This window comes from Poecilia mexicana, unplaced genomic scaffold (genome assembly GCF_051168715.1).
Source record: "Poecilia mexicana isolate PSO_F unplaced genomic scaffold, ASM5116871v1 scaffold_20, whole genome shotgun sequence".
NCBI classification, from domain to species: domain Eukaryota; kingdom Metazoa; phylum Chordata; class Actinopteri; order Cyprinodontiformes; family Poeciliidae; genus Poecilia; species Poecilia mexicana.
In genome coordinates this window covers 11,995,182-12,278,734 of record NW_028263389.1, presented here as the reverse complement: position 1 = coordinate 12,278,734, position 283,553 = coordinate 11,995,182, and the positions used below count along the sequence as shown (strand labels likewise).

The window sequence follows — 283,553 nt, the reverse complement described above, 5'->3', positions numbered from 1 at the left end:
ACAAATAAACATATGTATATTAAAGGTTGTTCGGAGAGATTATGCTACTGCAGTAGCAGACATATTTATTTTAAGGTTTTTTGCACAGCTTTACCAGCATTTGAAACATAAACCATGCTAATATGTAACCATTGTGAGTGTGTGTGTATGTTTTAGCATTTCTCACCTTGTAAGGCCCATATTTCCAACAAATACTGTGTTGTGAACCGACTTGTCTTTATTGTAGCCAATGCCACATACGAAGAAGATCTGTTTTGGGGTTAAGGGTTAGGTTATGGTTAGGCATGTACTGATAGTGGTTAGACTTAGGGTAACGGTTAGGCTGTGGAAATGAACTGAAATGAGTGGAAGTCGATGTAATGTCCCGATGAAGATAGAAAGACATGCTGTGTGTGTGTTTGTGTGTGGAGAGCAGATGAGGCTGTTTCTGTTCTGCTCTTCCTCTCAGGCGGAGATCTGATGGCAGGTCCAACGGGATGACTGCCTGCCATCTGTCCAGGTATTCCTCTCGGCACGCTTTCGCCACACAGCTCTTTTTAGGTGTCTGAAATTGTGCTAACTGTGTCTGTGTCAGTGTGTGTGTGGGCGTCTGTTAACGTTTATTTTTAGCTTTCGATGCTCTCTTCTCTCAGAAACGCAAACCAGTGGAGCTTTAGCAAACTTCAAAATCCCTAAAAAAACAAAACAAATCAAAAATCAACTGTTTATCTCCCCTATTTTTAATATTTTGTCTCCTTCAAACACATCCAGCTTTAGCATGCACGTGACTTAGCATCACATTTCTAAATGTGAAACGGAACGAGACGTTGCAGAAGTGGAGTTGAGGTGACGATGCAGCGGTGGTGTTCTGGTGTGTGGTGACTGACGCAGGCTGAGGTCGACCTCGCTAGGCAGGAGCCCAAGCTATATTATCAACAGGGTATCTGTCAGCACGCGCTGCTGCAATGTTGTTTATCTCCAAACACACACACACACACACACAAGTTCCTAATATATTCAAAAATACATGAACACACAATTAAAAAATTTAGCTTTAGGCCAAAATTTGGGATCCTGATGGACTTCATCCAAAGAAAGCTGACATTTTTCTAGAAGATGTTTTAATAGAAATCTTCACGTAAGGATTGATTTATTTATTGCCCAGTTGAATTGTGCAGAATAAAAATGTCACGGACTCACTTTTTAGGTCTCTAAATTCAGGCATCACAGAGTGCTCATTTTACCAGGCAGATTTAAATCATCTTCACCTTCATTCAGAGAAGCAGCATTCACGTTTTCCTGCACTGTTTTTGCAGCATCTGAACACAACGTCACATATGATCCAGACAAATTCAACTAAGGACATTTTCGACATTCGAAATGCATCAAGCGCCTTTGCTCAATGACGCTTTGAGTGGCCCTATCTACAACATCTCAAAGCGGAGGGAAAAAAATCTTCTGGCATGCTTTCTTTTTTTTTTTTTTTTTTTTTCTATTTTTTCGCAGCAAGTCATGCTTCATCAGAGCGGCGCGCTGTTTGACCCACTTTGCTTCAACATTTCATCCTCCTCTGTCTTCGAGGGAAACGCTGTAACTCGACGCCTTTATGGTCGTTGGAAAAATGAAAGCGAATCGCTCAGATGCTTGTGCAGCAAATGCAACAGTTACATTATAGATTGCAAAATGACGGCGTTTGGATGTACATGGAAGAAACTGCAAATTCCCCACAGGTAAAGCCACTTTAGAGGTGATAAAACGCTTCCTTTAGAGGTGATGTTAAAGACAAATCTGTTGGTTGACATCAGTTATCGCTCTCTTCAGCAGCAATTTGCTTTTTTCTTTTTTTTTTTTACCCCTGCTGCTACCTCTGTGTACACCAACAGCTCATTGGAAGCATCCCAGATTTATATGTGAGGATGGAAGGATGGATAGAGAGATGCTGAGGAGGAGGAGGGGGATGGGAGAGAGAGGTGGAGGGACGCAGCAGCTGGCTCGTTTTTCCCTGTCATTATCCCCAGTCGGTGTTTCAGAAAGCCCCCCGTTTGATGAAAGTCAAATAGTACACTAGCCCTGATTATGTGACAACTGGAATTCGCCTACTTAGTTAATCCTGCGCTGCGGTTTAGATTTCAATTAATTTCTCTGCGGTTTCTCCATCTTCCCCCAAGGGGCACGGCGATGGCGAGGCTGGGTGTGGAAGGGGGGTGGGAGGGATACAGTATGATGGAGAGGGCTGGGGGGGGAGGAGACGCCATATGTTGAGACCTGAGATGGCGAAAATGCCTGCACAGCACATTGAGATATACCGACCAAAGCATGGGAGAAGGGATCGGCCTGGTTTTTCTCTCTTTAAAAAAAGTGAGCCGCTGAATATTTCTACAGCCTTTTATTTATTTATTTTTTGTCTCTCTTGTTGCTGAGGATTTACTGTATGTGTATGAGGGCATGTCTTTTTTTTTTCTCTCTCTCTGAGGGCATGTCTTAGTGCTCAGAGAGGCATGTAATACTTACCAGAATGTGCACTGAATGTTTTCCCTGATGTGTTTGTGTGTTAATCTGAGCACATGTGACATAAAAAAAAAAAAAAAAAAGCAGCATATTAATAAAAGCCCCGTAGAGAATCAAACCCCCAAGGTTGTGATTTTCCGGCATTAGTTTTACGAGGGGCTGTTTAGGCCCACTGAGCCTGCTGGGCTGACAGAACAATGCCTCTGCATCTCCGCGCTCCTCCCTGCTCCTCCTCACGTCGCCTGGCATTCCTTGACATTATGATGAGGGTTTGAGTTAGAGCCTCCTGGCCGTGTCGCCGTGGTAAATCTGCGGCCATATGGCGTACGGCCAAGCCGGGGGTCTGTGGTGGAGGATGGATGTGTTGGGAGAGCCTGGTGTGATGCTGCCGCTCGTCCATTTAAGACCTGGGCGGGTATGTTTTCACGAAGGGTAAAATATGACCTACAACACCAGCATTTACACTTTATTCAGGAAGTGCGCCATCATGTAGGATAACAGAAAAAAAAAATGTTTAGTCCTGTCCGGTTGTAGTTCTGCTTGGCTAGGCACTGACGCTCCCTACCACCGACGACGGAGGTGAAGCTGTTGTCACAGACTGGCAGTGGATGCTGAGACACTAATGATGGTTGGTTTCCAAGCTCAGCTCTCGGGGTCATTATTCAGAATGCCTCTGTGAAGAGTAAGGAGAAGCTAAATGGACTGACAATGACAAAACAACGGTTCTGAAAGTAGTAGTAGTATAGTGGTTAGGGCTGCTGTCTGTCCAAGATGTAGGCAGTATGTGCAATGAAAGTTATTTACAGCAGTACCTAGCTCACTAATGTGAAGAGGCACCTCGTGTTATTGTGTATAAAATGAAAACGAGCATGAAAAATTGTGGAATTAGCCAGGAAGAGTATATACAATGTTTAAATGTATGCTGACATTATTGGGCATATCTTAAAAACAAAAACTAAATGGAAAATTGCTAAATAATCAAAAAGTAGTTAAAGAGAGACTGTCCAAGCTTCCAGATTCTCATTGCTGTGACAAAGCAGCATCTGAAATGACCATGGTATAATTTTGCAGATTTAACCATCTTATCAAAACTGTAAGAGCTTACACCTTGAATAATTGTCTTTTCATTGAAACAATGGCAGGAAAACAAAACAAAATGTGCTATTGGTCATTTTTATTTTCTTCACTGGAGTTTTATAAAAGTTGGTTCATCAAAGTTTGCCTGTGCCCTTTTCCCCGAGTAGTTTCCACAGATTATTTGCCGCATGGCATTGAGTTACAAGCCATCTGTTGTGTCAGGTTTGATTTTATAGGCTATTTTTACCAAACTTTAGGAGCCTATAAGCAGACCACAGCCACAGTAAAAGATGACATAAAACTCACGTATGAAGATGCAGCCATCATGGGTGTGTCTTTGGGGGGATGACGAGCCAGGCTGATTTATTAGCGAGACTTTGTTTACAGCTGTTTAGAGTTCAATACCATGTAAAGCATCAGTTCTAGCTCTACCTGTTCTCCTTATTATCTAGTTTTAGTAATTTTAAGAACATCTACCAGGTTCATCTGAAGGTAAGATACAATTCATGTTTTTATTCCCTAGAGAGACATGGAGTGAGCTGGACTAGCTTTCTAAAAAAACAAAGAAAAAGAGTATTAATACTATTTTGTCTTGCGCAAACCTCCATTTTAATGGGATTTAATGTCAGGCCAACACAAAAGTAGTACCTATTTGTCAAGAGGAAAAGACACAGTTTTCATCATTTTTGAATATTAGAAAAAAGGAAGCCCACACACTTTATTTACACTGGATATGTTAACATTTTAATCAAACATTTGAACACCCATGAGCGTCGCCCATATGTAGATACTCCAAAGATGCAACAATATACAACAGAGGTAAATAGAAACAGTGGAGTATTTGAATTTGCCTTTGCATGTAGGATGTAATACTTTGGTCCAACCTATAAAACCATGCTCTACCTCAGGCCGTCCAGAACCTTAGTGTTGTTCTAGTGCAGATGTCCACCAGGACATCGTCTGTGAGCTTCCTTTGACGTCGTCACGGATGAGCACGAGCACGTTTTGAGTTGTGACTAAAGGATTTTGTTAACTGAAAAAGGATAGCTTATAATACCTGGCAGTTTTATTTTTAATTTGGTGTTTTTAAGCTCGGCCTCTGCAGGTTCATATATTTATGTGGAAGCCTTGTGTTCCTTAAACTTCCCAGTCCTTGGTGCTAATATGTAGTATTTTATTTTAGTTTTCCAGATCTGATCTATTTTCAGAGTGTTCCTTAAATTTTTTTTAAACAGTACATTGGAATATGTGGCTATTAAAATCATCAAGGTTTAATCTTTTGTTCGGAAAGCAGTGCATTTATCAGTCAACTTTTCTGACGCACCATAAAGCCAAATGTCAGAAAAATGCTAAGCTACACTGTTGTATCAAATATATGACAGGTTTTTATGTATTCTCAGCTTTGTAATGGCAGCTATCCTCCAGCCTTCATCATCCTCCTCCTCCAATCCTCTGCGTACAAGCGGCATGCTGTACATAACATGCATTGCAGCGTGTTTCCTCCTGCAGCAGGACACCTTCTGCACTGCTCCTCATGCTGATTCAAGGAAAGTGCAACCTTTGCCTTGGGCCTTAATTATGTTCAATTTGCCAAGCGGGGCCTGAAACCATTGGGGGGTGGAAAAGCTCTCTGACCTATTTATGAGCGCAGCCTTTTTCCTTTCCTTTGACTGAGACGGAACCCAAAAGACACAAGAAGAAGAAGAAGGAGAAGTGATAGTTCCACAAAAGCTGATTGAATTTAGAGATGAAGTCGAGGAATAGCGGTCTTGATTGTTTGTTTGCTCCCAAGCTTCCTGTTTAATTTTTGTTTTTTTTTGCTAAACAGCGACATTAAATCCAAATTTTCAACCTACAGCTCCGCCGTCTCAGGTCTTTGGCTAATGATGTATCCATGCTAGTTCAGCAGCAGCTAGCGATACTGTTATCTCTGACCCAGACCGTCTCCATCTCAATAGAGACTAAAGAAGCTTCTTCCAAACACATGATTGGAAGTAAACACTGAGGAGGCCATTGACCTTTCATTATGGCTCCTGATAAGGCCAACTATCTCGCCTCTCTACTCTGTGCCCCAAATGTCAAGTCACTGTGTGTGTTATAATTACCCCGAGTTGGTATTTTCCTCTTCTTTACGTTTCAATGCATGGAGGCCAAATTCTGCCAGTCGATGTTGGCTCAGGAGACAGGATGCCACATGAGACGGGTTCTGCTAATTTAGCTGTTCACATGATTTTTTTTGTTTTGTTTTGTTTTTCATTTCCATTTCCTCCAGTAACGCAGCATTTTCTGAAGGAGCTTTCTAAAGACAAGAGGCAATCTCAGCACTCAGGGTTTACCTCCCCAGAGTCAAGAGCTTGTAGTTATATTCTCATTAGGCGTTTTCATGCATGAACAAATAAACAAATGCTAATAAACTCCTAATTATTTTCTCACAGCAGATTTTTAATGGGAGGAGTTTTGAATATTCATGTATGACCAAAAACTAGTGCAATTATTTCCCCCTTTGCTGTGATGTCGGAGCGTATATCATTATCGTTATTGTCATTTTATCCAAAAAGAAGCATTTTTCTTTGGAATAAAATGTTTGGAGCAAACTCTTGGAGCTCTTGGGAATCGACACGAGCCTCTTGAGGTTAAAAGTTTCGGTTTCGGCAGGTAACATTTTTTTTTTTTAAAAAGTCAAAAAAAATAATCAGACTTCTATTAATTAATGGGCTTTTTTCCAGCATGTAACCAGTTTTTGCTGGAGGAACACCCTCTGACTCTGCTGCATATGGCAGCAACAATCTGACTTTGTTTTCTGGCGAAAAACGTGTGCATCACTAATGCAATTTGATGCACTGGTCCAATTGCGTGGAAGAAGGTAGGCCAATTTCCCAGAGTGTCAGACGAGGCTTTTAAAATGTCACCCCGCCTTTTTTCTCTTCGCTCATACACAAACCTTTTAGAGGTCCTCTTTGCCGGCTCGGACGATGACGCATCCTCGCTGTTTTCCAGTCCAAGGTGTTGCTGCTGAGACGTTTGGCAGATTGGTGACTGATAGCCTTTCAGACAGCCTGCATGCTTTTGAGGATGTTATGTACATGAGTGGTCACAGTTGATGTAATTGTGCAGGGTTGTGAGTATGTAGTCATCTCGTAGCAGCCATCTAAACCTAGTTTGGCTTGTTGACAGACTACTGATTCAGATAGCACTTGTCTTGCTGATGTCGTTTCCGTTTCTGCTCTGAGCATTGAGCAACATTTTGAGGCAGGATATTACAATCTACACCATCTTCCAAGGACTATTCATAGTCTTTGAACTTTTCCACAAATGTTCATGTTATCGCCACAAATTTAATATATTTTGCTGGGATTGAATGTGACAGACAAAGGCAAAGCAGTGCATAACTATGAACTGAAAGAAAAGTTTTTTTTTTTTTTTTATAAAAACCCAGACATGCGTGACTGCGTTTGTATTCAGCACCCTTGAGACTTTGCAGAATCATCTTTGACTGCAGCTACAGCTTTGCATGTCTAGAGCCTGACAATTTTCCTCTCTTTTCTATGCAAAATATCTAAAGTAAGATTAGATAAAGTGCATTTGTGAAGGCATCAAATTTTACATTTGGTTTAGATTTTGACTTTTTCAATCCTGCTAGGCAGTAAACTACCACTTTTGCAGCTTGTAGCAGATTTTTTTCCAGTGATCCCTGGAGTTAAACTACACCCATTTTCACGAGCTCTGATCAGCTTCCCTGTCCTTGCTGAAGAAAGTCACCCCACAGCATAATGCTGCCCTCACTATGTTATGTTCAGGGTGATGTGCACTGTAAGCTTTTCACCACAAATAACTGGTAAATTGATTTTACAGTACAGACTCTCACACAAACATTTCTAAACCATTATGCAGGTTGGTAGGCAGTCGCCTCCACATAATACTCCATATGTACCCCCAAACGATGAGTGTGGCCTACAAGTTTGATCTCAAATGACCAGAGCACATCTTCAAGAAATTGTCTGTGTACCCTGCTGAGCTTGTGCAAAACTGAAAACACAATGTCGTGTGTCATTCTTCTTTGCATTCTTCCACAAGACCAGATTTGCAGAGTGCATCACTGACTTGTTGATTGATTCTCCTACCTGAGACATGGATCTCTGCAGCTCCTCCAGTTACTACAAGCTTCTTGGTTGCTTCTCTAATGAATTTTCTCCTTACACAGAATTCGGTTGGCAGGTTTCTGCAGTTTAAAGCTTAGGATATCGTCTTATATTCTAATTAAGCTTCTCCATAACTTTTTTTCTGGTCTGTTTTCTGGGTCGCTTGGTCTTCATTATGCCGTTTCCTCTCTAATGTTCTCCAAGGAACATCTGAGTCCTTCACAGAACTACTGGATTTATATTAGAATTAATTTACACTCAGGTTATACTAATAATTAGATTAATTTAAAGGCAATTGACTGCACTGAATTTGATTCAGGGAATTATGTATAAAATGGAGCTGAATAGATATGCATACCACAATTTTGAGATTTAAATTTGTAAAAAAAAAATTCAAGTTTGTGATGGTCGGTCACATATATCACCAATTAAATACACTGAAGTTTTGATTGTACAAAATGTGAAAAAGTACAACAAAAAAAGTGAATGTGAACGCATGAGACACATCATGTCCTCTGTGCGTCCCCGTTATATAAAATGACGCCAACAACAAATAGTTTCATTATACAGACTAACATACAAGGCATTAAAGGTGGGGAGGAAAAGAAAAATTGCAGAGGAGGGGAAAATAACTGCTCAGATCTTGTCCAGTACAATAACTCGTACATCACATGGGGCGATGTGCAAATTAGGACCGTGGACTCAACGCACGCACAAATAATTAAGTTGAAATATTAACGACTGGAACGTCCACACAAGTGTGCAGCTTGTGATCAATTTGGGGTTAATGAGTCATTTATCTCAGCCCAATCCTCCTCCTCCTCCTCCTCCTCCTTCTCCTTCTTCTTCTTCTTCTTCTTCTTCTTCTTCTTCTTCTTCCTCCTCCTCTTCTTGCCAGTTCATGATGCAAGAAAACTTTTACCTGACAGGATCCTTCATACAAGGTGGATGAATGTGCAGACAATCCCCCTCTTCCCGAAACAAAATTAATTCACCCTGCTCAGATTTTTTGTTATTCCCGTCTAGGGATCGGGCTTGAGGAGCTCATTTGGGCTCTTTATTTGTGGTTTTTGCTAAAAGCCCACACAGAAATGACCTCAGAGGAGACCTTAACATTAGTTATTTTATTTTTTGCAGTTGTGGATCATGTTCACTCATTATCTACACCGTTGTTGCTCGGGTGTTATTTTTGTGCAGGGCATGACACCTGTTTACACCGGATGCGCCTTTTTCTCTTTTATTCATTAAGGATCTTCGCCTTTATTCTGAAGCTGATTAGGTCTGACCTAAGCAACCTAGTGCTGCTACATCCAATCAGTTTAATCACTCAAACTCCTGCCTGCCCCCCACCTTCTTTACACTAATGGGCTTTCCCTGCTTCAGTGACTTAGCACTTAAGAGGTGGGAGCAGGAAGGGAGGAGGGAGGGTGTCGCTACTTTAGAAAAACCCTGTTAAAACTTCTTACGAGAGTCAATAATGTCCTTCAGTTTACACACAGCTCATGTATTTATGAAAAAACGCCCAGTGCCATTCACAGTTGCCCATATAACTCAGCTGCCAGCATGTCTTTGTGTGAATTTGCATCCCCCCCCCTCCCCAAAGGGCAAGCAAATTAATGAATATTCACACTTAATCTATAGCCCACGGCAGGCAGGCATGCATTATTCATAGGTTGGTGCTGTTTTTTTGGAATAGCACACACGCATTGCAGATTTGTCATCACAAATCATAATTTTATTTGCTCCCCGCTTAATTTTTCTGACATGTTCAAGCAATGGTTGCACTTGTTAAGAGGTACCCAGCAAATCACAGGACATTTAGCACCTAAAATGTTGATAATCTAACAACTAAGATGGATGGCAATCTTTAAAAGGTTCGTGCTTCGCAAAAATTATCGTGGCCAATCAAGTTTTCAACATTTTGTCACGTCTCCCATTTTGAACGTCTCCCAGAGCACTGATCAATCCATCATCTGAAAATGGAAAGAGAATGGCAGAACCGCACATCTGCCGAGACATGGCCGACTTCCTAAAGTGACAATATGAATATTGACTACAAAAGCAGCAAAGGAGCCCAAGTTATCTCTGAAGAAGCTTTAGAGGTCCACAGCTTTGGTAGGAAAGCCTGTCAATAGGAGACCTATTGGTTGTGCTCTCCAAAATTAGGCCCTTATGAAATTTTTGTGAAACCATGTCACACAGTCTGACATTTCCAACATATTTTAATAATGTCCAGCATAAAACTTGAAACTGTCAGACATGTTGACTAGGCTCCTTCCTCTCTTACCTTGCAAATACATTGTCAAAACAAAAAATCTTGAAAACCATAATTTTTGGATTGTCTATTGACAATTTGCACAGACATAAGAGATTGTCACTGACTGGCTGGTTGCTGCAATGCATTTCTTTGAACATTTTGATTGGTCAGGCACCAGAAGCATTAAGGAAGCATTAATAATTGTCTGATCATTTATGAACAACTCTATTGGTTCATTATTTGTCTAAGCAGAGCGACTGTCCAAACTTTTTGTTTTGTATTTTGCAAAAAAAAAAAAAAAAGAAAATCACTTTTTTTGTTCTTAAATGTTTCCAACAGATCAGTGGAGGTTGCTTAGAATAAAGATATAAGTATGAGAACAACTTTTATTGGTGATAAATACATATATATGGCTACATTTCAAACTGCATGAAGTTCCTACAAGGCTTTAGTTGAAAGAGATACTAAAATCAGATGTAGTTATCACAAATATTTCACATAAAAGTATGGTAGGAAGAAAGCCATTGTTGGAAGAAAAACAAAAAACATAAGTTTGGTTTGCGATTTCCCAAAAGCAGTTGAAAATTAGCACCTAGTCAAAGTCTAGCTCTTCAATTTAGACTCTGTAAGACTCGAAGATGGCTGTACTTTGAAGCAGAGAGTAAGAATTTGGAGCGTATTTGGTACCAGAAAATTCAATGTGCACGTGCACACCTCAGAATCTTCCAGCTGAAAGACTATTGCATGAATGTTGAGAGCGCATTGACTCGGGGGAGCCTTTCATAATGAAATGCACTGCAGTTTGTGGCTGTAATGTAACAAAAAGTGAAGAAGCTTGGGTGGTATGAATACTTTCACTTTTTCAGGCTGTTAAGTTTCATTCATTTGCTTGAAGGGTGTCTGAGAAATGTCGTTAGAGGAGATTTAATTAAAGCGTTTCATCTTCACTGAGGAGTTTATCAGTGGGGTTTATGAAGTTAGCGTTATTTTGGTTTGAAATGTTTGCTTTTTTCCTGCTGTTTGACACATTTCTGCACGCCTCTCGGTGGGGGAAGGTCTGCTTTGCTTTATTTACCTTCTTCCTTTTTACCGCTGCCACTTGTGCTCTCTGAGATTGGCAGAATCTCTCATTTCCGCTCGCATCATATCTACACACCACCAGGACACGAGGAAGCATTCAGTTTATCTGCACTAAAACACCAGATACTATAGAGACATGGAAAGCCAGGCGGCAGGTGCGCCCTAGATCGTTCAGATCAACAAACCAAACACTTAGCGAGGCCCCGTTCTAGCCATTTGGGCCCCTAGCAGAGATATGACTGATGCATTCCTCTGGCCAAGGTTTGAAAATGGGAGCAGGGCGCCAGATTGAGGACTGCGGGGATTGGAGGTGAGTGCAAACCTGTGCATCAGCATGTCTTAATCCCAGAGAGCCATAATCTGGGATTAGTGATCCTCTCCTCTCTGGATCCTGATTAGAGCATCTGCTCATGCAGCAGCCTCTGCAGCAATGCCTGGCACAGCCTCCCCAACACCTGTGGGAGGAGCCAAGGGCGGCCCTGATTGGTGGAAATGGTGGATAAACTATGCAGTGACAAGAGTTGCCAAGGCGATCATGCTGGCTTTGCCATGATTGGTTGTGTCAGAGCTCAAGATGTGTGCTTGTCCTCGGAGGAGCATTAGATCTCTCACTTGTATAAACAAACCTACAGCATGTGGGAACAATGTTGAACACGCATGTAAACCAAGAAGCTCTTTATTGGTCGAACCTGCAAAGCCAGCCTCAAAACACCATAAACTCATTGGTTGCAGAAGCGGTATTTCATTTGTGCATGTGTGTGTTGATTGCTAGATCTTGTCATTAATATACAGCCGCTCATGGGTTAGTCTCATTCCCCTGCTCACTGGCACATGGTGGAACCATAATCCAAAGGGTCAGAGGTCAGCTGCATGCTGTGTGGCTGGTTAAAAGGGCAGATGGGACACACACAAGTGTGGATGGACACACACACATACACACACACACACACACACACACACACACAGGTCGGCCTCGTGCCGCCGGGTTGGTTTGAAGGGCAGATGGGTGCATTGTTTCATCATAGCTGCAGCTATTGGGGGTGGCCATATTGTCATTGAGAGGACACTCGGTGGGTCAGGCTTACAGAGGGGAACAGCTAGTTCATTAGGAGACTCTTGTTTTTTGAGCTTCCTGGAAACCAGTCAGGCACCATCTACACCATTTAGATTTTTCATTTCTGTGTTCTGTTTTTGATTTTTCAAAGATAAATTTGTGCTTTTCTACATATTTATCTCTAGCAACCTTGGATATTTGAGGTGAAAAAGCTCAATCCTGGCCTCATCAAAGCAAACACACAGTTTCAGTCCTGTAGCTAATTTTGCATTTTTAAGCAGCAGTTCTACAACCAGTTAAAAATTATCCTCCGGATAAGTGCATTTACATAAAGTTTGGACTTATAATGCATATTTCAAAGTAGGATTATGAGGTTACAATAGCAGATGAGGTTATTTCATAGCTTTTTATGCATCTCTGCAAGAGGTGCCAACACTCTTATTGAGGGTCTGGCTTTCTTCAATCCGGTCTATCTTTGCTTTTTGGGCGTAAAGCTGCAACTCAGCTGAATTGTTCCTCCCTACCTGTTCATGTTCTCATTTTTGCTGTAATCCACTGGAGGGTTTTGATGAAACACAGAAATCAGTTTCAGTACAGAACCCACTGAAAGTGGCAAAGTGTTATTATATTGATTCAGTACAGTAACATAAGTTAAAAAATCATTTTAGTGCAACTGTTTGGGTCAGGCTGTACAATCAATAACGCACACACACACACACACACACACACACACACACACACACACACACACACACACACACACACACACACACACACATGTTTGTTTTGCTATCTTTGTGGGGACTTTCCATTGACTTCCATTCATTTCTACTCATTTCTACAGCCTAAACCTTACCTTTACCCTTTTCCTAACCCTAACCATCACATACCTAACCCTAGCCCTAACCAAAACTCAATTCATACCTTAGCCCTAACTCTGACCCCTGACCCAAAAACAGGGTTTCCCCTCGTGGGGACCTGAGCCTGGTCCCCACGAGGAGCGACTGGTCCCCACAACGTAGCATATGTCAGGAAAATCGTCCCCACAAGGTATTACAAACAAACGCGCACACACACACACGCACACACACACACACACACACACACACACGCACACGCACACACACACACACACACACACACAGAGGTATGGCAGCTGTTTTGCGAGTCTTTTCTTTGTCCTGTCTCACAAATACAATCCTCATCAGTGGAACAATCTCTTTTCTGCAAACATTGTTTACATGGTTCGTTTTTACCCGCAAAAAAAAAAAAAAAAAACACTTTTGGAGGTTTTACGATTCGTAAGCTGCTTCCACTGCATTTCGACTGCAAATGTGGTATTAAGAATATTGCAATTTTAAGTAATTTAATACATGCATAATCTGCTTTTGCTGGATTAGTCTTCCACATTAGAACAAATCAGGAAGAACACAAAGGGGCAGCGACTCGGAGGTCTAAAAATATACACTCTTTATCCACCGCAACATCAGCCCCAGTTTTTAGGAAGATGCGCTGCGCTTCGAATGATGAGGGATTTGTTTTTAGTGGACTTGCACGAGAGCCTCGTTAACATACTGAGATAAAACATCTGAAACAGAGAAACACATTGGATGTACAATGACTTGTGTGGTATATGCTTTGAACTTTTCTACACTTTGTCAAAATCATAAACCTTAAGATGTTTTATTGAGATTTTAGGGAACGTTGTTTTACTATTGTTTTTACAAGAAACCTTTAAGGCTTTCACAGAACAAATGAAATGATGTGACACACAGATGGACTCGTTTTACTAATTGGGCGACTACAGAAAGTGATTGGTTGCACTAGGTTTTATTTATGGGCAATAGGGCTAAACACATATGCAGACCACTCTTAAAATTTTTATTTATAAAAAGCAAACAAAAAAACATGTATCCTTTAACTTATTTTCACAATTTCAGCTCTGGAAAAAATGAAGAGCCCGCTGCACTGAACCCCATTGAAAACCTCCTGGTTATTCCACCAAATATTTATTTCTGAAATCTTCCTAAGTTAAAACATTAGTATTGTTGTTTCTAAATGAATATGAACTTGTTTTCTTTGAATTATTCGACATCTGAAAGCACTGCATCTTTTTTGTTTTTTTTTACCTTTTCTCATTTTCTGCAAGTAAATACCAAATTTTTGCTTGGAGTTTCAGAGACACGTTGTCAGTAGCTCATAGAATAAAAGAACAATGTTCATTTTGCTCAAAAATATACCTATGAGTAAAATCAGAGAAACGGAGAGTTTTGCAGGGCTCTCTTAATTTTTTGTCCAGAGCTGTAAATGTAAATTTACAATCTCAAGAAAATGCATTCTTGTGCCTGGACAAAAATGTGGCAGAGTTCAAGGGGCACGAATGCTTTGCAAGGCATTTTACGTCTAATCCAGTTGCAACCTTTAGGGAGAAGTAAATCACGTGGAGCAATATTTTTGCAGAGACAACTCATGCGTGAAGTGGCTGTAAGGGCTGTAAGCAGAGGGTGACAGCCCTCGGTTAGGTCCATCAGAACCACGACTCAGCAAGCTGTCAGTCCCAGGACAGCGAAGGGAAAATGGAATGCATTTTATCCTCAGCCTCCTTCGGGTCAACTGTGACAGGGTTGCCCCTCAATTACCAAGTATCAGCTCCTCTTCTCGCCTCCCCTCTCACCTTTCTTCGCCTCTCCTCCTCTCTCTCGCTGCAGATGGTCGGCGTTTCTGTGCGAGATGCATGCGGGGAAGGAAAAATAAGGACGGGAGAGTGGGGGGCGGGGTGGCAAGCACCTACAATAGGACGATACTATAGTGCAAGACAAATATCATACGCATTCATCGCCTGGTAGGTTGTGTTGGACGTATCCGCTCATCACAAAGGGTCTGTATGTTTCAGTGATTTCACTGGAAACGGCGACTGTCGCCACAGATATATAGCGACTATTTTCCCTGTCAAGCATCTTCTCTTTAAGCGAATCTGATACAGTTAATGATCCTAAAACTTCATGTTTTATGCATTCACCTTAGCTAATAAGGTCAACTAGCAGTGAAATGGCTGACAGGAATTTATGCATTTTAATGCAGTGGCAGAACAATAGGCACACGTCGAACACAATGGGGCGGATGGAGAATCAGTCAGGGAGCAGGCAGTGCGACCAGCTGGAGCCCTCTGCCCTCTGACCCCCCGAGGTCACCAACCGCTACACTTCTCTTTCATCCACCTCTTGCCGGTTGACTCATGAAAATGCAAAAAGGAGAAAGTTGCTTTGTCATACAGATAACCTCGACACGTGGAGGTCTGATAGGAAATCACTTCGCCGTGTTTGCAGGGGCGCCATCGCTCACGTCCCTCCTTGACTCGTCGCTCTCGATGCATTTGTGATGGAAAGCAAGGTCAGAGTAACGCAGATGGATGTGGCCGTGTGTGAAAGTCAAAACAGTATAACCGGACACCGCTTTTGCTCAACCTTGACCCCGAAGGAAACCCTAGAGGGAGCTGCCCTCTAGGGTAGGTAGAAAATAGTCGCTTTCTTTAATGTTAGAAGAAAAGCAGCATCCGCAGCAGAAGGGGACTTTAACCGTTACATATCTGCTAATCCGTTTCCGAGCAGCGACTCGAATGCGGCTCTCATTGCTATCATGACAAACAGACCTGCCTGACACCAGCCCTCAACATCCTCGCCACTGAGCCTCACAGACAACTGGGAAGCATCCAAAAACAGCTGCAAAGCAATCCAAACTGTGCAGAGCGACTCAGCTGCCACATTTGTCCCCCTCTGCAATTTAATGGTTGTGGGACGTTAGCAGGTGACGGGCCTGTCACAGAAATGGGGCCTCAAGGCTTTTCAACACCAGGACATGCTATTAGCCTGGAAATACAGCTGGATTTTAAACACAGGAGAGCTACAAGATGCTCATCCTTGGTTTGTGAGCTTTTCCCTTCCTCTATTAGTCGTAGACTAATATGATAAACGTGTTTGAAGTTATAGTTTGGTTGTGATGTTCTTTGATGCTATTATTGGGCTACGGGTCCCTTACCAGTAGTGGGAAGATGTCATATTGTGAGTTTGTAGAAAAGGTAACAAATTGTCAGAGAAGCGATCAGACTGACATTGGCTAACATTTCTATATCCTTGAGACACAACTCTATGTACGTGAATAATAAGTCATCTACCCTGCTCGTGCCAGCCGTTCGTGCTTGAATACCTTCCTGGGCGAAGTTTCTCCCTTTGTGCTTGAGAATACAGTGAGAGATTTAATTATGGACATGTAATCCACTGTTAAGAATAAATTATTCTGTGTTTTCCTTCTATTTCTTTTAGGCAGTTGCAAAGCTAAAGATAAAGGAAATGACATTTTTAGAAATGCAAATGAAAGCTAGGGTTAAAGGATATGACACACTTGGGAACGTCCCTCTTTAGGGCGTAGCTTAGACAGAGGCTAACGAAGATGGTTACCAAGTGTTGCTTGTTGCCATTTTGTCCTGCTAACCTCTAAAGGTAGCATGAGAAATGGACCAGCTGTATATTGGTATTAATAAATGGAATTCATGAATTCAACTCACTGACTCTTCTTCAATCTCATACATCAAGAACTCAGCATGGAGAATGGATAAATTCTCCACACCACATAAAGATTCTAGAGGATTTTTTAAATTTCAAATCTCTGCCTTTAAAAGTGTCGTAAACTAGGTTTTTGACACCCAAATCACCTGAAAATCATTTTGCAAGGCAGGTGGGGTACTGTGTACTGGACATAAGGTTGCTTACATAGGGCTACGTATGCCTTTTCTTTCATTAGGCTCAAGCCGGACTAGATCCTGAACTAAGTATCAAAATGGGGAAGGAAATTAAAGTGACTTTGAACGTTGAGTGGTGTTGGTACCATACAGGCCTGTCTGCATGTTTAATCCACAACCATCTCTTTGAAATAAGAGAAGCTCCATTGTTTGGCTTTGTTTTTGTCCGATGCGAATGGGCAGAACTAGTTGATGTGATGAAACTCTCAGGATTTGTGTGTTTGTTTTTTGTTTTCATTGGTGTTTGTATTCTGATTACTTCGTTGCTTTTTATTTATGTTTGAAAAATCTTGCCCATTCAATTAATTTTCCTGTGCTCAATATTGTCAGAAATATGTTGTCATATCATTTAGTTTAGTTACTTAGTTTTGTGTTGTCTTCTTTGTGCATTTGTATTTGATTATCATCGTCCATTGCTGGATTCTTCTGATTTCCTTGTTCCATGGCCTGATATCTTTGTGCCATACTGTGCGTCTTCATTTTTGCCTGTCTTTAGGTCCAACTAGAAACTACACCGAATAACGAAGCAAACAGATTGCAGCTCTTTCCAATGAGGGCATGTGGAAAACCATCTGTGAATTCACGACACATTCTACCGTGAAGTTGTTCGGTACGCATTGAGCAAGAAGAAAACTAAGGCTGTGATTTTAAACACCACCGAAATTAGACAGCATAGCTGGAAAACATTGGCAGCAGTGACATTTAGGTTAGAGTCCCAATTTGGCATAAACCACACAATGAACGGATCCACCCTGCCCTGCATCAGTGACTCAGGATACTGGTCTGGTAATGCTGTGGGGATATTTCCTCTGCAAATGGTTGTCCAATCCAATGATAGCAAGTTCTACCGGCTCTGTCATCCTACCCAAAAAGGAATAAACCTTTGGATTGTGTATCAGGCTGTCAGCTGTCCAAGGGGATTAAACATGGTGCATTAATGGGCTTTTCCAGGTCTTGTAGTGGCAGAGATATGAATATTTTTCATTTCTTAGCCGTTCACTTCCATTTCATACACTCACAATATTGAATCTTTCTCCTACAAATGAGGCACAGTTACTGCCAATGACAATGTTATTTTAAAAATCCAAACTATCCCTTTGAGGTAAGCTATAAGATTTAGCAGCAGCGTTAACATGAGCTCAGCTGGGTTTCTGTCCTCAACACACACAGAAGAGGTAGTGACTCTCTCCAGTGTCTGATTCAATGTCTATCTTTTCAATCTGGTAGCTTGTCCATGAAGCTCAGCCCTGGGTTAGCCAAGCATCGTCAAGCAATTCAGAGAGCATCGGCTTGCTCATGCTCCCTGGAAGGCGGCGGAGACAAGGGAGAGGCGCAGATAACTAACCCAAACATCCATGGATATCTCCGTGGCCGACTTCCCTGGTCTTATATTTCCAAGGTTTAAAAATCAATAGAGCCACTGCTGATGAAATTTGCTGCATGAGTGCACGCCGGGGTCTGGAAAGCAGCCCTGAACCGAGGTGTTTCTACGCACCCCGCCCGTATTCATTTTTGTTCCATTCTGTTTTCAAATGCAAAAGGGATTTCGCTTCTTTTTCTTTCTTTCTTTTTTCAGCAGTTTATTTATTTATTTATTTATTTTTGCTCTAAATCCAGCTTTTTTTGGACGGCCCAGGGGCTTGAGTAAATGTGATCGATTTCTACAGAGTGTGTCATCCAGGCCGCCCTTTCAGAAGTGGTTTTGTAACAGAGGCACAAAGGCGCGTGGAGCCATCATTCAGCACGGCGCTTTTCATTGTTCGTTTAATTTGTGCTGAAGGATCCAGGTCAGGCCAGAAAGAACCCTTCACAGGTCAGAAGTCGAAACTTCTCTCCCATCAACTACAGGCATGAGCGAAAAAAAAAACACACACAAAAAAAAAAAAAACCAGAAGCGCATAGGCGAGACGTGTTATTACGCACTAGATATATAATCTCACAGACGTTTCTCTTCAATTTCTAATGCAACTACGAAACTAATAAGAATTGAATATGGCTGAAATTATATTTGCTCAACAGAGTTTGCAGGAAAGGAGACCGATGTGAGTTTGGATAAGAACATACAGCATGGTTATTGGTCGGGCGGACTTTGCCCTAGGAGTTGGTCTGGAATCCGTTCAGCGCCGTTTTGTTTTACTTGGCCTTTCTTACGTTGGATGAGGATCTTTCAAACCCGAGAAGCTCAAAGTCAACCACAACAGCCACTAAAAGGATGTAGGTAACTTATTCACTAAGTCTACAACACGGATCGCCTCCTGACTGAGAATATTCTCCTCATCTCTAATGTGCAACAGCACACAGCGGCCTCCCCGCCACCCTCTCCTGTGAAGGAGAATTAATCTGCTCCAAACAACCTTTTATTTTCTCTACACAACTACTTGTCAGCTTCTACTAAAAGCAATTTGTTTTTGGCTCCCTTCTTCTGGCTCATGCAGCAGGACGGAAAGAGCACCGTGGCATGCTGTATGAAAAAAATAAAAAAGAAGGGTGGAGGGGGGGTGAGGAGCAGGGGGGAGTAACAGTGCTTTAATCTGATTAGACCTGGCTAAAATCCCAAACCGGGACTGAAGTGCAGTGCTTGTGGTTTCTGAACAGCTTACGTTAAGTCTGTACCATGGAAATAATCTACTCTTAAAACCCGGGAAACAAATCAACTATGGTAAGGACGTAAGTCGCTGTCATTACGGAGTCATTAGGAAAAAAACATTTTCTGGTAGCGTGCAGGTCGTCTGGGCAGGCAGAAGGGGGCAGTGTTTTTATTTGTGTGTGTGTGTGTGTGTGTGTGTGTGTGTGTGTGTGTGTGTGTGTGCGCGCGTGTGCATGCACTTTTCATCATGCCTCATGTTTATTTTCCCGATGCCTTAAATGTGCAACATGAAGCTAGATTGTCAGTGTGTGTACATGTGTGTGTGCTTTTCATTTCTTTTTCACAATTGTTTTTCAGATTTGTGCCCTTGCATTCACTCTCTGCGGGGCTGAGAGCAGGTCTGTGTTTGCATGTTTCTCCGCGCTGCTGTGGGAATGCAGGATGACTTCTCTGGTGCTGAATAATGAATCAAAGCATGGGAGAGGAGCAAAGTCACACTGCAGCAGCTTTAGTAGAGCATGATGTTTGAAGCCTGGAGGAGGTTTTCTCTAATAGGCCCGACTATCACGTCCTCAACCACCAAGCACCAAACGGCAAATGCTCTTCAGTGTGATATTTAATGCAGGCTCAAAAAGCAGGCGAAAACCAAAACTCCTTTACCAAGCAGTAGCATTTCTTTTTTCAAATACAACTGGCTGCTGGTTAGAAGTGAAATGATTCTTGTAGGCGACTAAAGAGGATGACATTGGATAGTAGGTTCACAAGAATGATACAAACCAAGATTATAGCTGAATCCTGTCTGTGGATGCGTGTCGGTGTTTTCAAAAACTTTAGAGCTGTGTCTACCAAACGGGCCGACATTTTTGAAACGTGCAGGACAACTTGCTCACATGCTGCAGAATTATATCTATTTAATTGAGAGTATTGTAGTGACCGCTAGCATTTACATATGTCACACCGAACTTTAAACATAATAGATGCAAATTTTATATATACAATAAATTGCAGCTGGTGGCTCTCATGGTTGCAGCTTTTGAAGAGGACAATGATACGCCTGACAGTACTGATTCTGATGAGGGTGAGAGATTTGATGAACAGTACTTTGAGGCCAGCTGTAGCAAATTGGAGGACTGCTTTACTTATAATTTCAGCACATCTTTTTACTAAAGCTCTAGAGTAACATCCTACTGTAATGTGATATGTGTTCATAGCTGATAAAAGTGCTTTGAGGTCACACTTGTGTATTTATAGTAAGCATTGCTTGGAATAATTTGGAAAAGAAATCAAAAAACATAAATGTGATTTTTATTTAGTCATTTTACTCAGAAAAATACTATGAACTTACAGAATTGATTAGAAATGATCAGAAAAACTATTGGGTTTTATCATATCATTATTAGGAATTATCATGAAACACTGAAAACATCAGAAATGTTCAGAAAACAGACTAAAAGGTTCCCAAAGTATCATTATGGAAGTTTAATTAGCTGACATGTTGTAGTTTTTATCTTAGTGTGCTGAAAAGGCATTGCAAAGGTTTCAGTTTTAGTGTTTAATGGAATAAAAGTTTCATGTGTTGGCTTAATGTTTTACTAGTAAAAGTATTTTTACGTTTGGAACTAGAGACGATTAAATTTACTCCTGACTTGTAAAAAATTGAATACCCCTTTAGATTAGAAAGGATAGGACGTGAGGCTAACGTTTTAGCGGCTAGCCAGTCGTGTTACTCTCATCTTCGCTACAAATCATTTGTAGTTTGTCTTGTCTCTCCATCAAGTACCCAAAGGCAAATTCAAAAGGGAGATTCAAGGGCTACTTCCTTCCCTTCTTCATGGTAAGAGTCTCAAGCATACAGAGTGTCGAGCTAAAGCAAATGCACAGAAATCATTGGTCTTTGGGAAATAGCTTATACTTACTTTGCCAGAAAAAAAAAAAAATCATTTGTTGACGACACAGAACACTACAAATTGATTAATGGGAGTGTCATCCAGTCTGTATGTGCTTTTGGATCTGGAGAACGCTTACTATTAAGTGTAGTTCTTTATGAAACGTGTTACTCTGCTGGAGTCGATTGCCACTCTCGCTCACCAGAAGCCTTCCTCCGACGCTGTTCCCTTGAATCATTGCCTCATGTCTTCCTCTGCAGCTGCTCCTTCAGTGGTGCTTTGACACCGTCACTCTGGTGCCAAAACACCACACAGCCTGTCTGTCATGGAGAACAAAGTGATGAGCCAAAAAAGCAAAAGCTTTTGATCAAATGGTCTGTCTATATTCAAACTCTCACCTACGGTTACGGAACATGAATCAGGACAGAAAACAACGAGATGCGAGTGTCTGAAATGGGCCGACTCCACGGCTGGAATCAGCCTCTTTGAAGGGAAACGCAAAATAGGACCACAGTTCCTTTTCATCAAAAGGAGGCTGTTGAGTTAGTTGAGGTGTCTGATCAAGATGCCCTCCATACGCCTCCCTTTGGAGGTTTTCAGTGTAATTTGCTGAACGGACAATACACCTGTTCTGAACCGGGAACACTTTGAAATCTGCCAGAATAACCTGGGAGTCTTGTTGGAGAGAGGGATGTCTGTGTTTCCCTTCTAGACAAGAAATATCGTGGTGTTTTATTATTGCATGGTAGGCAACAACAACAACAAAAATGCTCATAAAAAAACGGAAAAGAAATTCGGTTTCCGGTCATTTTCTAACATAATTTAGAATAGAACCACAAGTCGGGGATCCACTGCAGTCTTCTCGGCTCGGAGCAGAAACACAAAGAAGCATCTTCCTAATGACACTATTAAGATGTTTTACTACAGCCCACCATGTTGTCAGCTACTGTGTTTCATTGTCTCATTATTAGCCTCCCAATGCTGGGCAGATTTCAATATCAGTTTGCTCTCATTATCTCTTTTCTCTGATACCGTTTCATTTTGCGCCAGCTAAATTAAATGTAAAAAAAACAAAAAAAAAACATAATGCAATCTTGCTGCAGGAGAACATGGCAGCTAATTGCATTAGGCTGAGCTGTCTGCGGAGTTTGCAGTGGCTATAGACCCCCATCACTCTCCCGCAATTAGCTCTGGCTACTCCTCTCAGCAGCAGGTGTTGTGCTGCATGTGCCAGCATTCCAGCTGATTACCTAAGCCAAGCACTGCGCGCCGCTCCCCATCCATCTCGGTTAGTTTGCCACCACAGCTCTGTGTGCACACACACACGCACGCACGCACACACACACACACAGACACAAGACAGAGCCGCAGTCACATCACTATGGAAGCTGCAGACACAATGATTTTTTTTTTTTTTTTTATTGGAGGGGGGGCATGCACCTTGCTGTCACACTGGATGCAGGGAAGGCCGCTGAGTTGCAGAAAGGACTGATATGATGCTGTGAGACTAGTGAGCTGAAACCTTGGATTTGAAGGTTGTGGTGTGTCATTGTGACAAGCAAGGGGGAGGATTAGGAAGAGTGGGCTCAGAGCAGTGGAAGTAGAGGCAATGAGTTTGCACACACACACACACACACACACACGCACACAGACACACACACATACAAACAAAGCAGTGGGCTGGCACCATTCCAGTACACCCTGAGAGCGGTTGGACTAACCAAATTGTAAATTTACAAGAACTAAATTACAAGGCTTGTGTACACACACTGCCACATGAGGGACACAGTTTCGCCTTCTATTTGATGTTAATCCCTCCTCATTTTAACTTTTTTTGCTTGAGTTACCACTGCGTTAACGTAAGAGGGAATCCAAATGGCCGACGTGAAAATAAAATCCCGTGCAAACAAGTGAGTTTAGTTTGCTATTTATGCAGCATTTGATGACTTCACAGCATTTAAAAGCGGAAGCAGATTTATTTTTGGTCACACTTGAAGAACGTTTAAATATTATGTCAAGGGAAAACATTAGTGGTCAGTGTTAAATGAGCAACTAATTTGTGTATTGTTATTTCCATTATTCAATTCTGAATTCACATCTGTGTCATAGGTTGTGCCTGTGAGTTTCAGCTGACCTTCACTTGCCTTCCAGGAATGGGTGGGTGTTTTATTGACTGTCATGGTGGCCCCGCTGCGCCGTGGCGCTCAGCCCCCAGTGTTAAACAGACACCGTGTTTCAGACATGGCTCCCTAGCTGAATCGCTCCAGTTTTTATGGCCTCAGTGCAGTCGATCCACCAGAGATGTTGCATAAGTTAGAGGCAGCGCCACTTGTTTGATGAAGAGTACCAGAGGAGGAAATTAAATAAATGTTCTTAATCACTGTAAATTGTTTCGCTTCCCTCCCAGACACGTTATGTTTTATTGTGTGCTTTGAGAAACTGAAACCTCACCAGGATTTCTGACCGACTCCCACCCAGTCATGCAGTTAAAGCGGCAACAGGGAGCCTCCTTCAGCGAAGGGTTGCCCTGCCAGGACCGCTGCCAATTACCCCGCGGAACAAAAGCTACAAAATGAGCAAACAGACACAAAATACGGCCAGGCACGTGAGCATGGGCTTAATGTGAACATTTGGTAGTCATACAAGTGATTCCTCCAAGTTCCATTAAGGCTGTAGGCTTTTTGTAAACATGCTCGACTAGTCAGACAAAACTTATGGATGTAGATGGGGAGGGTGGACCATTTCTAAAACAAAAATATCATGTGACTGAAAGGCATATCCATGTGTTGTACCACATTCTGTCAGGGCTTGATTAGTTTGAATTACTGATCTACATTGTTGGATTTGGGATCTCATCTTTATGCCTGAAGACATGAAGATGTCTTCAGATGACAATAAGGTATATTGTCATCTGGCAACATCCCATTCACTGTTTGTGGAGATTAGGCGACGACTGCTTTCTGGCCAGTCAGACACAGTGATACCACAGTCATTAAAGTGGGTGGTGGGACTTTTTGCAGTGTGGGCTGGTGCCAAAGTCCTGCTCAAAACAAAATCTGCAAAAAGCCTGCCATAAGAGGGAAGCGTCAAATGCCCAAAAGTTTTCTGGTAGATAAGTGCTCTGACTATGGACTTAATAAAAAAATCTAAAGCAGCTTGGAATTTCCCACTCTTTTTAGCCCATTTACATCAATAATACATTGATATTACAATATACTTCAGCACTTTTCATTGGTTGTATGTAATATTTAAATTTTCTGACTTACTTAGAAGTCTTACAACAGAAATGAAAGATCGCTCTGTGTGTAATGGATCTATGTGAATTTCAGTTTTTAAACTGAATTACTGAAAGTAATCAACTTTTCTACGATCTTCTCGTAGTATGTTGAGGTAGAAGCACGTCACACAATAATTCATAAACTGAAGCATATATCACATTAAACACCTTCTATGCGAGTAACGTCAGTGGAAGATTTACTGTACCGTACCTAAAATGTTCTGCTGTCTTGCAGTCTGGCTCTCCTGGTCCTGCTGTACTTCTCATATTATCATGATAATGTTGCAGCTGGTTGAGTTGCTCCAGCTCACATCCAAAGAGACAAAGCACACTCATCTCTCTCCTGGTTAATTGCTGTGCATGTTACTCAAAGTAAAGCAACCCTCCCTTTATATTAGCCCTAAACCAATTTCCATCTTATCACGCTCATCTATGCCGAGTCCTAGCATGTGGAATCGAGAGAAAATTACTCTCCGTTTCTGGAGGAAAACAGTGAGTCGTCCGTAGACGGCTCAGCATTGAAACGCTCCGTCACCGAGTCAGAGGTGCCTGGGAGGTTATTGTTCGACTTCTGGACAAGAAGTGCAAGCATTGTTCCATAGTTTCACTCCATTATTAAAACCATACAGCCATTAACAAGAACATGAATAAATAAGGGAAGGATGCAAGCCGAATCGTTCTCCTGCTTCCAAAACCTTGAGTAAATCTGTGTAAATATTTAATGTAAAATCATTTTAGTCTGTTTAATCCAGGCTTATGCAATTAAGTAAATGATGCTGAGGTTCTGCTCGAATCGAGATAGTTTTTGTTTGAAAAGCGCGTGGTGTTTTAAATGCGATTCTGCTGTGTTTTTCCGTGTTTGCTCATTTTATTAGTTATACAAAGTGTTGCATTTGCATTTAATTAAGATGTTTGAAACAGAACATGCATTAAATTATATTCTTGAAACTATACTTGGTAAAAAAAAAAATTAACACTTTAAAATTAATGGTTGGAGTGGAGACTTGAGACCGAAGAAGTCACTGCAACTTTGGAGATGATTTTGCTACCTTCTCTATTCTTCTTACTATGCATGGTCCTCATGCAGTCAGGCTTGTTGCAGCTCTATCTGTATTAAAAGTTTTACCCTAATTATCATTGCTCTTTTGGGCAAAATTAGCAGGTGGCTGTGCCTTGCAAAATCATTCATAACTCTAAATGTCTGCATATTTTGTCACTTTTAGACTTTTGATATATTTTAATGGGATTTTATGTGTGCAACTGAGAAGTGGGACAAAATGTTTTCAAAATACTTTACAAAACAAGATGGTCAGAGAAAATGTAAAGAATAAAGTTAGAAAACAAAGATTTGAACTTAATTTTTTGTGTGTGTGCTGATTGATCATTTATTGATGAAAAGAGCAACAACAATCCGAATTACATGTCCGCCAAAATTGACAATGGTAAACATATATATAGAATAATATGTATATTTGATGTTATGCTTCAGTATTGCCGTTAGTGAGAATATATTTATCCTCTGCATTCAATTCCTTGAGAATTATTGCGAAACTAGACACAAAATGTTGTTGGATACCAGTTATGTTTATGTACTAAGTATTAGACTGTGAGCTTTAGTGATGAAGAGCTGTAATAATAACGTAAGTGAGAGAGGAAAAACCATTTGAAGGGACAATTATTTTTCTTCCAGGCGGTCTGTGAGTGGGAGGACAGCTCAGCTTCCTAGGTTACAGGCACTGAGTGACAAAGCTTGTCTTAGGAGGCTGCTGGAGCCGTACTCAGGTTCATGATTGATCCACTTACTGTTGCTAAAAAGAACATAATTCGTCATATACAACTGACACCCCTCCCTTTATTTACTTTAGCAACTTACTGTATGGTATATTAATTGTGACAGAGATTGTCCAGCGCTTCTTACGGTTACTCTACTGTACACTGGGACTGCAGAGATTTAATGATACTAATTGGATTAGTTTGAATATTCATGGGCACGCATCACCTAAATTGGACAAACAAAAACCGAACCACAATGTGAAATCAGGGGGATTAAATGTTTGACTTGACGCAGCATGGAGCTGACTTGATGCGATGCATGGGTGACAGACTGAGGCGTGCTGGAGAGATGACATTAAACCTCTCAGGCGCAGTCAAAACAGGTACCATGGAGCAACTGCTTTACTCCAGTCACGCCGAAGAGAAACCTCCTCCATGTCAGCACAACTTGGTGAGCTTCCTGAAGTCCTGACACTCAGCATGTGTGCGGGGAGCTGTTTGCTCTCAGGACGTATATATGTTTGACAGCTCCTATACAGACTAACACAACGTCCAGCATGAAGCCTAAGAGCTGGGAAGGCATTTATAGAGTGTAAGGAAAAGGAAATCTGATTTTTTTCTTCTTCTTCAATACTATGAAAAGAATTGTTGTTAAACCCCTTTTACTCTGATATCCACGAATAAAATCGTGGGTAATAATTTTCTATCAAATATCGACTAGTTATAGCATTCTCCTTTGTGTAAATTATCCTCAGTATAAATCCAGAGGTGCAGTTTTTTTGTTGTTGTTTTTTTTAAGAGAGCACTAGTGTATAAACAGAGGCGCAAAAAGTGGGTATGCAGCGTATGCAACGCATAGGGGCGCAGCACCAGAGGGGGCGCCAAAACCCCGTCTGGAGGGGGCGACGCGCCGATTATGTTTTCCCATACACTTCAGCACCTGTCACACTTCACGCATCATCGCCTCGGGGTGGGGGGGTGGGGGGGAGTTGGTCAGCGTCGCTCCTTCACCCTGACGTTCCTTCCCGGGGGGGGGCTCCGATTTATGTTTTCGCATCCACCTGAATAATGTGTAGTTACGCCACTGCCGCTAAACATGCTCGGACGTGTTCGGACTTATCCGCTCCCCTGCAGCCGCTGGCTCGTCTCGCCCGCTCTGTCAGGGTGGAGCGGCTCGTTAAGCCGAGAGAGAACCACCGTTTCCCGCTGGTTTTCGGCAAGGAGTTAAAAGCAAAAATAAGACAATATCTAGTGTTAATGATTGCTAATTTTATTATTATTATTGTTACTATTAATTACAAAAACATTTATTTAAAGTTGGTGCTGAAAGTTATTCAGCACTAAGTTAGTGTTTAAGTTAAGTTTTGCTTATAAATTAAATTATATGTGTCATTTTATTTTATTAAGTGCTATATTTATTTTTTAGGAACATAAAATTACTCTGAACATTTGAAATTTCTGGCTAATTACAAGTTATTTGCAGTGGAGACAGCTATAAGATTGAATTCAGTCATTCTTATTTGTGATTTTCTCTTTTCTGATAGATTTTGTAATTTTACATCCAGGATCTTCAGGAGAATTGACCGAAACCCAAACTCCTTGTTCTCAACGAAGACCTTCTGTATGGCCAAGAACATGAGTCTGCTCCCTCATGGCATTGAAGCTCAGAAGAATAGCTAACATGTCTTCATGCTTTTTAGTTACTGCAACATTTTAACACTAAAATGTTGCAGTAACAACATTTTAATACATATATATATTTATTTTTTGTTTTTTATGTTGTTTCCTCATTTAACCAAAATTTATTTGTTACCTTTCAACTGATGCTTTTAATTTGAAAGGATTTTTAAAGGGACAAGGTTGCTAAGTGGTCTACACAAACTTCTGACGACTTACAATTAACTGTTTTGGACATAGTGCAGAGAGTAAGAGAGCGTACGAGTCACAGTTAAAGGGAGATAACTAAGGAATAGTCCAATTAAGGTCTAAACAATTAATTAGTTAGCGCTTGGTTGATGAGGGAACAAGGTGAGTGTTTTGATGAGAGTACTGTATAAATTGAGCATAATGTTTATATTTCGACATGAAATAGTGTTAATTGATTAACTGTCGAACAGTTGGAATATGTTTTGGTTAATTTGTAATATAGCAATATTAATTAAATACATGTATTGTAAGTTTAATGTTATTACTTAAAGTAAGGTTTATAGGTTAAGGTAAAAGGTTAGAACCACAAAGAGTTACTAATGGTATTTTATTTGTATGTTTGTAGCTCTTACGGTGTGTTCATGTACAAAGGCTGTTGAATAAACAAACGTGAACCATCAGTTTGAGAGATCATCCTTTCAACCGGGATGCTACACTATATGCTTTTGAAACAACTAACTTATGTTTTGTAACTTTTGTAAATGAAATCTGCTGGCTCTCTCTATATATATATCACATGGAAATAAAAGAAACTTTAAATTTAGATTGTTTTTAGTCTTGTTTTTATTTAGTGAAATTTAATATGAATACATTTTTTGTTTTTTACCCAACTATAGTGGTATAATAATCCTTGTGTTGAGCTATGAGTTTCAACCCAATTTTGGGTCAATTTAACCAAATTAAACAAGTCAATTTAACCCAACCTTTGGTTAGTTGCCATAACCCAATGTGCTGGGTCAAATCGTCAACCCAACCCAGTTGAGTTAAAACAACCCAGAGTTGGACGGTTCATATTTGACCCAGTGCTGGGATACGAATTGGGTTATTTTTAAACCCAGTAGTTTCTACTGTGTGTGTGTGTGTGTGTGTGTGTGTGTATATATATATATATATATATATATATATATATATATATATATATATATATCCCTCCCCTCCCACACACACATTAGGTTTGTTTGTTCGTATTTCCACCCCAATTTAACTTCCGTCCCCCCAGAACTCAACGGTACGCAAGACCCCCCCACCCTCTTCGCCCCTTCGCACTTCCAATGGCACGCTAGTCAACCCTCAACGTCTCTCCGTCACCCTTCCATCTTCGCTTCCCCCGACCCCCCCACCCCCTCTAACGATACATCCGCCCCCCACAGTCCGCATCCCCACCTTCTCTCCTTCTTCGAACCCCTTCTAACTATACTCTAGCCCCTCCAGTCCACCACCGTTCCCTCGTCCCCCTATTCTCGCTCTTCGGTAGGCTCTACCCACCTCGCTCTGACTGTAACAGCGGATGACTAAACGTTTCAGGTATTCTCAGACCCAAAACTTGGAAGCACTCTAAAGGCCATAATGATCCACTCCCGTGAGTTGTTCTCCTGAAGAAACGCATCCAGTCTTGACACTTCTGACAATGAGTCTCTTCGTTGGTGACAAAAAATCCTGGAAACACCGTGAGGCATGAGGACTCGGAGGCTGGTCCTGACCCAGAGAGAGGTCCTAACTCGGAGGCAGGACCTAACTTGGAGGCAGGACCTAACTCGGAGACAGGTCCTGACCCAGAGGCAGGTCCTATCTCAGAGGCAGATCCTGACTCGGAGGCAGGACCTAACTCTGAGACAGGTCCTGACCCGGAGGTAGGTCCTGACCCGGAGGTAGGTCCTGACCCGGAGGCAGGTCCTGACCCGGAGGCAGGTCCTGACCCGGAGGTAGGTCCTGTCTCGGAGGCAGGTCCTAGCCAGGAGGCAGGTCCTAGCCAGGAGGCAGGTCATGACCTGGAGACAGGTCATGACCTGGAGACAGGTCCTGACCAGGAGGCAGGTCCTGTCTCGGAGGCAGGTCCTGTCTCGGAGGCAGGTCCTAACCAGGAGGCAGGTCCTGTCTCGGAGGCAGGTCCTGTCTCGGAGGCAGGTCCTGTCCAGTAGGCAGGTCCTTACTCTGAGGTAGGTCCTGACGCTGCCGTCCGTCCGTCCCCCCAGCACTCAACGGTACATTAGACCCCCCCCCCCACCCTCTTCGCCCCCTCGCACTTCTAATGGTTCACTAGTCAACCCTCAACATCTCTCCTTCGCCCCCTCCTTCTACGTTTCCCCCGCCCCTCCTAACAATACATCCACCCCCAAGGGTCCGCCCCCACCACCTTCTCTCCTTCTTCGTCGAACCCCTTCTAACTATACTCTAGCCCCCCCAGTCCGCTAGAGTTCCCTGAGCCCCCCATCCTGACTCTTCAGTAGGCTCTACCCACCAAGCTCTGACTGTAACAGCGGATGACTAAACGTTTCAGGTATTCTCAGACCCAAAACTTGGAAGCACTCTAAAGGCCATAATGATCCACTCCCGTGAGTTGTGAAGTTCTCCTGAAGAAACGCATCCAGTCTTGACACTTCTGACAATGAGTCTCTTCGTTGGTGACAAAAAATCCTGGAAACACCGTTAGGCATGAGGACTCGGAGGCTGGTCCTGTATCGGAGGTCTGTCCTGATATGGAGGCTGTTCTTGACTCAGAAGCAGGTCCTGTCTCACAGGTCTGTCCTGACCCGGAGGCAGGTTCTGACTCTGAGGTAGGTCTTGACTCAGAAGCAGGTCCTGTCTCACAGGTCTGTCCTGACTGGGAAGCAGGTCCTGATTCGGAGGCAGGTCCTGATTCAGAGGCAGGTTCTGACTCGGCGGCAGGTCCTGACTCTGAGGCAGGTCCGGACTCAGAGAAAGGTCCTGACTCGGAGGCAGGTCCTGTCTCGGAGGCAGGTCCTGAATCTGAGGCAGGTCCTGACTCTGAAATAGGTCCTGACTCTGAGGCAGGTCCTGACTCTGAAATAGGTCCTGACTCTGAGGCAGGTCCTGACTTGTTGGCAGGTCCTGACTCGGAGGCAGGTCCTGACTCGGAGGCAGGTCCTGACTCGGAGGCAGGTCCTGACTCGGAGGCAGGTCCTGTCTCGGAGGCAGGTCCTGACTCATAAGCAGGTCCTCTCTCAGAGGCAGGTCCTGTCCCGGAAGCAGGTCCTGACTCGGAGGCAGGTCCTGACTCGGAGGCAGGTCCTGACTCGGAAGCAGGTCCTGACTCGGAAGCAGGTCCTGACTCGGAAGCAGGTCCTGACTCGGAGACAGGTCCCGTCTCTGAGGCAGGTCCTGAATCGGAAGCAGGTCCTGACTCGGAGGCAGGTCCTGAATCGGAAGCAGGTCCTGACTCGGAGGCAGGTCCTGAATTGGAAGCAGGTCCTGACTCTGAGGCAGGTCCTGAATCGGAAGCAGGTCCTGACTCGGAGGCAGGTCCTGACTCGGAGGCAGGTCCTGACTCGGAGGCAGGTCCTGACTCGGAGGCAGGTCCTGACTCGGAAGCAGGTCCTGACTCGGAGCCAGGTCTTGTCTCGGAAGCAGGTCCTGACTCGGAAACAGGTCCTGACTCAGAAGCAGGTCCTGTCTCGTTGGCAGGTCCTGACTCGGAAACAGGTCCTGACTCGGAAACAGGTCCTGTCTTGTTGGCAGGTCCTGGCTCGAAAGCAGGTACTGTCTCGGAGGCAGGTCCTGTCTCGTTGGCAGGTCCTGACTCGGAAACAGGTCCTGTCTTGGAATCAGGTCCTGACTCTGAGGCAGGTCCTGACTCTGAGGCAGGTCCCGACTCTGAAGCAGGTCCCGACTCGGAGGCAGGTCCTGTCTCAGAGGCAGGTCCTGACTCGGAGACAAATCTGACCACTGAGTGAACCAACTTGAGATGCCCAAAGGGTTCTTGCCTCTCCTCTGTGTCCGAAGCGACTCCACAACAGGCAGCCTTCTTGATGATCTTCCATGTCTTCTGAAGGAAGCTATCTTGGAGAATGACTTTTCGCGGCCGTGCCAGGTTCCTTCTGAAGCTCTCCACCACCTTGTACATAACTACCGGGTTGTCACTTTTTATCATCTTGAACAACAACTCTCGAACCACATCTTCATTGCCCCAGAGAAGTTGTAAGATGTCTCGGCAGAGTTTTCGTTCCATATCCTCAAAAAAGACAAAATCAATGTCTTTTACTTCCTCCCAGATTTTCGGAGCAAGCTTTTTATGTACCGGTTCGGTGTGCTTCATTTGGTAACCTCCATAACTAGATCTGAAACTGGACTTATAAATCAGTCTCCAAAGAATCGTTTCCACCATGACTCTCCTTTCATCTTCGGTTCCACGTCTGAAACCCATCTTGTCCGCTTCCTTCAAAAACTCTTCAGGATCCATCCCTGCCTTAGTAAACTCGTCACTCAGGCAGTTGTCATCCGAGTACAAGTCCTCATTAGGAAAAAACGTCTTTCTGATCTTACTTTTCGTAGACTTAAACCTTTTCTTTGGAGGAACAGGATTCTCCAGGTGACGCTTGAATTTTTCCACAATTACGTCATGTCCTTCTGGGTAATCCAGCAGTGCAATTAAATGCAGTCCAGAGGCAAAGTGGAATGCATCTCTCGCAGTACTCTGGAAAATCCGTTCACTTAGCTCTTCCGATACCTCCGAGAGTACGTCCACGTTTATTTCTCCAGTTTTTCTCAAAAGCAGAGTCAAAATCTTGCTGTGCTGTTCCTCAAATGTCTGTCGTACCAGATGCAGAGTTGGATCATCTGCGGCCTTTTCGATCACTGCCCACAGAAGTTCACTGAGAAATTTTTTCTTCTTGTAATCTGGACTTCTTTGTCCAGGATGAACTCTGTTGGACAATGTTTTTTTGACTTTTTTCCAAAATGAGACCTGAGGCCTCACATCCATTTCTCTCTGCGGGCTTTCGTCAGTCATCTTTTCTGAGCTGAGCTAAAACGTCCAAATGAATTGTGTGTTGACTGACTTTGTTAACTGATTTGTGTCGACTGATCAGAGAATTAACTGATCAGTTGGTTATGTCATGGACTCTATGACATCACAAAGTCATCCTTAGAAGGGCCTCATGACACAGACATCATTTGAAGTCATGCTGATGACATCATTGTCAGCAGCATGGCAACTGTTGCTAGGGCTAATAATAGCACGCAGTGAGCATGCGCTATGAAAAAAATAGAACCTGTGGGCACTACATGCATTATTCCCACAAGTCTGCGCAGTGATCTGCGCAGCTTCGCCGGAACAGGAGGGGCCAGGGAACCACTGGCTTTGGGCCAACGGGTAGGGCACTTTACTGCCTTACCCATTTCTGTCATTTGGGTTTCATCTCCCAACAGGCATAGGGCAAGTGTCAGTGGAACCGCTACATCCAACCAGTTACTCAGCAAGTCCACCGCTTTAACCCAGAAGGGTTTAACCACCTTTCTATTCCCATATTCAGTGTAAAAAAGTTCCTACTTTTCATCTGCTCCCCGGCGCAGGAATCTGCTGCGAATGAACGGTAGATGCTCCGCTCGGTTTGGTCGCAGTCACGAGGTCATATTTATAGTTTTTTCTTCATATTTTACAAAGTGATTGTCTGTCACCTGGTCATCCAGGCAAAGTCGTGAAAACTTATATTTTCTCATGGTGACTCACTAGTCTCAAACGTTAGGCGCTTCCAACACTACGCATGCGCACAGCAGATCAGACAGCGAAACCAATCGAGTCTGTTAACATCAGCTCAGGTCCTGGGAGTAGATATAATTTTTAATACAGATCTTACAGTTAAAGCAACTTAAAACAAAAAGTCAGCATCAATGTAAAATTCTAAATATATTGAAGCGGTCATGAAATGTTTATTGAAAAATTAACTACCAAGTCAAATTCTATTTGTTACCTTTTACTACCTTTTACTGGCCTTAATTTGAGCTAATTTAATTTACTACCTTTTATTCCCGCATGGAAACCCTGTTACATGAGGCAAGAAGCTTCTGGCCCACTGTAACAATTTATAAACCATTAACTAACTAAAGTTTTACCACAGATGTAACTTCAAAACAGGTCAGTTTTTGCCTTCTCCAACATTCATAGCGATTAAGATTAAGTTTTTTATCAAAGACCTGTACTGTGTGTTCACCAGTTAGACTCTCACACCTAGCGCAGCGTCACAGTAGTGTGATGACAAATGTGACACAGTACTGTCTCATGTTTTGTAGTAGCAGAGGCGCAAAAAGTGGGTATGCAGCGTATGCAACGCATAGGGGCGCAGCACCAGAGGGGGCGCCAAAACCCCGTCTGGAGGGGGCGACGCGCCGATTATGTTTTCCCATACACTTCAGCGCTCATCACGCATCACCTCTCGCACATAACGAGGTAAATGTAGCTATTTTTACACTTCACGTATCATCGCCTCGGGGGGGGGGGGGGGGGGTGTTGGTCAGCGTCGCTCCTTCACCCTGACGTTCCTTCCCTGGGGGGGCGCCGATTTATGTTTTCGCATCCACCTGAATAATGTGTAGTTGCGCCACTGTGTATAAAGGCACATAGCCGACAGGTCAGGGTTGCAGTTTTGGAGGTTAGGAAAACATTCGTGATCCAAGAAGATCATGATCAATCTGGAAGAGCTGCAGAGAGCCACAGGTTAGCTTGGGGGAATTTCTCAAATGTCGTGCTCTCTACAAATGCTGGATCTCATGGAAGGGTAGACCAAAAAAAGTTATAGATTTCTTAAATCTCAAAACGATGCTCTCCTCTTTGCGTCAAAATATGAAAAGGTTAGTGTGGTACGGACACTTTTGCGATGCCCCTTAGAGGATAAAGTGCCCTCACTGACACAAATGATGTCAACACAATGTTGAGAATGATCCAATCTGGATACAATTTCACCAGGAGGAGATTCAGGAGTAAAGGGCAAGATATTCACAAGTCCAGAGTAATTGTAATTTACGTCCCTTCATATAGCTCAAACACAGTCATCAGCAGAGAGCAGCATAAAGCTCTGTATATTCCTGCCTCTGGTGACACAAGATATGCGCCACTAATGAGTCATAAATGCTCTCTGACACGATGAAGCATTCAGACAGCATACACTATGAAAACAATCATAGCTTTTTAAGAAATGATAGACCAGCTGTAGGGAATTGGAGGACTGCTGTACTTCTGATTTTTGTGTCTTATTTGACAAAACCAATATTTTACAGCAACTTCCTACGGTTTGAACTATAATCTGCTAAGAAAAGTGGTACGACATCGCACCTAAATCTTTATTATAAATATACGTTTAATATTTTGAACCAGGTGAAGAAAAAAAATAATGCTTCTTATCACTAATTTGTGTTTTCCACTGCATCACTTTGAGGAATTTAAACTTGTCATTGAGGCTCTAAGCCAATCCAATAATTCTTGCTTGGGTTTTAATGTGCAGCTCACAAATTATAACACCACAAACATGGAGCACTATGAAAACGCTACTCTCTTTACTTGTGGTGGTGTAACTGTTAGACTGCAGACTTCATAAAAGCCATTTTCTGTAGCCGTTACTTCCTGCAAAGGTCAATCCATCATGAGGTCGACGGCAACACACACAAATCAGCTATGGACTCAGACTCACATGTAACCTGACGTGTAGGTATTTGAACTTGGGAAGTTAAATTGAAGTACATAGAGAAAACTCGCATACGCGCAGGAAGAACATGGTGTCCGTACGCGGAAACGTTCCAGGCGAGTTTATAATCGAGCTGTAAAAAGGGTCGCTGCATCTCTGTAATGTTTGATGCTGCATGCCAACTTCTTGGACGTAGACATGCAAGGCGAAAGTATTTTCTGTCCCAATATGAAAAAAAATAAATAGACGTGTTGAGTTTACACTTATAGGGAAGTTAAGCTGCAGTTATTTGGTCTGATCAGATGATACAAAAATTGAACTTTTAGACAACAAACACATTAGTAAACAACTGCTACATGGTGTCAAAAAGGACCACTGTTAGAGTGCTGGAGGATCTGTGATGCTGTGGGCCGGGTTGACTTCTGAAGGCTAAAGGAACAAATAACAACCCATTGAATCACTGGGTCAAACATATCCAGTCTTCATCTGGTTTGAGTAATCTCTATACATCAGCATATTCTTGATTGAATAAATGGACTCAAATTAAAATCCAACATATTTCAGTATGAGATCATCATGCTACCGCAATGAAAAACTGTTAATGTATTTCTGTCCTGCTCATCCATTAGCATACATACAGTGTGTTTAATGGAATCATGTATTCCAACTTAATAATATATTTTATTTTAAGTTTATTGTGTATGTCTCACCCTAGTGTACTAATTATCCGGATCTGAAAAACAACATAAGTCATCTGAAAAATGTTGTATCTTTATTGACTTTTTAAGCAGCCATTAGCTTGCAGGTATCCTCCCCGGGTCCAGCTCATCTACATGTTCACCTGCACAGGGGAGGTGAGATCCTCTGATTCAGCAAATCGCGGGTTCCTCCTCCCGTCCATATTATCGACGCTGCCGGAGGGCCGTGGAGGATGCCGGGGCACGAGGCTGCTGGGGGCGGAAGGAGCCGGCGGATCCGTCGGGGGCAGGGCACGCGGGCGGGCGCTCAGGGCTGGAGCCGCAGATTATTCTGGAAATTGCCAGCTGCAGTGTCTGCAATCAGGATCAAACCGGTTCCGGGTGGGGGAGGTGAAAGTCACTGTCGATTTTTGTCAAGCCAGCCTGTGCCTGCGCATCTCCCGACTGAGCGGGATGACATTCACTAGGGCGACGGTGGAAATGTCCCACCACCTCATTCTCTCCTTAATAATTCATCCTCCTGCCTGGGCTCCTCCGGCTGCAGCCGCCCTGCCTGCCTGCCTGCTTGCCTGCCTGCCTGCCTGCCTTTAATGGAGCTGGTGGTTACCAGCGCTGACATCTTAACATTCGAATAATACAGAGACTCCAGGCTGGAGTAAAATCAATGGCAGATCGAGAAAGCATAATGAAAAGCAATGCACATCCTGCAGCCACCTTCCCAGCTGTATTGCTGAAATGCAGCAGCACATCCAGGATTCCTCCCATTGTCACGCAATGATCCTCACTCTCGCCCATCTCCTCATCTTCGTCTCTTTCTGTGTCCTCTTCTTTTCTCCTCTTCAGCTCCGAGAATTGTAGCTTTCCTGGAACAAGCAGCAGAGCCATGAGACACACCCTGATTGCACCCTACTGCTGGAGCTAACGCTCTATCTCAATCTATATTTCCCCAGTGTATGTACCAGCTCTCTGCCACCAGAAAGAAACACAGAGGCAGCCATTTTGGAACAGCTCTATAGAGCTTTACGTAATGGAGCCCTGCTTGGGTCGCAGCAGACAAAACGCGCTGCACCAAATCCATTTCTGTTTGTGCCTGTGATGCGCTCTGCTTTTCCTCCCGGGTGAACGTGGCAGTTTTAGCAAAATTTCAGTCATTTCTGCACTCAGAGTCTGAGCTACGCTGATTTTGAATAACCCATGAAGTTACCGCAAGAGCTAAAGAGAAGCTCACCTAAAAAGCAAGACTCACTGGCGAACAATGCAGAAGGAAGGTGTGCAGTTTATTTCAGAGCTGATGGTGGGGGCGAGGGGCCGTGTCTGCTTGTCTCCAGTGATGCGGGGTTGATTTCTTTCGGCAGGCCTGTGAATGCCCCGAGGCGACAGGGATAAGAGCCGCAGAGGCAAGAAGGTGCAAGAGAAAGAACCTGGCCTAGGGAGACTCTGAGGCACAAGTGCATGGAAGCCATTAAAAATATAACACGAGATGAGTGAAGCGGTGTATATTTAGCAGCGCAGCCCTTCCACGCTGTGCTGTTGCGTTCGTATGCATTTGGTCACCGCAGGAGCTCGAATCAAAGCTGGAAAACGGGTGAAGGATGAAAAGGAGCGAAGAAGCAAACGGAGGTGTTTATCGGCTGCTGTTGTTGCTGCCGGTGAATCAAAGAAGAGCGCCACGTCGGCGCGGCGTAGACTTCCAGCGTGATAAGAAGCCGTGCGGTTGGGAAATAAAAGGGGAAGTTGGTTTGGTGCGTAGAATAATAGATGCAGGGAAGATATTCCGAATGTGGGGAAGAAAAGAGGACAAAATTTTAGCACAAGAAATCTGTGTGAAGATATGCCGTCGCTCTGCTCTACTGCCTCTATCCCGTCATCGCAGTTTAGTTTCATCTTCTCTTCGTTTTGCCCCCACGTCAATGTTTCTTTCGTTAGCATCTGTACCTATGCACCACGTATTATGCCTTATATTTCCAAATGGCAATCTGTAATGGCATCTTGACAGTTATAGTTAAAAAGTGAGTCTTTTCTAATAGACATGTAATGTATCAGATTTAAAAAGATGGTAAAAACATCTATGCATGGACATTTCTCTTGATAACCTAAAGATAAATCTTTTTGAATTATGCAATATCTGAGTTACTTTGAATAACCGTGAAGTATGTGAGGGTATGTATGAGCAGAGTTATTGGAATATTTCTGCCTATTTAAGCTTTAGCTTTAGCTTTAGCTCCCAAACAGGTAGTTAGCTTGACAAATAATTCCTCTATCTCGATTACTGTGTGCTGTCCTGTTTGTTCCTTCACTAATAGAAGTTATAAAAAGCTATAAACGTCATCTACTTGGCTCCAGATGTTGAAGTTAATGGCTGGTCAGAAAGCAGCCAAGACTAAAGTTGACTTGTTCATCGAAAAACAACACATTCTCAAAAAAAAAAAAACATCGTAGCCAGAAGTCAAACCAGTCAAACCAGGACTGATTCATGTGAAACATAACAGAACGTTTTGCTGTTCAGCTAAACATAATTAAAACTCTATTTTTAAACATTGATTGAATTGATTCTTCACCCCGCCTCACTAACAGCTTCCCCAAATGTCCCTAACTTAGTAAAAACTGCCACTGACTTTTCCTGGCAGGAAATTTGTTGTGAAATCAGACAAATATTGCATAGTGTGCTCCCAGAATAAAAATTGGTTGGATGGTTTACATTTAACTTTAAGTCTTATTCTGAGGGGGTGAAGGTTTGAAGGTACAAAGTTGCAATCCACCCAGAAAAAGTGTACAGTCCTCACCTTTAAACTAAAAAAGAAACAGGAGAATTTGGGGGTTTTGGTAGATGATAAAATACACTGATTGCAAGATAAATTCGTACTATCATACAGTCTGAAATCACATTAAAAAAGTTCAGATTGAGTACCGTCTGAAACAAAAAATGAAACTATGTCAAAAACTATATTGCAGCTTACAGACAAAAGAGAATGTAATTTTATATTTATACTTAATTATTCTGTTTTCACACCATTTTTCTACGCAGGAAGATCAGCGTTAACATGCCGCCTCCTTCTTCTATTTCCAGAGTAAATATCTTTCTGTCTAAATAACCATGCGGTGTAAATGTGATGACACATAAAGCAAAATGAAGCTTTTGAAGTTGGAGTTTTAAACTATCAAAGCTACTGTCAAATTCAGGATATTCTGTACTTGTATAAATATCCCTACAGTGTATCTAAATGTAATTCAATAGGTAGGAAAATAACAATAATAAATCAAGACTAAATATTAGGTTTGATCCCCCCACCATTTACTGCGCGTCTTTCCCTTCTTCCAGTCCAACTACTAATTAATAAAAGCTAAACTTAAATAGAAATAATAAAAAAGAGAGGAAATAAATGAGATCAAGCTGACACAGACAGGCATGTGAATAATCACTGAACTATAAATTATGGATTAATACAAAACGCATTGTGCAGCATCCCAAAGTAAACAGCCAGCTTATGGTGGAGGTGATACAGCGTCACTCGCTGAAATAGTCAAAACAAGAACTGAGTGCACACTAAAGCAAAAAATAAATAAAGGTTTTTATTTCATCTTCAAAGTAGAAGTTTTTAAAAACTAGGAGCAAGTTGAGTTTGGGACAATACATCAGTGCTAGAAATAAACGCGTTTAGTCCCACAGCTCAGACTACCTCTCCTCACATGGCCTGCGGTAAATGAAAAGATATAAAACGGCATATCTGATATATTATTTTTTCTTAATCATTACTACATTTTTTTGTTGTTTTAGCATGTATTCTCCTCCTTCTCGCCATGAAATTTTACTTCCCACTCCCCACACTTTTATGGCCATTGCTTAGAGCACGACATGGAAATCCATTATGCTCACAGGCATTTCCATTCCGTCTGCTGATGAATAGTAAACGGTGCTGGTAATTACAGGGGGCTTTGCAGAGTGTGATTGCTGCGCAACAAGGGTCAGCAAGAGCAAGGTTTAAGGTTCTTGATATTTGCTAGAGAAATAAATATAACTAAGAGGTGTGACCATTTCCATGAGATTAACAAAGATCAGGCCTGCATTTTAAAGTTAGAGTTAGCCCTGGAGAGTTGAGACAATTACACATCTGTGGGAGTGGGAGACATGGGGGGAAGAAAAGAGAATAGTTCAACTTTGTTAAAGTGAAATGTGTTCCTCCTAGTTTAACCAAAACTAGCAGTAACCGCTGCGTGACCAAATGTTTGGCAAATGTAGCAAATTGCCTCGCAGCATACAAAATAGCTTAGTGGTGATATAATATTCAGCTCACCCCATGTCCTGCACTAAAAGGAAGCCCTTATTACTTCAGGAGTTACATTATTCCCTCAACTTAAATGACACTTACAACTGCTTTTGCAAATTCTGCCTTGCCATCAGTGGAGGGACTTGTTAGAGCTGTGCCACGGCAGACAATAGGGGAGAGCATCATCCACAGTGAAATCACCATTTTAACATAAAGTGCAAGTGGATGCCCCTCTTAACAGCAACGGTGGAAACATCAAAAATTGAACTTAAGGATTTGATATTTAAATTGCGCAAATTTCTCGATGGAGCGAGAAGACAAGTCCTCATCCTGCCTCTTCACATGTGCAATTTAAATCAGCAGCTGCCAGTTCCGACTCTCGACGTGCAATCAGATGTGCTGAGGGGTCATGAAATATTTTCAGCACAAACTTGTCCATTTAAATATGAATAATACACAGGGAGCGCGTTGTAATTATCGCCCTCAATTATACAAGATATCTGCATTTATGGATTTTCTTGTGAAAACCCGAAAGGGAAGAATTAAAAATTGGAGGAGGTGGCAAAGGCAGGAGCACGGCGAGCGTTGGACTGTCATTTCGCTTTACAGCTCGGTTTTAATCAATATCAATTAATTATCACGGGTACTCCAAGCTGATAAATGCCTTTCATCTATCACTACACAGATCAATGACCTCACTGTTGCTCTGCTTACATTTATTTTATCATGCGGCTCGATCAATTTAAAAGACGGTGCGGACAATTTACGCGGAAGATGTATGATGAAGGAGGATCGATATTATAAGCAGTGAATGTGAAGAATCCACGGTAAAGAATTAGAAAACGATGGCTGGAACATCCCGTCTGGTCAGCCATACATCACCGCCAAACTTCGGACTTCGGAAAGTCAGTTGGACAGCATGTGAAGTTTAGAAGTTAATCTTTGCACATTGGCCGTGTTTTCCTGTCTCACAGCAGCTGGAGTTCGTGTCTCGTGTGGAGTCATTTTGCACATCAGCATGCAAAGACCTCTGGTGTCATGCAGCTAAGAACCCGGCGACCTGTCGGTGATGGTATCTAACCCTCTGGGTCACCATCTACTGGCCGAATGTGACAGGCGGCGCCTTGCCTTGACACTTTACTGTTGACCTCTGATGTTTTATCTGAGAGCTTGGTTTCTAGAGATGTGCCATAAATCTTTAACCTCATCTAACATTAAAGCTTCACGTGGATTTGAGGTGAAGCAGGAGAGTGAAAGGTGTTTGGATTAAGGTTGGGTTGACATCCCAATAAAACAAAATGAGAATATAAAATGTAACAGGTAAAGCTGAGGTTAAAGTACTCAATTAGATGCATTAACTTTCAATTTTTTTAATTTTCCATCAGTGTGCATGATTTATTAAGGACACTGATCAAGGTTTTTGATGAAGTCAGCAAACTTTATTTAAATAGCATGACATGGTTTACATCAAATCAAAATCAAAGCAACATTATTTATAAGGCACATAAACGGTACAGCTGACCAATGCAGTAAACACCCTAAAATATTAAAGGAAAACCGTTTAAAGGAAGGTGTAAATTAGGGACAGAGAGCAGCGTCTGTTGCTTAAAAACGTTCGGATCTCATTTTTGTTTTTTACAGATGACATGATTCTGTTCGTGTCTGTAGGTGATGACCCTCTGCATGGACTGGAGCAATTCGCAGCCAAGAGTGAAGCGACCTGAATGAGAGTCGGCTCCCTCTAGGTTGGAGGAGTCTTGGTGTCTCGGTAACAGGTGGTGGTAGGACAGAAAGGTATATGAACAGACAGAGTGGGGCCTCGTCTGCAGTAACAAGGGCGACGATCCTGTCCGATGTGGAGAAGAACGAGCAGAACCAAAAAGCAAACCTCTCTAAGTGTTCCAGCTCTCATACAAGTTCTTGGCATTTGAATTGTGACTGAAAGAACAAGATTCTGAGCAGATAAAGGTGAATAGTTTATCCTCAAATGTTTCTCTGGTATGTAGTTTATTTCTTATTTTATTGGAAGCTGATTGAATTTCATTCAGCTGTGAATCGCTGTTCTTACGCCGGACTACTTACAGTCTGATCTACACAGCATCTCAGAGCCTGCAGAGGAATTTAGACTGAGACGGAGGAAACGTGCATCCAGAAGTAAAGTTGAATGATTTACATCATCACATAGTTACATATTAAAATGTCCCAGTCAAAGTTCAGGCCTAAACCAAACTGAGAATCTGTGACATGAAAATGAACGTTCAGAATGTTCTCCATTCAATCTGACTAAGATTGAGATGTCATGTCATGTAAAGAAGATAAAAGCATTTTCTGTCTTGAGGCAAGTATTATTTTTCATATTTAATTTTAAACGTCGTGGCAAAGGCTGTGATTAATTATATTGATGCGATTTCTTGGTTCTCTATTTTTAATACATTTGTAAGACACTTAAAAACTTTTTTTCCACATTGTCATGATGGGGGTATTTGTAATATTATACAATTTGGAAAAAGAGTGTAACATAAAAATGTGAAACAAGTGAAGCACTCATTACTTTTCAGGTGTACTAAAATTTGATTATGACGCCTGTCGGTATTACTTTTATGATTTTTTTTTTCTTATCAAATTCACTTTTATTTCAAAATGGTTTAAGACACATTGATATGGAGATGCAAATTGTGATATTTATAATAACCTTCCCTACTGTTAGTTTCCTAATTCTTCAAGTCGTCAGGAAAAAAAAAAAAAAAGAGAGACTTTCAGTTGTATATTTTAATAAATGTCATTACGCCTGAAGCGGTTTGAAGTTACCAATTTGCTTTTAATGTCAAGAACAAGGTTGTCTCTACACATTCGAGCCAGGAAGCGTTGAGGTCACTTCAGATATTTACTTCATGTGGACTTAATGGATTTCTCACAATAGTCTAATTACCATAATTATACGAGTTACGATAGAAACCTCAACTAAAGGTTTGATTTGTATTGTTTTAACTCCTTGGCAGTTTTAATTGCTGTGATATGCGATTAAAAAAATGACTGCTGGCATTTTAGGAACCACATGGTCAGCCGGCTTTTCAAAGTATTTTTGTATTTAATGCAGCTGAACCCCAGAAAATGCAAATATTTTTTCTCTCTCTCTCTTCAAAGGCGCAAATAAGTTACAAACAACTTGATTAATCTGAGGAATTGTAAATATATTTAGCGTGAAAAAATAAAAATCAGGGCCATTTTGTGGTCAGTTTTAAAAATTAGTCTTTTTTTTAATGTTTTGTTGCTCATATAACCCTGACCATGAAGGCACCGAGCTTTCACTTGTATATCCTCTGAAAGAAGTAAAAAAAAAAAAAAAAAACTGATTGAGTGAACAGAGTTTCCGATTAATAACCTTTTTAATGAAAAAGCAGTAAGTCATTGAAGTGGTTAAATTGAAAATATATCTCACACGGAGTGTTATAATTGCCAGAGTTTCATAACTTTCAGCAGACGGACCTTGTTGTTCCCAGGCGTTTCCTCCACTTTCAGGACTTTCTGTTGGGTTTCAACTCATTTTTCTGCCTCTGAGCCCACAGAGGACACGACTTCCATCCACACATCGAAGGCGGCAGGTCTCAATCGGTCATGGTGGCTGGCCTTCTGGCCCCGACACATCCTTCACTATTGCAGAGCTATCGATCGCTTAATTACACAACGTAGGTCAAATTTCCCATGACAGATGATAATGTGAAAAACAAGGCTGGGAACAATATAGAAGGGAGGCAAAATAATAATAATAATAAAAACTTGCATAGCTGAGGAACATTGGAAAAGCATGTTGGATCACCAGGCTGATTTATTCATATATTTTGGCAAAAGTATTTTGAGGTTAAGTTTACGTAAAAAGTATGAAAATGCTCCTCCAGAATATTAATGAATAAAGTTGGTAGAATTTCCCAAAAACACAAAAGCCTTCAGAGATTGCAACTTTTTTTAAAGTTACTTCTCTACAACCTTGAATCTCTACTTAGCTGTTTGACATTTAGGCTATATTACACAGTAACAATATTTTTCATTAAAGACACAAAAAAAATTGACAAGAACATTTAATTAATTCTGTCTGAGCTTTTGGCATCTAAAAGTGATGTCGAGAGCACTGATCTCCAAAAAAAAGCCGTGTCAGGGATTTGTAGCTTCTCTACAGGACAAAATGTCTCCGCAGATTGCAGCAAAAGTTGCTATTTGCTAAAAAAAACAATAAACCTAATGCACTGTCAAAACATTGAATGCAGTGATTTATATTTGTGCAATGATTTATAGTATTTCAGACAGATACAATTTCTAAGTACTTTGAGACCTAACTATGAGGTGATAAACCGGCGAGAAGAGCAAAAAAAAAATATGTTTTAGCAAGTCTTTTTTTTAGTCCTTTATTTAACCAGGTAAACCCCATTGAGATCCAGATCTCATTTTCAAGGGGGACCTGGGCAGAAGTCTGAGGTCTAACAAGTCTTAAATTATTCCATTAACAAGAGAGAAATCATTAGATTTAACCCTTGTTGGGTTTTTTTTTTCTCTAACTGCACCACTCTTCTCTTTGCCCACTGGATGGTCTATTAAATCATAGTCATGTGGGGAGCAAGCGTTTAGGCGCCCCCTAATTGCCATGGGAGATTAAAGGACTCTAGAAAGTCTTGTAACCTGTAGAACCATACTGTCAGCTTTATTCATGCATTTTTTTTTCATGATCTATAAAAATGAGTCAAAATCAAAACAAACACATAAAGCCAATACAGAGATCATTATAAATACCTGTGGTAAAAAGGACTGTTCGCTGTCAAAACATGTAATTAGCACATGCTGTGATACCATCCAGACAAAGATACGGCACAGTTTTCTTTTTAAAGGAGACGTGCAACTTGGAACGCCATCATCAGTGTGAACTTCTGATTCCTGTATGATTGTCAGAAAACATGTCGGCATTCAGAAGCTTCAAAAATGTTTTGACAAAATATCTTGTGTAGGTAAAAACTCGAGGTTGAACGCCGAATTGACCTGAAATGTCGACTACTGAGTAGATTCAGTTTATGAAAAAAAAAAAAAAATGTTAGGACACAAAATATTCCAATCTAATCAATAGTGAGGGGATTTGGATGGCAGTGATACCATGTAATGCTGCTATGCGTCTCATCACAAGCTTATTGTTACATCCTCACTGTGGCCTTATCAGAAAGTGCTTCCTCATCTGTTGGACCCAAACGATCTGAGATGACACAAATTTCTGTTCGCTCGTCATAATGAACTCTACAACTGCACGGTTACTTCCTGTCCGTGTTATTTATGTGTTGGATTTTTTTATTTTTTTTTTATGAGCTGAGTTATTTTCTGCTCTCACCCCATCCCCCCCTCTCTCTCTCTCTCTCTCTCTGGGTGGCGCGGCCATCCGTCAGGCGAGCTGCGGCTCTCCGCTCCGACTCGCCTGCGCTCGCCCACGTCCTTCAGATGACCTTGCCGCTCCACAGTGCCCTCTTTCTCCGTGCCGCTAACCTCTTCGTACCCACCCACCCCACCCACGGGGCTGTGCAAAATACACACCACATACACACACTGTCATCCTGCAAATCAATAGTACGTCAGGCTGCAGGTCAACAGCAGGGAATTTACTGAGCATGCCCAATCACGTGGAGAGGCCCTCTGAGAAAATCCATTGGGTTGGTCACACACATACGCTGGGATGTGGGGGAGTTTTCAGCGAGGAGTGGGGTGCGTGTAGTAAACGTGGTATTCCGATGACGCCCTGCACGATTGGGGATGTTTGATCCGGCAGGAGCCTGAACCTATAGAGGTAACACTTGTATCCTTCTCGTCCTCCTCCGCCTCGCTGCTGAAGAGGAGCACCTATGACCCTGCAAGTTTGCCTCTGCCCACATTAAATGCAGAAATAATCCAAGCACGAGGCTTCAAAGCAACCTCTGTTTTATTTGTGATCACATCCTGTATTCTGAGTTATTAGTTTGCGCTTCAAATCGTAATAACGCTGGAGATGTGTGGCCGTTTTCCACATGTGCATGTGTGGGATTTACGGCATAAAAATTCCCTCGTATTTACATGACGGAACATGAGTCTACATTTCACCACAGCTCTGAGTCTCAACCTGCATCTGTATAAAGGATGACCAACGAGATAAAATATTTAAAAAAGCAGTGCGAGGCATCATCTTTGCTCTATCGGTACCACTCCATTCCACTCATCGGTCCCCAGGGCCAGAGCCGGAGCAGCGGGATCAAAAGTAAAATCATAGCGGAGAGCTGTATCCAATCATGTCAGTCGAATAGGTCTCTCCCTACACTGTAGTCTGGCAACGTCCGGGGCTGAGGGCGCTGATCTCTATCAACGAGGATAAATTCAGTCAGGCCTCTGAAACGTGTGGCGGTGGACCTCAAGTGATTTAAATCATTAAAATGAGGCCAGCTGCATCATGCACGCACGGCGGTGGGGGTGGGGGGACAGGCTGGTGCAGAGAGAAGAGTGCCATCATCTGGCCCCTGCTGATACATCCTTCCTGCTGCACAGCACCTGAGAGCGGAGAGATGCAGCAGCAGATCTATGTCTGCTGGACTCAGTGTCGGTATTTGTATGCGAACGCTCTCGTCTTAAAGGTACGATGCGCAATACGCAGCAAGGTCCGGTCTATGAAATCGGCAGAAAAGGACAACTGTGAAGGTGTGTCAATGTGTGTAAAATGTCTTGAGGAGAAAAGGCACGCACGCTGACGGTAGTGAAGCAATAATAACATATCAACGGTACCTTTTTTCTTTCTTTCTTTCTCTTTCTAAATGACAGAGCAGTGTCTGTCTGCAATCATTATTCAGGCCTCAGAGCAGCTGATGGTGTGTTTGTGTGCCTCGTCGTATAATAGCAGGGTTGCAGGCGTGTGTTTGTGTTCATTCAGCTTATTGTTAAAAGGTTGAGGGGTGCAGATTTACCTTTAATTGAAAAAAAAAAATCGTTACAACTCCCGTACACTCGCATGCTTTCAAAAGGAGGGAGAAATTAATCGACTCAGGTTGGTGTTCAACGTGGCGGTTTCTTGAGTATTTGAACTTGCAAATGTCTCTGTCACACAACAAACACAGCTTCTAGCAGAAACACTCGAGGAAGACGCTGTTCAATTTGAGAATAGGGCAGAAAAAAATCGCTAGTCAATCGCAGGGGATTATTTAGTTAAAAAAAATAAAACAACAACTCCAAGAGGCTCCACAGGAAATCTTTTCCACTCATGGACATAAACTGAATAATATCTTCCTTTGAACACAAACATAACAGCCACATTTGAACGTAGGTGTGAGGTAATGTAATGTTGTTTTATCTGTTCATTGCTGTGTCTAAAATGAACATTCTTGTTGTATCCACAGCAGAGCGGAATGTCCAATTCTTCTTCCAGCACAGAATGGGGTTTCTCCCCTTGACTTGGATTGTCTCAAGTCGATTTTTGACCCGGCCAATCAGTGAACAGATGAAGTTGTGAACAATAATGTTGAGTTTCTGCGCTATTTCAGAATTGTAGTCTGTCTGTAGTTTTAGCAATAGCAGCGGAGGAAGCGAATTAAGCTCTTCAGTCCATGTCGGCCAGATATTTCATTAACATTACCAGCCGCCCCGTTCAGACCGCCACTTCTCTCTTCGCAGTGCATGATGGTTGTTTACAGCGCAGGCAATTTCCTGTATTACCGGCACATTGCAAACGTCACGGTAAACATTAGCAATTGGGTAAAATTTAAAACTTCAACACAGTCCACGTCTCCAGGAAGCAATCGTTTCTCAACAGCGGAGAGCCATTCCCATTCACAGGTGGACTATACGTTGTGCCGCTGTAAAACCATATGCTCCACCGATACAGTTTATGCTCAGTCTTTTTACATTTTCCTGTTATTAAATCAGAAAAAGTGAGGAAAGCGAAGCCTCTAGTAATTTAGATATTGTTCTGTTTTCGTTGTTGTTGTTTCCTGTGACCTCCTAAATGAATCGCTGATTCGTCTCGGAGTAATTTTGCTCAGCTCCTGGGAATCTTCCCCACTGATCCATATTTTCTGCATCCATGGATAATGGCTTCCACTGTGGTTCTCAAAGCCTTATGACTTTATATCTTCCTCTCCAAATTAATTGATACGAATGATTTGACTTCCAATGGATTAAACTAATTAAATTGTTAGATGATCTGCAAATACTTTTTCACAGCAGTCCATCTGTTATAAATTATTCTTTCCAGCTTGCACTCATTTCACCGTTGTGATTTTTCCCACCTTTGTTCCTTATAATCCCGTAAAACACTCTGATCTCTCTTGTGAGTCACAAATGAACTTTCCTTGCCTTGAAATATGAAGAGTGACATTTATTTAACAGTGTTGTTTCCTCTTAACTCTGATTGGAGCAACTTATTTCTCACTGACTGGTTGTAGATTTATTTTTTGCCTTACTTTTTTTGTTGTTTTTTTTTTCCATTTCTGTTTTTCTGTTTCTGTTTAGTTTGTGCAGCTGCAACAATCCACATTTGCTCCGGGATCAGTACAGTGTTCTGATTCCTACACCTATTTTTCTTTCCTATTTTTTTATTTAACTCCTTTTACATTTCTCTGTTTCATAAATTCTCTTTGTAAATTATTGAGCAAATCTGCCTTCCACTGTAACAAACCGCCTCCCTTTGTATCTCCATTAAGCCGTTGTAACACAAACAGGTGTTATCTGCGGCACAGACTACAAAAACTCACACAGAAGCATCTCGGTCAATCAGCAATCACTGGCTTTTTTTTTTTCAGCATAAACATGCCTGTTATACCCGCCAAGTTGTGTCAGTGTAAACAGCCCAGAACAATACACTCTGCATTTCCAGCTGCAGCAGCTCCCCCTGATTGGTTCGATCGATCGTCGGAGGCATTTGATGTTATAGGAGGCGAGGCGAGGAATATTGATCGGAGGATAATCAGAGTCGAGCTGGCTCGGGTCCTCTTCAATAATTCAAGCAAAGGATTTGGGTGAGATTCCCTCAGATCGGAGGTGTGATGTACATTTCATAGCCTGAGAGCTGGGGAGCTGCAGTGAAGCAGGGCGTGTGTGTGTGTGTGTGTGTGTGTGCGTGTGTGTGTGTGTGTGTGTGTGTGTGTGTGTGTGTGTGTGTGTGTGCGTGTGTGTGTGTGTGTGTGTGTGTGTGTGGAGTTTAGGGCCTTGAGGGGTGGAGATGGAGGTCACATGAGCTCAAACATGAGATACCGTTCAACCAATAAGACGCAGCAGAATTGCAGTCGTCCCAATGTTAGGAATATGAAGAAAAAAAAACTGCTCCATAATTTGCATATAATGTCATGTACGTATATGTGCTTCTTTTTGTGTGTATAATTGGGCACTTTTTCTCTTCTTCTGTGGCTTTTTGTGCTGCCTCACCCAGAGGAGCTTACACTGTAGTCCAAGCATTGATTTTCCTTTTAACACATTTCAGCTTTCTGTCTATGACTGAGCCAGTTTTACTGGCTCTACCGTTGCTGTGAAACACTTACATATTTCACCCTTTCTTTTTCTTTCTCTCTGCAGTAATTTTAAATAAAGATTGTGAACGATGATAGATTTCTTTGTAAAATTTTGTAGAAAATGCACCAGAATCCATGCAGTTTTACTTGACCATCTGGGTTGGAAAGTTAAAAAAAATATATTTTTTTTTATTAGTGAATATGTCATAACTGCATGCTGCGTGGTTTAGCCAATTTTAAAACACTCTCCGGTGTGGCGGTTGTTACCGAGTGAAGTGAACAATTTTCAGAGTCGGCAAAGTTGTAAAAAGGTATTCTGAAGGAAATTGTATTTGCTTATCTCTATAAATGTATAAAGAACCAAATAATAAATAAACTGTGCTTTGGATCCATGATATAATATGCATATAAATAACATGCTTGCATTACAAACAAAACAGTTTTCTATTCACAAAAGGCGGAGGATGTTAAGTAGTTTTTTTTTTATAGTGTAAATTTCTTACTGAATAATACATTCACACCTATTTTTCTGCAAAAACCTTGACAATCTATGTAAATGAAATGCTAAATCTTCTAACGTCGATCTGTGCACATCGATGCCGCGCGGTGTCCACAGAATGTATGTGGAGCTATTGAACAATGGGCTACAAAATAAGAAGTGCATGTTTTCACAGCAGCAAAATTAATTAGTATACAAAACAGAGGATTGTAGGAGGTGTGTTAAAAATCCAAGCCAAGAGACTTCACAAAGAACAGACGTGATTTATAGAAAAGGTTTCAGGAGGAGGTGAAAAACGCCCACGCAGAACTTTGTGACCTCCCTCCCCCCCCTCCACAGACGAATGTATCACCTTCTGCTAATCATTCTGTTGATCATACCACTTCACTGTGAAAATGGGTTTCGAATGTGCCTTGGGTAGCCATCGTCCACAGATGCTCTTCGCATTCCACTGACCTGTCCTTCGGATGCACACGCTTCTAGTCACTCACGTCTACAATATGGCTGCTGTGGCTGTGCTGCCTCTGCAAAAAAAGGTCACTCGGGGGGGGTTCTGCCGCCATAAAGAGCGGTTTTCTGCCCGACGCTTATCTCCTAATCACAGCAATTATCACGGTTTGTTTGTTTGTTTGCTCACTGGACTGGTGCATTAGAGTGTTTGTATCCTGCTGACCGCTGCAGACATGTCAGCAGGCGTCTGGGGAGGGACATTGCAGCTGGAGGGCATTCTCACTGCAGATGTATACTATCTTGCCTTCAGTAGATAGATAGATGGAAAGATAGTTAATATATATACAGTGGCGTAGCAAATACACTTTATCAGATAATCACCAGCTTTAATGTCTACAGTCGTGGTTTTATTTGACAGACAAAATGAAGTTGTGTATAAGGAAAAAAACCCTACGTGGTTTTCAAATTCTGTTAGATAAAAAAACTAAAAAAAATAAAATAAAAGTAGCCTGCTTTTGTAATTGTCCCCCTTTACTCAATTCCCTAAAATGAAAACCATAAGTCCAGCTGCAACCAGACATGTGGAAGAAGGGTCTTTGGTCTTTGTGGCATAAATGCTGAACATTGTGTGTGTCAGAAAGGACATCACTCTAAACACATTGCCCCTATGGTGAAACAAGGTGGTGGGAGCAGAATGCTGTGGGATGCTTGGAAACTGGGCAGGCGGAAAGAAAATCCTGAAAAATTGTAAAAGAAAAACTTTAAAGGTTGAAAAGATGTTGGAACTGAGTCAGAGATTCACTTTCCTGCTGCACAACAACCCTAAGCCTTCAGCCAGAGCTACAGTATCATGGAGTGGTGTAGAAAAAAAACACATTCATGTATTAAAATGACCCAGAGTTCAGATCTCAGGTCTCAGTCCAGTTAAGAATCTTAAATATTGATGTTCACAGATGCTCTCCCTTCGATCCGGCTACGTCTTATATATTCTGCTATCGCCTTTTTAGATTATCCTAAAAATAACACTGACTAATTTTTATCCATCTGTGTTTCTCTGGCATCTAAGCCTTCTCCTGCTCCTCAGCCCCTCTGCCTTTGTCTCCTTCCCCACATCCAGCCCAGGCACCTCTAGAGAGGAGACAAACGTCTCTTGCGAGCTTTTCTGTCACCTCTTACCAAGAATCATTCCTGCATGCACAGTCTAATTATCCCACGGCTTCTACAGCGCTGCTGCTGCTGCTGCTGCTGCTCTACAGCCATCTCCAGCGCCAGCGGGTGTAAAAGCAGGGCTTTCTCTCGCTTATTCGTTGTTAGAGCACGAGATCTACCTGGCTAATTATAGCCCCTCGCTGCTGAAACAGGCACGGACTCACCAGGATCATGGAGCACGCGATGAAGGGGGATGGGGGGTAAGGAAGGAGTTTATTGTTAGATATTTAAAAGCCAGATTTCTGCTTTAATCCATCTTTGTTAGTTGTTTGTCAGGACTGGAAATGCGGGATGATATTTGAGTCTGAACTATTTCACTGTTGCTCTAACTGAAGGTTTTTTATTTCCTAGATCGACAGTATTATACTAACATTACTCCAGCCTACACGGCTAGGTTCAACACAGATTGACCTTGATATGGAAACTGTAGGTGAGCTCCACACACCCCTACACACACACACACACACACTAAACGACTGTGACCCAGCATCTCTTCTTTCCATCATCTCCAGCTCTTCTCCCGCCCCCCTTCTTCCATCATCATAATGGTTCTCTGAGAAGAACCTCGACGGTTTCATGCTGCATCATTCACACACACCGTGCAGTTCTGCTCCTCGTTGTCGTCCTTCCCCCTCACTCATCCTCCTGCCCTTTTATTCCTCCGAAGTCCTTGATTCACGTATATTCTGCTGAAGAGCTCCTATACGTCAGGCCGGCAGCAAGGGAGACAAAGACAGGCCGCAGTTAATTACCTATCATTTAGAGCAGATGGCTGCAGACGATATGTAAATGTGTGTGTTTGTCTGCAAGTGTGTGCTTATGCGATTGTTTGTATGACTGCATATGTGTTTTCAGATTTGCTTAGCAAAAACCATTAAAATGGTGTGAAGAAGTTTTGCAATTAAAATGATGATGCGGATTGTTTTGCTCCATCAAGACGCGTTAATGACTGAAATCATAATTACGGGTTTTTGTTTTAAGGTTCCTGCATGTTCATTTGTGCTCAGCAGTCTGTTTACTTATCAAGAATAAAACCACAACGTGTGTTTTTATTCAATTTAAAAGAGCCCTGTTCGTGTACGTAAAAAAAAAAAAAAAAAAAAAAAAAAAACAAGAATTTGGATTTAAGCTGTCACAACAAAGCAACTTGAATCTAGGCCATGTGAGTCAGCGGAGAGATTCGCGCTTTGGTCTTTGACATGCTCAAGACAGAGACAACAGAAATGTTTTCTACGGTGCGAAACATGCAGAAGTTACAACGCCTTTCCACATTCGTTGGCATCAGTTCTAAAAACGTGAAAAAAGCCTCCAAATTAATTCATATCTAATATCACTAGCCTTATCTCGTGGAAAAACCAAACGATTAATTTGAGTAGATTTCTTTTTTGTGATAAGAAATAACTGGGACTTTTTATTTTTTAACTTACCCGTATCACAATCAGAATCAGGTTTATTAAAATGAGACACTGACAAGGGATTTTTCTGGTAACTTCGGAAACAAATATATAGAACAACAGACACAGGAAAGATAAACCGCACAAAAACCTTGTGTCTCAATTGCTCACTTTTTTTTTTTGATAAATCAATTCTATTTTATTTTATTTTTTTTGCTACAAATTGTGTGTAGAAGCGAGAGGATGTTTTAATTTCCTCTCCAACAGAAACGAAATATGCATGAGTAAAACTGATGAGCTTTTTTCTGCATAGTGTCCAGAAAAGCCTTTCACCTCCATAAGCAAACTCTTGCACACTTATTGATTCGTTTAAAATGTACATTTTGAAATGCTTGGATCGTCTAGGAATTTTGGTTTCCCTGCGGAAGAAAATATATAAAGGTTTATATATTTACTAACTCTTTATCTAACTTGGCGATCTATTGAGAACAGATTTGTATTTACATAAGGACCCATTTCTTTTAGCCACTCTTCAAAATGGGAAAAACAACAGAAGATTTCATTCAGCTAAGGTAAGATGCATTCTGATCTTCATACGTCACAAAACGTCCCTAGGTGGGTTTATTTCTCTTGCCAAATGAAAAATAAAAACAGCTTAAAACTGCTGGAACTGACTGACAACATTGGTTTATTTTTCTGTGCAAGAAAGGCAGAAAATCTAGAAAGTTGTTTTTGAACTACATGTGATGGCGAGAGATTACACCACTGCAAAAATAGATGGATTTATTTGAAAGGTTTTGACATGAATTCAAACTAACCATGGAGGGTGCTGCATAAGTTGCTAATGCTTATTTACAAAGTTGATGCTTGCTGAATCTGTACTGAATCACAGATTAATGTTACAGTGAACTCAGTGACACAGGAAGGCATGTAACCACTGAGGGAGCGTGTGGTATTCAGATCAATAGAACTGCATGGAAAAAAAAAAAAACCTGTCTTCTGCATCCAAACTATACATTAAACCTCCTCCATGCCAACACGTTCTCACCAAAACCTGCAGTGAAAATGCACGCTACAGCACACCGTTTTGTGCATTGCGTGGTTGCCTCTGTAATGTGTGTGTGTGTGTGTGTGTGTGTAGAAATAATCTGTGTATGTTTTTTTTCCCCACCAACACACTCAGCAGGAGCCTGCGAATATAGCCAGCATGTGTGACTCTAAGTTTTCAGTACCGCAGATGGAGACCCACTAATTTACTCATTATGGAGATTTAATATGGGAGAAAACTGCAAATGTGACCACGTAGCATCGTCCCCCTGTGTGTGTGTCAGTTTGTCATTCAGCTTCAGCTCAGATCCATCCGCCCTCTTCCACTTCGCACGTGGAAAATTAAGTGATTCCTTTTTTTTATTATTATCATTATTTGCACAGATTAATTTTCTTCTTGCTGGAGCTCGACTCCATCAGTGCAGCGGCAGCAAACAGCAGCAAGTGGAGCTCATTCACACGATGGTTAGTTTTCTATTGGCTCCCTGGTGAGCGGAGCTCTTTCACAGCTCTGAGGAGTTAACGCTGCTTCAGGCCCTTTATGGCATCCTGGGGAAAGAGAGCAGTTTGGCTTGGTGTGAATAAAGATCTATTTACTTATTCAGTCGGGTCCAAGACCGCAGAATGTTCTGTTGAGCTCTCCAGTGATGCATCCAGTCAGTTTGCCAAGTAATTTATTTTCCAGCAGGAATTCGGTTAAGCAGACGTTTCTAACACAAAACAGCCACATTTGTTGGTATTATTTTCTTTTTCGGAAACGTTTCATTTTGATTATCTGATGAGTTTACGACTTCAGTCAGCTACGCGAGTATCCAGTTAAGTTTATTTAGACAAATTACGCAACAATCAGTAATGTATCCAGTTAAGTTTTAGGAGGGTAAAACAGGAAAAGAACTGATTATCTTTTAGTCTTAAATTGTAACAGGAGGCCCTCTGCTGGCAAATGGAGTAACTGCACATGCTCCTGTTTTTAACTGGTACTTTTTTTTTTCTTTTCAGAGTAACCATCTTTCGGTAATTCTGAGAACTACGATAATCGAAAAAGCATATGTTTTTTAAAATTATTATTATTATTTTTAGCCTCATCCTACTTTCCTGAATGCATGTATATCAAACTGTGCGATTTGTAGCTGTTAAGATAAGACAATTCCTGGTCCAATCCAGCAAAATCAGCATTGCTTTGCAAAAGCAATATATCTTTATAAATAGAAAATTGCAAAATGTGGCGTGTTGTTGTTATTTAACCCCTCTGAATTAGAGCAGCACGTCTTCAGGGGTTTGTTTACGTCAGCTTTGCACGTACAGCTACATTTGTCTTTGCAAAATATGTCAAGCTGATGCAGATTAGGTAGAAAGCATGTGTGAACATCACTTCTCTGTTCTTGCCAAAGAGTTTCAGTGGAATTTAGTTTTGGACTTTGACTAACACATGGTTATGTTTTGATCCAAAGAACAAACATTGCAGATCTGATTGCATGTTTGTTTCCCATTATTGTGCTGCTAAAACGGAAATATTCATCCCTTTCGCTGCAAGGATAGAAAGCTCCATCCATCCTTCTCCTCTCCCTGCTGAAAGGGAAAGATCCCAGAGCATCATTCTGCCCACTGCCTCGTTTCATGGTGTGCACTGTGACATACTGAGGTCAAATATCTAAAGTGAATGTGTGAACCTTCAGGCTGCATGAATACTTTCACAATGCACTACGCTCATTCAACTCTGGTCCAAAAGGAAGCACTTTACAATGGGTAAAAGTAACTATCACTGAAAATTAGTTGCACTGCAATACGAAACAAAAGAGGATTGATTCTGTTTGGCTTTGGTTCAGCAGAGCCGCAGAAGGTTGCAAGCTTATTTATCTGCTATTAAATAGCAAACCGACTTCTTATTCTAACCCATTCTTGTGCTCATCATGTCCTTTTATTATAATAATAATAATAATAAAAAAACAACTCACACACAGTATCTCTCTCATCCACCTTCAGCATAAAAACTGCGGAGCTTTGATCTGGTCCTGCCTGTGGTCTGCATCTCTCCCGAAGCAGAAAAACCATTACATGCACTTTATGTGACAGATGCACTTGTCATGCAGAGGGAAGCTCAGATCCCTGGCAATCAGAGGTGTCGGGAGATGCCTCCAGAAGCTGTATTAATATTCATGAGAGCAGGAGCTGCCCTATGATGTAATTGCGGTAGCAGCGAAGGTCAGCGGCTTCGCCCAGCTTTTGCACATCAAACGTATCAAAGCCCAGCTGTCCGGGCTCCACTTTAGGTTTGGTTATGATAATCTCTGTGTATTTCGCAGACGGAGGATGACTGAGATGAGAGTCCGTCGTCAATTGTGTTATCTTCAGACTTTTTTTTTTTTTATGCCATCAGAGAGTCGGACTCTCGTGCAACGACGACTCTCTCCTGTTTTCTCTCGCTGGACACACATCGCAGCAGGCGATCGGGGCTTTTCATCCTCAAAGCAACACTGCTTACAAACCTCAAATCCACCCATGTGGTCAGTTTCCAAGAGGGTTGTGCCTTGTATTCATATTTCTCTCTTGGCTTGAATGTGGTGCTTAACATTTTTACCTTATACCGTAGCAAAAACATCAAATGTTGATATTTGACTATAAACGCACTTCTTCCTCAAAAATTATAAGCCACGTCAACAGTCCATGTTTGCCTTTGTTCTCGCGGATCATGCTGGCTGGATGTCGTTCCAGTCGTTCTGCTCCCTCTGTGATTCCCTTAGAGTCACAGATGACTGATAGAACCAGTTCAGCTCCTTCCACAAAGGCTGCTGCTAGACCCAAATCTGCCACTCCACATGACTTTACTTTATGCATAATAATGCCTATTGGAGCATTTAACATAGAGTCAAACACTTTTATGAGGTAATTAGAGTCATTTCAGTCTGTTTTTTCTCCGACAGCCCAAATGTCAGTTTGTTATAAATGCAAGAGCAAACTTGACTGTAATGTTTCGAAACAAATTCTGATCTTGAGGACAGCTAGGGAGAATGTTTAAGCAGATTGTGGTCTTAAATAAGCTCCCTTAGCACATGCTAATAAGAAATGATTATTAGTAGATATTTGTAATATTTTCAGGCCATGTCCACATAAAATAGACACTTTCTAAGACAATCTTTTCATTTGTTCTTTTTAAACTGTTCTGCATAATTTTTAGATAAGATTAAGTTGATATCTTACGTCATCCATAGTCAGAAATACCTCATCCTAGTTAGTATTGGGGTGCATGTGATGATGTTTTGATAACAGAAAAACACTAAAAACAGTCAGTGGTAACAAACATTTACAGGTGCCTCTTATTGTAATTATGATGGTTTTTTTAGATAAATTTGAACACTGGCAATTGCTGTGATGTGGCAGTCTGATGTGGAAAGTGCTACATGATGCTTAAAAGTATATTTGACGTTCACGTGCTGATTTCTGTCAGCATCTGATGGCAAAAAAGTTCTCCCATTTCAGTACATTAAGGTGAAACAAGGCGTGCCCTCCGTTAAAGCTCGGATCATTCTCAAAACAATTATCACGTAATTAATCTGACATTTAATAAACTGGAATAAATATTCAAACTCAATCTCACTTGTAAAAACAAAACAAAGCACAAATTCAGTAGTGTCATTATTTCTTAGAAATATGAAGCCAAAATAGAAAGGTTCCAAACTTTTATGATGATTGTATATATTCAGAAATTGCATTATATTTGGTTTGAATTAAATAGCTTTGATCATATTCTACATTCTGTTAAAAGTATCTGTAAATAGTTTTTTATGTCTGTTCTGTGTCATGTGCATGTGCGTTGTATTTTCATAACTCTCTTTCTCAGGTCGTTTTATGTTTTATTGCTGACCATTTGTGTCATACAATGTTTATTTTTCAACTTTTTTTTGTCTTGTTAGATGATATTTTGTGACTTATCCATCCATCCATTCACCCCAGTGGAATAATTGTTTAATCTTTATGAAGAGTTTCGTTCATTTTGCATCTGGCTGCGACTACATCCTGCCACCAGTAAGTTGTGAACTCAGTTTCTGCTCGCTCCTTTCCTGCTCTTGTGTGCATCAGGGCATAAATGCTTTGATTTGTATGGCTAGGAAAGTGCTGGATGAAGTACATTGAGTCCATTTACCATTCAGTAATCACATTGTTGTGCTCAAATGTTTCTGGGTTAAGATCCAGTTAAATGCTGCTCAGTCCAGCAGTCTGCTTCCTTCTACTCATAAGGCAGCTTTCACATTCGAAGTTTCTCAAGTTTTGCATTAAAGTGTTTTAAAGAGCAACAAGGTGGGGAAAATCCCCTGAATTGGCAGTGTTATACACTTGCTATGTAGTACAAACTAACATTTCCATGAGTTCCTGTCAGAGCTAATAACAACATAAGTCGTACGGAGATCTCCCAAAGGGCTGTTTGACTATGCCAGCAAAAAGAAGGGCGGGGGTGTCTTAATGGGTCGGAGGGGTCAGTGGAGTTTGAGCTGGCGGCTCTCCGACTGTCTAGTTGAGCTCTTTAGGACACGGCCAAGCTTTCCCTCTGATGTAAAGCTTCATCATTAGCGCTGCTGTTTATAGATCAACATTAGATGAAGATGCGGATAGGATGTCCGGGAGAACACCGAGTGCAAAAGACAGAAATACCAGCTGACGAGCGAGCGAATGCGTAGTGGTGGACCTGTCCCAGTGCTGACATCAGCAGAGGCGGGGCAGTTCCCTGGGAAAACGATGGAGGCACATAGAGTAGGTGGAGGGAATGAAAGACGGGAGGAGGGAGGAATGAGAATGGGAGTGCAAGGGTTGTAATTGGTTCGCTGGCTGCAGAGGATGGAGGCTCAGAGAGCACCGAACCTTTAATGTCTCCACCTGGTCTGAACAGGAGGATATGAATATATACATACACCATATATGTTACTGCTGAGCTTGGAGTCTCCAGGTCTCAGCAGGCACCGTGTCCTATTTCATTCCCTCGCACCTTTCCATTTAATTTCAAATGCATTACATTGCACACCTTTCTGTTGAGTGCTACCCCCTGCTGCGCACAGCCTCGATGTGAATGCAGTGTAGCGGTTCGGGGACCATTCCTGCCTTTCGATCCAATAGGCAGTCAGCCTGCAGCCTCTGCCCCCTGACTATCACCTGCAGAACATCAGAGCATGGTCCTGCTATTACTTCAGTCGCACTACAGGTGACCGATTGATATTTGTGACGCTTTGGTTGCATTATAAGTGAAGCACAATGAAAGTATGGAATATTAGTGGATATAGAATGAGCAGTTATGATCAACTGTGTTACTTTTTTTTGGTTTCTCGTTCTGTTTTTCGTATTTTAATGCGTTCACTTTTGATTTTCTGTGCCTCCCATACTTTGTCAAGCTTCATTAAGAGTTTGTATATTTCCTTTTAGTCTAGCATCCACTTTCTTTTGCAGTCCCTCAGATGCATAGAGATGATATCCAAAAGGCCACTCTTCTCGAAGTTCTCCAGTGACAGCTGTGCAAAAAATCTTTCTTCATTCCAGAACCATGGCCTTGAATTTAGAGGAGCTTTCTCTTGTCTCGGCCACGTTCAGCTCTGCTACGAACTGCTCCGGTGCACGTTGAAGGTCGTAGCTTGAAAATGCCAACAGAACCACATCGTCTGCAAAGAGCCAAGTTGAGACTGTGAGGTTCCCAATCAAGACTCCCCATCTCCATAAGAAAAAAACACTTTGAGATTCACAAACTGGATGTGAGAACCTGGCCAAGAACAAATTTGACTGTGTGCCGAGAATGTGGACACTGCTTTTACTTTTGATTACAAGGACTAGATAAACCTTATTGGTAATCTACTCTTAAAGCTTAAACCACACCTTACACATTTGTTAATCCCTTCTTGAATCCACTAAATAAATTTTCTGCTGTTTCTTTCTCCATTTTTTGTCCAAACAGATTCACACAGACTCATGCAAATTTTCTCCCATTTGTTGTTTCTGGATCCAGTTGGCTGAATGAGGTATTAGCACAGCGGTCAGTGGAGGGTTGCGCCGAGCAGCCTCTTTCTTTATTATTCATAGAAACACAAATGTTCAGTTGGGAAACTGCTGGCGGAACTTTCTCATGCAAAGGTGGTGAAATTAACAAAAATGTTGGGAAAGTTTTCTTTTTACAGGTTGGAAGTTCACTCTTCTGACAGATCCAAACTTCTCCCTCTTTCCCAAAACTGTCATCACTCCAGCCATTATCTGTAGTTTCAAAATGAACCAAACATTAAAGCTATAAAGCTGTGAACGAACAAGGACATTACCACTTTATTTATTTATTTGCTTGGACTTTGAGGTTTTAATTTAAAACTCACAACATCACAGATCTCTTTAGTCTGAATGTGCCTCATTTTAACAAAACTTTGTAAGCTTTCAAAAACACACATTTATTCTGAGGTGCTGCTTTGGTTTCTAAACGGCATGAAGGGTTTTGTTTTTATGTTTGCTGCCTCCCTGTGGGCGTTGCACACAATAAGACCAATGCAAAAAATGTAATTTCTCTTTGAACCTGTACTCTTAGCTGAAACTTCACTCAACCCAATACCAAAAATACATAAAAGGCCAATTATTTTAAAGGACAAGCTACATATGCTCACATCAAATGTCATCTTGAAAATTATTTGCCTTATTCAACACCTCCATTAACTAAATAAAAGTGTGCAAATAACTCTATGCAGTCCTCTTGCATTGTGTGCAGAACAATACACTGTGTACAGATTTGATCTGGAGTATCTCAATGTGTTGGGCAAATGCTCAGTGTCTACTTCCACTTCACAGATGATGACATAACCATGGAAACAGAGACACGCAGCAAGAACGCAGAAGCATTCCTGTCAATCAGAATCAGCCTTCCTCAAACTCTGCTCATTATTTTATTTGTCTCAGCGAAGGAGTTAGAACCTTCCCGAATATTCAGGGGGAGCTCTTTTACCTTTAGCACAATGATGTTTAAATCATTTCATATTTAATACCGGCAACAAACTGTCGCTGTAGATCCATTACTGAAGAGAAGACGACCAAAAATTACACCACCGACACTGAATCTTCACATGTTGTTCCCGTTTATTGCCTGAATTAGGAACAGCCTGTTCAAGAGTGCAGCAGAAAAAACTGTTTCACGGGTTTAATATGTCTTGGCTGGACTTTAGTAGTTCCTTATGTTTCAAAAATGTGTTGAAATGCCTTCAGGTAATTCAAACAGCCAGAACTCTAATGAAAAATTAAAGGAGGAATCATATTTCTTCAATTTGAACTTTTATTCAATTCCTCGCTTTTGAACCCAGAAAAGAATAAGGAATGATTCTTTTGACACATAAAGCAATAAATGTCAACGCTGCATCTTTTATTAAAGAACTCCTGGTTGCGCTCAGTTCCTTGCGAAAGTGTTCCAATTAAACCTTTTCACTTCCCCCTCTACCCCCAGGAAAATCATACATGCTATTCAAAATGATGCACAATTAAACATGTGAAGTGTGTGACATGCACTTTGTGTTTAGTCCCCTGCAATCTGAAGAGTTTTGGAGTATGTCTCCATCAGATTTGTGCAAAGTTACATTTTTGTCAATTTTCCTTTCCAACAAAGGTTAAACTTTGTTAGATTTGTAAAGTAGGTCCTGTAAATATAATTTAAGTATCGACAGCGATTTTCACTTGGATTTAAATGAAGGTTTGTGTTGATCCAGAACTTACAATTCCTCAATTCCTGAAAAACGCATTTCTAGTCATAACATAATAAAATAGGAAAAATATTCATTTTAGCACTTTGGCTCTTTATGTCCTTGCCTTAGATGGAAGAACTAAAAATATATTTTCATTGAAACTCTAAGTTTCTACTGTTGAAATCTGCTGTGAATGAGAACCTGAAGCAACTTTATCCATACATTGCAGCACTTGTTTTTCTCACACCTGAAATGCCTTCTATATCATCAAACATTAATGTGACATTTTAGACTAACTATTTTACCCTGAGTCTGTCTATGTCATCATAAAGTGGCTTTGTGAGGCTGAGCCAAAGCCGCTATATTTGGAGTAATAATTTAGAACATTGCTTTAGCTAAAATATCCACTCAGACACATTTGTTTTGTTGAGTTATTTAAGTTAAAATGAATTAATATTTAAATGGGAAAGCAAAAAAAAAAAGTTAGGAAATATAAATGCATTCAATACTTAGACCTGGAAAGTAAATAAATGACATAAAGGCTGATAAACCCAGCCAATTACATTAAATTGTTTATGTACAAGCTAATCTTGTGAGCTAAGCTGCCATGACAGGAAGACAGGACTGTGAAAGACTAGTTTGGACCGTCCCCACAGCGTTCCCTGAAACACTTAGCCTGTCCGCGGAGAGCACTTTAACATTCGTCCGACTTGCCACCCGTCAGTTAACATGCTCATCAATCGCACCAGCGTTCAGACAGGACTTCCTGAGTGACAAGGCCCAGAGAGGGAAAGCCTTGCGAACACGGAGGAAGTGCCAGCCCAGAGACTGGAGTTCACCTTGCCTTGAGCCAGAGTATTGATACGTCGTCACTGTGACTGAAACTTCAAAGGCATTTCATCTCCACATGGAAGATGCTTCTTCTCTCATCTTCACTTCACAAAATCTGTCTCAGGAAGGACATGTTGATGCTTTGGAGAGGGTGAGGAGGAGGTGGGGGAGGGGGGGTAAAAAAAGTTTCCATGAACTCTCTTGAAACATGCTTGACCACATTAACGATACGGAGGCTGTTAAAACATTAAGGAGCTCCTTTGATTCCTAAATGTTGAGAAAAACAAGGAGAGTAAAAAAGAAACGGATCAGCGGTGGGTATAACACAACAAACCTTTCTCTGTAGCACTTCTTTTTACATCAATGCACAAGGTCAAATCTACATCACATCAAAGGTCTCTAATTAAATTACTGTTTTGCACATTTGAGAATGAGTGCATTTTCTCAGGATCACACACAACCAGTAATTGCCACGGCATTGTAAGGCGAATAAATGCCAAGTTTCCTCTTCTCTCTCTCTCTCTCTTGTGTTCACAGACAAATGAAAGCGGGAGGAGAGTGGTCTTTTCAAAGGGCGCCTCCCGGAAAAGAAAGAAACAAACCTGACAGATGCACAAATTAACACACAGGAGGGGAAAAGTCGTAATCCAAAGCCTCCGATGTTATAATTACAGCTCTTTCTCGCTCCTTGAGACACATAAAGGAGGATTTCTCTTACTCTCTGCTTGCATTTTCTTTCTTCATCTCCCCTCCACCTCTCACAGCACAGCTTGGCGAGCTGGTATTAATTGCTCCAAAAAAGCTGTGGAAGAACAACAAGTGCTTCTCATCCTGGTATAATTGTGTCTGTAGGAGTTGGGGGGGGGGGGAGGGATGAGGAAAGGGTGCTTGAGAAGGCTTCATTGCTTACAGGAAGAAAGAAAAAAAAGATTTGTACTCGATCTGTGGTTTGGCAGGAAAGAAGAGCAGCATTTGGTACAATGTGATATAATGGCGCACTCTAGTGGACAGACAGTGAAGGTCTATTAACAAGTTAAATGAATGCATGTTGTTGCGTAACTCCTGAAAGCACCTCTTGTGGATTTGGCTGATGAAATTAAGATATTCTACTTTTCAGAAAATAATTTTTACTTACAATCATATTCAATAAATTATAAGTTGAGATGAGACCCATTTGGCATATCAAAAGTACCTACCTGAATAAACTTTTAAGTAGGCGTTAAGCCTATTTTTTTTTACATGAAATCCTTATTTCTGTATTATATAATTGTCTTTTGTTGGTCTGATGTTATATTCTGATATTAGATGTCACATTTTCAATAGCTGTAAGTGGAAAATCATTGTAGTGGAAAAATAAAGCATCTTAGCTTTATTGTTGAAATCAGTTTACGACTTTAGTCTGTAGTGTGAAAGAAAAAAGGATTCACCAACAAAAATAAGACACCTCCAAAACTTCTTTGTATTTTTTTTTTTATGTGAAGTGAGATCAAAATTTCTCAAGATGTCATCAAACATGGTTAAAGTTTGAGTATCGATTCTGGAATAAAAAATGTACATGTAATCACTTTTTCTGTTATTTTAAAAAGAAAAATTGGTCAGTTATTTATATCATTCTCAGTTATGAAAATCTTTATTGGCATTAAAATGATCAAATCCTTAGAATTCCTGACCAGATCTTTAGGACGTTTTCACTCTTATTGTGACGATTTACCTTTGGCGACAGTGAAGTGTTTGAGGCTGGAAGGCCTCAAACACTGAGGCTTCAAAGTGTTAACTTTACAAGAAACATTTTAAAAGATTAGTTTTAATTAGTTTTAAATCTGCCAGGAGTGAATAACTTCAGCCTCAACTATATCCAAGTTCTGTATTTACAGTATGGGGCTTCCCAGACTTGGAGGGTTTTACAGCCTTCCTCTAAAACTCTGGGGTGAGGCAGTTCCAGTAAGCAAGTCGTTTATTTACAGGCACTTACACTAATTGAAATGTATGGATCTGAACTGCAGAATATTTCAAGGACTAAGTGATATCCTCAGAAAGTACACAGTGTAAAAGTTTAAAGTCCGAGGGAAGGAAGTCACAACACAAAGACATCATCAGCGCTAAACATAATTCATTGTTTTATTTAGCTAGTGAGTTACCAAGAGGAGAAAATAATCACATATTTGCATTTGATGGTTCTTTCTCTTCCTTTGTTTCTGGCTGAATCTCCGTCCGGTCGATTAGCTGACCGTGGAGGTTCTCCCAAAAGTTCAACGGGTCGTTTAGCACGATCGAACCTGGGGTACAGTTAGAGTACATCCACATCAGAGCAACGACAGTCACCAAGTCTAACTCTGGCAAAGCAGCGGGTTTTCTCCTTGGACAAATGCACTTCAGAATGACGGAACCACAAGAAAGAAAGAAAGAAAGAAAGAAAGAAAGAAAAAAAGAGGTGTGTAAGCTGGCAGTTCACCAGCCAGCTGCATAATTGTAAGCTTTTCGTACACAGAAAAAGACGCAGAAAGAAAGGGGGCAAGGTAAGGGTAGGCCCTATGATTGGTACGATTCTGGCCGCTTCCTATTTATGTCATCCCACACCCGTCAATTTCTAGCCCTCAATCTGGCAGATTGAGTCAATTTCCACATCTTTAATTCTCTTTGAGGCCAGATCAAGCTCACCAATAACCCAACCATTTGAGGCGACAGTAAAAAAAAAAACAGAAAAAAAAGTAAAATCGGTGAACTCAATGTCTTCTCTGGTTAATCTGTTAGAAGCTCACAAATGAAAAATAATCAAAGAACAGAGTTAGCTAGTTAAGGGTATTGGCAGAGGCTGCTTAGAAGGACTGAAAGTGCTTAAAAAGACAGAGTTTCAAACAGATTACGCTCTTTTTCTTGTGAGACAGGAAAACGGGGTTTGATGCACCAATCAACGGATACAGGATGAGTCCACCTAATGTCGCGCTCAAGTCTTCGGATACGTTGCTGTCTCGGGAGGACAGGCCGCGACAGTCCCTCCACCGTGGGGTTAGGTTAATTTGATTTAAAGGTCCTTCATCGTTAGTGTTGCGGAGGGTCTGCCTCAAGGTCACTGCTTATTCCTGCTGCGCTCCTGGAGGACGAAACACACACACAGATCAGCAGTTAGCGAGAGCGGAGAAAGAAAGGTTTCAAAGCCAGCATCGTCAGTGAGATTGATGCTTTCTACCTCATTTCATCCAATTAGGATTATTCACAAAGGTAAACACTGAAGAAATTACACATACGTTAAACACAGATGTATCTGAAGCAATTTCCTGTTGATTGCAGCTACTACAAACCCAAAATACAAGTTCACAGACACGTGGGAGACCTACAAAAAAGGGATTTTTAATAAGTAAACAGCACACTGAGTGTATGTCCATGTATTGTACAGTTTATGCATTCAATTATAAATAGAGCTCATTGTGCATTAATTATCAATAAGGTATGACACAGAGACCCAGAGGTCATGCTGTTTTAATAGCAACCTTTAGATCATATCTTAGACATAGAAGCGCTCCACACTTAGTGAATATCCCCTCAAACCTCTGAAAACACTGCTTCAAAAACCAATCAAAACAACCAATCAGCAACCTTTTCTTCAACACTTTTTTCTTCCACTTAATTTTCCATCATGCTGCAATAAAGCGCTCTCCGGACAGCTAACTTCTTTAGCAATGACTGTTTGAGGCTTACCTTATGGTGAGTGTTAGCGACTGTCTGCTGGACATCTGTCATATCAGAAGTCTTTCCCATGATTCGACAGACAATAACCTTTCTGTGCTGAAAATCTTATTTTTTTTATTTTTTTTTATTTTTTGTAATATTCTAATTTTCTGAGAAGCTGAATTTTGGGTTTACATTAACTCTAAGCCAGAGTCATTCGTATTAACAAAAACAAAATCTATAAACAACATATGAAATGAATGCATATAATACGTTTTAAATTCAATTACTAAAATAAACTAATATTTAAATCACATTTTACCTTGTCTGGTGTTGCTTAAATGGAGAGAAATTATATTGAAGAAACCATTTTTTAATTTGTAAACATATCACCTAAACTAGAAGTAATGAAAAGGTAACTCTTCCTTCCATACTCGTGTAAAAATAATAAAAAAGCAATTAAGAAGAGAACCAATACCGCTACTAGCAAGCAAAGCACCGAATGGAAGTCTGTAATGGCTTAATGTCTTTTTTCGTGACTCATCTATGCCTTGTATTACTTTAAGACGTACATTTATGAGTCTGTCTTTTTCCTGTGTGCCATTTTTAGGCTGATCTATTTGCAGAAATAAAATTCAATCTTCAATCAAAATGGTTTTTCCATTTGTTTTGAGATGCGTCAAAAAATAAATAAATACTGCAATTTTATTAGCATGCAGGGAGCACTTTCTATTCATCAGGCAGCTTTTGCTATATATTGCTCTGGAACAGAAAACTGCTGTTCTTGTTTATTAGGTGTAGGCGGGGTTTAATCAGGAGGGTGTAATTTACGCAGCAAAATTTTACTTCATCAAATACCCGGCACATTAGTGCGGGAACTGGACATTCAGCAGGTTGACTAAGATATTTTGCTAACTGCAAGTTTTGGTTATGTGTACACAGGATTTTTTTTTTAATACCTTTAAGAGCAATAAGAGTGTTTGCATGCAGCCTCCCAGGGAAATATGTTAATATATAAATTCGATAAGCCACAACATCAAAAGCACTTACAGGTGAAGGGAATTAAACTGCTCATCTTGTTTCAGTCTAAAAATTCATACAGGGAAATGTTGGCTCCATGCATTCGTGTGGTTATTACCGCGATACATGCCAGCCAACCAACCAACCAAGCTACACCCCCTCCATGGCAACAGTCTCCCCCGACTCGAGCCTGCAGCATTGCAAAAACTATTCAGGAATGCATGCAGGGAACACAACTAGCAGCCCAAGGCGCCGACAGCAACAGATGCACTGGAAGAAGCCAAGATCCAGAACTGGAACCCAGTGGACCAGCAATTTTCAAAAAAATCACTACAGGACGTATGAAGATGCCTTCATCTTGAAAATGTGGCACTTACATTTTTTTTTTCTCCATTCTGGTTGGGTTCAAACTTGTATTTTATTATTATTATTTTAATGTTTCAAAACAATGAATGCCACAACTCTCAGTTTAAAAAAAAAAAACAAGTTTTGAACACTTAATTTTCAAGTTAAACTTTGCAATTGTACATCACTTCACATGAAGTCTCCACAAAACCTACTAAAGTTTAAAGTTGCCAGCATGACGGGACGTGAAAAAGCACAAGGAATCCTGTGCTCTATATTTTGTTGAGGATATATTTTATGCTAATTCCAAGTACCTGAGAGTAATCACCAAGATAAAAATACAAAGCGCATGTTTTAAGTTAAAACAACCAGAGAAAGAAACTGACTAGAAAACAGGAGAAAAGAATTAGATCCCAAGGAATGAACTGACAAAATATTCAGCCATATTTACACTGTCAGGAGACTGCTGTCACTACTTTCTGCTCGTAACCCAAAATCTCACGTAGTCAGGGATAAAAGGAGGCGTATATTCTAAACAAAATATCACTCCGTTCCTACAATGTCAAATATTCAATGGCTTGTTATAGATTAAAAGAAGATGAATGCCGTGAAGCGTCATGTGAAGAACAGCACAGGTACAAAACAATTTTTTCCCCCCTTCCCATTTCTCAGATGAAACAGTGCTCTCTTTGAGGTTGACCATATCAGTTCCCTGGGAAAAATGCAGAGACCCAGACCCCAGCAGTAACTCAATCCCCAGATGGCCTGCGACAAAAAGCCTCATGATATTTAGTCTATACAAGGCCTGCAGCTCAAATCAATGTAGTTCTTCAAGTTAAAATATAACCTGACTGAGCAATTCATCACAAAACTAATTATGCAATTCATCTCCTCAAACTAATGAGAAAAATGTACTTTTCAACTAAATAAAGTTACTTTTTAGAATCTTTTCAATTATGAAATTGTGCGCAGTACCAGCTACAGAAAGATTAAAAATGGACTCGATATTCAATAAAAACTCCAAATAAAATTTAGACGCAAGGTTATCTGTCCAATCAAAAACAATAGCATAAAGAAAAAGGAAAAAAAAAAAAACACACCTTGAGATGGTGTTAGGAAAAGGTCTTGTTGCACAAGCCTGACATCTTTGAAAGGCTGGGTAGGACAGGCCAAACAACAGGCAACAATTAACCTTGTCAGGTGAAGAAGGGCGAGGCCTCGACCTGCGCCGATCCCGTCATGTAATGAGGGTCAGGGATACAAAAGCAGCACGGCCCGACGTCTGCGCGACGCGGGATGAAACCGGCTTCCTACTGACAGTTTGTTTTCAGGAGCCTGAAAACACTGACTAGAAATATTTATGAGAAAGGAACCGAGTGCATATTAACGAGGTCAACAACGAGGAGTCAATATAGCGTCAGTGCAGCACCAACATTTGGAGAAACAGAGAGGGAGGGGGTCCTTGTGTATGTGTGTGTTTTATGGATATAAGAATGGATGCAGAAGGACACTACTAGAGATTTAATTCTGTTTGTTTTTTTAACTTCCATTTGAATTACACCATTATTACCACTATTGGGACATAATTAAATTTCCCCTCTGAGGATGTTAAACTAAGGGTGTTTTTCAGAATGACAGCTCAATGTGATTAAAGAACTTCATAATATATTATGCAGAACAAAAAAAAAAAAAAAAAAAATATATATATATATATATATATATATATATATAACTCTGCTAACTGTGCCAGGACACATTTTAACCACTTTGGAGCCTGGGAGCTTATGCTGTTAAAAGGCTAATAAAGCATGAGGAGTCTGTGGATGCCTGGGAGGGCTTGTAGTTCAAAAGTAGATCCAACTTTATGTCTGCCTTTGTCTGGGAAAACGGAATGCCAGGAATGTGGGTTATTTCCGGAAACACGACAGTCACCTAACTCCACTTGGGTGACTCTTAGCAATCTTAACAACGCCAAATGGCTGACGCAGGTTCAGGGTTCCTCAACTTGCTCGTGAGTAATGGCGAAGCGTCAATCTGCAGACGGGCCTCGGGGGAACTTCCATTTATTGCAGACTGTCGATGCAGCCGCTGATGTTACAACCTCACATCAAGTTGAACAACATCGGCTGATTATATTTACAACAACCAGCAGAAATTCAAAAATACTTGGCCAGTTTTTTTTTTTTTTTTTTATAAAATGGCCAACAAATTACATCAGGAATGTGAAGGAGCTGTTTATAAAAAAGGAACTCACAGTGGAGACCATGAAAAGATTGTCTACTCAACAACCTACAATGGCGGCGTCTGGTCAGCAGCTGATGCTCCAAGGCATGGCACCCAGATATTGTTTTGGAAAATAAACAACTTCTTAAAAATACCCATGACAGAAGTCATGGGTACTTGTAATTGATCCCACCTCGTCGTACTTTGCCAGAGTACTCTGTGTTTGAGGTGCCAATGGAGGCATGGAAAATGACATGACCCACCAGAAGTGTGTTCCCTTTTAAGCTCAATAGAAGGTAATTTATCTCACCTTTCTCAAAGCCTCCTCTTCTTCCTGACGTTTCTCATAATGTGCAAAGTCATCAAAGATTGAGGTGGTATGCTTGTAAGTGGCAATAACCTTAAGCACTTGTTTGGCCTTCTCCAGAGGCACTTCCTGAGTGTCCCTGGAGTTGGTCACTGGCTTATTGTCATTGTTCTCCAGCCGGATGTGACGCAGCTGGTTGTTGGGCACATCCTTGATGAAAATCCACTTCACCTCAAACTTGCCCTTCCACTTGTCCTGAGACCAGACGCCTGCGTAGGCATTGTAGTCCACTGGCGATCGCATTTCGGCCACACCGCAGAAGTGCCCACTACCGTTGACGCTGAACAACAGGTACAAGGGGCCCTTGTTGCATAGCGAACGGTAAGCACTATCCAGGCGCTTGTTTCCATGTTCTGTACTGCACCAGATAGAGTACTTGATTGAACGGTGGATGTCATCTTCTGAGTAGCTCTTGATAATGAAAACACGTCCATTTTTCAAGTTCCAGTCAAAGTCTTTGGGGTTGTAGTTGTTGACGGTACGGAGTTTCTCCAACACGGGGTGCACTTCTCCAGAGCAAGGGGAGGCACTCAATGGAACTCCGCCACCCAGACTAAAGCCCTCACCACGGTTCCTGGGGGCAATCCAGCGATTGGGGGGTGGGCCAAGCTGCTGAGGTTGTTGTTGATGAAGGTGCTGTGGGAGGCCAGGTTGGGAGGGGAGGTGCAGGTGAGGAGGGCCATGGGGCAGAGGCTGCGGGTGCTGGGGTGATTGTATAGACTGGAGCTGGAAAGGCTGGTGTTGATGCTGGGGTTGGTGCGGAGGCTGAGGGGGCAAGGGGTTCCGCAGTAAGGGTTGGGGCTGTGCAAGGAGAGGGGGCTGCACCAGAGGTTGTGGGGGCATCATAGTCTGAGCTAACGGCGGTTTGTTTAAAGAGCCCTTATCGTCCCAGGTACCAATGTTCATATTGTGCTTAATTGGGGGTGGAGGAATGGCAGCACCTCCCCCCATCCCCATGTTGGCTTTGGCTTTGACCTTGAGCTGGGGCTTGGCCGGTTTCTTGGCAATTGCTGCCCAAGTGGCAGGTTTAGGTGCAGACGAGTTGACAGATGGAGGGAGATTATTGGCCATTGTACTGTTCATGCCCACTGTACCCCCTAAAGGTGAGCCAACGGTTTTGGTGACAGCAGCCACCATGTCCGTACCCAGCTTTAGCCCCGTCATACCCTGCTCAATGCTGTTCAGCACTGGGACCTTACTGAGCTGGGTGTCACTTCCAAAGCCCGCCTGTCCGTCTGTGATTGCCCGGCCCAGTGAGCTGGGAGCGTAGCCATAGCTGTTACTGTAGACTGAGCTCTGAGTTGACTGACCCTGAGAGACACTGGTTCCCCAGGTGGAAAAGTCTGCACTGCCGGGAAAGAAGTTGAAGCCATGCTGCCCGAGAAATGGAGGAGTGTTTCCTAGGGCTCCTGGCTGGCTGAAAACACCATCAGGGATAAAGTGCGGCTCCCCATTGCTCATCTGTCCATAGGTGGTAAGGTAGGGCATAGGTGGATCTCCAGCTGTGGACCAAGCAGCCTCTCCCAGAGAATAAGGAAACCCAATGGATGGAGCATAGTAGCTGGGCATGTAAGGATCAGACATTGGTGGATAGCTGTTATTCTGCATGGCACAGAAAGACAAGAGATTGAAAGTATTATTCAAAAAGACAGATGCTTTTGCATTTTATTACTGTTTAAGTAAGTTATATGTAACAAAATTACATTTTAATAAATTTCTTTTTCAACAACTCTGTTTTGTTGTACTGCCTTAGTTTAATGAAAAGTGCTGTTCATATGAATGCATTATAGCATCTGAGTACACAACATTGGAAAACATTTCAAAGAGCATCTATTAATTTTACTGTCAGATTTACAGGTAAGGCAAACATCAGAGTATCACTAGTCTTTTTTCTTATTGTATTTTTTTATTTCATTCACTCTAGCTGAGCTTAAGCTATTCTGCAATGAATAGTGGAAAACAATTGACCAATTCTAAATTTCACAGATCTGGTTGAGGCTGCTACCCCCGCGACCTGACCCCGGATAAGTGGAAGAAGACGGACGGATGGATGGTTGAGGCATACTCCAAAAGAATTGCAGCTTTAATAAAGATGGTTCCAAAAAGCACTGACTCAGGGGACTGATTACTGGTTCATTTTTTGTTTGAAAAAATTTTCCTTCCACTTCACAATTATGTGCCATTTTGTCCTAGATTGATTCAGGGGATATGAGTAATATCTCATTGAACTGTATGGTAGCCATGTACAACAGAAGCTAATAATAACCTATTATGAGACATTGGAAAATAAAACTCTGAACTTGGAAATAAACATACAGAAGGCACTTTAATTGAAATACAAAAAAGGAACTCAGAGTTGACTTGTGAGTTTGATTTTTTTCTTTTTTTTTCAGAATAGTGGCAAAATTATTTTGTAAGTTAAGTGTAAAAAAAACTACTACTTATTAAAAATGGCTGTGGCAATCCTTATCCTAATTTAAGCATTGTGTATTTTAAAAAGTACATTACCTGATTTGTCTGGCCGCTTAGGTAAGGCTCAAAATCATCATCATTCACACCATCCTTTTGATGCATGGATCCGTTTTGCACTAAATATAAAAAGGGAAAAAAATCTAATATAAGTAATTAAAAGAAGCTGTAATCTCCAAGCAGCCATGATGTCAGATGGCTACATTTTGATCACAGGTATGCTCTGCTGTGTTGTGTCAACAATGCTCCAGGCTGCAGTTTGGACTACAGTTCAACAACACTGTCAGCAAGTAATAGCACAGAATATCATAACCTGCAGTGGCTAAAACTCCCAGTCAAAGCCTTACCTTTATTTCCTTGTCCTTTGGTTCTCTGAAACAACAAGTGATAAGATATTAAAACACACTGGCAGAGCAGACAGACACTATCCTACAAATATAACACCTAAGTGTGAGCTTTTGCCCGGATGTTAGCATTTACAGGTTGCTTCGTCTTACTAACCGGATGTCAAACGCTCTGACAACCAGTAAACGGTGCCGCATTGGCAACCGGCTGCAGCCGGTGTAGGTTGGCGGTACAGTTGGCCTACCTTTCAGCTAACAACCACCACATATCAAAGACTTTGTAGCCTGTTTGATTTGGCACAGTAAGCCCGTCAAACAGTGGTCCGTAAAGTTTTATTTCGTCCTCAAAGCTAGCATACAGCGCAGCTACACGAACCTGATCGACTGTGGTCGCAGACATCCTCCAGGAACCGAAACTGCTCGCTGTTTGTCAGACTGTCCGCGGCTTCTCTCTCCCCCCCTGCTTGCTCGTCTCTCTGTTTCTGCACTTCGGTGCTGCTTTCCTGGTTCGTCTCTCCTTCTCGTCCAATCACTCCGTGAACGTTACAAGGCGGCGTTTTTTTTCTCCCCCCCCTGCTGGGCTAAGATCTGACGACGACCAGCCTCTTCCAGCTGCTTCAGGCGACTCGGTGTCTGCTGATGAGAAGGCGTCAATCAGCGCGTCAGTGTGACCGAGAATGGTGTTTAATCAGTCAATGTGAAAGTGATTGGAATATCCCTTACTATTCCACAATGGCGGATTGGCTCTTTACTCCCGCTTCCGTTCCGTCCTGCTGCTCCGTGACCTTCCGCCTGTGACGCTCTGAGTCATGTTACAAACTAAAGCTTCACATGACAGTCACAAACACACAGTAACTTTTCTGCTTATTTTCTTTCCTTTACTGTTTCATGCACTCAGTCTACTACCTGCCATGCTAACCGACAGCAAAAGCACAGCTTTCTTAGCTTACAAGCATCTGTTTCCCAACCCTCTATCTTGAGAGATTCTGCAATAAAACAGTATAAAACTACAGAATTGTATGGAAAGCCAAAAGTGCCAGAATCCAATAAATTATTAGATCATCAAAAGCATATTTTTCTATAGATATCTCACTTTTACTCAGGATTATTTTAGTTCAAATTAAAATTGAGAATTATTAAATTTACCAAAATAATTTAAATGTATTTATTTAGTCAGAATAGAGTGCATTCACAGCTCAATGTAGCAGTAGATTAGCATAACTAGCACTATATCATTCATATCGTTTTATATAAATCATGTAGCTATATTTACAGATCTCAAACAAAAGTTCTCAACAAACAGACTGAAATATATTTATGGTGGCAAAAGTTGTGTTTTGGTCAAATACGTTATTGTGGCAATTTATTCCATGTCCAAAGATACAACGACTACATATAGTCGTTGATTTTTGATATTTTATGTGTTATTTTGAGTGTATATACATATATATACACATTTATCTTTGCAGGGTTGCAAAAGAGATGATGTCACTCTCCAGCGGTAATTGGGCAACAAACAATGCAACCTGGATTAATTAACCTAGTATGTTTTTGTGTTGTGGGAAGAAGTCAGAGTACCCAGAGGACTAACACATGCACGTGGACTACATGGCATGTAAACTTCATACAGAAACACCATTCTTATGGAGAAGCATACATACACAGGTTGGTATACTCAGACACACACAGTGTTTAGATTCAGGTGTTTTCAGACATTCTTGATGTTGGGCTGATATACATCTTGCAAAATATATATATATATATATATATATATATATATATATATATATATATATATATATATACATATACATTGTATATGTATACACCGGACATTGTGGTGGTGGATATATACAAGATATATGTATATATATATACATCTTGCAAAATATATATATATATATATATATATATATATATATATATATATATATATATATATATATATATATATATATATATATATATATATATATATATATATATAAGATGTAAAATATATATATATATATATATATATATATATATATATATATATATATATATATATATATATATATATATATATATATATATATATATATTTGGGAGTCATGGAGACAAAATATCTGAGAGGTCCTCGGCTTTTCTGGTTGTCTGTGCCTATACTGAGAAATTGTTTAACTTGCACTGATTGCCCGGTCTGTGGCATTTTAAGAAGTTGCACACATAGCCTAATGAGGTAGCCATTAACACTCACACTAAGGATATCTTCTCTATTTTCTATAAGTTAAATTCAATAAATCATATCATATTGTTGTTATTTTATTCTGGTGTATATCCAGAACACCTGTGCCCAATCCAAAGAAACTTTCACCAATCAAAACTATTTCTCAACATAAATCAAATATCCAGGATTTGGTGGTGTTGTTATAGAATATAAGAATATAATACTACAAACCTGGTTTAATTTTAAGTTTTTACATCCCATTGTCTAGTATTTATGAATCTCTATAGACATGTCTCTTCATCTTTCTGTTGACTCTTGTCCTGTCACTTTTCATTTGAAGTTCTCTTTTGTGTTCCCTTTGTTTCACAGTGCTTTTATCTCTCATTGTCTTTGCTTTGTCTTTTTGTGTGGCACAAGACTTACATCATCCTAGACTGAGAAGATAACCAACAAAGAACCCGCTGCTCCAAAATGAACACCTTCAACCTTAGCTAAAATGTTCAGCTTTTTTCACATGGCAAAGTCGATTGCCTTACAGCAGAGTAAACGAGACAAAAACTGAGCTGACAAGAAGCTTGTTTAAACGAGCCAAGAATGGTCTACTGTAGATGGCACAATGAAGATGGAACCTCTTTCAATTTCACTTTAAATCAGCCTTCTAATAATCCCCTTGTTCCCCAAGTAAAGGGAACAAGAGGTTAACCCTACTAAAATTAAAAACAGATAAGGTATCATAGACATAATTATCAGGGTTACAGTTAAGGTGCTATATTTAGGACATTGAACTGAAACTTGATATACTCATTTGACAATTTCATTACCCTCTTTATTGGTTATTTATTGGTCATCATACTGGCACATGTTTACAGAAATGGATGGACAACTAGCAGACTGTTTAACCACAAACTCTTGCCTTAAAGCATACTCTTGTTTAAAGCAGCAAAAAGCAAAGGGACAAGTTTCCCGCAAGCAGCTTCAGAGCCATGGGGTCACAGACCCCCCATTACTGGAACGTAAACCACTCTCTTAGCAAACGAGAGTTGCTACAGCTTTTCTCGCGATACTTCGTTTAGTGTTCGCGGAACAGTATGGCAGCCGTGTCGCTGAGGTCCTGTAGCAGAGGACTTTCACTAATGTTGCGAAATGCAAGGGTCGCAGCTCTGCCTTCACAACACCTGCAAGGTTTGTGCGATTCCTTTCTACTTTTAGTATTAAATTTACAACGCTCAAACGTCCGTCAAGTTGGATAAATAAACAAGAGGGGGTGTGGCGATTGTGACGTCCTTAAAAATGTAGGGAATGTGAACTAAAGGCGTGTAATATACCTTCTAACCGTAATCACTGCTATTCTTCATTCTTATACCAGCATTTAACGTAATCTGAAATTATTATAGTGTTTTTGAACATGCTGTGCATTAATTAGCTTCGACTGGGCGTGATAACGTGCTGAAATGCTGCCATGCTTTAACTAATTTTCATAAAATGTCTGCCAGTTTACGCTTTATCCAACATAGTTTCGCCTTTATGCCATCTTTGTTGCCCTTTGTGTTGACATTTCATTATAAATCGCACTGTTAGGTAACTAATAACCATGTGTTGTACAGCGGACAGAAGACACAAATCAACAGTTCAGTATGCATCCAGACCAGACCTTCCAAAGCTAGCTTACAGAAGGGTGAAGGGCAAGAGCCCAGGAGTGGTGTTTCTGCCAGGCTATGGCTCCAACATGAATGGCCAGAAAGCCGAGGCTCTGGAAGAGTTCTGCAGGTCGTTAGGGCACTCATACCTCAGGTAAGTCACCCAAACCCATCACAGAAGACTGCACGTAGACTGCTGAACAGATCTGAACAAAATACATCTGGCACGCTCTCGGATTGAGCGCCGCATAATTGCTTTTACAACATTTACTTTTGAACACTTCTGTGTAAAGGTTTTCTGGCCACAATTCACAAGGAGGAGATCCCTTAGAACAGGGGTGCCCAAAGTGGGACCTCGAGGGCCAGCATCCCTGGTTTAACGCACCTGGATCAAATGATGGCTGGTTAGAAGGCCTAAGAGGAACATTGACGAGCTGAAAAGGTTCTTACTACCACCAGGGAGAGAACTAAAACGTGCAGGATGCCGGCCCTGGTGGACCGACTTTTCGGCACACCTGCCTTAGAAGATCCAGAACTTGCTGGAGGGACTATACACCCCTTTTGACTTGGGGATGTCTTCCACATTAAATTAGAAGTTGTTATTGAGGAAAAGTTTGTTTCGTCTCCACTGGTCATAGGGCAAGAGACGGGGTACACACTGGACAGGCTGCCGGTCCATGGCAGGGAAATTAGAGATGTATAGGAAAGACAACCATGAACTAAGAACAATAAAGAGAGATCAGTTAACCTAACAGTCATTATGTTATGGACTTTGGGAGGATTCAGAGTACCCAGGAAGAACGCAAGCATGCACAGAGAGCAAGCACAAAGACATCAGACCTGAAGTATCTTCTTGCTGCAATGCAACAATGCTACCAAATGCAATACAAGTACTTTTGTGATGAACTACGAGTATGCTGATTCATTCTTTTTTCCATTACCTTGCCTAACAGTCATATGCTGTTTGTCTGGCTTGCTTTGTGTGCTTTCTACATGTCCAATCATGGCCAAAAGCTTTGCCAGTGACACACATTCGGTATTGTTTTTAACAGCTTTACAGTCAAATGTCTTTGTTAACACAGAGAAAAAAAAATACTATTTATGTAAATATGTAACATTTATTTGAAGAATTAATATTTAGCATTGAGCCTTCTTCTGAAATTCACTTTGACATGCTGAAATTCTAATGAGTTCAGTTCTTGGGCTTGATCACAATTAGTTTGTTTCTGAAATGCGCATGGCTTCTCACAGGCAGACCTGGGAAGTTTCTTCTTCTAGTTGTTCTCAGAGGATCTGATCACAAATAGGAGGTATCAGGACAAAAACTGCCCATCTATGCATGGTTCGCCATGATCTTACCATTTACTTCTCACAGGCATCTCTTGTTCTGCTTCTGTTCTTTCAGGTTTGACTACACGGGACACGGTGCTTCAGAGGGAGCGCTAGCTGACGGAACAGTTGGTATCTGGAAAAAAGATGTTCTCTATGTGTTAGATGAGTTAACAGAGGGACCGCAGGTACATATTGTTCATCCTTTGATTTTTTTTGTTGTTTTGTTTTGTTTCAATTTTTCCTTTTGAACAATTTAAGCAACATCTAGCTTCATATGTTTTGTTTGACTCTTGACAAAAACAACATAGTAAGGATCTCAAACAGATGTAGACTCATAAAGGAAAACCCTTCTGTCATCTAACTCTAGGTTACATCTCAACACAAATATGTTTCAAATTGTAAACTTTTCAGCTTACCCCTTAAATGGAAACTGTATTTTTAAGTTGGATAATGGGGATTATTGGTTTGAAAGAGCTCCTGAAAGCAAGGAAAAACATAAAAAACCCACATAAAAGGAGGTGAAATCTAGTAAAAATCCTCACTCCTCTTGAACTTTACCTAATTTTGCCTTCTTATGACCACTAACAAAGTTTTTTGGGAGGAGATTCTGTGTCAGTCTAAAATAGCTAGTGAGATCTTTCTAAAAAAAAAAATCTTTTGTTGGTTTTACCACTTCTCCAGAAGATGGCGCTGTTTGGTCACATATGGGATTAGGATTCTGTCACCATTGGCTTCTGTTTGTCTTCTTTGCCTAGTTTATTTATTTTTACTTTGTGTTTTCAGATGGGTTTTTTTCTCATATAACTCATTTTGTGGTGTTTTTGCTTCTTCTTTGCAGATCCTGGTGGGATCCAGTTTGGGCGGTTGGCTCATGCTGCTGGCCGCCATCGCAAGACCAGAGAAAACCGCTGCACTGGTCGGCATCGCTTCTGCTGCTGACCACTTTGTCACGGCGTTCAACTCTCTTCCATTAGAGGTGAGACCATGTTGGATCACGCTGTACGTCAGCTGAGTTTCACAATCAGTTTTTTTTTTTCTTCTTTCTTTTAACATTTTGTGTGATCTCCATATTTAAAACCCACAGACTCGCAAGGAGCTGGAGGCCAAAGGCGAGTGGTCACTGCCCAGCAAGCACACAGAGGAAGGTTTGTACAAGTTCAGCATGGACTTCTTGCGTGAGGCGGAAAACCACTGTGTCCTTCAGAGCCCCATCCCCATCACCTGCCCCGTACGGCTCATTCACGGCCTCAAAGACGAGGACGTGCCCTGGCACATCTCCATGCAGGTCGCGGAGCGCGTCCTCAGCCCCGACGTGGACATCATTCTGAGGCGGAACGGCCAGCACCGCATGTCCGAGAAGGACGACATCAAGCTCATGGTCTACACTATTGACGATCTGATAGACAAGCTGACCACCATGGTCTGAGGAAGGGAGAGAGGAGATGTTCAGGATATGACTGCTAACTGGGAAGTCTGCCCGCAAGGAAAAATAACCAAACAACGGCATGTTGCTCTGCCAAACGTCACCTCTGATGCATCAGTTGTTTTTCTTTTGTCCTATTTTTGTCTGTCATCACTAACATCTCATTATGTTGCAAACGGTAATGAACCCTAAAATTTTCAGGTTGCATTTGTATGTTTCTGGTTGTTGTATTGAGAATTATGATTAGCCGTCTTTGTTGTCATTCTTACTGTTACACTGTTTCCCCTCTATCTCCTAGCATACACAGTTTTCCTGTGCCTTTATACCCAGTTTTCACCTATTTTTCGCCAATAAAACCTCTGCACACCAGAGTGCAGGTTGTAAGTTTCTCTTCACAAAGTTGAGTTAAAGCAGAGTAAACATTATCATTTACAGAGGGAACATTTTACAAACTTTGACCTCTATTGTAGAAATAATAAAGGGAATATTCTCTTAGTTGTATATTTTGAATACTACACCAAGAACGTGTTTCTACTAGATGAACAATAATTTCTGACCAATTACAGCTTGATGGTGTTAAACAGCATAAATGCAGGTAAAGAAGAGGATCCAAACTTAGTAAACTATGGTTTATTTTTCTCATGAAATGATAACTGTTTTTTTTTTTACATGCAAACTGAGCCTTATAGAGTCTGACATTAACAATGCAGGTTGGAAGTTTGCATACATTCATCAGTGGCATGAATGTCATTAATTTGGAGATTTTGGAGATGCATAATGTTGCATATGATACACATGCTTAAATGTATGCACCTACCGCCATTAATATTAGTTGAATATAAACATTTATTTGCAGAAATAGCAGAACTCTTTAAAATTATTGGTATATCATCGTGAACCTGGCTTCTAGCTGTAGTTTATGACTTTCTTCGGAAGGTTTGGCTACACTCTGCTACATCCATTCCAATACTAGTTCTGGTTCAGGTTTTGAGTCATTGTCCAGTTGGAAAACTAAGTTATGTTCAAATAGCCATGGTGGAGTAGATTTGAAATTGAGCTTAAAAAGTGAAGGTAGTCCTCCACTCCATTACTCCTTTCATTTTGTGCAACATACCAACTCCACTGACAGTAAAACATGAACATGACACTTCTACCGCCATGCTTGACACTTGGTACAGTGTTTCTGACTTTAAAACCTCACCTTGACTCCTCCAAACATTGTTGTTGTCGTTGCAGCAAAGTAGCTCAATCTTTGTCTCTGCTGACGGTAAAACATTTTCTTCCTTTCTTGTTTGACACTTTCTCAGTGTCTGTAGATGTAAAGTTCACTACGTCCTGGAAAGTTAAGATAGGCATGACCTTTGTGGCTCCCGGACATTAAGATCAATTTCTTTTTATCAGAGAGTGACAGTTTGGTTCAGATGCGGGAAACGTGGACAAGTGTTTCCACATGATGATAATCCTAAACTAGGCTGATATTAAGAAAATCAATCTTTGCATAGATTAACCTTAGTGTTTATTTCCGAGAACATCAGCTCCTAAGACGATTATCAGATGTCAATGTTTCCTGCACTTGCTGTCAGATGATAATTTATCATGTGATGCACAAATATTGGCTCTTCGGTCTCATTTAAAATATTGCAGAAGCAGCATAAATGAAGTTGCGGCAATCATTTTGGATTAGTTATGTTTCAGATTTCACATGGACTTTTTGATCTCAGTTGTATTTCATATGACCAGTGTTTTATTTTTTTTTTGTTTGTTTGTTTTTTTAATTTTGTTTTTTTTTTTATTTCATCCGATGAGAAATTAAACAGAATTTTTAGAAATCTTCAGTAACTGAAATTCTCCAGTAACTGTTTCTCCAGTTACTGGAGAAACACAATAAAAACTGACGGGATCTCACCTCAAAAGAGTGTTACTGCAAAACAACTACATCAGGACATTTTGCCTCATTTACATCATCACTGAACAATAACATAAAGTGCAAAGCATTTATCCTAACAGCCCTGTGAATCTTGGTTCTGAGCTTTTACTATTTGTGATTTTCTGTTCACAGGTTTTATTTTTTTTCTCCACATCCTTCTGAAGCCTGCTGTCCTTTAGTCATTGAACGGAGCAGCTGAACAGTTGATTATTAACATGTAATTGTCCACTAGCTGCTCTGTGTTTAATGGGGCAAATCAACCACTTTCTCTCAGCTCCTCTCAACTGCACCGCTGACCTTTAAGTTATGACTGAACTCTGTAGTCGGTCATTTTTTATGCTTATGTCTAAATGTCATTTTACAGAAGGAAGCTAAAGGAAAGGAGGAGAGTGTTTTTGGGAAGAAGCTACTGTGCCATCCTCATGTACTGGAACTCCTGGTGAGGATGTGTAAATTCTTTAAAATAAAAAAATATATATTATACTGACGCAGCATATTAAACAAACATCCCATGATAAGAAATAACTATCTTACAAAAACAGTTATCAAACTTTTTTTTTTTTTTTTTTTTTTTTTTACATTGCCCTTAATTTTTTTTTAGGAACACTGTTTCCAGGGTAACGCAAAAACTTATTAGTTTTAACCACTTTAACTGGTTTGAATGAGGATCAAGGCTTGTCTTGCCTCTGTGATGAGGATGCTAAGGAGAGTAAAAACGCCCACAAAGCTCAGAATTAAAGAACTCAGCAAAGAGGGGCATCCTGGAGTCAGATTTCCATAACAACCATAAGGAGTTGTCTACATGCCAACCAGTTGTTTGTGGTTGGAAGAAGATGGCTTCTCTCCTGCCATCACAAGGAGTTCGCCAAACTCTCTGTGTGCTTTGGTCACTTAAGATAAACACTCCATTTTAGTTCAGAGTCAAAAAAAAAAAAAAAAAAAAAGAATATTTTAGAAAAAGATGCTAGAGCTTCTGTTGACTATGGTGGCGGATGCTGTGATGCTGTGGGCCTGTTGTTGAGTGCAGACATCAGGACGTCTTTGAAGTATCAGGACATTCAAAGAAAAATGTCTGGTGGAACTACAACAGATCATCATTAGATCTTTCAGTGGGACAAGAATCCAAAACTACATGATAAAACTGACATAAGGTTGTGGAAAAGAGAAGCCAAAGCTCTGAACAACTTAGAGATTGTTCAACAGGAGAAGTAGTCAAAATCTCTCTCTATGCTCTGATTAAGTGAAATGTTATAAGGCGTGGCGTGGGTGTGCAATCTGCGGCTCTCCTCCACATCGGCTCTTACAAACAACTTTTTTCACCGTGATACTTTTTTTGTATCATTCTTTCCTTCCTGCCTTTCGTCGTACTCTGAAAGGTTTGAACTTTTTATTTTTTTTACATTAAAAAATGAGTTCAGAGAGTTTTTCAGTTTACCGTAATAAAAAAAAATAATTTCTTTCAATTATTATTATTATTATTATTATTATTTTTAACCAGTTGTGCAAAATAAATGTGAGCGAGGAGCCAGTGATCAAATCACTGAACTGAATTTAGCTGACTCTGAGGATAAGATCATTTTGTGGGAGTTGTTTTGGACACAGAGCTGATCAGTATTGGCTTGCAGACAATTGATTTGACGCATTCATGTGGCCTTGCTTGCTGAGGGGCAGAGGGGTGGAGGGGGTCACTTTGCACACAGCTGAGCAGGCACTAACACACTGACCGCCATCCGGGACAGAGGAGTCACGTCGCATTCCGCTGCTGAGCGTCCGCAGGGACCCCTCCACCCCTCGACCCCCTCTTGGTGGAGCTGGTGCATATAAAACCCAGCGAGTCGACCCCTCCCGGACAGAGTGAGGTCCAGTCTGGCCCGGAGGCGCGCTCGTCCTGCGCTTTATGGATGCTTCAGCACTTCAGCATCATCGTCCTCTGCTCTGAATAAGCTCAGTGTTGGGATACGGGACACCAGTGATCGCGCTTTCCCTTTCCAGTAAGTGACACATTTCATCCTTCAAAACTACTGACAGCGTGTTTATCATATGTGAGGCGTCATGTTTATGCAATCGATGCAATATGTCGCAGCTTTGTGTGCGCAGCAGTTTTTCTTTTTCTTTTTTTTCTTCTTCTTCTTTTAAATCAAACAGTTCGAAGAAACAACAAAAATGCGTTGCAAAGACTGAAACTGGGAGGTGAAACATTTTAGAAGAAAATCTTTTTTTTTTTAACTTGGAAAAACTGCTCGTTTCGAAAGACGCAGAAAAGATAACGTTTACGTCACAGCGGACCTGACATGATTTTGCAAAACACAGTTGCCCGCTGTGATGCGTATGATCAGCTGTGAACGTGGCTGTTCTGTGCGATTGTGAAGTTCATGCATACATTCAGTGATTTAATTTGCCTCACTGTCCACTGTAGGTCATATGAAGCAGCATCACTGCGCCCAGCCAGCCGGAAGCAGGTTAGATTGTTGTCATAGCAATAAGAGGGCTTGTCCTCGCTCGGGACGGCAGCCAACAGACCACACCCTTCGTTTTTTTCACTGCCTCCACAGATTTGCTGATTTGTGCAGCAGATGTCGTGCAAAGCATAGAAGTAAAAATATTCAATTAAAAGAATTACACGAGTGATAAAGCGTAACTTAATCACTGCAGTGATTGCTAAATTATTCATTACTTTCATTTAGTTTTATTGCAGTCATAAATTCGAGGTTTTCTAGTGGGAGTTTAAGTGATAGAACAACATAAAAAAAGAGCATGAATGTGAACTCAAAGGAAAAAATATGGTTTTCAGATTAACAAAAATAAATAAAGTCTAGTGCAACCAGCAGCATTTAGAATAAGAAATAGATTTTCCTGTACGAAAATAGATCTTATTTCAGTACGAATATAGCTGTTCTGTTTTGTGGCCACCATGCTCCATCCCCATGATGAAGCATGGTGGGGGCATCATCATGCTGTGGGTATGCTTTTCTTCAATATGGAAAGGGAGGCTGGAAGATCAGAAAACCTGCTGAAGGCTGCAAAAAAAGTGAGATTTGGTTAGAGGTCCTTCTAGCAGGACAACCTGAAACATGCGGCCAGAGCTTCAATATAATTGTAATGGTCCAGTCAAAGTCCAGAAATTCTAGAAATTCTCAAACAGCATTAGGTAAAAACTTTTGTCAACAATCTTTATACAATCTAATGGACTTTGAGCTATTTGTTTTTTCAATTTTTCCTAATTTTAGTCTCTTGATTAGTAAAGCTACAGACAAACCCACACAACAAAAGAGAAGCAAAGTGGGAGCCAGATTAAAAACTCAAAGATACGCGTAAAAACAAGTGATGATACTAAAGATAAACTAGCAAATGCAGGTCATACAAAATGTACAATTACAGCTGAATAAATGGATGACATATTTCTAGATTTTTATTTGTAAGAGAAAATCAGATATTATGCATCACTTTCCTCCACTTCCTATGCATTTCCTTCTGTTGGTTTTGTTTATATCTCAGTGAAGTTTTGCTTCTGTAACAAGACAAAATGTGAAATATTTTGCAAGGCATTGTGTCTGAGAAGTAACCCACAATGCCTTGCATAAGTTTGTTTTTGTTTTTATTTTCACTTAACTCGGTTTGTAACATTTACTTCCTTCAGGACAGCTGGACATCCACACGTTGTTCACTATAGATTCTAAGGAAGGCCTGCCATGGCGAACCGAGGGCCCAGTTACGGACTGAGCCGGGAGGTGCAGGAGAAGATCGAACAGAAGTACGATCCTGACCTGGAGCAGCGCCTGGTGGACTGGATAGTCGCACAGTGTGGAGGAAACCTGGAGAAACCGCAGCCCGGCAAGCAGAACTTCCAGACGTGGCTGATGGACGGAACGGTGAGCGGCTGCAGTCCCTAAAATAGACATACTTTGAATTATTTAAGATACAACATAATAGCGCTGACAGATATGAAATGGCTGTCACATGATGGCCAATTTATGTGCCCTCTTACTGATTGCGCTTAATAAAATTTTTTTTCTCAAGGTAGAGATTTAGAAAAACTGTTTTACTCACTAATTTTATTCAAAAAGTAGAAAACCAGACATGTAAAATTTCAACCTGCAATCTGCTAAGTCTTTCTGTGCACATACTTAGGGATTTTCAGCATCTCAAGTGAAAAACGTTATTGTTGCTAAGACTTATTTTTTCTGAACTTCACAACAGGCTCTGTGCTGCTGTGTCTTTTAGCTAAATGCTGCAGATAAACCTGCTAAAACAAATCTTTCAGAAAAATCCACGAAAGCAAAAACCAGGGGGAAATTGGTTGATTTCTTCACAAAAATGCAGCCGCTTAGATAAAAATGCATCCTTCTTACAAGTTAATTTAAGGTAGCATTATTTATTTATTTATTTAAATATTTTTGGAGAATTTTAAATACATTTCAGTTTAAAATGCCAAATTTAATGTCCTTTTGTACTCCTTCCTGAGGAGCAGTAAGTAAGTAAAACTTTATTTATAAAGCACCATTCAGGATAAGACTCACAAAATAAATCCAAATTTATGCAAAGGTAGATTTAAAAATATAGGTTTTTAGCTCTCCTTTACATGCGTGTTATTCTGGCAGAGATTTTAAATGTCAAGTAGCAAAAGTAGAAACTCTGCAGAACAACTGAAATCCTATGAATTGCATTAGATACCAGCAAATACCGAGTCTCATCATGGCTTGGCGCCGAAGGTTCTGTTCGCAGGATGACTAAGGCAGATTTCTGTCCTTCCTCTGTAACAGATTCTCTGTCGACTCATAAACAGCCTTTATCCGCGGGGCAAAGAACCCATCAAAAAGATTTCTGAGACTCAAATGGCCTTCAAACAGATGGAGAAGATCTCCCAGTTCCTGCAAGCAGCAGAAGCTTATGGAGTCACAACCACAGATATTTTTCAAACCGTGGACCTCTGGGAAGGTGAGGAGATGGATGGATGGATGGATGGATGGATGGATGGATGGATGGATGGATGGATGGATGGATGGATGGATGGATGGATGGATGGATGGATGGATGGATGGATGGATGGATGGATGGATGGATGGATGGATGGATGGATGGATGTGTAAACTGCATTTTTCAAGATTTTCCAGCGATCTAAATTTGGATTTTATTGAAACTTTATAGAACAGATCAGCACAAAGTTATGTTTAAGTTCAAAGTGGAAGAAAAAAAGTATCATATAATCTTTTACAAATGAAATCTGAAAAGTTTTCTGTGCTTTTGTATTCAGCCTCTCTGTCAGTAGAGGGACCCTTTATTGCAGTCACAAATGCAACCCTTTAGATGCATGTTTCACATATGTAGCTTGATTTTTTTTTTCATGTATCTTTACAAATAGCCCAATTTCACTCAGATTGAATGGAGAGGTTCGAACTTTAACTGAGCCGCTTTAATACAGTAGTCTCTGAGCTGTCCTGCTGGAAGTCGGATCTCTATTCCTAACAGTTGCCAGGTTTTCCTACCAGGACTGTCCTGCATTTAGCTTCATCGATCTTCCTAACAGTTTGGGTTGGCATTTCTGACCCTGCAGAAGAGAAACATCCCCACATCATGATGCTGCCACCACCATATTCCACAGTGGAGATGGCATTTTCAAATATCTAAGGGCTTCACAGAACAGCTGTATTTATATTAATATTAAATTACACACGCTAAGACTCCTGTCTACTAATTGGGCGACTTCTGAAGGAAGTTGTTTGGAATGACTCCAAATGCATGCAACATTTTTCATTACTGAAAAACTGAAAACTCTGCCTCCATTCCATTCATTCAACTTGGCTCATATTTGTGTTGGTATGTCATGTAAAGACTCAACAAAATATAAACAAAATACACTGAAAGTGTTTGAAAAATAACTGTACCTACGGACCCAATTTCCCCCAAAACTCTGACCATCTTCTCTATTTCTATTAACGAAAATCATTCCCACATGATCTTGCTGCAACCATATTTCATTATGCATGTTTTCTGTTAATTTATCTTCACATTTGGTGTTTTGCATGTTGGGCTTTTTTTTTTTTTTTTTAGCTTTTCTGTTATCTGACCAGAACATTTTCTTCCACATGTTTGCTTGTTATAGGAAAAGACATGGCAGCAGTGCAAAGAACCCTGATGGCTCTGGGGAGTTTGGCTGTCACAAAGGATGACGGCCAATACAAAGGTGACCGAGACTGGTTCCACAGGTACGGAGAGAAAAAAAAAAATCCTCTGAAAACATCAAAAACCCACCTTCAGAGTCCTCACACATGTACAACCCTCTTGTTGTACACGCACAGGAAAGCCCAGGGGTACAGACGAGAGTTTACTGAAGAGCAGCTGCGCCAAGGACAGAGTTTGATCGGCCTGCAGATGGGCAGCAATCGCGGCGCTTCCCAGGCCGGCATGACGGGCTACGGTATGCACCGTCAGATCATGTAGACCCCCCCCTCTAATCCTTGATCTCAGACTTTGTTTTTCTACTAATCCCACAAATGCTGTAGCCCTAAAATAAAACTCTCCTAAGCTTTGCCACACCTGCCATCTTAACCTCAACTTCCCTGTAATTGCTGCTTTTGCCCAACACTGTTTTCCTTTACTTCTTAATAAAATGATGTCAGCTACACTGCAGATTTATGTCTTCATGCTTCTTCTGTATTATTCTCTCTTTTCTTTTGCCTTCTTACCTCCGTATTTGGTGACACAATGTGTATTTTGTTTTTATTTAATTAACCACAATAAAAGCCATCTGTACTGTACACTTGTTTACAGAGATACTCAAAGTGACTGTTAAGGCATGGTGTATTGTTATTTATATATTTCCTATATTTTGGTGATCATAGACTATTCTGTTCCTGTGTGATTCTTTAGCCTTAATCCTAGCAAGGCTCAATCAGTGACGAAGTCTCTGCGGTTCGGCCCGAAGACTTGTTGCTGTTTCTTCTGTAACCAAATCAACCTCACGTTGTGCCTGGTTATGGGACTTCAAAGGCTGGGTCCTTGATCTGCTGGTATTAAATTATAGATGAGCGTCATTTGTTCTGAGCCATGCCCTCGTTTGTTATCTGTTCCATATTTGTTCATGCTGTGTCTAATATGTGCACGGTGCAACATGTGAATGTGCAGTAGCCAACACGTTTGACAATAAAAGGTTCATGGTGCCAGGTAAACATGTTGCTTTAATGTGCACTGTTTATGTGTGTTCTGTTTGTACTTCGGAAACCTATTTATATGTGGATGTGTGTAAGAAGGATTACTGGAAAAATAAAGTATGAATAAGCATTTTTGTCTTCCCTGAGGTGAATACCATGTGCTCACTGCAAGCACTGAGTGTTTTTTCTCCTACCTTGGCTTTATGTTCCCGTTCCTCCTTTGCTGCCATCCTTATTGTCTCTGCTCACTGGGCGCAATCTAATAAAGTGTCTGCAGTACAGCACAATTATTTGGATGCTGGTTTCTGATCCGAGCCAGAGTAACAGTAACCTTTTGTTTAGCAGCAGGAGTAGGAAATCAAATCTCTCAATGCTCTTCTAATGATGTTGAAGGCTCATCTTTCCTTATTGAAGGGGAAGGAATTGAGTCATTTGAGTGTATATGTTGCCAAAATCAAAATTACACCGATCAAAGACCTGGTTTAGAATTTTTTTAAGTTAATTTATAGAACTAGATGCTTTAATAGCAGGCCCCCGAGCTTAAAAGGTACACAAACATTTAATTCTAATTTGGAGAAAGAAAAGGAGGATGTTGTCCAAAAAATCTCAACTTACGGGGGTCAGTAACCAAAAATCTTTATCAGTCATTCATAAATCTACCAAGGAGCACAGCAGGGTTTAAAACACCTTTAGGTTATAAAACAATATCTTATCTCAGAAGATCTGGAAATGGAACAAGTATGGCACAAATACAAAGGATGTGGAAATATTTCAGCCTGTACAAAGATAGTAGAGATATGACATACCCTGAAGTACTATCAGCTGTGAAATCAGGATGTGGTGGTTCTGTACATGGTACTGGCTCAGAGGGGCTGAATAGAGGTGCAGGCCACACTTTTCAGATTTTAGGTATAAAAAAGTGTAAAAACCATGCATAATTTTTCTTTCATCACCTTCATACAGAACATAAAATTAAGGTTTGTGGTTGTAATGTGAAAAAAAACTGAAACATTTTAAGTGCATAGGTATTTTTGTACACCCTGTAAACACATGAACTAAACAACACCTTGTTTTCACCTTCACCATGGGTGAAGGTGAAAACAAAGTAAGTAAAACCCATTGACACATGATGCCATGATTGTTTGATATCAACAGGGAAAAGCAGCTGTAAATTAATTAGAAAAGCAGGTGGATTCAGGATGTTTTGACCACAGCTATCCATTGTTAAATACATCTGATCAGGTTCATGCCAGCTGATCTTTGTGTTGCTCTTTCTTAATGCCCCATATGAAACCAAAACCCTGTTAGCACTGGACGAATAAACAAAGTCTAATCAGTGTGGGCCATCAAACCAAAAGGCAACAGCTTTTTAATCCAAAGGTCACTTCATACATCAGATTATTTTAACTGTACAATGAATTAATATGAAATCTGCCAGTGAGATGTCAAAGCGTGTAACTACTCGCCCAGGATTAATGTCTTATTTTTTCCTCTGCACAGACAGGCAGCTCAAGTGAAACTATTTGGTCCTCTCTACCTTCCTATTCTCAGACACTGAGCTTATTATTAGCCTCAGATGGACTAGAGAAGCATCTGAAGGGACACAGGCCATGCATAACTGATGGAGCACAGTCAATAACTAAACCATATACAGTGACCAATGAGGATGCACTTGTTAAGCTTTGCCCAGCCTGTGAGTTGTTGGCTTCTCTCATGCACGTTGCCACTGTTGCATGGAGGATCTCGGGGGTCAGCCTTTTGGGTAATAGAAGTTACTCCGTGCCATGCTTGAGCTTCTAAAAGTCTAAAGGCACAGTATGTGCAATGTCGCAGATAAGCTTTAGGGTTGCTCTCCTGCTCCTGGTCGTCAGATGCGTTGCAGAGGAAACAACACCAAGTAAAGGCTGCGTTTGTGGGTACCCTGGAATACCAGGCGATCCTGGGCACAATGGTTCACCAGGGAGAGACGGTAGAGACGGACTCAGAGGGGACAAAGGAGACCAAGGCAAGTTCAGAAGAAGACTTTTTAAAGGCATGACTGTAATGCAACTAAAGACATATTTAATAAAGTGGAATATGTGTTTCAATATATTATCATCAAAGTGTTGATTGCAAACATTTAAAAACATTTTTGTATTGATGTTTCACGTAAAGGTGAAGTTGGCCCTTCGGGACCAGCCGGTACCGATGGCCTAAAAGGAATCAAAGGAGACACTGGTATGTATTAAAAATAACAACCTTGCAAAAGACAACACAACAACAACAATATATTTCTGCTTATCAAGCATTACATTGAAGTATCTACCATTTACAGTGCCTTGCAAAAGGCACTGTAAATGAAGAACAATTACAAACTTTAATGTATGTCATTAAAGTTTGACATACAAACTTTAATGACATACATTAAAGTTTGTCATTAAACTTTAATGACAAACTTATCATCAAACTTATTATCAAACTTATCATAATTTTATGTGGCAGACCATTATCAAGCAGGGTCTAAATTTGTAGAGGAAACTAGATAAATCATGAATGGCTTTCAACATTTCTTATTATAAAAATCTAAAAGTGTGTCATCAACACCTTCACAACATTTACTATAGAGGTAACCTGAGTAGTGAACTGCCAACACTTTACAGTACTGCCTTTCACTGCAATTACAGCTGTATGTTTCTAACCAGTGTTGCACACCGAGGGATGTCTGCCAACAGCACCTTTCAAGTTTTGAAACAGATTCTCAGTGACAGTAAAGTCTGGACTTTGACTGGGCCGTTCTAACACATGCACTTGCAGTGATCCACACCCATGTTTAGTCTTTTATAACCTCAAACAGCTTTTACAGGATTGCTCCGTATTTAGCTAACATGCATCTTCCCATCAACTCTCACCACTTTCCCTGTCTCTGCCGATAAAAAAATAAAAATAAAACATCCCCTCATTATGACTCAGCCGCCACCACCATTTTCCACATGGTGTACTCAGGGTGCTATGTTTTTGTTGACATAAACAGCATCTTCTCTTGCCACTCTACCCTGAAGTCCAGATTAGTCAGGTTCATGGCTAATGGTTGTCTACAAATTATTCCACCAGAACTGATGCAAAAATTTTGAAAACGATACTCTCATTTAAAAGTTACGTACGGCATTGTATCGATTTGTCATGTAAAATAAAATGACAATAAAATACACATAGGCTTGTAATGAGTGTTGGTTTTCACTCCTATTTTTATTCATTTCTTTATTCAATCTCTCCAGGAGCTATTGGTAATGTTGGGCCTAAAGGGAAAAAAGGAGAAAATGGAGAAAAGGGGTCTCCTGGAAAAATGGGGCCCCAAGGAATACAGGGACCAATCGGCATAAAAGGAAGCAAGGGAGAACTTGGCTTGCCAGGACCCCAAGGACTTAAAGGAGATTTAGGCCCGCCAGGACCACATGGTCCAAAGGGGGAAATTGGCCTCAGAGGTGACAGAGGTATTCAGGGGCCACTGGGACCCCCTGGTAAGCCAGGGCCTAAGGGAGAATTGGGTGTGCCTGGTCACAAAGGCAACATTGGTTACCGTGGCGAAAGGGGTACTCGGGGTGAGAAGGGTGAAAGCGGCGAAAAGGGAGAGTCTCCTGTCATCCCCAAAAGCGCCTTCTCCGTGGGACTCACAGCGCGTAGTAAACTTCCACCAGCCAACTTTCCTATCCGGTTCGACAAGATTATTTACAACCAACAGAACCACTACGACTCACAGACAGGGAGATACACGTGCCCCGTAGCAGGCGCCTACTTCTTCACCTACCACATCACCGTCTTCTCCAGAAATGTGAAAGTGGCCCTAATGAAGAATGGGGTAAAAATCATCCACACCACGGACAACTACCAGACCAGCGAGGACCAGGCAGCAGGGGGCGCTGTGCTGCACCTGGATGTGGGGGACAAAGTGTGGCTGCAGGTGGTTGGAGGAGAGCTGTTCAACGGGCTGTTTGCTGATGAAGATGACGACACCACCTTCTCTGGGTTCATAATCTTTGGGTCCTAATTAAAGATTTTCAACAAAAATCTAAGATAAAACAAAATTTTGTGTTACTTCGATCTAATTGTGATCCAATGAAATTCATTTCATTCAAAAATTCAAAAATGGAGAAAAGGGGTTTCCTGGAAAAATGGAAATTATATTTCAAAGTAATTACAAAGTAATTACATTAAAATTAATTTGTATTTTGTTTCCATTATTTCAGACAGTAAACAGCTACTTTATCTGTATATCTTCTCTTAAATAAAGTTGAAAGGATTTTTCAAATAAGATAAAAGTTATACAAGTGTAACTATTAGTTATTGTCTCACCTGAAGTTGCAAATAAAATAATCCCATTGTACGGAAAAGTTTATGTATGTAAAATATGCATTTAATTAATTACCAAACTGCGTTTTCATCAAGTCATGATCTGTTAAATCCTACAAATCAAACTGTTCAGGAATTGTAAGTGGAAATTGGCATTTTTACTATAACCTTGTATCATGCATGTGTCCTTTCAAAAGGTTAATGAAGTGTTGTACATTGTCTCTATGCAAACAAATTAAAAACAGTATAAAGAGTTTACACATTTATTTCAAAAATACTGGACAGACATTTCCCAAAGAGTATCAAAAATGTGCAAGCCTATGAAATTTCCTAATTGAAATCTTTAATATTGTCCTGTGATTGTTTTAAGAATTGCTTTGATGTCCCCAGGACAAGAAGGTACTTTCAGAATCCGCCAAAAAGATGTTGGACTTGTGGCCAGTTCAGTCACATGCTGCCTGTTGAACTAAGCTGGGCACCAGTGTTGCAAAAAAATTGCACAAAAGGGTTTTTTATTTTATTATTCTAAGTAAAATAGAGATAAGTCACAATCTCTAACAATAAATTTTAGACCTTGGAAACCAAAACAAAGCTGGTTGGGAAGGCAAACATTACACGTACATTATGAAATGAAACCCATCAGGAACAGAACATGCTGACTTTGTGGATTTAATGCCTCTGCTAACAGTGTTACTGTATAAAGGACAGTGACATTTTTCCTTTTGTGTATGGAAAACTTCTGAATTATCTGAATCATGGCTGGATCACAACACTGGAACATTATATGTGATTTTTGCTAGCAAAGAAATAGACAGAGCAGCTATGTTAAGCCATCTGTATCTTTTGTTTCTTCTTTCAATTGATTGTATTATTTCATAAAGATAGTCACATCCTATACATTTATTTATTTGCATTTGTTTGTTAATGTTTCATTAGTTTTTATTTTGGTGCCAGTGATGTCTCATTTTGGCTCTTTATCAAACTATTTCCAGTGGAATTGTTTCATACAGGTTTTCTCATCTGGCATGATCCTAGATTTGGAGTTTAAAAAATGTAAACATGAGTTTATTAAATGATTAATCAGACAACAGGAATGTCTGGATGGTATCTTGTGTCTAACCTTTTTGTTGTCTTACAATATAGAACAATCGCTTTGTTTCTCTCTGTGGAATTTAGGGAAGGGCATGGAACAGAAATGTCCATAAATTTAAATTCCACTGGTGTGATTCAGTGACATGACGCGCGAAAGCCAGGACAAAACCAACTGGAAAGCCTAGTCTTTTTTTGTCCTACTCGTGTGCAGGAATTGTGGAGTACCAAAAGTGCAGCAGTTTAATAAATTGGTAATTTGTAACATTTTACTTACATACTCCTACCTTTAAAATATGTCAAAATCAATACATTAAATAAACAGTTGAATTTATTAATTTTTGTTTAAATACACTTATAGTGTGACACAAATCATATTAAAGAAAAAAACAAAAACAACAAAAAACAAAGAGCTTTTATATATTATCATTTGAACTATTACACAGTGAATTACGGATAAAAAAATAGAATTCATACTGGTAAATATTACAACTATAGTGGGACACATCTGTTTGATGTGATTATCATGATTTCAAAAACAAAATATGAAATTTAATATTAAGTTATGAACCGCACAAATGTTCTTATGTGTGTGTGTATATAATTTTTGAATTTCTTGATTTGTGGCACTTTTGGTCTTCCACAAGCAAGGCGTAGCATTGCGTTTCGAAGTGGGCGTGGCTGTCTGATTTACTATTGGCTGTCAGTTGGACGGTCGCACTGTGGTCAACCAGTAACCTCCATCGTAACCTCTCAACGCCCCGCCCCCTGCAAACACAGCAACAAGTGCACTGAGGATGCTCTCGAGCTCAAATCCTCTAAAGACTCACTGGAGCTGGACTCCCCATTGAAATAACGAACTGCATCTCAGTAACGTCTAGCTTTAACACGCCGCATGATTCTTATCAGTGCCCATCACTGTTTTACTTTGTTTCGAACGAGTTTTACCGGTTCGCGAAAGTGAAATTAGAAACTGCGTCGCTTACGCAACTCTGAAGAAGTTTATGAGTTAGTTAGCTTCAACTGCTAGCTCAAGAAGTCAAGGAGCCGTTTGTCTTCGGTATGCTGCAGGGTGACTGAAGAGAGGGGAGAAGAAGAGGGAGAGCGCTTGTTGGGCTTTTTCTGTGCCCGACATGAGCCTGGCAGAAGCCAGGAACCAACCCGCTAGGAGATACAGTCTGCTTCGGTATGGATAAATAGCAAAACCGCTGCTCTGTCTTATGTGAGAAGAAGAAGAAAGGTGGAGGACATCAGCGACTATGAGCAGGGTATGTTTTTATTGTTTCTATTCACCAGGACTTTTCAACAGCGTTACGGCTGAAACACTTTAATTGAAAATATCTGCATTGTTTCACCCCTCGGCTGCAGTGATTTCACCCTCTTTGCCTGAAATGGGACCTGTGGGGGTTATTGTGGTGCATTACAGGGGTGGTTGTTATAGTGATGTGGGAGATGCCAGGGTGTGCTGGGAGTTAGTTAGTGAGCAAAGGAGAGAGGGGGGCTGAGGGCCTGCTAATTCAAAGAACTCAACCGTTCAAGTCTGTAAATTAATTCACATGTGAAAAAAAAAGCACTTAGGCTCTGAATTTTTATGAGCTTGAGGAAACTTTTCAGTGTAATTCACACTCATGCTTCCAGGACTTTAAGTTTATAATTCATTGAAAAGTTGATCAGTAAGTTAACTGTTGTCGTTTTTTTGTATTGCAAAGTGTTGATGAGTTAGATAAAAAAAAAACAACACATTTTTATGCATGCCCAGGTTTTAATGCATACATTAAAACCTGAAACTTCTATCAAAAAACTCAGCATAGTTTTCTCCCCCAAAACTCCTTTTTTAAGAAAAGAAACACAAGATTAAAGTGGAAATTGTAAATCCATCTCCAGTTAACCTTTTAGACATTAACATAAAAAATAAATTCCTTCTTCTTCTGAAATATTATAACATAACTGTTAGTTACAATACAGTTATTGTAAATATGTGACTTATTGTTATTTCATTTGAACTTCTTACAAAAACTCGGGAGAAATTACTGAATAAAAGCATGCTAAGTATAGCGGTTTACAGTGCAGGGGCTTCTTGCGCAAAATATTATTCTTTTTAGTTGCAGCAATTAAAATTCAATGGCAAAAATTGCTTTGACTTGCCAACAAAGATTTTTGCTGATTCCGATTCCATTTCGAAAAATAATGTCAAAGGATGTTGGAGCAACATTCAGATATATTTCCAGGCCTTCTGATGGAGTAGTCACTATGAAACAGTAACGATGTCCAAAGCGAAAACTCTTGCTTTCAACACAAACTGGTAACACTAAGTATAATGCATTCAATAATAATAATAATAAATAAAATTAAACTTGAGGTTTTTTTTTTGGTTCAACTAGCCAAAAATCAAGGTGAAGCAACTTGAAAATTGTCTAATTTCTGGCACTTCTTTACCTTTTTTGTCAATATACTCTTTATAGAACAACAGCTAATATAAGCACACAATGTTTTTAACAGATAAACTAGTTTGCAAATTACCATTTTGGGCTGATGTTGTCCTATCAAGAGACATGGGTGGCGCTATTTTAGTTTCCCTTGTGCTACCGTGCTTTTTGCAACCAGAAAACTAAATTCACCTTCCTTATAGATGAGGGAAAGCGTAGTAGCCTTCTTTAGGCCAGCTGACATGTAGTGTTCAGCAAGAAGTCGGAGAGGGAGCCATGCACTACAGTTCTTTCTGGAACTTTTCTTAAAAGGACTTTGAACCTTATGAATGTTAACAAACATTGTTTTTGTGGTCTTTAAACCACATCAACTCAAAACCCTTGGTTTAGCTTGACACTAAAAACCATCCCTCACCTAGTAAAATTCAGCAAAATGCTATAAAAACTCAAAATAAAAGTCAAATTTAAATGGGCAAACACGTGTTAAGGTGTAGAACTCTACTAGAATCAAATGTCAATAAAAAGGGAGTATTTTCAGTGGCTCTTTCAGACTTTCCAATTCAGTAAAGTTGTTTCATAGAATGGGAGTGACCACTACAAAGGATCAGTCACTTCTGTTTTCTTCGAGTTTGACTCATGGGACACTTAAAAGCACTTAATATTTGAGCCAGGAGTTCTTACTGGAGGATATGAAAAGTTCCTTTAGATAAACTGAGATCAGCTTGGTTCCTATGAACTATCAATAAACCCTTTATACCAGTAAAATCAAAGGTCAAAGTCCTTATGCCATGAGTTTTAATACAAGACTTAACAACTACAATATAATTTTAGTGTGGGCTGATTTCTCTATTTGTAATTTAGCAATAACTAATCAAAAATGAAACGTCAATCAGTCTTTCTGTTGCTTCCTCATCAGAAACATTCTGTGTGAAACGCTTTCGTGGAGCAACTGTCAGGTGGCCAGTGATAACAAGGCTTGGTGGGGTGTTCTCCTCTCCAAACCCTGTACATTGTGTGGTTTTGGATTTCTGCTTGTCTGTCTCTGTGACAGTCCTCTGCGGATCAGGTGAAGTGTTTGGCTCCCTAAGTGAGAGTGGAGGCACTCCCTGGCTTGGCCTCCACCTGTACTTCCCACGCTATAGAAGAAGAGGCGTGGTGTTTCCTGAGCTACGGGGGTTTGCCAGATCAAAACTCAGAAACTGGGTCATGCACAAATATGACACTGTTATTTGTGGCAAATTGATGTTGATTGATCCAGACGGAACATATTTTAGGATCGCGTTTCTGTAGATTGTAGTAAAAATATGCAAGTCCGCCTACATGTTTTTCCCCAAAATGAAAATCAGAAACCAAATGGGTTATCTTGTAGCCTTTATCTCCTTCTTTTATTAGTATTTTATCGCGTAGAAAGCACATAGGCCAAGTGGCCCCCTGCAGTCAAGCCCTTTTAGCTCATTCAAAATCCTTGGGTTGCACTAAATAACTAAGTGATTCACCTGATTACACCATCGTGTCGATCAAACAAGTCCTGCACACACACTGGTAAAGCTTCTCTAATGAGATTCAGTGGAATAGAGAAGGATGAGGATAGACACACTCCCAGCTGTGTACACTGCACGCTCACACGGTCGATTTCTACTCGCTGACACATCTCATTCCAACCAGAGGCGGGCTTAAAGGTTGATTTCCAAGCATGAACGCTAAAAAAAAAAATTTAATGTGGCTTCACATCAGCACTCAGAGCAATACAGTGTTGCCTAATCCACCAGGATACTTGAGCAATCCGAAAATGTGAACTCATGCGCTTGGAAGATGAAATAAAGCGTTTATTTCTTTCTACTCAGCATACTGTAAAAGCATCTTAACTCACACCAACTCCTGTTTGCGCACAGTGATTAGCTAATCATCCAGTCTGCTGAGGCGACTGTCTTCCTCACCGCTTTGATTCATTATGACAAACATAAATGGAGACAGGAATGCTGACATCTGACCAGAAAATGCTGGTGCTCCAGGGGTGGTTGTGTCTGTCTGAGAGCTAAGACGGCAATGAAAAGTCCTAAGTGTCCCTTAATGCTTAGTGTCTGGTGTATTTTTTTCTCTCTCTCTCTAAATCTGTAGCTCAGTTAATTTTGACTTAATGAGTTTGAGTCGCTCCTGAAGCGAGACATACCTCTGCAGAGCTGAACTTTGTTTTAACAGGGTCACTTCACGTTACGCATTTACGATTCCTTACATAACTGCCTGCCTGGATCCTCTGGTCAAACAGGAAGGGAGGAGAGTCCTTCTAAATGCTTTCCTCCCACAGCTTCATGGGTGTAGGCAGCACTGCACGACGCAAGGAGATGCTCTGAGTAATTGCTTATCTTTTTTTTTTTTTTTTTTGGAATGCAGTTTTAGCTTTTCGGCTTCTGTGTGTATGTTTACATTTCTGTGTATGTGCGCTTCCTCTTCTCTGAGAGTCTAATCTCAGGGTGGCTCCAGCTGGTTCCTGCCGTGTGGGTGTTTGTATGTGAGGAGAGATGTAGTGGTGGTAGGGGGGTGGGGGGATCCTCCCTGAGCTCTTAATTAACTCTGGACCCGGGCCTGCAGCGTACCGCTCCCATCGGCAGATTAGGGAGGAGAAGCCAAGAGAAGCATGTTAGCATTGCTGGAAAGTAATGTAGACGTTGGCTTACATGAGAACAGTGCCTTGCAAAAGTATTCATACCCATGAGCAACCACAAGTTTCAACGTGTTTTATTATTTGCCCATTTTTCTTAGTCAGATTGGATGAATTGCATCATTTTAAAGAATCTGAAAAGTGTTTAGGTTCGGGCTTGGAGGGGACCGTTTTAATTCATGTGTACATGAATTAAAACTTACTTCCTCTGTAGCTCTGACTATATGTTCAGAGTCCCTGTTGCACTGGAAGGAGATCCTTCACCCCAATCTCCAGCTTCTGAGCTTTTGCTTCCCTGTAGCAGAAACATTTCCTGCAGCATGATGCTGCCAGCACCATGTTTCTCCACTGCGATGGTGCTTCCTGAGTTATGTAGACTTTTAGTTTTGCTTCAGACAACGTTTTTGCTTGCAGGCCAGAAAGGTTCATTTTAGTGTCACCTGAGCAGAGCTTCTGTAAACAATGTATCTCATGACTTTCTTTCAACAATGACTTTCTTTTTGCCATTAATGCCAGGTGTGGGGCTGAAAGGATTAATCGGATTAATTGTGATTAATTGATAACTGAAATAATCATCAACTAATTAAGTAATCAAATAATTGTTAACTTTAGTAATGCAAACTCAAAAAAGGCCATTTGCTGAAAGAACAACACACTCAGAATGGTAATTAGGCCAGAACTGTTCAAAAATGTATACATTTTGCATGTTCAATAAAAAAAATATCTTTGTCTATAAATATGTTCTACCCATTAATCCTCTATAATTTCTCTTCAATTATTAATCTGTTAATCCAAAAAATAGTTAACAGGTCAGACTTGCACTGTACTGATGTTGATACAGGAAGAAAGGGCTGAGCTTCCCACATGTTGATGTTAGAAGTATTTTTAGCTCCAGAATCATCTTTTGCTACAAATGATCAAACGTTCACTAAAGGAATACTTTATTGCATTTTGGGCAATAAAATGCACACTATCTTATTTTAAAAATGAATTTAATTATTTGTTTATTTGTATTTTTTTAAAAATGTATTTATAAAATTATATAAAATATACTGTCAAGATAATCTGTTGGCATTTTTTTTGGTTTGATTTACTGACTAATAATTAAATAGCAAAAGGTTCTTGAATAAGGTGAAGCTAAAACTATGCCGCCTCTAGAAGAGTTATGAGTAGGACATATTTACAGACTAAGAAAGATAAAAAAAATAAAAAAATAAAAAATACTGATACAAAATGCATCTGTATATAAATGTTCAGTTTTGTCTTAATTACTGCTCTGAATATGTTTTTCTTTCAACAACAGACATCTTTTTGCGTTTGTTTACTCCAGTTAACAATTAAATTATTGCTAAGTTAGTTGACAATTACTTCTATAATTGATTCATTATGATTAATCCGATTAATTGTTTCAGTCCTACATGAAAGTAACAAAATCAGACAACTTGCAGGACGAGTTTGATAGAAAACCATCTTGTTTTTCTTTTATTATTAAAAGGTGACCACCTGTCTCACCTTCATTCCTCTAAGCAACGCTGCCAAGAATTAGTGGATGCCAGCTGGCGTGTGACAGTTGGCGCCTGCCGCAGGAAAAAAAACGCATCACAGGCACTGCAGGACGGAGCATGTGGTAGAACGGCTGAGTTCTCAAAACAAAAACATGCTCCTCAAGCTGTGGGCATTCTTTCCCTATCTTCCCACTATCTTTCAGCTTGGGAGCCAGATGGACGTATTGATCCTCTATTTTTCCAGTTGCAACTCAGCATGATTCCTTTGCAGGCGGAGTGGGTGAGTGAGAGCACAAGGAGACAATTCAGCATAGTTTTGAAAGCAGTACATTGTTGGTTGGAGGGTGTTCAGTGTCTGTCAGCAGCAGTGCTTGGCAGCGGTGGCTCTGTGTTTACATAAGTGTTCAGTGTGATGGGGGCAACTTGGTTGAAGTGACAGCAGATTCCACAGAGAGGTTGATTGAGAAAGCTCATCTGCTGCTAAACATGCAGAGGAATGCAACTGTGAAACGACACACGGAAAAGATTAAATCGGGTCCTTTCCTCCAAATCTGACAGAGTTTGGTTGTTTACACGAACGCCATTTTAAAGATCCTTTCTACAATAAACAACTCTCTTCTGTTTCAGTATCTTTAAAATTTCAGACCTGGGTTATGCTGATAAATTTTCATAGTTTGTTGCTCAAGATGCATTTCAACGTATCTCTTCTAGGAGAGAAACATTCCTAACATCTCAGATTAACTTTCTTTAGATGCAAGGCAAATACAGCTCAGTTACATGCTACTTGACTCTTTTGAATGCGTATAACTGAGCTATTAGCTCATGTACAGAAGGAGGCATTACACTCATTCACAGTGTCTGTGCTGTCACAAGGTGCTGGCTAATTCTAGATCCCTGCAGAGACCCATCTGTGCTAAACTAGAGTTTTTACTAGAGACGGTTCTTAGCTCATCCATTAAAATAAACAATTAAGAAAGGTTTGGATGTTCCCCAGCCAGAGACCCAACAAAGAGCCATTTCATTATGTCCCTAAAACATTTAAGTGATGTAATGGCATGTCTCTGAACTGCTTCTCTTGACTCTAACAAAGGATGAAATTTAGCTGTTGTGCTAATCAATGTGCACTGTCCTAATCAAATAATTTAAAAGATGAATCAGACTTATTCTTAAATGTTTTGTAAGAAGCAGTTAAGCACCTATTCTTGCTCTGGAGCTTCTTATTTTGGGTGTTGGGGGTGATCTCCATTCCCTCATGAAGACACTTTTTTACTCTGACCATGTAAAGAGTTTGTTTCATAGTGGGATCACAACACACTGCTGGAGCCAATAGGGACAGAACTGCTAATTAAGCGTTTGCACTTTTTAAAAGGGCACACACCTTTATACCCTGCAGTCAACTTGGGGTAAAGTGCATTGCCATGTGACAGGAGGGAGCTGAAATCAAACCTCCAACCTTTTGATCACAAGACGACGACTATACAGAGCCACAGTCGCCCCTGAGGACCCACCATCAGTCATGATTCACCAAGCAGTTGTGTTGAAATGATGATTAGCAGTAAAATTATATTAGATCTAAACTGTGGAAAGCATATTATTGGCATAACTCATAAAGGATGTAAGAGCCGTGGTAATTAAAAGTTAAAAATAGTCTTATGGTAAATGAGCTACTTGGGTTTCATTAATCCTTTGTTTAGCTGGTTTGTTAAGTGTCTGCATTCCTCAGTATTGGTCGGTGGACTAGTCAATGAAATGTTTGCTACGAACTTCTTAAGCATTTCCTCGTACAGCCAGCTCAGCGCTTCTACTTTAGAAGAGCAGGTTCTAAAGTTTTACTCATACTATGCTGGTATAATTAACACAGATGTCCTAGAATTTAAGTATATTAGAAAGTAAACCAGTAACAATTGCAGGCATTGATAAATGCTTTCTAGTGTGATGTGGTTATAAACACATCACACTAAGAAACGGGCAACATTCAAAAGTAGGGCTATTTACCACTTTCATAAAAATGGAAACTGTATGTGCATGTAGAAGTATTCATTCCCCTTAAACGTTTTTACATAAACCAAAGTACTTTATTAGACCTGAACAAAGTAGTGCTTGATTGTAAAGGAGATTGAAAATTATACCTAATATTCAAGTGTTTTACAGATTCTTACAGCGATCTGCAGCATGATACTGTTCTCAGAGTAGTGTACAGTGTGCACCTCTTTTCACTTTGCATTTTTGTCAAAAAGTGTTCAGAGCAGCCGCTCCCAACACACCTGAACCAAATATCTGAAGTACCTTGACAGCACACCATTCAGGTCTGCAGAGGCCTGGTGACAAGCCATTCACTTGATTTACATTGTTGGAGAAGGGCTTCATCTAAAAGTTGCAGGATATTTTCTCTCGCTGACTGCAGTCTGGTAACGGATGGCCTTGTCTTAGTAGGTCTGGTCTTGATGATGTGTTTTTTCCCACTAACAATCTCTCACCAACCTTGGGTTAATGCAGTGCATTGTGGGATTAATTGTTCTTATGCCGACCTCTGTAGTCAGTCCAACAATCTTTTTATTCCTTGAGTTTTATTCTCTTGTCTTTTACTCATGATATGAAACAAATTAATTATTGGAGAAATTATAGTATGGTGTCTTAATTCCTGGGGTCAAAATAATTTGTTTTTGTAAATGTTTATTTATTGATACTGTAAGCATTTGTTTTTATTTTTAAATTAGTCAATATATCGTTGTAGATGGTGGTGGGATGTTAAAGTAAAAGAATGGAATCGCTGGAACAGATTGTGATATTATTCCATTATGTTCATTAATCTCTCACTAGAATCACATCCTGCTATTTCATTAGAAAAAGCTTTAAATAGTTGAACACCATGTAGGAAACACAAACCATGGTGTTGACACAAAAAGTGAAGAAATGTATGAAAACCTTTTTGAAAATTTAATTTTGCGGACCATTCAACCTTTCCCTTCACCTTTACCTAATCTTCTGTGAAATCTGGAGCAAAAAAAAAAAAAAAAGGGCAATTTATTGCATTAATCACAATGGATTAGCAGTTTTCATTGCTTAGTCACGCTGCACTTCAAAGCCTCAGCAGCATTAGCCACTGCCCTGAATCAGACGCATGTAAAGCTGTACAACCCCCCAGCCTGGGCCTCTGCTCTCCTGGGACATTGAAATGCAGCACCAAGGACAAATCCATGTTGTGTTCTTAGTAAAATGGCTTTCACTTCTGGAGCCTGTCCACACTGTGGGACACTCACCCCTCTGTCTCTCTGTTCTCCTCATGTCTACTCATCCGTGACAAACGAGAAAGATTCTAGACGAAGTTTTATGCTGCAGTTAGGGTGACGTTATTTCAGTCATATTTTTTTATTGCATGTGGCTGTTTCAGTCGTAACACTTGTCACACACTTTAGATGACTGCAATATCAAACATGGATAATTACTTATCAGTAAATGTGTATTTTATCTGAAAGCCTGCCTGAAACCATGCCATGGAGTTTTTAGCATTTGTACTGTTTAATGGAGAAGAAATTATGTTTAGTGTTTTAGGTTTGCCATATTTTTCTGACTATAAACTGCATCAGTCAAAAAGTACGTTCATGGAGAGGAAAAATGAATCCAACAGCAAACAAAGATTATTGGGGGAAATGTCACATTAATATTTATTAGTCTACATTTAAATAAATAAAATAAAGCAAGTCTAAAACAAATAAGCTAACAATAAACATAATAAGCAAGATATGTCACACTACACACTGGGGGTAGACTGAGCTCTCTCTCTCTAAAAGTATTGAAGGCCTAACTAGGATATTTAATGACCGAACCGTGATTTCAAAGGAGAACTGTGAACAGGGAAGAAAAGGCAGAAATTTACTCAAAAATAAAGAACTTGGGATGTGATGCGGAGTGTATGATGGTAAACAAATAAAGGTGTTAGCAGGACTGCTCGCACTTTCTGCTGTAGTATTGCAAAAGACTTGTAGAAATGGAATACTTGCCGGAATAATATGTCACCACTAACATTTCCTTTGCAGTATTTTCTCATTTCCTGGAGACCTCGTTAACACAGTTGGGTTCAGCTTTGTTGCTTGATGAAGGCTTTCTTCCTTTTTTTTATTGCTCTGCTGCGAGGAACACCTTTCCTTGCAGCTGGCCTCACACTTCCACTCGGACCATGTCAGTGTGCCCTAATCAACCAAAGGGAAACACTGTTACATAGATTTTTAGGCAAAGCATAAAAGGGAGTCTAAAGTTAGGCAGTAAAAGAGACTTCAGAGATTAGATCCTTAAAAATGTTTCTTTTTTTACCCCAAACACTGGCTGTTAACAGTTGTTTGGCATTTAAAAAAGATTCACCACTTGAACCTTACAGAAGAAGAGTTACAGAAGAAAGTGCTCCAAATAATGTTCTTTCCTTCAAAATGAGTCCAATGCAGCTCTTGGTTCATTTATATAAAGACATTCTAAAGTGTAATATTCTGAATATGATAATGTACTACATCTAGACTATGGGTAAATTTTGCCTTGATCAACAGAATCTATCAAGCTCTTTGGGTATGAAATGTCCAAGTCTAAGGATCAGTTTATGCTAAACAAGTTTTTCTGATGTGATGTTGGCGAGAAAATACTATTGGTGTTTTATCATTTTCCAGTGTCCCTCAGTTGGTAACTTTTGTTTGTTTTGTAGGCAGAACAGGAGGACAAGGTCTTGTCCCGAAGTGAAGACCCTCTCCAGTGTCTGCACCGCCCAAACCCCAATCCCCTGATCCGGAGCCGACCTCTGGGTGACGTTTATCCATCGCAGGTCGTCGTTGACAGGAGCTCTGTCCCCTACCTGCTGTCTGGGTGTGGTGCCCAGGTACAGCCGGTGGGTGCTGCTCCGATCTCCGACGAGAGCAGGATAAACGGCATCAATCCCTCTGCCTGGTCCAACCCTGTGATAGGTCAAGCTGAAGGAAGGCCTCATAATTCAAGGATTATGAGGCTGTTTTCAAACTCCAGGAAGGGTGTCATCCCTCCTAGCAGTCCTACTGCCGACTGTCCAAACAATGACAGCATCGGCGGCCCCCAGCCGTGGACCGGGCTTTCAGGGCTGGTGGTGGTGGACTCCTTCAAGAAGCTACGATCGTCTGTACTGCAAGGAATTCAGAGTAAAGGGGCAGCAACAAGCAGCCTCGGACAGAATGTACCATTAGCAGATGTGGAAATGCCAAATGGATCAGCTGGGAGCAGCTCAGAACATGAGCCAGCTGACGCTGCTCATCATTTAATGACTGCAGAAGGAAATTTTGTATCAAATGGAAGTTTAGCTGACCAAAAATCCGCAATGGTTCAGCAGTACGGCTCAGATATTGAGGACTATGATGATGAGGAAGCTGAAAGTGGTCTCACACGCAATTCCCGGTTTTCCAGAAGCATAAGGAAAGCATACGGGGCAGGACGAATCACGTTACTTGATACAAACAATGGAAGAAGTGACAAAAATGACACTACAAGCAGCACGCAAATACCAAATCCTTCATCAAAGGTGGATGTCGAGACAGAGACCCAGAAGGAAAACATTAATGTGAATGTTCTGAGCAGACTCAGTAAAAGTGCAGAGAACCTGCATATATTTAGACGTAAAAACCATTGTCCAGGTCCTCCATCCCCACAGGAAGACCCTCAGAGGATCACATTGTCAAACGGGACCCCAAGCATTCAAAGGACCGCCAGCACTTCCTCAGTGGACCTCCGAGGCAGGAGGAGCCCAACGAAGAACAAGAGGCCAATGATCAAGCTAATCGGCAGCATGACTGACCTAACCGGCCGACGAAAGCAAAGTCCGTCCCCAAGTCCCACGTCTCCATCTCCAATGTCCCCTTTGAGCCGTCTCCACGATGACTACTCTCGCCGTTTGCCTTGCCTTCAGAGCAGCGAGCGACAGCGCCGGCCCGTAGCCGTCACTGCTCAGGTCAGCTCTGTCAGATGCACTCCCCTCATTCACGCCCAGCCTGAAGACAGCGCAGACCTGCAGTCGCATCGGGGTGTCGCCGACCCACTTTCCTCAGGGCCCAGAGATTCACCAGAGCAGATTTCAGCTGATATCGCTGCTCAGCATGAGCTGCCGCCTGCTTCAACTACCAGTAATGCTAAACAGATGGTCGAATGCGTTTCACCCCCACTCAGCGAGAGAGAGGCATCGCAACAACAGCCTGACTTTGCCTCGATACCAAATGAGGTAAGATCTGCAAACTTATAAATCACCCTGGGTGATGAATGTGATATGAAATCATTTTAACTTCATGGCTCTTTTTGTCCACCTTTATCTCTCCCTGGCTCCAGAAAACTTGTCTTTATGATAAGAATTTTTTTGTTGACTGAGTTTTTCACTCCTGATGGGGTTACAGCAAAACTTCCAGCTCCAAAAGAAAAAAAAAATATTGATTTTAAGCTTTGATCTTACAGTACAGTGATCCTAATGTTACACTACAATCAGAATCAGTTCAGCAAGATATAGGAGGAGAAACTAAGCCAAAAAATTCAAAAGGCTCCCACACAAATGATTCAATGTTTGTTCCACCAAATGAGAGGAGGTAGATGGTACTTCAATTTATCTTCAAAGTGGCACATCTGGAGCAGATGCTACTTTCTAATATGACGTCCTCTTAGTCAATCTTTATGTAACTCCACAGGAGGTTACGATGAGCTTCAGCAGTGAATTTTCTTTTAAATCTTCCTTCATCACAGCGTATATTTTTAGGGAGTGGACAGAGCTGGGCGTTCCTCCTGGACGTTGATCTCTAAGACAGATTTAAGCTGACTTTGCAAAATGGATAAATTATGCTAACATTTAACTTCTCATCTGTATTGAAAATGTATTTCATATTATTTAAAGCTGGGTTCATAGCAGAAAATTAAGCAGTTCTATCAGTTGTGCTATGAAGAGTGGTCAGATATCCAGCCAGGTATGCAAGAAGATTGGAAAGTAAAGTTAAATGATGATTCATGTATAGATCTGAGCCTATTTGTATAATAAAATATGCTTGTTTTAGAAATGTATTGAAGTTATTGTTTTGTAGGACTATTCCGTCCTGAAAAACATGGTTCAAAGAGGAAATTACATCTACAAAATTAGTAAGAATTTTTTTTTTTTTAGAGAGTGGAGTGTGTGTATTTCTTGGTTTTGTGTGGGGAGGGGTAAAAGGAGACTCTCCTAAGGAGGCATTTATGCAAGAACTTCCACTGCCTCAATATTAAATATTTTCTCATTTTAGTATTGCAAGATCTCGTCCCAGATCATCCCATTCATTATACATATTTTCATTCCAGATTGTGTAATCCAGTCAGGTCTCCGACTGATTTTTGAAGCGGTGAAGGAGCGCACTTCAAAACCTAATCCACTCTGTTAAAAATGTTATGTTTCTTAGCTTCTGAAGAAATATTTAGATTTACAGTGCATCCGGAGAGTATTCACAGCTTCTTACTTTTTTCACATTTTGTTACAGCCTTGTCCCAAATTATATGAAATTAAAAATTCTGTGTATACTTTCCAGAGGTACTCTATGAAAACCTGCCCTTATACATTTTATAATAGTAAAAAAAATACACGTATGCCATATAATACAGAAAGGAAAGTTGTTTTTGACACATTGTCATAACCCATTTATGTTTGTTTAACCCCATAGCTAAAATAATGTATATTTTGCATTAAATCTAAATGGATTTGTTATTCTGCTTATAATCAATTAAATGTAAACAAACACTCTTTCTTACATTTCAAAGAAGAGAAAATCACTCAAATCTGCTTTTGTTTGACACTATAGTATATTCTGATCATTAATGACCTTTCTCATCAGAACGGCTGTGACCCTTATCTTAAGTAAAGAAATCTCACTCATCTAAGTGTGAAGTGATCTTTGATATATTCTCATGGTGAAGTAATACTTCTGGGTTTACTGCACGTACACTTAAAAAGGGAAAAGTCCAAAGTCCTTATTGATGTCAGATAAATAAGAGCGAGGGCACAACATGGACTGTTCCTGTCAGACTTGTTTGATTCCTGCAGGAGGAGTCACATGCTGACATTGGACCCTTGGTGCTGCCAGGCGCTGTGAGGGAGCAGGGGGAGTTAATGATTAGGCTTTGTTTATGATTAGTGGCCGTTGCGCAAAAAAAAAAAAAAAAAAATCTCTTTGTGGTTCTGTTTCAGTGGGAGGGTTTGGAGGCTATGACTGAGCACAGCCTTTCCGTTAGCTGTTGCTCCAGATCAAAGTACAACGACATGAACGCGAGGCCTTTGACAGCTGACAGCTCCCCCAAGTAAGCAGGCCGATAAATGCAGGAGTTTAGCAGAATAATGCTCTGAGGTCGGGATTTTGTCTTTAACGATGGGTTGGAAAGCCACATCCGTGTTCTTTAGTCATCAAGGGGCTTCTGGAAGGAATTTAGGGATTTGGCCTTGAGGAGCACCGGTTTCCCAGTTCGGCAATGGTGCTGGTGCTATGTGTGCCATTCCAGTGTATATGCCGAGGTCCAGACCCAGACCGGGAAAAGCCAGAGGTGAGGTTCAGTTTTACTGGAAGCGTTGTCGTTTTACCTGCTGAGAAATCTCACATGATGAGCGTTAAAGGAGTATATTAGCAGAAATTTTTATTTTAAGCTTAAAAGGAGCTTAAGATGCTTCTCATAAGCAAATAATTCACCTTAAAAATGTTATAGATGTTATAAAGGTCATTGAATTAAATCTTTGTTCTGCTTTGAGATCCAGTAAAGTTTGTAATTGATTTGTTTTACCTTAGCAGCTTCATGTTTCTGATTAACTAATGTTCCAGGTTTCCAGGTAGTTTCATTCAAATCTGTCCAAATTCAAAGTACGACTGGTCAATATATTGTTGGAGGAGTTCTTGTTAATGATCACATTCTGTGTTTTGCAGTCCGGTGCTCTTTCTCAGACATTTTAATTTCCTCCTTGTCATGAAGTTACATAATAGAGCTTTAACACAGTTGGGATGAAACAGTTTTGTGGAAATATGTTGATGGTTAGTACAGTTTTAAATTAAACTGACCAGTTCTGGTGCTATTAGAAGATGTTTGATTGTCAAATGCAGCCACAAACAAAAGCAGAAGGCAATGAAATTGAACTGGCACTACATTTTAAATCTAGCTGTATTTTTAGAGGATGTTTGAAAATGTTTCTCCCTTTAGTAATGCAGAAGGAAACATAAGTTTTCCTTTTATTTGTCCTTAGCTAAAGCTATGGTTTGGTCTTTTTGTGGTTTAGTTTGTCTCTTTAAGTCGTTACCAGCATTTCATGTTTTGTCAACTTCCAGCATTGCACCTCAAGGTCTGCTAATAATAATAATAATACTACTAACAGGATCATAATCCTTTTATTTATTTTTTTTTTAACTTGAGGCTTTTCAGCATTTATCTGCTTGGCACAGACACAACTTCCTTCAAATCTTCATAATAATGGTCTTAGTATCTGAATCTAAGATGATAAGCTCATCTGATTTCTCCTTGTAAAATCAGCATGAAGGCTGGGTATGTGTTTGTTTGAAAATGTAATTCAGTCGTGACAGATGTAATGTAACACAGAAGACATTGTGTGTGTGGGATAGTTGATAAAAAGTGAAAAGATTAATCATATACATAATAAACTGAAACTGATCATTAAGCTGCATTTTCACGATGAGAAACAAAACGTCTCTCTCCAATGAAAATTGTGTTGTAAACTTGTTCAGAAATTGTCCTTAGCCTAAAAACTGTTATGTAGGAGTTAGAGTTATGCTTTTATTTAAAGTTATCATATTTTTACTGAAACTAAATTGTGATTTGGTAAAGCCCAATTAAAAGATTATCGAGAAGGAGAGATGCTGCTTCTTGATCCTCGTTTTGTTTTAAGATTGTTCTTTTTTTCTTTTCAGGTGAAATCCCACTTTCAAGAACAAGAGTCAATTCTCCAAACAGAGAAAGTGCCCCCAGCGGGCAGCAGCCCACCTCCTGACCCCACAGCATGCCTCTCCAGCACACCCGTATCCCCCATACCTCCCACAGACGGAGCTGCAGCTTCCACAGAAACCGCCTCTGTCAAGCCCAGACAGAGGAGCGGGCGGCCCAGACCTCGGCCGATCTCCGACTACGCCCAGCTCGTTTCCAGGAAGCATTGCATCCCCGAGGAAGTAGCAGAGACAAACTACGAGGAAAGGACATCGGATGCACAGCTGCAGGAAAATTGCAGCTCCAGTGGGAACGTCAGCCACCCTGACAACTGTAGCCTTAACGGGGAGGTTCAGAGACATCGGCCCGTCTCGGTGATCGGGGCCGTGGATCTGTTCGCTGCAGATACTGAGCTAAAGGAGGATCGCCTTCCTTCTGTAAGCTTTCACAGCTTGTCCCCAGCAAATGGTTTTCTTGTTGCACATTTGGGATTAAGCTATCTGTCCAAAAGATTAAAATGATTAAATCATGCTCTGATTTAGTTGCCAATATAAAATACAGTGCATTAAGCGGCATTGGGCTTCATTTTGAAGGCGTGTTTTTTAGATACAATATAACATTTATATATATTTTATTTCTATTGGCTACTTTACAGCGATTAAAACCTTTAGACAAAGCAAGAACTCATTCAGACTCCCCTCTTCCAGGGAGGCCATGTTTTCACAGCAGCCCCAAACAGACCATGCACACTGGATTTAGTAATGTTCTTTTGCACTGTTTACATTTTTTACATCAATGATAGTTTTCTCCTAAATCGCAAAGAGTGCGGGCTGAGGCTGATTGTAATCTTTTTGTTCTAATCAGCAGCTTTGTGACTTGATCTCTTTAAATCCTGCATGATGCTTCTTTAAGTTCCAGGTTGCATTGAGCATGTTGGAACCAAAAACCTTGAGATGTAGTACATCTCATAAAAATATATCTGTCCAGAAGGGTGTGGCTTACACTGCTGCAAATATATTTTTCATTCATAAGCATGCAAGCATTACACTGAGATACAATACAAAACAATGAAATGCAGCAAATTAGACACATGAAGCACAAAACCATAAGGATAACAACTAAAGATCATAACATAACACCTTGAAGCTGACACAGAAAAACAAGTGTGAGGAGCGTGATAACAAAAAGCAGAACGTCCCTGCTCAGTGAATGTTTTTGGAACTTGTAAAGTGAGCCATTATTACTAACATTCAGGAAAGTAGGTCTGATAAACGGAGAGATAGCTTTTGCAGGATGGCTTTGTATGTAAATAATACAAAGCTTCTCGTGTTACAGAAAGTTCAGTTTTTAAAATATGGAACACAGTGGTTTGTTTGATTACAGATTATTCTTAAAGTTTTGCAGTGATGAGAATCAAGGGGTTTGTGAGTGGAGGATGCTGCTGTACCAAAAGTGAAACTAGTCAAAAACATGGTGGAAAATTCCTGAGATGAATCTTTTCCCTGTAAACAGTGGAAAGTTTTAAATATTTTTAAAGCAAAATCCTGTTTCTGTCAGCTACGTTAACAAAGAATCAACTCCGTTTTCAAAGTTTAGCTTTTCATCAAGCCAGAGGCCTGGATATTTGTAGTCCGACACTCTCAATTATTATTGTCAATAAAAATGACTCGTTCACTTTCATAGAAAATCTTTCTGGTGCTTGTAGAAAACCGTTGTTAAATAAAGGAGCATTTCTTCAACCAAATCACATAATTCCCGAAGATTTAGAGTTATTGAATAGAAAAAAAAGCAGAAAAATACAAGACTTTATCATCAAAATGACAACAGAATCAACAATCATGCTATAAGATGTAATGTTGTTGATGTAAGCAGAGGACAGAACGAAGGAGAACACCCAGAAACTGGGAGAAAATAACCCTGAACACTTTCTATCCTATTTTAACATGTTATCTACCAGGGAGAGAGATAGGAAAGTTATTTTAACCGTAGGGAGCTATTTTTGTGAAAGTGATAAAAACTATTCAGATCCACTGTATGAACGAAAGCAGCAAAGTATGCTGTGTGAAACCGAAGCAATGTCATTTAAAACTGGGTTGCCATGTTACTTTTGCATTTCGTCCTCTAAGAGACACGAGGTCTAGAGACGACTGAGATAATGCAAAGCAGGACCTGATTGTTTCATCAACTCCATGTGGTTGTGAAACTCTGCACTCAGACGTAGTTCTTGCTCAACTCAAGAAATGTAAATAAAACCAAATGAATTGACGCAATTAACAGTAAAATCAGCATTCTACATATCTTTTGCTCTGATAAACTTTAATAGAATGACGTCAAAAAGTATTTGCCTCCCTTAAATGCTTCACGTCGAATGAATTTTGTAGTTCAAGACAACAAAATTCCTGCTCAGTCTGCTTTGGTGTGCATTCCTGTTTAGTCTGCTTTGGTGTGCATTCCTGTTTAGTCTGCTTTAATCAAACTATGGCTTGTTTGTCTAGAAACTCCGGTTCGTTTAGGGAGGTGTTGATGCGTAATCAAACTCTGATGCGGACCAAAATAGCGACTGCATTCAGTCTTCTTTAGAGGTTTTCACCTTGTTTCCTTAAGCAGATCTTAGTGCAGCGCCACCACAGGTGAGAGGGAGAGCAGATTTTTCAAAGGGAAGTGTGAAAGAGAACTGCACCAGCTGAAAATGTAACAAATGTTGCAGTTTTGGTTCCCAACTATCAGATGAAAACAACCTTAAATGCAGTTTTCAAAAAGCAAATCCCATCAAGCATTTATACAGTAACCAAATATGAGTAATATTCAGTGTTTCATACGCTCACTCTTCTTTGCAGCTATCAATTCAGTCCTTTAAGAAGCAAATACTTTTTTCACAGCATGCCCAGTATTAAAGGAGCCGTAGAATATACACAAGAAGTCCAAAGTGAGCAGCCTGACTCTGTATAGGAATGCTAACACAGGCTGTGTTATGTGTGTGTGTGTGTGTGTGTGTGTGTGCGTGTGTGTGTGTGATGATGAGTTATGGGAGTAGCTGGTGAAAGCCAGAGAAAGTGAGCTCTTCCTAAATCCCTGGACTTTTCCTCTTGTTATTACTGCAGCCTTTGTCGCGACCACCAATCCCCTCCCACAAGGTGCCCCCCTACAGAGGAGTGTCTGCCAGATTCCGACCCAGCGCTCTCTCCCAGAGCACCCCGATCGGACTGGACCGAGTGGGGCGGCGCAGACTCCACCGAGTGCTCAGCGGTGAGAACCGGGCTTGTTTTTGAGAAGACTTAACAAAAAGTTACTCTGTGGGGGGAAAAAGAAAAAAAAAAAAGCAAAAATCTGGGGCTGAGGAATGTCAGCAAGTATGTTGGAGGAGAAAAGCTGATAGAGATAGATATGTTGCTTGTTTTCCACACGTGGTCTCATTATCTCTGGATCCGCGTTGCAGCTGGTGTGTCTGAGTGTTCGGCGACGCTGGATGACAGCGTGAGCGAGGAGGAGGAGGAGGAGAGCAGCTTCGAAGAGCTCGCTGATGGAACGCCCTACCTCCAGCCCGGGGTGGAGCTCTCCGTGCTCAACGAGGTGACGCAAAAAAAATAAAAAACCCACAAATTTCTGCTTGTCTCGTTTCCAGTCTTTGGACACGTTTCTAAGATGTTTGGCCTCCGCACCGTCCACATGTCTAGAAGTAATCTTACATGTCGGACACAGGCTCAGCCTCTGTGTAATTGTACGCTCCTGTCTGCCCGTGTCCTGTGCAGTGGATAATCTCGGGCCATGCCGTGTACGCCGAGGCTCTCTGGGATCATGTGACCATGGAGGAGCAGGAGCTGGCCTTCAAGGCCGGCGATGTGATCCGCCTCCTGGACGCCTCCCACAAGGACTGGTGGTGGGGCAGAGGAGGCGACAGGGAGGCCTGGTTCCCGTCCAGCTTTGTGAGGGTAAGTGGACTTTCTGACCCCTGCTCCCTTTGACATGTTTGCAGAGAAAAAAAGACTCTCAGCCCGGCTTAGGCCCAAACAAACAGCTGAAGGACCGGAACATAAGAGGGTCCAGCTGGTTTCTGTGGCGATGGGAAGTGACTGACAGCTCGGTCTTAATTAGTGAGGCTGTCGTAACCATGGCGAAGTTGTGATTGGCCGGCAGTCGTCTGCTGCGCAGTCTTGTTCCTGAATCAATGTTGTTGCCATAATAAAGTAGTCACTGTTCCCCTTTTAATTGTTCAAAACCTGTGGAGACAAATATGAGTGAGAGATAATTTCTGTTTTTAGGTCTAATCCTGACTTAAGTTTGCTCTCAAATAGATTTATTTGATTCTGGTTCTCAGGAGGTTTAGTTGCGTTTGCATTGGATGCGTTTCAGGTCCGTGTGAACCAGGAGGACTCGAGCACTGAGAGTGTGGAGAGCGTGGCGGACCAGGAAGATCCGGCCCCCAGGGATAAACCCAGCACTCAGCACAAGGAGCAGATGAGAACCAACGTGGTTCAGGAAATCATGAACACTGAACGCATCTACATCAAACACTTAAAAGACATCTGTGAGGTATTTTGGTTTTTAATCATTAAGATTTTAATAACACAAGTGCATTTTTCAAATGATGACCACCTGTGAGTGACCGGTGTTTGGAATACTGGTCTGACAACACGAAGTAGGTTAAAAAGATCTAGAAAATGCCTTGAAGAGCAGATATCACTGCCGTCTGTCTGACAAGGTTTTCAAAGTTATTTCTACGACTTCGGGACATCAGTGAACCACAGTGAGAGCCACAATGCAATACAGGGTAAAAGATGCTGCAATGGTCAACTTTCTCACGATTGTTACCGGAATTAGTCCAAGAGAGCATCAACAACTCATCCAGGAGGTCGCAGACTGAGCAGAAACGGCATCAATGGGGGAGATCCACAGTGAAAACCACTTCCTGTTAAAAATGAACACTAACGTCATCTCATGTTTTCCTAAAAAAAAACATCTTGATCTCTTTATGGCTTTTGGGACAATATTTTGTGGATTGATGAGACAAAAGTGGAAACATTTTGAAAGTTTTGTTAGATGTGTTGTTAAGACGGCATCCTTTCAGAAAAAGAACATCAGTCAGTTTTGTGATCTTCAGCTTTAGCTTATGCAGCAGGAGAATGATCTGAAGCCCACTAACAACTCCTCTTAGCAACTCGAAAAAATAAGCTAAATGAAGATTTTGTCTTGGCTTAGTCAAGGTCCGGACTGATTTATATTTTGTGGGATGACTGTAAATAGGCATTTACTTTTCACATAGGATGAGCTCGGTTTGGATATTTTTTTAGATATAATCGTTTTAAAAAAATGCATTTTGTATTAACGCAGATTGAATCTGTTTGATTATCTAAAATCTTTAAGTGTAACATAAAAACAAAAAACATCTAGAGTAGACATACTTTCTTAACAGCATCATCTTTGGTTGCTGCAACCTATGAAAGTAAATCCTCTTCAGTAAAAGCATGGGGTACTTTTCTAGCACCCCCTGTTGGTCAGAACTAAAACATTTTTAAGGCGCTCTGTCAGTTTAAATACGGGGTTGGTTTTTGTGTTTCAGGGTTACATCCGTCAGTGCCGGAAAAACTCCAGCATGTTCACAGAGCTGCAGCTGAAGACGATTTTCAGCAACATAGAAGACATCTACAGATTCCAGAGGCAGTTCGTCAGGGAACTGGAGAAGAAGTACAATAAGGAAGAACCGCATCTCAGTGAAATCGGCTCCTGCTTCCTCATGCAGGTTGTGACCATGCATGTGAGAAGCACATCTCGGTAGATCATGTCACAGAATCACTTTTAGTCATCCTGGACTGTTTCTCTGCTTCTCTGAAGGGCGAGGGCTTTTCGATCTACTCTGAGTACTGCAACACTCATCCTGCTGCCTGCGCTGAGCTGCAGCGTCTCATGAAGATGGGCAAATATAAGCATTTCTTCGAGGCCTGCCGCCTCCTCCAACAGATGATCGACATCTCCATCGCTGGTTTCTTGCTCACACCTGTCCAGAAGATCTGTAAATACCCGCTGCAGCTGGGGGAGCTGCTCAAGTACACACCCAAAGACCACAGGTAGCATATATGGAAATTCGATAGTATGCATAACTTCAGCTCATCAGATTCAGCCAGGAAACAACTGAAGGTCAATTCTTGACATTAGAAAAGCAGGGCTTTGAAATAAAAAAAAAAAAAAAGGTTAAGCGGTATGAATGCTTTTGCATTGTCTCTATGAAGTCACACCAAGATGAAGAAAAACACTGCAAAAATAAATCTTACCTCGTTTTTGGTGCAAACATCTTAATACACTTGAGATAAGACAAAGTAACTTTTTAGCAAGATTTAGGAACTTGTTTTAAGTCAATAATTAATATTGATTAAATGTTGTAGTTCCACTTGCAGATCTTGGCATTTTTCCCAAAATCTGCTAGCGGAACTTCTGCTTTTTATCAACATTAAGTATTGACTTAAAATAAGTTCCTATAACTTGCTGAAAAGATTGCTGTGATTCATTTTTGTCTTATTTCAAGTGTATTTAGATATTGGCACTAGAAGCTACACAAAAATCCTCAGTAAGATTTTCTGTTTTTGGAGTGAAGGTCGCCTACTTTACTGTGGCACGTAGTTTACAAAGAGAAGCTGTTTCCCTACCTCACCACCTGTTTTTGAGTAGATGTTTACTCCTCCTGTCATTGCAGGGACCATGCCGGTGTCAGTGAAGCGTACGAGGCTATGAAGAAGGTGGCCAGTTTAATCAACGAGAGGAAGCGGCGGCTGGAGAGCATCGACACCATCGCTCACTGGCAGGTCGCCATTCTGCACTGGGAGGTCAGACTGACCACTTCAGATGTCATTTCAGTTATATCCTCTCAACTTCGTGTAAGCAATACGTCCGGCTGTGGTGCAAACGCTTTGACTCGCTGCAGGGCCCTGACGTGCTGGAGCGCAGCTCGGAGCTGATCCACTCCGGCGAGCTGACCCGCGCCGTCCGGCAGGGGAAGCCGCAGCAGCGCAGCTTCTTCCTGTTCGACCACCAGCTTGTCTACTGCAAAAAGGACGTCCTGCGCAGAGACCTGCTGCACTACCGAGGACGTCTGGATATGGACGAGATCGAAGTGGTGGACGTCGCCGACGGGCGGGACCCGGACCTGGGCCTGACCCTGAAAAACGCCCTGCGGCTGCGGAACGCCTCCACCCTGGAGTTCATGTGCATGCTGTGCTGCAGGAAGGTGGAGGACAAGCAGAGGTGGCTGGAGGCCTTTGCCAAGGAGAGACAGAGGGTGAAGGAGGACCAGGAGATGGGTGAGTTATTCGGCGCAGGCGGCGAAATGTCGCTTCTGCGTCACGGCGACGCAGCGGATGTTTGGATCTGAAGGTGTGTTTTGTGTGCAGGAATAGACATCAGCGACGAGCAAAGAAAACAGGCCATCGCTAATGCCAGAAGACCAAAACATGGAAAGATCAAAAGTAAGGAAAATTGTTTCTACAAGCTGTCAAACTTCAAAAACAATTTGTTTTAATGTTTTTATTTAAATGTTTTCCTATTTTAGCCGTCGGCTATGCCGACTCTGTCCCGCCACACCAAAACCTGCCCCCCCTCCAGCAGCGCCACATCACCATTCCCACCAGCGTGCCTCAGCAGCAGGTGTTTTCTCTGGCCGAGCCCCCCAGACGAAAGCCTTACCACCTGCTGTACAGCATCACTCGCAGCGCCTTCTTCAGGAAATGAGGCTCTCTTCCGCTAAACCGTCCCAAGAACTCAACGAACACTATTTTTTTTGTCTAATTTGTGTCAAGTGTTGTCTTAGTGCCTGTTTTTCCTAATGTGTTTGTTTTTATTGCCGAGTGCCTAAAATTTAAAGAGGCATCATAAAAGTATTAAAACTCTGTCTGTCCTCATATTTTTTTTTTTTTTTTTTTTTTTTTGTTAAAAATGCTGCTTTTTCCAAAACAAAAACAAAAAACCACCCATCCTGTTGTTTTAATAATTCCAGCTCACAGATATATACTTTAAATTAATGACAACGACGTTTTGTCTGCTTTTATTTCCAGAAACAAGGTTTTAGTTTGTTGCACAAGGGCTGGGACGTTTTTTTTTCTTTCTTTTTTTTTTTATTTGTCGAGCACAGGAGGATAAATGAACTCCTCACATTCATATAACTGTGTAATATTGTAAATAAAACTGATGTACAAACACACCTGATGTGAATGGATGTCATTCTGATTGCTTTTAAAGATGACGGCAGATGAATGTTGGCTTATGGGAGCACGATGATGAATGAAATCTTAGCCACACCAAACCGGAGTGGAGGTGGGACCTTGTTAAGTTCACCTCGGCGTCACTCAGATCTGGTTTCAGACACCTGCTGGCTGAGGATCCCAACTGTTTCACAGTTTGCCCTCGGCCCTTTGTCCTAAAATAAAGAGGAGAAAGAAACAATGAAGAAACAAAAATCGTGCGTTGGATGATAATGGCTTGATGGGATATCTGTGCCATGAGCACGAAGTGGAAGGAGACGGAGCAGACAAAAGGGAGCGATGGTGACAGACCACACCAGGACACGGCGAGTGTAAGTTGGCAAACAGTTTTATTTTAATTCAGTCCAGTTTGAACTAGAGAGAGAGAGTCTGGTTAACTGTGGCTTTAATGTGAACCCCTGTTTCATTAGAGAAAATATTTGTTCTTGATGATGTTTGTGGAGTTAAGTCATAAAAACTGCAAAACTCTCTTAAATTATTAGGCACTGGGTTTCCATCTTTTTATTTCTCTGTTATTCTGTGCCTGGTCATCTATGATTTAACATCTCGATACAGTAGAGAGCTGGAGCTTCTAATTGATTCTTTGCACATTTATCCCAGCTAGAATAATAATTATTTAAGTTTAAACTCATTGGGGTTTTTCTTCAATCCACCCGAGGTGAGAATTAAACATTGCTGCTCTGATCTATTCTCACACTTCCACTAGTATTTGCATTAATGTTCATGTTCTGCAAGCTACAGAAGAACCTCACACTTTTCACAACCATCAACAACCTGCTGGTATATTTTTGGCTAAATGTTCAATCAAATTTCCAATATGAAAAGTTAAGAATTCAGTCATCTTTGTGCAGTTCACCAGTACCACTGGCTACAATAGAGGCCCTCTACATCATGCTGCCACCACCGTGCTTGACTGCTCAGTTTTCATAAATTTGAAAGCCTTTTTCCTGGCACCTTATACACACTTATTGTGGCTAAGCAGCTCAATCTTTGTCTCTTCTGAGGATAAAACATTTCAGTGTCTATTGATGTAAAACTGACCCATCTGCAGACAGTGACACTGCTCCAGCATCTTCACCGTCAGACTTGATTCTTTATGCTGTTTGAGTCAGATAGCTTAAACTTGCAGACGTTGATCTAACAAAACGATGATCCCAAAGAGATGCAACTATTCCCAACCATCCATCCATCCATCCATTTTCCGTCACCCTTGTCCCTCAGTGGGGTCGGGAGGGGTGCTGGTGCCTATCTCCAGCTCACATTCCGGGCGAGAGGCGGGGTTATTCCCAACCAGGGAAGCTAATTTCTGACTGGAAAGCATATCTTTACGATTTAGTGTCTGTTTGGGTCTTCACTGTGTAATAGTTTTCCAACTCATGGTAAGTTTCATCACTGCAAGAACAGCTTAATGTAAAATGCCACTCATTTAATGAACTCCAGATGTATTTCCAGAGAAAAAGCTCAGAATCTTTTTATTTTTACCAAAATAGGCTCATGTTTTGAAAAAGTCGTTGCTAGTACTGGTGTACTTAATAAATTTTATGTCATAAAGTTTCTTACGGATCATCTGGGAGGAGTTAGAGCACATGGAATAGTCAAATAAGTAAAAAAAAAATCCTAATTTTAGGCTAGATCTTTTGTAAAGGTAGAGAGGCTTATTTAGGTTTTCAGGTTATCAAAGTCGAATATTTACAGTTTAACTGAATATCAGAAAATGTATCGACTAATTACAAGAGTTCAAGTGAACTGGAGTAAGCTAAAACACTTACAATTTTGTAGTACTCTAAATAACCTTTATCTAAATAGATAAATTATATACACTTCTTATCAGATTGGATGTTTTTTTTTTTTGCTTATAGCTTTTCAGCAGAATTTTGATCAGCGTTAGAAGTTAATCCAGCTTGCTTTCTTAGAAATATCTCAGATAATTGAACTTGTGTTGTTCGGCTGTGAGAATCTATACTCTTGTGATGGATTAAGTACCAGCTGCACCGTATGGGATGACAGTGAATGAATAATTCATTTGCACTGGGTAACTCAATGAGTGCCGAGTGTTACATCTGATGGAGATTGTGTTGCGTTCAGATATTTCCCCTCCCTAGCATCATTTTCAGCCGACACAAGACTACATCACTGCTGATGCACAGTGTGCTCTGATAAGCCATAATTCAGGGCGGAGTCATGTGAACATCTTTCTCCAACGCTCGTCAAGAGGCACTTTTATGTTCATTGTGTCATTTCAGCTCCATCTACCGTCTTCTAATTAGGATCAGGCCTTAGATGAGTGACCACTGAAAGGTCAGCAGGAATGGATTGCTGCTGTCGAAGCGGTTTCAGATTAATTGGATGTGACTGTGTGCCGTGCACCCCTCCCCCACACCCCCACTTTCCCGGCTTCAGATTGCGGATGTGTCCGTGGAAGTGGCCACCGTGGACCACACCCTCCAGAAGCTGCGCAGGATGTACAGGAAGACGAGGCGGAAGCCCAAAGGACTCAAGAGGTTGTGGGCGTACCTGCTGAACGTGCCTCACATCACAACGATCACCGCGGCCGTGCTGTTTGTGGTGGTGGTGGTCATATGGTCGCTGCTCTGGGTCTTTATCTGTAAGTGAAATGATTCACAAAGGCATGGTGCAAAAAAATCTTGAGCCGTCAGTCATCTTTACAAACAGTGCCTACATTTACGTCCGATGACTGGCAGAAGTATTCAGGTTTTTTTTTTCTTAAATCTGCTGCATTTTGTCACATTAAAAACACAAGTTTTTTTATTAGACCAGACCACCATAATATACTGTGTGACATTTAGGAAGAAAATGTGACAAAATGTGACAATTCTGGCATGTATTCGTTTTCAGCTTTACTCTGATAACCCTAAATAACACTTTTTGAATCTAATTGCCTGCAGAAGTCACCTAAATAGTGAATAAAGTCCGCTTATGTATAATGTAAAGTAAGGTCACAACGCAATATCATAAGCAAAACAAAAACAACAACAAAAAACATGAAAGGCCCTCAGAAAACTGCTAAAATTTGAGGCGGTTTGACACATTTCCTGATGCGACCTGTTGCTTCCTAAACTTCTCCAGATGGACTTTAATCTGATTTGCTCAGTCCGCAGGGAAAGCTACAGCGGCGCGTATTTTGCCGGGATGTTCCGTGTTGCCAACGTGGAGTTCATCCCAGAGTACCGCCAGGCGGAGTCCCATGAGTTTGTCTCTATGGCAACCAAAATTCAACAAGTGGTAGGTGACTCTAAACAGCTGGTGCTGATGTAAGGGGAGGGGTGCACAGCTAAAATGCCGGTGTCTCCCAGGTGAGCTCTGTGTACAGGACGTCGTCAGTGGCCAGACTCTACAAGCAAGCGGTCATTTCAGACCTCAGGTACGGGAGGCCTGTCAGTCATCAGCACTGTGAGCCGTAAAGACGTCCTCTGCAGGCGTCTGCAGTTCATATCTGAGTCTTCTCCCCCTAGTAACAACAACAAGGGCGGAGTGTTGGTGCATTTCTGGATGGTGTTCATCGTCCCCCAGATGAAGACCACGGCGATGCGGGAAGATTTCATAGAGGCCATTCTCAGAGACTCAATCAACACCAGCCTGAAAAACCGGTCTTCTGTGGGCTTCCTACATGAACTTTCAGTTGACATGGACTCCATCCTCATCAACGGTGTGTCTAAGTCTCACTCTGAATGTTCGTGTTTAGATGGGCCACGCATTAGTACTTGTACTGAACTGATCTGTATTTTTGCAGGAGTTCAGCGTTCAGATTACTCATCAAACACAGCAGGTAGGGAGCAGCACCTCAGGTATGTGGGGTTCCTACACAACCTTGAAAACATGGAATTTGATTTAGGAATTTTAAATGAAACAAGGTCAAAGAAAATTACTGCATTTGCAGACGTACCTCGCCTTATCTTCAAGTGGACCTATCACGCAAAATCCACATTTTGCACTTCCATTTTGCGTGACTACAGCTTATAAAAACAGTCCAAGCTTTTTAAAACAACAACAACAAAAAAACACCCAGATTTTTTTTTTTGTTTGTTTTTTTACCAATAAGATGATGTTTTTTGGTGTCTAGAAAATTAGCCATTTCGAAAACTTTCCGAATGCAACACCACAAATCAGCACAGTTACTTAGCAAGTCAAGCTGAGCTCTAGCACTTTTGGTTTACCACTATATGAGCTGTATAATGGCTGCTGGAAAAGACAAGTCTTTTGTTATTGAATTGCCAAGTTCAAGTTTATGTTTTTTTGTTGTTGTTGTTGTTTTTTAAATGGGACGATGTACATGTAGATGCACAGATATAAATATTTGTACATTTACAATGAGTTTTTGGAGAAAATGTAATGAACATGTTTTGTATGGATCATAGACCTATCATAACTTGTTCAGAAAAACATAATGAGTAACATTTAAAGCTGGGCACGTCTTCCTTCCTTCCTTCCAACCAACCGACATTTTCATTTTTTCTAATCTTGACCTCCTGCCATAGAATCACCAAAAAGTGCCACATTCATGCTTTCAAAACTGAAATCAAGTCCTGAAAACTTTGGACTTTTAAGTCTTGAAATGTATCTAGTTCAGAAATGAATCGTAAGTGGAATCCTGGTCATATGAATTAAAGATGTACCGCAGGTCATTTTTATCCCTCTCAGACTCGCAGTGCGTTGATAAGCTGTACGCCAACCTCCCCGGAGCCAGTGTCCCGCTAAACGTCTACTCGTCATGGGGAGGCGTGAACTGCCACGTGAAGCTGACTGCAGTGCCCGGCTCTCTGATCCGCCTGACCGTCACCTCGTTCCTCATTGAGCCCACTGGCTGTGTGAACGACGCCCTGACCGTGTACGACGCTCTGCTGCCCATGAGAGGGCGCATTCTGCACAGGTGAGGCTGCAGCACAGGCATACTAAGATTTATTTTACCTCTGGTGATTAAAAACAGCTCTACACTCTTAAAATATGTGTCCGTGCAAATGTTATTTTTTAAAATAATCTCATCTTCCTTTGTCGGTAGCGCCATATTCAACATCCTTTGCCAAACATATTCACTCTCCCTCCAGCTTATATTTGAACTTTTATTGATAATTTTTTCCCCCAAGCTTTCATGAAGACATGCAATGTTCTTATGAGAAACGCAGATATGTAATTCTTCAGAAATGAAGATCAGGTTCAATCCTTTGTGCAACTGTACATTTCTTGTTTTTCCATCTATTCCTTGGTGGTTAAGCAACCCATGCCATCTGTTCTGAAAGTAAATTTTTCACGAGTTTTCATGTGTTTGTGCCCCAGGCTGTGTGAGCCGGTGTCCAGCTCCTTCTCCATCGTCTCTACCTCCAACGTCATGCTGCTGTCCTTCAGGATGACCAGTGGCAGCAAGAGCTTTAATGGACGCTTTGAAGCCGTTGCTGAGGAAAGTATGACATCTTACTCATAACAGAAGATGCTTTATTGGGATTCTAATAAAATGTCTGAAGCAAATCGAATTTAACATTTGAATCTGGCAATTAATGATCAAACCAAATACATAAAAGTCTAAAAAAAACTTTGAACCAATAACTAACTAATAAGCTGAGATCCAGAGTAAACTACAAGGAATCTTAAACTAAGGAATGAACTGAATCTGAAAGGCAAAAACTCAAATTCACAATAAATAAATATACGGTACTTAAATCAAAGGTTGGATTTTTCTACAATTTTCAGTGTTTAATTATGCCACTGCTGTAAAATGTTCATTTATTTAAAGGCTTTTTATCCTTCTCAGAGTTGTGAATAAATGTTCTGTAAAATGTTATAATTTTTAAACATTTCCATCAAGCCATTTCTGTGTAAGACACAGAAAGTGTTATATTTAGATAAAGCTCAATGAAACTGGTCATTTTGACACTTTTTCCACATTAACCTTTGCAAAATATATACAAAGTCTCTCGGATTCACTAGAGGGAAAAAAAAAAGATTTTGAGTCCGTTTTAAATAATCTCAATTCTCCTGTGTCTTTTTCAGTTTGTATGTCTCAAATTGAGACCAAGTTGGATCCTGATATCAGTGGTCGAATCTACAGCCCATTCTACCCGAGCCTGCTGCCTCCACAGTGTTCCTGTAGCTGGAGGTTTAAGGTAGACGTTCTCATTAACTGGCATTAAAACAAATGCATGTTTATTGCTTCTTTTTCAGTAAGTGCATTCTACACTTTTTATTATTTTTTATTTTTTATTTTTTACAGACTCCAAACTCTAAATTAGGGGTAGCTCTGCAGTTCGAGAACTACGCGTTGAAACCTGAGGATATAAAAGGCTGCGCTAGTGGCTGGTGGAGGGTCAACGAAGTCATGTATGTGTCTGCAGCTGCACCACAGAGGACATTTGGCCGTCCTGAACTTGGCTTGATGCTTTTCTGGAAACCTGCTTCCTCCTCCGCAGATTCTGCGGCATGTACGTAGGACACCACACCGTGTTTCGGATCCCCGACCAGAGTCCACAGATGGAGTTTCGCTGCAGCTCACCTAACTCTGCTCAACCTTTCCAGGCTTCATACTACAGTTACAACATCAGCCAGCGTAAGCACGGCGCAGCGCAAACCTGATTCACTGGAACGGCTAAAATAAACACCTGAACATGTTTATTCGCTGAGCGAATAACTAAATGTGTGCATATGTCTATGTGTCCACCAGCTTGTCAAGAGGGCCAGTTCTTGTGCACCACTGGACTCTGCGTGGAGAAGAGTCGACTCTGCGACGGCCTGGATGACTGCCAGGATGAGAGCGATGAGGTCTTCTGCCGTAAGTTGTTTGTGGGTTACAGGGAAAGAAACTGGGCATTTTTAGCAAAACAATTTTTATTTGCTTGGATTAACTGTAGGAAAAATTGTGCATTTCTTCACAGCGAGGCCCACAATAACCTGCAGCACTAAAATCCCTCCGCATCCTTTGTTTGTATGTAATGGAGAGATGGACTGCTCTGATGGAGTAGATGAGATAAACTGCACAAAGGGTGAGTGTTCTCCATTGATTTTTTTTTTTTTTTTTTTGAAGAGAAGCCATCTTGCCTTTATGTCCTGCAGACCTTTGACCTCTCGGATTGCGACATTTCAGAAACGAGCTGCTCGGGGATCAGATACCGGTGCAGGAGCGGATCCTGCATCCTGAAGAAAAATGCAAAGTGTGACGACGTCCCCGACTGTCGGGACAACAGTGACGAGGACGACTGTGGTGAGAACGTTATTCTTGTAAATGAGAATGCACTGTTAAAAAGTATTCAACCTATAAACGTGTCGGTGGCACATCACCGATACGTCAGAAGGCATACGCATTCAAACCCGTTGAGCTTTTCTCACTCTGTTCCCCACAACCACAAACTTTGGCGTATTTTATTGGTGTTTTATTTTGGCTGCACAAAGTAGCCCGCAATTGTGAAATGGAACTGACTCATGTAAGGAGCATTGACCTGAAAACCTTTGATTACATGGGCAATGGTTGTAAATAGACATCATGCTGTGGCAAAGCTTTTCCAAAGCAGGGAAACTGTTTGATGGCAATACTTGAAGAAATCCTGTTAGATGCTGCAAAAGGCATGGGATTTGTACCGAAACTCACCTTCCAGTTGGAGAACGAACCTTTTTGTGACTGAGATTATGTTGTTTGGCAAAGAAGAATAAGCAAAAATGTCAGTGGATGAGGAAGTCTGGTAGAGACGGGGACCAAAAGTGAGTGCAAATGCAGCCATCACAAAGTTTAAAAAACATTTATCATGCTTATGATTTTACTGAAAACACTAACGTCTGCTGACACAGACATGAATAAAAAGCTAAGCCCATCTGTTCGTCCCTCTCAGCCTGTGGCCTCCCCGCCCCGCTGAGGAAGGTGGGCTCTACATCAGGTCTCGATCGGATTGTGGGCGGGGTTAACTCACACGAGGGGGAGTGGCCTTGGCAGGTCAGCCTTCACTTTGCAGGCAGCTTGTACTGTGGCGCTTCTGTCCTCTCCTCCGATTGGCTCGTCTCAGCTGCCCACTGCTTCAGAAAAGAAAGGTCAGTCCCCCCCTCATCGCCGATGAAGCAAAACCGTTTCCTTATGTGTCTTCTTTGCATATAAAGTGGCCTCACCAGAGCTTGTGAAGTGACCCCTGACCTGTGTCCCTGCAGCCTTTCTGACCCTCGCTCCTGGAGTGCCCACCTCGGCATGCTGACGCAGGGCAGTGCCAAACACGTTGCAGAGATCCAGAGGATCGTGGTGCATGAGTACTACAATGCGTACACTTTTGACTATGACATCGCCCTTCTGCAGCTGAAGAGGCCCTGGCCTCCCTCTCTCTGGCCGCTGGTCCAGCCTGTGTGCCTGCCCCCCTCGTCCCACACCGTCACAGACACACACCGCTGCTTGGTGACCGGGTGGGGATACAGATCTGAGGAAGGTTGGTGACATGACTTTGTTAGTGCTAAAAAAAAACAACAACAAAAACATACCATTATTGATAGAAATTCATGTTATTTTGGCATTTTTACACTCAAATATTTTTGTGATTGAAATGACCAAAACAGTGTCTCTAGAAAGTGTAAGTAACCCTGATGAAATGCAGGGACTTTCTGAAACAACTTACCAAAAGACTGGAAAATAAAGAACATATCCAGGGAAAACACACAAAAATGCAGCTTTTCTTTAAAGCCAGTTTGCAGAGAGGTTCTCCTTGCATGAAGGCATCTGCCAAAGGAAATGTTTACCACGATGTGTGGAAATATTTCCTTTATTATCCATATGTATGTTTAAGATGAGTTCTGCCTCATCTCAAAGAAATGCTCCCTTTTCAGCTGCTTTTCTGTGCCCAAAAGCTTTGAGACTGGCTGAAATGTTATTGTTCACAAACTTACAGTGTGTTTAGATGTTTTAATAAGATTCCATAAAGAGATTTCATACGTGATATTATTGAGAAATGGACTAATATTATAAGAGTTCAAGGGTTCTCAGTTAGATTAAGATTTAAGGGAGCTTCCTGATCATTAATCCAAATTATGATTACATAATAATCATGCGTATCTTGTCAGATGGTCCTTCATCGTGCTGGTAAAAACATTATTTAATACCAAACTGATACAGGACTCATCATGGCTTTCACTGTTTTTTTCCCCCACATCCTTCAGAAAACTTTCTGAATGGGGCTAAATCAGAGAAAATAGCTTAACAAGTAATTACGGTCCAATCATGGTACTTCATTTCAATTTTTTTTTTTTGGAGACAAGTGTCTTCTGTGCAGTTCTTTTTAACACCAGAGTGACCAGGAATCCACCTCACTCTGCACGTAGAAACCCTCACACCTGGCTGCTGCCCTTTCTGATCAAGCTCTTTACTGGTGGCTACCCAATCTCTTTTTGATTGAATCCTCTTTAGGATACTTGTCGGACTTTACTTGGCAGCTTGAAATTTATTCACAGCACCTCAAACTCTCTCCTTGAAGGTTTTGATGATTCGAAACTTCTTCTGTTTCCTACTTTTACTTAACCAAATTTAAGAATGAAATGATTTCACAGAAGACAGTAAAATACTTTTCAAATGTGGGTTTTGTGTTTAAATTATTCTTTGTGTTTTGAAATTTACTTCTGACACCAGACAAGCTGTAATGCTGATTACACAACATTTCTGTGAGTCTTAAAAACCTTTTGGGTACAACTGTAAACTGTAAGTAAATCCTGCAGAGTCTAACTCGTCGTCTTATCCCTCTTTTCTCAGATAAGGTGCTGCCCTCTGTGCTCCAAAAGGCAGAGGTGTCCATAATGAGTCAGACCGAGTGCAAAAAGAGCTACAGCCCAATCACCCCGCGAATGCTGTGCGCCGGCCTCCCCTCCGGAGAGAGGGACGCCTGCAGGGTAAGGTGGCATTTCATCACCTGCGACTCCATTGAAACCTCTTCGTTACTCATCTTGTAGATTTTTGTAGAGTCTTTTCTCGTTTCCCAGGGGGATTCAGGAGGTCCTCTGTCCTGCCAGGCCTCAGACGGGGGTCGCTGGTTCCTCATAGGGATTGTGAGCTGGGGGTCCGGCTGCGGCAGACCAAACCTGCCCGGGGTCTACACCAGGGTCACCAAGTTCACCTCCTGGATTTACAGCCATATCAGCTGACACGATCAAACCCATGTGTCCTGCACATTCATTAATAAAAAAAAACATACATATAACACCCTCCCTGTGCATGATGCTTCTGTTGTTGTTGTTGTTGTTGTGTTCCTTCTGTTGGGTTGGATGCGGCTCTGCAGCCTGCGGAGCGTCCATAGGCTCCAATTGTAATATCTCCCACACGTTCTCCTCAAGCTCTCTTTTGTCCCTCTGATCTGAGACCTTTGCATACACAGAGAGCAAGTTTGCCCACAATATCTGTCCAACGGATGGTTGCTCGGATAGTAGCCTTTCATAGTGGCCCCATTGTCCCTCGCACTGCATTCTGGGGCTCCGTGTCACACCTGCCGCCCTGTTCAGGTAAACGGGAGGCGGTGAATGCACCTGCGTGTCTGAGCTCCTCAGCTCAGATTTCTGCTCCTTCTTTTTGCTCCGTTTCTTTTTTTTTTTTTTTTTTGGTCGGAGGAAGCAACAGTGGGGATTTCCTCTCTTTCCCTCCCTCTCTCCATCGTTTCTATGTCCGAGGTATTGTTGCGAGTCACCTCTCTGGAGCTAAACTGGACTGTGCTATGTGGACTCTGCCCCAAAGCAAAACTTGTGAGGTGTACTGTGTCTCCGCACACGGACACTCTGGCTGTCCAGCTACACAGGTAAGTCATCACTAAGAACCTTTCTTTGCAGATGAAAAAGCTTCCAAAGACATTTTGCACTCTGGATGTCTTCCCTTATTCTCATTCTGTCACCGCCTGCCGTTGATATTTAACTTTGCATTGGAAAGGGAATCATATTTAGACCCATCAAACTAATTGAACTGCATTTAATTGTGAAATCCACAGGGGTCTCTGCCTGTGACACTTGGACTGAGTGCTGACATTGCAGGCCGTGGGAAAGCAGAACCATTCAGGCATGCTTTCCTTCCCCCAGAGAATATCACCAACTCTTAAATGTTTTCGGGAATCATTAGAGTGTAGACATCGACATCATTGCAGTCAGTAAATCACTCCCTGTACGGTCATAAAATCTAGTCTTCATTGATTTTGAGGTTCCTTTTTATTCACCGCTCTCCTGCTTTGCTCAGATGTCAATAAGAAGCAACATGAGTAGATATTAAAGCTGGTGTCTAAACATTAGCAAAATTGTAAACTGAATGCAGGAGTGAAGGTGAGAATAGTCGTTGTTGCACAACTACTGACAACTTCAGGAGAAATTTAAGTGTCTCTAATTTAAGTCTTGCATGTCTTCTTTCTCAACATGCAAGACTGTTTGGATGTTTTTCTAAAATTGGGAAAACGTTAGAAAAGACCCTAATATTTTGGTGCTAGCAAAAAGGAACAAAAAAAAAAGTTGGAAATATTGCTGTTCAATTATCCAAGGTGTAATAATAGTCCCATAACCTGGCGTCCAGCATCATGCTTAGTAACTGGATGAAACTGAATCTAGTCAGCCTCAAATACAAAATAAGGGCTGAAATCAGAAAAGACAAAACATACTGTCACTGTTCCAGTTTTGAAAAAATATGTAATTCACAGTATCATCTGCATACAAACAGGATCTAGTATTCAATGCCCTACATCAGGTGTCAGCGTCATTTTACCTGCTCACTGTGATGTGGCCCTAGAATTGATCTCTCAACATCTTTAGGTTCATGTAGAAAGATAGAGGAGATACTTTTAGCTTTTCTTGACAAGTCTATTGAACAATTTGTCAGCCGTTTGTTCACAGTGAAATGAGTTTGTTGTTGTCCAGAGCAGCGGTTCTGCATGTTTTATGTTTTTGCCTTATGCTGTAGTCGTGGCTTAAATGGATGGCCGACTGACAGGCTTTTGCAGCACTCGGTGGCATGTAATCATTTGAATTACCTGAGGACCAGTGTTGAGAAAGTCTAGAATCACTGCCTTGTTCAGATCATTAATTAATTTTATGGATGCTGTAGTTATACGCTGTAGATCTATTGTATAAGATCTCATTTTCTTTCATTTTCTTTCATATCTTGTGCCCTAAAAGAGAGATGGAGATTTAAAGCAGTCCACAGGCTCACTTGACCCCTCCTTGCCAAAGTCCGAGGGTCCGGTGGGACAGAAGACGGAGAGCCAGGCAGCGTCATCGTGCTGCTCCTGGAGGAGGCTTGTGTTGGGCCTCCTACCATTTTTACCTTTCACTGCTGCCATTACACTGACTCTCAACTATTTAACATGTGAGTTTAGATTCTGACGTTTACCTCTCCTGCATCCTTGAACTTTTTTTTATTTTTAATCTCGCTCCACGCCAGTCTCATATCTCTGGCGTTCCTGTCTCCCCAGCTCCGTCTTGCTCGGTGTTCTTCCTGGGCAGCAGCGTAGAGTTCCCAAACCTGACCTTCTCATTAGAGCTGACCGACCCCGCCTCCCCTCAGTTCCGCCTGCAGGCTCAGGCTTTGGACCATTATGTAAGTGGAAATGCTGAGCTGGTCTGTTGTTGCATTCCCTCTGAATCGCATGTGGTTCTTCTTCTTCTTTTAATTTGCCTCGTTACAACACAGCACCAGAGTTTTAATGTCACTTTCAAAAACACTGCTGCCCTCTCCCTCTCCTCTCTCTCCTCACATTCTTGCCTGTGTGTCTCCTCCTTATCTCCTCCATCCTCCCATGTCTGTTTTTTTGTACTCTTCCCTCTTCTGCCTTGCTCTGCCTCTCTCTCTGTGTCTCTCTCTGGTGGTGTTAAATGTAAAGCTGAAACAGGAGCTGCGCATAGTGTGTGTGAGTCAACAGCACCCCGAGGGATCGGGTCCTTTCAGGGGCCGAGGACAAGCCTGGCATTTGTGAGGCCCGCGAGGCCCGGGCAGCGAGAGTGAGAGGAAGAGCAGTCCTTCAATAAAAACATTGTCTGTGAAGCTTTCAGACAATTGGCCACTATGTGTGCAGCACACTACAGAGAGCGGATGAACCAACCGGGGCAGGGCAGTAGGGCAAGGTGGGATGACAGGAGGACAAAGATAACATCCGGGGGCCAGAGGTTGATTTTTGGAGCAAAAGGTCAGGTATATAGAAGGGAATTCCCAAACTCTGAATCAGCCTAGTTTGGTATTTATGTAACCTCCTGTGAAACGAGGTAACGTCTCAGTTGTGTTTACAGAGTGCTGTCACTTATTATGCTGTCATTGTGTCAGATTTCTCAGACCTTCTGGTTGTGATCTGGTCTGCATCCCCAGAACCAGAACCAAACACGGAGAAACAGAACTCAGCGTTTATGCTCAACTAATCTGGAACAAACTTCCAGAAAACTGCAAAACAGCCAAAACACTGAGTTCCTTTAAATCAATCCTAAACACCCACCTGCTGCCTTTGATTAATAATAACTGGAACATTGATCAATATATATTTGCTTGATGATTTTTGTGATATGATTTGACACAATGTAATGTTTATTTCTTGTCTTATGTTTTTAAAGTGCAAAGCACTTCGAACCTCACTGTTGTGAATATGCTCTTCAAATAAACTTAACATGTAGCACCTTACAATGAAAACCTGCAAAGGTGCTGTGGAAATGTATTCAGTCCCCTTCACTCTGATACCACTAAATAAAATCCAGGTGGAAGATCCTTGTTTGACTGTAAGTGGAACGATGTAGAACAACGCAGAAAGGGAAAAATGTGAAAGAAGACAAGAATGGTGGAGACCAAAAATTAACCTTTTGAAATAAGTACAAAACACCATGTGCACAAAATCCCAATAAAATACTTATTAGATCGTGTTTGAAGCTACAGAAACTGTGAAAAAGTTGCATAACCACTTCTCTGTCTTTCCCTAAAACAGTTCTCTAAACTCTACGACTCTACCCCGTGGAGTTCTTACTACCTGCGCTCAGGAATTACTGCCTTCAGGTGAGCCGAGTCTAAGTTCAAGAAAGAATGAAAGCGCCCTCCTTGGAGCATCAATCCTCTTACTTCCTTTTTGTGTGACAGTGAAGGAGAGGAGGGGCTCGGTGTTTTCTACTGGAGTAAATTTTCAGCCCCCCACAATGTGGCCCTGGAAATCCAGAGCTCCAGCCCGGAGAGGCTGCAGCGGAGGCTCCCCGGCACCAACAAGGTGGTGCGGTACAGCCGCAACGAGCAGCACTACTACATGGAGCAGGAGGACGACACGCTCCCCCTGCTGGGTACAGCTCGTTACTGCATGTTGTAATAAAACTTTTTGAGCTGCAGATTTTTTTTTTTTTTTTTTTTTTTTTTAGATTGCTTTGTGTGTCTTTGCAGACTTGGACTCTGATGATTCTGATTCAGAAGACAGAATAGACAAAATGAAAAACCCAAATAGCATCCAGGGAGGAAAATGGCAGCTTGGGTTTCAAGGTGAGGGGTGCATAGATTTCCTGTGGAAAAATGACAGGAAGTCATCTTTTTTTTTCAATTAAACACCATCACATCACCAGTTGGGTTTCATCTGGTTAATTTCATCCTTCTGTCACTTTCTAGCAATATCTTTTGATCTCTACGCTAAATACGGGAACAACCGAACCCTGAGTCTTGTGAGTCCCAAGAAGCCATACTACCAGTGGCGTCTGCGCGTGCCCTCGGGTCACGTTGTGCGTCTGGTTGTCCTGACGCTTCAGGGCGCCACGCCCGGAAGCTGCACAGCCCACAAGCTCTCTGCCTATGACTTCCTGCTTCCTTTGCAGAACAAGATCATTGCCAGGTTTGGAGCGTTTTGTGAATTTGGACATGCGTTTCTTCAGACTGTATTTTCTTTAAACCATTAAATATTGAACTGTTTCAGATGGTGCGGCCTGCCAGTGTCAGGCTCATCTCCGGTCATGAAGCTGACCTCCTCGGGGAATGTGATGTTGGTCACCTTCTCCTTTAGCAGGCAGAAAGATGGAGCAATCTTCAAAGCTTACTTTCAAGCCATCCCAAAAGCAGGTAGGGCAGGTAGCTCAAAATGAGACTACACTACCTGATGTTTCAGGGCTACCTTATCTACTATTTCATTCCCACTTGTAGAATAGTATTTGACGTTGATGCTGCTGTTAATTTGGTGAACTTCCTCATGTTAACGTCGCCCCCTGCAGGCTGTGGAGGCTCGATTTCTTCATGGAACGGCTCCATTTCCTCACCTTACTACCCCTCCTTCTATCCTCCTAACATAGACTGCACATGGACTCTACGGGTGAGCTGAACATCACCGCTAAAGCATTCGAGTTTCAGCATTTATTAACAGAAGAAGCAGAGAGGGAGGAAAGCCTCCCTTAGTCTGGCAGCTCACACACATTCCAACCCCTGAATTGTAACGCTTGGACTTTGCTGTTTACTTTACCAGGTGCCTGTGCCAGGATATCTGATTTCGATGACAATCGTGACTTTAGATATTCAAGATTCCCCGTCGTCTGATGGCTGTGAGAAGGACTGGCTGGACATTGCAGGGGTTAAGTGAGTTGTGAAGCTTGAGCACTTTGAAAATGTTAATTTGTTAGACGTGTTTTATATTTTGTCACATTACAGACACAAAATTCAATATAGTAGATCAATTCATAGTACTGCGTAAGTGGAAGAATATTGATGCACAATTTTTTTAAGAAACTGGTTTACATTTGCACTCAGCCCCTTTTACTCTAATAGCTCTAAATAAAAATCACAAAAGTCTCTACTAACGTCCTTCTGTGTGTAATTTAATCCCAATAAAGACTGGGATTAAATGCTTTGCGATGACGTTTTGTTAGAGGACATTAGTAGAAAAATAACAGAAGTTTTTAACACCAATCAGTCACTTGAAAATGAGAAGGATGTAATAGCAAAGTTACCAAAACATGGCAACAAACCTAAACCGGTAAAACAAGGAAAACACAGATCAGAGAAGTAACCAAAATATCTCTGAAGGAGTTGAGGAACACGACAGCTCAGGTACAACAATTTGTTGGCAGGGAAATAAAAAAAATAAAATAAAATACACCACACTTTTCAGATATTTGCATACAAATTTAAACCACACTGTGAAAACTTCCTTCCACTACGCAAATACTTACCACTTTTTAAATAGCCGCAATGGGACAAAATGTGGAAATGTTTGAGGAGTGTCGTTCTGTAACTGCCTTTAAAATGTTTTTCATGTCTGATGAACATCTTACGGTTCACATCCAGGCTGTGTAATCCCCTGTCAGAGAGCGGCAGAAAGAGAGTGTACTCCTCTCCTCTCTCCATCCACTTCCACTCTGATGAATCTCTCACCAACCAGGGATTCTACTTGCTGTACCGAGCTTTCTCTCCAGAGGGCAGTAAGTCGGACCGGGTCCTTTCACTCCACTATACACATTTGTAACAGATGGGGGCAAATTTGAATACATTTTGCACAAACAAAATATTATTAAGAGCATATTTTGTTTAATTGTCAACAGTTTAATAAAGTTAAAAAAAAAAAAACACTTCTCAAGTTTCACTTGGTGTTTTTGCAAGCTTGCCCTCGCCAGTTTCGCTGTGGAGACGGACGCTGTATCCCTCTGAGGAAGGTCTGCGATGGAGTGAAGGATTGCTCAGATGGACGGGATGAAGCTAAATGCTGTGAGTGTCACTGAAAGAGAAGAAAAGAAAAGTTCTTTGAACAGTTGTTTTTTGTTCAAAGAACTTCACTTTGGGCCGGTGTCCTGCAACGTTTAGATGGCTCCAATATGAACTCTGTGGAGCTTAACTGCTTCACATCCCTAAAATATGTGTTTTATTCATAATTAATGTACATAAATTCTTGTGTTTAACTGCAAAACACACTTGTACATTGTAAAGTCTCATGAAAATGTGTCTGGCTTTTGTTTCTGCACCTTAATGTGAAACAATCAGCATCCTGCAGGCCTGGGGAAGTGCTCTGTGGGAACGGACAGTGCAAACCTCAGAGCAGCCAGTGTGTTGGTCAGAGCAGCTGTGCTGACAGCAGCGAGGAAGGCAGCTGTGGTGAGCAGGCACACTTATAATGTACCAAAGAGAGCAGGCACTTGTTGTTTTGTTTTGCTTTTTTTTTCCTCTTTTTATTTTGTGCTTTGCAGGAGTTAAATGCTACCACGTTTGTCCCAACAAGGTGTGTTTACCAAAGTCATCTGTGTGTGATGGTGTGATCGACTGCAAAGACCGCAGTGACGAATTGAACTGCACCAGAGCATGTGAGCGTTTACGTCAGCGCTGCTGTTTGACACATTTCTGGAGGAGTAAACTTACTCATTCTCTTCAGATCTCAAGAGTTGCTCCGTGGCGTCCTACAAATGTGCCAATGGAAAATGTGTCAGCAAGGTCAACCCTGAGTGTGACGGAGTTAAAGACTGCTTCGACGGCTCTGACGAGCTGCGCTGTGGTACATCTCGGGACTTCCCACTTTTTTTCAGCTTTGTCATTGTAAAAGGTGAAGTTCTTATAGATTGTTTTTGTCCTGTTTTGTTTCTGATAGGATGTGGCACCAGGCCTAAGAAGCGGACTAAGATAGTGGGGGGGTCTGACGCTGTGTTGGGGTCGTGGCCCTGGCAGGTCAGCCTACAGATGGAGCGCTACGGCCACGTCTGTGGAGCCACCCTGGTTTCCAGTCGCTGGCTCATCTCTGCAGCGCACTGCTTCCAAGACTCTGACGCCATTAAGTGAGAAAGACGACAGAAACCCCTCGGCTCATCTTCCTGCCTCACGTCTACATGCTGCATTCCCGCTCGTTGTGTCTGCAGGTACTCTGACGCTCGTGCGTGGCGGGCTTACCTCGGCATGCGTGTGATGACCAGGGGAAACCACGGAGGAGCGACCAGACTCATCCGTCGGATCCTGCTCCACCCCCAGTACGACCAGTTCACGTCTGACTACGACATCGCCCTTCTCGAGCTCAGCGCTCCAGTTTTCTTTAACGACTTGGTGCAGCCGGTGTGTGTTCCTGCCTCCTCACACACCTTCACCACCGGGACGAGCTGCTTTGTCACGGGATGGGGCGTTCTCATGGAGGATGGTAAGAGCTGCTCAGCAACTGACTTTAAGTTGAAGGTTACAGGTCATCGTGAACATCTTACTTTGGTTTTTTTTTATTATTATTTCAAGGTGAACTGGCATCTCGTTTACAAGAAGCTTCAGTGAAAATTATTAATAGAAAAGTCTGCAACAAGCTGTACGACGATGCTGTTACTCCCAGGATGCTGTGTGCAGGAAACTTGCAGGGAGGTGTGGACGCCTGCCAGGTTGGTCAATTTAATAAAAGGATCTGAGAACATGGCCTTGATCCTGACAAATCTGATTATTTACATTTTAGTGACACAATGCACTGTCTTAAGCTGCTCTTTTACATGGCATAGATGGTGCAGGGTTATCTCTTTATGGATATTAAAACTCTGTGCATTGTATCTTTCACTATGTTCCCAGTAAACATCTTATTCCTAAGAGGTTTTGGCAAGAAACTGATCAAATCACTGGAACTATATATTTTTTCTGATCAAGTCAAATGCCTAATATACTATGATTTATCAGAAAGCATCAATTTGTCAAATATCAATAAAACATGTTTGTTATAATTCAGGAGTGAAGCAGGATATTTTCACCAATTAATTCTATCTCAGACTTTCTAAAAGCATATGTATTTTATTTTGACTTTTTATCACTAAACATCATGCTGTAATTGTAATTGACCACATGATCCATCACTAGTCATTGCCATAATAAACCATTTTATATGTGAATCACTTTTAAAAACAGCAATCGCAGCTGATCAAAGTGATGCACAACAAAAACAACATAAAATAGGAGAAGATAAGAAAATTAAATTATAGATCAAAGCAAAGTGGATACATTCATAAACAGCTCAAACAGTGTAATAACCCGGTGGATTTTTTTTTTTTTTTTAACAAGATGTGAAAACTTAATATTACCACCTTGACACGTCTTTTGATTCCTCAGGGGGATTCAGGTGGTCCGCTGGTGTGCCTGGAGCGAGGAAGACGGTGGTTCTTGGCAGGGATTGTCAGCTGGGGCGAAGGCTGTGCGAGGCAGAACCGGCCCGGCGTCTATACCCAGGTGGTCAAATTCACCGACTGGATCCGCCAGCAGACCAAAGGTCAGGTCTGACAAAACATGAGACTCTGACGAGGAAATAACTTCAGCAGGCAGTGGTTTGAGTACTGACTGCCACATTTTTGTTCAGTCACTTTTTGGGAATTTGTTCAGTGCCACAAACCAACCAGCATCGTCACAATCTGCAAGAAACAAAATGTTGACATGCACATACGTTTATTTTATACTTGATTAGATTGGCAAATGAACTTCAAGCGTAAACACAACATCAAAATGTTACAGCTAGTTTTTTTTTGTTTGTTTTTTTTTGAATGGGGTTCTGTGGAGAGGCTAAAGTAGTCAGTATCTTACTTACAGATAATTTTCTGAACAACCCTAAGTTTGCAGAAACTTTACTGCAAAGTTGCAAAGGAGTTTCTACTGTATGTCTTTGTTGTTTTGTTTATATGAAAAAAGAGTGCTATGTCTGAATATGGAAGAAATTTCTCACTACTCAACTTGTTTGAAAGAGTCCATGTTGTCTTGTTTCTTATTAAAACATTATGCCTCGCTATCGCTCTGCTCCTGCTGCTGCAGTTGCTTATCATGTTAACTAGTCTCTGCCAAACTTGAATGATCAGGATAGATATTTACCATCTACATTGTTTCCAGCAAAATCTCATTGAAGCCTATTTTAACCATGGCCCTCAATTCTCATCTTGTCAATATTCAAAACATGTTTTTTTTCCACCAAATTAAAGGTCATTTCTTGTATTTAATGTGAAAAAGTCGTCACCAGATGTTCATCTATCGATTCGTGTGTGTACTGTAATGTTACCGCGATAACTGATTTACTGTTTTCTTCTGGATTTTTTTTTTTGTTTGATTGTGAATTTGCAGAAACTTGAAAAAGTCTAACGGCTACTTTAAATTCAATTTCTTCCGTCTTACCCTTCATTGAAAAGAAATTCAAAATACAGCACTTCGTGGAAGCATCATTTTCTTATTTATTTGCATGTCTTGAAAATGATTATGTTGATAATAATTATGAAACTTTGTTGTTGCATTTGACAGTTTTTACTCCAGCAGAAGTCTGTGATGACCTCCCCACAGAACCCCACATCAAACATCTAAATAGTCCCTTAAACTTTGAATTCGGGGTATATTATTACCAATTACACTGCTGGTCAATATTTCAGCTATCATAAAGAAATTAATTTAAAGTTATATGCTAAAACAAACATAGCTCTCCATATTTCGACGAGGAGGTTGTGACAAAACCTCAGATATGTTGGAATACATGGATGTAATAAATAGTAACATTAAATGACTTTATTACACAATAGCCAAGATGCTCAGTATGTATGTTTTTTGTTGCATAGTTTATATAATATGAAGCTACTTTTGCCATATTTGTAATTAAAGTGCAGCAGCAAACAGCTTGAGAAGGAAACAAAAACCCCAGCAGACGCTCGGCTCTTATATGGAAGCGATTTATGAAGTAGCGCCAAGAGTGAATCATCTGGGCAGATGTTTTCCAGTAAAAACTCTACTCTCCATTACTTTCGATTCTGTCAAAATTATTATTATTTTTGTTTTTTATTACAAATTGTTTATTCGCTCGTATGTGGAAAAAGTCGTCTCCAGATGTGTTTAATCTACTTGTCTGCGTACTGTAATGTTACTGTGTACTGATGACTTCCTGTACTGTATATTTGTTTTGTTTGTGCATTGTGTATATGTGTACCTGAGCCATAGCTACATGTTGAATATACTCTGTAAATGCAGGAGGAACTCGATAAGAAGAGCACGTCTGCCATCCTGTAACTTATTTTATCTTTTAAAACAACAATTAGTTGCTGCTTAAAACGAGTAAAATCAGAAGTGAAACTTCTTTTGCAGGAAAATGTTTTCATTTGCTTTTTCTTCTTCTCTGGCGTTTCGGCTCGTATCACTAATTGCTGGCAGGTCTAAAGTGATTTCTCAATGAATTAAAACTTAATTCAAGCTGATTTGTATAATTTAGTTCATAAACTAATATAGATCCCTTCCCTGTAGATTGATGTATTCCATGCATTTGTTTTTTTTTTCTTTTTCCAATTTTTATGAATGTAGTATATAGGTATGAACCCAAAATTTAACAGAAATTTAGGGAATGTTATGATAAGGCATGCAAGACGGCTAACTTCACAATTGTCAAGCAGACAGTCACGAGGAGTTCAAACCTCACAAGCTCATTGCTGAAGAAGCTCGCATTTCAGAGAGCTGTCTCTAAATGCATTCATAGAAAGCTAAGTGGAAGGAAAAAATTAGTTTACAACCATCAGGTTCAATTCAAGAGTTTGGGGGAGATTTAGAAATCTCCTGCAGCAGCTGGAGTCACAGCTTGACACACACAGGACGTGGGCTGTCACATTCCTGGAATTAAAAGACTTCTGATAATTTGAACCATCAAAAAAATAACATATCACACCCAGTACATGTATTTTCACCTCAATTTTTCATAAAATATGTAATGATACTATGCTGTTTTTTATATATATATTTTGCTTTTGACTTGTTTTTAAAAACTTTTTTAAAAGTTCTGTAAGCATTTCTACTCCAAGAAAGCTGCTCATCAGAATGCAGAGCCATCTTGGATGTGAATCTCACACCAGAGACAAGAAAATATGCAAAGGATTTGCCTTCAAAGCTTTTAAGGAAATGTCTGTTTAGTTAGAGGTATGAGAAATACTTCCCCGTTTGTCACATGAGTTAATCAGCCTGCGCAGGATGATCACATTCCAGGTCAGGGTAATGATGACCTGGAAAAAGAGCTGCAAACAAGCATTTTGTGCATATATACCGCAGCTGCTTGTAAAAGTTTTTGATGATGAAAGCTGATTCTGCAGAAAGAAGGATGCAGGATTTGACTAAAACGTTTTGCTTTTTATTCTCTGTTAAAAACAGCCCATTTTTACTGAAACATCCTCTTGTCCGCATTTACCATTTTACACAAATCTCCTCCTTTACTTTTAGGCCCATTAGGGAATTTTTAAAATTGTATTTCTTCCTGCTCAGTTTTAATCTGAATGGTCCTTTTTGTGAGACTGAATAACGTCCGCCTTCTGAACTGTCCTGTGATGACATCAGTGTTTGCAGAACCATCTACGTGCACTTCGCGCTTTCGCTCTCATGCATGTGGCACTGTTTTTTTTTTTTCGTTTTTTTTTTTTTTAAGGCATTTTCCGTTTGCAATGTGAGAATCTCATCTGTCATTTTGATGATTGAGGAAGCGAATCGCACATTCCGGGTGCCTACGTGCTGCTCAGCCCGTCTACCAATCAAAGGAGCAAGATGGGAGCGCAGAGCAGGTTCATGATGCAACCTGCATGCATTTATAATAATCATCATCATCGTCGTCGTCGTCAGGTTCCCTAATATAGACTGGGCAGAAAGCAACTTTAACAGTTAGTTCAATAAAACTGATTCGTTTAGATGCCATAATATTTTCTCATCAGCATCACACTGATCACTTGACCACTCAGGACTGGGAGGATACTCCTTTTACGCACAGTGGGTGTGTCAGCGGACGTAACTTAAGTCCACCATCCGGTGACCGCAGTGTGGGAACAATATAAAGTGGCAACGCAATCCAGAACGATGGGAAAAAGTTGCACTGGAGTTAAAGCTTGGCGTCCTGTTGCGTGATTTCCCACAGCCAGCCTCAGGAAACTCACCGTCTCCATTCACTGACCCAACAGTCCTGCATGAGCCCAACAGCCCGCAGCGCCGCGCCACCGTGGAGGGAGGGTAACACCAGCAGCAGCAAGGATAAAACTTTTTTTGTGTTTTATATTTGAGAGATTGCTGCGTCGGATTCAACAGAAATGATGCATTTTATTCTTGTCTGCCTGTTTTGTGGATTGTACGGCGCTTTTGGAAAAGGTGAGAGAATTCTTCACTTTATGTTTTAAGAAGTAAGCAGGGGAGAACCACTGGTTATTATTACATAAGCACGATGCATCTACATGAAGTCAGAACGTGTCTAACGAAGCTTTACGCACAAGTTTGCCTTGTTTTCAAACAACGAAAACAAGGCAGAAAGCAACATGCGCCCTAATGGAATAATCTTCTTCCAGATTTACCAGTCGTTTGAAACACTGGTTGTTCAGTCTGAGTAGATCTCTGCTGTGCGCGCAGCGTTTTGAGGGACATGACCGCTCTCCAGTGTGAAGGAGTGTTTGGATAACGTGGACCCCTGCGCTCCGGCTGCTTGTGCGCTTGGCCCCAACTGAATGGAAACAAAAGCGCGTTATTTCCTGAGTCTATTGGTTTTGATATAAAGGAAAGAGGGGTCACGATCACCCGGAGGTAAATAATTACAGAAGAGGAACTTGGGGTTAATTTCATGCGATTTGCCAAATCTCTGGAAAAATGTTCGAAGCATTTGGAGAATGAAAAAGTTAGTATAGCCTAATAGATACATAAATGATTATAGAAAACGCTAAATAAATTAGTTTTTTATATATATATTTATATGGTAGGGCGCACATTTTACATATTTGGGCGTCAAGAAAGTTTCTTGAAGTTGATGTGGATGCACAGATAATGCCATTTCACAACAAATGCCAACTCCGGACACTTTACAAGACAACAAGTCCAAATAATGTCTGAATACAGAATCTAATCAATCAACACAATCCAGTAGAGACAAAATAAACTGATTTAAATATAAGAAATGTGTAGAGTAATCATTTATCAATGATTTGTTCAATATTATTAATTTTATGTTTTGTTGTCTTCATATTTTTAAAGGCTTTTCAATAAATTCAGCTCTTCTGTTAATATATATACATATTTTAAAAGTACGTGATTATGCTAATTTATCAAGATTTTCCAATATGACGCATAATATTACGTTTCCAAAAACTTTCATAATGACATGCACATTTAACACAAAATGCAATACATTCAAAAATGACGCAAATACGTGCAATATAAAGACCAGTTTTCTTTGAAGCCTTAATTTTACATGTAGACAGATGGGAAAAGAAGCTGGGGCCTTATTGGTCGATTATTAACGTTCTGACCTCAATTAAAAAAGGAAGCAACTGCATGTTTCAGATTCCTCAAGTGGGGACTTTCCAGCTGGAAGTGCTAGGAAACCTAACGCCTTGTTTATTCTTGTCCAATCATTTCCCTTTTCTTGTAGGCATGTTATACATCAAGTGTAACATTTCATAAATCTATTACAGCTCCTAAGAAAAGATGATGCCATTCTTGCTTGCATCAATATTTTCAACAGTTACCTGTCCCCGCAGAGGCATAGGTAACTAGTAAAGCGTATCCTCCGAAAAGATCTCTGTGATTGGCCAATTTCAGTGGTCTGAGCACTGAGCAGACTCATTACCTTGACTCATGACAGTCTAACGCTCCCTCATTGGGAAAATGAATGCTGAACTAATCACTAGTGGGTTTTCTTATCTTCTTTGGTCTGGATGCAGCAGCCGCATGTTAAGTGTATGCAAAGACATTTAAGATTTAATAGAAAATCTGACGTATGAACATAACCGCCAACAAGCCCTCCGCCCAAAACAAAAAGAAAAAGAAAACGAAAAAAGGGTAGGAGATCACTAACTTCCCTTTCATCGTCCTCTGTGTCATTGTTTGCTGCCCCCTCACACTCATCACACTCAGAAACCCAAGGAAATAGTACAGGAAGTGCTTGCATTGTGAGTAACACTAAAATGGAGCATCCACTGGGAACAATTGGCAAGTAATAACTCAACTAACTGCCTTAGCAGCCATTTGACCACTAACAGAGTTACAAGATGTTTGGGATTTGGGCCAGTGACGGGAGTCATCTATTTCCGAGTGAAGGATGGATGTTTCCCATGTTCTGAGGAAGGAAGGGCGGACAGATGAGTGTCTTCAACTCTAATGAATGAGATCAAGTGGAGAAAATGTTGTAGTCGATAAACAAGTGGGACACTGCTTACGCATTTCCACATGACCTGGTTGATTGGAGAGCAGAGAATCGATGCTTCTCTCATTTCTCTCTCCAACATCTGCAGGTAATGAGCAAAAGGTGAGGTTTGGCGTCCCAGTCCTGGATGTCAGCAGCACACAGCTGGTTCTGGAGGCCAACAAAACTTTGGAGGTCAAATGCAGGTGAGTTTCAGGTATCAGAAGCCAAAAAAAAGAAGAAAAAAAAAGAAGAACCTGGTAACTGATGTGGAAAAAAATGATCGCAACGTCACCAACAAAACTCTGACCTGGATAAATAAACATGATCTCTCTTTTAAGACTTTAGATTCAGGAGAACCTTTGAAACCAACTTTTTTGAATTTTTCTTTATTGAGTAAATTTTTAGAACTTTTCCTTACTGCAATTTATTGTTCTCACTTTTCCACATTTGAAGACATAAGAAACCGGAAATTTGATCTTAAAGAAATGCTCCAAGAGTTTTGAAGCAAGGTCTTGATGTCTCTCTTGGCAATGCTCTCTTTGCATCTTCATTTAGTTTAAGAAGTAAACCAAATGAAGCCACCAACAAATTTGAGGCGTCGACCATCTTGACACAACTCCAACCCTCAAAGGAAGCGGTGCTTTGAATTGGACGTTTATTTAAACTGAAGCTGATGATTGCTATGTAATGAAAGATCATTAGTGGTACCTGGCTACTTCCTCCGTTTACCATCTGAAAAACAACCAAATTTAGACATGGCAACACTATCTTGGTACCATCATTTTAGTGCAAATTCAGATTAGTTGGTTCTGGATGCTGAAGATGATAGTTTGCATTTAAGAGACTTTTAGCAAGTTTTAAGCTGCATGTACTTTAAGCTGCCCTCATGTTTGCATAGGATAGTTATTTGCATTGAAGTTAAAAATGCAAATAAAATGAGGTTAGAAGTTCTCATTAGAAGAACAAGCAGTACCTCCTAAAAGACAATGTCAGGTCTCTGTTCCATATGTATAATGTTACAACTATAGCTAATTTGTTAGCTTAACTGATTATTTGTTTCTTGTAAGTGTAGTAGTACACAGTGCTGCAAAACGTGTTTGTGAAATTGTTTCTTTGGCGTTTTAAGACATAAAGTGGAGCAAAGGCTTCCCAGACAGAGGGAACAATCCACACTGCATAGGAAATGGGGGGCAGTTGTGGTGCATCAGTAATGAGCTTCCTATGAAACCTGACAAACGGAACTTGGACAGCATTTATAGTCAAAGCAGCTAATATAAAAGTGAGGCACTGAAAAGAGTAAAGTCTTTTTTTACTTTGTCAAAAACCAGCAACACTTTCTGCTGCCGGAACATTTTCCCAGTAGATTATCGGTGGTCCCACAGCTAAAACCTGTGTGAAAGTGGTCTAGTAGATTGCATGAACCACTCCGTTTTTGAGACCTGACTTGTTTTAAGATGGTAAAAGTTCAGTTTGGCCTCTCAGAGTAGCCATGGACCTTCAGTGTCAGATTGCAGCTATTTTGTTTTTCTTCCAAATGAAGACACGCAGACAGTTGCCTACAATCCAACTGAACCTCTCTTCAAAAATCCCAAGCTATACCTCCAAGCCTCACATATTAATTTCAAGCCCACTGAATGCAAATGTTCCTCCTTGCCGGTTCTGAATGGTAAACCATCCTTAGAACGTTTTCAGGGACAAGATGAAAGTGTTTTCTCAGCACAAACTGACCTCGGTGTAACGTCTGTCCAGGGGTGACCGGGAGCTGTCCTGGGCGTTCCCCGGAGGCTTGGACCAAGATCAATTGAAAGTGGTCAACTCTCGTTGTGGGAAGACGCGCCAGCACTACTGCAGCCACCTGCGGGTCAACCGCAGCCAGGCCTGGCACACCGGACTGTACCGCTGCCGCTACAGGCACCAGACCCAGAAACAGCAGTCCCTCTATGTATATGTCACAGGTAAGACAGGAGGTGTCCATGATTTCATATTTAGCAGCTTTTCACCATCTCGAGGAAACCCCTCGCCTCCTCTGGCCCATTGTGTATTCCCTCAGGTTAAACAGGATGCAGTGTGTGCTAAATACAGACCAATGCCAGAGAATCAATTATATCTAAACACTGTTTGTCTCAACAATACATCCTCCGAGATGGCTCTGGCGCAGTTTCACCCCCGTTCCTCCTCCCCGGCCGCTCCTCTCTCCTCACAGGCCCGGCTCCCTTACAGCTATATATAAAATCTTTTTTACTTTCGTTTACGTGCTACCTCATGGCCAGGAATAGCCCAGCTGCTGAAAGGCTTGGGCCCTGGGCAGAGTTTCCCAGGGCATCAGCCTTATCTGCTCTGCTCAGCCTTGCTTGGAGCATCCTGTGCTTTGGGGAGGAGGGAAAAGGGCTCAGAGGGGGAGGGTTGTACTGGGAGGAGATGTTGCTGTGTCTCTCCAAGGTGGCTGTGTGTGTGTGCGTGTGTGGAACTGAGCGGGATGAGATGGATGCCAGTGATTCAGTGGTATGCAGGGGCAGAGGAGGCACGATGTCTGCCCCGGCCCGCTCCTCCCTGTCCTGGAAGGTGACGCTGCTCAGCTCGGGCTGGGCTCGATGCCAGGGTCACAGGGCATGCTACTGTTTGGCCAAAAGGACTCTTGGGGGTCGTCAATCGCTCGGGTCACCATGTCCATTAAGCTTCAGACTTGGCCTGCCGCTCCGTTCAGACGTTGCCTCCCTCCTCGAGCCTTCTATTAGGAATCAAAGCGGGAGAAGGAAGCGTTCAGTCTTACTAGTCCTTGGGGTACTTTTGTTCGAAGGTTCAGAGATTTGCTTTCCTTGAGTAACACCCTACGGTCACAAACAATGCAGCAAGTAACACCCACACCTTTGAATGGCAAAGAACTGCGACTGCAGGCGAGCTGAGAGAAGCGGAGCAAACACAGACAGGCTGTTTGATTGCTTCTAAACAATCTGTGTGTTTATTGTTGACAGCATGCAGTCGTTTTTCAGAATCGGGTTTCGATTGAATGGGCGTGGGGGACCGAGTGTCTGCTTGTTTGTTTTCAGTTATTGTTAAAATACTTGGAAGCCCATGTGTGATTGTTTGTGTGTCTCAGCTATTTTTTGCCCGGCATGACAATTTTATGAGAAATTAGAAAACCGTTCACATTTCCAGGTAGTCAGGGAGTTCGAGGCATACTTCAGAGGTTCTCTGTTGAGGTTACAACCTTATTTCTGCAATAGATGGGTCTCTTGGGATGCCTAAAATTAACATCTAGTTCAAGAGCATCCTTGACAAAAGAAATAAAAAAGCACAACTCCAATCACAAAATTACCTTCATAGTTTGTGATTATTTTCCTGTATGAAACAAATGGAACATGTAAAATGTTTGCAATTAAAAATATTGTCAAATGGAAAAGGAAAGTGGTGTAAAAAGCAAAAATGTCAGGTTTTCAGCTTTCGTTTTACTCCTTTGCCATCCATTTGAATTCAGCCTAAACGATTCACCCTATGAGTTACTGAATCTGTTTCACACAGGAAAATATGCGCACTACCTGCACCTTTGATGCAATTGCAGAATTATCAGGATAAGTGTTGTGACTGTTTTTACAGCTTCCTAAGTAGCATCTTCTTGTTCTATGAAACAAATAGGCACATTTTCCACAAATAATTTGGAGCTGTGTTGCACAGAAAAAAATATTTGAACAGGTGAATTTGTGAATACTGAGATAAATAGGGAGTGTGGCACCGTACCTTAAAAAATGTGACATTTCTTCAAAAATATGGCATGCATATATACTCATCCCTCTTTACTCTTCTGCCATCCATTTGAATTCAGCCTAAATGATTCACCCTGTGCATTACTGAATCTCAGTAAAAAGGAAACTTTCCTGTTAAGGTTTGTTAGAAGCTTTTACTGCTGCTTAGAATCAAGTGCCATGCCATTTTAGCGGCCTGCTGCTTTGAATTTAGCTTGTTTTTGACGCTGTGGAAGACAAATGTTTTTGTGCTCTTTTTGTGAGTTTCTCATGTGTGTTCCTGACCGCAGTGTTTGGGTTTCAGACAGCCGGCAGCCGTTTGTGGAGCACACCGACATGAGCCCGGCCGTGTTGTACATGAAGGTGAGGGAGCCGCTGCTCATCCCTTGCAGAGTCACCAACCCCAACATCACCGCCACTCTGGTCAAGGTCAGTCACCTCAGTATGTGGACATTTTGCCAAGTTGGACTCTCTTTCCAAGTCCCTTTCATCTCACGTCACACTTTGTCCTCCTCTGCTCTATCACGCCCATCACGCTGTGTGTGAACATCTCAGTTTTTCCATCAGGGTTTACATTTACACACACACGCAAACACACAACGCACTATCCAGTTGTTTCTCCTCGTCCAGATCATTCACCACATTGTTCTGGTCTTGGCAGCCAGTTACTATCAGGCTTGCGTGTCCATTTGTTTTCGTGCATTTGCGGATATGTGTGAAAGTGTGTGCGGATATGTTTGTGAGTGTTGGCACTTGACTGCTGAGTGAAGAGCGGAGAGGGGTTGGGGGCTGTAGAGAGAAGTGCTCAGAATGCTTGTTGTCTGCATGAGTGGGTCGTGTTTTGTGCCCCTTGCCCGTTTTTTCACCGATGACTTCCGATCAAATGACAAGCTCAGTTAGCAGGGTTTTTTTTTTTTAACCTCTGGAAACAGGATGTTGGCTTCGGGGTAGTAGTAGGGATGAGAGCTGATGACTTTCTCCATCTGATGCCTTAAACAGATGGCAGGACTGGCAGAGGAAGCTGAGGTGGCTACTGTTGACCCAAGAATGCAGGCTATTCTCTTCAAGCACGGCACTAAATGTAGTGAGGAGCAATAATATTCAGCAGAAGGTGAAGGCAGCTTTGAACATTAGCATGCAAATGGTTTAATCTTCTATCTGAAAAATGGCAAGAGTTCCCATTGGCTTTATGGTTGTGCTGAGGTGGAGACAACTATTAGTCATGCATCACACAACTGCGACTTTAATGGAAGAGATGCAAGAAATCGAATCTGATCAGAGCACTTTTCAAAACAAGGTGTTCTGATCAGACCTAAAATGTAACTTTTTAGAGTTGTGGAAAAACTCCACAGGCCTCTGGAGATGCAGAGCAGACCAGAACCAGAAGACCTGAGTGTCTGGAAGCTTGATACAACAACGTCTTTTTATTTTGTCTGTCATTGAAGGACCAGAGAAACGTCTAGGATTTGGTGTGCAGGAAATGCAACATCGGTCCCTGCATGTCACATTCACAAATACACACACACACACGTTTTGGTCCTGCCTCCATCTCCTGACAAAGTATTTGGAACCACAAAGTAATTCGTCTAAAAATAACTTTCCCTGCCTCCCCCACGCTTCGCCGGTCTGAACCAGGAATGTCTTTCCCTGTCGCAGCTTCTGGAGTGTTTTTTTCCTGAAAGGACTTTGCACTCTGCCTGCGCCTCTGCTGTGACCCTTCTCAGCGTGAACAATGCCCAGGAGGCTCTGCTCTCTCACTTAAGCCGTGAAAGCCGGGCCTGGGACATTGGGGTTGAACCGGGGTTCCAGTCCAAATGTCTATATCCTGTAGTAACAGGATGCAAGGAGATGGACTGGAGTCACGTTTCACGTATCCTGACGCCTTTTGCTCCTCCTCGCCATCCCACCGCTCCAATCTCCATCCTCCCTTCTGTGATGTACAGTACGGGTGAGAAAGACGGATGTGAGAGGGGCACAGAGGGTACCCGGGTGCCTAGAAGGGGAGTCACTGGGTTCAGAGGGAGGATGTAGAGGGAAGCATCGACTTCACAGGACAGAGAGGAGAGGGCACAGAGGTCAGCGGAGTCTTAAAGGGTCGCCTCTCTCTGTTGGAGGGGGGATATCAGCTAGTTCACACTGGTGATCCAAGAATGGGGAAAGTGTGTGTGTGGGTGTGTGTGCAGGTGTGTGTGCGTGTGTGTGCGTGTGTGTGTGTGTGATGGTTCTGGTGACGGGGGGTCCAGTCCCTTGAGAGAGGGTGGGAAGCTTCCACTATGTCACAGAAAAAAAACATTTCCTTGTAGCTGCCTCAAAGAAAACAACAAGGTTATCCAGTTACACAAGTGTCCATGGTGAAGACTTACAAAACCAACATTGAGCCTGATGCCAGATTTGTTCTCCCAGATGGGGGGGACCAAAGGGGCCAATTATGAAACCAAAGACTTGAGTTTTTCAAATGAGGCAACCGTCACAGATCAGCTGCAAACTAAAGGGAAATTAAAATAAAGGTAAAACCCGAATCAATTCAAAAGGAGTTATTTTTTTCTTCCCAAGTAAGTTGTGAGGGATGCAGTGAACATGTGGAAGAGACGACTTTTTTGGCCTTGATGCGAATCCCACCCTTCCCATCATGAAGCACACCAGTGGCAACATTATGCTGTGGGACAATGTGGGAAGTGGAATGGAGCTAAGAGGAAGACAATTTAGACTGAATGAAAGCAGAAGGACTAACAGACAGCGATGGAAAGATAAGGACAAAACATGTCCATGTATTAGAATGGCCTAGTCAAAGTTCAAGCCAAAACGCATATGCTCTCCATCCATTCTGACTAAGCTTGAGGTTGTTTTTTTTGTTTTGTTTTGTTTTGTTTTTTTACATAAAAATTAACCTAAATTTTAATATCAGTCTTTTATTTGTAAAATATTTTAAAATCAATGGGTTGTTCTCATTCCACATTCCAACTTGTTTTGGTTTATCACAAAAAATATGAATAAAATGAAGAAATGTTTCTGGTCGAGTCAAAGTGCATTCTTTTGAAAGACACTGGATAAAAGCCAAAATTTCTTGTGGTGAAAATTACAACCATATTTGTCTCTTAGCTGATGCCAAGTTATTAAATCTAACAGGAATGAACATCTCGTGGTGATTTTTCTTTCCTAATCCAAATTTGACACACCAATTTTGCAGATTATAACAATAAATGTGTTGAAATGTTTAATCAACAAAATTTGGCTTTATTATTATTTTGTTTTAACCAAAAAAATCTGTTTAATATCAAAATGGAAACTGCTTTTTACAAAAAATGACAACTAAAAGTACTTTACATAAAATAGGTGATAGTATAAATATTCACCCACTTTAAGGTGACTGACCTAATCCAGCAGAGGTCCAGTCAGTGGGTGTTAGCAGTCTCAGCATACGTGGAGTAAACAGAGTTTATGCAGTCACTTATTGTACTTTTAATGTTTTTATTTGTCATTCTTTTGCAGAAATCAGTTCTCTCTTTGACTGAATTTTTTTTTTTCATACAACATTTTTTTATGATTGGTTTTGTAAAACCAAGAAAAAAGGGTAATATATCCAGGGGAGTGAATACTATTTGAAGACACGGTTTTCATGCATAAATACCACGAAGCCACTGAATTTCATTCTGTAGTGACTCGACTTCTCCCTTTCCTCATGTCAGTAAATTAGATTTACTCAATGACAGTGTGTCACTGTGGCGAAGTATGTGATTGATCCCTTCCTCGGTTTGCCTCCTCCGCAGTATTACAGCAGGCCGCTGAGTCAAGACCAGAGAAATATTTTCTGGAACAGCAGGAAGGGTTTCACCATCCAGACGCCCAACTTCTCCTACATCGGCCTCTTCCACTGCGAGGCCGTCGTTGACGGAGTCAAGCACAACTCACGTGTGTACTTTGTGCACAGGACAGGTCAGCCTCTGCAACACTCTTTTCTAAACATAATTCATGATCCAGAGGTTTGTTCTCTAAACTATTCTGTGTTGTTGTTTTTTTCCCCCCTCATTGCTCTCAGTGAGTAACATCACAGAGGTTTACCTGAACACCAGCGGATTTGTGCAGGCCCTGAAGGGGGAGAGGCTGGCTCTGAACTGCACCGCCACTGCAGAGCTGAACACCAGAGTCAACATCACCTGGGACTATCCTGGAAAGGTCAGAGCTGCTTTCAGCCGGCCGCAAGCGGGAAACAATAGAGCTTTTGGTTGGGACTCAGCAGAAACTGTGATCCTAACTTCTCGGTCTGCGGGACCTAAAATGTGACAGACAGACTGTGTGAGGTTTATTGATTGTTTACATGCAGAGTAAAGAATAAAACACAAGAAAAATATAAATGTTTATGGGTTTGTGTGCGATACTTATGAGTAGTCACCATCTTACCTGGAGTTCACAGCACTCAGAACAATCTCAATTTTTATTAAGATCTTTAAAGTGCCAACAAAATCAATAAAAACCCATAAAACATCCCCAAAAGTATCACATTTAATACAGATTTTTGTCCAAAGTTTACCTTTAAAACACGAAACAATATGAACTCAGATCAGTTATTTGCTTTTCGTAGTCATTTAAAAAAGACTTTGTACTATACTTCATGAAAACTGTTGTTTAAATTTTTCGCTCTTAGCTCCTCCCACAGAGGGCACATCCCACCACTTTTCTCTCCTATCAGCTAAATTCAAGTTAATATAGTTTGCTTAAAGGTTGCAGTTAATAGTTTCAACAGGAATTGGCAACATTTAATTCCAGTGATGCTAAAGTAAATGAAGAACAGGGAATAAAAATATTTTTATTAATTTATCAAGTCAGCCAGGGATTTATTTTATTAGACAGTTGAGCCTTGTTTCATTCTGCTTAGATTACCAATCTGAGTTGAACTGAACATTTATGCACATGTGGAGTTTTTTAAATGCAGCACAGCATTCATGGATGAAAATAAAAACTCCTTAAAAACTAAACTTGACTGCACGGCACTGGGTTTGGATGCAGATGAGCAGCGTGTTAATTTTCTTGCTGTCCAACCTCCAGAGAAACAATGCGGGCTCCAGCTTTAAAAGGCTGGTGAGGCACCCGATGCACATGCTGTTCTACAACGTCCTGACCATCCCGAAGCTCCGGCGGTCGGACCGCGGCGTCTACACATGCCGGGTCACCAGCGGCGAGCAAAGCAAGCAGCAGAAAGCCGTGGTCACAGTCTACAGTAAGTCCCTCTTTATCTCCTGACATTTTGATGATCTGCCCACACTCATGTGTTCAAATTCTCCAAAAAGAGTTGCAGTATGAGCTTTACTTCTGCTTTCTGGGTGAGTCACCCATGAATGAATGGGTTTTTAACGTGTCTCTGCAACTTCAGATCGCCCATTCATCCGTCTGAAGCCTAGAAATGGATCGGTGGTGGAAGTACAAGCGGGACAGAAATCCTACAAACTTTCCCCAAAACTTCGGGCATTCCCTTCCCCCGAGGTTGTATGGTAAGGATGATTTTTAGCTTTCGTTATGTGGATCAGCCAGGCTTCCTTCTCGAGTTAAACATGCAACTCTGGAATCCTTAAAAATCCTGCAATTGTACTTTTCTTACTTTGAATTAAGCAGTTTTTTTTTTTATTTTATTTTGTCTGAAAATTTTTGGAGCGCAGTTGCATTCAATCCTCGTTGGTTTGAAACCTTTAGAAATAAATTACCTTCAGAATTTTCCAAATTAATAAAGAGTTTGTTTACTAATTAAACCTTTCAGCTTGTTAAATTGAAAGGTTGGAACATCTTGGAAGAAGGTGCTCTGGTCAGAAAAGACCAAGTTAGTAAAGAGTGGGCTGTATGCAAACATCACTCCTAGCCTCACATATGGTGGTGGCAGTGTGATGCTGTCGGAAAGCTAATCGACAAGCAAAGTGAAGCTGCTCAGAAGTTCCCCATCAATCAGGATAACACACAGCCAGAGAGCAATGGGTTGAGATCAAAGCATATTTGGCCTAACCAAAGTCCGTTCGTTAGTCAGATTGAGGATACCTGGTGAGACTTCAACAAATTTGTGTTAACAAGAGCTCTCTGTCCATTCTTACAAAGTTTTTACTGTTTTGAAAACAAAAAAATGAGCAGAAATTTCAAAGGGGTTAAATATGAATGTCCACAGCACTTTTTCCAGTTTATTTATTAAAAAAGAAAAAGGAAAAAAAAGAAACATTTCAAAACCATTTGTGATTGTCCATCCACTTCACAATATCGCACTATTTTGTGTAGGGCTGCAACTAACAATTATTTTACTTTATTACTTTAAACAATATTAGAAATACATTAAAATATGTAAAAAAAAAAATGAATTCCTTTTTTAGAGAAGAAAACAAGCATTTTATTTCCTAAAATTCAATAACGTAACATTTTTTGACTATATTTGTAGCAAAAAGATGCATCTGCAGCTACATTAATGTTACTACAGTGTATGGCTGATCTATTGATTGTGATTTTGGGTTAACTCATTAATGACTGAACAGAAAATGTGCTTAACAGATTTTTGTTTTGTTTTGTTTTTCCATAATTTGAACCAGGTGGAGCTAAAACTATCGATTACTAAGCTAGTTGACTATTATTAATAATACAATAACATAGTAATAAATTCATCATTATTAATCCAATTAATAATTTCAACCCTAATATTTAATTGGACATGAACTAAATGTCTAATAAAATACATTTGCTGGTTGGAAAGCAGAATAATGTTAAAAGTGCAATAAGCGTAAATATTAAGGAAAAACTGTGTTTTTAAGTTCCAAATGATTTATTTTCGTAAACTCTGACAAGTAACGACACGCAGGTTGTCATGGAGCACTTTGAGACGACTCACAGCTTGTTCCTGTCAGGTTGAAGGACGGCCGGGTGGCAGCGGAGCAGTGCTCCAGATACCACATGGACGGGACTTCCCTGGTCATCCGGGACGTTGCAGAGGAGGACGCGGGGAAATACACCGTCCTCGTGCGGATCCAGCAGCACGCTCTCTATCAGAATCTCACTCTCACGCTTCTAGTCAATGGTGAGGTCCGAGAAATTCACTGAAACATGAGAACGAACCTTGTTCTTGCACCTATTAAACCGTTTTTTTTTTTGTTTGTTTGTTTTATTTCCTCTCTCTCGACGTTTGCTTCTTGTTGCACAGTGAGTCCTCAGATTGGTGAGAAAGCAGTGTCGTTGCAGGACCCGGGCTCTGTACCGCGGGGGAGCAAGAAATTGCTCCACTGCACATCCCACGGAGTGCCCCCTCCGCACATTCAGTGGCTCTGGCATCCATGCCCGTCCAAAGGCCTGTGAGTAGCCCGGCAGAACAAACGTCGCTGAAAGTCCAGATTATCATCTGAAATATGTTAAAACGAGCTCAACTTGAACCAGTAGACATCTAAGCTGAGCTCTACCCTGTCATGATTTGACACAGTGGACTTATAACTGAACAAGAAATGAACCACAGAAAATGAATAAGATTTTCTGTGATAGTCCAACACAAAAAGGTGTATAATTCTCTGTCCTGTTGTAAGGTGAAGAACAGATTGTCTTCCCATCTATTCCTGCTGCAGAAAAGTATTGCCAAAGCATGACGCTGCCACTGCTGTGTTTCCTAATGGAGAGCTCTGCAGCTGCTCCAAAGTTACCAAAGAATATTGTTTTATAACTTAGCTCTGCTTTAAACTTCTCAACATCTTTCTCTCTAGAAGTCTTCATAGAGCAACGACATTGAGATTTAAATCTCTATTTACTAACCATGTGACTTCTAAGTACAGTTAGCCTGAATCTTAGGGTATCAGAGTAAAGAGGGGCTGTGTACAAATGCACACCACATTTATCAGATTTTCCCTCCACTTCATAATCGGCTTTGTGTTGGTCTATCACATGAAAACGGCAATAAAATGCACTGAAGTTTATAAGAGTTAAAAAGTAAGGTGTACAAATACTTTTATAAGTCACTGTTGATGTGTAACGCATATATATTTTGACAACAAAAGGAAAAAGTAATGCTAAGCATTGTTTTACTGTAAGCTAGTTAGCGTAAGTGGGACCGTTTTTGATAAACGAGACATGTTTTGTCTAAGTCAGCATGTGCTCAGACGGCGCTTCCTCTTTGTAACCAGAACAGATGCCTTTTAGGGCCTTTTAAGTGCTGGAATGTGCCAAAATGTGTGTGTGTGTGTGTGTGTGTGTGTGTGTGTGTGAGTGTGTGCATGTCTGCGCGTGTGCGTGTGTGTGTGTTTTAGCTTGTTTGTTTGTGTGCATGTTCCTACATGTATGCCTGGGTGGTGTCATGCTTGTGTTTGTATGTTTGTTTGCTCATGCTGCTCTTTTCCCATATGTTACGTTTCTGTTACTGTCCAGTCTGTTCTTTTCCATATGTTTGTTTAAAGTGCACCTACACATCATACGTGTGTGAATGCGTGTGTGCGCCTACACTCACAAAACACGGTACACAGTGTATCTCAGACTTGAAAGGACAGGGAAGAAAAAACACACTTCAATGGAGGCCAGTTCCGTGCTCTCAGTCACGATTTGTTGGTTTCCAAATCAAACGCTATGATTTAATGAATTTCCTGCGCAGGACGCAGAGTGAGAGGCCTGTTTATTATTGTGATTGCACACTGCATCCTGTGATGCTTTTTCTTATATCTGACACACACTCTCATACACAAAGTTCTCATGAGAAATGGCCCGGCCCGCTGACGGGGAGAGACAGCCACTGAGTCAACACAGAGTGTTAAAGCAGCCACCTTGGCAGGAACACTGATTAAATGGTTCTTGGAGGTCAGAGGCTCATTGTGTTCCTTACGACCCAGTCAGAAAGGTTAAGTATTACCTGAGAGCTTCGCAGCAGCCGCCCACAGTCTCTTCCCTCCTCTGAGACACACTGACCTCATCAGTGTACTTGACCTGTAACCCTGGCACTCTCACGTGGCGCCACACCACCATGCCTTCACTTTTCTCCCAGAGGAACTCAGATTAGAGACATGCAGGTTTTATTTTCAAGCCCAGAGACAGTAAATGGCAATAAAACATCACTGCTCACTTAAACAATGTAAAGTTTTTGTTCCTTTCATCTCAACTTTAAAACTCGTAAAAAAAATATATATATTAAAAACCCACAATAGAAACAGAGTTTGAGATTGAAATAATCCACCGTTTGTTGTGTATTTTGGATGTAAAAGCGAGTGTCTTTGTTTTGTTTTTTTTAAGATGTCAAATGCAATCTGTTTTATGTGAAACTTAAAAAAACCCATTTGGTTAGAATTAACCCCATTTTTTACCACCTTTAAAATCATCATCACTTTGCAATTAAAGGAACAGTTAAGAGTTTTTGACATGAGGTTCAATTAAAAGGTTAAACAGTTGATATTTTACTTGCAGGAAATGACTCTCCTGGAGTTTTCATTTTAAATAAATTTAGATTTGTTGGACCAGAAGGCTAAAGGGGCCAAAACCTTGGCAGACCTCATTAAATCTGTAAAAGGTCATGGAAGTTTAAGCTAATGTTAATTTATGATTGTTATCTACAAAGAGAAAGATAAATATTTAGACATAAGAATGAAGCTAGGTGGTGTATCACAAATGCTGTTCCTGTATGAAACTTATACTGGGAACATAATATTTAGAGCACTTCCAACCAGTAAAAATGTTTAATTTCAACCTAAGGTGAAATAAAAAGCAAGACTACAAGTGGATTTTATTTTTTTTTTTTCAGTTTTATTAAGTAGTAATGCTAACCGGAAAACCTTCACATGCTGCGTTTTGTTGCTAACAGGAAGTCCTTTGCCTCTTAGCTACATTTGCTTTGTAACTCACACGACTTCATAATTATTTTTAACCACTCTGCTTGTTTTTAGATTGGAGAAGTCCATTTTGATCTGAAAAAAGCTGACTTTTTGACTTGAAGAACCCCAAATGTCACAAGAACTTATGAAAAACAGAATTTTATTAACATGTTTCATTAGACGGTTATTCACACAGAAATCAGAAATGGCGAAAAAGAGCAGTGCGTTATGAATGATCTTCTTGTCTTAAATAGGCACCCTGACTGGAAAAAGTCAACTATTTCTGTTCAACTATCTGACATAAAAGTAGAGCACCAATAGAAATATATATTCAGCAGTTTGAATAAATGCAATTTCATTGGTTCAAAGACAGTCTTACTTTTTTATGTCATGTTTGTTCTCAACAAGTTTCATACAGGAAGGTCGCCATTCCCCAACTAAATTATCATTGAGTCCAGAGTAAAATGATAAACTGCAAAATGCAATACAATTTAGCTCTTTAAGCTACTTTGAAGTTTTTGTCACGGGAGGTAAGATATAAACCGTATTGAACCTTTTAATAGAACCTCACTTTTAAATTCACCTCGAAATAAATTAAACAATGTGTCTTAAAATAGTTGAATGTCTCAGATTTCATTTGGCCTCAGCTAACTTAAGGTCCTTTGTGAAAGCTCTGTTCTGGTTCTGTTTCAGTGTTTTGCATTCAGTGTGTTTCTCTAGATTATTAGTGTTGGTTGGATCCTCACAAGGCCCCTTGTTCTTTGCAGCCCCGCTGCACCACGAGCCTGACGCCGTGCTGGAGGAAGCCCGGGGACCGTGGGCCAGGCCGGGCCAGACTGATGGGTGGCCTCTCGCCTGGGTCCTGAGTCCACTCCTGGGTCTGGCCCTGGGAACCTCGGCGCTCTTATCTGGCCCTGGCAGGAGGCGCACTGGGCTTCCTGTGCAAAAATCAGAGCGCTTTTCCTCTCGTTGTTTGGCTTCCTCTCCGACGTGAGACGCTTCCCAGCGGCGTGATTGTCCCTTCGTCTTCAAACGTGGCACAGTCCGCTTCCTCAAGAGCTTGATCTATTCTTGAGTGCTCCCCCCACACCCCACACCCCTTCCCCCGAAATGTTGCTGCCCCCCCCTCCCACATACCTCTCCAGCCTCTTCCCTCACCAGCTCTGCCCTCCACAGCAACCCGGCATCCTCCACCTCCACCGAGGAACAACTCCCCAGCCACTTCCCACACAGGACCTCTCCACCTCCTCACACATCTCCACTACTGCCTGAACCCCCAGTGACAATACCACCTCGTGATTATCCTGCTGAACTGTAAACCGAGGAAAGAGACTTGAAACACTGCTGAGCAGTGAAGACCAGGAAACACAGGAGGATGGCGTTAAGCAAGCCATAACATTAAGGATATATGGACACCTGCTTTACTAGTTATTTATTTATTTACATGATTTGCCAAATCCAAGTCCCTCCCCTTTGCCCGCCTGCCCTGTAGTTTAATGCTTCTTACATTTTACACACTATGAGCCAGAATAAGTGCAATTCCATCTATCCACCAGCTGCATTTCTCAGAGCTGCTTTGCTTTTTTTTGTGTCCTAGAGTGGTACTATATTGGGTGCACGAACAATGCTTGCAAAGACCCTGATCTGATTCTGACATCCACAAAAGCTGTGAGTTTCTGTCTCGATTTGTAGCAGCCCCCGTCGACGGTTTAAACACGTTTTGCCTTCGACGGGTGAAACAGGGGAGAGGACAAAGCTTTGTGCCGCTCACTACGGGCTGCCTTCAGTTCTCTTTCAAACAAAAAGACTGACGATCTGCAGAAGCCTACCATGTAGGAGGTCTGCACAGACCAGAGACTATCCTGTGTTATCCCACCCCATGTTAAAATGTTTCCTGTTTTTCTATATCAAACGGTGTCAGTATAGCATCCCTGTTGCATTTGTAATGGAAGTTAAATAAAACCTACGTGTATGAGTGATCCTGCAAACCAGTTTGAGAGGATGATGAGTGTCATGAAGCTTTCAGCATGTCCATCCGTTGGGTATTTGCGTAAAGTTTTGTCAGTGTGCCTGTGCCGTATGCATGTGTACCATTTTACGGGTGTCTGCCAATGTGATTCATTCTCTGTATACAGATGTTTCTATGAGTAATATATGAATCTAATATTTAATAATTTTATACAACTAACTTACGTAAGACAAATGTCAATATTTGCCATCTCTGTATGAATCTGTTAAAGCGTATTGAAGTGTTATATCATTTATTTGTGGTGTTTCGTTTTGCATTAAAACATGCTCATATTTGTGTACTGGTTTATTTTGCTCGTGTGGTTATTTTTGGATTGAGACGGGAACATCCAGGGACATTCAAGAGTATTTCAGGCTGCAGGTTAGGACAGGAAGAAAGGACAGGAGATGACCACACACACACAAAAATACACATCGCCCTCCCACACAACTTGGACCAGAGTCCATTCATGTTTTCAAGCAGCGGCTTCTCACCCTGTTGGCAGGCACATACTGTATGAATGTGGTACGTCTGCATCACTTTCCGCGTCTAAAACTCATCCATCCGACTAATTTTACTTTTCAGCGCTAACTTTGAGAGTGGATGCTTCTCCTGTGAAGTGTGGGAGAGTAAGCTGGTGAGGCTGGTGAGGTGTGCTTGCTCATGCGTGCACGGTGTCATGCACAGGGTGGGTCGTTTGTGCAGCCACACACACTATCTTGATGCCAAAAGGAAGAGCAATCAGGGAGCAGAGAGGAGCCAAGCTTAGGGAGGACCTCAGGACAGACGGAGCAGAATCACGACAAAGATCCAGGAAGAGACGGGGAGCAGTGACATATCCCTAAACAGGCAGAGGATCAGCGAACAAAGTGGAAGTGATGGTTTACAGTGAGGATGTCTAAATACAGAAGGTCGAGTTATTTCAGGCTTTAGCATCCCCAGGGGTTCTGATTATTACAGCTCTTCTGTGACACGTGGTGCGGAAACCCCTATCAAATTTTTTTTTCAAAATGATATGAAAACAAGGATTTAGTGACGTATCCCTGGTGCAAAATACTTAATTTAATCTGACATTAAAATGGTATTATTTACCATTCAATGATTTTGAAAAATCTTTGAATTTTATTAATTTATTCAGCCAGGGTGACCAATAACAATTGTTTCTAACAGAAAATCTGTTTAATTGACACCAAAGACAATTTGTATTAAAAGAAGTTCTGTCGATTTTTAAATTATTTTTGAGTGTCTGTGAAATTTTAATTTTAATCCATGACTTTCCTGGGGTTTTAATATTATGACAAAACACAGAGAGCCTTCTTTCACTTAGCCACTCCGCAAAATGGGAAAGACAAGAAGACACACAAAACTATACAGTTTGAAAGACGTTTTTTGGTGAGATGAGATGATTATTTATCTTACTGAACCAACAACTATTATGTGTGCTGGAAAATTATTCGGTGAAAATCTACTCAAGTACTGAGTAACTGATCAAATTATCAATTGCTTAATATTTAAAAATAAGTCAAGTGAACATTTTGGTAAAAGACAATAATTCATATAAGTAACAAAAAATAAAATCCAAATCTGTTTCTTCCAATATAAAACTTATGAAACTTTAACAAAAGCTGCAGGTGTGTGACTGGCAAAGTTTTGGTTAAAACATGTTTGTTTTTTATTCAGTAGAGAATCCAGAAATTTTACACAAGTAAGAGTAGAGATACTTCATAATAAAATTACTCAAGTAAAAGAACATAGTAAAAATACTCCTTTTTCAAAAAAGTCACTCAAGTAAATGTAATTTATTCGATGTAACTAGTTACTATCACAAGGTTAATACATCAGTAATAATGATCTACTAGCATAAAGCTAATAACTAGTTAAATCTGGATGTTTTATAATAAATATTAACTAAAGTCATGAGAAATAACCTGTGAAAATGGACCTAAACAGAATTCAAAAAGCAATGTTGAAATGAGACGTTTGGTTTGAAACAGCCAAGTTGCCACTAAGCATATTTTCAAAAAATTGGAAGAAGAGATTTATGTCAAAACAATTTTGTTATTGGAAAATGTTTACAATAAACTTACTATGAAGTTTATGTGTTTGAGTCATAGCATTAAAATCATGTAAAATAAACTTCACCTATTGCTAAAAATAAAAAGGCATTTAAAAATTAGACTATTGGACTTAAATTTTGGAGCTCCATCACATTAGCATATATTAACAATAAGCAGCCTGCTTTTAGTTAAGCGCTAATACTTATTTATTTTATTTGTCTAAAAGTCAAGAAAGACATGCAGTTTGTCTTTTTATGTTACGTTATTTGGTTAAGATGAATAAAACTGGCCACCTCTTTAAACACATTGACACATTTTCCATGTAAAGAACAGAACACGTACGTTTCCAGTATCGACCAAGCTTCCTGGGAATTTTTACGGTTCTTCCCTTGTTCCTGTGCCATTTGGTGAACTTTCCTCATCATCGTGAGTCGATATGCGTAAAATGGGCGCAGAAGCGCTTCTTGCGTAAGCACCGGTTTCCACCCGTAGGATGGTGCGTAATCTATGGATTTAGTCGTGTGAGAGTCATTGAGGGACAGGAACTCCTGTCCTGGAAATGTGGGATGATTCTTTTTCTTTTAAGAATGGAAGGAAGCTTAATGGCAGAATGACAATACCACCCCGCATCCTTCACAGTTGAACTGGCGTTACCTCAGAGTTCACAGCACCAGCTTGCCGAACGGGGAGAGAGAGCACTCTACTCTGTGCTATTAATATAAAACGGTTTGGTGATGTTGGATCTCATCAAGGCATTTTCCCCCTGCTGAGCACAGCTGGGAAAAATACACCCACTCACAGACATGGAATTATCACATAATGTCTTCTATCAACACAGCTGAGTCTGTGTCCTTCTCCTGCTCTTCCTTCAAGGTGTCCGACATCCTCCTCCTCACAGTGGAGCCCCGTGACGGAGAGTCTCCCTGCTGCATCTGCGTACAACCACATCCTGAGTGTTACTCACACGCAGGAAGTCCTTCAGGGGAACAAGAAGGTAGGAGAAGCCCTAAAACAATCCCAACACGCTGTACTTTGTTTATGTTAAATAGAATACATATATTACATACATTCTGAGTTTTACACTTACATGTGCATCTCGGGAAATAAGAAAAACATCAAAAAGTTGATTTGTTTCACATATTCTATTGAAACACTAAAACTCATACAGGTACATCTCCAAAAACTGGAATATTGTGTTTTATGTTTAAATTTAACTTATTTCAGAAAAGTGAAAGTCATAGTCTGTAGTTACAGTACAAACTGTGATATGCGGCTTAACACTTTTTTCTTCCACTCAACTTTCCATTGCATTGATACAGCACAATGTGAACAGCCAGCTTCTCTGACAAATTACCTCATTTGGTTCTTTACGGGGTCTTATGAAATCTTCAAATTTTCTGAGAAAAGGAATATTTTTCTATTTTCATCAGCTGTCAGGCACAATCGTCAACACTAACAGAAATAAACACTCTAATTTCATCACTCTGGATGTGATAAATCTATAATTGTCTCCACTACTTGAAGTCGATTAAATAAATAATCCCTCCAGGTGTTATACGGTGACTATAAGTCGGACAGGAAGTCCAGCTCTGTTTGTCAGGTCACTCCATGGAAAAATAGGCCACAAAAAGAGAAACAAGTCTGGGTATTTCAGCATGAACGTCCCTTATAACAGCAACATGTTCATGAGGATGTTTGGTCTCCGACAGACAGTGGGGGTCCTGACTGTTGCAGAGGCCTCGGTGTCTGGAGTGTACCGCTGCATCGCCTCCAACTCTGCGGGAACAGACCAGCTGGATGTTCCCTTCTACGTCACAGGTGACTGAGACAAAACTTATCACGATGTAGCTGTCATATTTTTACTTGTAGTGCACATGCAGAAGGCCTTTAAGCTCTTTTCTTACTGTCGTTGTAGAAAAATCCAATTAAAGAATTTAAAAATTAAAAATTTTTGAGAGCGTCTCATCACGATGTTAACTCAAAAAGGCGATGTATGTCACTGCAAGTGTGATTTTTTATTTTTATTTTTTTAAATGAATCGAACAGGTAAAATAGGAATTAAAGCGACATGAAACTGAAAGAAAACTGCTCACAGATTTGGGGAGGAACAGACCGACGGCTGCGAAACCCCTAAAGATCAGAGATCTTAAAATAAGCAGGTATATGTGCCGCACAAGCATCACTGCACTTTGCAGGGTTGTTTGTACTGAAAACTACATTTGGGTCAAGCAATGCAGGTCAAACTGTTTTCTGTTTTTTTTGTTTTTTGTTTTTTTTGAGTGTTTTAATGGACTGTGTCTAAGTCTGGAGGCCAGACTGCCTAAATGTGAGCAAGAGCGTAACAGGAACCTGGGGCTCTTATCGTTCCACTTCCCCGCGCAGCGAACTTCCTTGGACTGGCAGGTCCGCTTTATTTCGGGAGGCCTTGGGGTGTTCGGTAAAGATAAACACTATCTGCCATCAGGAAACTCTCAGGCCGTTTCCACGGGAAGTTTCAAATGGCTAAAGTAAATAAAAAGCCTTTTCACTGTATTCCACTCGCTGTTTTTGCTCACAATAGCCATTCAACATTGTCATCAAAGGTAAGGAGAGTGGAGGAATCTGCTCCGCTGGTGTCAGGAGTCATGACAAGAAACTGAGAAGGCTTTTTCCCGTCAAACAGCAGATCTGTAAACTTTCCTCACCAAGCCGCGCTCCTTTTTCCACAGACGTCCCAGAGGGCTTCGGTGTGAGCCAGCTGGAGCCGGCCAGGGAGGGCGGGGACCTTCACCTCGCCTGTTCTGCAAATAAGTACCTGTATACAGCGTTGTCATGGCGAAAGCTGAATGACACAGGTGAACCCCGCACTCCGTCCTGGAACGTCCATCACCTGGAACCGGGGGAGTTCTCCAACACTGTGGTCCTGATGCTGACGAACCTGACCGGCGGGGACTCTGGGGCCTACAGATGCTCCGCCCAACATGTCGTCAGTGGGCAGGAGAAGCACCTGGACACCCAGGTGGAGGTCACAAGTGAGTCATTGTTTCCTCACGTTCTTTTGCCACAACATTACTGGTGATTTACATCAAAACCTGAAATTTTCTCCCATTCAAATTCATGTTCAGAAAGAGAAGCAGTGAAATGTGACACCTGAGGAATGAATACAAAGCTGTTTCTAAATCAATGCTCAGCAGAATTAAAGCTGTAAGTTGTTCAGTTGTGCTTGTCTTTCAAAGTCTGGCTGCTTAGCACTTTGTATTCCCTTAAAAATATAATTTAAACACAATACTAAAAGCATATTAGTGGTATATACATATATTGTACAATTGCAGCACAGGAGGCTCCATTTTATAGCTAATAGCAGCTATAGCTTTATAGCTTCTAATGTGTTTTTCTAATATGTTGCCAATTAAGCAGATTTGAGTGATCATACATTTTTACAATTTTTTAAGAGTTTTTTTTTTTTTTTTTTTTTTTAGCTCTAGCAGCCTTTATTTGAACGTTCTAGGACAGGAACCTCATCAAGGACTAAGGCCTCCTTAAGGGGGTTGTACTTAAACCCTACGTCACCACCGCACCCCTACTTTTACTATCTTAAAACAAAGATAAAATAATTACAGTGCTAACATTGTAAACTGCTATTATTCTTCAAATGAGTGGTTACAATTATAAAGCCAATAGTTCACCAAAGTTCTCGGAGAGGTTGCCAAGATTTCCCACAATAACTTGTTCTGTGAAAACCTGAGGTCAAGATTACAAAAAACTTTGATTTCACTCTTTAGTGAAATCATGAAATAAATGTTTTGCTCTCTCTCACTCCTAAAAAATATGTAGAGGACATGTTACTATACATCTAATAATTAATATAACACATTATTTTTACAACAGTAGAAATATTTGTCGCTTTATTGGTGAAATTGCAGTTTTACCTCTAGTTCCTGAACCTTAATCTTTAAACACTATAGTAAGGCTCTTGTGCATTTTGCCGTGTGTTATTTTTATTGCATTCCTTTAAATCAGTTTTATATTCTCTGTTTAGAATAATAGGTAGTGTACTTTTTGTTTTATAAGGTCAGACCCTTGCATGTAATCAACCTCCACACTCTCCACTCTCGTGCGATGATCTTGTTTCTTGGGAATCGGGTTCACCTCATCTTCCTGGGGCCCCACCCAGACGTAGCTTTGCTCCTGCGCCCCAGCTAAGCACCTCTTTCACGTGGGAATGAGCTTTTGTGCGGAGGAAGAGCACACAATGGCACTTCCCACAATGCCACATTTACAGGCCCCTGCACAGAGCTGGAGGAACAATCAGCCAATCAGACACTGTCAGGCTCCCCCGGCCCCCGCTGACAATCATCAATTGTTGTCCAGGAGGAAGATAGGGGAAACAACAATCAGTCGCAGTGGTTAAGTGACTTTTCTCCATGTCTTTTACTGCTGTTCTCTACACAATCAGGGTAAACACGTCAGCTTCCTCCCTCAGGACCCCCACAAGGGAATTACTAGAGAGGCAGAGGGTGACCGAAAAAAAAAAAAGTAAAAAAAAGAAGAAGAAAAAGCGGGCCGCTGGGGGTGGAAAGAGGAAAAGGGGGGAAAAAATAAAACCATGGGGATTAAAACATTTTGGGAACAACTAGTGGTGTGTGCATTGTGGTTTAATTATAGTGCATGACAAGCTCCATTCAAGTCACTGTGAGCCCCATCCTTATGCTGAAATAATGCATTGTTGTTTCTCTGGAAAAAATAAAAAATAAAAATCCCATTTTAGAATGAAATTGCCCAAGAGGACTGAAACTGCAGCTGACTCACAGGTCAAAACCAAGGTTACTTTTCAGTGTGCAGCAGAGGACAATTATTATGAAAAAGTGGCACAGGTCCAGGAAAGAGTGGGTGGTGGTGTTGGAAATAACATGAGTCTTATTTAATCCCAGTTAGCATTTATTCTATAAATAATTCAGTCAGTTCTAATATAACTAATGCATTAAATGTCATTTAAGATCAAATTAAATGCACCAGAAGACAAGCTTAGTCTTGCAGTTCACTTATTCTCACAAAGTCCTATTGTAAATAAAGCATTTAATGAAACATGTGTTGTCGCTGCTTTCTTTTTCTCAGAAAACCATTAAGATACATGTTTTCTAACGTCTAAATTAGCTTCCCTAATTTTGTGACTGCAGTTTACATAAGTCAAATACGTTTTTTAGTTGTCTGGCAGATTTGAAAAAGATTTAAAAAATCTCTTATATTGAGTTACTTAATTGTGAAGTGGAAGGAACGTGCTGCCTGCGTCTGGTGACCAAAATCACACTTATGTTTTGGCATAGGGCATCACTCTGCCCTAGTGTAAACACATGATAGTGGCAGCATCACGCACATTTTGTCAGGAGATGAGAGAGAAGAATGTTTCCCGGTGTGATGAGTGATGTTTTTATGCAGTCCTTCGTTAACTTCTGCCTATAACTTAAGCTCTACGTGCATCTCGCTCTTCTTTCAGCTCTGGAGCCTCCTGTGCTGCTCAGTAATTTGACAGACCGCACCGTGAACGCCAGCAGCTCTGTGACTCTCAGCTGTGAGTCTGAAGGCATCCCACCGCCAACCATCACCTGGTACAAAGACGAACAGGTTCTGCAGCAGGGGTCAGGTAGGAAGAACATCTCAGACACGTACATTTGTGGGCTGTAGTTTTTAAGCCGTTTCCTTCCCACTTCTCTTATCAGGCATTGTCTTGTCAGAGGGAGATGGGACTCTCCACATAGACAGAATAACGGTCGACGACCAGGGTCTGTATACGTGCCTGGCCTCTAACGACAGGGGGTCTGCGCAGAGCTCTGCCTTCATTCGGGTCAACAGTAAGTGAAGGATGTGTTTCCTTCGATGACTGGCCGCTTGCTGAAACGTAAAGCTAGCGCACCTCCTTATATGAGCATTTGTTATTGTGCATTGTTCCCAGCAGTATAAAAAAAAAGTCACACAGTCTCGATTTGCACACACAGTGCAGAACACAACATCATTTCATGTAAAATTTAGACTCGGAGGTGAGTCGTGTCAGTTCTATTAATGGGAGATGATGAATGTCATGTTTCTGAGTAAACATTGATCAAAGTAGGTTCTAACATAAACGCATTCTGCCTTTTGTTCGGTTTTCCTTATTCACACACATATGGACACACACACACATATCCGGAGGTGGGAGAGGAGATGGAGCTTGCTGGAAGCACTAGTGGCGGACTCACTTCCCAGTCCAGGTTTAGATAGAGAAGTGGTGTGTGTGTGTGTGTGTGTGTGTGTGTGTGTGTGTGTGTGTGTGTGTGTGTGTGTGTGTGGGTGTGTGTGTGTGTGTGTGTGTGTGTGTGTGTGTGTGTGTGTTGTGTCCTGATGAGCCAGGAAGGAAGCTGTCTCCCGTTTTCATTTCCTCCGGAAGGGCCCGGCCCGCATCTCACAGAGTCACCATGCTGGACTGAGCTGGGCATTTCTTCACCCTCCCATTAAAAAAGTCACAATAATAAACTGGGCGAGTTAATGGGAAGAATGGATGGAGGTTTTACAGATTACAGCTTGATGGTGAAAATGGCAATAAAATCAGGAAGAAAGATATGATCATCAAGGGGTTATGTGAAAGGATTTGTCTTCTCTCTCTTTTGTAATCTGCTGTGATAGGAAAAAAATATATTTGATTTGTAGTTTACATTCATTATAGGCATAAATTTTAATTTCATTTAAGCAAGGCGTTTCAGCAGTCTTGTTCTCAAGAGGCCTTGTCCTGCTGCTTTTTGATGCTCAAATGGCCAAATTACATTCTCAGCATGTAAAGGTCAACAGTGGAAATGTTAATTTTTTTTATTTTTGTGTGCACAGGTGTATCAGAAGTTTCTTTTCTGGAAATTCCCACTCTAACTTGTACATGTGTGGTGGCCACTCTCTTCTGGCTCTTGCTCACGCTCTTCATTCGGAAACTGAAACAGGTGAGGTGCAACAAAAACATTGCTTACAATTACAACACCTTTTTTAGGGTGGATTTGTCATGGACACGTTTCAGTTTTTATTATTATTATTATTATTATTATTATTATTATTATTATTATTATTATTATTATGCAAAACTTTCGTATCATTTGATCCTAATCATATTTTGCTAAGCGTTACAACAAACTTGTATTTTCCTAGAATGGCACAGTTTTGCATTTTGTGCTGCAAAACAAAATGCAAAACTTTAAAAAAAAAAAAGCAAAACTTTTAAGCAGAATCTTAATCTGCTTTGGTCTTGGTCTCACTCAGGCTAGCGGTTAGCTTTAGTCTCCAGCTAAGCTAACCGCTTAGCTTATCTGGAGCGGTTAGACTAGAGCGGTAGCTTTAGTTTAACCTCTAGGCTAAAGCTAGCGGTTAGATTTAGTCGCCAGTGAAATCTAATCTAATCTGAGCTGTATGATTTTATTTTCTCTCCTGTGAATATCTTATTCATCTGAACGTGGTTTTGTTTCTCTTTTTGTTCCAAAGCCCAACATTTCCGACCACAAAGCAGACTACTTATCAATCATAGTGGACACCGGAGAGGGGCCCGTAGAGGAGCAATGTGACCGCCTGCAGTATGACCCCAACCAATGGGAGTTCCCTCGGGAGCGTCTCAAATTAGGTACGCTTCTTTAACGTATCAAAGATGTATATTTATTTCTGTGTCGTAGTCTTCTGTGGGATCAGAGCGATGTGTTTGTGATCACACAACTGATACAAGGATTTTCTCATCGGTCTTATCTGGTTATTATTGGGAGTGACTCTCATTCCACTAATCAGACTCTGCGTCTGTGTTGTCTGTGTTGGGCTAATCAGCTGCAGCGTGGAGTATTCAACTGGTGTTTACTGGGAATAATCAACTCCCTCCGTGATCAGGGAGGGACCCGGTTAGACCAGACAGTTGATGAGGTCTCCTATCAGCGCCTCCCATCTGGAATGGATGTGATTATTAGTAATTAATTGACACACCTCTTGTTTCCGTGTCTCTCCCACTCTCGCACGACCCCTCTTCAACAGGGAAACCTCTCGGCCGCGGAGCCTTTGGTAAAGTGATCCAGGCGTCCGCGTTTGGTATCGACAGCTCTACCAGCTGCAGGACTGTGGCGGTGAAGATGCTCAAAGGTGCTAACCTCATCTTTTTTTTTTTTCTTGATCTTGACTTCAACTAAAAAATAAATAAATAAATAAATTCTGTCTTGTTTTACTGTTCTACCTTTTGTCCACCAGAGGGAGCCACAAGCAGCGAACACAAGGCTCTGATGACTGAGCTGAAGATCCTCAATCACATTGGAAACCATCTGAATGTGGTTAACCTGCTGGGGGCCTGCACCAAACCAGGAGGTGCTTTGTTTCGTCCAGCTTCTATGCATGTTTATTTCTATGTGCACAGGTCAGGATTTCAGCTGGCGGCTTCTAACTAAAGGTTGATGTGTTGCTTTTGCATGCAGGACCATTGATGGTCATCGTCGAGTACTGCCGCTTTGGAAACCTCTCTGCTTTCTTAAAGAGCAAGAGGGACGTGTATATGCACGGCCGGGTAAGTGTGAACAGCTCTGCAGCTATTATCTGTGGTTTCGAGAGATACCTCAGTGCCTCTTCTGGTGTGCATAATTGCAAAATCCGACCCCTAAAACACTCACTTCTGCAATTTGTTTGAGGTATGAAAATGTTATCGCGCAGAACATGAGTTTCTTTAAGTACTGCACACATTTCCGGATAAGTCAAAGAGTGCTTGTGACCTGAAATGTCCAAAAACAACTCTACTTTCTTTTAAATCATGTATAATAAAGCTGAAATTTGATAACATGAGCTGTCTGTTTCTCCTTCTTTAGCAGGCAGGTGGGACAGATGCACAGCTCAGTTTTGTTTCAACCCTCTTTGACAGCAAGAGCAGCATCAGTGCTGAGTTTGGTGACACAGAAGAAAAATGTCCCGGTAGGACCATAACTTTCCAGACACCTTCCTGAATGTATACTTAATCAGAGCGTTTTTCATCCCAGTTTTTTTTCCTCCTATAGATCCCAAATCTCTGTCCTCCTCCTCTCCGCTCTTCCTTGAGGATCTCATTTCCTTCAGCTTTCAGGTGGCGAGAGGAATGGAGTTTCTGGCGTCCCGCAAGGTTTGATGTCACACAAGTTTCAGTTTAATGAAGTTAAACTTCTCACAATAGTTTGCTGAAGTTCTGTGACAGTACTGGTTCGGCTGAGTCCGGCTTATAGACTGCCTTGCTCTCACACCACTTTTTCAGTTCTGCACACACATTTTCTATATATAAGATCGGAGCTTAGTGATGGTTCCAAAAGAAACACTGACTTTGTTTCCCTTTTCTGATTTGCACTTTATTGCACGACTCTTTGACATACTGCTTTAATATTCCCACATGATGTTCTTTTCTCATAAAATCATCTACTTTGTGAAGTCCACCTGCAGCAAAAAAAGCATCTCAACATGGAGTTACTGCCCCCATACTTCACTGTCGTAATGGTGTGATGGGTTCAGCAAGATGTAGGAGCAAGTAAATAATTCCTTAATGGTGACTTTTAAAAAGTACCAGCTCCTCTTTCAGATTATTTCATGTATAAAAAGACATTTCTCCTGTAAGTTGAATAATGTGCCAGTCAAACTAGCACTTCTTTGTCAATATTAAGGAGTTATCAACTTAAAAGAAGCTGAAAAGTCACTTGTATGTTAGTTGTGTCTTATCAAGTGTACCGAGGTATTTTCACTAGAAACTAGACCAAACGCGCTTGACGAGATTTTGTGTTTTTGCGATCGTTTTTCAGCGCCACAGGATCCATTTCAGTGTTGATGACATTCTCTCCCGAGTGTCAACCAGCCAGTTCACAGGATCTGTGTTTTTTTCCGTTCTGGGATCGGCTTACACGTTTTGCACCAAAACATGTTTGTCTTGTCTTCTCCTGAAAGAACATTCCCATTGTGCTTCTACTAGAATGAAAAAACCCTTAATGTGTGTAAACATCTGACTCTGGAAAAACGACATTTCTCTCATTATTTAGGAGACATTGATGATATTCGATGACCTAACACTGCATGATGTTGTTTGTATTTTTACTGAAGTGCATTCTGTGTGCCTTCATCAGTGCATCCACAGAGATCTGGCTGCCAGGAACATTTTGTTGACCGACAACAAGGTGGTGAAGATCTGCGACTTCGGCCTGGCCAGAGACATCTACAAAGACCCGGACTACGTCAGGAAAGGAGATGTGAGTAGAGGAACGCTTCTATGACACACCTGTTCTTCTTCTCTGTTTGGTTCTTGCAAAATCGGACGCAGCTTTCATTTTCTCTTGCACAGCAGTGTTTAAAAGCATACACACCTGAAGCGCTGCGATCGAGTTCAGCTTGAAAAGAAGAAATGAAAGTTTTGTGACAGTTTTATAAGTGACGACTTCTGTTTCGGTGTTAGTCTTAGTTTAGTCTTATCACGTATGCAAAATCAATGCATTTCATCGTGACAATCGACAATTGACAGCCTCGTCTGTCAGGCGAGGCGACATTTCAAAGAATGTTGCTTTGCTTTGGTGAAAAAAAAGAGTCACATTTTAAAAATCTGAATTTTAAACCATTGTAATGCCCCACACCATTACAAGGGTTTTACATTTGTGTCAAATTTGATAACAATTTTGACACAAGTTTAAATTGGGGTAAGTTTGACGCAATAGTTAAATTTTTTAAAGTGATTTTCACTTTAAAACTGACTTCTGAGATGAACACTGTTTAAAATGTTATTTCTTTTCACCATCAGATATTTCACCTGATACTCAATTTCAATGAAAGCAAAGATTTTGTTTGCATTTTTGAGTTTTAAACTCCGTTTCTTTCTGGGTAGTTGCTTAATCGTTGGTTTCTTCATATGTAACGTTGCATTGCAGACATGACTTTGGCTCAGCACCATTACAACATTTTTTTTTTTAGAAAGGATTTATTTTAAGCCATAGACGTCTGCCTTGGCTTTGGTCTCACTCAGGCCAGCGGTTAGCTTTAGTCTCCAGTGAAATTTAATCTTTATGCTACATCAAGATGCCTTTTCAGCTGCCGTAGGGCAAAATGTTAACTTCTTATGACCTTTTGAAGACGTGTGCGGCCTTTTAAACACTTAAGATAAAATGTGATTGGCTCACAGGCCCGTCTCCCTCTGAAGTGGATGTCTCCTGAGTCCATCTTTGACAAAGTTTTCACCACACAGAGTGACGTGTGGTCCTACGGCATCCTGCTGTGGGAGATCTTCTCTTTAGGTGAGATGTCTGCGGCTGTGCGAATCCACAGCTCTTTCTGTTGCGTTGTAATCACAGGATTTATTTTAAAGTTGTTTTTAATGTGTGCGCTTTTGTCCAAAAGGAGCCTCTCCTTACCCCGGTCTTCAGATCGATGAGGAGTTTTGCCACCGGCTGAAGAGCGGAACGAGGATGCGAGCGCCAGATTACAGCACACCTGAAATGTTTGTAATTTTCTTCTTTTTTTTTTTTTTTCTTTTTTTTTTAATATGCGACTATCATTCTGAGATCAATAAAAACTAAATGATGAGTGATTTGAATTACTATAACATGGTTATTTCACATTCCTGGGATCAAAATAAGGTTTTCTACATATTTATTTTGCCAGACATGAATTTTCCTCTCATGATAAAAGTAATCAAAGCACAAATGGAAACATTTAAAACACTAATTATCGGACGAGTTTCATGGTCCTAGTGAGAATGTAGCTTTCCATGGATTGTTGACAAGAGTATAAATAATTTTTAACATTACATTTGAAAAATAAATGTAGAAAAAAGTGATCATACTTTTACAGTGTCTTATCTTTTTAGAGAAGCTGGTTTCATTTCCTGTCAGAAGCTTCTTCTGATAGGAAATATTTTAATTCGCTATTTTAATATTGAGTTAAACATTGATCTGACCGGGGTGATAATAATTTTGGACGCTCTGCACTCTTTACCTCACTGATACCTTTCTGCAAACCTGAAATAAACAAATATAAGTTAATTTTTACCAGGAAGGCCGAACATTTTTTAGGCTCAGTTTAGCAGATCTGATATTAATTAAACTCGATACTGAAACTGCAACAAAAAAAAGTTATTCTAGCATAAAACGTTTTTATTTTATTCTGCTAAAACATTTATTTTACTGTTGAATGATTCAAAGAGTCATTTTTTTTCCCACGTACCAAACACCTGGCATTTTAAAAGCATTTTAACAGAACTTTATCATTTTTTTATTGCACTTCAGAGACTTCTTCCTCTAACACATTTAGTGCATTCTTTGAAAAAGGAAGAAAGAAACAAGACGCGGTATGTGTGTCGAGTAAATATGTTGCTAAATACAATTTACACAATGTCAGTAAAACGCAAAAATGTAATCAGTTCCGTTTTTAAAATCTAAGGTTAACGTGTTAGCTGCAGTACTTCTAATGGCGTCCTCAATCCAGATTTCTGAACTGTCCCTTTAAGATTCGAAATGTTTAACATGAGCAACAAACACACAAGACTTGATCAGATTTACAGCATAATTAGCTAAATATGTTATTGTTTCTTCAGTGTAAAAGGAAAAGTGTGTTTTTGTGTGCAGCTACAGCACAATGTTGGCATGCTGGGAGGCGAATCCTTCAGAGCGACCCACCTTCACCAACCTGGTGGAGATACTGGGAGACCTGCTACAAGCCAGAGTCCAGGAGGTCAAGCATAAAACATGTTCTGCCTTTTTCTTTTTTGTTACAAAAAAATAAAAACCAAACATTTCTAAAGTTTAACAAATATCCTCTTCTCCAGCAGGATGGGAAAGACTACATTCCTCTGGGAGCTTTTGTGAATGGAGATCGGTGTGAGGCCTTTAAGGAAAACTCAAATGCAGTCACGAACTTGAGGTAAGCTGATGTGGTGAAAATGCCAGAAATGCAGGTGAAATGTTGGGGGGGAATCCAGAAAGGGAAGTAAAGTGAATGAAGTGGCTGTGAGGTAAACAAAACTGAAAAAACAGAGATGTTGAGAAAGTAGAGAAAAATTCAAACCCTGTTTTTGATGTCAAACCTCCAATTTCACCCAGCTACATGAGGGGCATGGCCACACTTCAGACTTTTGAGGAATTACCCTGTGAGGAGCAAGACGGCCGCGATGTAAGACAGCACTTTCACATCTGCTCAAGGTCTTTCCTGGAAACACAGACACCGGTCTGATGAGCTGCATGTTTGAATCTGTTCGACTTAGGAGGAGCAGAGCGACAGCGGGATGGTCCTTCCTTCAGAGGAGCTGAAGCACATGACGGAGAGTAACGGCAAGAACAAGAAACTCAGCAGGTGCACATCGCAAAAAACATCTGCACACCTTTTTACGTATATAGAGTAAACAGAGACCAGCTGTGTGTAATTTAAACCCGGAAAATGTACAATCATTCTGTGAAAACATTAGAGGTTTGCTAGAGAACAATAGCGAACAAACAGCATCACAGAGATGGGAAGAAAGACGGCGCTAAATGCAGGGCAAACAACCCAAAACGTACAGCCTGAGGAGGCACAATTAAATGGTTTGGATCAAAGAAAACGTGGACTTTAGAATGGCCTAGTCAAAGTTCAGCGCTAAATTCAATTGGTGGAACGTGGCAAGACTTGAAAATTGCAAATTTTGCAAAGAAGGACGAGTAAAGATTTGAGTCGCCACAATCAGAAAGTTGGTAGAGAGGAAAGACTTGCAGCTGTAAACGCAGTGAAATTGGTGAAAGGTCTTTAATTCAGAAGGTTGGATACAAATAAAAGCATATGCTCATGCTTATGTTCTCCTTAGTAATAATATACATTGTGTTGGTATGTTAATAAATAATTCAATAAGGTAGATTCAGTAGTCTGTGGCTGTAACCGTTGAAGGAACAGGTCACTCATGTGTGGCTCAGCAGATTGAAACCAAACGCACAAGAAAATTCAAACTTGCACAATATTGACACACATGAAGTCATCGATATATATGTGCTTGTGTTTTTGCTTTAGGTTCTTCATGTTTTCCAAGTGCAGAGACAACCATCCATCCTTCCTGCGCGGCAACGTCTCCGGCCTCCGTGAAGACGAGCCCGCCATCTTGCCCGCTGACTGGGAGTCGGACGAGGGCTGCTCTCCTCCTCCGGACTACAACTCTGCCTTCCTCTACCCTTCCCTTTAGCTTCGGCTGCGTAATCCTCCGACATCCTCCAACAGAGTCCATGCATCCAATAACCAGCCATCCAAAAAACTTGCTCTGCTTTCACACTTTGCTGTTTGCGTCCTCTACCTCATAGTAACGCCTCCCATAACGTCCTCTTCTTTACGTCTAAAGAAAAATCTAGAGCAAACTTTTTGTTTTAAACCAGAAACAAAAGAAAACAAAATCTCCATAAGTATGATGTTTCACACCAGTTGTTTTCTCTGAGCAGCTAATCTTCCAGATCTTACATAGAGCTTATTGTATTGGTACCTCCTGCTTTGTGAAGAGGAGCATTGCTGTATTAAATAACAGTTCCTCTTGCACAACTGCTATATGCTGGAAAAAAATATATTGTTGTATTCATATCAGACAGAATGAATATCTGTATTTATTTCTACTTTGTAGAAAGCATTTAAGCATTTATGTGTGTATTATTTTTATAATTTAACCCAGAATTTACACTGGATTATGTTAATGTACCTCTATATCTATCAGTTCAACACTAAAAATCTACTTTAGGTGAGGTCAGAAACCGAAATACAGATAATTTTTAATCTGAACCAGTCACCATGACATTTAATTCATTTCAGAAAAGTGCCAGGAATAAACTGCCAAAACAGAAATTAAGATTAAGAAGGATTATAAAGATGCTATTAGTTGTTGTAAAATATCAAATTTTTTCACATTTTTATAGCTTCATTCACAGATATTAAATAAATGTATAAAATGCCATTTTTTTCAGCGTGTTGGTTTCATTTTCCTACAGATGTCAGTAAGATATGAGCATTCATGTTTTATCAACTGGGGGATTGTTTTTATGATGTATTTTGACCATAAATCTCCCAGTTATGAAGCAAACAATGTTCACCGTCTTAGAAAACAAGGACAAGCACATGTTTAGATTTATGGTAGATTTTCTTAAATTATGCAACAAGGGCTGAAATATAAAAATAAACTCCTGCTTATATTTGGCTAAAAATCCAATAACAAGCTCCATATTAATCCCCAAGCTTCTGGTCTAATTCTGATATTTGATTGCTCTTCCTACTTGAAATGTCAGAGCTTGTTTAAAGTGGTTAGTTTCCTGACTTGGCTTTTCAGCTGAGTACTCGAACATGAATTGTGGTTGTGGTCATGGCGTAAGAAAAGAATGTATTCAAAGCGCCAAACGTAAGCCTGACTCATGAACTTTTTAACCAGATCAGTCTATCCATCCGCTCGGGGGTTGAAGTATGGAGTACAGTGGAGCGTTAAACAAAAGTGGTTCTGAAACAGATAAAAGATTTTACTGTCTGTTGTTCTTGCAATGTTTGTGTCAGGAATTCAACCAATTGAAAGGAGCGTTTTTGTTTGGGATAAGAATTAAAATGCTAGATATCCTGTTGATCTTCTTATATAGGTATGTAATATGTATGTAATATTTTAACCCTGAGAAGCCAGAAGAATTTCAAACCTTTGCACAAAGTTCTTCAAAACAATCATTGAAGTTGTTTGAAATAATAACAATGTTGCACATCAATATTACATTTAGTATTGGTTTTATGAACCAATACATATATATTTTTTTACATATATGCTCAAATTTACTTTCATGGCGATAGTCACATTTGATAATTGTATGATTTACTTTCAGTATCAGTTTGTGTGAATCGTTTCAGGAGTGTTCAGGTCTGTCAGTTTAACTACATAGTGTAGAACTATATTATTGTATCACGCAGAATTACGTTTTTTTGCATCATACTGTATTATGTTCAGCGATAAAGTTCTCTAAATGAATAATCAGTGACTATTCTGGGATTTTGTCCAGATCATAAACAATGTATAAGGTTTCAAAACGTTCTCCCTACTCTTCTAAACTGGTGCGTTCGTGTTGCACATGTTGAAGTTATTTTCCAACGTGTGACTTAATACATAAAAAAATATCGGTGCAAAATATGCCATCTGTAAAAAAATGTATCCGACTACAACTCCTGAATTACCTTTGAAAGTCAAATAATTATAAATTCAAACTGAATTTATCTCCTGAATGCACCTCACTCGTCACAGACTTGGTTGCTTTTGAGCAAAAGTAGAAAAGGTTACTTATGCATAGATGGACAAAACTGCAATTAATTTCCATTAAAATAGCCCCTTTTATGCAACAATTTTTATTATAAAAAAAAGTCATCCACACTTAAGAGAATACAGTTTCCACTGTAAAAAACAAAACAAAAACTATTCCCTACACCTGGTTCATCCTATAAAAACAGCATTTTACATCATCACACACTGCGTTTATTCACATTAAATCCCATGACAACCACACACTCAGTGAGCGCTTTTGAAAAATCTGAAAAGTGTGGTGTGCCTTTCCATTCGCCTCCCTTAAATCCGATTAGCAGAGCTGAAATCCATTACAGCCAATTTCCTCTAGAAGGCAGCTAGTTAGTAAATAAATCCACCTTTAACTACTTTAACCTCAGTATTAATCCAGGTGTTCTGTGAAGGTTTAAACATGGTGCTTGTAACAACAAAATGTCTAAAAGGAACCAGCAGAAAAATAAAAAACAAACAGAAGAGCTCTCCGATCAGTATCAGTTTTGGTATTCTTTATTAAAATACTGCTGTACACACAAATATTGCAAAAAATTTGAGACAAGAACACAAGAGGGGCATAAAACATACTAAGATGGTGACTGTAGGTGTGTTGCTGTGAGGGGAACTGAGGGGGGAGGAGGGGGTTGACCCTAAAGGTAAATGGAGTGTGGTATAATGTGGAGTACAGTGATTAAACACTGACATCACGTTGGCTGAGTCCAAAGGTATTCGGGTGTATTTGTAAGCGTGTGTGAGGGATTTCTAAAGCACCACATTCACCAAATTTGTTTTATTCTTTTTCCGTTCATTGATTTCACTAAAAGAGAGGAAGTAGTTCATGATCCAACACAGCTCCCTGCGCATCTGTTGCCCCGCAAGAACAGATCATTTCATATTTTCCTTAATATTTAGAGAAAATGACAACAATAGATGATTTGGTAGCGTAATTCGTGTTCGTTGTCTATCGTGTAATAAGACAACGGTGTAAAAAATAAAAAAATCAAATCATTGGTCTTAAATGAGACTGGATTAAGCTTCAATAGCGTTTTTTTTTTGTTTTTTTTACCTCCCAATTAAAGTAAAAATGAAAACAGATCTGCGCTTCGGGGCAACATGAACCGCCTGACGGCATGATCCCGACAATCGACAAAACTTTTAACAACCTAAAACCTCCATCTGAAGACGTCCCGCCCAATGACAGCCAAAGACATTCAATCATCGGGGCTGGGAGTGAGGGAGGGAGGGAGGGGGCTCCGGCCGCTTGTCATCCTGAGAGAAAATCCGAGTGCGAAAGCAGAATCTCCAGCCTGTTCGTATCTCATGATCCTAAAAAAAAGTCAAATAAAACTAAAAGTCGGTGTTCCCCCCCGCACACCCCCGTCCTCCTTCGCCTCCTTTCACCTAAAAACCCCCAGCTGGAATTGGTCCACAGAGTATTAAAGAGCAACAGTGAGGCGAAACCTGATTGGCCTCCTCTTGCACAACAGCTGAGCAGAGAGAAAAAAGCAGATGGTTAAAAAGTCATCAATTTTCTTCCAAAACTTAGACACCCCACCCCACCCAACCCCCAACTCACATCCAGAGCCGAGGGCCGAGTGAAGTTTGGGATTATAGCGCAAAAAAATAAGGAAGATAAAGACAGAGATCGGGGACACTGGGGGGTGAGGAGACCAAAGGAGGGGCGACAAAAATAAGGACATTCCACAAAGAGGCAGCTGTGGCTCGCTGACCTGAAACAGCCACAGCAGAGTCCGATAGCCACAAGGTGGCTGCTGCATATGTAACATTTGAGCCTCAGGAGAAGACACGTCTTCCTCAGATCCTGGTCCCGAGCCCACCTACGTCCGCCCGCCCTCCCGCCCACCCACCCGATGAGCCTCACGTTCTGCTGTAGAAAAACATCTGAAATCCATTCTACCGCCCCCCGACCCCCAGTTTCGCGACCCTTCCCAGCTTCCCAAGTGGTTAGTTCTTTCAAACAGGGAACCGGCAGTCGAGGCTGAGCTGGGCTGGCCCGTCGCAGCGGAAGCCTCGAGTGGCGCGTCCCGTCTCTGAGTGCGTCAGAATGAAGGGTTGTGGTCTCCAACCGGCAGAGAGGGATGTTTCCGTGTCCGTGTGTGTGTGTGTCCGTGTGTGTGTGTGTGTGTGTGTGTGACCTTTAGCTCTCTGTGCACCCAGGAGGCCACTCACGATTTCATAAAAATAACAAAAATTAAAATCTTAGTGCATCCTCCTCCACAAGAAAAAACAAAAAACGACAAAAAAAAAACAAAAAAAAAACGAAAAAACATCCCCAGCTGTAGAAATAAACAATAAAAGCAGGAAAAAAATGTTTCTCGTTTTGTTCCCCAAATTTTTCGTTAAAAAATGTCATTCATCACAGCTTCCATGTTAGTCTTATTTTCCTCTTTTTTTTTTGTTTGTTTTTTTTTTTTGTTTTGTTTTTTTTTTTCTTCAATTTTCAGCCACAAAAAAAATATATATATGCTTTACAAAAGTGGTTCCTGGTGGACAGGAATCAGTGTATGTGACTGAGGTTCACGAAGCCCCGCCTCGCTGCCTCCGCTGTGCTGATGTCTGAGAGCCTGGTCCTCCGCTGTAGTGCAATGGTGCGCTGCAGGTCTGGGCCCGACAGGGGGCGCTACAGAGAGCCAGCGGCTGCGGCCTGCAGCTCCTGGAAGGTGCTGTCGAAGCAGCGCTTCAGGTCCGAATAGGTAACCACCAGGACGCTCTTCTCATCCCGGGACACCAAGCTGATCTTCTCAGGAACACCCGCGTCCAGCTGGACACACACACACACACACACACACACACACACACACACACACACACACACACACACACACACACACACACACACAGGCTAAGTAGCAGCAACCATGACAGGAGCGAACACGTGATCTGTGCTCAAGGACTGAAAATGGAGAATGTTTGGTGAGAACACATGAGTGCTTCTATGTTCAGACAAACATTGAGCTGGAAGTGTGATTTTGTCAAGTACTTTAAGTATAGGTGTAAACAGATATGGTTAAAAAAGAGGAACAATCTCCTTCTTACATTTCAGAATTTAGAAGTAGCCATCCATGAGCATTACTGAACAAGCCAAGCTTAAACACTTGTTCGCTATGTAGGACCAAAGAAGTAAAACGGCGAGCTTTGTGATTTTTGTCAAAGAAAATCAAGTAAAAATAGTGTAGACTAAAAAAGTCTTCTTTTTTTTTCCAGTCTTCTGCTCCTGCTTGTTGGCTTTAATTGCGTTTCTTATTTAATGGAAACACGGCAATTGTGAAATTGCATTTTTTTTTTTTTCCGACATTTGCAGAATTTTTTTTTTTCCCCTTTCTTGAATCCATGTTTTGGGTTTAGCATCAGTATCATCTGAGCATTGAAACCTCAAACTTTGCACAAAGCCAATTTGGTAAAGCTAAGTGTCAAAATGTCATAAATATACATTTATTTCTAGACACTATCCAGACAATTTATCGCACCATCTAAAAAAAAATAAAAAATCAGAAGCGTCTCGTTCGATTGTCACTATTGAGAAAAAAGAACTTAAAGCTTATTTTGTTTTATTTTGGAGCGATAACTACTATTTCCCTCATTATTTCAAGATCAAAGGACTTTGGACAAAAAAAAAACATTCTACAAGTTTAATATTAATTTAATCTGAATTCATGTGACTGAATTGAAATCTGACTCGATTTTATTTAGATTTTTAAAATAGAAATATCGACATCAGGAACTTATTTGACCTCAGATCTCAGTATCTTAAAGTGTTTTAGTAACCGCACTTTGCCGCCGTTGAATTAAAAACACAAACGACGACGTATACAGCTGCTGAATTGCAAAGGAGAAGTTTTCACTGACTTTGTTGAGGCAGGAGACAATATGGCTGAGGTCAATCCACGGCGTCCCCGCCTCCGTCACCTGGTGGAACAGGTGATCCCGGAAAAGCTTCAGCAGGTAGCGGTCGCCGGTCTCCGACCACGCCGGGTCCTTCTGAAACCTGATCACACAGCACAAGATTTACGGAGCAGAAAAAACAACAACAAAAAAACACCAAGAGGTTCAACCTCATTCAGAAAAAGAGGTCATGGTCCTTACTCTGGCCGCTCGTTGATGGTTCCCAGTTTGGCAAGCAGGCGGAAAAGGCGACCATTTTGCACCTCCTGGAAACCAAAACCAGACGTCCTGTATTAGTCGACAGCTTCGCTCACAATTATTGAATGTCAAGTTTGAACATAAACGAAATCTTTGAAAATGATTAAACAAAAAGGACATTAATAAAAATGGAGAAGTCAAGTGAACTAATTAGATTGCCTTCTGGTTTAATAAATATGAATGTATGCCACTAAAAACAGGAACTACTCCACATTTATAAGTAAAATATACTTTTACTTTGCGGTTGCACAGTGAGCAATGCTGGAGCGCCAAGTGAGGAACAACCGCACAAAGAGAGAACAACGTATGAATAAATATTTGTGGTCTTCATGAAGAAAGCACGTGAAGGCCCTTAAAAAAAACTGAAATCGTCTGACTTTCTGTCCAAACAAGGTGTAAAGCCCCTGTTTCTAGCAGCTCCCACAAGATACTTCCTTTTTACTAAAAACGGAGCAGAAGTCACCGCAACATACTTCATCATCCATGCAGCCTCATCTCAAAACCAAGACAACAGTGACAGAGTAGTTTTGATGCAGGTTAATTATGCAGAATGAAAACCGGGTTTCTTTTCCCCCTAATGCTCAGCTTGAGTTTCCATCGGTGCAGATCCGGGCCTTCATAAGCCGTTTCAAAATCGAAGGTTAACGCTGAGAATGCCGTTTGCTAAAGATGCAAACAAGATGTTGACACCACCATGTTTCATCACGAGGATGATGTGGATGTAGGGTGAGAAGCACTTATGTGTTTATGTGTAGGTCAAAAGGTCAAATTTCCTCTGGTTCTTTTTCACTTTACAATTACATCCTACTTTGTGGTGGTGTATCACATTAAATTTGTTTTGTTGTTGCTAAAGTCATAAAGAGCTAAAATATTTAGTGGTTACGAGTAGTTTTGCAAAGCACGGGTGCAATAAATTATTACTATTGTCAAGAATAAGTTGCCTGAAAACTTCACGGCATAATTTGCCGGCGTATTGCAATTAACAGATGTGAAACTAAAAAGAATGCAGGAAAATACAGATATTGGATCAATAGTACAAATTAGCCAATCAGAACTGAGAATTATGCAAACTTTCGTGTTGCTTGGTGTTTAAAAGTTTCTCAAAAACAACTAGCCTTAAAAACTGCTACAAACCACAGCTTCAAGAGTGACACAACAGCAGTGTTGCGATGGCCCACAAAACACAATTTGTAAAGGAGCAGAAGTAAAGAGAGGCATGTGAACCCCAGTGAGTTGTTGGTATTGATGCATGCAAGCAGTCTACAACTTCCAACAATATAGAGGAAACCACATGTTCATTTTTCACGCTATAGCTCCTGAATGTTTTGAGTCCTTCTTAATTATGTTAGAGCAGTTTTAAACCAAATTTATCACCCCTGAAAACTCAGTAGAAAGAAACCTATTTGTGCTAAAAAAATATTTGCTGCCATGATTAAAAACGTATTTTCCCATCCAAGACACAAGTGGCACATGAAGAGGTTTTTCAAAAGGAGCTATGGCTTTCATCTATTTGAACCGTTTGGAGCGCTGAGCGCCTCCAACGCTCTCCACATGGACACTGAATGTAATCCAGACACGCCTGACGCTCAAAACGCGTTTGGTGTGAACGCACCAAAAGCGCACACACGTCGGACTTGAAGCATCAGACGTGTTTTTGACACGCGTTTGGTGTGAACGGGCCACAAGTGCCCTTCTGTCAGAAACCGCCCAAATTTTCCCCTCAGCTGAACTGAGCAGTAAACCTGTGGGAGCTGCATGAGCAAAAGCCTCAACTTTAATGCTAATTTGCTCAAATTTCCATTTCCATATTTAAAAACGTGGATGGTTTCCCTTCAAACGATGGTTTTGCTCTTTTTTCATTGGACTGAATCGATTAATCACTAAAGCTTAAAGCGCCACAGCAAATTAAAATCCCGCTGTGATGTAAATGCGGAATTGCTAATAAATTAGGAAATGACTTATCTCCTTCTCTATGAAAGAGCTGCATTCATCAAAACAATACACTTCTGATGTTGTCAACACCAAAGACCTTTGTTAACAAAAGCCCTCCCAAGGCAAATAAACAGTACACCTAGTTTTATAGGAGGAGACATTGAGCTAACAAAGTTGAGCCGATAAACAGGAAACCCTCCCCACATTTATAGAAACCAGCAGATTACAAGCAGGTTTTGGCAGTAGCAGCCGCAACAGATTACACACGTAAAGAGGGGTGCTTAAATGTGCAAAACTCTACGCATCTGTTCAACAACATGGTTAAAGCAAAGCCAGAACCCAAAATGCACCAATGTAGGTTAGAGTACACAAAGAAGCTGGGTGGACGCATTAAGCCAGAGTCCAGGAAAGGAAGAGGAACTTGAGGCATGAAGGGGGAGAAACATGCAAAAGCTTCGGGGCAGTTATTTCACACATTCACGCTAACATGAGGAAACTAACTTTTAGCAAAGACGTCAAAACCTTTTAATAAACTGTACAACATCCTGTATTCACAAGCTTCCCTCTTTGCTTAAGCTCTGTCCTTGCACGACGAGCATCATCCATTCACCAAGTTTCACGTTACCTTGGCAAGGTCCTCCTCGATGACGTCATTTCGCATCTGCGATGCATCGAGTTGCGTGTAGAATCGTGCCCCAATCATGGGCATGATGTCATTGACGCTGCGCAGCCGAGACTGATCGGTCAGCAGATACCTGCGTTTATAGGACAGCAGGTAATAGCAAACATTATTTTTACACATTTGTGTGGTGAGTCGTTACTCAGTTACAAAGACATCTCAAGCAAAACATGGCAAAATGAAAGTTAGGAGGTTTTTCGCTGTAATGGTCCGGTACCGGCGTAAACAGGGTTTTTATGATTTGTTTTAATATCCCAGCAGAACATGGAGGAAATCAACATTGACCTCAATGCACTTTGTAATTAGGAAAAATTGATGTGAACATATTGTTCTCCTCTTCAAAATGCAGAAGAACAGAATGTGACACTTGGGTTTCCTCAACTTCCACGGCGTTGCGCATTACGCCTGTAAATTTCTAGTGGAGTCTTTCTACAATAGCCGCTTCATATTGTGATTTTATTCAGATTCAGTTGCTACAGTTTTAAGTAAGCCATCCTTTACCTGCTTTGTTTTATCCTTAAAGTTATTGTTTGAGGAAAAAGACGAGGCATTTCTTTTTCAAAACTGGGTGAATTGTAAAGGTTATTTTCTGAAAAGTGTGGTGGGCATTTGCTTTAGCAGCAGCTCAAAGAGTTTTGGGTTATGCCTCCACTAGACGTTCACCTCTACAGGCTGAACCTGTGGCTTATTCTTTTTTGCAAAATGGCCCAACCCGATGAGGATAGTATGAAAAGCATTACATCCGTTTCTGTTTTGCAACAGATTCTCAGTTATAGTGAAGTCAGGACTTTGACTGAGCCGTTAAAAGTTTTCTTTAGTAGCTCAAGGCCTGTTTCTAGGGTGCTTTTCTTGTTAGAAAGTGATTCCCCAGCCAAACTCCAATTTTTTTTTAGTTTCTAGCATAGAAGCTAAAAAAGAAGATTATGTAGAAGACTATATATGATTAAAGAGTTTTACTTTTCTTTAGATTCAATGGTCAATAGAAGACCATAGTTTATTTATGAAGGTATGACAAAGGCCTCCGTTTGCTGAGCCTTTTTAGATGAGAGGCTTTCTGCTTTCACTCATAGGTTCTTCTGTGAACCTAAACATGACAACTGTACAAAAACACTGCTTCTTGGAAATATTTTTTTTGTTTATTCCAACTGATTTCTAAGCTTTTAATTTTTCCTGCAGTGGTAATTGTTTGGAAGCGTCTCTAAAAGTGGTTTCTTGTGACCTGCAGTCTTCATGCACACCCTCTTACAGAATAAGGTTCTTGAGGTCTGAAGAGTAGTTTATAGAAACCAGCTCCATGGCCTTCTGCAGGTTCTCCCTCTGGATTCCAGCCAGCGAATTACAGGCCAAAGCCAGCACCACCTTGCCCAGGGAAACTAGATCTGCTTGCTGCGTGGCAAAGACACACAGATACATCAATGTTGATACAGCGTGACACTTAAGATTCTTCAACACAAAACCTGGATGTTGTCTATATCGCGGGGTAAACCCGGTTGTTGCATAAGTACCTGGTACTGCGGCATCAGGGCAAGATGATTGGTCTGACTGTTGTCAAACGTTAAGACATCAAACACCCCAACGCAGTTCACCCGTAACCTTCAGATAAGAGACCTTCATTAGTTTGCCTGCGTGTCTTGTGTCGAGTGATTGACACGACTCGGTGGTAAAAAAAGAAAAAAAAAAGGAAGTCAAAAGTAAGCATCTCTGTTAAGCATATTACTTTACAGGAACCCTGACTTTAAATAACATAACTGATGCGGCTGGGTTAAAAGCCATCTAAGGTGAGCAGAACCGGGCTTTAATAATAACACAAGCGGACGTTTGATGTGGACTAAAAGTGTCTCTACCTGGTTTTACCAGTGATGAGTATTTTGCTGGGGTCCATGACCCGACAGGCAAGGCCGGCCGTGTGGATGGTCCGCAAGGCCGAGCTTAGCTGGACGATGTAGGCCCAGATCAGCGACTCCGGCAGAAGGCCTGCATGCTGCCGCGGCGGCGGAGGTTCGTGTTGCCCTGCGCAAGTTTAAAAAGAAGGAAAAAAAAAAAACCAAAACTGCTTTATCACACAGAAACAGACATTTCTGATGAACTAAACCTCAAACTGTCAGCTTCCTCTGTAATCCTCAGCAGATCTGTCTGGCAGATGTAATATCAGCGGTGTTAGAAAAACACAGAGAAACATTTAGATCAGTTCAATTGAAATTTAGGGGTTGAAATTGACCTAAACGATTACTTGCAAGCAGCTACCAGCTTCGCCGAGTGTGAACAAAGGTAGACATATTTAACAGAAGATTATGATTTATTTAACTTTATTTTATTTCCCATCAGTGGAAAGTTTTTCCTTTCAAATCTAGCCAGCAGCTGTGCGCAAAGGCAGCAGCTGAGAAAGCGAAAAGGTGTGAGCTGTAAGAAATATCACGGTGTGATGCATAAGGCTGAAAAGGAGTTGGGCAGTTTTACACTTCATGCTGGGAGTTATTTTTTAACATTTTCTCCTCGTGTTTGTTCCCTACAGAGCGCGTAGAGGTTTCTTATCAGTTTCTGCTGCGGACTAGAGCTACGTGAGCGTGGTTTTGCTTCCTCCCTTCAGTCATTCCTGTAGGCAGTCTGATCAGCAGCGCCTGCCCGGGATCACTTTCAGCCACAGTTTCCTCCAGATCCACAAGTCTTCTTTAAAAGAAACTTGGCAGCCAACTGTCAAACTGGAACTACAAACAGCTCCCTCAAAGAGATCGTTTGGGTTTTATGGCGCAAAGCTCGCTGGCAATATTATCAGTACCAGTTCCCGTACCTGTGGTGGAGAGAAGCGCTAGCTGCAACGAGTTACTAGAAATGTGAAGAAATACCTCAGAGCGGTGGATGGCTAATGCCTACTTAGACCGTGACATTTTTGATGATTTTCTCAAAAATTAAGTTGATGTTACGATCTTCAATTATATATTTACTGAGGTTTTTTGTTTGTTTGTTTTTGGGTACACCTCAAACACAGAAATGTGCCATTTCACATGGTCAATAAATAAAAGCGATATGCAACCAAATATATGAGAAACAAAGCTAAAATTTTCTTTTGTATGTTAGATTATTACACTAATTTATTATAACTATGATGAAGCCTTCGCTAATCTTTCTGTCATGACAGATTTTTGATAAACTGTGGACATCGAGAGAAGTGGAAATGTTCCGAGAGACCAAAATTATCATTACAATGTGCATCTATGGCACTAGAAAATCATCAAATGATCACTAGAACGTAACCCATCTAATCAGTTCCTTGCCACTGTGCTTTGCACACATTAATATAGCAATGATGTGTACAGTTTGAGATGTGTTGCGTCTCTAATGATTTAAATATTAGGACCAGAAGAGATGTCACACTGTGTGCAACAGAAATCAGTGTTGCCAAGTTGTGCAGAGAAAATAGGCCTTAATTAATATTACAAAGCATCCTAAATTAGCATAAGACCACAGTTCCTGTTTATTGCCTTTACAGTAAGCATACCTTCACTTTACCAACCGCCACTTCCGAGTCAAGACAAACTTAATTAGATCTTTAAAAGCATGCAACAGAATTACTTTGATGCAATACCCTCAGCTTCCTGAAATCTTCTGACATCTCAAGAGCATGAACGTAAATGTCAACATGCCGTCATAGAATCGCGTCTTTCTGGAGCGACTTGGATAACTCCTGCCACTTCCAACTTTAATTTTAAACACCTCACCAGGTCTGTGAACAGCCAACCTGTCCATCATTCAGTAACAACAGCCACACCGAACAGCATTGCTGTCTTGCATCTTTACTGTCAGCTGCATCAAGCTGCCTTGCCCAAATCGTTTCAGAGAAAATGGTGGCAGTGGATAATGCAGTCAGGCGCCTCAATCGACCTGATTTAGCAGAGCTGCACGGCCGTTTTTAAGCTGACAAAACACCTTCAAAGTTAACCATTTGTTTTTTGTGGGGGTTTTTTTGGTAAAAATCTTAACTTATTATGCTGTTTACCTTCCCCTCCTGAGAATGTATTTACCTTTTCACAATCTGAATGAGGTCTATGATATCTGTCCACCAGAGATTAAAAACGTCACATCTAAACTGTCCCTTTAAGACTCAAATAAAACATTACATACATGTTTGATATGAGCTGGTCTCGATGCAACACCAAGAAAAAAACACACATCTAAATAGATGCATAGCAATTACCTCATTATCAAACAAGTCAACAAAAACTGAATGTGTGAAACAGAGCGATGATGTGTGGTGCCTGAGGTGAAGCTGATTCTATTTCAGAGCAAAGAGAAAAAAATTATATGAAAAAAAAAAAACACAACAACTCACCCCACTTCCTCTTTGTGAAGTATGAGTCTGCCGCTGGGTCATTAAAATGCCTGCTGAACATCGTTTCTGCACCTGCATGGAAGTCGTATGAGAAGACCAACGCTGGGGAGACAAAAAGAAAGGAGGGGAGCACAAAAGTGAGAAGCCAATAATAACAACACAACTAGATAAATAAGGTTCTTCAGCTGACCTGAAAACACATAAGCGCTGAATTTTACAACAGAGCTCCACATTTATGACCACAATCAACATCAGCCTGAAACACGTTTATAAAAAAGGTAAACAGACAGACACAAGACGTGCACTGCAAACTAATAACAGCACACACTCACAGTGGTCTCCAAAGGCCTTTGTGGTGAAGACCTCTCGAAGTGTCACCGTGTTCGAGTGCTGAATCTTCTTCCACATGTCTACCAGCATCATACACTTTGTATTAACAAGGCGGAAACCTGGTCGGTTGAAAAACAAGAAGAAAAAAAAACAAGACATTTAACATGTGTGAACAAATGTGTGACAGCACACCTACATGAAGAGAGTTTGTTGTTGTAAAGAAAGAGAAGAAACTCCAGCAGTTTATGGGTCATGCTTAGTATGTTGGGGGCACTTTATGAAAAGATTGTCATGAGTTACTCATATTTAAAAAAACAACAAAAAAAAAAAGATAAAGATTCTGTCAGTGGTTCACGTTCTGTGTAAAGTTTACACATTTATTACCGTGTATCCTCCTCAGGCAGTATGGCAGGTCATCCTTGCTGTTGACCGCCTTGTAGCAGGAGGTGATGTAGCTGAAGTTGCTGGTTTTCTGCATGCGGTTCGGCGGGGGGAGAGGCTCGAGGGGAAACAGGCTGTGGTAGCTGTCCACTTCAGACGGTACGTCTAAAGGAAGCAGTTACCAAAAGAATTCAGGACACTGATTACGCACATACAGACACACAGCAATGCTAAAAAAAACACACGTCACGTTTTGTCACATTAAAATCAGACTTCAATGTATTTCATCCAGATTCATCCGTCGTCGTCCTATCTTTCTATCACCCAACATTTTCGTTTAGGTGGATGGCCACGTATCGTTACGTTTTCAAGATTCATTTCATGTTTTTTAAAGACGACTTAAAAGAGTTCTTTGAGAAGTCTGAAGCTTAGTTAATGTTTTATACCCTGGCCATGTTATAAACATCCCCTGAATTATACTTCATCTCCATGCTGTGTTCCTTGGTCCTCATGATGTTGCTTGCTCACAAACGTAATCTGTTTCCTGCCTTTGGAGCGGTCTACAGCCCACTTGGCGGTACATCATCGTTCATTTCAACTGAACCAAGACCTAGGTTTTTAGGTAGACCAGAGTTTGTCACTTGGTCTACATCAGACATCAAAATGTTTGATTAAAGTGGATTAAACCAGGTTGGTGTGAATGCACCCTAAGTCCATGCCATACTCCTCAGATTTTTACCAGGAATCATTTCAGAAATCTATAAATGTTCCTTATCCTTTCAATTTGGATATACATTTCTTGGTGTGGCTCTATCTCATAAAGTTCAAAAAGAAAAATACATCAAGATTTGTGGTCGAAGCTTTTTAAGGTGCAGCAATTAGAAATAAAATATTGAAGAACAATCATATTTTAATCCTTCGAATCGTCAATTGCATATTTCATAATAGGGAGGGAAAAAAAAACTGGGATTCATCATGTTTTAGCAACCACCAGCGACGAGACAGTCTACCTGGGTTCTCTGAGTGGTCGATTTGGGCCATGGTTATCAGGTGCCTGTGAATCAGCTCCTGATTGTTGAAACAAAACGGGGATTTTCACCAAAGATCTCCAACACAAAACAGAAGACAGATGCTGCTCAGTGAAACTGCGAGGAGGACAACTTGGCAATCGATACCTGTCGGAGCTCATCAGCCATGAAGAAGGACGGGGCATTGGCTTTCGGCTGCATGTAAGCCACATGAGGGGCGGTGGGGGGGTAGATGTGGAAGGTAGGAAACACCTGCAAGAAACCAGACATACCAGCTTTCCATTTATCAAGAAATGAAAACCGTGCAGATGATGATACGAACTTTGTTGGGGGGTTTTTTCCCCCCAATATGGACTTCTAAGACGATGTGAAAGAAGGAGGAAACAAAACTTTGTCTGCATTAGGTGTCAAACTGTAAGCTTATTAAAGAAAGAACGCGTTAAAACCTAGTAGACCATAACAAAATGAAACAAAGTGTCAGAAAAAGAGAGTTTGGGACTTTTAATGTGTGATGTTGCGTCTTTGAGATCGCTTAAAACTTGTATTTCAGGGTGCGTTGTGCTTTTCGTACCATCCCTGCCATTGGCACTGGGGTGTTATCTGTGTAGAAGTACGTTGTCCCGCCTACGGTCTCTTTCTGGATGATGTGGGCTCCCTGGTCGGCCGCAGTGGTGGGCACCATGTAGTTGGCGGGGTTCGGGGTGTGACTCCGTCGACGAGGGGCAGGTGAAGTGTGAGGTGTGATCTTTGGGGAGTGGAGAGGAGATGACCCAGCAGACAAAGACATACCTAAAAAAATATATATATATATGACGCTTACAAAATACTTGCCAAAACAGGTAGAATAGTCACAGTTTAAGGAAGTTAACATGCAGGTCAAATGATAAAATCACACATAAGCACATCCTACGTGGTATTTAACAGAAATATACCCTCACCTGGCGCCAAAGCAGCTGTGGAGCCACCGAGGCCAGGATGAGCAAACAGCGGAGAAGGGAAGGGCTGAACCGCAGACTGCGTCATGGCAGCCATTCGCGGAGCGCCCTTAGGGATGAACTCACTCGCAGTGGGGTTAGGAGCCTATTGGCATGAGTCAAATATAGAAGAATTACGTGAACAAAAATAGAGACGATGTGAGGCTCAGGCTCCAAGAGCCGCTTCATGTAAACGCACAGCTTCGTTTTCTCACCTTTCTCCTCTGGGAAATGCTAAGAGCACCAAAATCACTGAACAGTGACGAAGTCGAGGAGTTTACCGGATCTGTCGGGGATCGAGAATTACAAGCTGAGCTTTCAGTCATCTCAAGACAAATGTTAGCTAGTCTGTTCAGGGAGCCTGTACGTTTTAGACCAGCTCTCATGGCCAAAGGCACAGACATCCAAGATACCTATAAAGGCTCATTACTGGCAATTTGCAGTCAGGAACTGAACAAAATAAAGACACAACGCTAAACTGTTAAACTGCAAGCTGGATATAGAAGATGAAGCAAAAGATTACGCCATTATGACTGTTATCAGTTATTGAGAGAAATGTATTTTCATTGCATTTTGAAGGCATAATGCGAGCACTTGCTGGTTTGTTCAGATGAATCTTCCATGATCGCATTAACTCAAACCACCAAGTTTTTTCACTTGTTTTCTTGTGATAACAGTTTCGTTATCTCTACATCTTGAAAAAACTTCATGTTGAGCTATCTTGACAGGATAGCCAAATATGTCCTTTATATTCAGATACAAAAAAATCTCAAGTTTTCCCCCGAAGACAATGTGCTCTGGAGCTCATTTTGATATGACAAAAGCATCAAGACCTCAGACTTGTTTTGTCATGTTCATCTTTTTGTTATCTCCTTAAAACTCTTACACACAATTGGTCGAAAAGTATAAATTCATAAAGTCACGAATGTTTCTCCATACCTAAAGATGACAAAAGCAAATTCCACACATTTCCATACGTTGCAGGAACTTTGTGAGGGGGCCTTACCATGAGTGCTGTGGCTGAAATTCTTGGCACCATCATTGAGAAGACTGGGAGAGCTGCTGCTGGTAGTCATTCGCTAAACACAAAAACAATTATCACAACAAGAAAAAGTATTTATATCATCGTGCATGGTGAGTCCTAAATACTATCCGGTTTCAATTACTGTCCAAAACTCACCTAAAAGCGATGCAAACCATTTATTTGTAACTCTGTGTAATGCAATATTTCTGCTGTAACGTGCAAATGTAACAAACTTTTTTAGGATAGAGGTAATTATTTCAAATATCTGAGTCTCATATTATAGCAACCATCTATAGTTAAGATATTGTATTACACTGTCATGTAAAAAAAATCTGAACATATACTTCCATACTTTTCTAAGGTTAAACAAAAACATCAGGTGTTTCCAACAAAGCCTTAAAATTAAGTAAATGAAACATAAAACCTTTCTTTTAATGACATAACGGCTATTGAATTGAATTTGTATAAAAGTGAAAGATGTTTTTCTTTACATGCACAAATATATATTTTTTGTACATTTTTTAGATTGTTCTATTCAGCCAGACGTTTTTTTTTTGTTTTTTTTTTAACGTGCTGCTTTTACGTTTCACTTTTAAAAACATTTCTATTCTAAAATCAGGAGCTGACAAGAACATTAAAAGGTTAGAAGATATATCTGTGAAACTGTTGAAGAATTTTGACCCAATTCTCATAACTTCATTGTTTTGATATTAAATATCACCAAGGGATGTCATTTGGAAAGTCTTGTGGTCTAGTGAGACTTTTTTTTAAAGAGGGAAGTGACGTTTTTCCTTGGCAACCATTTTTAAAAACAAACAATATTTTTCCTTTTTTTTTCCTATTAGTACTTTCTTGATTTTTTTTTTTTTTTTTTTTAGATTCAACATACCTGCTGAGTGCAATGCGAGATGCAGATGTTGTGTTTTGTTTATAGCAACCTCTCTTACTAGTATCTGACTTCAACCAGATGCCTAGAAAGATTTTTGCAGTTTTCCTCAAAGAAAAATTATTAACTTGAACTGACCTGGGAAAAAAATTATATGTCTTTCTAGATTTAGAGAGTGCATCAATTATTTGCTTAAGGAACCTCCCTGATCTCTTTTAGTTAAGACACACCTGAAGGCAGCTAAGTGTAACATAATTACCATGGGAATCATAAGGGCGCGTCTGCTTTTAGGAAACTTTTGTTGAGCCTTAGTTCAATAATCATGAGATCATCTGTTATATTTTGCCTTTCAAAAGCATAATACCCATAAAAAAACAAATTTACACTTACTCATTTCATGATCTCAGCCTTCATATTTGGTTGGGATATTTTGTGATGGATCATCACAAATTGTGACGCAGGAGGAAAATTACAATTACTTTATTTTTTTAATTGAAGCTGAAAAGTGTGGATGTTCTGGTTTGGGCAACTTGACTGTGAGAGCATAGCTTCTGATCCCAAAGGAAAAAAAAACATCTTCAAGGTAAACTTGCTTAAACTAGTTGACGGTTAGACTCAAGATTTGCACGACGTCCTGATTTGTTGAGTATATTGAAAATATAAATAAATAGATGTCCAGGCACTTCACGTGCTATTGATCTTACAATTCTCATCTCCACCAAGATAATAACTTCCCAATATTGGAAACCTAAACGACTCCAATGTCGATAAAATAAAGTCAGATTTGACAGGATAGAACATCGTCAATCGTTAATGTGCCAATTAACGAGTTCAAAGGTTAGAGGTAGTCAAACCATAAGTCTTGTATTTGTCTGAAACGATAGCAAGAAGAAATTAAGACTTCTATAGATTCTTGCAAAGTAGACATCATGTGATTAAGAGGGAGCTGTGTCAGCTGTTCTGTAGGTTTGTCATATAAATTCAACTTCATGAATTAGATACATTTCTGAAATACACAGGGCTTAAAAGATCTGAAGGGGAAAATGCACTGTCTATAAAGGATAAATGGGAAACAGAGGGCAATTTCAAAATGGAACTGGAAACATGTGAAAACACAATGAAGCACCAGAGGAAATGTACCCCTTCTGGGTGGAAAATTTGCTGAGATTTTTTAGAAGTCCTCTGCAATGTAAGTTTCTACACAGAAAATTGTTGTGTTCAGGCAAAAGGAAAAAAAAATGCTAATTACATCTAAATGTTTGGTCTTGCCCACTGATCCTCCAGTTCTGGACTGGCAGAAATGAGGGATTAGGGGGGGGAAATAAATTAACTATTTCATTTATATTCAAAACCTTAGATTCCAAACCTTCAACTCTAAACGGTGAGGAGAAAAAGTTTTTTGTTTCATTGGAAGCCTGTAAGACAGCACTTACCAGAAAGTGGCTAACTCCCTCCCTTCAATTGAAGACTGGACTGACGTGATTTATGATTTTTTTTGTGATGAAGAAGCTGTCCGTTTTCAGACAAGAGGTGGAAAAATTCACACTCTTCTGGGAACTTTGGACTCAGTATATAACACCTGTAAGATCAGATTTTTCATAACTAGGCTGTTTTTTGTTTTTTTACTATTAACCAACTTTCTACCTGTGTAAGATGCTACTCTCTGTTCTAGTAGTTGAGTAGTTTTTGTGGTTTTTTTGGTTAAGTTTTAAGAAAACTGTAAAGAGTGCATTCAGCCAAAATGTAATGCCCGCAATTTCCAAATAAACACTGCATATTAAAAAAAAAACCTGAAAAAGGATAGCATGCATGTGCCGTTTTTATGTCTAAATAAAACCCATAGAAACTAATTGCTTTCAGAAGTCACACAAACAATAAATACATTCCACCTGAGTGTAGTTGGATCTCTGAAAACAACTGCTCTGTGAAGGCCTTAGACATTTTTAAAAAGTATTAGCGAACATCACAAAAACCAAGGAACACAGGGATAAAGTTGTGGAATAATATCAAGAACGGTTAGGTGAGAAAACAACAGCTCAAACCATTCAGTCCATCGTCTGAGAACAGGAAAAGTATGGCACACCTACAAAGCTACAACGAACTGCCAAAGACATGGCCGCATTAATCAGAAAAGCAGCCAAGAGCTCACAGTAACTCAGGAGAGCTCAGATGGTCGAGAATCTTCAGACAGAGTAATTAGTTGTACACTCCACAAATCTGCTGTTTATGGCAAAGTGGAAGGTCACTGAACAAGTTGAAACAAAGATAGAAGAAGTTCATTCTGTAGATGGACACAACAACAAGTGGAAGACAATGCTCTGGACAGATAAGAATAAGGAAAACTTTTTTTTTGTCTACATGCAAAATAGCATGTGTTTCGGGAAACCAAAACCATGTAAACACCCTCCCTAATGTAGAAAAATGATGTGGTCATCATGAGGGGATGCTTTTATTTAATGACAGGGAAGCTGGTCAGACTTGATGGGAAGATGGATGGAGATAAAAGCAGGAAAGCATGTTTACTGGAAGAAAACATGTTATAAGCTGCAAATGAGCTGCATCTAGGGCAGAGGTTTACAGTCTTGCAGGAAAACAACCTCAAAGGGGGTGCAAATATCTGCATGCCATTCTTCTCGGTTTTTCTTTTGAATCTGTATATCTTAAAAAAAAATAAAATCCTATATGAGTGTTTACCTTTATTTCACAATTCTGCGTTACTGTGTGTTCATTTAAAAGACCAGAAATTCTATTAAGGTAGCATGTGGTTGTTTTCTGCAAAAGTTGTTTTTTTTTTGTTAAATCCACGGATGAGTTTAACTTTGTATTAATGTCTTTTTTATTATTTTCTTAGTGGGTATTTCTTAATCCAAGTAATCCACAATAATTGGGAAAATTTCTGATCTTAGAATTTATTAAAACACTGACTTACTGGATATGATAATAAGTGTTGTAGTAGAGTCACATTTGGTATCCTCAGCTGACACCGGAGGTGTCTTTAAATGTGTCTTAGTCGCCTCTAGTAGCAGCTCTATAAACTAAATAACCCCAACAAAAAACAACAAGAGCCTTTGGTGTCTTAAATACCTTCAGTTGATTTTTTTTTTAAGATGGATGTGTCAATATGTTGTTTTATTGATATACTGACATATATCTTGTACCTGCATCATTGTATATTTCGACTCTGCAGGGCTTCCAAACCCATTGACGCCAATGAAGCTGCTGCTGAAATAAGAGTTGGTGAGATTGGCGTCGTTAAGGGCTGGTCCCTCCATCCCTGGGACTGTGGATGACAAAACATAAAATAGAGTCAATACTGTCTGAAACCAGATTAATGTAACGTGGTTACTTCTGCGCAGAGGTCCCAACAGTGATTACTATGAAAATGTGTAATTACCCAATTACAGGGCTAATTATAAAGCATGTAAACACTGCAGACTCTTTCGGAGACAGCCACAAGGCGATATGCAGTAGATGTCTAAAAAGTTTTTATCACTGGGGGTTACTGATTTCCGTGTCCTTACGTGTAAGTCGACCTACACAGTAACTACTGCTCTCCGAAACGTTTAAGTAAGTGTTAATTACAGTGTTTACGCCGAGAAAAGTGGCCACCAAAGAGCAAAAACAATGACAGCTAGCACTGCCATGCTAATGATGGCAAACGTAAGACAGAGTTTTATAATCTATAAATGCGCATAACTTTTTTTTTTTTTAAAACTGAATGATAACTAATATCGCAAGTACTAACATTTATTTACACATTGGAACCGAAGCCATAAGTGAAAAAAGTTTGAGAAACAATCAAAGCAGCTAGCTTAGCTGATGCTAACTAGCCCACCCAGCTGTCATACAAAAACAACAGGCCTCACTCTGAGCTCCAGAAGTATATTTTTTCTTAAGCCTGTAATAACGGAGCCAGCGATCAAAGCATGTAAGCAAGTCAGAACTTTTCACAACACAGCCAAATAATACAGAAGCAGCTATGTACATAGCAAAGGGTTTCTATGTGTAAGTTAAATGTCAAGCACGCTGTTGTGAACTAAAAAGGCCCAACTGAATCCTCGGACTAAATTTGAACATACATCCGGAAGGCCCTTTGGAAAAGTCTGGCTCAATCAGCCCACCCTTGTGTTGCTTTGCTTAATCTACTCACTGGTTAGCAGCTGCCCCTCCAAAGCCGTGCCTGTAGGCCCAAGTGCTTCGCTTTTCTTGGACACTCCGGTCCCTCCACCGCCTGGGCAGACCGTCGCCGTACCACCGAGGGAATACCCCGCTGGCGTCCCGCCACCTCCGGCCATGGGCAGCGGGACGGGGCTGCCGCCACCTCCGTGCAGCGACATGCTTCCCATGGAGGGATCCTCGTGCAGGAACTGGCACTCATCTCCGTAAAAGCAGGTTTTGTCTTTCGCGTAGTATCGGCAAAACTTCACCTTGACACTGGGTATCCCGGCACCCCCGAGCGGAGCAGCGGAAGGTGGAAGTCCGCTGTTCATGGCACCGCTGCTGCCGCCGCTGCTGCCGGAAGATACTCAACCATAGAGAAGAAGCGGGGAGCTAGCCTGCTAGCCAGCTACTTTACAAACACTTTCCCCTCAAAGTAACGGATCGAAATCAGTACAGCTCACGGAGAACACCGAGTTCCTCGCATTATGAATATAAAATGCATTTTGTTTTAAGTAAATATGACGGCATACAAGAGGTCCTGTTCGTCGTTGTTGTCGCTATCCATGCAGCTGCCTTCCTTGCAGAGTAGCCTGTTGTTGTTTTCTGCTCGCACTCTGGCTGCTGAGCTACAGAGCAGTGAGTATGGCTCTGCATCCTGGGTACACCAGCGCTCACCTGCTGCTAGCACAACTTGCAGCAGTCATATTCATAACAACTAATGGGATTTACTGTTTTGTTTTTAGTCGGTTTAAAAAAAAAAAGGAAAAAGAAAAGAACAGGAATGAAGAGGGAAAAAAGAAGAAAAACGATGCGTTTTAAACACTTCAATAAAATGTGATGCAGACATGTTTCAGGAAAAAAACAAATATTAAAAGTAACTGGATAGATTATATTACGGTCAGAACCAGCCCAAGGCATACTAAAACTAAGCTTAAGCTTGGCAGCGTTACCAGTCAGTAAATGCAGCAGCTTTGGTTTCCTAAAAGCATCATGAGAGAAACAAAAATGATTCCAAAAACGTCTTCAATCTGTTCAGATGTACAGTTGCTTTTATTCCAAAATTTAGTCCATTTTCTTTTAGTCAGGCTTGAGCTCCAGAGCCAAATCCGGCATTCCAGTTGATTTTTCCTACTAGGAAATGGGACAAATCCAAATGTAGTTCCCAATAACACAGCATAATTCTGCTCTGGGGCCTAAAACATTTTGAGCCAGTTCTAGTGGTGCATGTTGTCCTTCATTGCAGAAACAAGCATATTGACTCTCACATAAATTGAAAAGTGATAATATGGATTCTTCATTCTACTTTTTCTACCTTTTCTTTTTAAAATCGAGTTGTTTTTTGCACTTTTACAAAAAAAAATACATATTCACAGGTTTATCATATCCTGTGAATATGATAAACCAGGGATTATCATAATCCTTTGTCCCATCAGGAATATTTTCTGTGGTTTCAATGTTTAGATATGTTTTTCATTCTGCTTTTTGAGTATCCCGGATATATTACAGAAGTCAGGGCGGAAGTCTTTGCAGTAGTGCATTACTTCCTCTTTCAAAACATACTGGTTCACATCCCGCACAGCAGAGTGTCACAGTGCCGTCTAAGGCGGAGTATGTAACTCAGACTGCCGGAAAGCTTCATGATGCGGATAAAGAGATACATGATTGCAGGTAAGAGGAGGCATTTAAGTCTTTTACTGATGATGCAAAACTCATGTACATATTTGGTCTAATTTGTAAACATTTATGGGGTTTTTTCCCCTAACAGTTTAAAAATGACCATATATGTAAAATACAGAATTGACTTGACTGAAATGTGTAAATATTGGAAGTTTTATTTGAAGCTTAAGCAATGCAATGAAAAGAATAATACATTTAAAAATGTAAAGCCAACTTATTTGCATTCACTTATCAGAATTGGGTAGTAACACATTGCAGTCAATTACAAAAATAAGGAACTCTACTTAGTCCACTAAAAAATGTATATATACTTGGTAACATAAATTATTAATCCTGTTAATATTATCATTAACACAATAAGACATTTTGAAATTTTCAATAGTCAAATGACTGTATTTTTACAGTTTTTTTTTTATTTTTTTAAGTTGCTGTTTTCTATGCACAAACACACATGTTGTAAAAAATTTTTTGTTGAAGTTGCACATTTATTTTTTTAAGTATGCTATTTTCAATAACTGCACTATTTTTTATGTTGTAAGTTCCCTTACTATAATCTTATATATATATATATATATATATATATACATATATATATATATATATATATATATATATATATATATATATATAAACCTTAGTTTAAATCGACTTTCTTCTGTTTAACTTTACCTTGCTACTGGCACATCTGAGTTTTTCCACTGTGGGACAATTAGGGATAGTTCTATTTTTTTTTTTACATGATTTTTATTATTATTTTATTTTAGCGGACTTCTGACGTTAAATGATATATATAAAAGGGCTAAAGTTACATCCTCAATGTTGATGAAAGTACACTGCTGTTTTTGACTGTGGTATTTTTATTGGGCTATTTTGGTTTGACTGACTGTAAGTCCCGAACATGCAGAATGCATTATATCTTATTTAAATTACTGCAAAATTAAAAAAAAAGTGTTAGTCCACAAATATTGCAACTGTGAATGCTTGTTTAAAAGGAGCAGTTATGTTAATAGTTTTTCCCCCAAGTATTAGAACTGCATTAATTTATTTTTAATTCGATGTATATCATAAATGACTAGAAAGATGTGTAAGCCAGAGTTGTTTATTATGCAACAAATAAGAACTGCATTGTGGTCAAAGTTCAATCTTTGTGCCGATTTTAAAATTAATTCACTCAGATCACAAATATTATATATATTTTTTTTTGTTGTGTTTTTGTTTTGGGGGAGTTGCCAAAGAACATTATTTGTTAACTTTTAAGTTATGAATTTTGTAAAGTTGCAACCAATTTGAAAACACAAAAACAAACAAACAAAAAAGGTAACAGTGGTGAGCGGTCTACCCAGATAAGTCTGAGTTCTGCTTTGTGGGTTGCAGGTAGAGCTAATCGTAAAGGTAATGCTAGAGTCACTCTGCTGGACAGACGACACGATGGCACCATCATGTCTGCAACTCATAACATTACCTGACCCAACTCTGTTCAGATTTCCCATATCACATGAAAATATAATGAATATGTTCAATAATGAATACAGTTTTTTTTTTCTTGTGTTAAACTGGTTGGGGTGATTTAAAAATCAGTCTTTACAGTGCCTGGCAAAACTGTTCCCAGCTTTTGGACCTTTTCATATTTTGTCACATTACACACTTAAGTGTATTTTATTGGATTTTTTTGTGACAGACCAAAACCAAACCTGATTGCGAAGTGGAAGGGAAGTAAAAATAAAAAGACTGATAAATGTGGCATATATTCAGGACCCTTGAGTCAACTCTTTGCCGTTCACTTTTGGACATAAAGTCATGTGCAAAATGGTGCAAGTTTGCTGTTGTGTGATCTCTGCAGCTCCCCCAGCGTTACAAGGCCGCTTTTCTGATGAAACGGTCGCACTAGGTTTAGCGATTAAGAGATTAAGAGAGGAATGAATAAAACATTTAAGGTTAAAAACCACATGTTCTTTCCTTTCTACTTCGCAGCTACGCACTACTTTGCATTTGTGCCGACATGACTTTCCGACACTTCGGACATTTACTGTGAATTGGTGCTATGTAAAGAAACTGAGCTGAATCGGATTCATTAAATACATACTGAAAACTTACTGAGTTTTATTAGTTTCAACTCTTAACTTATTTATTTCTGTTTGTCATTTCAGCTGCTCTCCTGCTGTGTGCTGTGAACGCGCTCTGCTCTGACGGTGATACAAATCAGAAATGTGTGTCGAGCTGGGAGGTAAAAGAAAAAGCTTGTCAACATTAAAATGGGGCGTTGATGTTTTAAAAGTGACACAAATCAGGGAAAATGTTTCGATTTTCTTCAGAAATAATACATAAATTTTGAAATATCATTCTTTTTTTTTCTCAACAAACTGAGAAAAAGGTCAAACATTATTTGCTGGCTTTCCAGATTAAATTGTAAGTTAACTAATTTTTCCCCCACAAAACCATATGTGTTTTAGCTATTGCAGCCTATCCTTTAAACATTATTATTAAACAGGGCTAAAGATTACATTAAACAAGCTGCTTGTGGGACTGAAACCAAACTGTTTTGCAGAGAAGTGTGTGCAAATTTCCATTACAGAAATGTAACAGGCTCATTACCAACAGTTACTTCAAAAGACTGAGGGTAGTTATTCCCACGAGGCGGCCAAAACCAATTATGAAGTTTAGGGAACAATTGATTTTTAATATAGGGCCATGACAGTTTGCATGGATCGTTTTCTCAAGAAATGAAATCATAATTTTAAACGGAAAACTCATTTTCATCCTGGTTATCCAGGTTTGATATAAAAATCAGTTTCACCTAAAACATCCAAGCAAAAACTCTCTGAGGGGCAAATACTTTATCACAACATAAAGAGACATTGTTGCAAGAATTACCACTGAGCCCAACAATTTTCTAAGAGTGACATGTTTGGAGCGTTTTTGTGGGGATTAAATGCTGAGTTTTGCCTTCCAGGCGGATTGCTTTCAGCCAGCTGACCACCTGAATGACTCTGATCCTGTCAGCCTGACGTTGTCAGCCGGTAAGAAACTCCTCATCTCTCTAGAGGGCCTTCCTGATGATCCTGTCTGCCAGTGGGGGAGAGAACAAGGCCCACTGATGAACATGTGAGTGTATTTTTAGGTTTATGTGCTTCTTTCCTTCATGTGTGTAAAGTTTGACATTTTCTTAAACCTCTCCAGAAATGGGAGTGTCTCCATGGTTACACCAAGACTGTCAAGGACTGATTCTGGGATGTACAAACTAACCTGTAAAAGTCAAGAGACGACCATTTTCTCAATAACTGTTGATCTTCGTGTTGTTGGTGAGTCATCATTTCTCATCTTTATTAAGACTCAACTAAACAGAGAAGCATAAAACTACCTTAATGTAGATAATTAGTGGATTTAAAATGATGTTAATTTTATTCACATGCTTCCTAGAACGTCCCTCAAAACCAAAGCTGTCTCTGGATCGTATAAATGATCAATACACGTCTCCTTATTTTAAATGCATCTCTGAGGGTTCTCCAAGGCCCAGTATTCAATGGTCTCGGTAAGACAACTAGATTCTCTGTTCATACATACATAGTTTTATCATTTCACTCTCTGACTATCAATGTTTCTTCTCAGTCCATCCAAAAGGGATAGGAGAAAAGACATTGACGATTGGACAGCAGAGAGCTCAGCCACAACTTCAAACTATGCAGACAGTGGAGCGATGTGTTGTGCCAAAAATGATGAAGGACAAGAATGCACCCAGCTGTGTGACTTCGGTAATTACATTAAAAACAGACACATATTAGAAAATGTTTTAACTCAGTTAACCTGACCAGAGAAGGAAAACAGCTCTCATCTCAGAATTATTCTCAAATTAAGTTGGAAAAAAATAAATAAATTCATTAAATAACCTGCAGTTTTTATGTTTCAGACTTAAATACTGCTTCAATGAAACCAGACGAGGTTTCTAGTGTGACCATAAGTCCCAGTGAGCCTTTGGTACTTCGCTGCAGAAAAAATGATGATTCTAGTTCTATCTGGGAACATAATGGCAAGGTTTTGGCAGAAACCTGTGCAGGAAATGAGGTACAGTGATGAAAACTCTGATTTTTGTTTTATTGTATCCAAATACAACCACAGATTTTATCTCATTTTATAAACATTGTTCTACATGATTATGATTTCAATGTTTTTCTTCCAGATCTGTATTACAAAGGACAAACATGTGGAGAGCCACATGCTGTATGCCTTCATTAGATCAGTCACCTCACAACACAACGGCACATACACCTGCAAAAACTCAGGCAGAATTAAATCTGTGGATGTTCATGTTACGGGTCAGTATCAGTTCTTTACATGAACTATTACTGTTATCTTGTAATAACTACCATTTTATATTTTTCATTAATAATATACATCTGTTGAACATTTTAATTTCTTGTCTCCTCAGCTGAGAGCTTCCTCTCCTCCCAGCTGCCTGATCACTTTGTGATAACTCAGAACATCTCCTGTTTGGCAGCAAATGTTTCCTACCACCCAGTGCTGCAGCTCTGCTACTGGGAAGCTCCTGATGGGAGTTTCACTAAATGCATCAGAGACAAGACAGCAACAAAGCAAAGGTAGTTTTATAAAGCAATACCTCATCATCTCAGAATAATCATTTTTCAAAGATAATTCTCAAATGCAGAAGCATTTGGTTTAGACTAAAGTCCACCTGTGTGTAATCTATCATCAGTATAAGTTTGTGTCGATTTGTTAGAGAACATTAATAAACAAACAGCATCATGAAGACCAAGCAACCCAGTAACCCCTTGTTTTAAACTATAAGGCTGTTTAGAAGGTTGTAAAGCTTTTTTTTCCTAAGTGGAATAAACATAACTTACAGTCTGTTGAGGATGTGGTTCTATAGAGTACATAAAATGTACTACAAATCAGATTTTTTTATTAGTACAAAAATTAGAAAATTAAACTTCCCAACCTGTTCACTTCACAAGTCCTCCTGTGCAGCATCACACAAAATCCTAATAAATATATTAAAGTATTTATTGAAGTGTGGGGTTGAAGAAGTTCAGTGGATATGAATATTGTTGCAGCAAACCTGTAACAAGCATGGCTTGAAGGGTAGGATGGGCTTGATGTTAGCGAAAACAGCTCAAAGCAACTGTTAACCATTGGGGTCGAGGGCAGACGATCTGGACCTATCTTAAAATATGCATTGTGTCGACCCAGAGCTCCTCTGTTGATAAGTGCATTAGACTTTAAAATAAGATGTAAGCAACGTTTTAAAGAAAAGCTGGTCAAAAATCCTCCGCAGTGATTCAAGAAACTTATACAGACATAGTTAAGGCTGCTAAAACTGCTTCTACAAGGATGTACTTTGTTTATTGGACACAACTGTTCCACTTTTCACTATTTATTATCACTGGATGGTAATCAACTTTCGAAACCTCATACTGGCTATGTTGCAAACCCCAAAAGGGAAAGGGTTCAGCTTTCCTTTTACCATATTAATCTGTTGGATGTGCCACTATTTTCTCAGGACTGTGAAGTATTGTGGACCATTACAGTCTGGAGAGTATAAACTACACCTGGAGGCTGGAGGAAAAACGGAAACAAACACAACAATTGTTTGTGTTGTAGGTAGGTACCTTGTGTGTCATTGTTAAAACGCAAATAAATACAGCATCACGTGTAATTTAAAATTTCCCATTTTAGAGAAACAAGAGCCATCATTTAAGAAAACAGATAATTACCTTTTTGTTGAGACTGTGAGTGTCTTGCCTGCTAACTCTACGTGGATGATGTCAAGTTTATCATCCGGCAACAGGTGAGTAATACGCAGCAGCTCAGCCATGAGACATCAGCAGGCCTGATTGTTGAAGCTCAGTGATCTTTGTCTGACTGCAGCTCTGAAACAAACCCATCCTGGGAAGTGATTGAGAGTAATAACCACCCAGCTTCTGATGGCTTCTGTAACCAGAAACTCACCAGCAACGTGAGCACAATAAATGTAATGGTTGCAACAAAAATTAAGTTTTGCTTGACGGACCGAGCTGGGTCCAGGTGCAGTGAGGAACGTTATGTGCTTCCAACCCCCAAATTCCAAGCCTCCACAGGTAAGACAAGATCATTCACCCTCGACATTCATTCAATAAAGGTGATATAGCTGACTTCTGTCATGTTTACATATTTTTAGCTCATCAATCTTCTGACGGTCACTTAATAATGCCACTGAAAATCGGCATATTGGCTCTGATCCTGGCTCTGGCATTAGTCTCCTTTATGCTCATGTACTACATCAAGAAAAAAGTATGTGTCGTCGCACACGGGATCAACACAGACACAAGCAAATCCATAAAATACACTGAATCATTTTGGTTTTCAACAGAAACCCCAATATCAGCCTCAGCTTCAGATGATCCAGATGGTTGGGCCTAACGACAACGACTACATCTACATCAATTTCAAGGACTTTAATTACGACAAGAAATGGGAGTTTCCTCGGGAGAACCTGGAGCTTGGTAGGAGTCAAACTAAACAAAATAATCAACTCAGAAACAGTTCACTACAGTTTTATCCAATCAAATGCAGCCAAATATAGTGGATTTGTTATTATGAAATTTATGTTGTGGACACGATACAGACAAATGAGAAATGTGATTTCATTTTTTCCACGAAGTGTGATGGATGTTTATCATGGGTAAAAATAATGTCAGTCTTGTCTGAAATGTTAATTTTTGCTTTAAAAAACTAAACGACATCTGTTTGGTTCAAAGATCAATCCCTAGCTATTAAATGTAAAAAATATCTTGCTATAAGTGAGGCATCAAGCTACCAGTATGTAGCTCTGCATGCATGAACCGAACGCAACAGAAAAGAAACGGATAAAGATAGAGAGACTACAACATGCTGCTGTGGTTACACAGCTAGTTCTCATACCAAATATATGTCTGTGAATCATACAAATAAAAGACATCACTTCCTCTCATGGATTTATTTTCTCTCTTTGTTTACTTGGATACTCTGTTTACCACTGTAATCAAACCACACCAGGTGTCACTTATGAATAACAATAATCTTAACATCAGTTCTCAGAGCATTTCTGTGTTCCTCCCTCAGGAAAAGAGCTGGGCTCTGGAGCTTTTGGCATGGTGGTTCAGGCTACAGCTTATGGCATCAACAAACCTGGAGTCTCGCAGCAGGTGGCCGTCAAGATGCTGAAAGGTCAGCGGGGTTTTTTTTTCTTCTCACAAGCCAGTTTCAGAGAGACACAGATCCTTCTTCAGCCGCTGATATCTATCTTCACTCTGCAGAAAAACACGAGTCTGTGGAGAAGGAAGCTCTCATGTCTGAGCTCAAAATGCTGACTCACATCGGCCAGCACGCCAACATCGTTAACCTGCTCGGCGCATGCACAGAGACAGGTATGTTTGCAGTCTTCTGATGAGTTGAATAGCAATTAGATACATGCAATGCAACGTTATGGTAATAAAAGAAAAATCTCTCTGTAGGACCCGTATACCTGATTTTCCAATATTGCTGTTATGGAGACCTGCTGAACTACCTGAAGAAGAGCGGTGATCGTTACCACAAGTCTGTGACTGATGCCTTCAGCAGGGACCGTTTCAGCAGCCTGTATAGCAACCTGCAACCCAAGAAAAACTCCAAGTAAGAATTAAAAAAAAGAAACAGGAGGAAGTTCGTATTATTTGCTTTTTTTTTTGTGGCAAGTCAAAGCCTCACTGGATAAAGTGCATCAGCATTATATCATTTAATGTTATTTTCAGTGAGCTGGTAAAAGCAACAGATAACTACATACCCATGCATGGCGTCACCACCAGGGGGCAGGAGGACATCGCTCTCATCACCATCAGCTCCAACGACATGGAAGGTGAAACGCCACATCCAGAAACGGAGTGGATAAATAAGAATGTGTCATGATTTAAATGGATTTGTAATTAAAACGAGGTTTTGCCAAATCCAGAGATGTACGAGAGTGAAGACGATCAGATGGAGCAGCAGGCCCTCACCTTTGACGATCTGCTCAGTTTTGCCTTTCAAGTGGCCAAAGGGATGGAGTTCCTCTCCGCCAAGAATGTAAGAGACAAGCTCTTCACTTGACTCAGTGAAATTAGATGCAAGCCACACTTCTCAGATTGGTATTTGTAAAGGACGCTAACGTTATTGTTATTATTATTATTATTAAAAGGATCAGTGGTGTATAAATTCAACAACCGCTTCATAAGAGCAAAATTAAATTTCATCTGGTTTGGTGAGTGATGTAAAAGTCAAGTTAACGATTGCTGTATGCCGCCTGTTTTTAGTGCATCCACCGAGATCTAGCGGCTCGAAACGTGTTGGTAACAAAAGGCCGGCTGGTGAAAATTGGAGACTTTGGGCTGGCTCGAGACATCGACAATGATTCCAACTATGTTGTGAGAGGAAACGTATGTGATCTGATATTAATCTTACTTTATAACATCAGTGTGTCCAGTCTTATTTCTATTTACTTTATAATGGTGGTGTTTTTTTGTTGTTGTTTTTTTAGGTGCGTTTGCCAGTTAAGTGGATGGCTCCAGAGAGCATCTTTCAGGGGATGTACACCATGAAGAGTGACGTCTGGGCTTATGGCATTCTGCTCTGGGAGATTTTCTCACTCGGTACTTTTCACAGAAGATCACTGAAGCAACACATTTTGACCGCACATAAAGCTTTTACATTGTATTCAAAATACACTCTTTGCTTCCAGGCGTCACTCCGTATCCAGGTGTCAAAGTGGATCACACGTTCTACTCAATGATTGAGAGAGGATTTAAGATGGAGTGTCCATACTATGCCAACGATTCTGTGTAAGTGTCTTTACGCTGGACTCTATCTATCAGTCAGCCATGATAGCTGATTTTATAATCTAAGGTTCAAAGCTTTTCCTTCCACTTAACTTCTTTTCTTGCCCATATGCAGGTATGGTATCATGTGCAAGTGCTGGGCTCTGGATCCTAACAACCGACCATCTTTCTCCAAGTTAGTGGACTTCATGAGTGGCCAGCTGATGGACATGGAGGAAAAGGTATGAAGCAGCAGAGAAAAATAAAGTGATTTTCACTTGATTTCCCTTTTATTGTCAACAATTTTATGCTTCTGCGCAATCTCCCTTTGTGCTTCTTTTTTATTATTATTTTTTTTGTTTCTAGCTCTACCAGATCATGCAAGACCATGATTTCAGTGACTATCAGAATGCATCGACCATTGGGGACATTTCAGCACTGGTAAAAGAAAGCGAAACCAAGACAGCAGCAGCCAATGACTACTGCAAAGCCAACCAGAGAGAGGAAAGCCAAGCTGAGGCATTAAAGTCAGAGGATGCAGGTGAAGACGAGGAGGAGCCTCTGAAGACGTCTAATGGAGAGTGACCTCCAACTCAAGCTAATTTATCTATGGAATATATAACAATCTATCTATTCTACTCATCATATCATATATCATCAAAGTAATATACTGGCTTTATATTCTTTCACAAATATTATGAGCTTTTTAGATTTATATTTGCTTGATTTAGCATTAATTTATGTACATAAGAGATCGTAAGTCTCCTCAGTGCAAAACTGCATCACACAACATGATGCTGCCACCAGCGGGGATGGTGTGTTCAGGGTTATACTAACTGTTGGTTTTTTTGCCACATTAAATACTGTGGAAGTAGTTCAAAATGTTCATGATGTTCTGTTCATCATAATTATCAATATAATAAACTGGTTTTGTTGTTATTATTTTCCACATGAGCATTTTCTCCTTGTCTTCATGTTGAGTTACACTTGTTTTATGTAGAATTTAATATATTGTTTTGTTTTTTCGTACTATCACCTGCATTTGCAAGGATGCTTATATGAACAAGAAGATTTCAATGGTGCAGCTAAAACTGAAATACACTTCTCACTATGAATAAAGCATCATCAGTGATATACCGTAAATTGTAGACGGTATATGTTGTGATTATAATGAAAAAAATAAAAGAAAACATTAATACCGATCAAATATTGATGTTAGGTTCACTTGTATATCCTACTCCTGTCAGTTTTAACATTTGGATTGAAAAGCACCGTTAACTATTACACCCATCTTAAGCTCATTATAATCACATGTATATATCAGTTTATCATATTATTTTATTAACTCTACTGTATTTTAAAATATCACGTATTACTGCACTGAAATATGTTTCATATAATAAAGACAGATCATCTGGAGTGAAGATGTTTTCTTTATTTCTTTATTTTTTTCAATGGAGTTTGCGGATCTCAAATGATTTAATTTTATTAAGAAAATGAACTTATTTAAAGTAATATCCAAGAGATGGCAGAAGTGCAGCACTGCTGGATGCAAGCTGCCATTAAAAATGTAAGAAGAAGAAAAAGTATGCTTGCTCACAGTCAGGGGCACAGCCAGGAATCGTGGGCCTCCTGACAAAAAAGTCTGTTGAGTCAGTTTGATGAGTTAGTCAGCTGCTGCTGACTGACTCATCTGTTGTTAAGTGGTAAAAGGTACAAGGGACAAGTTCAATATGTGAATATGTTGGTAATTTTTTTCCCTAATTCATTAAATGCTAGTGCAAAGGAGGCAAACAGTAGTTTGTAGCTAAGCTAATTATGCCAAATGATTGATAATCTCACAGTCTACTCACCTCTCTTGGAGAAAAACTGGGTTATAAATTGCCTTTTTCTCTCTCTCCCTCTCTCTCTCTTTTTGAAAACCTCATTTCATAACTTTTCTTAGCAGCATAGTAACTGCCACAGTCGTTCTTATTTCCTACTGTCTGCTGCTGAACAGCGTCACTCTGAAGGGCTCCAAGCAGGAACAAACCGTTTAACGCAGATGGGGGTTCGGGGGAAGTTCAGGTCAAATATGGATGTGTGTTTTGTGGTCTGCGAGTGGGAACATTAAATTTTTACTGCTTAAAACAATCTTTGAAAATACAATATGATTAATTTTTTAACTGACAGGGCCCCGATTATTTTATTTTATTTATTTCTATGAACAAAAGATAAACAATTAAATTGTGGAGGGCCCCCTGTTGGTCAGGGCCCTTAGAAATGTCATCACTACCCCCGCCCCTGCTCACAGTCTTTACTTGCCCACATTCCCTACAGCAGGATTCGTGAGCTTCACAGTGCTGTCTGATGCGGACTTTGTAAACCAGACTGCCAGGAAGTCTCAAAATGCAGAGAAAGAAACTTGCAGTGGCAGGTAAGAGGCAGCGTTCAAGTCTTTTACTTACACCAAAACGTAAGTAAAAGACTTACTTTTTACTTACACCCTGTTTCGCAGGGGCGGTCAGACGCCCCTGGCACCCCGTCTTTTTGAACGGTCTGTATTGAAACAAAAAGTTGTTGTGCTTCTGAACAATAACAATAAAAGCATTCTGATTCTGATAGAGCAAAAATGATTCAATTATTTGGTGAGTGCAATAAAAAGTAGAACAAAGTAACAGATCAAGATCAGTTAAGCTCACTGAGAACATCTTGAAGAGGAAATGTATTTGTTCGAAGTAAATGCGCATTACGTAATACCTGCAGCTGCCGCACCTTTGCAGAGTAGCCTGCTGTTTTCTGTTTCTCTGGCTGCTGAGCAGCGAGCATGTCTCTGCATGCAGGGCACACATATTCAGAGCAACTGCGGTTTATTTTATTTTTTTTATTTTGATTTTTTTTTTTGCAACTGCAGCGGCTGGAAATCTATTTTGAGTAGCTCAAACATGGACCGGATGTGCGCTTTTATTATGACTTTAAAACTTTTTGTGCAACAATCAGAAATGTACTGAATTTGACTGTCTTGAAAACAAAATATAGCAAATTCACGTGAAGTCAGAAAATACTGTTGAAAATAGTTTTTTATTTTACTTCTCATTATAAATTTTCAAACCTAATTTAAGTGTATTTTTTTTTGTCTTTTCAGCTGTTCTCCTGCTGTGTGCTGTTAACGCACTCTGCTCTGATGATGTTGATAATCAGAAATGTGTGTCCAGCTGGGAGGTAAAAGAAAACACTTTTCAAACTTAAAATATGGTGCTGATATCTCCAAAGTGATAGGAATGAAAAAAAAAATTTCTTCAGGGATAATAAAATGTATCTTGAAATATTGATTTATTTATTTTTTCAGCACAATAAATTCATATTGTTGTTTTGGTTTTGCTGAGCAAATAACATTTAATACAACTTTTGCTATTATTGTCTGATTACAATTATGAGGAGTTTGTACCTATTTAGCTAAAATGTGTACTTTTGTTATCATAACCTGGTCTTTGAAAATTATCACTACACAAGCTAAATAACTTAAAATCATAGTGACACCAAAGACTCTGATCTTCTGAAATGTTCTAATTGTCAATGTTTTATTTATTTATTTTTGTTTTTTTAATTGTTCTAGGCAGGTCCTCATGTTGACTGGGACAATGGGACAATTGGTTTTTCACATAAGGCAATGATAGCTTGTGTTGATTTTTTTTCTTAATAAATCAGATCATTATTTTAAACAGGAAATTTGTCCTTATCCTGGTTGTCCTTGTTCATACTTTATCACAATATAAAGCAACACTATTGAAAGAATCACCACGGAGCACAAAAATATCCTCTGTCAAGGAGGATTAAATGCTGAGTTTTGCCTTCCAGGCGGATTGCTTTCAGCCAGCTGACCACCTGAATGACCCTGATCCTGTCAGCCTGAAGTTGTCAGCCGGTAAGAAACTCCTCATCTCTCTAGAGGGCCTTCCTGATGGTCCTGTCTGCCAGTGGGGGAGAGAACAAGGCCCACTGATGAACATGTGAGTGTATTTTTAGGTTTATGTGCTTCTTTCCTTCATGTGTGTAAAGTTTGACATTTTCTTAAACCTCTCCAGAAATGGGAGTGTCTCCATGGTTACACCAAGACTTTCAAGGACTGATTCTGGGATGTACAAACTAACCTGTAAAACTCAAGAGAAGACCATTTTCTCAAAAACTGTTGATCTTCGTGTTGTTGGTGAGTCATCATTTCTCATCTTTATTAAGACTCAACTAAACAGAGAAGCATAAAACTACCTTAATGTAGATAATTAGTGGATTTAACATAATGTTAACCAATTTTATTCACATGCTTCCTAGAATGTCCCTCAAAACCAAAGATGTCTCTGGATATGAATATTCAAGACACGTCTCCTTATTTTAAATGCATCTCTGAGGGTTCTCCAAGGCCCAGTATTGAATGGTCTCGGTAAGACAACTAGTTTATCTGTTCATACATACATAGTTTTATCATTTCACTCTCTGACTATCAATGTTTCTTCTCAGTCCATCCTCAATGGAGAAGAGAAAAGACATTGACGATTGGACAGCAGAGAGCTCAGCCACAACTTCAAACTATGCAGACAGTGGAGCGATGTGTTGTGCCAAAAATGATGAAGGACAAGAATGCACCCAGCTGTATGACTTTGGTAATTACATTAAAAACAGACACATATTAGAAAATGTTTTAACTCAGTTAACCTGACCAGAGAAGGAAAACAGCTCTCATCTCAGGATTATTCTCAAATTAAGTTAGAAAAAAATAAATAAATGCATTAAATAACTTGAAGTGTTTTATGTTTCAGACTTAAATACTGCTTCAATGAAACCAGACGAGGTTTCTAGTGTGACCATAAGTCCCGGTCAGCCTTTGGTACTTCGCTGCAGAAAAAATTTAGATTGTAGTTCTATATGGGAACATGATAGCAAGGTTTTGGCGGAAACCTGTGCAGGGAATGAGGTACAGTGATGAAAACTGTGATTTTTTTATTGTATCCAAATACAACCACAGATTTTATCTCATTTCAAAAACATTGTTCTACATGATTATGATTTCAATGTTTTTCTTCCAGATCTGTATTAAAAAGAACAGACAACAGAAGAGCTGCATGCTGTATGCCTTCATTAGATCAGTCACCTCACAACACAACGGCACATACACCTGCAAAAACTCAGGCGGAAGTAAATCTGTGGATGTTCATGTTACGGGTCAGTATCAGTTCTTTACATGGACTATTACTGTTATCTTGTAATAACTACCATTTTATATTTTTAATTAATAATATACATCTGTTGAACATTTTAATTTCTTGTCTCCTTAGCTGAGAGCTTCCTCTCCTCCCAGCTGCCTGACCAGTTTGTGACAACTCAGACCAGCTCCTGTTTGGCAGCAGATGTTTCCTACCACCCAGTGCTGCAGCTCTGCTACTGGGAAGCTCCTGATGGGAGTTTCACTAAATGCATCAGAGACAAGACAGCAACAAAGCAAAGGTAGTTTTATAAAGCAATGCCTCATCATCTCAGAATAATCATTTTTCAAAGATAATTATATAATATAAATTTTATCATTAAAATATTTTTAAATTTCCTTTTTTGTTTTTAACATACAGTGACATAATAAAAAGGATTTGGGTTTTTTCAAGGGATATGTTTTTTAAATTAAGTAATTTACAATCAGCCTCTTTATTTGGATATGTCTAATCCAAATACAGCACAAGCAGCTGCCTTCAGAGGCCAACAAATTATTTACTAAAGTCCACCAGTGTGTAATCCATCATCAGAATAAATCTGTGATTGTTTAAACATTAATGAACAAACAGCTTCATAAAGATCAAGGAACACAAAAGACAGGCCAGAGAGCAAGTTCTCATGCAGCTTAATGAAAGGTCAAGTCATAGGACCATTTTTTTTTCAAAGTGGAGTGGAGAAGTGCACTACAAATCAGAGTTATTGTGTTTGTAAAAAAATACAACAAAATCAAATGCCCTTGTGTTTTCACTTCACAGTTATACAAGTCTTTTTAGTGTTGTGTCACACAAAATCCTAATTAATGCATGAAGTTGTGGGGTTGTATCATGAAGAAGTTTTTCTAGCTAAACTGAATGAACAACAATATTCTGACAACCGACTCGCATGTTAGCAAAAACAGCTAACAGGTCAGTCTTTGGGCCTGTCCTGCAGGCATTGCGTCGACCCAAAGCTCCTCTGTTTAAAAGTATATTAGACCTTAAAGTGAGATCAGTCTGGTCAGTGGGACACAAGTCCTCTACAATGATGTGAGAAAACATAGTTATTGCTGCTAAAACTGGTTCAACAATCTCTTCAATTATAAGATGTACTTTGTTTTTAACACACAGCTTCCCCACTTTTAATTTTTTATTACCATTGGCTGGTAATATACTGTTGAAGCCTCATAAAGACCAGATTTTTTTTTTTATGTATCAACCCCAAGAAGGGAAAGGGTTCAGCTTTCCTTTTACCATATTAATCTGTTGGATGTGCCACTATTTTCTCAGGACTGTGAAGTATTGTGGACCATTAAAGTCTGGAGTGTATAAACTACACCTGGAGGCTGGAGGAAAAACGGAAACAAAGAAAACAATTGTTTGTGTTCTAGGTAGGTACCTTGTGTGTCATTGTTAAAACGCAAATAAATACAGCATTACCTGTAATTTAAAATTTCCCTTTTAGAGAAACAAGAGCCATCATTTAAGAAAACAGATAATTACCTTTTTGTTGAGACTGTGAGTGTCTTGCCTGCTAACTCTACGTGGATGATGTCAAGTTTATCATCCGGCAACAGGTGAGTAATACGCAGCAGCTCAGCCATGAGACATCAGCAGGCCTGATTGTTGAAGCTCAGTGATCTTTGTCTGACTGCAGCTCTGAAACAAACCCATCCTGGGAAGTGATTGAGAGTAATAACCACCCAGCTTCTGATGGCTTCTGTAACCAGAAACTCACCAGCAACGTGAGCACAATAAATGTAACGGTTGCAACAAGATTTAAGTTTTGCTTGACGGACCAAGCTGGGTCCAGGTGCAGTGAGGAACGTTATGAGGTTCCAAACCTCAAATTCCAAGCCTCCACAGGTAAGACAAGATCATTCACCCTCGACATTCATTCAATAAAGTTGATATAGCTGACTTCTGTCATGTTTACATATTTTTAGCTTATAAATCTTATGACGGTCACTTAATAATGCCACTGAGAATCGGCCTATTGGCTCTGCTCTTGGCTCTGACAATAATCTAATTTGTGCTCGTGTGCTACATCAAGAGAAAGGTATGTGTTGCACATGGCATCAACACAGACACAGGTAAAACCATAGAAGACACTAAATCATTTTGGTTTTTCAACAGAAACACCAATATCAGCCTCAGCTTCAGATGATCCAGATGGTTGGGCCTAACGACAGCGACCTGTACGGAGTTGAAAGAAGTTCCTGGAGAAGAAAAATTCCCCAACACTCAAAAAAATGAACTTAGGGAGTTATTACATTAACAAAAGAATATCATGTACTTTTAACACAATAATTTCATGTTTCAAACGAAAACGTGATTAAATCATCTTGGATAAACAAGAAATTCAACAACTTCACGGTTCTGAAATCTAATCATGTTGAGATAACATGATTCATTATAGTCAGACTGATCTTGTGCAGCATAGACATGATATAAGAGTAGACCCCGCATTGGTTCCTCCGGCGCAGGAAATACGGCGGCCATCTTGGAGCGGTCGAACCCCCTACTTTGCTCAACCAAAACAGCAGAAGATGCCTCAGCTCTGCGGGATATTGTTGTTCGGATCGATGGACTATTAATGTGAGGGCTTGACAGACAACATTTCACAAGTAAGATGGACATATTATTGTGTAATTTTGTGATTAGAATATTACTTTACTGTATTTATGTCCACCGGTGAGATACGAGCTAATATTATCTACAGTGCTTGGTGTAATACCGGGTTCAGCCCCGCTATGAAGGCTAACTGAGATTCCGTAAATCTAAAAAAAATTATTATTACAGGGATTTTTGATTAGAATCACTGAGCTGACTTTCAATTCAAACTACGAGCGACCCTAAAACTGCAAATCCTCTGCTTGGATTTAATTAAGAATTTAATTTGGTCTACAAACCATGACACAGTCTCTTATAAACAAACTCGTAAAGGTCGTAGAGTTTTGTTGTTTCTCTGTATTTTCCTCCACAGTGCATTTTGGAAGAAATCTACAAGCACATTTGCAAGCACATTTAGATCCCCATAAATTCTAATTTATCCTGCTGCTAATAAAAACTTGAACCCAAATGCGTTAATTTGAACATACATCTAAGCAAGATGGAACCACAGCAGCAAAATGCTACTGTTACAAGTCCTGGGTGTCAAAACTGCTGTAATAGAGTTGACACAATCTGAAGAGAAAATAAACAAAGAGTCAGCAATGACGACCAGCGCTGCTGTTGACATCCAGATTGCGTTTTTTTATTCGCTGACTTGTAATAGTAAACAAACTGAGCTCAAATACAAAGAAAGGACTAAACCTCTGATTGTAAATATGGTAACAACAATCAAACAATGAATATTATTCTTTGCACTTTTACAAAGTAAACTTGACAATCCCTTTGAAATCACTTTGAATCTCTTAATGTATCACCTGAAATTATTGAGACTGTTACAGTCGATAACCGATATGTACTGATATTGCATGTGTTATACTACAGGTCACGGGTGTCAGAACTGTTGTAACAGAGTTGACACACAATCTTAGCACTTGAAGCTTCGGAGCTCACTCCAAAGGCTCAACCTCAAAACGCATGTAAAAGAGAACAAGTGTCTGTCCACAGAAATGGACCATAAAAGTGTTGGAGTTTATCCGACCTACAATACAACCCCTATTTTGGGAAAAGGACACTCAATCTGCTTTAACAGCCAACTCTAAAAAGAACAAAACAAAATAAAACTTGTCCAACATGGAGATGTTGGGATATAACGGCCCTCCATGGAGACGTTGAGATATAACGGCCCTCCAACGGTGCACAAAACCTAACTACACGACCTATACACGACCTATTCTGGTTAATCAAGATGTTAAGTATCCCACACGGTAACCTTGGTGCTTTTCCCCAACCGCATACTGACCTGAAGAGAAAATAAACAGTCAGCAATGACGACCAGCGCAGCTGTTAATTACGTTTGAGACAAACCGGAAGTCCATCCCAAACCCAACCTGAAAGCAACGCCCCCCAAAAAAAGGTTCCGCTTCGCCATTACCGCTCCTGTCCCCACCTCAGGAAAGTACTATAAATACCAGTGACGTGCGGTGAGGTTCATTGCTGGTGAGGCACTGACTTATGACTTAAGACACCATGCATGTTATTGGACGTACGGAAATTTCGCGCATACAACGCTGGAGGGCAAAAAGACTAACCTTTTACATGTAATCCAGTGAAACTTAGAAATGTAGGTATTGATTTCGTGCTATGATCCACAGCAAAGTGATCTGTATTCGCCAAGCTACGCAGACTCGTTGCCATAGTAACCGACAACAATGCCACTTCATATTTTAGGATTTAACACCAAAAAACATTCAAGAATTTTGCACACAGAACAGAACATTCAGTCTGTTGTTGTAGTATGTTTTAGTCTTGGAAAATTACTGGGAAATAGTATTGGACAAGAAGAAGAAGACACCAACACAGAGAGGTCATCTGACGAGAGTTTTGAGAATGGCTTTGATGAAGAATCCAAAGAGGACAAGAGGTGGAAATACTTTGGTTTTCAAGGAACTTATTCCTCAAGAACCTGAGGAAGAACCTGTTCCTGAAGAGGAAAGCAGCATGGACGCTACCTCAGAAGTTGCCAGTACCACTTCAGGTGTCTTGACAAGTTTGACAGTCAAGACTCCTGAAGATACTGTTGCTTTGGATAGCAACAGTTTTTTCGATCATGTTTTGGAGCTCCTCTGGGAAACTGACTCTGGGGACACAGACACAGATGATAGTGAAAGTGTCGATGTTCCCCTGGAACAAATGGACCTGGCTGTTGATACGGGCTGTGACAGCAAGCAAAATTACACAGATCATTTTCCTGGCATGGACGCTAAAGATATGGATGTTTCCAAGAAGAAAGTCAATTTTGAAAACTCAAATGCTAAGAATGTTGTGTAACATTTGGAAGTCTTTTCTGAGCATTGTCTTCCAAAAATATTGTCTTCTGAAGAAGAATACGCAGAAGAAGACATTGAGTTCTCAGAGAATTTTGACAGGAGGGATTTTTCCAGTCAGTCTCTGAGTATAACTCCTCCGAGATATTCATCACATTTTGATAAAATTTCTGTGTGTTCTACTTCAGTAGAAACGTTTTCGGAAGAAAGCTCAAAACGTCACATTCAAACTGAGTCACAACATTGTGACAGCATGGATGTAAGAAATGGATGTTTCCTTTATGGAAGTTCATTCTGACAGTGGAAATGCCAGAAAAGGGAGGTCACAAGTTTCCAAGTGGATTCGCCAGCTAGGGAGTAGTTGGCTAAACTCCGACCAAAGAGTAAGAGCTAACTATTTCCTTTCTTGGCGAAGACAAGTTTGAGGAGTTCATTAATGACATGATTTCACCTCTGGAAGAACTTTGAACACATTTAGGAGGAAGTGGATGGAACATGGCCCGCACAGAGTCGTTCCCCAACTCCATTGTCAATGCGGCTTATCGGAGTTGTGGCCACAAGGTTTCCAGTGCCTGTTTTGGTGTGCTTCAAGGGTGGACTATGACACCCTGGAAGCAGCTTATGGGTACTGACAGCCCAAGTGACATGCAGCTCAGGTGGTCACTAAGGCAAAATCTTGGGTGTGGGAGAAATTCACAGAGGCCATGGAGAACCTTGGATCGGGCAGAGTAGTTCGAAGACCTCCTCAATTCCACCATCACATCTTCCACTGAGGAAGCAAAACCTGGGGACTTTGGATCAGGCTCTGCTGAATTGACCATGGTGAGAGGCGCAGAGAAGGAGTGGGCATACTTTTTGCCTCCCATCTTGGTGCCTGTATGTCGGGATTCACTCCAGTGAAGAGGGTAGCTTCCTTCCACCTACTTGTAGGGGGTCGGGTTCTGATTGTTGTCTGTACTTATGTAACAAGCAGCAGTTCAGATTGGCCACCTTTTTTGGAGTTGTTGGAGGGGTGCTGGAGAGTGTCCCTCCTAGAGACTTCTTTGTTCTGCTGGAGGATTTCAATGCTCACATGAGCAATTACAGTGAGACCTGGAGGCTTGTGGTTGAGAGGATTGGCCATGCATCTGGGCCAGATGCATGGACTCAATTTAAATAGATTAACTTGTAAAGCATTATAAGTTAATCTAATTTATAATACCAGAGTCTAGCTTTAGCAGATGGCTGAAGGCATCTGATCCACGCTTCAAACTCACTACCTGTTTACTCTAAGGAAAAACTTTGGTGAGGTTAAATTTAGTCGGCTGAAGAAAATCAAACGGTTCATTCTCTAACGTGAGAAATCCCTTGACGTAGTCAAGCTTCTTGTTTGTTCTGATCTTGTTAGTAATTTCCATAGTATGATTACTAATTAACTATCAATTCTTTTGTGTCTGGAGGCAATCTAATCACTCAGTTCGCAACTGAAGTTTATTATCAGGATTCTGCAAATTAAATATTTTCATAGTATATTTCAAACATTCTGTTCATACAGTTTAGGCTCCCTGAAAAGGAGAAATTACATGTTACAGAAAATATAAATATTTTTGATTGCTTTGAGTTTAATGATATTTTACTTAATCTGACTATATAATATTTTTTTAACGTATACTGAAGATTTGCATCGATCATTTACAGTGGTGGGAAGTAACGAAGTACTTGTACTTCGTTACTGTACTTAAGTACAATTTTTGTGTATCTGTAGTTTACTTAAGTAGATTTAATAATGGATACTTTCTACTTTTACTCCACTACATTTTACAGTAAGTATCTGTACTTTCTACTTCACCACATTTCTACAAAACTGTCGAGTTACTTGTTACATCCATAGACATGAACACGTAGACGCCTCATGGAGAGGGTCTGCCCGTTGCTGCAATACGTCATAGCTAATAGAGGTAAAAGGACTGAACTTCAGAAATTGCTGTTCTACAAAGTATTTTAAGTTAATACCTGCCATTGACACCTTTTCTCACACACACTAATATTTTTGGCAGTCAAAGAAATGACTAAAGACAGAGTTTATAACATTTTATGTGATTATCTAATTGTTTTGGGGCATTTCTGAATAAAGAACACAATGTTTTTATTTGATAGAAATTATTCTGACAATTGTTATATTAACATTTATGAAGACACACTTTTACAGTGTTTTATTAGAGAACATACTTGCATAATTCCATAATTTAATGTACATTTAACGTTTCAAGACAAGAAACAAATAATTTTCTTGTATTTATTTATACATTGAGAAATTACTTTTGATTTATAAATCAGTCATTAAGCTACATAAATCAGTCATTAAGCTACATATTTTTCTTACTTTTTTCCAGAGAAAAAATATTTATTACAGTATGTCAACTCTGCTATTGACAGCAAAGAGTGAAAACAATTCTAACAGAGTAAATAATTTTTATTTCATTACATAAGCTACACTAACACTTCAGATTGAGATATTTAAAAATACACAAAAAGTGAAAGAATAAAACATTTATTATACTGGGAACACTGGTCACATGCAGGGCTTCAGTCTTCTGGTCACACTGGGAGAACTCCAATGATTTCTGGTTCACAGGCGAAAGCCAAGAGAAATTATCCAAAAGTGAAATAGAAAATACATACACGTTTCCTTCACATTCAGAAAAAGACATTTTCAGCATGTTGGGCTCTGACTCGTAGCATCTTTATAGCTAAATACCCATGGTGAAGCTGAGCTGGGAAACAGACTGAAGAACAGCAGCTCCAGCTCTGATCCTGACTGATCTTTCCTCACAAAATTCTCTGGTTTTTTTAATGAACTTCTCCTCTAACAGCGGTTTTTCATCAGCTCTCTCTCATTAGAAAACAGTGTGAAAACATTAGCTGCTACGCTAACAATCAGCGGTTAGCGTAGCAGCTAATATTTCCAATAGCTACTTAGGAAATATTTCTCGGTTGTTTAGAAGCGAAGTTCTGGCTGCAAAGTCAAGTAATTCTTATCTTTCAGCCTTACCTGTGAAAGGTAATGCCAATGAATCCAGTTTGTTTCGTAAAACGGTTGAAACAAGTCCACACAGCACAGGACTTAAGGATGTCCGATCGCCCTGCTGCCACATAGAAGATGGCGGACGCTGTTACGTACGACTCAGCGCTCCATGAGACGTCTACGTATATGATGGCTATGGTTATATCCAAGTCGTATTGCGCTTTTTTTCCGTTAAAATGTGAAGTTCAGGGACTTAAGGAATACAGTCATTTTAAAAAACAAAAGAAGCGTGTAGTCCTGGCACAGTGTGCTACCAGACAGAATAGATCAAGGGAGGAACTGCAGATCCGACAGAACCTAAAAAACCAGAAATCAGCATCTCTTCATCCCTCAGTCATCTCCCGAGGCTTATATGGTAGAACATTTTATTATTAAGTTTCCTATTGTGCTTTTAATCGACTGTTATGAGTTGATTATTTGCTTATTTAATGTATAATCGTATCAGCCAAAATAATATAAATGGTCATTTAGAGAACAAACCATACTGAGAGATTAACAGTAAATATGTAAATATTTCCTACTTTAAAAAGATTTGTTAGGGCTTTCTGTTTGTTTTATTAAGAAATATTGACATATTGATTTAGTGTTCAGTGGTTATTTAATGTATTATTAATCTCAGACACAGACCTGCTGCCAATGGGCAGTTCTAGATGGGGGCCAACGGGGTACAGAAGAAATTATACTCAATAAATGTCTTATGTTAATACTCAGTGGTGGATTTTTTTAACCTTCACAATTTAACTGTAACATTTAATGAAATATTCCAGTGCTGCACTTTAAGCTGTTATATTGAGAGAGGATCAGACTTTCCATTTGCCAAGGATCTGCAGCCTGGATCTCTGCAGACACAAGTTGCTCTTTGGCTCACTTAATATATCAAATGTTGAAATATTGCTCTGTTTTTTTTTTTTTTGTTTGTTTCTTTTTTTTTTTTAAGTGTCCCCATGAAAAAGCACTGACTACCCATAGTGGTAAATTTGGTCTAGAACCAGCCTCCAAACCTAACTCCTTATTTGTATAAATATTTCAGTCATACTCTTTACAGTACCAGAATTTTCACATATGCTTTTGGAGCCCTGTTTGAGGACACATTTGATTATTAAATTAGGTATAATTATCAGTCACTCAGTACTTGAGCAGTTTTCCAAATACTTTTTACAATTGCTTAATTAAACGTGCTTAAGGAGTGTTACTCTGATTGGAGTACAATTTTGGAGTACTCTATGTATGAATGATTGTTTTTTGGATTACTTTTTAAAAACAAAACATTGCCATAAAATATTATCTATCACTGCAGCAACCATCCCGCCTAATGGCCGCTGCAGTACCCCATGAGAGTAGGGCAACATGTGCGTCCCTTATTTTTATTTCTGAAAGGTGGCAACCCTAGCGGTGGGTGACAAACTGAACGCTGCCAGGACGCTCAGCACGTCCTCCTCTGACTGGCTTATCAAAATGTTCGCAACTTTATTAAATGATAAGAAAAAAAAATCAACAAAACGTGCTCATATTAATGACCCAACAACAATAGTAATCTCAGTGATTATTGTTTCAACAAGGTGTTACGCAATTCTGTGCGTTTCCATTACAAAATAACGAGCAGAGCAGGAGTTTAAAATTAACTAATCAACCACCGCTGTGTTCAGGGGAGGCTTTTATATATATATATATATATCTCACATTGAGATAGATGATGAGATACTTGAGATATATCATCATCATCAGGAGGCAGAGGACTAGTGGGCGTGAGAGCCACTGTCCTGGATGAGACATCCAAGATCCATAAATACATCAAGGACAAAGCCTCAACGGACGATGTGCTCAGCGAATGTCTCAGACAATGGGGAACAGAAGATGAGGTGCTGGAGGAACCATCATGGGAGGACAAGCCCCTACATGGGATGTACCACCGACAAATAACTGAAGTGGCTGATATCAGGAAATCCTACCAATGGCTGGAGAAAGCTGGACTCAAGGACAGCACAGAGGCCCTCATCCTGGCTGCACAGGAACAGGCCCTAAACACCAGAGCAATAGAGGCTCAGATCTACCACACCAGACAAGACTCAAGGTGTAGGTTGTGCAAGGAGGCCCCCCAAAGGTGGTGGAGAATGACCGAGCTAAGATCCTGTGGGACTTCCAGATCCAGACAGACAAGATGGTAATGGCGAACCAACCGGACATTGTGGTGGTGGATAAAGAACAGAGGAAAGCCGTTGTGGTGGATGTAGCAATACCAAGCGACTACAACATCAGGAAAAAGGAGCACGAGAAACTGGAGAAATACCAGGGCCTCAGAGAGAAACTGGAGAAGGCCTGGAAGGTGAAGACCATATATATATATATATATATATATATATATATATATAGAGAGAGAGAGAGAGAGTAGGCATAGGTGGACGCCTCCAAGGGTCCACCTCTGCCTACTGGATCATTTCAGTGGAGATTTCAAACTGTGGCAGGAAGCCAGAGTGCCCGGAGAGAAACCTGCAAACAGGAAACCTGTCAAATCTTTTTACCTTTTGCCCCTTAAATTTAAATCAGACATGTTTGGTCCCAGTCACATTTCTCCAACCTCAAAATGGTTACTAATTAGGTCTTCTAGGATGTTTTTCTTCTTCCGATGTTAATATTTTTAGCTCCTGTTGAGGAAATAAATTCAAAATAAGCCAGTTTTAAAAACCTAACATGTCTTGATTCAAATGGCCTAGTTGTGGTTTTAAATCAGTAACGTATTCTGGCTTTTTGACCTTTATTTTACCTGTTGTTACAGCAGATGGCTTGCTAGGATCGTTTGAACTGCCTTTTGTCTGTGTGGGAAAACAATACAGGAGAAGTTCTAGCTTTTCATACTCATCTGTGAAAGGCCGTAAACACAGCAGGGGTTCCTGGCTTCAGACAAAGGGTCAGAGATAGCTCCTGGATTGGATGAGCAAAGATACGCCTTATTTTAATAAATTAAAGAAAAGAAGATAAGACTTTCCAATACAGAGTAACAGATCAGATTTGCTCTTGCAATTCTCCAAAGATGTCTTTGGACCTCTTTGCTTTTCTTTCTTTCTTTCTCTCTTTCTTTCTTTCTTTCTTTCTTTCTTTCTTTCTTTCCTCCTTCTTTCCATTTATGTCAGGTAAACGAATGTATGTCTCTGTTGTTCTGCAGTTTCTGTTGTAATTTTATGCGTTTTCTATTGGATTAAACTGCAATTCTGTGACGTCAACACACATTGGTGTTTTCTTCTGAGTGACTACACATGGCCGTCGCGAGAGGACCCGGGATCATAAAGGAAGAGAGAGAGCCAAACTTTTTCCAAAATTAATTAATTCATAAAAATCTTCCTTAACACTCCTCTCCAAAGGGCCCTTCGCCATCTTCCAGAGGAGGGGCTGGAGAAACTAACCTCTGGTGTTTGATCAGTTCTTCTCATATAAATGAAGCCGTTGTTGGACATGTCTTCACTGCAGTCACTGTCTGCAGTGAAGACATGCTCGTTTTCTGCCTTGACGGTTCGCTCTCCTTTCGTTAAATAGCAGTAGAACTGTGTCAGCTTCGGATCCCCACAGATGACGGAGGACAGGTGGTACGTCTCCGTCCCACATTCTGCAGGGACTTCGATGGTCTGAGTGGCTTTTTTTTGGTACTCCCTGGTAAACCTGTGCAGAAAAAACACCAGGACCTTGTTATCGGCCAGACAGTGTTTTTTCTGCCAGGGTAAACCGCAGCCTGAACAACGGCGTTTGCATGCCAAATCCAACCAGTACTCCAGCAGTATAGATATACTGGTTGAGAATAATATTGGTGGAAGGGCAATCAGGGCGCCGTTGTTCAGGAGCCTGAGGGAAGTGGCTCCACAGTTAGAGCAGGAGTCGTTGTCATACAACTCTCTATCTGTGTCGCCGCCAAACGAATCCAGCCAGACCAGAACAGACTCCAGCAAACTTTTTATGTCATAGTCCTTTCCCACACCTGATGGCAGCTTCCTCTCGCTCAGCTCCATCAGAACTGGGGAAAGGTCTTGTTGACTAAAATGTTTGCCGGGCTGATGGACAGCTGAGCATATGAGCCTCCCACAGCAGGGGATGGACGATGCCGCCAGAAAAATCCTTTCCTGAGCGAGACACCGCTTGGTGACGTTCAGGTTCAGGATGCTCTGGAAAGCAGCGTTCACCCAGCTGTTCTGGAGCTCATCTGAGAACTTGAAAAAGTTCTCCTCAGCTTGTCCGGGTCCTGCAGATGCTGTCCTCCCTACAACTGGCAGATCCGAGCCATCGCTATCTACTGAATTAGGGGAACAGGAAACCTCGACTCCAACAGAAATCTTTAAATTTAGAGGTGTTTTTCTTGGCAAAGGAGCAGCTCTGTTGTTATCTGAAATACAAAGTTCCCCATCCAGGGAACTTTGTATTTCAAAGGTCCCTGTGAAAGTCCCCTTCAGAGGACTCTTGGATGGGACCAGGGAAACCAAAGCTTTGGCTGTCTCCTCACCCAGAGCTTTGGCTACGAGATCAGCCGCAGACAAATCTTCCCCAAGCCGGGTCAGATTTTTCTGCGACTGTAGTCTCACCACCATGGTGTACCATCGTCTCTGGACAAACTTCCCCAGCCGGGTCGGTTTGTCCAGAGACAGTACTGTCATCCTCTGTACTGTTTTGTACAGAGGACGAGATGGAGTCCGAGGTCCCAACGTCCAAAGCCTTTTCAGGACAAACCTCCCCAGCCGGGTCGGTTTGTTTTTTGGAAGTGGATGGAAATCCTGTCCAAAACAGATCGTCTTCTTCAGTCTTATCGTTTTCTTTGTTGCCATCCTTCCCAGGAAAGAAACGATCGCACACTTTCTTCATGCCGGTGGTCACGGCATATCCAATGCCCCAACCAACCGGGAATATCAGGGGAACAATCGCCGTCGCAAAACTGAACATTGTTGCTTTATACAAACCTTAATCTCCAAGAAATGTCTGGATCCTGACTGATGCTTAGAGATTCCAGCATTCAAGCATTAGAACTTCTTTGATCTACTGTGATGTACGTCTATGACCTCATCAGTGAGCTCACTGGACTTCTGGCACAACTCTTGCTTCTGATTGTTGCTATGGAAATGATCAGCTCAGCTGTGCATGACTCAAGCTGACATAAAGATTTAAATAAAACATACTTTTTATTTATTTAACATGAAGAGATTAATACATTTGTATATGATTTAATTTTTGCTTTTGTGGTTTTCCATATCTGCTGTGGTATAAATGTTCTGAAGCCTTTTATCCACTATTATTTTAATTACTATTGACTTACGTGACTTACGTGTCTGTGGTCACCCATCGCCTCCCCCTTTACTCGCACGCGGAGCTCCAAGAAATGTGCACTGGTTTCCTCTGAGCGGGAGAAGATGTCTGTCTAATCGTCAGTAATATAATAGCGCTACATATATCATAAGATGTGGTGACATGTAAAATCAGCAGCGCTTCGCTTTCACAGACGGTGGGGACTTCGTCCAACTTTTAGCGTTACTTGGAAGAAGAGCTTAAAGAAAGGTAAACTCCGTGGACGTGATGCTAGCAAAGCTAGCTGTACAGAGACACATGTTGCAACTACGATGAGAAAAAGTTGTCACTCATGCGCTGAATTATTGTGCGGAGGTGTTAACTGAGGTGTCGCATATATGGGACAACGCTATGACCAAAGTCTGCATTATATATGTATATATATATATATATATATATATATATATATATATATATATATATATATATATATATATATATATATAACATCTCTTTCAGAACATCACCTGTCTGTTATCCACCTGGATTAGCACTGGTGAAGGGGGTCATCGGCCATCAAGTTTTACATTTCAGTCGTTAATGGCAGGTTTTGCCAGATTTAAAGTGACTGAATCTAGTGTTAGAGCGCTTATAAAGCTAGGGTTCCGCTAAACTTGTATTTGGCCAGTCGGTTTTATTTGTCTTGATTTGCGTGGGGTGTGGAACTGTAAGGAGTGTAGTCTCTCTGTGTCTAGTAGACATGAGCTGCTAAAACATTTTAGACTTCAACACCAGCATGCAAAGTTACCCATGCCCACACATAGACTGTCCATGTACTTTTAAGACATGGAATGCTTTGTATATTCATTTCAGTAGAGTCCATCCTAAACAAAACACTCAGGAGCTACAAGAATTATTAACATACAGTCGTCATTTGTGCACATGTATTGATCTAACTACAGAGAAGAACTATTTCTCACACATTAGCAGACATATGAAAAGTAATGAAACAGTCGGTTGTATGTTTTGGGGGCTGTAAAATACAGTACCTTTTCTAAATGGAAAATATTAACACTGGACTCACAATTAACACAGACAGGTCCATGGTGGACCTTAGTTGTTGGAAGTATTTTACCATGAGTCAGCCAAACAATTTTAACGTAATTTTTTTATTTAATGAGATGTGAAATCTCTCCCCCCCACACCCCACCCTAACTCCCATAGGGCGTTGATCAAGGTGCACAAATGGCCATAGCCGAGACTGTCTTTGGAATCATCATTATTCGACCAGAGGGAGCAGAGCCTCGTGATGCCAATGAGGATGTTGGGATTGTCCTGGATGGGGTGGAAGTAATGAACAACTTGGGCAAAGTGCTGTGTTGATCACTGTTTAGCAAAGAAATCCACATAGATTTCCACATGATTAAATAGCTTTCTTTCAGCATGAAGCATATTTGTTGAGCTAACTTAATTTTCATGAGTTGGATGAACTTAAGTAGTGTGAAGGTACCACTGTAAAATAAGTTGGTTTCACCTAAATTTTCTTTCATCTTAATCAAGTAAAGTCAATTATTTGGTCCTAAACATTGCAAATTAGTTGGGCTGGCTCTATTAAATTACATTGGGTCCAACTAAAGTAAATAAGTTGAATCAACTTTAAAAAATAAGTTGAGCAAACACATTTGCTTTAAATTTGAGTAACAGAATTACACAGTGCAGAAATAAAGCAAAGTAATCAGGTGGAAAATCTTTCCATGATTTTTTTTTATGTTCATCCAAAGAGTTATTTTTTGAGTCAATAGCGCTGTAGAATTTTAGTTGTTTGCCAAAATAAATAAATAAAAATATAACCTTTTTATTTCTACAATGATGTGCTGTTTTGTACTAAAATATTGGAATCCCAATAAAATACATTAAGGCTTGTAATTTGAACTTGAGAAAACATTGAAGTTTACAGATGAATAGTTGTGCAAGACGATGTCCTGTTCTTTGCTTTACAGCCGCTAGGTGTCGCCAGACATCAGATGTTTGCCAGTTGAATGTCCAGCAGTGCGTTAACCTGTTTTCAAAAGTGTTGTCCGAAGGTCATTAAACACTACCCGTACAACCAAAAAACTGTTCCCATGGACATTTCGGCAGTAAATGCTCTTCCTTATGAAGATTTTGTAAATATTTTCGGTAATGTAGTGGAGAAATGTCCTCTTATAACAGCCGCTGTTTGGACCCGTCGTCCCTTTACGAGCTTTAATGCTTTAGAAGCTGCGATTAATGAATTCATCGATGCTCTCCCAGAGTCGGGTGAGGTTAAAGGATTTTCGCTGTTTCACGCATCTTGTACTTTTATTTATTACATCCATACTGGGAGCAGTATAATGAATCACCAGTTGTGTTCAGGTAAGGAGGGGATCCTCAGGTGTCACCCGGACCTCGCGGGCAAGCATCTCCACAGCGGTGCATTGACCCGGGAGTCCCAGGAAGAGCAGACCCGAGCCGGGATGGACGCGCTGAGCTCGGCCGAGGCCTCGCAGATGACGCGGCTGAACGAGGAGTACAAGGGGCGTTTCGGCTTCCCGTTTGTCATCTGCGCGCGGATGAATGACAAGGTGACCATCTTGCACGAGCTCTCTGAGCGCTGCCAGAACGAGCGCGCGGCGGAAAGGGCGCGTGGCATTGGGGAGGTAAAGAAGATCTGCCGCCTGCGTCTCCAAGGTCTCGTGCTCTCTGACGCAACAAACAAATTATAAAGCCTAGACCTCTGTTCCAGTGTAACCACATTTAACAGGGAGCTGCAATACTTGTATATGTTTTTATTTCAAAGTTAGCATATACACTTTTAAACAGTGTAATTAATAAAGCATGTGATTTAAACTTGTATACACAGGTGGATGCTGATATATGGAATGTACACAATAGTAAAACCTGTTGCCTACTTGTTTTCTGTCCGAAATGTAACTTTAAATTGACTTGTGCATTGATTGATTGATTGATTGATTGATTGATTGATTGATTGATTGATTGATTGATTGATTGATTGATTGATTGATTGATTTCTGCTCCCTGGATGAATGGCGCCCTGGGCACTGAGCCACATTTCCCATGTAAAAAAAACAACAAAAAAACACTGGAATGTATGAGGGGATCTGGACAGGTCCTTTAACTTGCTGTAAGAACAGCTTTATCTTTGTGCAACAAAAAAATATATATTTCCTATATAATCCAATTAAGAGGAGTGCTCTCCACGTCTATGCTGGTTCTCTGGACCCCGACGCGGACAACGTGTGGCCATGCAGTGGGGAAAGAGGGGGCGTGCTGGTGTGAGGTCCATTCGAGGAAGACACCCCTGCCCCCGCAGTCTCTCCCTGATCCCCAGAGGTGATGGAAGAGTCCTGGTCCGGCTCAGACCCCCTGGCCCTCCTCCGGTCCTCCTCCTTCTTCCACTTCATGCGCCGGTTCTGGAACCAGATCTTGATGTGGCGCTCGGTGAGGCTCAGGGTCAGCGCCAGCTCCACGCGCCGCGGCCTCGAGATGTAGCGGTTGAAGAGGAACTCCTTCTCGAGCTCCAGCAGCTGGGCGCGCGTGTACGCGGTCCGCGTGCGCTTGTTTTCCTCTGCCTCGGTCATCACGTAAGACCCTGGAAAACAAAATCAGATTCAGAGTCTTTTATATGATGTAATTCTGTTTTTTTATTCTTTAAGACACTTTAATAAACTTTTTTTTATTGGGATTGTGGTAAAACTTAGAGCAGAGCCAAATAACTGATGATAAATTCAGAAAGTTGGTCATGCAACAGAAACAAAACAATAAATTTATTATTTATGTCCAGGCCAAATGACATCTAATTTATTCAAAACTAGTTCAATTGAAAATAGGAACTATTGTAACATCTTGATAATTTAAGCTGTAATTTTTTTTAGTTCCGTTTATTTGTACTAACCTAAATCAAAGTGATTATTTAATAGTTTTTTCTCTCTTCCTGTTTCTATGTAAAAAGCACTTTTTCTGCTCGTTTTGACTAATAACCAATGAGTCAAAAATATATTTTATACATAACCAAAGTTATTGTTAAGAACTAAGGAATCAAACGTGCATTTATTTAACCATCTTAATTATGGGTAGTTTGTAAGTTTAATTAAATTTAAAAAACAGTTTCTGCTAATATATATATATATATATATATATATATATATATATATATATATATATATATATATATATATATATAAAATATATATATATATATATATAAAAACTTTGCTAAAATATATATATATATATATATATATATATATATATATATATATATATATATATTTGTTTTCTTGTTTGTTTTTTATTTAACCCAAATAAAATTATGTATATAACTTTAATTGGTATGTAATATACATAACTTTCAAAATAATTTAAAATCCATGATGGGTGAAAAAAGCGTTTGTGCAGAAGTCATATGTTTTGGCAGCATTTATATATCAGTCTAAAGATTACACACCACATTAATAATCTATTTATATATTTTTAATGGATATAATTTCCTTAAAAGTTATAATCTTGCTGTTTAAGTTTCAGAATCTACGCGCTGCAGTCTCAAGTTGTGGTACTATAGCAAGCGCTGACCTTTTATTCCAAATGCAGTAAATTCAAGCCCTTTTCTAAGAGATGTCAATAAAGGCCTCCGAAAGTCAAATAGAGCTCAGATTTATTACTTGATTCCGCATTGTGGGTCCTTAAAAAAATCACACACATTTATTTTCTTTCCTCGATTTATGTGCGGGTTTTCTGTACCTGTCCATTGGCCCTTCCAGGTGTGCGAGTGGGATTTGGTGGTCTTCATCCAGGGAAAAGGGAGGTGATATCTGTTCTGCTCTCCTGCGTCTATATAACCCGGAGGCTGGAGTGTTGGCTGCTGCTGGAGGCCCTGCGGGTGGTGGAGCGGTGGCACGCCCGGATCCTCCCGCATGCCGGGCATGGTGAAAGCGGCAGGAGCGATGTCGGGAAGGCTGGCCTGCTCCAGGGTCCCCAGGGACGGCGGCGTGTACACGGAGTGCACCTGCCTGCTCATGTAGAGGCAGGGCGGCGGACTGTAGTCATCTCTCAGGGATCTCTGGTAGGCGCAGGAGTCTTTAAAAACCTGAGAGGGATAGAAGGGGTCTTCCCGATTCATGGTTGGAGAGGACCCGAGGCTGAGTACCTGCGATCCTGCCTCGGCGTGGACCTTCAGCTCTTACGCACCTGTGGCGCAACTGCAAGGCCCCCGCGGGCTCCGCACAGGTGTGTCCCTCTGACACCATGTGACCCTGCGGCGCACCAAGCCATTGGTTTCACTGTTTGCACAAAACGGGAGAGCTGCAGCGGCCGGTTTCCAGGAGATTCTGAGCAGAGCGCGTAAATCAGTGCCGCTCTGCAAATACAACAACGTTCACCTGCATCCACCTGTTTATTTCCCCCCCAGACAAGAGGGCGAGTGAAAATGTGCCATGGGCAATTGTCAGAACAGAAAAACACCTTTTAGGCCTGCATGCGTGCAGCTTAGAAGTGACCGAAATCTTGGGTGCATTGAAGCTCTCTTCCCAGCAAATGAATTTCTTCACTTAAACTGGAAGTCTTTTGATGCAATTCAGCCAAAAATGGCTGTGATATCTACTGTCCCGGATAACTTAGCTAACTATAAGGTCATAGAAATTATGCTAGCAAGTTATTTTGTGGAAGGGCTTAGTTCATTTTTCACTAACTGCCATTAACTTTGTAAATTCGTTGTGTTTCATTCGATTCTTTCTTCATAGCGATCAAGACTAAATGCAAATTGTAAAAATTGAAGCAGTGAAGTATAGACAAAAGGTCACTGAGTTTCAAAGCTTTTTCCAATCACTGAAATGTTGCTTCAGTGATTTTATTCTTTAAAAATATTACAAAGATTCATTACAGATATATATTGTTTGTATCTGGAGAATGTTAAGTTCCTGTGGGTACTTTACGGGAACACCTCAAACATGCTGCTTCCAGATGGCAGCAAAAATAGAAATCAGGCAAGACATTATGGTTGATACCCATCTAGCACAACTCAGGGACAACAGCCTTACTTTGTGAGAAATGTCTTAGGGGCTGATGGAAATAAAACTGAAGTGTTTGGGCATTCGGTAGTTAAAAGAGGACAACTGGAATCTGGAGAACACCGTTCCAGCTGTGAAGCACGAGGGAGGTGGCATTATGTTGTATGTTTTACAAAGAATACTAATAATCACAAAATGTGATAGAGTATGGGTTCAATAACTGAATAACTGATTTTTCTGCTAGGTTTTGACATGATAAAATGTAATTAAGGTTATTTTAAAGAAACCAAAGTCAGCTAAACAACTGGTTTATTAGAGGACTATAAACCAGTTGGCCATAAGTGAAAACAAAAGCCTCCCTCAACCATTTAATATAATTGTAGCAAATCACTCAGCATAATAAACAAATATATCAAAATTCAATGAATACTATTGGAAACTATTTTTTTGACCAGATAATTAATAGAATTAAATTTCTATAACCTTTTGCAAGAAAAGTTATTGTTATGAAATGAATTATATTAATTTATTTGGAAAAGGAGCGGAGGAAGGGTGCTTCTTCAGAGCTCTCTTCTGCATGGGATTAATCCAGATGTCAAACTCTGAAATCAGGGAGATTTTCAGGGCGGCAGAATATCATTAACTCCTGATCTTATGCTGTTTATATCTTGTCCATCCATCTGTCTTTTTATTGTCCCACAGATTTACAGGCATGGAAAGTGGTCACTCTGCTATCACAGTTCCCCATCTCACCTTTCTATACTTAAGACTCATCATCCCTCCTGTCGCCCCCTTAAAATTGCTTGGAAAGTTATCTAAAATGCATTCAAGGCACATCATGCTTCATAAACCACATAGTGGAGAATAGCCTGAGTTAACAGTTTCCTTCCTCTTTGCAACAATGATCAAATATAAATACCATTAAGCCATAATGCAGGTGGGTGTTATGTATAGAACTGGTTTACTTGAACTTTATTGCGCCGCAGAGTGCCCCCATTAAGATACCGTGGAAAGTGCCATAATTGCATTTGAAGATCTCATTGCAAATAGTCCATTGATGCTGCACACACCATCAGAGTCGAAGGAGGTTCATTCAGGAAGGTTTTGCGTGTAAATGAACGCGTCTTATAGTCGTTGCGACGTCGCGGGTTTGAAGTCCGCAGCTTGCGGAGTCACGCTCTAGACACTCTGCGGTTAATTGAGTTCAGTCGCTCTCTCCAGCTTAATTGGCTTACCGCGAGCGCCGATGTTTAATGAGGCGGACTCTCACGCGCGCACGCAGGGCCGCGAGAGGCTAATGGCTAGCAAACACGGCGAGAGTGCGGCGGCCGCAGCAGCCCTGTTTGTTGTCGCCAAGGGCTCTTGTCCGTGTGGAGCTGCTGGGTGAAAATGGTGTTAAATGATGCATCTAGAAAAGTGTAATGGATACATGTTGAACGCCAGACAGGGGTGACAAAACGGTGGTGGAAAATAGGACATCCCCGTGTCCGAGCTTTCCACTGCCCGTTTCCCAGACAACTGCGGCTGCTTTACCAGGTCCCTTTATCTCGCAGGTCAAGCAATATTTGCACCCATACAGGCTTACTGTGCAGACAGGAAAGATATACAGATTAATTAGAGTATCACTGAAAAGTTCCTTTATGTCACTATTAAGTAAAGTTCAAAAAGTGATGCTTTAGATTTTTTCCACCTGTGTGGTTTTATTTTAAGCATTTATTTTCTGTTAAGTTAGAAGATTACAGGTTACAGCTAATGACAAACCAAAATCAAGTTTTTTTCTGAAAATTAGAATGTTATGTCCTACAAAATTATGTGGAAAACTGCTTTCTGCATCAGCTGACTCTATTTGATGTCTTCAAGGAGTGTAAGCTATGGTCACTGCTAAAGAACCTGACTGTTCACGGAGTTCTGTATCCAACCATATAAAAAGGGAGGTTTAGTGAAAGTAAAAGGTGTAGGGGAAAAAAAAGCAACAGCAATAACCGAAGCCTGCAGCTTGAGTCTGAGTTTTAAGAGTCACCACACTGGGGTATTTCAGGGTGATAATTGTTGCATTCTTTGTTGTTAACTCTACTCTAGGACAGAATCATCTGTAGGATTTTGCGGAGCCATTTCACCCACCATTGTGTTTTATCAAGTCTAGGCCACTTTACATGATTCATGCCTCTGCAGATACAATTTATGGAGATGCTGATTTAATTTTTCAGCAGAACTTGGTGCGCGTCCACACTGTGAAAAGTACTATATCTGCTTTAATAACCATGGTGTCATTGTTCAAAAATATTTCCTGACCTAAAATCCAAAGAGAATCCATGGAGAGCTGCTCAGATGACAATGAGAGTCATGAGAACCAACAATGCAGGCGGGCTGATGGCAGCCTGGGTTTTCTTACCACATCAATAGAGCCACATGTTGATCGTCTCTATGGTGAAAAGCACATAAACATATATTTCAGTAGATGGCAAAAGACTTGGGATTGGGGCCGAGGTCTTCCAGATGGGCACAACTCTACACCACACACTGCGATGTTCAAGAAACAAGGCTGAGATTATTTGAGCTATGGTGTTTTAGAAATAAGGCAAATCTGAGATCACTTGGACCAGAGTAAAGGTGTGTCAGGAAAACATGTTCTTTTTTTTATCTGCTTTAGCAAACAAAACACTTCCAGATAGCCTGACAAAAACTTGGACATGCGATAAAACTGAGCTTACCCTGTGGCGACAGCAGCCTGGGCTGTGTCAACACCATGACGTGTGAATAGCAGCTGAAGAATAGTAATGGCATTATAATGGAGGTTCGGTGAAACACAGCTAGACCCGAGCGCGAGTCAAGTGAGAAGGGAGGAGGAGAAAATGTTTGCTGAAGAGAGATTTCCAGGGAGATGCCAACGTAACGGCAGCTTGAGCTTTTTATTAGGTCACATTTTAGTGAAGAAGAACCAAAAAGAACAATAAATACACATTAATCTCACCAAAATCTTGAATAAAAAATAATCAGTAAAACACACTTTACTTTTTAAACCTAAATTATGTCTGATAAATCGCAACCGTCTACATCACACCAGTTCTGAAAGCCTGAGATGGTTCTGAGTGTGGAGACCCGCCACCTCTCTCCAGTCAGAGCCAGTTCGCTTATGAAGTCTGTGTCCGTCTGCTTCTGCCTCCATTTCGTCCATCGTCGTGTCTTTTGTCTCTGTTGTCTCTGTGCCTGCGCTGCTGCTCCTTATCTCTGTCCAGCCTCTTATCTTGACTCGTGCGGCCGTCCCTTCGAGGAGGAGAAGGAGAGCGTTTACGGTCTGTGCGCCCTCCGTTACTCCTGCGATCCGTTGGCGGCGATCTGCTGCGGTCACGGCGTCTGTCCGGGGACTCGCTCCTCACGCGTCCTCTCGTGTTGCTGGAGCGGCTAGTTCTGGACACGTCGGAGTGGCGCTGCAGGTCTGTGGAGCGAAGCGTGTTGAGGAGAAAACGTTTGTTGGTGCCCTGCAGGGGGCATTTCAACCTGTTAGGGGAACACAGAGGGTCAATCCAGCCATCAGAACGTCACTCAGAGGAGGAGATGGATGTGATATAAAGGAGTCAGATGATCATAACTCACATGGCACCAGGGATAGACTTTGCCTTTAGATGATTTCATTCTGCCTTTTGCCATGTTACAATCACAGACTCTCATAGTATTTTACTGGGATTTGTTTTTTACCCTAACGCAAACTATAAGATAATTTGAAAAAAGAAAAAAAAAAAAGATAAAGATACTAAAAGATTTTACAAATAAAAATCTGAAAGGTGTGGCATGAACATGTCTTCAGCCCCCTTTCCTTTAGATATGTTCAACCAACAATTTCAGTATAACCCAGTTCTTTTATGAAGGCTTCAGAGGTTTGTTTGAAAACAAATAGCATCAGGGAGATCAAGGAACAGAAGACAGGTTTAAAGCCGTATTGGGATATAAAGTAGGGACGCACGATATATCGGCATGTATATCGGTATCGGCTGCTGTCATTTTTAACATATTGCTACTGGCCTGATGAGTAAAACTAGGCAGATATCAACAACCATTGTTTATTTATATCTTAATAGGATTTGTGTATGTGTTTCAAAAGGGGAAAGTCATATGGCAGTTTTACTGATGCAGTTCAGGATTATGGGGTGTTTAACTGAAGCAGAGAGGCAAAGAAGGCAGCGCAGTTGATATGGCGCCCAAGATGTATTGAAATAAATATGTCTGATATTGTTAAATAACATAAATATTAATATCGCATAACAATATTGGCCCAAATTTTCATCCCTAATATAAAGCAACATCCCAAACTAATAATTCTTCAATCTATTAATTTAAAATGCTCAACATATGGCACAAGAAAACAAGCAACATGGCCGCCCACCTGTTGGTCGTAAAATCTTACTAAAACAGGCTAAAATTTCCACATTTGGAAGAGCATAGTGAGTTTGGACACTTTAGTGAGAGAAGGGGAACTAGAAAGTTTAACTGTAACTAAAAAACATATACCTCTTTAAAGAACACCAGAAATACATTCAACACAAGAATCCCAGCTCACCATCCTGCGGGGCCCATGGTCTCTGCTCTCAGCCGGGCTCTGTCCGTCTCCCTGAGGAGCTCCTCTACAGCGCGCCTGCATGGACAGATGGATCCACAGGAAAGTGCGTAATGTGCAAATGGACATGAAACTGAGCTCAAACAAGACATAAACACTCAAGGTAGAGCCAAAGGGATATTAAGAGGTGAGAGAAAACTGTAGAAGTGAATAATATGACAGCGGGCTGTGTCCTCGGTTAACCCGAGCTGCTGATAATGAGCTTCACCGAATCACACGGCGCAGGCATCTTGAAGCAGGCTAGTCCATGGATGCATTTTTATAAATATTACACATAAAGAGAGGCCCATTAACAGCCCATGCTGCTAATGGGCTGGAGGTACAGTTTGGAAGTGAAATAAGCGCGGACATTGTCCGTTTTACGTTGACTGGGGAAAAAAAAAACAGCGATTAAGTTACTCACTTTTCCAGATCGTTATCTTCTGCCATCACCTTCCGGCTTAAAACAAACAGTTATGAGCTGTTACACAAAGAGATACTTCATCTTTAAATCAATATCTGCAGTGTTAATGTTGCATTCCCGTCTGTTTACTTCCCCGAGAGGGCCTCTCAACAAGGACCCTGTTCTTTTGGCAGCCGTGAAGAATGCCTGATTTGTGAGTTTCTGAATATATAGAGCTGCTGATGTTTTCCTGAATTGTTTGATATGTTAAATTTCTGTTTTAAATGAACATTTAATCTTAATTAAAACAAAAAAATTGATTAGAAGCTATGTTTCATGTCCGTTTTATTTTATCTTTCATGCAAATTTGAGAAATTTGCATGAAAATCCCCAAAATCCAGGAGTTGGAAAGGAACATGGCAGATCAAAGAGCAGAAAAAGAAGAAGGAAGTTCAAATCATATGTAAATCATATTGGGTAAGGATCACATCATTGACTTCAACATCTTTTGCCTTGCCTAACCATGCGGCAAGACAGAAATTGAAAGAGGAGCACCGTAAGCAAAAGAGGCATAAGAAACAATTGATGGGGTCCTCCAGGACATTTTAGTGTAAAATATCAGATAGGCTGACAGACTGACAGACAAACAGATAGGTAAAACTGCAGTAAAGGCAAAAATGGATTTTTTTTTTTTCTTTGAGTTCTTTTTCCGCTCCCTAAATGGATGGTGCCCTGGGCGAAGAGCCACAAGTCTCTACTGAAATGCATGAGAGAATCTTGAGAAAGACATAAACCTCCCCTACAATGTTGCATGAATATAAAAATTACATGCGTTTATATAAATAAATTAAACGCAAGACAACCAAGGTTTTTAAAAGTAGGTTTTTGTACAGGCAGATAACAAGCCTCCTCTACCTCAGCAGGCGCACTCATACCCCGCCTACTCCCACTTTGATTGACACAAGTAGGCGGAGCCAGCGTCAGCAAAGGCACGGGGGCGTTTTCGTGCGGGTTTGCGGTCCGCTCGGTTGCGGCGAATGCGTGATCGAGGTCCCGCCGCTGACAATTGTCCGCCTCCCCCCCGCCCCCTCCCATCACCCCTGTTCGGGGCCCGAGCGCTCAGCGCGGAGGAGCCGCCGGCGAAAAAGGTAGCTATCATCCCTCACATCTGCATGCATGAGTGGTGTCACTGTGTGGCTGGGTTTGCATTGGTACTGTCGCTTCTTCAGTCCTTCTGTCCTCGCTCTGCCGCTCCTGGAAGGAGGGTGGGATGGAGTCAGACAGATGGAGAGGTGGGGGTGGAGAGGGGGGGGATAATTTCAACATCGTTCCTGTCCAAACAATCGGAAATTATGACGCTGCAGTTTGTGCGTTGCCTAGAAAAAAATGAGGATAATGAGGAAAGGAGGATAAACAAACTAACAGACAGACAAAAAAAAAAGGGGGTGGGGGTGCAATTTCCAATTAAACCAGAGACAGTTTTTGTTATCATCAGTGCATGTCTGTCTCGTAGTTGTGTGGAGAAAAAAGCAGTCAGTTGCAACAGACCTTGCAGAACCTTGCAGAACAGCAGCAGGCCTCCTTCTTTTCATTTTTTACCCCCAGGATGAGGGGTTTTATCAAAATGTAGGCTGAACCGAAAGGACTCGAGTTTTGAGATCTGTGGCCTTAAACATCATGCCATGTTTGAATAAGTAACTCCTTTATGTATCACTGTGGGATTTGATTATGCCTTGTAAAAAAAATTAAAAAAAAAAACCAACAACACAGCCCAGGTGCATTCCTGTCATTTATTAATAGGTTATATAAAGGATTGCTGTAATGATTGACAATCTTCAGGTTTACTTACAACAGAGTCCTCCTCTGTTTAAAATAGATCTCGGTGTTTTCATAATTAGGACATTTGAAGTCTTTACTTATTGACAAGGTCAGTTTCTCAGGGACTGCTGCCTAAAAAAAGGCTCCTGTGCTTGACGTGTGCTTGTTTGCTTTTTTGCTTGCATGCCTGCGTGTTTTGTGGTGATGTCACAGCTTTGTTATAGAAACAGAGAAGCCTTGTGTCTTCATGATTAATTCATGTCCAGCTGCGGGATGGGGACAGAAGCGTTCCAGTCACACATAAAGGAAGGAGACGTACATGTAGGTAACTGCTGGGCACGGGTGTAGATTTAAAAGACGGGGGCAAAATGTAGCTTAAAAAAAAAGACAAATCAAACAGAAAGGGGGACGCGGAGGGGGCGTCTGATCACCATGTGACGAGCTTTCGTGGCTGTAGTGGGGAGGAGTAGAGAGCATCCTGCTGGGAGAAGTGCATCTGCTGTGTGCCTCAGTCCCCTGCATCCTTCGCTGGCTTCACTCTGAATGTCAAGCCCCAGTGAGCAGAACAGGATCCAGGTCGTCATGGAGACAGGAACAGAGGCAGGTAGTCACTGTGGCTTGGCCGGGCCAGCTGAGGGGAGAAGCACGCCCTCTGTCGTCAGCTGATGGCATCAGGCCCACACAGGAAGGGGAGTGGGTGGTGACGATGAGGTTTATATACGGTGGATCCTAAGTACACCCTTACTGTCAAATTGTGACTATCAAAATAATTTAAAAAATACAACGACAACTTTTTCCACCTTTAAAGTGATACAAATTCTGAATATGAAATCATAAACAAATTTATTAGTGGAAATACCACACCATAGCAAAGAAAAAATAGTAACTTATTTCTCACTTGGGCCCTGAAAAGGTTTTCTATTGATTTCATGCATGTAGTTAATGGGTTGAGAAGGCATTTACTGGTTAGTATTGAGGATTAGGAGACTAGCCTATGTGCTTTGGAATGAGGGGTATACGGATAGCAGAACCACCACTGAGCAGGAGGCGTTGGATCCGAAATAACCAGAATTTGAAACTCTTCATAATTTCATCAACCCGCTACCACCACGCCTTGTGTTTCTTTGGTGATCGTTAGTGTTATTTTTACACTAAACATGCCTTTGGGTTGTTTGGTTTTGTTTATTCGGACAATGACACTTTCTCTCACAAAACATTTGAAGACTGTAGCTGCCTGGTGTCACTGGAAGAAAAGAGTAAAATGCAGCGCTATTCCTTAATCAGGATGTATGGAAAAGAGTAGAGATAGTTATGAAAATTCCTACAACATGGCTTTATTTCAGGTTAATTCGACTCACAATAAATGCTGAAATTAAATCAAAAGTAATTAATTTGTCTACATTAATGCAACCAGGTTGGCGTGCCTTTATTTATCCTTTTGGATTTTTCCACCTAACTTATATTTTTAGTTTAATTGTACAACAACAAATATGTAGCATTGAAGGTAGAAAAAGTTTTGGAATTATTTATTATGGCGTATTTTTTTTATTTTTACATTTGAACAGGGTTGTGTAAACTATTGAGAGGCAGTGGAGAGCTGCTGTAGATCTGAGTAGACTCTCCCCTTTAGCTTCAGGGAGCCCCAATGCTCAGCTTAGTACTTTATTTCAGGATCTTGCTTGAGGCAAGTCCTTAGTGCCTCCACTGAACATGGAGTGTGTATAAATCCAGCCTGTCACTTTCCTTTGTTCTCCCCTTGCAGCATTTGCAGCCTCCATCCCTCCCTCCTGTTTGCCGGTTGCTTTGTGTCTGTTTACACATCCCCGTTGATCTCTTTCACCGTTCTTCAAATCTCTTTCTCTGCCTCTGCTGCTCCCTGCCTCCTGCTGACTTCGCCTCTGCTTTTCTCAATCCCACTTTCTCTGATCTGAGTCCTCTCTCTGCCTCAATCCCATATAATTCCCTCTCTGTGGAATTGGAAGATTGGAGCAGGCGAGAGCAAAAGAGAGATTATACCGTCAGATTAGCGGACAGGAGCCGCAATACATAATCTCGGCAGGCTCTCACGCACGCACGCGCTTAGCGCAGACACGTGCACAAGGCATTTGCCACACGAATAATTTTGCAAGCGCATAATGAGACGCTCGTTTTCCTGAAACAGCTGTTGAGCATTCCTGCTGTGCCCTTTGACCTGCAGGGCTATGTGCCATCAGCCGCTGGAGGGCTTCTGTCCTCTCTGCAACCTATTCAACGTCTGAGGCCTATGGGATAGGAGTGCGTGCCCCTTCCCGTCCCTGCAGCCCAACTGGAGTCATTTGTGCCAAAGCTGAGCTGCGCCGAAGGAGAAGCGATGGGGAGCCCCGGCTGCGACGTAGACGCAGTCAAGCCCTCGGAGCCGCCCCTGGAGGCCGCGTGTCCAGAGTGTGGCCAGATCCACCGCAGCTGGGAGAACCACCTTTACAATTACCGCCTGGAGGTGGACGACGACCTTGTGTGCCACATCTGCCTGCAGCCGCTGGTGCAGCCGCTCGACACACCGTGCGGACACACCTTCTGCGCCCGCTGCCTGCGCAGCTTCCTCCAGGAAAGGGATTTCTGCCCTCTGGACCGGACAAGGCTGCAGCTGCAGGCATGCCGCAGATCCAGCATCCTGGTGCACAAGCTGCTAGACAAGCTGTCCGTGACCTGCCCTTTGAGTCCTGTCTGCTCCCTCAGCATGCCTCGATGTGACCTGGAGGCGCACCTCAAGCACAGGTAATAAAGCTGATGTAATTAACTTATAAATCAAGTGACGGATTGATGCAAGCTGGATACACATAGGTCAGACATTATGTATGCCTGTCAATTGGTATTTCATAAACAATTTAGAGATAAGGAGATTTCTGTTTTATGGCAGTCTGTAAGATATCTACGAAATACTTTACTAGTTTGGCAGTTAAGTGCTTGCTAAGCGCTGACAGCAGAGATACCATAATTATATTTTCTTTAGAGTAAAAATTTGCCAAAACTATCAATAGAAGTATTTTTTTTTAATTCTCTGGGATGATGGTGACTCTGCCCTGAATGTACTACCGCACACAGGTTAAACAAAGCCCTCTATGCAATAAGTCTGTACAATAATTTACCCTCATTAGGTCAGCCAAATGGTGGTATACATCAAGAAGCAGTCTTTGGTCCCAAAACTAATCACTATCTATTTGCATGCATTTCTTTTGGATAACCTCTTTACTGTAATGATAATAATTTCCTTTTCTATGCAGATGATATTCAACTATATGTGCCTAAAAAAAAAAAAAAAAACTACATGCCCTCAGTGATACTAAAGCTTCTTTTTCTGATACGTTGGTCAACCTGGGATTTTTTTTTCAAATACAGTGATGATTAGTCATGATCAGATTCTTGCACTTAGAGATCACTGTGTGCGGGGCTCCCCACCAGGACCCCGGCAGCGGAAAGGCGCACACGTCTCCAAACTCCACATTGGATGGTTGCTTGGAGACCGGATGAAGCTGCGAATTCATCTGGTTGCAGTTCAAGCTGCTAATAAGCAGCTGAACATACATATTTGCGTCTCTGCAGCAAAGCTAAAACTGATTCAGAAACCTCTCACATATACTTAGGAAAAAGATGGAGATTGTGAGGAATCTTTCTAGTGCAGATCTGACACGTTTAGTGGTGGTGTTGCAGTAGGATGACTTAGAAAGCAGTATAGAAGATTAGATTAGGTTATTATACCAGCACTCGACTCGACATACCGAAATACCTCATCCTTTCTTGTGAAAGCTCGTTGTTGTTGTCGAAATAAAACTCGTCTACCAATAAAAAAATAAGTAAAATAATGATTTTAATGTTGCAAACTGCCTGCCTGAACTATTCAGTCTCCATTGTCTTTTTTTTTTTTTTTTTTTTTTACCAGTATCTAAGAATCAGATAGATTTACCCACGTTACCTTTAACTTCTACACACTTTGGCTGTCGACCCATTTGGACCAGGTGCTGTCAGACCCAGAAGGGATTATTGAGCTGCGGGTCATGTGATGGAGGATTAGTGGTTCCCTACTGCAGTCATAGGTTGGCTGGCCAGCAGGTTCATGTTCTCATTTCACAACTATGCTGGGCAACTTCAACACCAGAGATCTTTTCAACCACTTCTTCTGTGAAACGGCCAAGGGCAACCCAGGCCTGTGGTGAGTGGCACACGGTGGTGATGTGATGACAGTTCTGGGGATACAGCAGAATCTATTTCTTCCTGGTGTCCACTTGAGTTTACTCTCTTTTATTTTGTACTTGGTTTGACTGTTTTGATTGTTGCATTTCTCTATAGAACACAGGTTGGTATGTGTTTGCCAATTTCCTTAATCCATCTAGTTTGCTGTAGGATATTCAGATATGTAAATAGGTAATGTACGTTGTGCAAATGTGTAAATATCATATTGAAATATAAAGATATTGTATTTAAGGATAAGAGTAGACTTGATCAATGGTGTTACCTCTTGCTGTATGCATGAGTGTTTGACACTGGATTACCACTGGCTATCCACCGCCAGCCTAACGCCACACTGAAGTTCAGGATGTGTTCCTTAAGAAGCTTAGCATGCCGTCCATACCAGTATGATAGAAGCGGCTGTGAAACAGGTGCTTTAATAGGAGAGCTGTTGATTTTTCATTTAACCAAGACTGTGCCCTCTTGTGCCGTCTCCTGTATTCAGAAACTAGCATGGCCTGCTTTTCTCAGGTGTGACTTTGAAACACTCTTCCAAAGAAACTGTCTTCAAATCTTAAGTGTTCTGATCTTTAATGTTCTAATTTGGTGATTGAATTGGTCATTTCAACAGCTGAACTTTCTTTCCCTGAAACCAAATTAGGGTTTCCTTGGGATCATTTTGTCACGCACAAAGTCACACTCTCGTTTCATCTTTAGATTCTAGTTAAGAATATCTTGGTAAATATGCAAATACATCATCCCTTCAGTTACACGGTCATCGTCACATCATGATGTTCACACCTTCAAGACTCACTTTTAGTGTGGCTTTTGTTTTGGTGATGGCCAGTGACATCAAAATATTTTAACTTTGGTCACGTTTGACCAGACCATACTCCCCCTTGCTTGTCCAATACTCTCCAGCAAGCGTTAAACAAACTTCAATCATTAGTGGAGTCTTGTGCTGTGAGTGTGTAATGTGGAATTTGAGTGCATTACTTCTTGTTTCTCTTACTTTTTGACTCTTTAGACAGAGGAGCAGCTAGTTGTTTTGTGGTGAAATTCTGTTAGTTCCACTTCTGGATTATGGCTTCGACTGTGGTCAGTGGAATATTGAGAAGTTCAGAAAAGATTGTCTCTTCCGAGTGTCTCGTAACAATAAGGTTGCAGATTATCAATTACTACCAAACTAGCCATTCTGCCCTGATTGCTTTCCAAATATTGGTGGAACTAATTTTCACGTTTGGTTTTTTTTTTTCCTGTGGTTTTTAAAGCCCATTTTGACTAGGTATTCAGTAACTATTTGCTGTATGATTCTCGCTCAACACCTTCACCCTAATCATGGACCCGGTGAGAATTTTATGACATTTATCCAAAATGTCGACGTGTTCAATACTTATTTTCTCTGTTGCATGTTGAGATGTCAAGAAGGGATGATGTAAGACAGACATTTTTAAGTAAAGATTACTCTCTGGCCCCACGTGGGTTCCACACACGCTTACCCTGCTGCCGTAAGAAGCTAATCGGAGCCAAGGGTCTGCAGTCCACATGTGACATTGAGAGTCAGTGTTGTTTATGTTGCGGATTAGAACACAGGACAACAGGGCAGAAGATCTGCCAAAATGCAACGTTTTATCTGTGGGCTTGTTTGTTATTGGTACCAAAAAAGTGTCTTCTTTAAGGTTTTCTTAATTATTATCCGACGCATCTTTTGATTGAAAACAGGGTATCTAGTGCTTTTTCCTACTATCCTTGCACAAAGTTCCTTTGAATGTTTCTCAGCAGACCTTTGTTATGTTGCATCACCCACCTGTATACCACTTGAAGTAAAGACTGCAGGGTCAAACAAGGATGTGAACGGTCTAATCCTTTGAGTCTATTTGTTGGTGTGTATTTTTAAAGAAGGGTCTCTCCTCACATTAGCAGCTTTGATCTTTTCATATCCAACCTTTTCAAGCACATAAAGCAGGTGTCTGCGTATAAGGGGACGGATACAATTTAACAGTTTTTATTTATTATCGAATCCAAATTAATTGCATTTCTCACCTCTTTCTGGTTCTTTATCGTCATCAAGAAGTTTCTACCAGCTAACCACAAACTTTGACATCTCACTTACAATTATTCTGACTTTGTGCATCACAAGCAGTGAGTCAGGTTTTTGCAAACAGCGTGCGAATGCATCACGCTTGAAATATTACTGTGCCAAATATCGCATCCAGAGAGTCCTTTGCTGTTGCACGTGATGATATTATGATGACAACTGTGATTCGATGCAAGAGCTCCAACCCAGGGCCATTTTTAAATGTACCCATGTATGTCACAGGGTTTATTTAGCATTCCTATTTAAAATGAACCACAGTTGAATGTGATTGAACTTTATTAGGACAAACATTTACAGTTTTTTCTAAAGTAAAAAAAACTGCACAATCCATTAGTGATAATTTCTCTAATTCCCATCAGTGTGAATTTAAGGCCATATTTCTGCAGGAACTTTTTCCAGGAAAGGTGGTTTTCCATTATTAATACCCTTTTTTATTTTATTATTATTATGCATGATTATTTTCCAATTGCATTGTGTTTTCCTCCACAAGGAATTTTGATTCCGATTCAGATTTTTTTCATTGCATTTACCAGTATAAAAACACAGAGAGAGACGCTGGTAGGGAGGTAGTGCTTTTTATTTTTGGGTGGAAATTTTTTGGTAAAGTTCTTCTAAGCACATCAAAATGTTGCTGTTTTTATTTCCAACATAACAGTTTATTCATATTTGGGTTTTAAACCCATTATGTTAAGTTACATTCTGACTTGGAAGGGATTATAATCCAGCTTCACAGTGTAAATGCTGTGAGTCGTCTACAAATTTATGGCTAGAATACTAAGTTTGACCACAGCTGTCACTTCTCTTCAGGATAACACAACACGAAAGATTGTTTTGAAATATCTTTAAAATTTGTTTGAGTTGCGCCATTTTTCTTACATTTGTTGTGACCCTACATAAGTCATACCACTACATACCACTGTTGCCAGAATTATCAAAAATAGTTTTGTCTTGCTCCCATCTTGCAATTGAAGTTACAAGAGTGGAGTCTGAGGTAAAGCTTAGAAGAATGGACATGCATTATGTACTGTATTGTCTAGAAAACACTGACTCAAAGAAAAAGTCAGTGTAAAGGAGATTTTGCCTAAAATTTTCCAAGGACAAAATATATCATACTTTGAAAATGCTGTAAACTTTGCCCTTTTCACACCTGACCAAAACCATTACAAAGAAAACATTATGAATCGACCAAAACATGAGCAGATGAAGGATCTCGCCAAACAATTGAAGCAAACCATTTGGCATTTCCAAGAAGACAAGAAAACAACCCGCACCATGAAGCTGATATTTTCAGAGAGAAAGCATCCACAACTCCAAATTGAGCAGAATCTAATTCAGGAAAGTAGCAGAAAAAAAAATATGCTGGCTAGAATGAGTCAAATTAATGCTTGTCTTCACTCTGAAGTAGGTCCAGCTTTTCAGCGTAGAAACTGATGCAGAATTCAACACCAATTTGTTGGGAAAGGATTTCTCAGTCTATGCTTTACTTCTCTTTAATTCGGATCCATGCAGTTTTACTTAGAATGGCGTCAAATTACAACAAGTCTCAAAGAACCTACCGAGTAAAATAAGTCCAACTCATAACCAGTTGTATAGTTGTCAAAAAAATCTGTTACAAATAGAGGAATCTGATGGTATAACAGACCTGTTTCTCGGTGAAAGGTGTCCTGGGACTCAGTGTCAGCAGACGACTGTGGACGGGCCACGGTGCGAGAGCGGCGATGAGCGAGCCATGGTGACCACGCCTCCCATGTCGCCTCACTCCCCGCAGACAGACCTGAGAGACCGCTCGCCTTCGCCGCACTCCGGCCCCACTACCGCCTGCAGCAACGGATCTGCGTGGACCGACGACGCCGGCCTCGACAACCCTGCGTTTGAAGAAAGCAATGAAGAAGACAGTGAGCTGATCCTCCAGCCTCCCTCCGAGTGACGGCAGATGACAAGCTAAGACTTAACTCTTTGTGTTCCTGCCTGTTCCCAGGTGTGGTGGGGTTGGAGTGTGTGGTGCCCAGGGTGAAGCGGCCCCTCAGCAACCCCTGCATCCATCTCCTCCGCTCCGTCAGCTCCACCTCCTCCGGCTGGGACTGCCCTGAGTCTCCACCTCTGTCTGCAGAGGAAGGTAGATCATCCTTCATTTCTCTGGACACGCTTGTCTTTGGTGAAAGCGACCTACAGCTGTTTGGTTTGTCTTTTAGGCTGCGTGAAGTTGCCCTCCCTTCCCGAAGGAGAGATAACGACCATAGAGGTCCACAGAGCCAACCCATACGTTGAGCTGGGTATCAGCATCGTCGGCGGAAACGAGACGCCTCTCATCAACATAGTGATCCAGGAGGTGTACCGAGATGGGGTCATTGCACGAGACGGGAGACTGCTGGCTGGAGATCAGATACTGCAGGTGAGGGATCAGCTTCTGCTCATCATTTATAAAACATTCACTTTTTCTATAAAAAAAAAGGAAGATTCCCCTGTTAGAATGGCCCAATCAAAGTCAAGACCTTAAAGCAATTGAGAACCTGTGGCAAAGTTTACCCCAAAAGACTTGCAGCCATTGAAGAGGAAGCATGTCTCACTTAAACTCAGAAATAAGCTAACTTCAGATAGTGGCAGTGATTTTAAAGAGGCAGTATCATGTAGATTGTAGGCACATAGTTCCATTTTATTGCACAATAAAGTAACTGTGTTATCTTCAGTTGTCAATGAAATTGCGCCTCTGTCTCTTTAAGAAGCTTTTGCTCTGACACTCCGCCTTCAGCTTGTTGTCACAACAGTCCTCCTCCATGATGCCGTTTACAATGTTTCTAGGAGTGCTGCACTAAAATGTAGTTTGTGTGATAAGCTCAGCAGAGGCGCAATCCAATCAGGTGTTTGCTAATTGCTGCTGCCGCGAGTCTGGAGGAGCTGACAGCTCCATACAGCTCCAAGGAGGAGATGTGTATAAATAATCAGCGCTTTGTGAGAGCAAGCGTTTAGGCACACTGGATGGCTGCCAGGGGAGATTAAAGGACTTTTCAAATATGCATGAAAGAATAAAGGCAACAAATACATTTCAAAAAATGTTTAACAGCTTAAAGAATATATATTCACAATGAATGTATTCATTGTTTAGGAGCAGAGATAAAAGATAGCATATTAATCATTAATTCCTATTGAGGATAAAAATGTATTTATATTAACGCACATCTGCTCTGATGAATTTGTTTCCAAGGTGAACAATGTGGACATCAGTAACGTCCCACACAGCTTTGCCCGCTCCACCCTGGCGCGGCCCTGCACCACCCTGCAGCTGACCGTGCTGAGGGAGCGCCGCTGTGCCTCCAGGGCTCCTCCCTCCTCCTCCTCCTCATCCTCCACCACTCCGGCTGTGCCCCACGCCCCCTGCTCCACGCCCGAGGGTGCCCCCTCCAGCCCCGCCACCCTGAGAATCACGCTTCACAAGCGGGACTCCACGGAGCAGCTCGGCATAAAGCTGGTCCGTCGAACGGACGAGTCAGGGGTGTTTGTGTTGGACCTCTTGGAAGGAGGCCTGGCCGCGAAGGACGGCAGACTGCGGAGCAACGACAGAGTGCTGGCTGTCAACGATCAGGACCTTTGCCACGGCACGCCTGAACAGGCGGCTCAGATCATACAGGTGTGGATGCAGGTTGTTGTGATGGTTAGATTGTTTAGGTATCATCAGAGGAGGAGTAGATTCACAGCACTGTGCAAAAGTCTTACGCTTCCTTGAACAGGTTAGAATAGATCTATGGGCTATGCAAAACACGCTCATTACATTTTGCTCACAAAATCATTTTTAGACAATGAGATTTCAGTCTGTTCAGTTCTGCCGATTTTGAGCTCCTCTCAGAATGAGCTGTTTTAGGGCCTCTTGTCTCTTTAAATCCAAATAGCTGCTGCTGGCCACGCCCCCAACTCAATGTTTACACTCTCACGTGAAAATGGCTGCAAACAGATGCACAATTATACATCTTTGAAAAGCAGAAGAAGAGCCTTCTGCACAACGAACAAGAATGTAGGAAGTGATTCCTGGAGGGTAAGTCAACAACAACACACTTGTTTTGCAGGAGCCATTGTACAGCGCATTAAGTGGTAAAACCAGTTGACCTAATGTACTTGGGTTTTTAGGTGATGGGCTTGTCTGGGGTTGCTAGGTAACAGCACAGTGTGACTCAACAATCGAGAGGTTTTTGAAATGGCTCATTTTCCAAATACATGCATACAAAAAAAAAAAAAACTTCTTGCCAAAAGGAGCTGGATGGTTTTGTAAGTGCTTGGGCTATTTTATAAGCAGCTGAGACCCAAAAGGAAGCATAAAAATATGCAAAAATGAAGTTTTGCAAAATAAATCATAGGTAAAACAAATACTAAATAAATAAATCATCAAAATAAATCATTTCTACATATATTTAAATAAAACAGACTTTCTATTAAAATATTGTAAAGCAACTGGTAGTTTTTAAAAACTCAGTCAAACTCACATTAGATACAATTTGTCACCGTTTATTCTGTAAGTTTTCAATTTAATCAAGATACTTACGTAGAAAATTTTTTGTTTCAAACAAAGTTCAGATGTATGAGAGGATTGAAACACCATCTCTGTGCTTCTGCAGGCAAGCGGAGAGAGAGTCCACCTCCTGATCGGCCGACCCAACAAACCAACCCCACCCCCACCGCCAAAATCAAGCTCAACCAGAGACCTTTACTGCCTTGATCACTTCCTGCCAAATCACAGCTCTACTCCAAGCCCTGTGCCCGTACACCTGTCCCGCACCAGCACTCACAGAGTAAGGTTTTGTGTGTGTGTGTGTGTGTGTGTGCGTGCGTGCGTGCGTGTGTGTGCGTGCGTGTGTGTGCGCGCATGCGAGTTTTCCCATCTGCACGCTGCATAACTGTATTTTTAGCTTGGAGTCTTCAGAGAAGGATGCGTCTTAGGATGAACTAGAAACGTCTGACTATGTGATTTCTGACGTCTCCCAGGATCTGTCCCAGTGTGTGACATGTAAGGAGAAACACATCACTGTGAAGAAGGAACCCCTGGAGTCCCTGGGCATGACCGTGGCAGGAGGCCGGGGCAGCAAGAGCGGGGAGCTGCCGATCTTTGTGACAAGCGTTCAGCCACACGGCTGCTTGTCCCGGGACGGACGAATCAAAAGAGGTGCACCCTCGTTTTCAGCGGCCAGGAGTCAGGTACACCTGAGCGTTACCCGAAAAACTCTTTTCTTTGTTTTTTTTTTTTTTCTTTTTTGCTTCCTTCCCCATCAGGTGATGTCCTGCTAAGCATCAACGGTCAGGACCTGACATACCTGAGCCACAGCGAGGCTGTCGGGACGTTGAAGGCCAGCGCCGCTTCGCCCTCAGTGCAGCTGAGAGTGCTGGAGGTCACCATGGTGGAGGAGCACGACCATGACGAGTTGCTGCCTCACGGCCACGACAGCGACTTCGATGCAAACTGGTCTCCCTCGTGGGTCATGTGGCTGGGCCTGCCCAGGTGAGAAAGACCGGCTCAAGCTCTGCCTGTTGATGTTTATCACATAAAATGCCAATAGAATACATTCAGGTTTGTTGTTGCAACAAATGCGGGAAAAGTACCAGGATCCTTTCAACTCTCAACTTTAAAGTAATGCAGCATTTCAAAAGTGTGAGTAGAAGACTTTATCCTACATACCTGCACTTTTCTGTTCTTGCAGCTACCTGCACAGTAGCCATGAGATCGTGTTGCGGAGGAGCCATCCCGGGAGCTGGGGCTTCAGCATCGTTGGGGGCTACGAGGAAAGCCACGGCAACCAGGCATTTTTCATCAAGACTATCGTCCTCGGCACGCCTGCATACTACGATGGCCGCCTTAAGTGAGCAATCAGCGATTATTACGCAACTGTTACATAGTTTCACAGAACTTATAAGTTAGTTTCAGGAACTTCCAAATTACTTTACAAAATATATTGCGTACTTATTGTGTAGTTTCTGGAAATTATAGCATATTTTCCATGGATTGCACCGGTTACTTTTTTGATACTTACAAGGTTATTTAAAAAAAAAAAAAAAAAAAAAATATATATATATATATATATTTATATATATATATATATATATATATATTGTGTTTTCCACAAATTTAACTAGTAAGATCCATAAAAGTTTCAAGAAAGTTGAATATTTCTGTTATTTTGAGACTATTTTCAATTAATGTATTGATAATGGAATAATTCTGCATGTTTGCCATCTCAAAGACCTTAATTTTGTGAAGAACATGTTATACTGAAACTGGAAAAAACCACAACTATATATGAAACCCACTTACAACAGAAACCATAAATAAACAAAATTATCCCTACAAAAATTGATCATCAGAACAGGGATTATTCAACTAATTGCAATTTATCTTAAGATTGATTGCTTATCGCGACAGGCTTAGCTGAACGAAGACGCGTGTTTAGTTTGCCACATTATGGTGAAGAAAGTAAATAACTTTGCTCTGTTCAAAAACTAATTTCTGCTGCAGTGTAAATAAAGTCCACTTCTCGAACTGTGTTGCTCTAGGTGTGGAGACATGATAGTGGCAGTAAACGGCCTGTCCACAGCAGGAATGAGCCACTCAGCTCTGGTGCCGATGTTAAAGGAGCAGCGCAGCCGGGTGGCGCTGACCGTGGTCTCCTGGCCCGGCAGCCTGGTGTAACCAGGACAAAAGTCAGCGGGCTTCACCCAGAAATCGGGAACAACCTCGGCCAAAGTGAACTACTGTACATCGCTCCATACCGGGCTTAAATCCAGGACCAAACACATCCAGGACTGTTGTAGACCCAGCAGGACCAAGTGGGGGGGGAGGGGGGGAACCGATCCAGATTGTCACTCGACAGACTGCACTCCTGAACAGACACTGCTGTGTTTCATATGGTCATGTTGTCTTCACTCCCGCGGGGAGAGCCGTGCTGCAACTGTTAACATGCAGTCTGTGCTGTATTCACCTCACTGAGCAGTGGTAGAACCTCAGGGTTTTATTCAGGTGGAGGCATCGTTGCAAGTCCGACGTGTTTCAGATGAACGTGATCCGATCCGCTGCCACCCTAGATGAGAAAAATACAAAATAAGAAACACAAAATCCCCTTCATCGAGTTGTTCTGCTGCGCCAGCGATGTTTCCATCTGAATGAGCCCAAGGCCTTATTAGAAACCTGCCGCATCCTGAGGGAGGTCAGCCCTCAGGTATCATCACCATACAACCAGCTGACCTTTTATACATGTGTGAATGTGTGTTTTGTTTAATAAACATTTCCTTTTAAGGATTGGCGTCTCCATGTCTTTGATTCTCTAGAGAGGCTCTTCAAAGAAATCACTGCCACAAATGGTTCAACTCACCAAATGTCCATCAACCGGTCACTTCACTGCAATTTTTAATCTGACTGAATACAAAAATAGCTCAATTTTATTCTGAAGCACCTTTTGTATTAGATTCGAATGCAGAACAATTAAGACTGAATAAAAATGTTTCTTAAAGTATGTGCAACATGTGGACAATGGAAGGGTCAGAGCCCTGCAAATCATCCCTCTAATGAAACATGGCGGCAGCATTTTGCAGTGGGAATGATTTAATAGAGGGTAATACTGAAAGAATCTTATTGGCTGCAGTGAGATTTACCACCAGGACGGCCTTCAATGACCTCTTCAAGCTTGTCCCGCAGACGTTCTTGCAGGACAACTTGAAATATACAAACTGCAATACAATGGTTTGGGTCAGAGCAAATTCCCGTCTTGGAATGGTGCCGTTTCAGCTAATCGTCATTTGAGAGTCTGTGGCGAGACAGAAATGGCTCAGATTGATACAAGTGTCAAATCATTTTTGGCAGATTTGTCTAGAATGTGCTGGCAGATTTGTAACCCAGGGGACTTGGTGAAAGGTGATAAAGTATTTAACCTCAGTGACCCATCACACCTCACAGTATGCTACTCGTGTGTCCACTAAAATGCACCCAGTTGAATTTTGTGATTGCAACTTGATGAGAAGTTGAAGCAACTTTTTCCTTAATCGCTTTAAAGAGTTAAATGAAAATGGAAGTCCATCTTCCTTTACCCTCCCAGAAAATCTAAAAAAAAAAAACAAAACAGCATTTAAACAAACTGCTGTGCCTCAGATGCAATGAAGAGCATTACATGTCATTGTAACAACTAACCCCCCAAACCTTCGTCTTATTCTGACCCTTTTATTCTCAGCAAGAGCATAAAAAAAAAATCTACAATAGTAGCAATAGCTACCCATACACTGACTTGAACTAGTAGCTTTAGCACAAAAGAAGTGTAGAAAGACTGCTTGTGTTATGCTTTGAGTGGGGGTTTATTCACACTTTCAGAATCAGTAGGAAGTATACGAACGCTCCCCAATTAAAGGTCACGCCTAGACTGACTAGTAAGATTCAAGATACGTTTTCCTCCAGAGTTGTGCTGTGCAGCAAGCTTGTTGGTTTCTTCTTGATCATCTGCAGCCGACCAGGTGGCCTCCTGTGCAACCTGCGAGGGGCTTGTCCTTTTTAGGCTTCCGTTTCTGAAAGGAGCGCAGAGAAATGTAAACCTAATGATGATCAGATGAACAAGAAATTGAGGACTACATGCATAATTTACCTTCAGCTTTCTTTCTGCAGGGTTGTGAACCACACCATGTCGCCATAAGCTTTCCTGTTGAGCAGAAAGTTTGGAATATCATTTTGTCCAAAATTAATCCATTCATGTAATGTGTCTGAACAAGTCAGAAAGCTAAGGGTTTCTCCAGGACTTCATAAAGAGTAACATTTGCCCTTATACAGGTGAATTCACTGAAACTTGTGGATCTTTGAAAGGGCTAAGAGTTTGGCTTCGACCTGCTCAAGCAAATGAAAGGCAAAAACTGATCACTCTTTGGTAGAGTGGCTCTAAAAAGAGCTTCAAGTTAAGATATTTTGCTTCGTTGTCCCTTACCGTCAAGGCAAAGCTCTTCCCACAGCCAGCATATGCACAGGAGAAGGGTTTCTTCCCTTCGTGGTCTCCCAGTACGTGACTCTCCAGTTTAACGCGACGGGTGAACTTCCTGTCGCAGCCGTCTCTAGGGCACAGGAAGTACCTCTTCTCCCCAGAGTGAGCACGCAGCTCATGCAGGTGCAAAAACCAGTTGTTGTTGAAGAGTTTATTGCACTTTTCACACACAATCTTCTCTGAGAAGAAACTTTTTTTTTTTTTTTTTTTTAAATTGAAGTTTAGAAAAAAAGGCACAAGTATAGCCAGGCATACAAACCTCTGTGTTGGGCTCTGTGCTTCAGATATTCAGTCCACGTTTTACTCAGTGTAGGACACAGGTCAAAGCTGCAGGGGTAACCTGCAAAACGAGAGGCAGCAGTTTCAGAGAGTAAATAAAAAGAAATGAAAAAAGAAATTCGTCAACAAACCTTGATGAACTTTCTGGTGATGCTTCAGTTTTATCTCGACTGCGAAAGTCTTTCCCACATCCGTTGAATGTGCAGCTGTAAGAGAAGCTTTTATGAAGAGAGAAAAATGTTGGCAGTTTTTTTTATATATTTTGAATGTTTCTAATATACACCTACTGAAAACCCAATGGTTCTCCATGCTCACACTTGTGAGCTTTTAGTTGTTTCTTCTTGCTGAAATCCTTTTCACAGCCTTCATAGTCACACTACAGCGGGGGGAAAACATGCATGTGCAAAACAGAAAATGTAATTTTCATCTTAACTAATAGGGTGAACAGCTGTACTTTATATCCGTCTTCCTGGTGCTGGTGGACTCGAGCTACGTGGTTGTTCATGGTGGCATTTTTCCCAAAGGCCTCCAAACATCCATCCATGGGACACCTGCAAACCAGGCAGGTAACTAATAACACCCAGAAGGTGATTTTTCTTATTTTAAACAACGATCGTGGGTCTCACTTATGTGGTTTTTCACCGCTATGCACTCGTTCATGAGCTCATAGCGAGAGCAGAAACTCTTCTCACAGCTCTCGCAGGAAAAAGGTTTCTAAGACAAACCCACAAGCTTCAGTTGAGGACGCAGGAGGAACAGGAGGCGACGTCATGCAGTCAGTCTTACCAATCCAGTGTGTTTGCACAGATGAGCCTCCAACTTCCACGATTTCCTAAACGTGGCGCTGCAATCAGAAAAAGAGCAAACGTATGTGTTTTGACTTTACAACCCTTCACCCATCTTTAATAAAAGATGTCAGTTTTGTTTTTTTTTTTGTTTTTTGTTATTGTTGTTGTTTTTTCAAACAAGGGTTTATGAAAACTGGCAGGACACTCAATGACCCACAAGCACCAGCTCCACCTGGGCTTAATTTATCTAATTGGGACGTACCATTCCTTTCTGAAAAGGAATGTCCTGCCATGTTTAAGCTACACAAACAGGAAGATATGTTTCAGAAGACCCTCTGATCAGATTATATCTGATCAGATATATATAAATATCTACCCATTTTATTTATTTATTTATTTAGAGAAATGTCAGCCAGGCTTCCTGCTGGATGTGCCCTGAACTCCTGATCCATGTGGTGACAGGCAGGAGGAAAAAAAGGCGTCTGATTGTCTGCATAATCTTAATCTTATCTCTCTATTAATAGCATCTCCTTTGAAGGTGTGATTTATTGCTGTGGAAAAAAAAGTTCCTACCAAGATTCTGTGTAGTGTAGCTCATAAGTAAAAATTAATTAATTAATTAATTAATTAATAATAACAAATAAAACAAAATTAATAATATTCCTAAAATTGCGAAACAGAGTAAATTACTCTTCACTTACAAATAAAATAAATTTTTGAATCTTTTTTATTTGGGTGTGTCTTTATTCATTTATTTCTTTATTGTAAACAACCAGGAGTTGTTTTTTTCAGTTTGGTTCTGTCTTTTCCTGGGTTTATTGGACTTTTTGAGCATGCATTTCTTTTTGATAATCTTCTACATTTTCTGATTTTATACAGTTTTTTGATTTGTCAGTTTTGCATGTCTTTTACTTTTTTAATTTAGGGTGTTTTATTGGTACATGCTTTTACAGAAGTTATAATTGTATTTTTGGAAATGTTTACTTCTGGTTTTTGTTTTTGGATAGTGTGTTAAATATTTTCTGATTCATTTTCTATTTTGTCTCTTTGCTAATTGTTTTGTTGATTTTCAGACTTTTATAATTTGTTTCCAGTCATTTTGCACACAGAGAGGGGGGCATTTTTGTATTTTATTTTTTTTTTTTGCCCTTTTTACTATTTTTGTAGATTTTTTTCTTGTTGCATTTGTATATTTCTATTAGTTTTCTATTACTCTACAGAAAGTGTCAATATTACGCAGATTTATTGAGGATTTCAGGTCTTTCTTATTTTCTGGTATCTAAAATCTTTTTGTAGATTTTTTATTTTGTTTTCAATATTTTTCATTTTATAGGTGCTTTTATATAAGAATTGTATTTTCCAAACTGTTTCCTGTACTTTCTGTCTTTTAAAATAGTTTTGATTCTTTTCAGTTTTCCCTGCACAATCAAATCCAGCTAATTGATTGAATTAGCCACCAGATTAGAACTGAAGTTGCAAAGTATACACCACATTTATATTTTTTCCTCGTTGTGATCGAACAAATACACATTTTTTTTTCTACTAAACAACATAATGTGTGTATGTCATTTTAATCCTTTAAAAAAAAAAAGTGGTGGACAATCCAGAGACGCTATCTACTTGTCCAAACATTCCAGATCGCCGTATGCGCCCATGCTCTGCCCTCATGTGAAACCTTTGACTGACTTTTGTGAATGAGGCCTATTGAGTGTGCGTTGGGCGTTAGCTCAGCGCCCTCCCACGCTCTCAGGTAAGCATGCCTGGATCCAGTAAACTCTGTTATCAGCCTCCTCCTCCTCTCCTCGTCCGGCGCCCCCACTACCACCACCGCAGCCATCAGGGAGTGGATCAATACAGCTGGCCCGATAGCCACATATACCCCTGCGCCTACACCTGGCTGCCCCCTGATAACCACACAGACTCTCGCCCCACCTATCGCACACAGAGATACAGCATGCGGCAGCTCTGTTGGGCAGGCGGTGGGATTTTCCTGCATCCTTGAGCACATCCCAAACATGAGAGCGACGGCTGACGCTCTGTTTCATGGAGCAATTGGGTCAGATTATGTTAACTTCTTTCTCAGTTGTGCCTCTATGCTGTTTTCTTTTAACATGTAACACCCTAACTCAGACTACTCCAGGTAATTTGAAATGGTGTGAGCTCATATTGGGATATCATGCTATGCAGCAGTTCCACAAAACAAACCATGTGCATGTCCTACTATCTACTGTTTGCCTGTGTGTGTGTTTGTGTTGTTAATGTGTAACGACCCAGGTCGATACAGCTGCTCTGAGCTGCTGGCTGAGCTGACAGACTCAATCTGTGTGTGTCAAACGTGTGATTAAGGAGTTCATAGTGCTCCGCAGCTTTTATCCACAGGCCTGGTCTCTCTCTCTTTCTCTCTCAGCCCCACCTACTAACTGGCTTTGCGTTCTCCCTCTCCCCTCGGTCTGCGAGCTTTTTCGTCTTTCAATCAGTAACTTCCATGAGTCAGTGAGAATCTGAAAGAGCCCATGAAAAACAGGAAGAAAGTAACTGATCGTGTTGATAGGAGAAAAAAAAAGGGGTTTAATATTAGAGAGAATGAGACGATTGCTTTAAGATGTGTTTTCATAATCTGAAAAAACTGTGCAGATAACATTATCTGAATACCACGAGCTGGATCCAAACCGTGCCGATCAATACCAAGGGCTTTGGCTGCCAGCCTGCTCATTGATTGATTGCGTCTTGTTTTTCCATCTGCTTTTCCTGGTTTTATCTCTTTGGGTTGTTGGACACTTATTACTCTGTACTGATAAGGCTGGTGTCTGAATCTACTGACCTCAGGCCAGCAGGGTAGCAGGACGGAAAACCTCTGCACGTTCAATTATAGAAGCACCTTAATTCGTCACACGTTAGAAGATTCATCATCCACTTGCAAATATGCCTTGTAAGGTATTCGTAACCCTTGAAGTATTTCAGTTTATGTGACAACCAAAGATATCAGTGTTTTTTTCTTCTTCTGGTATTTTATGTGAAAGACAAACAGAAAGTTGCAAATAATTGCAGAGTAGAAGGACAAGGATGCACTCTGAAAAGTGTGGCATGCATTTGTATTTAGCCTCTTTTCCACTGATCCCCTTAAATTAAATCTAACACTGTCATTTTCAGATGTTGTCAAGATGCTAAGGTCTTCCTCTATAATTTAATCTGAAAATGATATATTGTGGAAGGTGATCCACCTTAACTGGCCATTTGCATGGAAAGATATGGTGGTGGCAGCATTGGGATGTGGGGATGCTTTTCATCATCAGGGACAGGGAAGCTGATGACAAAAGACTTGAGTCGGAGGTGGACACTAAAAATACAGCCAGCTTACCTGCTTACCTCAAAACTTACTTGCTAAGGCCTCGCCAAAGCACAGACCTAAACTGATTTGTCAAGACTACATCTGTAGTAAGACTAGAAAATAAAATGCATGCTCACAAACACACTTCACTCAATCATTTTCTTTGCACTTTGAAAATAAACCTGTCACATAAGATTTGAAAACGTTTAAGGGGTGTCAATACTTTGGCAACTGTAACCTCTCTACTTTTTACTTAAAAAAAAAACACCCAAATAATTGCAGAGTGTAAGGAAAAGGATGTTAGTGTTTGCCAAAAGAATCCTTTGCTCCTCTCCTCCTTCCTAAGCTGCCTTATCTCAGCAAACTGTTCCTAATTTGTGTCAATATTGGGTAAAGTACTAAGATGGGGTGAGATAACCTATTTGTCACATAACCAACCAGCCATTCAGCCTCCACTGATTAAACAGCACACATCAAGTGGCCCACACCAACAGAGACTTGGCTCTTTATTATACCATTTCCGCTTATTAAACAGAGCAAGACGCACAAAAAATAAATAACACAAATATTTTTGCATTAAACAGGAAAACACACTTCAAATTTAATGTGATTAAATATGAAAGTTTAACTCGAGCATTAAACTCAAACATGGATTATATTATTCTACAGCCAACACTATCTGAATGGTCAAGACAGAGAGCAATAATCGTTCATATCAATACTAAAGCTGCAGGTGGACCTCTTGGCTCAAAACAAGATGGTGCACACTGCCCCTGCTGGACAAACAAGAAAAGCTAAGTGAAGAATTTAGTATCCAACCGGATGTAAACTGTCCGGTTGGAGCGTTAGTATTAAATCATCTGAACCTGCAGTTTCCCGAGCAGCTGCAATTATTACAAGCTACATATATTCTCAGGTTAGGTCCTGAGAACGCGCATGACTTACATTTGCTCAGTGACATTTAGTTGAACAGCTTTATGACAATTTAAGTGATTCTAAAACTATTTTTGCTGTACTATGCAACTCTTGCTCGCACAGAAGCAATCTTTATAGAGATATTTATTTTTGCTCTTAATATTTAAAAAACCGGCAATATTTGAAGATTTTATAATTTGCTTTTCTAATTACAGCAAAAATTAACCTCAGTGAATTATGCAAAACGTAAAACTGAAAAATTGCTTTTCAGGATTTATGGTTTTCATTTTGTGAGAGTTTAGGAGAGGATTATTTGGAGTAAATATACAACTAAAGTGCATTTCTGAGCCAGTTCAGAAGTTACTTCATCTCAAAATATTTCACGAGTAAACCTCAAAGTTGAGACGTTTACAGAAAAAGTTATAACTTCTACACGTCTCCCCTCCAAATAGCTTTCGTCCCTGGTAGAGACTTTCATCTCTACCAGGGATGTCCGACTCCAGACCTCAAGGACCAGTGTCCTTTGAGGTGCTCCACAGCTAAATACCTTCCCAGTATTTCAAAAAGTGCAGCAGGGAATTCGAAATACACAATTGATCTAATTCAAGCAAACATCTAACAGCCCTAGGACTGAAGTCGGCCACTGCAGTCCAGCTCTGACCAATGAGAAAACTGCAGTCTGGAGAGCAATAGCTGGACCTCTAAAGGCATTCGCCCCGTCTGTGTTTCTCTCCTAGTTGTGTGGTTGGTGCAAACAATATGAAATGCTTGTGACATAGGCCCGTCACTCTCAGTTCGCCGGTGAAATAAGGTGCGTTTGATTTCATTTTTTTGGAAATCAAAGGAGGAGAATCATCACCGAGTGAAGGCCCGTCACAGCTGTTTCATATTTAAAAAGGCGTGCACAAGGACGACAGCATGTCAAATGGGATGTGTACAAATATCTTTATTAATTTGAGCACTTTATGCCATGAACTCGTAGGGGATTGGCTCCAGCAGCTGGGGCTCGTTCTTCTTGGTGCTGACAAAGTGAGCCTCACGAGGAGGAGCGGGCTGAGGAGGAGAACAAAAATAAAGTCAATATCACTTAACATACAAAGTGCGAAATCTCTCTGGAGGAAATTAAATGCAGTCGTTTGGTGCTTTGAATACATTTCTGTTACATATATTGTTCTCCGCTAAAACCTCTCAGGATCAGATCATACCTGGCGTTTCAGTTCCACCCAGGTGCCTTTCTGCTTGGCCTCCAGCTTCTTGCGCTCGTTCTCTTTGACGCGCTGCAGGAAGCTGTCCCTGCTCTTCGAATGCTTTACGTGCTCAATGCGCACGTTAATCCTCTTGGCCAGAATTTTGCCCCTGAAAAGAAAAGTGTACACAAACACAGGTATAAAAGCATTGCCTCAGTTGAGTGGCTTCAACTTCGACTCGTCTGCAATGCCCTGCAAAGCTGCGGACCTGTGATGTCTCCTCAAAACAACCCGAAGCCCAAACACCAGCTTTGGACCGGGATGCCTGAGGACGAGCTATTCTCCCCCACATGAATGACCACTGAGGACATACAGGCTCCAGGTGGCAAAGTGAAGATGGGGGTTTTTAGAAAGTTAAAAACAAACACACCAGAGGTTCAGGCAAACTTTCATCCCTCAGAGCAAAGAACAAGAGTTCCCCTTCTACAGAGTCCAAAGTAAAACAGAACAACCATTTTCTACTTACTTGACCTGCTTGTTGACAATAATGCCGACAGCATGTTGAGTCACATTGTAGACGCGTCCTGTTTTCCCGTGGTAGCACTTATGAGGCATACCTTTCTGAATGGTACCGGTACCCTGGAAAAACGTCCACATGACGATCAATCCACTATCACCACATCGAGTCCATTAGCTAGTGCTCAAACATCACCTCATATAAACCAATTATATTTTTTCATCCTTTTTAAAATTCCACACTTTTAACACCAACAAACTGTAGATGTTTGCTTCGTCCATCCTCAGCGTTTGATTACACCTTGAAAATACCTACACTGTTACTTTTTGTTGATGTATGTTGCTTTAATTAAAGCAGCATCGTCAGCTCAATGCAAAAGGCCATTTCACTGCTTTATGGAGCTGCTTAAATATGTTGTAAAAGAGCCTGGAGCATTGCGCACGTTTTAGTTCTCAAACCCTTTTGTGCTTTTTTTTTTTTTTTGAAAATTCATAAGTACTAAAATTCTCTATATGACTACACTGAAAATTTTTCTAGATGTTAAGGTTTTAAATATATATAACACAGAAGAAAAAAAAACATGTAATATCCCACCTTGATGTCTACGATGTCTCCTTTCTTGTAGATGCGCATGTATGTGGACAGAGGGACTGGGCCTGCGGAGTAGGGGGAAAAAAAGATCAGCATTAAAATAATGGAAATAACATTTAGAATAATGATTATTACTTTTTTTTTAATGCTGAACAATTAAAATGCTAAACAGTTTTTGGTTTTTACTGAAACAATAAAATTTCAGCTTGGCAGTATTTCATTACCTTGTTTCAAGAATACATAGAGGCTAAACATGTAGCTTAGGTTAGACAAATGTATAAACATACAATTAGATTATTGAAAGAAATCAAAACAAATATAACACTTGTCCTCACACAAACTCTCTGCATGGTTTTTAAACGTTTTCCAAGATAAAAATATTTTATTCTTTAAGCTTCTTTTTGAAGATACAAACATGAATCAGGCCTCAGTGTCCTGCTTCAACACATGAGTTATTAGAGAGTCAGTAGATGTTTAGGAGTTGATTCAGGTGTAAATCACACACCTGTCTTGAATAGCTAACATTGCAGGACGGTGGCCCTTTAGGACTGGAGTTTGACAGGCCAGTAATGAACACAGAAACTAAGATATTGCACTGGCCCTTTAACAATATAACATATATTAACCAGCTACTCACCATGTTTGCGGAAGGGCCTGCTAAACATGTACCTGGTCCCCCTCCTCTTGCCTCTGGTGTTCGTCATGATGCCTGATAACTGAGGAAAAATAAAGCCTTTAATAACCCACGAAATATACTGTCTACAACATGTCACCAAAAGTCAATGTTTATTTATGTAGCTTTCACCTAAATAGCAATATAGTTGTGTCTTCCCACCAACGAAAAAATCATTACTGTATCTAATTTATTGCTACATTCTAAGATCATAATTTCGAAATTATTTTCTTTTAACAAATTGCCATTTTAACCAAAGCTGCGTATGCTGCGTTGCAGAAAAATAAAACAATGTGGAGTTTACAGAGATAATCAATTCATCACCGTAGTCCATACCTCTAATTGTGTCTTATGACAACAGAAGTGCTACAACCCCGTTAACTGTTTTTACTACATATTTAATGTATTTCAAAGGACAGTGAGCCTTCTATCCAGTGTTTCTGAAGTAGACAGGGCCGCATGGAAAGCCACGCTGCTCCTCATGATCACAATTAGCGAACAAAACTACACTCGGCGATTATTTTCTACCCAATAACACTTCAGTAGCGCGTAAATACACATCTCCGGCGAGCGTACGGACATAACTATGTATAAATCAGGTAATAATAAAGAGGAAAATAACGATTTAAACGGAGAACATCTTACCCCCGGTCTCTACAAGATGGCGGGTACGGCGGAAAGAGAGATTAAAGGCCCCCAAACTCCGCCTTGTGAAGTAGGATTCAGGTAGAAAGTTCGATTGCCTGAACTAAAACAAAGAAATTAGATTATTTTAATAAGAAAATAAGTGTTTCGTATGTGTGTTTTTCTTTTAAATTAAATTAAAATATACAGTAAGTATAGGTATGTATTTCACATGAAATTGGGTGGAGCAATTTTTTAGCAAGCCTTTGAAATTATTCTACAACCAATCTCAAAGGTTGATTGCAACACTGCACCACAGTAGGAAATATTTGATACATTTGTTCGTACAGTGCAGTTAGTAAATTGGCTTTGTTGGAGTAAATAAATAAACAAATAAATAAATAATCACGGAAATATCCGAACAATATCCGAAAGTTAATGAAGACTAATAACGCAACGGGGAATCTGCAAGTTACATTACCACAATAAAAAAAATAATAACACAATAAACCTTTTCAGGAAGAAGATATTTCTCACTTATTTTGGTTCTAACCTTTCTCTCGCTTGTGAAAAACTATTGTTTAGCTTTTTTTATTTATTTATGTATGCATATAAAAGTCAAAAAGGTTTGCGTTGATGTTTAGTACTACTGTCCGAATATGTGCCAACATTGAAAAGCAACGAGAAGCCTATGGTTGTACTAATTAAACGAAGACGGAAGCAACTAGCAGTGAATGCTCTTGTCTTCTTCAGGCTGTTTGTCCGCAGCAGTCGCGAGCTCAGCAGCGTCTCCTCACGAGGACATCCAGCCCAGTCCTGTCAGCGCGCGGCTGTATATTGGAAGATGGCGCTAGCCGAATGGAAATCCTAATGACAGTCTCAAAATTTGCCTCTTTTTGTACCATGGTGAGTGCACAGCGGCCACATGCTGGCATTATTTAGATTATTTGCTGATTCAGAAACCCCCACTGTACCATTATCATCTATTTAAGCCCTGGAAATAGAAATGAAAGCAGTTAATGTTGGTTGTGCTAGGCAAGCAGTATTCGGTATGTAGCCACCCACCGCCTTCTCCTCCGCACTCTTTTTTTTCGTTAAAGGCTAAACACGGACATTTTCGAGTGTTTGTGGTTTCTTTGCTTAAGCTTTGTGTCTTAATTAGGTCATGTCTGTCGAAACTTAATGTGCAGACGGTGACAGTGCACCTGCTGACGTTGGGATTCAAAGCTAACCAGCTAATCTGTAGCTAAAATCAGTGTTTCTGCTTGTCAACAACTGGAGCAGCTGGGTAATGGATGACTTAAGGGAGACAAACACTTAACCTATATTATTTTTAGGGGAAACAATGAACACGGAAACTAAGATATTGCACTGGCCTTTAACTATATAACGTATATTAATAAGGTGGGCAATGACGACGTTTGCGGCGTAGTGGTGTTTTCCGTCTCTAGTTTTATTTCTTTTCTTCCTTCTGCGGCTTGACTTTGTGCTCCTATCAGATCATTCAAACCTTTATAATCTCCTTGGTATGGAAACTCACTAAAAAAATCACCCGACGGTTTGCATTTAAATCCTTCCGGGAATAGTGGGGATGCAGACATGTCTACCTTTACTGTCAGGTGAAAATTATGCATAATTTGCTCTAGTGACAAAAGAGGAATGACAAATATTTGCGTTTTTTATCTTTATTTTATTTGAACAAAAGTTGTTTTGAAAGGATCGATTCAAATCCATTGTCAGTGTAATGTGTGTTTTATTTTTTAAGTCGTAGATCAACTAAACTGATTAAGAGTTAGTGAAATTTACATGTGTGTGTGTGTGTTGCACTTTTTACAGGGCGCCAATGCCTCTGCTCTGGAGAAAGAGATTGGATCTGAGCAGTTTCCGGTTAATGAGCACTACTTTGGCCTGGTCAATGTAAGTGAATAACAAAGTGGTTGTTGGATCATGTGTCTTTATTTAAAGCTGACTTAATTTCCTCCCATTAAAACATATATGCAATGTCCCTGGAGTCGACTCTCCTCGCCGCAGCACGTGCTTTTAGTTTAGAAGTTGTCACAAGAGGAAATGCCATTTTAAAAAGACAAGGAAAAGGAGATTGTATACAGATTCATTTTTTGTTGCTGTTGCTAAGCTACATTCTCTAGAGAAATGCCAAAAATGTTTTTACCACTGTGGATAAAATACAGCCTCTTCACTGGAACAATTTTAAATACTTATTTATTCAAAATGTTTACTTATGAATACACATTTGAAAGGAACTAATCATGGTTTACTTTAAAAACATTTCTGAATTGCTTAATTAGTTAATATCAGAGAACTTTGATGTATATTGACAAATAATTAAAAAAAATATTTTTATTGGTATGCTGGAGATTCAGCGATTGTTGAGTAAAACACGAAATGTGGAACACGTTTCTACCAATTTCAGAAAAAAAAAAAAGTCAGTCATAAACACTGAAAGCAAGTTTTCTTCCTCAGTGAACTCAGAAAAGCTCTGCTTTAATAATAAAATCAATTATTGGTTGATTATCTCTTTCAGTGTGCTGTTAAGCTGCACTCTGAAGGAAAAGCTGTCGTCCAGGCAAATAGCCTTAATATTTGTAAAATTATATTTGCTGGGGGAAAAATATTGAGATCATCTATGACTTTTTGGGAAACCATGACTTTAGTTTGGTTCTCAAAAGGAACGTATATTTTACACAAGAGCTGAACAACTCTTTAATTTTTCTATTTAAGTCTGTATGAAAATCAAATGAACTATAAATAAATGTTAGAACATTTTCCTACCGTATATTATTTTAACAACAGTAGGAATAAATGTTGCTTTTGCCTTTTAAATAAAAACTCATTAAGTCTATTTTTTTTTTTGTATGTTTTCATGTTGATACTGTGAAATTGTGGCATTTCTACTAGAGGTTTTCTGTGAGAATCTCATAGCAGCCCATACCTAGTCTGTTTGTTTAAGACAAAAACAATAAAAATGCAGAACCCTAACATGAGGAAGATGGATTCATGACGGTGTTTTATGCATTTATGTGACTCAGATGCTGGAACACATCGTGACACAGTGGAATTGTGTGTTTTCTCAGACCATAAATACCTACTGGTAATTTCTTAGAAACCTTCTTATGTAAGTATTACTACTAGAGAGCCAAGAAACCTGGGACATTTGAGACAAAAGAGAAATTGTCGACTTCATTACTCTCTCCTGTTCTATGGGTTTTGACGAGTAGAGACTCTTATTTTGACATTCCCCATGTCTAGATAAGTATGGAAAATAAAAACTGAGAGTGAGTTGTAGAGTCTCAGTCTTACATTGACTCAATGGAAATTGCGTTAGATGAGATAAAATCTCAATCTGATCTTTATTTTTCTCAAAATTCTGGAACTCTGGGTTACAAGATTTCTGAACTGATTTCAGATTAAAAAATACTTTTTTGTGTTGTGGAGGTATTACTGACAAATTGGGTTATAGAGAATCTGTATTTATCTAAAATAGTCTAATGAGGAATTTGTTAAAGATTTGAACTTATGTTAGTTTTGTCCAGATGCCGAAAAAAATTTTCGACGCTGGAAAATTGTCAGCCAGCTTCAGTGCTCTGATGCTTCCTTGAAAACTCGCTCTGCTAAAAGCTTACAGTCCTACTAATATTATTGCTTATATGTTTGTTTTTTGTAAAGTTGGGATTCCTGTGGCTTTGCTGGTGGCTGGATTTAATCTGAATTTAATTGCATATTTGAACTTGGCTTTTCCAAACTTCCAGAAGGGGAAAATCCCAACTTGAACAAGAGCTCTGTTTTCGTTCTTTGGTTCTGGTGTTGTTTCATTGATAACTGTAGCTTATTATTGTCCTAGTAAGCTGTAAAACTGTTTGACATTTTGCCATTGATAAAATGAAAAACGAGAGCAAGAGAGGCGTAGCTGCTCAGTTCCTCGGTGCAGTCAGGGAAACGCACGAGAAGGATCGTTTCACCACCTGCTGGAGCTTTTAACGCAAATTAGGCCAAAGTATCATTAGGATGCAATCATCAATCCTCGTTCTCTGACGTTGATTTGCAAAATAAAGTGGATGTGATGCTTTAATGCAATTTATATTTTTACATTAGACTGCTGTAGGTAAATTCATGCTGCAGTTTAGATGCAAACTTGCTGCAGAGCAGTGAAGTAGCTTCATGGTCCAGTGTTCAGCTGGAAGATAACAGCTTGCAGTGCACACTTACGGAGCTACTAGTTAGTATTAAGATAAACATTATTAATCTGTTGTAAACTATAAGAAAACAAAATGTTTCAAGAAATATAATAAATCTTTAAATCTTTTTTGTATTAGTGGTTTACCTTGTCGCTATATTCTCCACTGAAAAATGTCCAGATCAGATTGCATGCACAGCTGCTGCACCAGGTTTCTCTGCTGGTTATTTATTATTTTTTTTGTGCTGAGTGCAGGAAACCAGTTTTGCAAGAATTAAAAAAAAAAAGGAACACGTTTGTGCTTCTTCAAGCTTTTTACACTCAAGTATGTTGGGATGTTGGGATCAGTTTGGGAAAAAATGTCCTTTTTGTGACGCTCTTTGCTTAAAATGACCTGAAGCAAATTGATTTCTTTTGGGATTCTAGGAGTTAAAGACGAACGATGCATGAGCAGGGTGGATTTACTTTGTTATAAATATAACAGAACAGGTAGCGATAGATGATTCAAACAAAGGACACGCACTGTTTAAAAAAAAAAAAAAGAAGCCTGTGATTTACGTCATTTGCTCTTGAATTTGCTCTTTTATGTTGTAAGAGGCGGCGAAGCTTTGATGTAGAAATCTAGCCTGCCTTTTAAAAATCACAATGATTGTTGTGTGCTTACCGTACATCTACCACCTGGCTCTGGAGCGCTCTGATGGAGCAGAGGCTGCTGGCACACACTCAATCTAAACTACATTTTTTTTTTAAAAGGGTCAGCAATCAAAGTGAAGAGGTGGATATGCTATCTGGCTGTAATTGCAGCTCAGCTGTGGCTATAGGATTTTTTTTAATTACTCATTTCTGTTTTGTGATCTTTTTTTTTTTTTTTTAGTTTGGGAACACCTGCTACTGCAACTCGGTGCTGCAGGCTCTTTACTTCTGCCGGCCGTTTCGGGAGAAGATCCTGGCGTACCGCAGTCAGCCTCGGCGGAAGGAGAACCTGCTCACCTGCCTGGCCGACCTGTTCCACAGCATCGCCAACCAAAAGAGAAAAGTGGGGGTCATACCACCCAAGAAGTTCATCACACGGCTACGCAAGGAGAATGGTGAGCGGGGAAGGAAACGCAAATAAAACAACCTGTTTCAGATGAAGATCCAGTGCATCTTACAGTCCTCCTCTCCTCTCCTCTCCTCTCCTCTCCTCTCCTCTCCTCTCCTCTCCTCTCCTCTCCTCTCCTCTCCTCTCCTCTCCTCTCCTCTCCTCTCCTCTCCTCTCCTCTCCTCTCCTCTCCTCTCCTCTCCTCAGAGCTGTTTGACAACTACATGCAGCAGGATGCCCACGAGTTCCTGAACTACCTGCTCAACACCATCGCAGATCTGCTGCAGGAGGAGAGGAAGCAGGAGAAGTCTAACGGTCGCCTAGCCAACGGCACATTGGACTCCCAGAACAACAACAGCAACGCCACGCCTGCTCCCACCTGGGTCCACGAGATCTTCCAAGGCACTCTGACCAACGAGACGCGTTGTCTCACGTGTGAAACGGTGAGATCGCGTCGTACATTTTCACTGACGTAAACGTTCTTTTTCTGGGGGGGTCTGAAAAGTTGGAGTCCTATTTAAAAAAAAAAAAAAAAAAATCTGCCATTTTAACATGTTTTTTCCCTCTCCAGATAAGCAGCAAAGATGAAGACTTTCTGGACCTTTCTGTGGATGTGGAACAGAATACCTCCATCACACACTGCCTCAGGTAAAACTACGCCGCTGATTAACTGAACCATCCTGAAACGGACTTGTGAATTTTGAAGAATTGTAATTAAAGCTTCTTCCATTTTGAAATGATTAATTTATTGAGCATCGCTGCATGGTTGTGTGTCAACAGAGTTTATTAATGTGATGTCATTTTTAGAAGTCTGCGTTTGTCATTTCCTGCAGAACAGGAACCTGTGGTAAAACGGCATGTATGCTGAACCAACCCCAATTTCTTATAATTTTTACCGTTTAAAAAATTAAATCTAATGTATAATAAATGATAATACTGCAGGAATCTTTTTTCCCCATCAGTGTGACAGGAAGGTTTCAGTCCGACAACCGTAGGCCTCGCTCTTCCTTTCGTTTATGCTGCAGGGGTGCGTGGCCGCTGGTTCTGCTCACTTCTGTGTTTGTACGTCTTGCATGCAGCGTAGCGGAGTCAAGCTGGCAGTTCCCTCCAACGCAACAAGAAAAAAAAAATCAATAATTTACTTTAACGAATCAGCTGAATGCATTGCTGTAAGCAAGATAAGACCACAGTGAGGCGTGCTTTTTCTGTCTAGAGGCAGAAACTTAAGCAGCCGTTTTCAAAGTCCGGACCAACGAAAAATGCAGGTCAAGTCCCAGAATTAAGAATGTGGAATCTTGTCAAATTTGTGCATTAAATATAAAAGAGCTCTCAAAATCAAACTGTCTTCTCAGTGTACCCTTACACCAACATTCAGTGACGGAGCGTAAATCTTTTCTGCTGCTACCTCACAACTGTAAACCTGTTTAGTAAAGGAAATGATGCTAAATTGGCCACTTGTTTGGAGGCTACAGACTTTAGCAACGCAGCTTGGGTTTGTCCAAAAACACATTTTCAACAACAATAGGTTTTGTATCGCTTGTCCATTAAATGTATAGATGTTCTTCCTCAAGTGTTTTATTTAGTATTTATAAATAAATAGGTTTATTTCTGATTTTATCAGTTGAAAGAAACGAAACAGCTGTTTCTTTGACCCAGCCAGAGTCCAAGTTGGCCAAGTCAGTAGTTTCCTGCACGCTGGTTAAGCTGCTCCTTTGCTATTTTTTCATATTTTTCACAGCAGACATGTTAGTATAAGCTTCCTAAAAAACCTTTTTTGGACTTCTGTATTATCAAAAAGGTTAAAGTGGTAAAAAAAAAAAAAAAAAAAAATAGATTTAAGATCTACTTAACATAATAGCAGCTAAAATGCTTTGTTTGGGAACACAGAAATGGCACCAGGAAGATGTGGGATTATTTTTGTAAGCGTGGACCCTGGATTAACTGTTTTTTCTTTTGTTTCCTCTCAGAGGGTTCAGTAACACGGAGACTCTGTGCAGTGAGTACAAATACTACTGTGAGGAATGTAGAAGCAAGCAGGAGGCGCACAAGAGGTCAGTGGAGCAGATTCTTTTGGGTCCAATGTCCTGCAAAAATATTTATGCCCCTCAAGTTTTTCACATTTTGTTCCACTGAATCCACAAACTTTAATGACTTTTACTGGGATTTTATGCGAGAGATCAACACAAAGTGGCGTGAGATAATTGGAGGAAAATACCACATCTAGGAAGTATGCTCTCCATCCAGTGTGACTGAATTTGAGCTGTTTTGCAAAGAGTAAGCCAGATTTTCAACCTTTGGATGTGTAAATCTGGTGGAGCTCTAAAGGAAAAGCCTCTAAAGATTTTTTTTTTTTTTTGTCAAAGAAAAATCTTGGAGCCTTTTCCTTCCACCTCAAAATTATTCAGAGCTTCATGTTGAAATCCCAGTTAAACACATTGATGTTTCTGGTGAAAGTCACTGTAAATTGTCCATCGTCTCGGTTAATTGAATTCGTCTCCGGCCCTTCAGGATGCGTGTGAAGAAGCTACCAATGATTCTGGCTCTGCACCTGAAGCGCTTTAAGTACATGGAGCAGCTCCAGCGATACACCAAGCTGTCCTATCGCGTTGTCTTCCCTCTGGAGCTCCGTCTCTTCAACACCTCTGGAGACGCCACCAATCCCGAGAGGCTATACGACCTGGTTGCTGTGGTAGTGCATTGTGGGAGGTGAGCATGCGAACGAGCAACCGGTGTTTAAAACATCTCTTCTCCTTTTGACTCTAAGAGTGGGAGTTTGTGTGTGTCTGTGTTTATTTAAGGTGTTCCCTGCTTGTTTTTCAGTAAGTGCGTGCTGGAACAGACTTGAGCTCTGCACGAAACAAACAATAACGGAGGGAAAAAAGGTTGAACTTTAGAGTGGGATAAGAGCCCTACATGTGTAAAATGTCATCTCTAATTCGAGCTCGCTCCAGTCTAAACCCCTTAGTGATTTAAGAGCCATCCATATCAGTCAAGAAGTGGCCCAATAGAGTGAGCATCAGGCTGCTCGAGGGGGGGAAGTAGGTTCAACATTCATCTGCATTTAAATGGAGTGGAATCCATTATTTACAAAGCATAGTTCCCAGTGATAAAAAGGTGCAGGGAAAAAACAAAAGGCCCAAGAATAGAGCTTTAGCCGACATGTTGGGTCAGCAGTGGAGGAGGAAGAGACGGCAGTCCTCACAGAAAAACCTCCGTCATGGAGCTGAGCTTGTGATTCCCACCCATTGCTCCAGCCGTCTGCCTCAAAGGCAGCAGTAATGGTCTAACAGTGGAAACAATACACATTTTCCACATTCAGTTGCTATAAATAAAAGTTGACACTGAAGGAGCGACAGGGATTTCTGGCAACTTCTGGATTTATTCCCTACATGTGGCAACAATTTCTTATTTTATCTGCAACTCTTCACTGGTTGTAAAACAGAAGGTGTTAAAACCTCCACAAATTGAGTTGGAGAATGTCTTGTAGTATGTATTTACCCTTTTGGCCACAAATGAGGCACCAAAAGTGAAGCAAGGTGGTGGCAGCGTCATGGTTGATGGAAGTATGTAAATCTGAGTTTTGACCCCAAACCTTCAATTATCTGCCAGAAAGTTGAAGAGGGATTTCATTTTCCATTTAGATCTGCAGATTTGCCTTTTCAGGCCTGGAGACTTCTAACACGGATTAAATCTGGGAAGAGAAATGTTGCGAAATTGGGATGAATAGATTTCTGCTGAAACTGAATCAAAGGATGGTTCAACAAAATATTGGAGAATTAAGACTGTTGGAGTTTTTTGTCTTACATTTCCCCTCTAAAATGTTTTTTTTGTTGTTTTTGAAGTATACAGAATGGATGCAGCATGTAATGTAATCGTTGTGATGTAATTATTGTATATGACCTTGCATTACACATTTTGAAACACTTTAGGGAAATACATTCTCCTCTCAAATGTCCAGAATGTTTTAAAACTACCTGAAAACCTCAGAAATTTAAAGCTGAATCTGTAAATTGTAGCTCTAAAGGATAAACTTTTTTTTGTTGTTTTTTCAGTGGTCCAAACAGGGGTCACTACATCGCCATTGTAAAAAGTCATGACTTCTGGTTGCTGTTTGATGACGACATTGTAGAGGTAAGCAGGTTGTGTTGCGTTTAGGAACCATGTCTGTCTGTCCTGTAACTGAGCCGTCCGTCTCGCTTCTGCTCTTGTAGAAAATCGACGCCCAGGCCATCGAAGAGTTCTACGGTCTCACCTCCGAGATCTCCAAGAACTCCGAGTCGGGCTACATCCTCTTTTACCAGTCCAGAGACTAAACCAGATGTGGACCGCAGCGCTTTGCCACATCATCCCAGAGAGACGCTCTCTTCTAACTTTGTTGGGGAGGGGGGGAAGCAGCAGATTGTAAACTCGCACGGCGTCATACCTGCTTCTACCTGAGGCTTCTCAGCGCCGCAGCTCAGCCGTGGCAGTCCCCTCTACTTACCAGCTGGCCCCCCCTCCTCCTCCTCCTCCTCCTATGCCCTTACTGCTCCCCTTCATCCACCGCCACCGCTGCTGCTGCGAGGACGGAGAGAGACGACAACAAATGAAACTGTCATGATTGTTTGCAGAAGAAGGGACTGAGGGTTGTACAGATTTTGACTGGCTGTATGAGTGCTGTTCTAGTTTTTGCCTTGGGTGTGGGGTGAGTGGGTATTTAATTCATATGATGTAATATCGGCCTGGAGTCTCCACCTCCCACAATGTTAACCTAAACTGTGACAAAAGTTTTTTTGTTTTGTTTTTTTTGGTCATGGACGTGACGGAGGACGGACAGGAGGTGGGTGCCCTGCTTACAGGGAGCACTGGGCTGTGTATTTCTAGTGTACAGAATGGTATTTGTATAAATATTTCATTAAGATATTATCATTGGAAAATGTTAGACTCGGAGAAGATGTATTAACACTATGGTGCACTTTTGATACTGTTTTGTAGGTGTTGGCAAGCTTAATGTGAGGGTGGGGGGTTGCTTGAAAAGGCCTGTTGTGAAGCGATCATTTTCTGTTTTAAAGAAAAAGAAATAAAGCCAATAAGATTGAGGGACCGTCTGCTCTACTTTCTGCGTCCCACAGGTCCCACTGATGACTCATAGGGGGACTCGACGTCGCCATCTAGTGGTGTGCTTCGCTACTCCTGCTTTTTGTTAAATTCCATCCGGAGTTATTTTTAATCCATTCAGAGCCAGTAAACAGCGCAGCCGGAAGATCACACACCGATGCATCTCAATAGATTTGGATGTTGTTGCATATGCTTAATTTTTTTTATTGTTATTTTGATTATGACCAATAACTCTGCACCCCTCCGAAAATGTATTATACGAGCTCAATCAAGATTATTCTATAAATGTATCTATGACTGTACAATAATATGGAATGCTTTTCCATAATAAACTGTACCAAACGTAAGGTCTTCCGACCACCATAACTCTTTATGTGGCCCTCTAAACTAGAAAGACCTATAAATGGAGAATTCAAGAAAACATTTGTGTTCCTAAATACTTTTTTATCAAATCAAAGCCGTGTTTGTATTCTGCTAAAATAAGAGTATTTAACTTTAAGACATGATCTTCTTAAAATGCTGAACTGTTGCACACTGGTCCAAAATCCTCTTTTGTGATGAAATTAAATTCTGGATATCATTTGGAAATCAAATTGTGTTAAGTCTATTTTAGTGTCGGCGTCACGTGATCTGCTGATGGTTGTCTATCATCTTTTACCTAAAGTTTGCACAGCCAAGCATCTTTTAGTGCATTTCATTAGACAAGTTTTTATTCATTTCAGTTCTTTAATCTCCCCTGACATAAATCCCAAAGTAAAGCTGCAGGTTGTTAAGAGGAAAATGTGAATGTTTGAATCTGATCGCTCTCCATGTCACACCGCATTCATGCAGTAAATCATGCAAAAGCAGCCTGGGCCCCGTTTTAAGTGCACACAAAACATTCTTTCAGTAGGCCGACACTTCTGTTTAAAAAAAGTCATTTTTATTCCTCCTATGCAATCAAGTTTTATGAGAATATCACTCTACATACTTTTCGCCTTATGAATATTATTCAAAGTTATCTAACGATATGCATCTGCATGATCATCTTAATGCATTTTTGTGCAGCCCACATGTCTTCTGAGGTGACTTCGCAGCAGAAGATGGAGGACAGGGAGGAAGAGGAGGCTGGTGACACACATCGGAGGTCGCTGTTAATAGCTCAGACAGGACCAGAATAGCAGGGCGTCGCGGGAGGAAAAGCGACTCTCTGCATCCAGCAACCTCCCGTCTGAAACTTGGGTCTGGCCAAAAACAAGTTAAACATCTTCCACAATTACTCCTACTAAATTATATGCTCAACATTTAAGGGGGAGGAGAAAAAAAACCCCTGTTGTTTACTCGGTAATACCTTGATGAAGCGCGAGGCAAATTACCGGAGTTCAAACCAGTGTGACCCTACTGGGACTCCTCCTTCAGCAGCATCATCATCCTCATCTCCACCTTCCTCTCTTCTCACTCACCTCCTGTCTGCCCCCCTCCCTCCTCTCCTCCTCGTTCTCTCCTCCTCCTCTTCCTCCGCCGCTGCTGCTCCACTCGCCGCTCCGTCCCCGCACCACCGCAGTCCACGGCCCCGTCAGTGGCCGAGCCGCCGCCGCGCTCTTCCCTCCCCGGTCTTTCTTCCATGATCCTCTCTCCTCCTCTTCCTCTCCTCGCTGTGAGCTGCGTCTCTGTCCGCCGGCGCCGCATCATCTGCATCCCTAACATGGGAATACAAAACGGTCGATCTTCCATTTAGACGGGAAGTCGCACCTCGCAGAGTCAAGGTAGGCTGGATGGACGGATGGATGGATGAATGGATGGAAGCTTGGTGATTACTGAGCATCCTTTGCATGAATGGAGAAATGCATGTTTTTTTCTTGTTCTTCTTCTCTTCTTTACCTTCATTATGCGGACTGAGCTAGTGAAGGTGCAATGCCATTTTTCCAAAGCAAGGTGCGCAGGGATGTGGTGGCGTTTCCATGACGGGTGCGGTATGTTCTCTAGCAGCTGGTGGATTGAGCTGTGGCCATTGGCAGGGCAGCGCTGTCGGTATTGACTTCTGCAACCTGTAAGTTAGTGCAAAGCATCGATTTTGGTTATCCGCTGGCTTCTTTTGTCGATTCGTTTATAAACACAGCCCTTGACCGTAATAGACCTCTGTTGGGATAACTTTTAGTCAATCTGTTCCACCTCTCCACTGATAGCGCGGCTGTACCTCATATAATAATTGCAGAGTGTAGTGTTTGGTCTTTAAAAAAAAAAAAAAAAAAAGAACCAACGAAGTGAATTCTGAGCAGTAACACTGCTGCGAGCTTTAGTCTCCAAAGCCCGGAGAACACTCAGTACCACTTTCTGAAAACCGAGACTGTGCCGGGCAATGAGTGAATGTGATAAAAACAGCCTTAAATCAAAGCTGGATAAAGTGATCAAGCCCAGCCTTAATTAAATATTAATCAGAAAGCAAAACAATTCAAGAGATGTATTCATGTATCTTTACAGTGGCTGTTTTGGTGACGATGTGGGTAAACGCTCAGGGCGTCATCTTTTGATGGAGCGATTGAGTAAAAAAAAAAAAAGTTGCATCCTGAACTAGTTTGGGATTCCAGACTGGGATTTGTTGATTCTACTGTAACGCCTCTAGAAAAAAATAAGATTGTTCACCACAGCTATCTAAGGATGCTGGTTTGAGCAACTGTAGTTTAATATCTAAAAAATAACTTTAATTAGTAGAACCTAAGTTGGATTTTTATACACTGAAGAAATTGAAAACCTTGGTGAAAGCAAACAAACAAGGAGTTATAGTTTTGTCGACTTATCAAAACTATTTTTGAAACTGGTTGGACCTTTTCAGGTTGGAGATGGGCTCGAAATCAACTCCCAAGAAAGTGTTAAAAAAACAACAACACTTTCTTCAAACAGTGGTCTAGGAATAAGTCGGGATCTTTCAAAAGGACAATGTTTTTTTTATGTCAAAAATGTTTATCTGAGAGTTTTCGTGAAGCTCGTTTATAATTCTCACTTAAACAGATGAAATTTTTTTAAAAAGTCAGATGGGAAAATGCGTGTTTTTCCTTTAGTTGCAACATAATTCTGACAATAATTATCTTTAAAAAAAGCCAATACCTTACTTTCAAGTTCTTTAAACATTCATGTTTGAGGTTAATTAGCATTTTGTATTAACAGAGTGGTTATAAAAACTGTCCTCAGAAATAAGACTTACCTAATAACCGTGCAAACAGTCTGTAAATGGATCTGCATTGAACAAAGATGGAACTGGTGGATCAGTGAGCTGCATATTTTCAGTTTTCTTTTAGGGGTAGCGGGATGAAGGTGTTAAATGAAATTTTCTCCATGCCTTTCTCACACGTGATCTCAATCTCAAAGTTGTTCCACCGGACTGAGATCTGATGTTTCCAGAGATCATCAGGGCAGTGAACCCATTTTCAAATTCAAGACATTAGTTTGGGGACTATTTAAGCTTTGTGGCATCATCAGTCGTCACACACACTGTGGGGATCCATGTGACGACTCCATGATCCTTCACATTGTTCATATTAAAAATGCTGGCCCTGATAAAAGTTGCAGGGGGGAAACCAAGACTCGTCAGACCAAGCAGTGTTTACCAATCTGTTGGTCTTGAGTTGTTCTCCCAGCTTTCTGTTTTAGCTGATAGAAGCAGCAGCCAGTGATGTTTATTGATGCTGTGGTCTATGTTCTTCCCAGGTTCTGTTACTAAATCTGCTTAGCTTTATCTTAAAAGTGTTGACAGATTAACACTTTTAATCTGTGTTAAAAGAGGACACGGGAAAAACTGTCAATTTGAGTAGGTTGTATTACAGCAGTGACATCTTTCTGGTCTGTCTGGAGCTGCAGCTCTAGTCCGGACCAACACCAGGAAAATGGACCAATAACTGCACTATACAGATTTTAAAATTTCTGAGTTGCACATCAAGTATGGACAGTAAAGACCCCCAGGTCTTCATGGATTTGTTTTAGTCATTGTTCCTGGGACCAGAACTAAACAAGGCGAAACAGCATGTCGTTTCGTTCCTCGGCTCTGGAACAAACCCCCTGGAAACCTGAGATTGGTTCTTTTAAGTCAGGACTGAAAGCATAACTTTTTATTTTAGCTTTTATCAAAACAATCTGACTGATGAAACGTTTAAAACATTAGTTTATCTCTTTAAAATTCACATCTTAACTTCATGCAAGGCTTTTATTCTGATGCTTTGTCTTTCTGTCTTTCCGTCAATGTTGAGTCAAGCGTTCCGGATTACCTCGTCTATGGTTATGTAAATAAACTTGCCTTGCCTCGACTTTGCATAATATTCTCACATTCTTACGCCTGCTTATTTTTGAACATCACCTCTTCTTCACGACTGAACAAAGTGTTCAAAGACGAAGAGGAAAGTCAATCCAGCTCACTTCGCCTCGTCATGAGATTCACTCGCTACAGACTGGCGGAGCTTGTGTTTTTACCCCCTGAACTTTCTGCACGTGGTAATTTTAGTGTGTGTGCTCTAATTTCAGATGGGGGGCACAATGAGCGAGGAGCCACCGGTCTCCCCCAGCTGGCTGAGCCCCGATCCCACAGCGTGGGCCAGCGGGGCCCCGATGGACAACAGCACCAGCTTGGGGTCGTTCCCAGCGGAGGACTCCCCCCTCCGGCCCAGCCAGCTGCCACTGCTGGTCAACCCCTGGGACATCGTGCTGTGCTCATCGGGGACCCTGATTGCCTGCGAGAACGCCTTGGTGGTGCTGGTGATCTGGCAGAACCCGACGCTCAGAGCCCCCATGTTCCTCCTGATCGGCAGCCTGGCTCTGGCCGACCTGCTGGCCGGCCTGGGCCTGGTCCTTCACTTCACCTGTGCCTACCTGCTCCGCTCGGACTCGGCCCAGCTGCTGACGGTGGGCCTGGTGGTGGCTTCCTTCTCGGCCTCCGTCTTCAGCCTGCTGGCCATCACCGTCGACCGCTACCTGTCGCTGTACTACGCCCTCACCTACAACTCGGAGCGGACGGCGGCCTTCACCTACACCATGCTGGTGCTGCTGTGGGGTCTCTCCCTGTGTCTCGGCCTGCTGCCGGTCACCGGGGTCAACTGCCTGGCCGAGGAGGTCACCTGCAGCGTGGTTCGACCTCTGACCAAGAACAACATCGCGGTCCTGTCCGTCTCCTTCCTGCTGCTCTTTGGCCTCATGCTGCAGCTCTACGTCCAGATCTGCAAGATCGTGATGCGCCACGCCCACCAGATCGCCCTGCAGCACCATTTCCTGGCCGCCACGCCCCACTACGTCACCACCCGGAAGGGCGTGTCCACCCTGGCCATCATCCTGGGCACCTTCGCCGCCTGCTGGATGCCGTTCACCGTCTACTCCCTCATAGCCGACTACACCTACCCTCCGCTGTATACCTACGCCACGCTGGTGCCTGCCACTTACAACTCGATCATTAACCCGGTCATCTACGCCTTCAGGAACCAGGAGATCCAGAAGGCGCTGTGGCTGGTGTGCTGTGGCTGCGTGCCGACCAGCGTGGCGCACCGTGCTCGGACACCAAGCGACGTGTGACCTCGGAGACCCTGGGCGGGTCGAGAAGGGTCAGCTCTGCTCCTCCGCTGGAGCCGTCCGGCGTTACGAGGAGGGCAGCGGCGTAGGGATTGCGGGTGCAGCTCTGGTTGGAGACGCAGCAGCCTGCTGTGTCTCCCTGTCTTCCCAGCGCCAGGCCAAGAAGGTGGGCTGCATCCTGCCCACTCTGTGTGTACTGTTAATTTCTACAGGAAAGCGCATCCCCATGTTCCGGTGCGCGTAAACAACGCACGCCCTCTGACAGCTCTGTAGCTTTACTTGTTTTCATGATGCACAGAAATGATCTCCCAGCTGATGAACAGCGGCTGAGCCACACTTGAAGCCCGTCTGGGGCAGCAGCAGCGCTCCGGTTGTTGCCGCCGCTGCTGCTGCACTCTGGACGTGCGTCGAAAGCTGAGCAGACCCAGAGAGCTAAAAATAGACCGATGCTCTCTGATCCGCTCCACAGACGCCAGGGAAGAAATCTAGCCTCTTTTTCTCCTCGCCTCGCCCATTTCTTGCCCCTCCTCCTCCTCCTCCCTGCTTTCTCTCCCCTCTCTTCTGGCTGTCGATTGCGCATGAATGCGCAACAACAAGAAAGGTTCCAAACAGACCCGCCCTAGCAGTACCTGCCCTTTGTATTTTTGTTAGTTTATATATACCAAATCAAAAAGAAAGCTTATATTTAACTTTTTTTTTTTTTTTTAATCTAAAGGCATCTCGGGATCTAATTGGAGATCCAATTCACCAAAGTTTTCCAGAATAGCTACATTTCTTGTGATTGGATCAGAAAGCTACCGGAACCATTAGATTTAAAGCAAAACCACGCCAGATTTTTCTTTAAAATCAATCAAACTCACTTTAGATATATTTTCTAATCTATAAAACATTTTATTCCGGGTTGTATCCGTTTCCACCTAAAATGAAATCCTGTAAAAAGGAAGCTTCCGCACCAACATGCCTCTTGTGACATCACAAAAGGTGTAAGGAGTCTGTCCAGAGTTCTTCTGACAAAACCCGTTTGTATTACCGTTTCATTTCCTCCCTCTACGTTCATCATTTTGATCAAATTCTTCAATCAACATAGGGTTGAACTTCTTGCTCGAATTCAGATCAGAATCAGTGTTCAAAGTCGTCCATCGTAATCCTTGCTAATTCCGGTTAGCTCGGTTCTTGTGCCTCTTGTGATGTCACCAACCCAAATATAAAGATGTATTTTTTTCCCCGTCAGCGCCCTTTTTAAAAAAAAAAAAGAAAAGAAAAAAGAAACAACTTTGTATTTTGTGAATCCATGTTTTGCTACCCAGCTGTGTTCTTCTTGTCGGGGTGCATCTGTTTGTGAGAACAAAAACAACACTGGACAGCATCTTTAAACTAACGGGATTAGCTGTAATTAGCATGCAACCAGCACAGTCCAGTGACATGAGGTGGGCCGCGCGTAGCCACTGCAGGCTATGTGCCGTGGCCGCCTGACTTCATCGTGACCCAAATAATTTTGTGTATGTACAAAGTACCACCGTGTACCTCACATGTGCTGCATTATAAGAGCTAAAACTGTCGCACCAAGGTCATGGGAGCTGTTATTTGTTTTTTTTTAAAAGTTGCTTTTTGCTTTTAGCATTACGATACCTTGCGAAAGTTGTCACACTTTTAAACTTTTTCACGTTGTATCACGTTACAACTAGACTTAAATGTGTTTCATTGGGATTTTATGGAAAAAAGAAAAAAAAAACAGAGCGTAATAGAGAACAGGAAGAAAATCTGCATAAAGATCTTGTGTGTTGCAAGTGCTTTGCAGAAAACCTCCAGCTGTGGGTGTTCAGGGGAATGTTTGGGGTTGTTGCTGCTGGAAGGTGAACCTCTGCTGGAGTCTCGAGTTTCTGCAACCTGCCAGAGGTTTTACTTCCAGGGCTCGTTTGGCTCCATCCACGTTCCCATCCAGCTCTGACCAGATTCTCCGTGCCTGATGAAGCGTCCTCTCAGCATGATGCTGCCACCAGCTTGTTTTTAGTGCTTTCGCGGTGTGTTCAGGGTAACGTGCGCCGCTAACGTAGCGCTCTGCACGTACACCAAAAAGTTTAATTCTTGTCTCATCTGATCTGCTTTCTTTTCCAGCTGAGGAATAAATAAATAAATAAAAAAAACACCCCCATGGCATAATGCTGCCACCACCATGCTTCATGGTGTCAATGAGGTGTTTTGCCACCACAGCCATGTGAATGCAAAAAGCAGCTGATCAAACTGAATTTTATTTAGGCCTGTGCACAAATAGGAATCGCAGTTTTACTTGTTGGAATTAAAAACGAAAAACATGTAGCACTTTTTTCCACCTTACATTTATTTTTGCGTTAATTTATCTAATAAAATCCCAGTGAAATACGCCACACTTTGTGCTTGTAACGTGGTAGAATTAGAAAAGCTTCCAGAGGTCAGAGAACCTTTGTGAGTCCCATCACTTCCGTGCTGCTCTGAGTTACTGTTTCCAATCATCTGTTGGTTCTACTGTTACTCCAGATCTTGTCAGCAATAACTAGCCTGAACGGTAGTTATTTTTTTATTAGACGCGAAGCAATACTCAGACAGCAATAACATCCGCGCTCCGTGAAGCACCATAACGTTTCCGGAAAAGTGAAAGACATGACAGAGAAAGCGTCGGGGTTAATCACTCCCAACGGGGATTGAGGCGAGACCGAGCTACTCGTTCATCCAGGTGACAACACTGCCTCGTTTTATCCACAAACCCCGGGACGGGGTTCTGATCATTTGTCACGTCAGGCGGGAGAGGCAGAGTTGTGAAGTTCTTCTCGCCGTTTGCCTCTTCCTTTCCCGAGCGCATAAGGTTTCACTAGGCGTTGTCGGCTTGAATAACAAAAAAGGGATTTTTTTATTTTATTTTATTCTTTTCTGTGATCGTGCATCTGCTCTGAGTCGCATGTCATTCTGGGTGTGTGTGTGTGTGTGTGTGTGTGTGTATGTATGTGTGTGCGCTACGATGTGTCTCGTGTCGTCGACACCCCTGACCTTAGAGGATTTACACTGTCAGTCTTCCTGTCGGTTCGGAGGAAAGTGGCCTCGTTCCGTGTTTCTTGGCGGGAAGTGGGGACCAGGAAGTTTTGGCGCCCCCAGCACTTAAAGCCAAAGGGAAAAGTGACTCTGAATGAACTGCGACCCCAATCCTGCTGGGGTTTCTGTCGTCACACTCCAGCTCAAATCAACTCTGTCTGAGGCAGGTGTCTGTTAAGTGACCTCTGAATGATCCTACGAGCTAAAAACGGCTACTTCCAAAAACAAAGATGAGTTTGTTGTTTTTTTTAT

At 40.9% G+C, this 283,553-nt stretch overlaps 19 protein-coding genes across 23 annotated transcripts; 13 read left to right on the top strand and 6 right to left on the bottom strand.

Moving 5' to 3' along the window:
• Positions 1–65,412: 65,412 nt before the first annotated feature.
• Positions 65,413–74,727, bottom strand: ythdf3 (YTH N6-methyladenosine RNA binding protein F3). 2 transcript variants are annotated; one of them, XM_014967048.2, is made up of 6 exons: positions 74,477–74,727; positions 74,130–74,389; positions 73,757–73,781; positions 73,449–73,528; positions 70,884–72,542; positions 65,413–66,410 (listed from the first exon to the last, which is right to left on the bottom strand). In XM_014967048.2, exons 2-6 carry the CDS (start codon positions 74,151–74,153, stop codon positions 66,387–66,389), a joined length of 1,812 nt encoding a protein of 603 aa, XP_014822534.2. In that variant the 5' UTR covers positions 74,154–74,389; positions 74,477–74,727; the 3' UTR covers positions 65,413–66,386. The 2 variants fall into 2 exon arrangements, with proteins under 2 accessions (XP_014822534.2, XP_014822544.2); XM_014967058.2 differs by having other exon boundaries at positions 74,130–74,386.
• Positions 74,728–77,000: 2,273 nt separating this feature from the next.
• Positions 77,001–80,725, top strand: abhd10b (abhydrolase domain containing 10, depalmitoylase b). The gene is made up of 5 exons (XM_014967070.2): positions 77,001–77,144; positions 77,567–77,753; positions 79,005–79,116; positions 79,770–79,907; positions 80,016–80,725. Exons 1-5 carry the CDS (start codon positions 77,051–77,053, stop codon positions 80,355–80,357), a joined length of 873 nt encoding a protein of 290 aa, XP_014822556.2. The 5' UTR covers positions 77,001–77,050; the 3' UTR covers positions 80,358–80,725.
• A 5,190-nt stretch (positions 80,726–85,915) lies between these two features.
• On the top strand, positions 85,916–89,559 carry tagln3b (transgelin 3b). 2 transcript variants are annotated; one of them, XM_014967090.2, is made up of 4 exons: positions 85,916–86,150; positions 87,042–87,216; positions 88,382–88,484; positions 88,578–89,559. In XM_014967090.2, the coding sequence occupies exons 1-4, from the start codon at positions 85,971–85,973 to the stop codon at positions 88,717–88,719; spliced, it is 600 nt and encodes a 199-aa protein (XP_014822576.1). In that variant the 5' UTR covers positions 85,916–85,970; the 3' UTR covers positions 88,720–89,559. The 2 variants fall into 2 exon arrangements, with proteins under 2 accessions (XP_014822576.1, XP_087857349.1); XM_088001223.1 differs by having other exon boundaries at positions 88,382–89,559.
• Positions 89,560–91,233: 1,674 nt separating this feature from the next.
• c1qtnf9 (C1q and TNF related 9) lies at positions 91,234–94,862 on the top strand. The gene is made up of 3 exons (XM_014967077.2): positions 91,234–91,434; positions 91,584–91,646; positions 92,684–94,862. The coding sequence occupies exons 1-3, from the start codon at positions 91,254–91,256 to the stop codon at positions 93,451–93,453; spliced, it is 1,014 nt and encodes a 337-aa protein (XP_014822563.1). The 5' UTR covers positions 91,234–91,253; the 3' UTR covers positions 93,454–94,862.
• A 736-nt stretch (positions 94,863–95,598) lies between these two features.
• On the top strand, positions 95,599–119,543 carry spata13 (spermatogenesis associated 13). The gene is made up of 13 exons (XM_014967108.2): positions 95,599–96,112; positions 106,125–107,657; positions 111,346–111,795; positions 114,460–114,604; positions 114,795–114,928; positions 115,108–115,287; positions 115,709–115,888; positions 116,916–117,095; positions 117,188–117,420; positions 118,044–118,173; positions 118,272–118,647; positions 118,738–118,812; positions 118,896–119,543. Exons 1-13 carry the CDS (start codon positions 96,104–96,106, stop codon positions 119,072–119,074), a joined length of 3,804 nt encoding a protein of 1,267 aa, XP_014822594.2. The 5' UTR covers positions 95,599–96,103; the 3' UTR covers positions 119,075–119,543.
• Positions 119,544–122,739: 3,196 nt separating this feature from the next.
• Positions 122,740–129,767, top strand: tmprss7 (transmembrane serine protease 7). Its single transcript, XM_014967139.2, has 16 exons — positions 122,740–122,847; positions 122,919–122,986; positions 123,078–123,271; positions 123,356–123,391; positions 124,264–124,492; positions 124,897–125,021; positions 125,608–125,720; positions 125,828–125,934; positions 126,024–126,160; positions 126,275–126,382; positions 126,486–126,593; positions 126,695–126,811; positions 127,434–127,629; positions 127,744–128,012; positions 129,323–129,459; positions 129,550–129,767. Exons 1-16 carry the CDS (start codon positions 122,755–122,757, stop codon positions 129,709–129,711), a joined length of 2,199 nt encoding a protein of 732 aa, XP_014822625.2. The 5' UTR covers positions 122,740–122,754; the 3' UTR covers positions 129,712–129,767.
• A 110-nt stretch (positions 129,768–129,877) lies between these two features.
• Positions 129,878–140,577, top strand: LOC106903378 (suppressor of tumorigenicity 14 protein homolog). Its single transcript, XM_088001142.1, has 18 exons — positions 129,878–130,355; positions 131,764–131,899; positions 132,006–132,130; positions 133,497–133,564; positions 133,646–133,839; positions 133,937–134,032; positions 134,156–134,375; positions 134,457–134,599; positions 134,749–134,846; positions 134,997–135,106; positions 135,815–135,948; positions 136,127–136,231; positions 136,505–136,615; positions 136,708–136,821; positions 136,890–137,286; positions 137,368–137,639; positions 137,729–137,865; positions 138,578–140,577. Exons 1-18 carry the CDS (start codon positions 129,975–129,977, stop codon positions 138,743–138,745), a joined length of 3,009 nt encoding a protein of 1,002 aa, XP_087857268.1. The 5' UTR covers positions 129,878–129,974; the 3' UTR covers positions 138,746–140,577.
• A 1,101-nt stretch (positions 140,578–141,678) lies between these two features.
• On the top strand, positions 141,679–177,121 carry flt1 (fms related receptor tyrosine kinase 1). 2 transcript variants are annotated; one of them, XM_014967160.2, is made up of 30 exons: positions 141,679–142,597; positions 144,727–144,823; positions 146,370–146,575; positions 148,665–148,789; positions 152,128–152,293; positions 152,397–152,533; positions 153,404–153,575; positions 153,729–153,846; positions 155,230–155,399; positions 155,523–155,670; positions 163,093–163,213; positions 163,929–164,037; positions 164,928–165,230; positions 167,693–167,839; positions 167,916–168,047; positions 169,054–169,160; positions 169,693–169,828; positions 170,224–170,328; positions 170,434–170,547; positions 170,655–170,743; positions 171,042–171,141; positions 171,225–171,325; positions 172,308–172,430; positions 173,351–173,462; positions 173,566–173,665; positions 174,792–174,897; positions 174,995–175,086; positions 175,266–175,335; positions 175,427–175,515; positions 176,200–177,121. In XM_014967160.2, exons 1-30 carry the CDS (start codon positions 142,540–142,542, stop codon positions 176,366–176,368), a joined length of 3,822 nt encoding a protein of 1,273 aa, XP_014822646.2. In that variant the 5' UTR covers positions 141,679–142,539; the 3' UTR covers positions 176,369–177,121. The 2 variants fall into 2 exon arrangements, with proteins under 2 accessions (XP_014822646.2, XP_014822635.2); XM_014967149.2 differs by having other exon boundaries at positions 141,680–142,597; positions 171,039–171,141.
• A 1,841-nt stretch (positions 177,122–178,962) lies between these two features.
• On the bottom strand, positions 178,963–199,298 carry pan3 (poly(A) specific ribonuclease subunit PAN3). The gene is made up of 18 exons (XM_014967177.2): positions 198,338–199,298; positions 197,346–197,467; positions 193,284–193,356; positions 192,493–192,563; positions 192,242–192,383; positions 191,875–192,092; positions 191,451–191,555; positions 191,286–191,343; positions 190,279–190,440; positions 189,897–190,013; positions 189,565–189,666; positions 187,082–187,247; positions 186,743–186,830; positions 186,484–186,623; positions 185,184–185,313; positions 182,570–182,634; positions 182,333–182,471; positions 178,963–181,247 (listed from the first exon to the last, which is right to left on the bottom strand). Exons 1-18 carry the CDS (start codon positions 198,675–198,677, stop codon positions 181,107–181,109), a joined length of 2,379 nt encoding a protein of 792 aa, XP_014822663.1. The 5' UTR covers positions 198,678–199,298; the 3' UTR covers positions 178,963–181,106.
• Positions 199,299–199,889: 591 nt separating this feature from the next.
• Positions 199,890–210,242, top strand: LOC106903397 (receptor-type tyrosine-protein kinase FLT3-like). Its single transcript, XM_014967171.2, has 24 exons — positions 199,890–200,016; positions 202,173–202,249; positions 202,976–203,127; positions 203,203–203,324; positions 203,443–203,554; positions 203,632–203,774; positions 203,930–204,084; positions 204,200–204,335; positions 204,449–204,617; positions 205,538–205,638; positions 205,714–205,825; positions 205,906–206,114; positions 206,195–206,307; positions 206,387–206,519; positions 207,118–207,222; positions 207,312–207,422; positions 207,510–207,666; positions 207,786–207,889; positions 207,983–208,095; positions 208,323–208,445; positions 208,547–208,658; positions 208,748–208,847; positions 208,960–209,065; positions 209,190–210,242. The coding sequence occupies exons 1-24, from the start codon at positions 199,986–199,988 to the stop codon at positions 209,406–209,408; spliced, it is 3,015 nt and encodes a 1,004-aa protein (XP_014822657.2). The 5' UTR covers positions 199,890–199,985; the 3' UTR covers positions 209,409–210,242.
• Positions 210,243–211,099: 857 nt separating this feature from the next.
• LOC106903412 (receptor-type tyrosine-protein kinase FLT3-like) lies at positions 211,100–217,438 on the top strand. 2 transcript variants are annotated; one of them, XM_088001246.1, is made up of 14 exons: positions 211,100–211,239; positions 211,948–212,024; positions 212,661–212,812; positions 212,888–213,009; positions 213,132–213,240; positions 213,318–213,460; positions 213,617–213,771; positions 213,884–214,019; positions 214,133–214,301; positions 215,327–215,427; positions 215,502–215,613; positions 215,694–215,902; positions 215,983–216,095; positions 216,173–217,438. In XM_088001246.1, exons 1-13 carry the CDS (start codon positions 211,212–211,214, stop codon positions 216,063–216,065), a joined length of 1,596 nt encoding a protein of 531 aa, XP_087857372.1. In that variant the 5' UTR covers positions 211,100–211,211; the 3' UTR covers positions 216,066–216,095; positions 216,173–217,438. The 2 variants fall into 2 exon arrangements, with proteins under 2 accessions (XP_087857372.1, XP_087857373.1); XM_088001247.1 differs by lacking the exon at positions 215,983–216,095 and having other exon boundaries at positions 211,101–211,239.
• An 11,850-nt stretch (positions 217,439–229,288) lies between these two features.
• Positions 229,289–230,513, top strand: urad (ureidoimidazoline (2-oxo-4-hydroxy-4-carboxy-5-) decarboxylase). Its single transcript, XM_014975287.2, has 2 exons — positions 229,289–229,591; positions 229,688–230,513. The coding sequence occupies exons 1-2, from the start codon at positions 229,333–229,335 to the stop codon at positions 230,035–230,037; spliced, it is 609 nt and encodes a 202-aa protein (XP_014830773.1). The 5' UTR covers positions 229,289–229,332; the 3' UTR covers positions 230,038–230,513.
• A 22-nt stretch (positions 230,514–230,535) lies between these two features.
• On the bottom strand, positions 230,536–232,561 carry pdx1 (pancreatic and duodenal homeobox 1). The gene is made up of 2 exons (XM_014975280.2): positions 232,073–232,561; positions 230,536–230,924 (listed from the first exon to the last, which is right to left on the bottom strand). The coding sequence occupies exons 1-2, from the start codon at positions 232,449–232,451 to the stop codon at positions 230,536–230,538; spliced, it is 768 nt and encodes a 255-aa protein (XP_014830766.1). The 5' UTR covers positions 232,452–232,561.
• A 3,666-nt stretch (positions 232,562–236,227) lies between these two features.
• si:ch211-140b10.6 (uncharacterized LOC106909016) lies at positions 236,228–238,531 on the bottom strand. The gene is made up of 3 exons (XM_014975309.2): positions 238,353–238,531; positions 237,893–237,967; positions 236,228–236,835 (listed from the first exon to the last, which is right to left on the bottom strand). Exons 1-3 carry the CDS (start codon positions 238,376–238,378, stop codon positions 236,469–236,471), a joined length of 468 nt encoding a protein of 155 aa, XP_014830795.1. The 5' UTR covers positions 238,379–238,531; the 3' UTR covers positions 236,228–236,468.
• Positions 238,532–242,166: 3,635 nt separating this feature from the next.
• On the top strand, positions 242,167–253,723 carry lnx2a (ligand of numb-protein X 2a). The gene is made up of 10 exons (XM_014975217.2): positions 242,167–242,903; positions 248,110–248,345; positions 248,429–248,566; positions 248,643–248,842; positions 249,653–250,075; positions 251,055–251,228; positions 251,422–251,599; positions 251,707–251,932; positions 252,132–252,290; positions 252,982–253,723. Exons 1-10 carry the CDS (start codon positions 242,500–242,502, stop codon positions 253,115–253,117), a joined length of 2,274 nt encoding a protein of 757 aa, XP_014830703.2. The 5' UTR covers positions 242,167–242,499; the 3' UTR covers positions 253,118–253,723.
• A 62-nt stretch (positions 253,724–253,785) lies between these two features.
• Positions 253,786–257,008, bottom strand: gtf3ab (general transcription factor IIIA, b). Its single transcript, XM_014975270.2, is given in 12 exon segments — positions 253,786–254,957; positions 254,959–254,976; positions 255,054–255,107; positions 255,387–255,619; positions 255,700–255,780; positions 255,851–255,881; positions 255,883–255,925; positions 256,007–256,095; positions 256,174–256,270; positions 256,346–256,382; positions 256,385–256,433; positions 256,506–257,008. Coding segments are annotated over 12 exon segments (987 nt in total). The 5' UTR covers positions 256,620–257,008; the 3' UTR covers positions 253,786–254,816.
• Positions 257,009–261,676: 4,668 nt separating this feature from the next.
• On the bottom strand, positions 261,677–264,468 carry rpl21 (ribosomal protein L21). Its single transcript, XM_014975299.2, has 6 exons — positions 264,364–264,468; positions 263,683–263,761; positions 263,049–263,110; positions 262,464–262,576; positions 261,956–262,106; positions 261,677–261,803 (listed from the first exon to the last, which is right to left on the bottom strand). The coding sequence occupies exons 2-6, from the start codon at positions 263,747–263,749 to the stop codon at positions 261,714–261,716; spliced, it is 483 nt and encodes a 160-aa protein (XP_014830785.1). The 5' UTR covers positions 263,750–263,761; positions 264,364–264,468; the 3' UTR covers positions 261,677–261,713.
• A 568-nt stretch (positions 264,469–265,036) lies between these two features.
• usp12a (ubiquitin specific peptidase 12a) lies at positions 265,037–274,693 on the top strand. Its single transcript, XM_014975250.2, has 9 exons — positions 265,037–265,248; positions 266,179–266,259; positions 269,409–269,622; positions 269,823–270,058; positions 270,187–270,263; positions 271,583–271,666; positions 272,124–272,321; positions 273,668–273,746; positions 273,827–274,693. Exons 1-9 carry the CDS (start codon positions 265,201–265,203, stop codon positions 273,926–273,928), a joined length of 1,119 nt encoding a protein of 372 aa, XP_014830736.1. The 5' UTR covers positions 265,037–265,200; the 3' UTR covers positions 273,929–274,693.
• A 4,510-nt stretch (positions 274,694–279,203) lies between these two features.
• Positions 279,204–280,241, top strand: gpr12 (G protein-coupled receptor 12). Its single transcript, XM_088001290.1, has one exon. The coding sequence runs from the start codon at positions 279,204–279,206 to the stop codon at positions 280,239–280,241; it is 1,038 nt and encodes a 345-aa protein (XP_087857416.1).
• Positions 280,242–283,553: the final 3,312 nt, after the last annotated feature.

Excerpts from the sequence above, each read along its gene's own strand:
- urad (XM_014975287.2), top strand. The coding sequence starts at position 229,333 with ATGTCCAGCAGTGCGTTAACCTGTTTTCAAAAGTGTTGTCCGAAGGTC. Across the intron at positions 229,592-229,687 it reads CGATGCTCTCCCAGAGTCGG|GTAAGGAGGGGATCCTCAGG; the intron begins GTGAGGTTAAAG and ends AGTTGTGTTCAG.
- spata13 (XM_014967108.2), top strand. Across the intron at positions 118,648-118,737 it reads GAAGGAGGACCAGGAGATGG|GAATAGACATCAGCGACGAG; the intron begins GTGAGTTATTCG and ends TTTTGTGTGCAG. Across the intron at positions 118,813-118,895 it reads AAAACATGGAAAGATCAAAA|CCGTCGGCTATGCCGACTCT; the intron begins GTAAGGAAAATT and ends TTCCTATTTTAG.
- tmprss7 (XM_014967139.2), top strand. The coding sequence starts at position 122,755 with ATGTTCCGTGTTGCCAACGTGGAGTTCATCCCAGAGTACCGCCAGGCG. Across the intron at positions 124,493-124,896 it reads AGAGGGCGCATTCTGCACAG|GCTGTGTGAGCCGGTGTCCA; the intron begins GTGAGGCTGCAG and ends TTTGTGCCCCAG. Across the intron at positions 126,383-126,485 it reads GAGCGATGAGGTCTTCTGCC|CGAGGCCCACAATAACCTGC; the intron begins GTAAGTTGTTTG and ends ATTTCTTCACAG.
- pan3 (XM_014967177.2), bottom strand. The coding sequence starts at position 198,677 with ATGAACAGCGGACTTCCACCTTCCGCTGCTCCGCTCGGGGGTGCCGGG. Across the intron at positions 193,357-197,345 it reads CGAAATATACAATGATGCAG|CGAATGACTACCAGCAGCAG; the intron begins GTACAAGATATA and ends TTTTGTGTTTAG. Across the intron at positions 192,384-192,492 it reads GCATTTCCCAGAGGAGAAAG|GCTCCTAACCCCACTGCGAG; the intron begins GTGAGAAAACGA and ends TCATGCCAATAG.
- lnx2a (XM_014975217.2), top strand. The coding sequence starts at position 242,500 with ATGGGGAGCCCCGGCTGCGACGTAGACGCAGTCAAGCCCTCGGAGCCG. Across the intron at positions 248,567-248,642 it reads ACCTCTGTCTGCAGAGGAAG|GCTGCGTGAAGTTGCCCTCC; the intron begins GTAGATCATCCT and ends TTTGTCTTTTAG. Across the intron at positions 251,229-251,421 it reads CCCGCACCAGCACTCACAGA|GATCTGTCCCAGTGTGTGAC; the intron begins GTAAGGTTTTGT and ends GACGTCTCCCAG.
- pdx1 (XM_014975280.2), bottom strand. The coding sequence starts at position 232,451 with ATGAATCGGGAAGACCCCTTCTATCCCTCTCAGGTTTTTAAAGACTCC. Across the intron at positions 230,925-232,072 it reads CTGGAAGGGCCAATGGACAG|GGTCTTACGTGATGACCGAG; the intron begins GTACAGAAAACC and ends TTTGTTTTCCAG.
- LOC106903378 (XM_088001142.1), top strand. The coding sequence starts at position 129,975 with ATGGTTGCTCGGATAGTAGCCTTTCATAGTGGCCCCATTGTCCCTCGC. Across the intron at positions 134,033-134,155 it reads ATGGCAGCTTGGGTTTCAAG|CAATATCTTTTGATCTCTAC; the intron begins GTGAGGGGTGCA and ends GTCACTTTCTAG. Across the intron at positions 135,107-135,814 it reads CTGGACATTGCAGGGGTTAA|GCTGTGTAATCCCCTGTCAG; the intron begins GTGAGTTGTGAA and ends GTTCACATCCAG.
- usp12a (XM_014975250.2), top strand. The coding sequence starts at position 265,201 with ATGGAAATCCTAATGACAGTCTCAAAATTTGCCTCTTTTTGTACCATG. Across the intron at positions 269,623-269,822 it reads ACGGCTACGCAAGGAGAATG|AGCTGTTTGACAACTACATG; the intron begins GTGAGCGGGGAA and ends TCCTCTCCTCAG. Across the intron at positions 271,667-272,123 it reads AAGCAGGAGGCGCACAAGAG|GATGCGTGTGAAGAAGCTAC; the intron begins GTCAGTGGAGCA and ends CCGGCCCTTCAG.
- gpr12 (XM_088001290.1), top strand. The coding sequence starts at position 279,204 with ATGGGGGGCACAATGAGCGAGGAGCCACCGGTCTCCCCCAGCTGGCTG.
- abhd10b (XM_014967070.2), top strand. The coding sequence starts at position 77,051 with ATGGCAGCCGTGTCGCTGAGGTCCTGTAGCAGAGGACTTTCACTAATG. Across the intron at positions 77,754-79,004 it reads TTAGGGCACTCATACCTCAG|GTTTGACTACACGGGACACG; the intron begins GTAAGTCACCCA and ends CTGTTCTTTCAG. Across the intron at positions 79,117-79,769 it reads AGTTAACAGAGGGACCGCAG|ATCCTGGTGGGATCCAGTTT; the intron begins GTACATATTGTT and ends TCTTCTTTGCAG.
- tagln3b (XM_088001223.1), top strand. The coding sequence starts at position 85,971 with ATGGCGAACCGAGGGCCCAGTTACGGACTGAGCCGGGAGGTGCAGGAG. Across the intron at positions 86,151-87,041 it reads CGTGGCTGATGGACGGAACG|ATTCTCTGTCGACTCATAAA; the intron begins GTGAGCGGCTGC and ends CCTCTGTAACAG. Across the intron at positions 87,217-88,381 it reads AACCGTGGACCTCTGGGAAG|GAAAAGACATGGCAGCAGTG; the intron begins GTGAGGAGATGG and ends TGCTTGTTATAG.
- c1qtnf9 (XM_014967077.2), top strand. The coding sequence starts at position 91,254 with ATGTCGCAGATAAGCTTTAGGGTTGCTCTCCTGCTCCTGGTCGTCAGA. Across the intron at positions 91,435-91,583 it reads AGGGGACAAAGGAGACCAAG|GTGAAGTTGGCCCTTCGGGA; the intron begins GCAAGTTCAGAA and ends TTTCACGTAAAG. Across the intron at positions 91,647-92,683 it reads AGGAATCAAAGGAGACACTG|GAGCTATTGGTAATGTTGGG; the intron begins GTATGTATTAAA and ends CAATCTCTCCAG.
- si:ch211-140b10.6 (XM_014975309.2), bottom strand. The coding sequence starts at position 238,378 with ATGGCAGAAGATAACGATCTGGAAAA. Across the intron at positions 237,968-238,352 it reads GAAGATAACGATCTGGAAAA|GCGCGCTGTAGAGGAGCTCC; the intron begins GTGAGTAACTTA and ends CTGTCCATGCAG. Across the intron at positions 236,836-237,892 it reads ACCATGGGCCCCGCAGGATG|GTTGAAATGCCCCCTGCAGG; the intron begins GTGAGCTGGGAT and ends TTCCCCTAACAG.
- rpl21 (XM_014975299.2), bottom strand. The coding sequence starts at position 263,749 with ATGACGAACACCAGAGGCAAGAGGAGGGGGACCAGGTACATGTTTAGC. Across the intron at positions 262,577-263,048 it reads GAGACATCGTAGACATCAAG|GGTACCGGTACCATTCAGAA; the intron begins GTGGGATATTAC and ends ACGTTTTTCCAG. Across the intron at positions 262,107-262,463 it reads ATTGTCAACAAGCAGGTCAA|GGGCAAAATTCTGGCCAAGA; the intron begins GTAAGTAGAAAA and ends TTTTCTTTTCAG.
- LOC106903397 (XM_014967171.2), top strand. The coding sequence starts at position 199,986 with ATGATGCGGATAAAGAGATACATGATTGCAG. Across the intron at positions 203,775-203,929 it reads CACCCAGCTGTGTGACTTCG|ACTTAAATACTGCTTCAATG; the intron begins GTAATTACATTA and ends TTTATGTTTCAG. Across the intron at positions 208,659-208,747 it reads CTGGGAGATTTTCTCACTCG|GCGTCACTCCGTATCCAGGT; the intron begins GTACTTTTCACA and ends CTTTGCTTCCAG.
- ythdf3 (XM_014967048.2), bottom strand. The coding sequence starts at position 74,153 with ATGTCTGCGACCACAGTCGATCAG. Across the intron at positions 73,529-73,756 it reads CAAAGGACAAGGAAATAAAG|TGCAAAACGGATCCATGCAT; the intron begins GTAAGGCTTTGA and ends TTTTATATTTAG. Across the intron at positions 72,543-73,448 it reads TAAGCGGCCAGACAAATCAG|AATAACAGCTATCCACCAAT; the intron begins GTAATGTACTTT and ends TGTGCCATGCAG.
- LOC106903412 (XM_088001246.1), top strand. The coding sequence starts at position 211,212 with ATGCAGAGAAAGAAACTTGCAGTGGCAG. Across the intron at positions 211,240-211,947 it reads AAAGAAACTTGCAGTGGCAG|CTGTTCTCCTGCTGTGTGCT; the intron begins GTAAGAGGCAGC and ends TTGTCTTTTCAG. Across the intron at positions 215,614-215,693 it reads AGTTTATCATCCGGCAACAG|CTCTGAAACAAACCCATCCT; the intron begins GTGAGTAATACG and ends GTCTGACTGCAG.
- flt1 (XM_014967149.2), top strand. The coding sequence starts at position 142,540 with ATGATGCATTTTATTCTTGTCTGCCTGTTTTGTGGATTGTACGGCGCT. Across the intron at positions 155,671-163,092 it reads CCATGCCCGTCCAAAGGCCT|GTGTCCGACATCCTCCTCCT; the intron begins GTGAGTAGCCCG and ends TCTTCCTTCAAG. Across the intron at positions 171,326-172,307 it reads AGTTTCTGGCGTCCCGCAAG|TGCATCCACAGAGATCTGGC; the intron begins GTTTGATGTCAC and ends TGCCTTCATCAG.